Source organism: Nicotiana tabacum, chromosome 18 (assembly GCF_000715075.1).
Source record: "Nicotiana tabacum cultivar K326 chromosome 18, ASM71507v2, whole genome shotgun sequence".
Taxonomy (NCBI): domain Eukaryota; kingdom Viridiplantae; phylum Streptophyta; class Magnoliopsida; order Solanales; family Solanaceae; genus Nicotiana; species Nicotiana tabacum.
This window is the reverse complement of record NC_134097.1, coordinates 157,763,818-158,013,666: the sequence shown is the minus strand read 5'-3', so window position 1 is coordinate 158,013,666 and position 249,849 is coordinate 157,763,818. Positions and strand designations below refer to the sequence as shown.

The window sequence follows — 249,849 nt, the reverse complement described above, 5'->3', positions numbered from 1 at the left end:
TATACTGGTGGGCGACCTAGAACTTAAATGTATTCCCGCATTATACTGGTGGGCGACCTAGAACTTAAAAGTATTCCCGCATTATACTGGTGGGCGACCTAGAACTTAAATGTATTCCCGCATTATACTGGTGGGCGACCTAGAACTTAAATGTATTCCCGCATTATACTTGTGGGCGACCTAGAACTTAAATGTATTCCCGCATTATACTGGTGGGCGACCTAGAACTTAAATGTATTCCCGCATTATACTGGTGGGCGACCTAGAACTTAAAAGTATTCCCGCATTATACTGGTGGGCGACCTAGAACTTAAATGTATTCCCGCATTATACTGGTGGGCGACCTAGAACTTAAATGTATTCCCGCATTATACTGGTGGGCGACCTAGAACTTAAAAGTATTCCCGCATTATACTGGTGGGCGACCTAGAACTTAAAAGTATTCCCGCATTATACTGGTGGGCGACCTAGAACTTAAATGTATTCCCGCATTATACTGGTGGGCGACCTAGAACTTAAAAGTATTCCCGCATTATACTGGTGGGCGACCTAGAACTTAAATGTATTCCCGCATTATACTGGTGGGCGACCTAGAACTTAAATGTATTCCCGCATTATACTGGTGGGCGACCTAGAACTTAAATGTATTCCCGCATTATACTGGTGGGCGACCTAGAACTTAAATGTATTACCGCATTATACTGGTGGGCGACCTAGAACTTAAAAGTATTCCCGCATTATACTGGTGGGCGACCTAGAACTTAAAAGTATTCCCGCATTATACTGGTGGGCGACCTAGAACTTAAAAGTATTCTCGCATTATACTGGTGGGCGACCTAGAACTTAAAAGTATTCCCGCATTATACTGGTGGGCGACCTAGAACTTAAATGTATTCCCGCATTATACTGGTGGGCGACCTAGAACTTAAATGTATTCCCGCATTATACTGGTGGGCGACCTAGAACTTAAATGTATTACCGCATTATACTGGTGGGCGACCTAGAACTTAAAAGTATTCCCGCATTATACTGGTGGGCGACCTAGAACTTAAATGTATTCCCGCATTATACTGGTGGGCGACCTAGAACTTAAATGTATTCCCGCATTATACTGGTGGGCGACCTAGAACTTAAAAGTATTCCCGCATTATACTGGTGGGCGACCTAGAACTTAAAAGTATTCCCGCATTATACTGGTGGGCGACCTAGAACTTAAATGTATTCCCGCATTATACTGGTGGGCGACCTAGAACTTAAATGTATTCCCGCATTATACTGGTGGGCGACCTAGAACTTAAATGTATTCCCGCATTATACTGGTGGGCGACCTAGAACTTAAAAGTATTCCCGCATTATACTGGTGGGCGACCTAGAACTTAAATGTATTCCCGCATTATACTGGTGGGCGACCTAGAACTTAAATGTATTCCCGCATTATACTGGTGGGCGACCTAGAACTTAAATGTATTCCCGTATTATACTGGTGGGCGACCTAGAACTTAAAAGTATTCCCGCATTATACTGGTGGGCGACCTAGAACTTAAAAGTATTCCCGCATTATACTGGTGGGCGACCTAGAACTTAAATGTATTCCCGCATTATACTGGTGGGTGACCTAGAACTTAAATGTATTCCCGCATTATACTGGTGGGCGACCTAGAACTTAAAAGTATTCCCGCATTATACTGGTGGGCGACCTAGAACTTAAAAGTATTCCCGCATTATACTGGTGGGCGACCTAGAACTTAAATGTATTCCCGCATTATACTGGTGGGTGACCTAGAACTTAAATGTATTCCCGCATTATACTGGTGGGCGACCTAGAACTTAAATGTATTCCCGCATTATACTGGTGGGCGACCTAGAACTTAAAAGTATTCCCGCATTATACTGGTGGGCGACCTAGAACTTAAATGTATTCCCGCATTATACTGGTGGGCGACCTAGAACTTAAATGTATTCCCGCATTATACTGGTGGGCGACCTAGAACTTAAAAGTATTCCCGCATTATACTGGTGGGCGACCTAGAACTTAAATGTATTCCCGCATTATACTGGTGGGCGACCTAGAACTTAAATGTATTCCCGCATTATACTGGTGGGCGACCTAGAACTTAAAAGTATTCCCGCATTATACTGGTGGGCGACCTAGAACTTAAATGTATGCCCGCATTATACTGGTGGGCGACCTAGAACTTAAATGTATTCCCGCATTATACTGGTGGGCGACCTAGAACTTAAATGTATTCCCGCATTATACTGGTGGGCGACCTAGAACTTAAATGTATTCCCGCATTATACTGGTGGGCGACCTAGAACTTAAAAGTATTCCCGCATTATACTGGTGGGCGACCTAGAACTTAAAAGTATTCAAATTGCTTCTCCGTTCTTCCGAGAAAATTTCGACAATTGGCAGAAAATTTTCTGCCCCGGTTTTTGGTGACTTCCCTGGCGTTGCATCTCGCTGTCATCATCAATCCTTTGTTTTCCTGCAGCAGACAAAAGGATTTAATTAGTTTTCATCGTGGTGGTAGAGGGTTCCTTTCTGGCGGATGATTTTCCTTTCGTCCCCTTTTCTTGCTCTTTGTTCCCATAATTGGTTGGCGGGCAAAGTTGCCTGTTGGGGGTCTCTAGCCTGCTGGGGATTGGTTTTCAATTTATCCCATTTTCTGCTTTCTCTTTAAACACATGATGTGGGAGTCTGCTTCTAACTCCCGAAACCACTCCCTTTTGGAGCTTACTTCTTCCAAAATTTCCGGGCACAATCACTGCATTGCCCGGGACCGGCCTTTAAGACTGTTTGTATTATCCTGCATTGGATGAATTCCCCTTTGGTTCCTGGTAGTAAGCTTTGAAAAATCCTTTCAAGACACATTTTAGGAAAAGAAATAAAAGATATGGAAAGGAGAAAATCTTTCTGAACTAATATTTTTGTGGGAGGAGACAATCAAAAGAACTTATCTGGAGGACACAACTGGTCCCTGTGATCATGGCGTGCACCATAGATTCCCGACCCAGTCTATTTGTATCAATTGATTTGCCCGATGGTTTGACTTGCTGGGGATGATAAAGGAGTGTTCATTTCGTTTCGAATGTGGTAGCTTCGCTGATCTGTCTCGTCGCCTCATAGTGCCCTTCGAGGGGTTTTCACTAATGAGACTCTCTCTTTTCTCTCATCTCCCGGCGCCTTATGGTGCCTGTGAGGGTTTTCACCAATAAGACTCTCTCATTTCATATCCCTCATCTTACATCGCCTCTCGGTGCCTGCGAAGGTTTTCACCGATGAGACTCTCTCATTTTATTTCTTTCGAGGAATCGAGGCGTTGTAGATACGACCCTCTCTTCTGGAGATTCCTTCGACTATCAATTCATTTCCAGTCTTACGATCCTCTTCTTTGCTGGGGATTGGTGTATTATTCTCGGTCTTATTTGCCTGACTCGACATCTCTTGAACATTGATCGGGAGGTCTTTGGGACGTTGATGTTGGTTTTGGTGTGGGATTGAAGAAAGGCTATGAAAAATGAAAATAATTTGATGGGTGATGTGCTACAACTTTTGGAATCAAACCTTTGTTGGAATTTTAAAACATAACTTCTGCCCCAGTTTTCTTGCTTGGGGAATTTATTTTTTACACTTATGTTGCGCTATGTGCGTTACGCACGCTGTGCCTATTATGCACACTATATACATTATGCATCCTATATTTACTATGATGCATACTATGACCGAGCCGTGAGGCGCCTACGTATCCTCTTTGAGGAATCCAGGTCAAACGTAGTTCCCACGGTTTTGTATTTCTTATGATTTTATCTTCTTCTCTTTTTTTCTTTTCCTTCTTTTCATTTTCTTTCTCTTTTCTTTTTCTCTTTTTTTTTTATTTTTTTTATTTTTTTTTATTTTTTTTCATGTCTTTTCCATTAGTGATTCCAAAAGAGGGGTAGGAAAGAATAACTTAAGGCTCAAAGGGGGGAAGCAAGGTTTACGAAGTGTTTGGATAGAAGAAAGAATTGCCTCCGTCATCTCATTATCCAATAAATGCCAAATACAAACAAATAAACCAAAAATTGCCATAATTAAAGAAATTACGCATAATATCTCTTGACTGCATCTGAATTGATAACCATGTCGACACATCTACCTTCGACATCTGTCAAACACAAAGCACCGTTGGACAATACTCTGGCCACGATATAAGGCCCTTGCCAATTTGGGGCGAATTTGCCTTTTGCCTCGACCTGATGTGGGAGGATCTTCTTTAATACCAGCTGCCCTATTTCAAACTTCCTGGGGCGCACCTTCTTATTATACGCTCTTGCCATTCTCTTCTGGTACAGCTGACCATGGCACACTGCTGCCAATCTTTTCTCATCTATCAGGCTCAACTGTTCCAATCGAGCTTTGACCCATTCATCATCATTAATCCCGGCTTCAGCGACAATTCGGAGGGACGGAATTTCGACCTCCGCTGGTATTACGGCCTCAGTTCCATATACCAACAAATAAGGAGTTGCGCCTGTGGAAGTTCGGACGGTAGTGCAGTAACCCAACAAAGCAAAGGGTAATTTCTCGTGCCATTGTCTGGACCCTTCCGCCATTTTTCGCAGTATCTTCTTGATATTCTTATTGGCTGCTTCGACTGCTCCATTCGCCTTGGGACGATATGGGGTGGAATTGCGGTGTGTAATCTTGAATTGTTGGCATACATCTTTCATCAGGCTGCTATTAAGATTCGCACTGTTATCCGTGATGATCACTTTTGGGATCCCAAATCTGCAGATGATATGGGAGTGAACAAAGTCCACCACTGCCTTCTTGGTTACCGATTTGAAGGTTTTAGCCTCAACCCATTTGGTGAAGTAATCAATGGTCACTAGGATGAACCTATGACCGTTGGAAGCTGCCGGCTCGATGGGCCCAATGACATCCATGCCCCATGCCACAAACGGCCAAGGTGCTGACATCGTATGTAACTCTGTTGGCGGAGAATGAATCAAATCCCCATGTATCTGGCATTGATGGCATTTCCTCACAAAAGTGATGCAATCGTGTTCCATGGTGAGCCAATAACACCCTGTTCGAAGGATCTTTCTTGCCAATACATATCCGCTCATGTGCGGTCCGCAAACTCCCGCATGTACCTCTGCCATAACCGTCGTTGCTTGACTGGCATCTATGCATCTCAACAATCACAAATCCGGGGTTCTTTTGTACAATACTCCTCCACTGAGGAAGAAACTATTCGACAAACACCGAAGGGTTCTTTTTTGGTCTCTAGAGGCATGTTCTGGATATATCCCCATTCTGAGGTATTCCTTGATATCATGAAACCAGGGTTTGCCATCTGTTTCTTCTTCTATGGCATTGCAGTAGGCGTGCTGATCACGGACCTGGATGTGTAGAGGATCAACGTACATTTTGTCAGGATGGTGCAGCATTGATGCTAAGGTGGCCAAAGCATCCGCAACCTCGTTGTGAACTCTAGGGATGTGTTTGAACTTCACCGATCGAAATTGCTTGCTCAGATCATGCAAGCATTGTCGGTATGGTACGAGTTTTAGATCTCGTGTTTCCCATTCTCCCTGAATTTGATGTACCAAGAGGTCCGAGTCTCCCAAGACCAAGACGTCTTGGACATCCATGTCAGCAGCCAAGCGCAGACCCAGAATGCAAGCCTCATACTCGGCCATATTGTTGGTGCAATAGAAGCGTAGTTGAGCTGTAACAGGATAATGCCGTCCTGTTTCAGAAATGAGTACTGCTCCTATTCCAACCCCTTTTGCGTTTGCAGCTCCATCGAAGAAAAGCTTCCAACCTGGTTCCTCAGGTAATTCCAAATCATTCGTATGCATCACCTCTTCGTCAGGAAAATACGTTCTTAAGGGCTCGTATTTTTCATCAACGGGATTCTCTGCCAAATGGTCTGCCAGTGCCTGGGCTTTCATGGCCGTCCTCGTTACGTAGATGATATCAAATTCTGTGAGCAGAATTTGCCATTTTGCCAACCTTCCCGTGGGCATAGGTTTCTGAAAGATATACTTCAATGGGTCCAAACGGGATATGAGATAAGTAGTATATGAAGACAGGTAGTGCTTCAACTTCTGAGCTACCCAAGTTAGGGCGCAGCATGTTTTCTCGAGTTGAGTGTACTTGACCTCATGCACTGTGAATTTCTTGCTAAGATAGTAGATGGCCTGCTCCTTCCTTCCTGTGTCATCATGTTGCCCCAGTACACAACCAAATGAATTTTCCAAGACCGTCAGGTAAAGGATTAGGGGTTTCCCGGGCTTAGGCGGGACCAATACGGGTGGATTAGACAGATACCCTTTGATTTGGTCGAAGGCCTCCTGACACTCTGATGTCCAACCTACCGCAGCATCCTTTCTCATCAGCCGAAATATGGGCTCACAAGTTGCTGTGAGTTGAGCGATGAACCTGCTGATATAATTGAGTCTACCCAGCAAACTCATTACCTCTGTTTTGTTCCTTGGCGGTGGCAAATCTCGAATGGATTCAATTTTGGATGGGTCTAATTCAATCCCCCGTCGACTGACGATGAAGCCTAGCAACTTTCCCGATGGAACCCTGAATGCGCATTTGGCCGGGTTAAGCTTGATATCATACCTGCGAAGTCTTTGGAAAAATCTCCTCAGGTCTGCTACATGGTCCTCCTGACGCCAAGATTTGATGATCACATCATCGACGTACACCTCTATTTCCTTGTGTATCATGTCATGAAACACAGCAGTCATTGCTCGCATGTACGTTGCCCCAGCGTTCTTTAACCCGAACGGCATTACCCGATAGCAGTAGGTTCCCCATGGCGTAATAAACGCTGTCTTCTCAGCATCCTCTTCGTCCATTAGGATCTGATGATAACCCGCATAACAATCCACAAAGGATCCGATCTCGCGCCCAGCGCAATTGTCGATCAGGATATGAATGTTAGGTAGCGGAAAATTGTCCTTGGGACTTGCTTTGTTGAGGTTGCGGTAGTCGACGCACACCCTGATTTTTACATCCTTCTTTGGGACTGGTACCACATTGGCCAACCACTCGGGATACCGAGTGACCCGAATGACCTTCGATTGCAACTGCTTGATCACTTCTTCTTTGATCTTTACACTCATTTCTGTTTTAAATTTCCTTAGTTTTTGCTTGACCGGAGGGTATGCCGGGTCAGTGGGTAATTTGTGAACCACTAAATTGGTGCTTAATCCAGGCATATCATCATATGACCATGCAAAAACATCTTTGAATTCCCTGAGAGTTTTGATCAATTCTGCTCTGACATTCGTCTCAATGTGGATACTAATTTTGGTCTCTTGGACGTTATCAGCGTCTCCTAAATTCACAGCCTCGGTGTCATTTAGGTTAGGCTTGAGTTTCTCTTCAAATTGGCACAGTTCTCTATTTATTTCTTCGAAGGCTTCACCTTCGTCACATTCAGATTCATCGTCACAAACGACCTTTTGCATCATTGAGTCGGTTTTCGATTGATTTATTAGACTAGGTCGAAGATCCGCTGTGCATGCCATGTCATTAGAACCAGTAAAAAGAGAACTGTTCAGAAAGAAAAAGAACAAAACAAAAAATTAAAATGGGACAAAAGAAAAGAACTTTATTAAATTTGCGGGATAAAAAGGGTTCACACTTTTACAAAACGAAAGTAAAATTGGGATTACACCCTTGAATAATCCGATCAAACGAACGAACAAACAAAACATTAATCAAAGCCTACTACCAAGACTCCCCTCGGACAGGAAGAGGAGTAACCGTCCAATTGTTGGTCTTGGCCTCAGGCCCCACAAATTGTATCTCTGCTCTGCTGGAACCTTCTCCAGCTTCCACCATACTGACATCCGCGAATAGCCTCTCAAAACTCTGATTCAGGTCTTCATTTATACCGATCAAAGGTCTTCGAATCTTTGGGATCGCTGACCCCTTGGCACTTGCTCTAACAAAAGACCTTGAGAGGCGTGGCACTGGTTTAGGCAGAAACCAGACCCTCTTCTTCATTCTTCGCGCTTGCTTCCTGTCTGCTGCGGTTGGTTTGAACCCCAACCCGAAAGTTTCCAGATTCTTAGGAAGGGAGACAGGTTGGACTATCCCTTGAAGTTCAACTCCCAGGCCTTTTCCCGGTACAAATCCATTACCCAGCATTTCCGAGACCATCATGACTGTTGCGGCAGCTACCCTAGGGTGCGGGATGATTTCTCCTTCAGAAATTTTGTTGGCCGACCCTGTATCGAGAATCTGGTAGACCCAAGGACCTTTGTCATCAGCGGTCTCTATGAAAGGCACAATGGTTCCGCCCATGGTGCATGTTGTATCCTCGCCGTGTAACACGACCTCTTGTCTTTCCCACTCGAACTTCACCGTCTGATGTAGGGTGGAAGGCACCGCTTTGGCTGCATGAATCCAGGGTCGTCCTAACAGCAGATTGTAAGAAACTGTGGCATCTAACACCTGGAATTCCATTGTAAACAGGACTGGACCGATGGTCAGTTCAAGCACAACATCACCCACAGTGGCTGTTCCGTTTCCGTCAAACCCTCGGACACAGATGCTATTCTCCCGGATTCTTCCACGGTCGATTTTTAATTGGTCCAGGGTGGATAATGGACAAATATTGGCGCTTGAGCCGTTATCCACCAATACTCGAGTTACCACCGAGTCTTCACATTTGACAGCTAGGTATAGAGCTTTGTTATGCTCTGTACCTTCCACCGGCAGGTCATCATCTGAGAATGTTACCCTGTTCACCTCGAAGATCTTGCTGGCAATGGTTTCCAGGTGGTTTACAGAAATCTCACTGGGTACATGAGCCTCGTTCAATATCTTCAACAGGGCCCGACGATGCTCCTCAGAATGGATAAGCAACGACAACAATGAGATCTGGGCTGGTGTTTTTCTCAGCTGTTCGACCACAGAATAGTCATGTACTTTCATCTTCCTCAGAAATTCTTCAGCCTCTTCTTCGGATACTGGCTTCTTGGTTGCCACTGGGTTGGTTTTTCTTAGCTCCACCGGAGCAAAACATCGACCTGATCGAGTCAGCCCTTGCGCTTCACAACTGACTTCTTCCACCTGTTTTCCTTGGTACGTTACCACTGCCTTTTCATATTTCCAAGGCACCGCCCTGCTGTCAATCATTGGCAGTTGGACCACAGGCTTTATGGTCACCCGTTCTCTACATACCCCTTTCAACACGACTACCGGTGTGGGCAGGATCCCTGGTATTACCAACTTGCTTGGCTCGGGTTTGCTTGCTATGATGGACGGGCTCTTCCCCAATATCACTACCGGCTTGACGCCTTCTCCCTGAGACTGTACACTTGTTCCTCCACTGGTTAAGACTTCTTTCGGGGCGGCTTGGATCATCATCACTGTTTGTGAGGGTTTTCTTAATTCTCCTCCCTCACACACCAACTCAATCATGTGAGTTTCGTGGTGCGCTGGCAGTGGGTTTTGGTTGATGTTAGGAGCCTCCGGTGTCTGGACCTCGATCTTATTGGTGTCAATAAGATCCTGTATGGCATGCCTTAACTTCCAGCACTTCTCGGTATCGTGCCCGAGCATCCCTGAACAATATTCACAACTGATTGAACGATCCAAATTCTGAGGTGGGGGATTTGGTTCCCGAGTATGGACAGGACTAACCAAACCCAATTGCCGCAGCTTGTGGAACAAAGCGGTGTAGGTTTCTCCCAGCTCTGTGAAGGTTCTTTGCTTCCGCAACCTGTCATTCCTAGCATCTGGATTTCCCCGGAAGCCTGCCCCTGAAGGGTTTCTGTATGCCCTTGGCGGAGGGTAGGTGTTTTGTGGTGGTGCATATATGTTCTGGGGAGCCGGTGCGCGCCATTGTGGGCGAACCGGAGGCTGAGTGTATACCTGGGTTTGGTGTACGGAATAATGTGGTTCTCGAGGTGGATAGAAATTTTGTGGTGGGTTGTATGGGTAGTTTGACCTGTGAGGCCTGGATTGGTTGTAGTGCAGCCTACCAGCGCTGGACCAGCTGCCTGCCTCGATCGTGGCAACCTCTTCTTTCTTTCTTCTCAGCGCACCTCCCGTGCCGCTTTGAATAGCCTGGGTTGTGGCCTTGAGTGCCGAATAGTTCAAGATCTTGTCCGACCTCAAACCTTCTTCTATCATGACCCCTATTTTGACCACCTCGTTGAAAGATTTTCCAACCGTTGTCACCAAGTGACCAAAGTAGGTTGGATCCAATGTCTGCAAAAAATAGTCCACCATCTCTCCCTCTCTCATGGGAGGGTCAACTCTGGCTGCTTGCTCTCTCCAGCGGAACCCGAACTCGCGAAAACTTTCCCCGGGTTTCTTCCCAGTTCTCAACAATGTGAGACGGTCAGGGACTATCTCCAGATTGTATTGGAAATGACCTGCAAAAGCCTGCGCCAGGTCATCCCATGTGTACCACCTGCTGAAATCCTACCTGGTATACCATTCCAATGCAGATCCGCTCAGGCTTTGGCCGAAATAAGCTATCAAAAGCTCGTCCTTGCCTCCTGCCCCTCTCATTTTGCTACAGAATCCCCGCAAATGTGTCATGGGATCACCGCGCCCTTCATATAAATCAAACTTGGGCATCTTGAACCCGGCTGGGAGTTGGACGTCTGGGAAAGGGCACAGATCTTTGTACGCCACGCTGACTTGATTGCCCAGCCCGTGCAAGTTCCTAAAGGATTGCTCCAGGCTTTTGAACTTTCTCAACACTTCATCCTGTTCAGGGGCCTTAGCCGGTTTTTCAGTCTCTGCCGGCACTTCCAAATGTGGATTGTAAGCTTGCGGCTCGGGTGCATGGAATGTAGGCTCAGGGGATAGTATTGTGTATCGTGAGCCTGAAACAATGGCTCACTGGTCGTTCTCTGCAAAGGGGCTGATGTAGGTCCCACAAAAATGGGAATATTGGGTGTTGGGAGAGTTTGATGGGGTGGTGGAGCTTGGGAATCATGAGGGCTTCTTTCTTGATGATAGAGGGGATTTGGGCGGCTTGTGGAAGGGCCAGAGTGAGGGTACTCCGGCATGTGTCCCAGTGTTTCAGGACTCTTTTGTGTTTTAGCTAGGGCTAGTTGCATTGCATTCATTTCTAGTCCCATCCTTTCAATCTTTTCCATCGCTTCTTTTAATAACTGGCTCATCGGCCTTTCTTCCTCATTGCTATTCTCCGGATTAGTCATGCTTGTTGCTACCGGTCCTTTGGATCTGGTTTGGTATGAATGTGTTGCCAGAATTCTTTAACAACTAACTGTCTGACGTCAGACAACAACAAACTTTGTTAGTGTTAGAGTTTAACAGATTTGATCATAACACATAGAGGATGCAATGCACCTAGGCAGTTAACCGTTTCTACATGCTTTGCTTCAAACAACATGCGTCATCCTGGTTTGCTCATTCGTCTCTTTAAAGTATTTTGCGAAACTCTGTGTTTTATTTTACTATGTATTTTCTTTCTTTATTAAATGCGGTCGAATCTTATGGGGATTGCCTACGTATCACGTCCCCGCGTGAATCAGACCAGGCGTAGTTCTGCCTTAAAGTAAAGACACATAGAAATTCTTCCGGAGTTGCTTAATTTCATTATCAAAATTTGCTATTACACATTACTTCAAACAAAATAGCAACAGTACAGACTCCACGGTTTTAAACTTGGTTTGAGGAAAAGAAAACAACATGTGAGGAAACAACAAACAAAACGATCAGGACTCGATCAACTAATTTTCCAACTTAGGGACCCACGAGGCATCTTTCGGCCCTTTCGCGGCCCTAGGTGTCAGGTCTCTTTGCAGGTTCTTCAACTCGTTCATAATCTGGTGGACGCAGCCCATGATGGAAGCAATGAGGGTTTCTCGAGGTGTTTGCTCGCACGCCAAACATTTTAGGTAGATGTAATGCCCGATTTTGTCAATTCTTGCTCGAATGTTGTCCCTTTCTGCGAACAACTGCCTTATCTGTCGGCTCTTTAATCCTAGCGTTTGTGCATTGGTGGCGAGCTGATCCTGGAACATATCTATTTGCCTTTCCATCTTTGTCATTGCATTGTAATAGCGTCTCCTGTCGGCTTGGGCATCTTGTGTTTGCTTGAAGATCCGCTCTTGCAGGGCGGAATTTGCTTCCTTTGCTGCTTTGACGCTCAGTTCACAATTCCTCATGACTTGCTGTAGGCGCTTCCTCCGGGCCATTGTACCTTCTGCCCATTTGACCCTCATCCCTGCTATGCAAGCTTCTGATTGGTCTAATTCATCTTGGCTCTGGATGACCTGATTTCTCAAACTGGCTATCAATCTTTCGTCGGAGCAGCGCTTCTGTCGGTCGATGTTGTTCTTACTGGCTTGGCGAAGGCGGGCCGTCAGGGTTTGCTTCTCTTGGGCTAACTTGTCTTTTCAGCCTGCTCTTGGGCGACTTGCACGTTGTTTTCGAATACCATCCTTTAAATTTGTCGCTTCAGCTTCCTAATTTCAACCAGGTAACCTTCCTCTTTTGCGAGCCAGTCCCATTGTTCTTGCGACGACTCAACAAAACTTCGGAGGTGAGGCCGTTTGGTTGGCCGTTTCACGATGCTCCTCTTGTTCTGCCACGTGAGATAGGCCGGCGAGGCTTCACCCCTAGACACATCATTTACCCGGGTATTTGCCGTCAAGTACTGGCATTCACTCCATATGCAACGAACTGTCTTTTCAGGAAATTGGCCGTCACTGCTGACCTCGACTGCATAAGTGCTGAGATCTTCGTCCGGGTGTAGTACTTGACATCTTCCCAACTGTCTCATTACCCTGTAAGGGGCATAAGGTTGAATACCCCTAACTCCCATCAAGAGGAAGTGAGGACCAGTGGCGGGCATGTATATGATTTCTTCCACAGAGAGCCAACCCAAAGTCCAGTTTATTTGGTCTGCGGTGATGATCCGGAGATAGGACATCCACTCTTCAAACCCTCCCGGTGATCGGAAACCTGAAACCCTTAGGCTATAACCCTCGATGCAGCCCCCATTTGTAGACATGTAGCGCATATACTGAGGGTGGTGACACAAGTGTTCGATCATCCACATCTGTAACAACAAGTTGCACCCTTCGAAGAAGTCTGCTCCAGCCTTACAAGCCGTGAGGGCCCGGTATATTTCTGACATTATCATGGGAGCAAGGATGCTTTTATCGTTGGTAATCAGGACTTTGACGATTCCAGCCACTTTCAGGTCGATATTTCTATCTTTTCGGGGAAACACCACAAGGCCCAAAAATGCCACCATAAAAGCGAACCGCCTATGCTCATTCCATTTTACCAGATTTCCCCTGCTGCAAACACCACTTTCTGGATCATTGAATCCTCCTATGCTCCCGTACCTCTGGTATATGAATTGTAGGGTAGAAAAACCTCTATCCAGTTCAGCGTATGGGACTCCTTTGCTTATCTTCAACAGATCCATGAATTTGTGTGAATTCACAGCCCTTGGAGCGATCAGGTATTTGTGTCTCAAACCTTCAGTGACGTCCATGTAACCCGCCATTTCCTCTAAGGTTGGGGTGAATTCAAAATCTGAGAAACGGAACACATTGTGGGCCGGATCCCAAAATGTAACCAAAGCCTTTATGATGTCGCACCGAGGCCTGACTTTCAACAAATCAACCAAACCTCCCAGGTGCAGTTTGACCTTGTCTTGCTCTGACTTTTCCAAATCCTCCCACCATAATCGCACTTCCAGGGGGATTTTGCTTCTAACTGTTACCGGCAAACTTGGACTCATGCTCATTCTGCATGTTTATTGGGGTGATTAAGCAAAGATCCAGACTCATTAGACTCAAATACACAAATTGACACACAATTTTTCTAGAAAAACAAAATTTTGGTTGTTTCTGAAAAGTACGATGTTACCTTAAAACTTTCGTTATTTGGTTTGTACCTATATTTTGAAAGAACAAGTTGAGCCCGATGGGGGTTGCCTACGTATCCCGCACCATGCGAGAATCAAACTGACGTAGTTCGGGCATAAATCGAATTTTGGGGACACCCTATTTTCCTCTTAAAAATGAATCAAAGACTCCTTTTTCTTTTTAAAACAAATTAATAAGACACACATTTTTTTTTTCAAAATTCTGGCAGAGCTTTAACCATTTTTGTGACTTTTCAAGAATAAATAAGTAACCCCTTAACCGTTATTCCTCTTCCTTTTCCAAACATTCCCGATATTCAGAAACCGGTCAGCATGCAAGCCTTGAAACAAGTAAATGCATAAAGCAAACAGGATGTAGCAGGATGGTCTTTATTCTTAGGTTGCCTGTCCTAGACGGACCCAGCCCCTGTGCTGAGTCCCCTAAGTCAAATGCACATGATGCAAATAAGTGTTCCTACTAGGGATCCGGCATGAAGTTATGTTATGCTAAGCTGTAAAACCTAGGTGTTTGTTCTAGACCTGGCTTACCCAAGCGGACAACTCGAGCCAAGGATGGGAGCTGTGTACCGGTAACCAAAAGGCCATCCGATTTTGCAACTCCTCCGAATCCTCGTTCTATTTTGGCATATGACACTAACAGAAAGAAGCCACGACCAGCGTGCGCTTCTCAAGAGAGAAGAGAAGGGTTTCGGCACAGTTTATATGTACAGTTCAAATAATATCAAAGCGGTAAAAGCAGCAGTTAGCACATTAAGATCAAAACATGTAATAATAAGATAATAAATAAAGCCAAATAATAACAATTATTCTAGGCTCAAATTTTTAACCCTGAACCAGTGGTTCTGGGTCAGAATCCCCAGTAGAGTCGCCAGAGCTGTCACACCTCCTTTTTCCGCGCCCGAGGGGGCGCAGTGGAGTTTTTTCCAATTAAAGGACAATCAAAACGGGATTTGTTTATTTATTTCAGAGTCGCCACTTGGGAGGTTTAGGGTGTCCCAAGTCACCAATTTTAATCCCGAATCGAGGAAAGGAATGACTCTATATTATGGTCTGCGTACCAAAAATCCGGATAAGGAATTCTGTTAACCCGGGAGAAGGTGTTAGGCATTCCCGAGTTCCGTGGTTCAAGCACGGTCGCTCAATTGTTATATTCGGCTTGATTATCTGATTTTATACAAGTATGAACTTATGTGCCACTTTTATCTTTTAACCGCTTTTATCATTTACTGTTTTTATCAAGAATTACAACGTTGTGAAAATGTATCTCGAACCGCGTTACAATCAATGTACCCGTGGTCGTCGGCACATTTTGACTCCGTTGAGATTTGGATTTGGGTCACATCAATGTGCACCCGAGTTTAAGGAGATTAAATTATTAAAGGCGCGCCTAAAGCGACTAGCGTATTTATTTTAGGTAAGACCGTGGAATTTTACTAAACGGTCCATCCCGAAGTCCAAATAATTCTTAAAGCAAACATTTATTGAGGGCCCCGCAATTTGTATTTTTATTTGGCGAGGCTCATCTCATTCTTATTTTTTTTTTAAAATGAATTTGCAACGTCATGGACACGCATCTCGAACCACGTCACAATCAATGCACCCGTGATTAGAAACACATTTCGACTCCGTTGAGATTTGGATTTGGGTCACATCAATGTGCACCCGAGTTTACGAAGGTAAGATTTATTAAGGCGCGTCCTAAAGAGTCTAAAGTATTGTTATTTTAGGAGGGTTGTGAGATTTGCTAAACAACCCGTCCTGGAAACTAAATGCTTCAATAATATACATTTAACAAGGGCCCCGCATCCGCGCGTTTTGTTTATTTTCATCGAGGCTCATCTCGTTCTTATTTTTAAAAGGATATCCTATAGCAACTACGTTTCTTGTCGTGTTTGTCTCTATCAATCGAAAACAGTTGATAGTCCTAATTAATTACATGTTTGCAAATTGTTTGTAACAACATTCAGAAAAGCTTGAAAATCAGAAATGAGGCTGCATGTACAGTCAACCGAACAAATAATCATGGGCCCAAATCCAGCCCATGCGTGATAGGCCAGACCTGGGCCACTGCTTGTTCGATGCGGACCTACTTGGTTTGCTTCGATTTGGGCTCGACCTTCATGAGGTTGAGGCCCTGAACTGATTCTTTGTTCTATAAATGAGTTTATCAATTTATATGCGACAATCTGACAAAAGAGGAAAGTACTTTAATTAAAGTGGATAGTTTTCCTATTTGACATATGTTAGAGAATATATTACATTATCAGACTAAGTTTAAAACACGACTTATTGCAATGGGAATATTTTCACCTAACAACATACATATATGACTAGCACTCACTTACCTACATTGATGTACTAAGCATGTAGGCTACTTCTATTATCCAAACGAAAATGTAACTATTATATACTACATGACATTTAATACAACAGTCCATGTATATATATAAAAAAAACAATCTGCAGGTCCTCTCTTTTGCATTCATGCTCAGACTTTCAGTTACATTGGTGGTATCAATTGTGTACCTGGTAAGGAAAGGAAAGGAAGAAGGAGAGTGATCAGTTGAGTAGTGTGCAGTAATCACAGCAACAACAGATACACAGCCACAGCACAGCAACAAACCAACAACCAAGATTGTTTTCCACCGTCCACGAACAACCAACAATGATTCCCAGAATAAATGAAACCAGCAAATAGTCGAGTGCCAAACCAATAATTCCAGACGAAGAGTAATGATACACCAGAAGTAAAAGAAGTTCAATGCAGCAAATACCAACAGTTCAGCAACCAACAAACAGCTCAGTCACTGCAGACGACAGAACTTGGCCAAGGCAGCTTGACCAATATGAATTCTTGTTCAACTTTCAGATCGTGTTTGGGTACAATCTATTTGGAAACTAACTTATGTTTTTCAGCTTTCTTTAAACTCAGAAAAACCTTTCCTCAGACTAAAAGTTTCAGCTTTAAGACTAAAGATTCCAGCCTTTTGTTTTCTCCTTTTCTGAAGACTAAAAGTCCAGCCCTTTTTCAGTTCTCAAATGGCCTCTTTATAAGCCAAATGACCAGTGCAGTTAAGCTGCACTCACGCTGCAACTTGCAGCCTGCCCATACTCTGTTAAACCCATGCTTGAGCATCTCTTGATGTCAGCCATTGGTTCCCCACGTTTGGTTTTTGTTTAATCAAGAGTTATGGGCATCATTTTATTATTCATTTTAAACCTCATACTCTTGTGTCTTGTTCCCCATTGGTATTAGTTTAATCCCAAATTAGTACCCTACTTGTCAGCTCATTTAAACTAATCATTTTTGTTCTTTTCACACCCCAGACTACCCCTGTCAACCTTGATTATTACTGCCCCTGCCTATTGCAGCATCAGGGCATTTTTTGAACTGATGAAAGTTCGAACTCAAGACTGCCTGGGTTGAACCTTTTCAGTCAGTTTACAGTGCAAACAAAACAATGCCGGGGCAATTTAGTCAGTGGCAAGGTTCAATTAGTCACCTGAAATTATTAGCTTATTTGATCCATCAGTTATAGAGAGCTAATCGACGACATTTATCGAGTCGACTATACTAATTATAACAGGTAATAACCAGTCGCTCATATAAACAATACGTTCAGGGACCTAAAGGGTATCAGACAATTTTTGTTAAATTACTGGGCCTATATGAATTAATTCATTTGACGACTAATCTAACTGACGATCATGTTCATCACAGAGTGCATTTAGAACACAAACAGAAAGACAATCGACCAAATAAAAGGCCTTTAACAGAGATGGAAGAGATTCGAATGAAAAATAACAACATAACAAACAAAAACAACGGAACATGCTGACAACTTAGTTAGAACTAAAACAAAAGAAAGGAAAACTTACTGAAAGAGTTTGAAATCAAAGCGGACCCAAATCAGACTCAACTTCGAACTCTTGAGGCCGAACAAACTTTAATCAGGGTGTTCTCATATGAGAACACCTTGATTAAGGTCTATTAGACCTCAAACCCTTGTCCAGACCGGCCGGATTCCCCAGGTGCATGTGTTCTAAGGTCTGGATTTCCAGATCTGATTTTTAGGGAGTTGTGGGTAGATTCGGACCAAACCAAGCTTGGTTTGGTCACGAGGAAGGTCAGGGGAGTGTCTGGTATGAAGATGGGGTGGTTTGGCATAGTTCCGGGTTCGACTCAAATCTTCAAATGAAGATTCGAGACGAAGCAAGATGATTCGAGGCAAATGGATAGCAGATCCATGTTTAGGACAGTGAAGTGGTCTTAGGGTGTTCAGGAGGTGGCCACCGGCGTTCGTGCCGCCGGCTTTAATGGCGAAGGAGACTAGGGCGGCTGCTAGGGTTCGGGGGGTTTCAGGTTTGAGTTTGGGGACGATGAAGGGTGGGGTTGGTATAGGGGGTGCGGGGTATGATAGGGGGCTTATATACTGGGAAGCTGATTGGATCTGAGCCGTTAGATCAGATGATCTCAACGGCTTAGATCTGATGCTGAGAAATGAGACGGGGTCGTTTGATAGTTAAACGGGGTCGTTTGGTTTAAGTGAGGGGTTGGGTCGGATTGGTTCCTGGGTCGGGTTTTGAACGGGTTACTGATAGTGATCCTGGACCGTTGGATTGGATTGATCGGAACGGCTGAGATGAGTCGCCCTTGAAACGACGTAGTATGGGTATTGAACTACGTCGTTTTGATAACTGGTGAATGGGTCTTGGGCTGGCTGACTTGGACTGGGTCTGAGTGCTGGTTTGAGCCTGCTTTGTTTTATTTCTTCTTTGGCCCAAACCGATTTTCTTTCACTCTTTTGCTTTTTTTTTTCTTTTTCTTTTAAACAAAAATGAGATAACAATAAAATAGTGAAATTAAAATCAACAACACTGTAACATTTCCACATAATATCACAAAAGTAAGTTAAATCACAACCTAGAACGAACGACGCACATATATTTATATATTTTTTTGAATTTTCTTTTAACGACACATATTTTGTATTTTGTTTGATAATGACTAAATGCGAAATGGACAGACCTACAAACGACTAATAACACATGTCACGGAAAAAATCGAAAAATTGTACAGCGAAATCATTTGTCACTACTTTTATTTTTTGTTTTCCTTTTGGAGTGATTGCTTGTGAAGCAAAAATCACGTGCTTACAACTACGGAACCTTTTGAACATTTCAAAAGATTCAGATTTGTGTTTCATAAGATACAGAAATCCATATCTTGACATATCATCAGTGAAAATGATGAAGTAAGAATATCCACCTCTAGCTTGAATTTTCATGGGCCCACAAACATCTGTATGAATTAGTCCCAATAATTTAGTAGCTCTTTCTCCAGTTCCAGTAAATGGAGATTTGGTCATTTTTCCTTTGAGACAAGATTCACAAGTTGGATATGATTCAAAATCATATTTGTCAAGGTACCCTTCCTTGTATAACTTGTTAATTCTTTTCTCTCCAATATGACCAAGCCTACAATGTCAAAAGTATGTATGATTTACTTGATCATCTCTTTTTTTCTTAAGACTTGAAACATGCATAATCGAATTAGCATTTACATTAGGTAAGACATAAACATCATATTGGAGATAGCCATTCACATATAAATTATCACCATAATAAATAGAGCAAATACCATTGCCTATATTTATGTGAAAATCACGTTTGTCCAATATAGAAGCTGAAATTATATTCGAAACAAATTTAGAAACATAATAACAATCATCTAACATAAGTACTTTGCCCGAAGGCATTAGTAAGGAAATTGATCCAACAGCTATGGCTGAACTTTTGCACTATTTTCAACTTGTAGATTAATTTCTCCTTTCTTTAGTCTACTACTTATCTTGAACCCTTGCAACATATTACAGATGTTATAACCACTGCCAGTATCTAATACCAACAGTGAAGAATTAGTAGTAGCTAAAGAAACCTTGAAAATATTTTTCATTAATGTCTCACCTTGTTTCTTGTCCTTTAGAGTTGCAAGATACTTCTTGCAGTTTCTCTTCCAATACCCTTTCTTCTTACAGTGAAAACATTCATCATCATATACTGACCGCAAGATCAAATCTTCAGAAAGCTCTGTATCAAGCTTGTACCCCAACTTCTCATGTTCTTTGGCAAGAACAATCACATGATTGACAAGGGGTCCAACCAGAGAGTTTTCAATGTCCAACTGTATATCAACCATCTTCTTAAGATATTCAATAATTGCAATTGGATCCATGTTCTGATGTTTCCTCTAGAGTTCAGAACTCATAGAAGCCAGAATGATGTGTTTAATAGTAAATTCTTCCAAGTGTTTCTGATAAACCTTGGTGCCTTGAATATCATTCTCTGGTGGGATTATCTTTGCAGGCTTATCGATCACATTAATAAGCTTTTCATGCATGAGAACAATTCTCAAATTTCTATACCAGTCATCAAAGTTTGGTCCTACCAACGTGTTGGTCTCAAGTATTTCACGCAGTGATATAACAGACATATTGAGAAATCTAAAATATTGAAAAGAAAAGGCAATAATATAAGAACATATTTACATATATCGTAAAGACATGGACTTTTAGCTAAATGATATTTTCACTAATTATTTTAAACTATTTACCCTCATTATAGTTTAAGAAATCTTTATTTCTATTAGTGGAGTAAAGGAATCCTTCAACAATATGTATGAGCCCCTTGGAAGTCAAGTTGTTTCTCACATATATCTTAAAGGTAGGTACTCTTACCAATTGTATTCCTATACAACTTCCTTAAATAGCTCTACGTCAAATAGTCCCCTGGTAATCAGATCGATCCTATTGGCATAGTTGAGTTCAACCATTATGATAGAAAAGAACTTATTAAATTTTATACTCCCCCGGGTAGTCCAGGCGTCTAGTGTAAAATTGAATAATTCTTTCAATCCATCCATCTAATGGAAATAAACAATTTTAACATATTCTCGAACTATAAGTCTCCTGGTAGCCAGGCCGCTCCTTATAAACAAGAGATAAGTAAAATTATTTACTTTGATGGATAGCTCTATAATAAAATATCTTATATTTTATTATTCAAGAACTCAAATTTTAATAAGAGGGAATTGTTACTAAAACAACTTTTAATAACATGATGATCAAATCTTTCATAGCACATGAATTTGGTTTAAGTTGTCTACATGATTTATCCTAAATTAATTTACATCACATGTAATAAATAATTCAAAATCATATGCCGAACAAGCATGTGACATAAAACGAAATTCAACATATTTCTAACATGTTTATCTTATATATCACATATATCGCATAAAATAATTCATGCCAGAAAATTATTATTAGTTAATACCTCATAAACTAATAACAATTTAAATAACTGTATAATCTAACAACCTATTATAGATTACCGTCGTATCTTATACGAAATTTTAAATTCAAGTTACGAACTATCTCAGCAGTTTAACTTTTATGAATACATATTTTATTCACAATAAAATAATACCAATCCATGCATTCAAACAATTTGTCTAGTACACAAGACACATGTATTATAGTTTGAACTTTTCAAATATAATCATAAAATATTTCGTAAATAAATTTTAAACACGAGAAACCATAACTCTGATACCACTGAAGGATCGCATAGAGGTGTTCATAACACGCAGCGGAAGATAAAAGCAATCCTAGGCAGAAATTTTTGTGTTTAAAATTTACTTACATATCAAAGATCGGATCTAAGACGTACCTTGTGAAGAGAGTCTCGTTTTTAAATTTCTTTGATAATGCAAAGACTTTATGTGTATCCACACCGAGACTGGTCCTTGTTATCAAATCCTTGATCAATGAAACCCCATGAACAAATTGAATGAAAATATTGTGTTGAAATTTTTCTCAAAAATCTCAACTCAAAGGTAAAAGAACAAGAAACAATTTTCTTGTACTAGTATTTTCTATCTTGGTTTTATATTGCACTATTACTTTCTCAAAGTAATTTTTCTTCTCAAGAATAACTTTGTTGGTTTCTTTACAATGTGTATAAGATTCTCACTAATTATTAATTAGGACTCACACATATATATAAATAATTTCCATTGGAAAATACAAATCACATGTCTTATGGTAAATAAAAACATGTAACTTATTTATGGAATTCAATTCTAAATTGAATTCTACAAGTTAGTCAACATTTTAAAATAAAAACATGTAACTCATTTATGGAATTCAATTCTAAATTGAATTCTACAACTTAGTCATCATTTTAAAATAAAAACATGTAACTCATTTATGAAATTCAATTCTTCTTATTAATATTTTCCTATTAAAAAATTATCTCCCATATCAAATGGGTTGAAAATTGTAAACAATTCCAAATGGACTTTCCACGTTAATTAATCCAATTCAAAATTAGATTTACTAACAAGACTTTATTAATATTTTATATAACATCTTTTATATAAAATAAGTGCTAATTATATATATATATATACAAGAGATATAATTTAATTTTCTATTCCAAATAAAATATTTTAATTTGTTCACAATATTAATTATATCCTCTGTGCTAGCAAAGAATATAATAATATTTTATTTGGACTAATAACTAAATTTATTTGACTAATTAAATTCTTTAATTTAATTATCAATAATAAAGCAATTAATCCTTTAACAAAGATCAGAACACTCGTTAGTGTGCAACCCCATAGGTTCAATACTAAGCCGGTAGTAAATTGATCACATCAATATACTAATCAAGGGTGGCGTCTAGCAACACTCCTTAATGACCGGATAGCATGAAGTATACAATTTACTCTCAAAACCCTGTAGAAGAATAATGTATTAATTCCTTCTGTCATTATAGCTCTGGGTCACCCTAGGATATGGTTCAACTGTCAAATCCTAATAAGCGACCAACTATGTGTTCATGTCAAAATATAATCAACCATTGAATGACCTAAGAAACTCTTTTCTTCTTTCATTTAATCGTCGTGGTCAAGGTCTTAATTTGGTCGGTTATAATTCATGACACATGGAGCTTTAAACTCATTACCAAGAGTTGACAGATTCCATCTTGATCAATCACTAATTCTACAAGTATTTAATCATACTCAATATCCTTTCAATCTATCGCCCTAGGGCCATAGGTGTCTAGTATCAAAGTACAATTAATAACTTGTCAATTACTATGATTATATCAGGTCAAAGGAAGTTCTTACATCACTTTCTTCTAGAGAATATCCCATTGACAGTTTATGGTAATTCTAACCATTGAGAATTATTCAATGAGTCGGTTCAATGATCATATCTCTATATGCATCATCTATCTATGTGATTTAGTTAATGAGATCAACTAATCTTTATCCTATAAAGATGATCACATAGATATTGATCTAACCGGATTATTAATGTCCAAATTAATAATCCTATGATCAAGAACAAAATTTAGATTAAATTATAAGAGACTTCACTCTCATTATCATGATCTCCATCACAATGTCAAGTCTGAAAATTTAATCAAGGACCTTATCAAATTAATCAAGCAATTAATAACAATGATAAAAGAATATCAAATGCCATATATATATTTTATATGAAATAACGTTCACAAAAAAATATGTTCAGATCATCAAATATGACATTGGATCTAGGGCATATCTAATATATCCCTAACACTAACACCAAGGATATATATAATAAGTATTTGCTTTCCACATTTACTTCGTTCATGGGCGCGTGTTGCAACGTCTGATTAATGGCTTTGAGTCCAAGATACAAATTCTTTAAAGCAAACTTTTTCATTCCAAAATGTCTTGTGGTTAATATGGTATAACTTTGGTGATGAAAGATTAAACAGATATTTACATAATATTGTGAGTGACAAATGAGATGGTTATTGTGATTGTTTCATTAGGAGATCAATATATTGGTAATTTGAAGGTTATATTCCAAGTACAATCGGAGATCTCATTACACTTCGTGCGTTGAACTTATCTCATAATAGCTTGGAAGGTCTTGAAATATTGAAGTCTGAAGACAGGCTATTCCAAGAAAATGTAAGTTATCGCTGCTATTCTTAACATTTCTATATATGACGACAACAAATGGATTATAATACTTGCTGGTGCTATTCCTCCTATCGTTCAGGTTCTCAGAGCGGGGAGCATGGAAGCAAGAGAAAATGCAGCAGCAACCATTTTCAGTTTGTCACTCGGCGATGAGAATAAAATATAGTAATAGGTTCAACGGGGGCCATACCAGCTCTCATAGATTTGCTCATGACAGGAAATACCAGAGGGAAGAAAGATTTTGCATCAGCATTGTTTAATTTGTGCATATAATATCAAGGATACAAGGAGTCAGGTTGTTCGGGCAGGGATTATACCAGCACTGCTAAAAATGCTGATGGGCTCTAACAAGAGCGAGCACAATACTGGTATTGATAGATCTCCTTAGGAGAGGTCGACCTCGTAATAAAGAGAGCGCAATTTCTATCTTCAATTACTTGTTTCTTTAATTCTTATTTGACCACGAAAATTACACGATATCTTTTTAGAGTGTGCCATAGAAAATAATCTCATTCTCATTGCTATATATATATATTGAGTTTAAGAGTGTGCCATAGAGTGGTTTGACCTTTTTCTTTTCTTTTTTGAATTACTCAACTACCAATTCAGTACATTTGACACGAGATATATAAACTAATGTAGAACAAGGCCTTGTGAGATATGGAGAAATGTACTTTATGTATCCTTTCAATTGCCTTTTTTGTGTTGTGGCATCTTCATTGAAGTAAAGTGTTACGACCCAATTTAGTGTCACGACCCAAAACTTATCCGGTTGTGATGATGCCTATCGTGAAATCAGACAAGCCTAAATCCAACATTTTTCCTTCATTACAGTAACAACATCTTTTGCATTTAACAACGGAAATGTTTAACATTTATAAGAGCCCATTTAAACACAAAGTTACCCAAAATACGACACAACTGTCTCAATAATTGGGGCGTCACTGAGTACATGAGCATCTAATAGTCGGACATAGTCCACAAATGTCTATAGAATTAAACTCAAAATACAGTAAGCTAAGGAAAAGAAGATCAAGGTCTGCGGACGTCGTGCAGCTACCTTGATAATCCCTGACTCCGATGTAGATAATCAACAGCCGTTGCCGTGCCAAAAAATGCCTGGATCTGCACACAAAGTACAGGGAGTAACGTGAGTACACCAACTCATTAAGTAACATGTCCAAACTATGGACCGAAGATAGTGACGAACTCAACCGATGCAAATAACATGAAATAGATGTTCGAAAACATTGAGATGCTCTTAAAACAGTTTAGGCAAGTTCATCACTGGAAGTAAAGCAAGTCGAACAGTTTATTGAAGTTAACTCTACTGTCACTACATGCCAATGCATATATTGAAAATGATGCACCATAGAATCAGCCTCAAATGCCCTCGCTCTCGATATCTCAACCATTCTGTACCGCATATGGCTCAACTGGCCCAGGGAAGATCCATCCCGAAATATACACACAATGCATGACCATAGGTCATCCAGTACCGAGGACCAAAGGCAGTTTAGCCCTACAGAGAAGATCCATCTCCAGGTAATAAGTACATCGGACAAGATCCATGTCCAGGGAAGATCCATCCCTCAATCATATCAACTGCGCTCACTGGGGGTGTGTTACAGACTCCGGAGGGGCTCCTACAGCCCAAGCGCTATCAAAATCATCAATATAACCGCTACGCCGTGCAACCCAATCCCATAACTGTCACTCACAAGCAGACACTCGGCCTCACTCAGTCATCAACCTCTCCAGTCTCACCACGGGCTCACAATGTCATGAAAATAACCCGGAAATGATATGATAAATCAATAAATTATTGAGATTGAGACATGATATAAAAATCATGAGCATGACTGAGTATGGAATAGTAAATGAAACTAGTGAGATGACAGCAAGAAAACGACCGCTAAGGGTCCAAACAATACCGGCACAAAGCCTAAACATGATGTCTAGCACGATTTACGGCTCAACTACTTTATCACATGATGAAGACATGGAGATCAACAAGATAGAGTCACTAAACGGTACCATGGAGTCACCCAGGCCAATACTCTCACGGTGCAAGCCCGCACGCCCGTCACTTGGCATGGGCGTCACCTTAATACCAATCACATAGCATATAATTTGGGTCTCGAACCCTCAGAACCAAGTTTGAAGACATTAATTACCTCAAACCGAGCAAAGTCCTACTTCGGGATGCCCTTGCCTCTTGATTCGGCCTTCGAACTTTCCAAATCTAGCCACAAGTAATACAACACAATCAATTTAGGCTAAGGGATCAAATCCACAAGAAAAGTATCAAATATAGGCCAAATCCCGAAATCCACTCAAACCCGACCCCCGGGTCCCATGTATCGAAATCCGACAAAAGTCACAAAACCCGAAACCCCATTCACTCACGAGTCTACCCATACGAAATTTATCAAAATCCGACATCATTTGGCCCCTCAAATCCCCCAAATTACATCCTCAAATTCTCAAGCCCTAATCTCAAAATTTTCACCTCAAGACCACACATTCTAGGTGGGGAAAACAATGGGGAATCAAGATTATTGATAAAAACGAGTACAAGAAGCTTACCTCAAGAATCCCCTTGAAAATCCTCTTCAAAATCGCCTAAGCCCTAGTTCAAAATATGGAAATAAGGCCTAATTCACGAACCCTCATTTTTAAACATTCTTCCCAGGTCTTTCGCACCTGTGGCCACATTTTCGCACCTGCAGAACCACTTTTGCGGTCAATTCTCCGCTTTTGCGGAAACCACTTAAGTCCCCAAGAGCCCGCACCTGCGCTCCAGGTTCCGCACCTACAGACGCGCACCTCCGCATCACCATCCACTTCTACGGATTTGCCCAAACGCTTCACTTCCGTATCTGCGACTCAGATTCGTACCTGCGGCCTCGCAGATGCGACCACTCCTACGCAGCTGCGGTTCCAGCTCAGGTATTCTATGTCCGTATCTATGGCTCTCCAAGCGCACCTGCGGTTCCCCCTCCGCAGGTGTGGAAAAACTCCAACAACAGCAGTTCAGCTGCATTCCCATATTCCAAACCTCCCGTTAGGCATCCGGAATCACCCCGAGCCCATCGGAACCTCAACTGACCATACCAATAAGTCATATATCAACATGCGAATTTAGTCGAGCCTTCGAATCACCCAAAACAACATCAAAACACCAAATTACCCTCGGTTTCAAGCCTAAGAACTTTTAAACTTCCAAATTCCGCAAAGGACGCCGAAACCTACAAAACTACGTCCGAATGACCTCAAATTTTACACACACGTCACAAATGACACCACAAACCTACTCCAACCTCCGGAAATCCATTCCGACCCCGATATCCAGCAAGTATTATAATCCATTACGTACTTGAATCATTGAAGTCTGACGATAGGCAATTCCAAGGACGTGCACGTTGTCGCTGCTATTCTTAACATTTCTATATATGACGACAACAAATGGATTATAATACTTGCTGGTGCTATTCCTCCTATCGTTCAGCTTCTCAGAGTGGGGAGCAGGGAAGCAATAGAAATTGCAGCAGCAACCATTTATACTTTGTCACTCGGCAATGAGAATAAAATATTAATAGGTGAATCAGGGGCCATACCAGCTCTCATAGATTTGCTTATGATAGGAAATACAAGATAAAGGAAAGATTCTGCATCAGCATTGTTTAATTTGTGCATATATCAAGGAAACAAGGAGTCGGGCTGTTCGGGCAGGGATTTGTAACGACCCAAATGGCCGTGTTGAGCAATTGCGTCTGGTTCGGTAGTTTGGGATCACGAGTAGCTTCATATTATGTGTATCGACTTGCGTGCGTAGTCCGGGCGTGAAATCGGAAAGCTTTTATGTGAAAATATAAAAAATATAGTAATTTCTAGAGTTAAAATTTGGTTTTTAGTTGACTTTGGTAAACATTTTTGGTAAATGGACCCAGATCTGTGTTCCGACGATCCTAGGAGGTCTGCAGTAAAATATAGGACTTGGACGTATGCCCGAAATTAAATTCCGAGGTCTCTAGCCTTAGAAAAATATTTTTTTGAAGAAAATTGTTGTGCTGGTTTTTAAAGGAAATAAAGAAATGAATTAATGTTTGAACTCATTGGTATCGGGCCCGTATTTTAGTTTCGGAGCCTGGTAAGAGTTTTTTATGATATTTAAGTCCTATCTATGAAATTTGGTGAGAATCGGAGTTGATTTGACGTGATTTAGACGACCGGTTAAAAAGTTAGAAAATCATGAGTTTTGAGGTTAAATTCATAAATTTTGATGTTATTTTGATGATTTAATCACACGATCAAGTCCGTATGATATTTTTAGACTTGTGTGCATGTTTGGTTTGGAGCCCTGAGGGCTTGGGTGAGTTTCGGATAGGTTTAGGCTATGTTGTGCTTGTTTTTGGATGTTTCATCGTTGTTTCTTCAAGCAAAAATAATAGAACATTGAGCAAATGAGATCCAAATTCAGTTTTTATTAATCAATTAGACGCATATCGAAATTACAAAGCCATAGGAAAAAGAATCATCGAATTTGGACATCGTATGAGGAAGTTATACTCATTTTCGTGTCGGGAAAAATTGCTGGTTTCTGGTGTGGTCGCAAAATCCGAACTTTTTCATCGCAATTGCGATGCCTAGTTCGCAAATGCGAATTTTTTGTCGCAAAAATGACTTCTGCCAGCCCTGCCTTGTTCGCAAATTGTGAAGGTTCGCAAATGCGACATATGAGGCCTATTAAGTGAGATTTTTGAAGGGATTTTCAACTATTTTCAATTTTCTCAAAACCCTAAATCTCCATAGGCGATTTTTCAAAGACCGAAATTTCTCCAAATCATTGGGTAAGTGTCTTTAATTAATTTCCAACTATATTTTGTGATTATATCTTAGATTTAACATCAAATTCATGAGAATCTAAAGGAAAATTTGGGGAAAATTGTGAAATCTTTCAAAAATGTAAAATGATGATTTGAAAGACCAAATGGTATCGGAATTAGATAAGTTTTTTATGGGTGAACTCTTAGCGGAATGGGTGTTCGTATTTTATAAATTTTGTCGGGTTCCGAGGTGCGGGCCCGGTGAGTTGACTTTTGTTGACTTTTTGCAAATTGTATGAGAATCATAGTTTTGTCAATTAAAATTGTTTTCTCTAGCATTGTTTAATGTATTCAAGTCATTTTTGGCTAGATTGAGTCGAGCATTGATGAATTGGTAAAGAAAAAACTAAATTGAGTATTAAATTGGCCGAATTGAGGTAAGTATCTTGCATAACCTTGTGTGGGGGACTTTCCCTTAGGATTTTAGTCTTCTATGCTAATTGTAGTCCGTGCATGCGAGGTGACGAGTGTGTGCTCGGAGTTATTTGTGAAAAATTTGCCTCTAGAGTTCTTAGGTCCTTATGTTCATTATGTGGAAAGTATCTCGTTATGATTGGGTTTCCTAATTGCTTAAATTGCCTCTATATGCTCCATATGACGTTGTTAGCTTTCCTCTAATTCTTACGTGTTACTTGACCCTTAATTGCCTTAGTTGAAGTGATTTCCTTCCTTATTGTTTTGATACTTCTTTATTGTGAGTTTCTCTATGACTTCATGCAAATAGGTTACATGTCCAATTATTGTGGTTACCGGTGTAGTTATCACGTGTTTATTATGTCTTGTTGTTTTGTTGAGGTTATCATACTTCTTGGCTTTTTCGTGACCCTTACTATGTACTTGTTGATTCCCTTGCCAGGATGTTATTGCTTATGATATTGTTTCTCTTACCGGAATATTGTTAGTTATACTATTGTTCCCTTGCTGGGATGTTATTTCTTATGATATTGTTTTTCTTACCGGGATATTGTTGTTATACTATTGTTCCCTTGCCCAGATTCTTCTGTGATTAATGTTGATTTGTATATTGGGATCGGGTTGCATGCCGCAATAATATTATATGGGATCGGGTTACACGTCGCAATAATATTTTATGGGATCGGGTTGCACGCCGCAACAAGAAGGAATAAAAGTGAATATTGATTGCATGGTAAGGATTGAGAGTTAAAGCACGAAGGGTGATGCCGTGCACTTTGTGCTGCTGTGTTTATTTGTTGTTATCAATTCAAGTGTTTAAATTGTTCAGATTCCTTTATTTGTTGTGATCCTTTGTGTGTGTGTGTGTGTGTGTGTGTGTGTGTGTATATATATATATATATATATATATATATATATATATATATATATATATATATATATATATATATATATATATATATATATATATTCCAATACTTCAAACTTCAATAACTGTTACACCTTTAATTCAATTAGTTTCTCAATTATATCCCCTTAAATCGTCTGAGTTTGTATTTTTCTTAAAAAAGAATTTCTACTAAGTTTTAAGTTATTAACTCCCATGTTGAAGGTAATAATCCATTCGATGTTGTATTTTAACTGAAAAGGGTACTTTCTTTACTCAAATGATTTCAAAAGAAATAACTTTATCTTTTCTCGCTGGCTTTCCTAATTAGTTTAGAAATTGTAATTTACTTATATTAGGTAAATGAGACTTCTTGAACATCTTGAGTGCATTTGTATGGACATTATATATTATATAGCATGTGGATTTTGTTGTTAAAAGTGACATGGAAAACACGGGGGCACATGGTGCCATGTGTGCTGAAGGTTCGGAAATTGAGATTATGATATGAGAAACCGAGGATTGAGATGGTCGGGATTGTGTATTAGACATGATGTGATTGATTGAGTTGGCATTGCCTTCTTTAATTGAATAAACTTGTGTCTGTTCCTGTTATGTCAGTGTTGATTTACTTGGTTATCTGATTTACTTGGATATCGTTCGTTACTACCCGTGTTCTCTCTTTATTGTTCCTACTATTTGTATTTTGATTTCTCTCTGCTGTTGATATTACTTCGTTATCTTTATCTCGATATTTTATTACCATATTCTGTTCATTTCATTTGACCAGTAGGTGTCTTGACTGTTCCTCGTCACTAACCCATCGAGGTTAGTCTTGATACTTACTGGGCACCGCCGTGGTGTGCTCATACTATACTTCTGTACATGAAAATGTACAGATCCAGGTATTGATCGATAGTAGTTGTGCAATTCGTTGCAGTGGAGACTCATGGTAACCTGTTGCTGTGTTCGCATGCCTCGGAGTCACCTTCGTTTGTATTTATGTTCCATTGATTTCTTCTTGTTCTGGAACAGTGTCGTATTTAATTTGTATAACTACTATTAGAAAGGCTTATGACTTGTACCAACAGTTTTGGAAATTGTGATTTATTGAGAGTTATTTAATTTGAAGTCAGTAAATGTTAATTTACCTAGTTTATAGACTAGGTGCCATCACGACTTCTTCGAAAGAATTTTGGGTCGTGACAGGATTATACCAGCACTACGAAAAATGTTGATGCTGATGGATTCAAGAAGTTGCATGGTCGATGATGCTTTGACCATTCTTTCGGTCCTAGCTAGCCAACTGCCAAGAAGCTAAGGCGGCTATAACAAGAGCTAGCACAATATTGATATTGATAGATCTCCTAATAAGGACAGGTCTGGCGACTTCCATCTTACTCTCCTTGTGCAATTGTAGGCTTGGCGAAATTATACCTCTTTCAGAGCTCACTAAAAGTGGCAGCAACTTCATTGCTGGAGTACCTAAGAAAGTCTTAGCATCTCTAACAGGTGTTGTAGCGCAGTTATTAGATACTCAATTACTTATTTCCTTAATTCTTATCAGACCATGAAAATTACACGATATCTTTTTAGAGAGTGATCTACAAAAACAAGCATGAGAACAATCTCATTCTCATTGCTTTATATATATCTAATTTATTGAGTTTAAGAGTGTGCCATAGAGTGGCTTGACCTTATCCTTTTTCTTTTCTTTTTTGAATTACTCAACTACGAGTTCATTAGATTTGATGCGAGATATATAAACTAACTAGTTAACTTACCCGTGCTTCGCACGGTTGTCAAAGAAAATTAAAATAAGGTTAATAATATATTATTATTAAAATTTTATAATTTAAAAACTTATCTTTGTACAAAGAATTTGCTTAAAAGAGAGAAATATAATTGTTTAACCAAAAATCTGAGTCTTTGGTCAAAGCTAAAAAGAAATTCGGGTTACTGATAATCAGGAGACGAAAATAAAATACTTTTGAGAATGATGGTAAAATAGCAAATAATTTTGTATTTCAATGAGTTCCCAATAGTATTCTATGTCCTTACAAATGATGATACTTCTTCCTTTTATAGGTAATTCTAGGTAAAGGAATGAAGCTTCAGCTTTAATGGTATAATTATGAGTAATAAATGATATTAAATAAGCCGTTATACAATCATTCCTATTAAATATCAATTTTCTAACATATCAGGTATTTAATAATGAATTTGGACTCCTTTCTGTCATCAGATCTTTGTCTTTAATGCCTTCTAATCTGTTGGCTGTAAATGACTTGAATTGGTACGAGACTCGTATCTGCACTTCGTCTCGTGCCTATTTAAATTCCTCTTCCCGTGGTTGTCTCCATCCGTGCCTCTTAGTCAATTGTTGCGCTTTGACCATTTAACCAAACCACGTGTCATGCCACGTCATCTTTAATATAAACTCAGTTTTTTCCCAATACAGATAGTCCCCCCACTTTCCATTTATTTATCAATTAAATAATTGGGAAGTGGATCTTCATAAAAAAGGAATTTTCGCCACAATTAATGCTTATGATAGTATTAACGCCTCAGTAGTCTTTTACCTTTAATGTTCCGCCTATGTGTCATTTTCTGATTGATTCTGCTATTTACATCCTTTTTTAAGACTTCTTCATTCTCACTATTCACGAAGTGATAGTTGCCTTTATTATAGGTTTTCCATCATTACACTTCTAAGTTTGACGGTTCCCATTATATACATAACTTTTTCTTCCTTTGTCTTCTTCACAAATCTTCAGCAAACACTTTCTTCTTTATTTCTACTTTCTTTCGACCAATGTCTTCTTCAAACCCTAACCGTAAAAACGTTCCAATTCTAGACCAATTCCCCAATGCCCCTGTTAGACACAGAAGAGGCGGAGGAGGTAGGCTTCGAACAGGGTTAGAATCTACTCGAGGCGGCTCCTCTGGTTCTTCTTCAAGGAGTTCTATCCCAAAGGCCCCCTCTTCTAGAAGTAGAGAAATTTTTGATTCTTCTCAAGAACCCTCAGTTGATGAGATAGTTCCCAGCGATTTGTCTTTTGAAAGTGACAAAACGTCTCTTCAAAAGCAAATTGCAAATTTGGAAAAAGCCGATACTTACCCTACAATAGTAACCGAGCTTACAATCCCCACCATAAGAAAAGATTGTAACTGGAAGGACAGTCTTCGAATGTCAATTCCTTCCCCAAATCAGAGAATTTCCTCCTTTAGAAGTGAGTATTCTTTTGTTTATACTTACCCCTTCACTTTAGGTTTTAATCCTCCGATTGACCCAGTTATTCTTGATTTTTGCTGTTTCTTTACAATTTGTTTGGCTCAAATCGGTCCACTAGTGTGGAGAACAGTGGCTTGTTTGAGATACTTATCCTCCAAAGCCAATGTCAATTTCACCTTCTCTCACCTCATTCATTTATACCACCCTAACTTAATATGCCATGGGGTTTTTACCTTAACTGCAAGGAGCAAAAAAGTTCTGGTAAATCCTGAAGATGACAAAGATCATGGATGGTATATCCGTTACGTTGCTGTTCGTACGGTGGACTTGATTGGCGAAACAAATACTCCCTTCCCTGAGAAGTGGAATTTTGAACGTAGGTTTCCTTTTATTTACCGTACCTACTTTTGAGAATTTCAAAAGAAATTTGTTTTTAACCTCGTCTCTTCTTGGTTTTTTGTAGCAACCATGGGAGATGTGGAACCTATTCCCAACTTCCGTGGTTGGGTAGACTCACTTTTGAAGATTGCTTCTAGGGAGCAAAGAACTTGGAAATCAATTTCTTCCTTACATGGCTGGAAGGTCAAAACACATGGTATGCCCCTTTTTATATGTTTTTTTTATATGTTAAGCATTTTTTCCTCAATTTTGATCATGTATATCTATCCTTTAATCAGGATTTGGCGTTAGAGGAATGACGGCTGAAGTAGCTATGGCCATTCGCATGTCTGCGAATGCTGCTCTTGATTTGGATAAGGCTCGAGCCTTGCTGCCAAAAAGGAAAGCTATAAAAGAAAGTTCTGAAGAAGAGGATGGTACCTCCCTAATTACCAGGCCAAGGGTCAGGAGGCGAATAATCATTGATGATGAAATTGAAGACACTCCTGCTCGAACCTCCACCACCGAGCCTGTTTTGATTCATTCTGACGAGGACACCGAACCAAGAGATAATAATGAATCAATTCAGCATCTTTTTGATAGTGGTTTCAGGAGTGGCGAGCTCGGCCCTGTTTTTGATGAAGCTCCTCTTTCCTCATTAGTTCCTATTTTCTCCATTCCACTGCCAACCGTAAGTATTTCTTTACCAGTTTTGACGACTTCCGTTCTTTTGCCAATTTCTACTGCTCCTATGTCCGTTCCTGTGTTGGTTTCTACATCTTCTCCTTCCATTCCTGTTTCTGCATCTTCTCCTTCCATTCCTTCCATTGCTCTTCTTCCCTCTGTTCATCATACAGAGACGGGTTTTAGCAGTGAAAGTATGACTATGAGAAGTGTTACTCTGGAAGTTCCTGCCAACCATAGCCTCTTGAGAAAGACTGGTAGAGCCGATGTTAGGCTTGAGCCCCTAATTGGAGATATTGAGAAGAAGAAGATGGAGAGCCATAGTTGCTTGACTCTGATGAATGACATAGTTCATTCTACTTTGAAGGTATTTTCCCTCTTCTTACCAACAAGTTTTTATTATTATCTTCAATCCCTCATTTCTATGAGTTGTCTCTGTAGGCTAACCTTATTGGTACGGAATTAATGGGAAGAATTTCCCTTCTGGAAAGAAAAGCCCGTGAGTCTGAAAAAACTGTCCACGAGGCCGAAGAAATAGCCAGGGGAGCCCAGCTTGAAGCAGCCAATTGGAAAGAACAGTTTGAGAATGCTCAAGGGACCATAGAGGAGTTGCAAGAAAATAAAAACCCCATGGAGCAGCAAAACCGTGGTTTAACTTCTGAACTGGAAACTGCCAAGGCTTCTTCAAGCCAATTTAAAAGAGACAAAGAGCTTTTGGAATGCTCTTTGTCAGAACAATTATCAAAGGCTAGTGAAGAAGTTAGGGAGCTGAAGGCACTTTTGGCTAAGAAAGAAGAGTATGCAGGAGAGTTATTGCAAAGCTTGACTCAAGCTCAAGCTGACTTACAGACCTCCTCTGACGAGATTCATGCCTTGAAGAGTTCTCATGCCTCTCTTGAAGCTTCCCTTGATTCCCATTTAGCTGAGCACCAAATCTTGAAAAACGATCTTGCTATGTGGGAAAAGGAATATGGGCTTCTGGAGGAGAACTTCAACATAGAAGTGAGTTGGGCTTTCCTAAAATCTCGCCGTGATGCTTTAATGGAAGCTGCTCAGGAAGGCTTTGACTTGCAGTCTAAACTGGCCAAAGTCGTAGATACCATCGAGAAAAGTCAACAATCTACTGATACTCCTTCTCCTGTACTTGAAGCTCCTGGAACGGAAGAACTTTTAAATGAAGAAGTGGCTACTGCAGCAATTGGGGTTGCAATTCCTGCTCCCGAGGGTGAAACTTCTGATGTTCCAAACCCTTCAGTGACTAGCTGAAAATGAAATTGCTGTAAGGGATCTTTTGATGAAGTCCCCAGTTATCATAATGGGGCATTTGTATAAAATAAATATTTTGTTGACTAAGTTTGTACTTAGTTTTTTTTATATTAATAAGTTTTATCGGTACTTCTGTATATTCTATTCTTGCCTATTTATCTAGGACTTATGGAATAGCTTAGCACTTTTATCCTTTTAAAATGCTTTATGATTCTTCTCATGGATTACCAACATGAGGCTTATAAAAGAGGGCCCTTTTATTTTATCGACACTTAATGAAGAAGACGTCTCAACTTCATAATGGTATTATAATACGATGAAAGAAATAGGAATACACACGTTTTGTATGAAATAACTTTGGCAAGTTTTTATTCATAAACTTTAACAAGTGTTTGACTATTACATGTATTACAATACATCTAAAACTTTCTCGTAACTGTTTTTCTTGTAACAGATTTGTACATAACATAGAATAAACAAGGTTTTTCTTCATAACCTGTTTCAGTACATAGTCATGACCCTATCTTTATATATTAAGAAGGGTTTGAGAGGTAACTTTGTTTATGAGTTTTGAGAGATGACTCTGTTATCCTCATGAATGCTGAAGACTTCGTAATTTTTACTCAACACTTGTCTCTTTGTGGACGACTTTTGTTCGATATTCGTATCTGCATTTCTACATGTATCTGTGTACAATATTGTAGTCCCCCAAGTGTTTGAGCGGTGAAGTGTGAAGCCTCGAGCACTTGTTTATTTCTTTTACTTTGGCCCTTTTTCCTGAAACAGAAAGATATACGGGACTCGAAGGTGCGATTATAGATGAAGACTGCCTAACTCGTGTGTATTTCCATCAGATTAATTGTAACCCTGGGCTAGGAATTTCAGAATACTCCATTTTGCCTTGCAGGTTGTGACTCATCATTTGGCACGAGTTAGGGTATTTTGCCTAGCATCTAAAATCGTTAGTAAAATATTAATAATCCAAGAGAGAAATTTTAACATGGTGATACCTGACCGTAGCTACTTTCTCAAAAGTAATATCTTTTTAAGTGGACGACATTCCAATGTGAGGGTAAGACTTTACCGTCCATTGTCTCCAACTGGTATGCTCCTTTTCCCGCAATGTCACGGACTTTGTACGGTCCTTCCCATGTTGGACTTAGCTTTCCTGAGTTGGCAGCCTTTGCAGATTGGAACACCTTTTTAAGCACGAAGTCCCCAATTTTGAAAAATCTGAGGCGTGCTTTCCTATTGTAATATAGTTCAATTACTTGCTTTTGTGCTGCCATCCTTATCAATGCAGCTTCTATTCTTCCTTCAAGTAAATCAAGGTTGACCCGCATCTCTTCATCATTAGATTCCTCCGTTGAGTGATCGTACCGTGTGCTTGGCTCACCTATTTCAACTGGAATTAAGGCTTCCGCACCATAAACCATTGAAAATGGTGTTTCTCCAGTGCGTGTTTTGGTCGTTGTACGATAAGCCCATAATACTCCAGGTAACACCTCAGGCCAATTACCTTTTGAATCTTGTAACCTCTTCTTCAAGTTGTTGATAATGACTTTGTTAGTAGATTCTGCTTGTCCATTACCTACTGGATGGTATGGCGTAGACGTTATCCTTTTGATCTGCCAACTTCGAAGAAATTCTGTGATTTGAGCTCCAATGAATTGTGGTCCATTGTCACACACGATCTCCTTTGGTGCTCCAAAGCGGCATATTATATTTCGCCATATGAAGTCTTTAACTTCCTTCTCTCGTACCTGTTTAAATTCCCCTGCTTCTACCCATTTAGTGAAATAATCTGTAAGTACAAGTAGAAACTTTACCTGACCTTTTGCTTGTGGAAGTGGACCTACGATATCCATTCCCCATTTTATAAAAGGGCCACGGGGCTATAATAGGATGTAGTAACTCAGCTGGTCTGTGCATATTGTTGTCGTACCTTTGACATTTATCACATTTGGACACGAAACTGGTTGCTTCTTCTTCCATCTGAGGCCAATAATATCCTGTGTGAATTAATTTTCTTACCAGTGACCGTCCCCCTGCGTGATTCCCACAATGTCCTTCGTGCACTTCTCTCATCACATATTCTGTTTGAGAGGGTCCGAGACACCTTGCTAGTGGTCCACCGAACATCTTTCGATAAAGATTTCTTTGATATAAACAATATCGAGCAGCTTTTTTGTGAAGCGCGTGAGCCTTTCCTTTGTCATTAGGCACGGTACCGTGCTGTAAAAAGGCAACAATTTCGTTTCTCCAATCCCATGTTAAATGATTAAAATTTACCTCGTTTTTATCAGATTCGAGAACGGAATGAAATAAATGTATGACTGAAGCATTTGTATCATTTGCTACGTCTGCTGCAGATGCGATATTTGCTAAAGCATCTGCCTCTGCATTCTCATCTCTTGGGATCTGCACTACTTTCCAAGTTTGAAATTGCTTTATTAACTCCCGTACCTTTGCGAGGTATTCTTGCATTCGTGTCTCTCTGGCTGTATAAGTCCCCAGCATTTGATTAACCACGAGTTGAGAATCACTCTTGATTATAATCTGTGTTATGCCGAGTTCTCGTGCCAATTCTAAACCTGTAATTACAGCCTCATACTCTACTTCATTGTTAGTTATAGAATGACATTTTATAGCCTGTCTAATAGTCTCACCCGCAGGTGGTACGAGGACTATTCCTAGGCTTGCCCCTTTTACATTAGATGAACCATCAGTGAATAAAACCCAAGTCCCCGAGTTTGCACCATTAAAAACTAGTAATTCTTTTTCTGCTTCTAAATGCATCCCCTGGCTAAAATCAGCCACGAAATCAGCTAGTACTTGAGACTTTATAGCGGTCCTAGGTTGATAAACAACTTCATATTCACTTAGTTCTATATCTCATTTTTCTAATCTTCCTGAAAGTTCGTGTTTATGCAAAATATTTCGAAGCAGAAAAGCAGTAACTACATTAATGGGATGACATTGAAAATAAGGTCTTAATTTTCTAGATGCCATGATCAAAGCTAATGCTAATTTTTCTAGCTGTGGGTATCGTGTCTTAGCTTCCAATAAGGACTTACTTACATAATAAATAGGAGATTGTTTACCTTGGTCCTCACGGACTAAAACAACACTCACCGCGACTTCAGATACGGCCAGATAGATGAGAAGTTTTTCCCCCACCTTTGGTTTTGCCAACAATGGTGGTTTTGACAAATAAGCTTTCAAATTTCTAAGGGCTTGTTGACAATCTTCATTCCATTCAAAATGATCTTGCTTTTTGAGTGCAGAGAAAAACTTAAAACACCTTTCTGAGGATTTGGAAATAAATCTCCCCAAAGCTGTAATTCTTCCCGTTAATCTTTGTACTTCCTTTTTATTAGTAAGGATATCAAGGATTTCTTCTATTGCTTTGATCTGAGAAGGATTCACTTCAATACCACGGTTAGAAACAAGAAAACCCAAAAACTTACCTGATGCAACTCCAAATGCACATTTTTCTGGGTTGAGTTTCATATTAAATTTTCGCAAAATTTCAAATGTAACAGATAGATGAGAAATATGATCATGAGATCGCTGGGTTTTGACGAGCATATCGTCTATATATACCTCCATTGTTTTACCTAAATGTTCTTGGAACATTTTGGTGACCAACCTTTGATAGGTTGCCCCAGCATTTTTGAGACCAAAGGGCATTACTTTATAACAGTAAGTCCTTCTGTCTGTGATGAAAGAAGTTTTTTCTTCATCACCAGGATCCATTTTAATTTGATTATATCCCGAGTATGTATCTAAAAAACTTAAAAGTTCATGACCTGCGGTTGCATCAATTAGTTGGTCTATATGCGGTAAGGGAAAGGAATCTTTTGGACAGGCTTTATTTAAATCGGTATAATCCACACAAATACGCCACTTACCATTTTTCTTGGGTACGTCCACCGTGTTAGCTAACCAATTAGGATACTTTACCTCACGGATCGATCCGATTTTTAATAATTTTTGGACCTCATCCTGAATCACCTGGTTCTTGAAAGCACCTTGCTTTCTTTTCTTTTGCTTTATTGGTGTGAAAGAAGGGTCCTCATTGAGTTTGTGAGTCATCACATCCAGTGGTATCCCTGTCATATCAGCGTGGGACCAAGCAAAGCAGTCTAAGTTAGCTTTTAAAAATTCGATTATCATACCTCGCATGTTTAAGCTTAAATTGGCCTCGACATAAACCTTCCGTTCAGGCCATTGCTTAAATAACATCACTGCCTCAAGCTCTTCAACTGTCGTTTTGATGCTTTCATTTTCTTCAGGTTCCTGAATTGTGTCAGGCCTTGAGTCCAAATCTGTCTTTTCTTGTTCAGCTGAAGTTTGATCTTTTTTACCTTCAGCTGTTTCCTGTAATTGCTATTTTTCTTTATTTACGGTGCTCGTACTTGTTACAGCGTTGACACTTCTAGCCATCTGCTGATTCCCACGAATTTGGCAAATTCCCCATGGTGATGGGAATTTAATAACCTGATGTAGAGTTGATGGGACAACATCCATATCGTGTATCCATGGTCTTCCCATGATCATATTGTAGGTCATTTCCATATCAACTACCTGAAATTTAGTTTCTTTAACAACACCCGTAGCAAAAGTTGTTAGAATTACCTCTCCTTTTGTTACTACACTTGAATTATCGAAGCCTGACAAGGTGTGCGCCTTGGGTATCATTTTGTCTTCAGCTTGCATTTCACGTAACACCCTTAGTAATATAATATTTACAGAACTCCCTGGATCAATCAAAACTCGTTTTACATTAGTATCATGTACAAGTAAAGATATTACCAGTGCGTCATTATGTGGAGTTGTCACTCCTTCGGTATCTGCGTCATCGAACGAAATACTTTCATGTTCTAGGACCTGCCACACCCGTTTCCCGTGTGTAATTGTTACCTTGGAAACCTTGTTGGAGGATGTGTAGGTTATGCCGTGAATATCTTCTCCCCCTCTTATGACATTCACTGTCCTCTTGGGTAAAGGAGGTTGTGGTGGCTCTTGCCTGTTTTTCATATAAGCTTGTTTCCCTTTCTCGCTAAATAACTCAGTGAGGTACCCTTGCTTCAATAGATGATCCACTTCACTCTGCAAGAATCTACATTCTGAAGTTTTGTGCCTGTGATCATTGTGGAATTCGCACCAATGATCTGGATTGCGTCTATTTGGATTTGACCGCATCTCTTTTGGCCACCGTACCTTATCTCCCATGCTTCTTAAAACAGCTACGAGCTCGGAGGTAGAGACATTAAAATTATATCCGCCGAATCGTGCCTTTAAACTTCTGTCATCATCTCGTGATTCTTGTCTGTTCCGATCATTTCTGAACTTTGAAGAAGAGCCAGAATCCCTGTTCCTCGATTTTTTATCATATTGCTGGCTATCTTGTTTCGACCGTGGGTCTTTTCCTGCAGGTCCTATATATGGATCGTACCTGTTTTTACCTGATCTTTTTTCGGTTTCTGATCTTCGGGGACCGCCCCTTTCTTCATGATGAAACTTAGGTACGGTATCTTCTTCAATTCGCAGCTTCGTACTATACCTGTTGTAAACATCATTCCACGTGGTTGCAGGAAATTCTCGAAGGCTTTCTTTGAGTCGTCTCGTGGCTTCAGAACTTTTGTCATTTAAATTACTTGCAAAGGCTATTGCAGCCCAATTGTCAGGCACACGAGGTAGAGTCATTCTTTCACGCTGGAATCTATCAACAAAGTTTCTAAGCAGCTCTGAATCCCCTTGTTTGATTTTGAAAATATCTTCTATTCTTTTCTCAACCTTTTGTGCTCCCGAATGTGCTTTAATAAAAGAATCTGCAAGCTCAGCAAAAGAATTAATAGAATTTTCAGATAAAAGAGAATACTAGGTTAATGCACCCTTGGTGAGTGTTTCTCCAAATTTCTTGACCAGTACTGATTCAATTTCTTGTTTGGTCAAGTCGTTGCCTTTCACGCTGTTGTAAATGCAGTCACGTGGTCACGTGGGTCTGTAGTACCATCATATTTCGGGATGTCGGGTATTTTAAACTTTTTCGGAATTGGAAGGGGAGCAGCACTTGGCTTCCATTGTTGTTGTGAGTATTTTTCCATGTCTACTCCTTTTATTACAGGCGGAACTCCAGGGACTTGTTCAATACGCTCATTTTGTTCCTTAATCTGTTTCTGCAAGGTTAGTACTAAATTTTGCAAATATGAATTATTTGAATTACCTGGTCCCCCTTCCTGTGGTTCACTGGGGGTTGCTCCGTTTTCATAATTATCAAGACCAGAACGGGGATTCTCCAATGTATTATTATTAGGAGTTGGTGTGGGTGGTGCAGCAGGCAATCGACTAACAAGTGCTTGAAGAGCTTTGCCGACCTGTGCATCAATTAGCTTTTGTAAAGCTTCAGTTGTAACTCCTTCAAAGTGTTCAGATTGTTCTTGTTGATCAGCACGGGATTCAGTAACAGGAGTGCCTTCACGAGATTGACGTGGTGAATCTGGAGGAGAGGGAACCACGTCATCTTGAATTTGATGTATTTGATTCTCATGGTTTCCCAATGTGTTATTACTGAATTTGTCGGTGTTGTTGTTTGACATGGTGACGACAATGGACAAGATATAGCTTAAAAGAAAAGATTATCAGATTCCCGGTAACCGAACCAATTTGTTTAACCAAAAATCTGAGTCTTTGGTCAAAGCTAAAAAGAAATTCGGGTTACTGATAATCAGGAGACAAAAATAAAATACTTTTGAGAATGATGGTAAAATAGCAAATAATTTTGTATTTCAATGAGTTCCCAATAGTATTTCGTGTCCTTACAAATGATGATACTTCTTCCTTTTATAGGTAATTCTAGGTAAAGGAATGAAGCCTCAGCTTTAATGGTATAATTATGAGTAATAAATGATATTAAATAAGCCGTTATACAATCATTCCTATTAAATACCAATTTTCTAACGTATCAGGTATTTAATAATGAATTTGGACTCCTTTCTGTCATTAGATCTTTGTCTTTAATGCCTTCTAATCCGTTGGCTGTAAATGACTTGAATTGGTACGAGACTCGTATCTGCACTTCGTCTCGTGCCTATTTAAATTCCTCTTCCCGTGGCTGTCTCCATCCGTGCCTCTTAGTCAATTGTTACGCTTTTACCATTTAACCAAACCACATGTCATGCCACGTCATCTTTAATATAAACTCAGTTTTTTCCCAATACAATAATCTGTAAACCCGTAGTCTTGGAATATCCCGTGCAGTAGAAATTTCAAAGTAAACCTTAAGATTAATTAAAATATATTGTTATATCTTGATATTCTCGTACAAATAAATAATTTTTCATTTTGTCAAAACTTTGAACAATGACAATAAATGGTAGAAGAAAAATTGCAAAATTCAATCCAATTATTTGTAAGTGATTAGTTAACATATTAAAATTTTGTAACAGCAAAGTAAGTTTGATCAAATGTATTCTATATGTCAAGAACATTCAAATTATCGAAAAATGGTTCATTTTTTCTTTTATCATCTTATCATGAAAAACTATAAATAAATCCACGTTAACAATTGAATTGATGGCTCATATACCTCAAAACCAAAACAAAAATAGAATATAAAGAAAGAAGAATTTCTTCCACAGAAGAGAAGGCATGAAAATGAAGTCAAATTACCAAAGAAACATACTGTAAGAAACTGCAAATGTGATACTATATGTTATGTACGATCACAACTAAAACAACTGCAATACATATGTAATTACTTGTTAGCTAAATCCCATAAACTAATATATATATATATAAAATTGAAAAGCAAAAAGAAAGTATAAAATATTTAGTTATCTTGTAGATCCAATTGCAAGCACAAAAGAATTTTTCTTTGCTGTGTATATGATTTGTGCTTTGCTTTATGAAGTCGAAAGAGGGGTGGAAGATGAGAATTCTTGATACGGTTCCGTTAGTTATGATTTAGGAAAAATAATTGTTGTAACTTAAATTGCTATCATCATACTCATAATTACAATAGTTGCATTGCTATTTCATTGTTGAACTATTACAATTCTTTAAGAAAGGAAGGCAATCGTAGCATTATTTTTTTTAAATGTTGGACCGTTACATTATTTTATGAAAGGAAGAAAATACACATTTGATAGAAAATTGAGAGTGAATAGGTCCAAAAAAACAGAAAATAAGAGAAAATGACAGATAATTGACATAAAAGATAAACCTCTTTTCAAGCATAAGAGATAAGTTACTGAGAAAATTATTACCCTGCGAGCCTTCAATCATGCCTATTAACCCTACATATACGATTATATTATGCGCCGTTATTTCACTCAATTTCTCTCTTAATAATCACAAATTCTGTCAATAATAAGCAAGCAATCGAAATGACCTCTTGCCACACCTTTTGATTATAAGGAAGGAGAAGAGAGAACCAAAATATTTAGAGTTATTAGTGGGGGGGGGGGGATTTTTAAGAAAGGAGAATTTTTTGTTGTTGGTTGTACATCTTTATTGAGGGGGAAAAAAGTGCAAAGTCGAATAACCTTGAAAATCGCAAGCAAAATGGTATGGAAATTACTGAAGTCTGCCGCAACACCTGCATCCGTTTCTTATGTAAGTCTTCTTTTCGCTGGTTAACTCAGTACAACCATATGAACATTTATTTCTAATTATAAAAAATAAATAATAGTAATAGGACACAAATTCTGAAAAAGAAAAGAAGTGTTAGAGAAATAAAAGACACGGAACAAACTTTTATGTAACCTAATAATTATTAAGCAAAACAAAAATAAAACCTAACAATTAATAATTAAAGCTTTCACAATACCAATAAATGGGACCATTAATCCATCAAGATGATTGGTCTTTTTGTACTTGGTCCAAATTTTCAAAGTCTAAAACCAAATAAGATATCGGAAGAAAAGTAAACACAAGAGTGAAGCAATATGGTACCAGAAAAAATAAGTTATAATATTTCGTTTCATATATAGATCCAAGAATTTGTAAAATAGCAAGCCAGTTGAAGAAATTGCAATCTCAAGCTGTAGAGATAAAATTAGGATACACAGTTACTCATTTTATTTTGTCATTACTAAAAGGAACAGAATCCTATAAAATATTAATATTACAAAGTAAAGATAAATACGAGAAGTGGTACCTGAAATCTGTGCAGACAGACGATCACAGCAAGATAAAAAGAATTTAATGAGAGAGAAGAACCACTTTTCTATGACATAATCAGAGAAAAAGTTATATAGGTACTACAAAAATGTAACCTTCGGGGAAAGAAGAGAAAGAGTAGGAAATGTAATTAAGAGAATTTTATTAGAGAAAGAAATGGTTTTAGTCTCCTAAATTCCATGAAATTGGAGAAAAAAAAGGAGAAAATATCAAAAAAAAAAAAAAGGAGAAAATAGATAAATATATCTCTTGGCCAACGAGAGGTGCCAAGTCAGCATTCTTTTTCCAAACTTTATATATGTATATAGATGTAGAGAACATGGCATTTTGATATATGCATAAATGTACTTTATGTGTCCTTTTCAATTGCCTTTTTGGTGTTGTGACATCTTCATTGAATTAACAAGTCGACTGACATTGCAAGAACTTATGCTGAAATCTGTATAACAACTAGTACTAATTTTTGGCTATAATGATCTTTATTTTCCCTTTCTTAAACATATCAATGACAAATGGCATGGAATGTTATGCTATAGTACTGGTCTGAGAATGTCTCATCCAACAAAAGTACTCCTTATTAAAAGAAAGAAAAATTACCAAGAGAATAGAGAAGAAAAAGAAAAGTTAATGCCCATATATTCAGACCATTTTTTTCATCTGAATCTCATTTGTGGCGGTCTCTATAGTCGTCATCAAAAGTAATGCTACATATCCCTAAAATTTGTTTTGTGGTGCATTTGTATACTATTAGTGTCTTAGTGATGATCACAACCGCTGCAAAAGATAATAAAAATTAATAATAATTCTAGAGAAGCGGACGCACATTCACAACTAGGAGTGCTCATAAAAACCCGAAAAATCGAACCAAACCGAAAACCAAACCAAATCGACCAAAAAAACCGATAGTTTTTAGGTTTGGTTTTAAATTTTAAAAACCGATCAAATTTGGTTTGGTTTTGGTTTTAATAAAAAAAATTACCAAAAAAATCGAACCAAACCGGCTAATAAAAGTAGCTATTTAAATTTATTATTACACCTATATATATGTATACTTTTATATAAAGTTTCTAAAATTTTATAGTACATCTTAGTCACTTGTATTTTTAGTCTTGTTCTTTGCTATTACAATAATTTATTTCTTTGCTTTTAAATTCTAGTTTGATTGGCAGTTTTCTTTTGCTAATTACAAGAATTTATTTCATGTAAAAATAATCGATTTTTAATTGAGTACTTAAACTATTCATCACTATTAGATTTATTTATTATCAATATATCTTGGTAAATGATATATTTCTCAAACAACAATTGATCTGATAGTGTTACATTGAAAATGTAGTCGCCGGAATATGTGTTTGGTAGTGTATGTCTCATATTTAAGAAAAAACCCGATAAATAACCGAAAAATCGAAAAGCCGACAAAAACCGAATCGATAAAAAACTGACTTAATTGGTTTGGTTTAGTTCCAATGTTTGAAAAACAGACTTACTTGGTTTGATTTCTTTTTAGGGGAAAACCGACCCAAATCGAACACCCCTATTCACATCCAAGCCTTAGTGGAAAACATTCACAAAATTATATGTAAAACAAATTAAAATTAAAATAGTTTGGATAAGGAAAATAGTTTCTTACGTGAAAAGTAATACTTTAAAGAATAATCTAGTCACTTTCATGTTTATAAATGTTAGAACACAAGATGTTTTGGTGACCGTATTAGTGGCGACGTCTACCGTCGCCAACAAATGTTGTGCTTTATGTCGCCATTGTAATAGCGACCACTATTTCAGTGACAACCTTCCGTGGCGAGACATTTCAGTACTTCAATATCAATTGGCTAAGTTGAAACACCTAATCTTGAGACATTTTGGTACTATCTCCTCTTGGTGTTTGATTCCTTTCCGCATTTCTTCTTTGAGCTTATATAAAGTTTGGTGACGCAACTATGTTTTTTGTTACCTAAATTATAAAAAATTATTATGTTAGATTACGATTTCACTTACACAATTTAAAATTTTGAAATTTGTCATGACTCAATTTATCATTTGGTGAGTTGTCGTGATGACACCTAGTCTCTACGACTAGGTAAGCCTAACACTTCGCTGAAATGAGATAAAAACTTGAACATAAACTTCTAATAGTAAAATATATCTAATAAACAACTAAATGCCACTCGTCATATACAATCATCACCTTTGAAATGCACCAAACAATTTCCAAAACCCAGAAACCCACAAGTCACAAGCTACAAAAAAGTCTTAACTGTTCTATATATTACTTTTACAGAAAGAGGAAAAAATGAACATAGGAGGATAGATGGGGACTCCGAGGATTTGCGGGCGCGGGCAGACGTACCTTGAAGTCTCTAATTAGCAGCAACGACTGCAACTAATGATGAGGCTGGTACGATGAACTTGGATCTGCACACGAAATATATGTGCAGGGAATGGCATGAGTACACCACAACGGTACCCAATAAGTGCCAAGCCTAACCTCGATCGAGTAGTGACGAGATCAAGTCAGGACCCTACTGGTATAAATATAATGAAATAAGGAAGAATGAAATATCATAGTAAAAGGAAATACGAAAATCTAACAGGAATAAAATTAATGAAAGACAACATCTCAAAACACAATGATAACAACAGGGGATCTCTGGGGATATCGTCCCGTAGTCCCAAACATAAATGTGCTGGGAATCTCCTAGAATACCGTTCTGTAGTCTTAAAGTAAATATGCAGTACAAGAGGATTTCCCCGAATACCGTTCCATAGTCCCAAAGTAAATATGCAGCTCAACCAAAAGAGATAACAGTTATAGCAAGAAAACCTATAGTTTAGACTAAAGTTCAAGGCATAAAAAATAGGTAATTTCACTAAACATGCTGCACAGAGTTCAAATAGGCAGTTAAAACATGTAGGCATGCTATTCTAGCTAAAACAAGATAGTTACATATATATATATATACTAGTATAGTTCAAATAAGGAGAAACGAGTTATGAATTAGTGAAAAAAAACGGGGTTTTACAACAAATAGCCTGTGTACGTACTCGTCACCTCACCTACACGGTGCTCACATATCAAATCAATACCAAATCCTAAGGGGAGTTCTTCCACACAAGGTTAGACAAGCCACTTACCTCGAACAAAGCTCAAATCAATCCAAAACAATGCTCTTTCCATGAATATCCGACTCTGGATGGCCCAATCTAGCCAAATCAATTACATAACGTAAATATAGCTACAAGTAACTAATCTAGCTAATGAAATTAAAGCTAAAGCAAGAAAATTAGAAAAATGCCCAAAAAGCCTCTCCAGGCCCACATCTCGGAATCAGATAAGTCACAAATTATGAACACTCGTTCACTCACCAGTCTAACCATATCAAATTTACTCAAATCCGACACCAAAATCTCGATCAAAATTCCAAATTTTGGCCTAAGAACTTTTCTCAAATTTCTCCAATTTTCACCCTAAATTCAAAGTTAAATGATAAAACTAATGATAGATTAGTGGGATACCATAAAGGAGTTAGTAATTATTACCCAATGACTTCCTCTGAAAATCTCTCGAAATTTCGCCTTCTACCGAGCTCTCAATCCAATTGTGTGATATGAACTCAAAACCCACATTTTTGAACTTTAAATTCTGGCTAGGTACGCCCTTCTTTGCGAACGCGGTCGAAGCTTCGCATTCGCAAGAACAAGCTGCTTCGGACCAAAAATATACTCATCGCGAACGTGATGCACTGGTCGCGAACGCGAAGCTCAACTAGCCTGACACTTCGCAAACGCGGGACACTCATCACGAACGCGTAGGCTATTATGCCTGGAACCCATCTGCATTGACTCTATGCAAACGCGAGGTGCTTATCATGACACGTAGCCTTAGTGTTCCATAACTTCACGAACGCGGGATCAACGTCGCGAACGCGAAGAGCAAACTCCGCTGGCCTATCAGATGGCTTACGCGAACGCGAGACTCCTCTCGCGAACGCGATGAAGGAAACATCTGCAACCAAAAACCAGAAAATCTACTGCTTCTTTAAGTCCAAAAATGACCCGTTGAGCATACGAAACACACCCAAGGCCCCCGGGACCTCAACTAAACATACCAACTAATCTTAAAACTCCATATGAACTTAGTCGAGCTCTCAAATCACAACAAACAATGCTAAAAAAGCACAAATAACCCTCCAATCCAAACTTAATGAATTTGAAACTTCCAAATTCAATAACCGATGCCGCAACCAACCTAACCACGTCCGATTTTTGTATACAAGTAATATTCAACACTAGGGACCTATTCAACTTCCGGAATCAGAATCCAACACCGATATCAAAAATTCCACTGCCGGTCCAAATCTCCAAAAATTTGACTTTCACCATTTCAAGCCTAAATGAGCTATGGACCTCCAAAACACAATCCGGACACGCTCCTAAGTACAAAATCACCTAACGGAGCTAACGAAACCGATAAAGCTCCATTCCGGAGTCGTCTTCACACAGTTCCGACTATGGTCCAAATTCTAAGACTTAAGCTTTCGTTTAGGGACTAAGTGTTCCAAAACACTCCACAAACAAAAACGAAACCTCCCGGCAAGTCACAATAGCAGAAATAGATACAGGGGAAGCAGTTAATAGGGGATCGGGGCTCCAACTCTCAAAACGACCGGCCGGGTCGTTACAAACTTGCATTTTTGTCCCTTCAAATTTTTTGTAATACCTCACACAAATGTTTTTGTATATTTATATCATTTCGGAATTTATCTAATACTAAAAATTTTGAGGACAACATTCCTCTATAGTCGCCCCCAACTGTTATACCATTTGTTGCCAACCATTAATATTTCAGTGACTTTCTGTAGCGACTGCTACAATCGACACAAAAAGAGGGGCCTAAATTTCGCTGACAACCGTTTGCGGTGACTACAGTCGCCACTACTGGTCCAGTTGTCGCCAATTGTATTAGCAGCCTACATTTTGCTAAAAACCTTTTGTGCGACTTCTGTAGTCGCCACTAAAGATTTTGTATGTTGTAGTAACGCCCTACATTTCATTGATAACCTTTTGTCGCCGCTAAAACTTCCGTATGTCGTCAATTATAGTATTTTCACCAACAACCTTTTGAGGCAACCTTCTTAGTCACCACTAAGTACTTGTATGTATTTTTGATGCATTTGTTTAGCGACCATTGTTGCAATGCACAAAGCTAATAAAAAATTAATGGTAATAATGCAAAATGGGCAGATGTGCATTTACATTAGTCCAAGCCTTGGTAGAAAATTTCACAATAATTATATGTAAAATAAAAATAAAAATGATTTGGATTAGCTAATATTTTATATGCGAAAAATAACACTTTAACATATAATCTACCTGGCTTCAACAACTCACACTTTCATGTTTGTTACTGTTAGAGCACTACGTGAAATAATGTTTTTGGTGACAACATTAATGACGACCGTTCCCACAAGTTGTGCTATATTTATTTTTTGCTTCGACCTTTTGTTTTCTTTGTTTTCCTAATGTTTATTTTGGGTGTAATTTTTTAGCCTCTCCGGCATTTCTAAAATGCAAAGGAACGGTGTAAGATAGTTCCAAATAGATGGTTTTGCTTAAATGAACACGCTAGCTCGATTACTACATTGAAAATGAGTAGCTTTATATCAATCAAAATTAATTAACATAGTTTAATCTCATATAAATTGATGATTCCTCTACAAACAAGTAGTATCTATTTCAGATTCTGACAGCCAAAATAAATTAATCATCTGAGCATGATCTACAAAAATTGTACTAGAAATACCAAATAGGAATTTTGTAACATTCTCATTACATCTTTGCAAATTATTAAGAATAAAAATAAACATGAATATATCAGTCGAAAATAAAGACCTTATGTCCTACCTACTGAATTGTTTTTATTTAATGAATTCTTCACTTGTAGGTCAAGGTCCGTGGCCCTTCTTTTCTTCCATTTCCCATTTTATATCAAATTTTTTCTTTATTTTATTTTCTTCTGTTTCCACGTAATTTTCTTTCTCTTTAATTTCGTCTTATTTGACTTAAAAGCCGGTGTGAGAGAATCTTGGATACAGCAAAAACAAAGAAAGCAAACACGTTAATATTCTTTTTCACAAGGGTAGCTTGATTTGGTTTTGTTACATTACAGGCTTGTGCGATCTCAAAAGTAACATAAATGATACAGTAGAAAAAATTCTCTTTAATGTTCAGCCTAATAAAGTCACGAAATTATTTATTTTTATCTTCATTTTTGTTTTCTAAAGCAAACTTTTGCATTCCAACAGTACAACCAGATTTTTTTTTTTTTTTTTTTTGGTAATATAAAAGTAACTGAAAAGGAAGAAAAAAATATATCAAGTTCATCACTTTATAGTAGATGCGTTCACAGTAGCATCCTTATCCTAACCAATCAAAACTTTAAAAGGATTTTTGTAAGGTCTACACACCAATTAATACATTATTCTAACTAATCAAACTCTTTTTTAATTTTCACACTTAAAATATTTTCGTCATGGTCTATACACCAACTAATACGCTTATAGATTTTTTACTTTACTCTAAATTGAATTTAAAATAAATAAGTATTTCTTACTTGACCACAATTAGATAAAATTAATATCCCCATAGTAGATAGTTCTACAGTATGTAGGATTTAATTTAATATATTTATAATAGTGATTATGTTTCAAGGTAGTTCGAGCCAGCTGTATGAATCTTGACTGTTCCATTTCAATATTTGTTCTTGCAGTTAATATGGCATAATATGATGAACGATTAATTACGTTGTTTTTTTCATTAGAACAACTTCACCGTATCAAAATACATACAATATCATTGAAGAAGTCTTAGCGCTCTAAAAATTCATCCCATTAAAGCTTCATATCATAGTAATTGACAACTCAAAATTTGACTGAAAATGACTAGGTGAGCTTCCGGGAATTGATTACTGCAAAGCAACAATAGTAAATTTTCTTGCTTTGTGCTATATATACCTCAGAATTATTCAATAGAGGAACAAAGCAAAGATTTCTTGATCTTTATAGTGCAGAAATGGGTTATGAAAAACTTGCATTGTTTCTGCTATGTGCCCTTCTCTCTAGACTTGCTTTCTCCTCATCCTCAACGTATTTGTGCCCTAAAGATCAAACTCTTGCTCTTCTACAATTCAAACAGATATTTACCATAAATCCTGACGCTTCTCGTTGTTTAAATTCTTATCCAACGACATTATCGTGGAATAGGAGTAGAGATTGCTGCTCATGGGAAGGAGTTAACTGCGACGATACTACAGGCCAAGTGATTGAGCTTGACCTCAGTTGCAGTCAACTTCAAGGCAAGTTTCATTCCAATAGTAGCCTTTTCAAACTGTCTAATCTCAAAAGGCTTGATTTATCTGGTAATAATTTCTCTGGATCACACATTTCGCCTAAATTTGGTGAGTTTTCTAGTTTGACACATCTTGATTTATCAAGTTCAAGCTTTTCAGGTCAAATTCCTTCAGAAATCTCTCATCTTTCTAAATTATACGTTCTTCGTATCCCGAGCAATCGTCCAAATGTGCTTACACTTGGATCTCACAATTCTGAACTGCTCCTTAAGAACTTGACCCAATTAAGAGAGCTTGTGCTTGACTCTGTCAACATCTCTTCCACTATCCCTCTAAATTTCTCTTCTTATTTAACAACTCTACAACTTCCAAACACACAGTTACATGGGACATTGCCTGACAGAGTTTTTCATCTTTCCAACTTGGGATTTCTTGATTTGTCGAACAATTCCCAACTCAATGTTAGGTTTCCAATGAGCAAATGGAATAGCAGTACATCTCTCACAAAGTTATATCTCTACAGTGTGAATTTTACTGGTAATATACCTGAATCGTTTAGCTATTTAACTTCATTGAATGAACTGGAAATGGACTCTTGTAATCTCTCGGGGCCTATTCCTAAACCTATATGGAATCTAACTCGTATAGAGGCTGTGTACCTTTCAAATAACCAACTTGAAGGACCAATTTCCCAGTTCTTCAGATTCGGTAATCTCAAGATCTTATGGCTTAGAAATAACAACTTCAATGGCCGACTTGAGTGCTTGAATGGGACACAACTTAGGTACTTCGATTTTTCGTCCAATTCCCTAACTGGTCCAATTCCTTCCAGCGTATTCTCCCTCTCATCACTATTAAGGTTAGAATTGAGCAATAACCATTTCAGTGGCAAAATTGAAGAGTTCAAGTCCAGAACATTGGAGTATGTTGCTCTAAGCCAAAATCAGCTACAAGGTCCAATTCCAAAGTCACTCCTAAACCAGCAGAACCTACAATTTCTTTACCTTTCTCAAAATAATCTCAGTGGACAGATTGCTTCAACCATCTGCAATCTTAAAATAAAAGTGCTAGATCTAGGAAGCAATAATTTACAGGGAACAATCCCAGAATGTTTGGGTAAGATGAATAGTACTGCGGTTTTGGATTTTAGCAATAATAATCTTAGTGGGACAATTCAAGCAAATTTTAGTATTGGAAACCTCCTCAGAGTCATTAAATTGCATGGGAATAAGCTAGAGGGGCAAGTCCCAGGATCTTTGATCAATTGCAAGTATTTGCAACTACTTGATTTAGGTAACAATGAGTTGAAGGAAACTTTTCCAAAATGGTTGGGAATCCTACCAAATTTGAGGATTTTAAATTTGAGATCAAATAAGTTGCATGGGTCTATCAGAGTTTCAAGGAATAGAAACTTGTTTCCACTACTTCAAATTATGGATCTCTCATCCAATGCATTTAGTGGGAATTTACCAGCAAATCTTTTTAAGATTTTCCAAGCCATGAAACTTATTGATGAGAACATGAGTACACCAAGGTATGGAGGAGGTAAATATGATTCTGTGACAATTATAACAAAGGGATTGGATCGTTTATTTGTTCAAGTTTTGGCTACAAACATAGTTATTGATCTCTCAAAGAATGAATTTAAAGGTCAGATTCCAAGTTCTATTGGAGATCTCATTGGGCTTCGTACGTTGAACTTGTCTCACAATGGATTAGAAGGTCTTATACCAGCATCACTACAACACTTGTCTGTACTTGAATCATTAGATCTCTCATTTAACAAAATTGGTGGAGGAATTCCACAACAACTCGCATATCTCACATCACTTGCAGTCGTAAATCTCTCACACAATCATCTAGTTGGATGCATCCCTAAAGGAAATCAATTTGATACTTTCGAGAACAGTTCATACCAAGGGAATGATGGATTACGTGGATTTCCACCCTCAAGAGGCTGTGGTGATGACGGAGTAACACAAGCGACAACTCCAGTTGTGCTAGATCAAGGAGAAGAAGAAGATTCATCAATGATCAGTTGGCAGGCGGTTCTCATAGGTTATGGTTGTGGACTAGTTATTGGACTGTCCATAATATACATAATGCTGTCAACTCAAAATCCATTATGGCTTTCCCGGATGGTTTTAGAATGGGAAGCTACAATCGTTACGAGAATGAAAAAACACAAGAAAAGACATTAGTGTGTTTAGGTATTCAGCTTGATCTCTATGCAGATTCTTTTGATTATTGATATTTTATGATCTAATCATTTTAACTCTAATTCTTAATTCATTTTTGAACATTGCAGGTTTCAAGTCTAATAAGTTGTTGGAGATGCAAATATAAGTCTTTGTCTTTCACAGTTTATTATGATGTTTCATGAAGTGTTTGTTACCATATGAATAAGGACATGATTTTTCTTCCTTTGAGACTCAAACCTGATTTGTTTTCATTTATCTATAGTTTGTTGCATAGAAAATAGTTTGCGTAGTTGCGTAGCTTTCTAAGTTCTTCTGCTTCTTCCTTTACAGCCTTTTTGAGTCTTCTGCTTCCTTGTCTTATGGGATTGCATTGCAGCAATTCTAGGAGTCCTTTCCTTGTGAGGCATATATATCTAAGAGAATGACCCAAGAGTTGCCTCATGAATCAAGCTTAGAATAGTAGCTAAATTCATTTTATTCCTTACGAATTGCTTCCTTCAATCTTCCTTGATTTGAGACAATCTTGGTTGATTGCTTTCTTTGTTCCAATCTTGGCAGATTTGTAACGACCTGGCCAGTCGTTTTAAGAATTAAAGCCTTGTTCCCCTATTAACTGCATTCATCGTGTTTGTTTCTGCTATTGTGAATTGTTGGGAGGATTCGTTTTGAGTTTCGGGGTGTTTTGGGATACTTAGTCCCTAAATGAGAGCTTAAGCTTTAGAATTGGACCATAGTCGGAGCAGTGTGAAGAAGACTTCAAAATAGAATTATGTCGATTCCATTAGCTCCGTTGGGTGATTTCGGGCTTAGGGGTGTGTTCGGATTGTATTTTGGAGGTCCGTAGTTTTGTTAGGCTTGAAATGCCGAAAGTCGGGGTGTCAATGGTTCAGTTCGGTCGGTTATTTTATAAAATTTGTATCATACCAAATTTTTAGTTATTTTATTATGTATAACCAAAATTAGACTTTCTAAAATTGTCTCAATCATGTCGGTTTCTTGTCGGTATCGGTACGGTACGGTTCGGTTAATTTTCGGTATTTTTTTAAATATCAAGTAAAAATCACTAATAAAAGTAGAATGCAATAACATACATACTTTATAGGACTTCGCAAAACTCTCTATATATTTTACTATTTAACAGGTGATGAATTAAAAAACATGAAAGATGGCCAGAGTATTATACAACAACATAAAAGAAACTAATGAAAGACAAAGAATATATAAATCACACGAATGAGAAGATATTAACCAAGCTGTGATTCAAGAATAAAGTATATGGAAGATTAAATATGCAAAATAAATTTAAATCACACGAAATGAAACATATTCAATGCATTGTAGTTTGTGTCACGACCCAAAATCCCACCACATGTGTCGTGATGGCACTTAGTCTCTAAGACTAGGTAAACCGATTATAATAACAAATCAATCCATTTTCTTTTAACATATAATTATAATACAAGCTTCGAAACCAAAAGTGGAAACAAATATAACAACTTCCCAAGACTGGTAATACTGAGTCAGAACTCTAACTGAATATATGGAATGATCTCGAGGACCGAATATACACTACTGTTCGAATAAGAAATTAACAATATAATAAAAATGGAAAGACTCCAATGGACTGCGACGACCAAGCAGCTCTACCTTAAGTCCTTGCGATCACACTCTAATTTTGTCCGAGTCCGATATCTCCAATACCTGGCTCTTTACCGAGTTAGGCCGATATTCCAAAATAGCCTTCTTGCTCGAATTTACCTCCGGACAGCTCGAACCCAAGTCAAAGTCGAGAAGAATTCCTCCAAAATCGCCCCAAAACCGAGCTCCAAAATCCTAATCGAAAATGGCAAGGTGACTGATTTTTTGGTCCTTGAATGTTTCTGTTCCAAGTTTCAAGATAATCACGAGAGGTCGAAATGTTGGAAGCTCTAATGGCATCAGCAATGTTCACAGTTTCTGTGATCATTCCAGCAGCTAGCTTGCAGTTCAGGCCACTAAGTAAATGGTCATGGAGAAATGACTTCTGAGTGCAGCAAAGATCGTAGTACTTGGTCCGAATGTGTGCAGGGATCTCAGAGTCTATGATCAAACCATCTATAAGAATGTTAAAACCAGAAAAGACCTTCACTTTTTTGAATTCAAGTCTTGATTCAGAAAATCTAATGCCTCAGTCCGCTTCTGCGTCTTCAATACATAGCACCTGCGATTGCGCAGGTGCGCAAGACAGTCCGCATCTGAGACCTCCCTCCAACTCTGCCCAGGTCGCTTCTGCGATGAACTTGCCGTAGAAGCGAAGGTATCAGTTGCTGCCCAGAAACAGCAGAATTTCAGCAGCTTCAAAAAATTCTAAAATCGATCCGTTAGTGATCCAGAATCCAACCGAGCCCCTCGGGACCTTAATCAAGTATACTAACACGTCTTAAACTACAATACGAACCTAGTCGAAGCTTCAAACCACGTCAAAAAATGCCGAAATTACAAATCGCGCATCGAATCGAATTATGAGTTTTTCCAATTTTTATATTTCGCGCCGAAACGTATCAAATCAATCTGGAATAACTTCAAATTTTATACGCGAGTCATAAATGACGTAATGGAGCTGTTCTAATTTCCATAATCGAAATCCGACCTCGTTATCAAAATTCCACCTTCGGTCGAATTTTTTAAAAAAAATCTTCTATTTCCAACTCTCGCCAAAATGCGTCGAATTACCCTACGGACTTCCAAATCTAAATCCGGACATACACCTAAGTCTGAAATCACCATACGAAGATATTGATGTCATCAAAATTTCATTCCGGGGTCGTTTGCTTAAAAGTCAACTCTCCGGTCAACTCTTTCCATTTAAGCTTCAAAATGAGAATTGTTCTTTCAAATTAGATTCCAAATCTTCCGAGAATCAAACTCAACACACACGCGGGTCATAATACATATTATAAAGCTGCTCGAGACCTTAAGTCGCTGAACGAAGCTTTAATTCTTAAAACGACAAGTCGGTTCGTTACAGTTTGCTACTCATAATCGCTAGAATACCATGTGTCTTGCTAACAAATATGCTGAAAATTATTTAGTTTCAATAGGAGTAGTATAATAATTTTGTGAATTAGGATTTTGAGTTTAATTACTCGTTGGCTTTTAACTATTTTTATAATTCCAATGCCCAAAAAAAAATATTAATGCTTTATTATTTTTAAACTTAATATATAAATATATTTTCTACATGTAAATTTATTCGGTATGGTTCAGTATTTTTTTTATTTATTTTCAAAAAATAAAAAATCTACCCTAATTATCGGTACGGTTATAAATTTATATAACAACCTATGATTTTATTGAAAGAAACCTAAAAATCAGTACGGTTCGGTTGGTGTAGTCGATTTTTAAATATCCATTGACGCCCCTACCGTCCTGGATATTTTGCCTTCCATTGTTGTCTAACTTAGACTTGAGCTTTAACAACTTCAGTGGCCAAATTGAGGAGTTCAAGTCGAAGACACTAGGACACAATCAGCTGCACGGTCCTATTCCAAAGTCACTTCTAAACCCTAGAACTTCTTCTCCTTCCGCATAATAATATCAATGGACAGATTGCTTCAAGTATTTGCAATCTAACATCACTGACAAATCTGGACTTGAGAAGTAATAATTTGAAGGGAACTATTCCACAATGTCTAGGTGAGATGAGTGAATTTGTTAAGGTTTTGCATATAAGCAAAAATAATCTCAGTGAGACAATTCCAACAAATTTTACTACTGGTAGCCAACTCAAAAGCTTTAGATTGCACAGGAATAAGCTGGAGGGAAATATTCCACAATGGCCTTAATCAATTGCAAGCATTTGGAAGTTCTTGATTTAGGTGACAATGAGTTGAACGACACATTCCCACAGTGGTTGGGAACTCTATCAAATAAGTTGCATGGTCCCATCAAAGATTCAAGGAATAGAAGCTTATTTGTAGAACTTCAAATTATGGATCTCTCGTCCAATTATCCAGATTTTCTTACCATAATTAATTTTCCTATCTCATGAAAGAAAGGACAACATATTTACCATAATTGAGTTTTTCTTTTCCTAGAAGGAAATTAAAATATAATTTTTCCATATTTGGCTAGTCCCTTTTCTTGTAGGAAAAAGTTTGGAGTTCTATAAATTGAGGATCCATCCTTCTTATTCAGCAACATCCACAATGTAGCCACATGTGGTTTGAGAGTTATATTTAGGGGGAGAACCTTACGGGACAAGTGTTAGTATGTCACTTGTGTTTGCCTCTTCGTGAGGTTGTTCTCTCGATATTTAGTGCTCTCTTTTATTGTGATGATGTCATCACTTGTTTTAGAAATGAATTCTGTATTCCGAGGCCTTAAAAACCTCTTTCAGCATCACCTCGATTTGTGTGTGTAGTCCGGGCGCGTAGCCGGAAAGCCAATATGTGAAAATTTGTGAAAAATGATGAATTTTGACTTTAAAATAAATTAATTTGACTTTGGTCAATATTTTGGGTAAACGGACCCGGACCCATAATTTGATAGTCCCGGAGGGTCCGTGGGAAAATATGGGACTTGGGCGTTTGCCCGGAATCGAATTCCGAGGTCCCAAGCCCAAGAAATGAATTTTTGAAAGAAATTATTTTGCTGAATAAATTATGAGTTTTTGAAAGTGAAATGTGTTTGAAACCATTGGTATCGGGCTCGTATTTTGGTTCCGGAACCCGATACAGGTCTTATATATGATTTGAATCGAACCTGTAAAAATTGGTAAGAAATGGATTTGAAATGATGTGAACCGGACCTTATTTGAGAAATTTGGCAAGTTTGAAGTTCTTAAGAAATTTCATGATTTTAATGCTAAATTCATAGTTGTTGATGTTATTTTAGCAATTTGAATGCATGAGCGAATCCGTACGATATTTTTAGGTTGGTGTGCATATTTGGTTTGGAGCCTCGAGGGCTCGGATGAGTTTTGGATAGGCCACTGGGTGGATTTTGGACTTGGAAAATTGCAGATTTTTTAGCTGGTGTGATCAGGCCTGCAGGCTTCACACTGAATCGCAAATGTGAACAACCCAGGCCAGCCCTTATCTCGCATTTGCAAGATACCCTTCGCAAATGCAAAGTTTTCATTTAATGCCTGAAGCCGCAAATGCGACTTATATGTCGCAAATGCGAAGTCGCACATGCGACATTTTGTTTGCAAATGCGAAAGTCTCAGAAATCCTGAAGGGTTCGCAATTGGTCGCAATTGCGACATCGTTCATAACTTAGACGCATTTTCAACCATTTTTCACATCTTTTCAAAACATAAACTCCCTAGGGCGATTTTTCAAAGGCAACTTCTCTTCCTAATCGATAGTAAGTCAATTCTAACTCGTTTTCTTCAATCATTAACATCTTTTCACATGATTTCAATTCAAAATCAATGATTTTCATGGGGAAAATTGGGTGTTTTGGGTAGAACCTAGGTTTTTTAAAAATTGGGGATTTGGACCTCGATTTGAGGTCCGATTTCAAAACAAATTATATATTTGGGTTCGTGGGGGAATGGGTAATCAGGTTTTGGTTCGAACCTCGGGTTTTGACCATGTGGCTCGGGGGCGATTTTTGACTTTTTGGGAAATTTTTTAGAAAACTCATTTTCATGCATTAGGATTGATTCATTTAGCATTTATTGATGTAATTAAGTAACTTGTGGATAGATACGAGCGAATTGGTGGTGGAATCACGAGGTAAAGCGATAGTAGAGGCTTGAATTGTGTTTGTGGCATCGAGGTAAGTGTTTGATCTAACTTTAACTTGAGGGATTAGGAGTTGTGTCTTATTTGCTATGTGTTAATTGTGGAGTACGATGTATAGGCATGGTGACGAGTATCTATACGTCGGTGTCAAGCATGCCCGTGAGTCTTGTATTGTAGTTGTTATGACTCTGTTGTGGTTTATTGCGCTTCACATGTTATTATCATTATTGTTCCTTTGCCGGGATGTTGTCTTGATATTATTGTTCCCTTGCTGGAATGTTGTCTTGATATTATTGTTCCCTTGCCGGGATATTGTTGGAATATAATTGTTCCATTGCTGGGATTCTTTTGTGATTGTTGTTGATTTGTAAATGGGATCGGGTGGCACGCCGCCACGGAAATATATGAAATGGGAGCGGGTTGCACGTCTGCAACGAGATATATGAAATGAGAGCGGGTTGCATGCCTGCAACGAGATATGTGAAATGGGAGCGGGTTGCACGCTTGCAACGAGATATATGAAATGGGATCGGGTTGCACGCCTGCAACGAGATATGTGAAATGAGATCGGGTTGCACGCCTGCAGCGAGATATGTGAAATGGGATCGGGTTGCACGCCTGCAACGAGATATGTGAAATGGGATCGGGTTGCACACCTGCAACGAGATATATGAAATGTGATCGGGTTGCACGTCTACAACGAGATACATGAAATGGGATCGAGTTGCACGCCTGCAACGAGATGTGAAATGAAAGTGAACTCTACATTTGTTTTCCCTATCCTTGTTAGTAATTAGATTTCGGTTTCTTTATATTCCTCTTGATATTCTGTTATTATCTGTTACTCCCCGTAGCATGTTTCCCCCGCACAATTTTAATTGTGATTATCTGCTTCTATTTCCGCTGTATATAATTTAACTACACAGGTTTATTTGGTAGTCTGGTCCTAGCCTCGTCACTACTTCGCCGAGGTTAGGCTGAGCACTTACGAGCACATGGGGTCGGTTGTGCTGATACTATACCCTGCACTTTTTGTGCAGATCCCAGTATTGTAGACTTCGGACCATAGTGAGGTTGCTGCCTTCGGTCCAACAAGCGACCCGAGGTAGTCCTGCAGGCGTCCGCGGGCCTTGGGGCCACCTCCTATCTTTCCTTTATCCTGTTTCCTTTACTTATTTCAGAAACAGTGTATCTTTTATTTTTCAGACTCTGTATGTAGTATTCTTAGACCGTCTGTGAAACTGTGACACCAAATTCTGGGTAGAGTTGTATTTAGACTTCCGCAGTTTGTATTAAAATTAATTATCAGATTTGTCTTCCGCTTAATTATTTTTGCTATTTGCATGATATCTACTCATCACTGTTAATGGTTTAAAACTGGAAAAGGTTAAGTAATTAGAATAATTTGGCTTGCCTAGCTTTCACCAGTAGGCGCCATCACGGCTCTCGAGGGTGGGAAATCCGGATCGTGATATTTATATAGTGGATTTCTCATCTCCGTCGTGGATGTAGGTCAATTGACCATACCACGTTATATATTTGTGTTTCTTTTGGTATGTTTCTCTTTGTTGTATGATTTATCGTCGTTAATGTTATGCTTTACTAGCTTCCGCGACCTAATCTTTCGATCCAAACATTATTAGCAAGTCTTTTTGAGAATTTCGAGGCCATGAAAACAATTGATAAGAATATCTTCTTAATTATAATTATAATGCATCTTTGTCAATTACAGTTAAGGGATTGGATCTTGAATTTCATCAAGTTTTGATTGAAAACATGATTATCAATTTCTCAGAGAACAGATTTGAAAATCAGATTCCAACTACTATTGGAAATCTCATTGCACTTCTTGCATTGAACTTATCTCATAATTTCTTGGAAGGTCTTATACCAATGACACTACAACATTTGTATGTACTTGAATTATTGGATCTCTCATTTAACAAAATTGACGGAGGAATTCCACAGATATCTCTCACATCACTTACAATCTTAAATCTCTCTCACAATCATCGTGTTGGATGCATCTCTAAAGGACATCAATTTGATACATTTGACAACAGTTCATACCAAGGGAATGAGTTACGTGGATCTCCACTCTCAAAAGTGTAATCAATCGAGGGAAAGTGAATCGTCTAGTATTTGTTGGTTTCGGGGGATGAAAAATCCTATTTGAATTAAAAGATATTTGAAATTCGTTTATTTCCCTCACGATTGGAGTTTCAGTTTGATGCGTTTCATGTAACAAGGTTGCGTGATAGAAAAAAATTTTTTTGATGGTCAAGTCCTAAAATTTCGTTATTTTTATTTTATTCATTTAAAGTAGATTTATCTAGAACAATACATTAAAGAGAATAGGGTCAATTTAAAAAATGACCGTTTAATTTTATCTTTTTTAATGGTAAAGTCACAAAACTTCTTTATATCTCATTAAAGTAACTGAACTTTATTCACTATAATAACGCAACTGTAAAACTATTTCTTGGATGGTTGTTACTCATTGTATCGTATCTTATTGTTACTTTAAATACAATGTTTGTTTTGGTTGTTATCGTATTATTAAATCCGTCGTTACATAACGACGAAATGTGCCATTTTATATAACGACTGATTTGGTGTGGTCGCATCGTTACCTTGTATTTTTCTCTCAATCTCACCCTTCATTATAATTAAATATTTTATTTATCATTTTTCCTATATTTTCATATAATAATTTTACCTCGTATTATAATTTTTCTTTATAATATTGCAAGTTTATTCTTCATATTGTTTGTGCGTGATATCATGAAATGATGTCAAACGATATAATCTATCCATACATTATATTCATAATATAATATAATACAATACAATATAATACGATACATTATGAAACGATATGTAACAACCATCCAAAAACAAGTTATATGTTGCCGGAAAGAAAATCGACGCAACTATTTCACAGTCATTGGACAAAGTTGTTGGGAATTGTTAATGCTATTTGTTCGAATGATGTGAAAAATAAAAGGTGCCTAAGTCTAAAGGTGTCTTGGACATAAGTGGGACAGAGGGTATGGGCAAGTTCTCTTGGATAGCTAGAAATATTCTTTCTCATTATTATATAAACTAGTTACTCGGCACGTGTGTTGCACGTGTATTTCGAGTCTTGTAGTATACAATATGGTAAAATAATATCAATATTACTAAATCAAAATATTAATTAAATAATTATACATGAAATATTAAAGTACAAGCTGATTATTTGTCATGATTTGCCATGTAACCTCCATGCATTAGATGCAACACTATAAATAATAAAGTACAAGCTGAGTATTTGTCATGATTTGCCAATATGTAACCTCCATGCATTAGATGCAACACTATAAATAATAAATAACGAAATATTGAGTTGACGTTTGTTCTTATTAAATAATTATCTTTATATATAAATAGAGAGAGATACTATGTGGAAACCAAAAAGAATAAAAGAATTATGGATCAAAATGATGAAGTAAAAAATACAAATTCAAAATTTGAATGCAATGCCAACAGAAGTTGTTTTCATACGAATGAAAGCTCTAAATTTGATATTCAGATTGGCACACATGCAATAATACTTTTTCGACAAATAAAAACTAAATTAATTTATAGTTTATTTCAATCTAAATAAAGATAACTAATCTTTTTCGACTTTAATTTTCTTATTTGTTATTAGACGTTGATCTTTTTATCCACCGCTCTTGTAGTTATAGTAATGTTATTGAACTCCTTTTTCCATGAAAAAGAACAAGTCTTTTTCAAGAAGTCGTGTGCAGTAATTGACAAATAAGATGGAGAATTAAAACACAATTAATAAAATCTTCCTGTTAGAGCCTGTTTGGCCAAGCTTTTGGGAGGCCAAAAGTACTTTTTTCCCTTAAAAAGTACTTTTTAAAAAATTTGAGTTGTTTGTCCAATACAGAAAAGTACTTTTTGCCAGCAGCAGAAGCAGTTTTTCTGTTTTTGAGAAGAAGCAGAAAATTCTAGCTTCTTCCAAGAAGCAGAAGCAGAAGTAGAAAATTAATTTATTCAAGACAAAACTATCCTTACCATAAATTTATATTTTTCAAATTATCCCTTATTAATTTAAGTTTTTTCTTTTCATTTTTGTTTCTAGTTTTTACATCCTATTAAAATTAAATATATCATATATATGAATCATATTGTAACTTTTCAAAAAATTTATTGACTTTTCTTGTTTTTGATCTTTTCTTTGTGAATGTCTCGTAACTTCCAAATTATCTTCTTCTTCTTTCACACTAAATCAAATTATCTGCATCTTCTTTGGATTATCAATTCTCTTCCTGCAAATAATTATTTAGAATTTCTTCTATTATATACTATTAGTTCCCGAATCTTTAAAACAGTTATCAAATCTGATTTGTGAAAATGACCTACTAATAGGTAATAAATTTACAATTATATTGCATAATCTATCTATATATTATTAAAAGAAGAAGAAAATGCATCCATATTGGCAACCTCACAATAGGCCACTTGGCATTTTAGGACAAAGTTAGTGAGGTTAGGTAATAATTAGTTTCTTTTTGAATTTAAATTTTAAAAAATAAATAAATTATACACTTATGTGTTGTTAATAATTAGTTACCCTTTTTTGAATTAGAATTTAAACATACTTAACTATTTCTTTTACGATTTTTTTATATATTTAAAATTATTTTTATTTTACGCTCAATGCCATCTTTCAAGTTTGACATTCAAAACTATTTCTTTTACGATTTTTTTATATATTTAAAATTATTTTTATTTTACGCTCAATGCCATCTTTCAAGTTTGACATTCAAAATCATCTAGTTACAACTACCATGGCTATACATAATTTCATCCGACAATATTCTTTTACCGATAATGAATTTAACTATTATGCTAATGAAGACATTACTGCAGAGATTGATGAAGGAGATCAGCCTTCTGATATTCCTTTAGAAATGCGAGGCAAGTCTTCTACTAATATTGAAGTATTGTGTGATAGAAGTTTCATGAGGGATTATCAAGATATAGTAATTTGTGGATAGACTTCTAATTTATACTGATTGATGTTATTTTAATGACTCAAATCATCATATAAAATAAGTAATTATACTAGATAATATATACTTTAGTATAACTATATATGTAAAATTGATTTAAATCTTTAATATGTTTTCTTACTTTATGTTTTATATTTAATTAAATAAAATAAAAAAACAATAAAAGTCTCTTACGATAAATATTTAAGTTCATTTTTTTGTTTAAAAGAATTACACGACATTGGTACTATCCTTTTTGGTAATTTGACACTCAAAGCACTTTTGAAATGATTGGCCAAGCACAAATTAATTACCAAATGTTCCAATAAGTACTTTTTAAATGAATTTGCCAAACACAAACAGTTTTTTCTCAAAAGTACTTTTTAAAAAAGCACTTATGAAAAAATTAATTTTCAAAATAAGTCAAACGGGCTCTTAGAATAAGAAGTGTAAAACCAACTTTGTTGAGCATAAAAAGCATTTTAAAGGAAGAATTACAAATAAATTTATTCTTTTCTTTTTAAATGCAATTACGTCTTGAGGTGGCGTTGTCCTTTCATACATACCCCCTAGTTCTGCACAGCTATGCACAAAATTAACTAACTTACAACTTCCCCCGATAGTCTATTTGGAAACAGTCTCTCTACCCTAGGGTAGGGGTAAGGTCTGCGTACACACTACCCTCCCCAGACCCCACTAAGTGAGATTATACTGGGTTGTTGTTGTTGTTGTTGTTGTACAACTTCCCCCAATAATAGAATTTATTCCAAACATTGACATTTATTGTTATTTTCACTTTGAAATCATCCCTTTGGCTATGGAAAATTGTAGCACCGCACGTGATTCCTATGTAGAGATTTGCTCGGCCTTGTTCCAAATGTTCCATAAACCAGTGATGACAGTTGAACCAATCGATGTCATATATATGACCAAGGCGTCGGTTCGGCGATTAATTTCCATTTTGTTAACTCTAACCATAGACTTAATATCAATTTCTATTTAAAGGTCATAAAAATGAATACTAATGCATATATTCCCCACAACCCAAGAAATCTTCGTAATTTTATAACCACTAATATTTCAATCCAGCAAAAGTTGCAAACCAATGCACATATTAGTTACTCTACTTTGAAAAGCAAATGATTGGCCAACAACCAAACTGGAAGGATAGAACATACGGAACATCGTAAAAAAGTTTAATCTCTAGGGTTCTTAAGTAATTAAAGCTGGCACCGTTTCATTAAATGTTCTAAACCAGGCGACGTTAAAAATTGTAGGCACTATTTTCTTTTTTGACTTTAATAAAATAAATATGGTATTTAATTAGGTAATTAAGAAGGACATTTTTGTAATTTAACTTTTAAGTTTTAAGGTTCCCACTTTTAATATAGTATAGATAGATAGGTTATTGTACAAAGAAAGAAAGATATTGAAGATTCTCCATAATTTTTCTCATGGTATAAGAGCATCACTAAGATATATATATATTTTTTTTTTTACAATTTTCTCTTGTTCTCCTTCTTCTTTGAATCTCCATCAATACAAAGATGGTTGAATCAGACACTGAAAATATTTTTTCTGATCCAAAAATGGCTGAGACATTGGCTGATAAAATAGATGCTTGTCATCCTTATTTTCTGAACAACTCAGATTCTCCGGGAATGAATCTCATCAATATAAACTGATGGAACTAGTTATGCAAACTGGCATAGAGGCGTCTTGATATATTTATCCGCTAAAAACAAGCTTGGATTTATTAATGGAACTTATATCATGCCAACAGATCCACCGATGCAGGATCAATGGAGGAGGTGCAATGACATGGTCATTGCTTGGTTGCTTAACTCTCTCAGCAAGGACATTGCAGAGAGTGTTATTTACTCTCAAACGGCTGAAGAGTTGTGGAATGAGTTAGAGCAGCGTTATGGGCAAGCTGATGGGACTAAGTTGTTCCAGTTACAAAGAGAGCTAAACAACATCAACCAAGGAACTAATGATGTGGCAGGGTATTTCACTAAGCTGAAGAGAACCTGGGATCAAATGAAGGTCCTAAATACTTTTATGACCTGCAACTGTGATTGCAAATGTGGTGCAAAGTCACACAACCACAAGATGAATGAGGACCAAAAGCTAATACAATTTCTAATGGGGCTGAATGATGTTTACAGTGGAGTAAGAGGTAATATCTTGATGATGAAACTACTTCCCACAACTGCACAAGCTTACTCAATCATCTTGCATGAGGAAACTCAATGGGAGATACACTCAGGTAACCATGTCTCTACTGAATCTATTGCTTTTATGTTGACTGGACAGAGATATGGAATGGACAAAGGAGAAACATAGAGAACAAAGGAGAAAATCAACTTTCTAACTCTGATTTGAGGAAACACGAGTTGTACTGCAGATATTGCAAAAAGATGGGACATATTAAAGAAAAATGCTACAAGTTGGTTGGTTATCCGGAACATTTCAAGTTAAGCAAACAAAGGAAAGGGGGCTATGGAAACCATCAAGTCAATGTAGTAAATACCGAAGAAGGAGATAGTGCAGGTACTAGAGCAAATGCAGTACTAACTTCAGTCAACAGTCAAGGCTTTACCAAAGAACAATGTGAAAAATTAATCCAAATGTTCCGGACAGTGCACGAATCTAGTGGATCAACCTCAAAACCTGAACCTGGTGTTAGTGCTAACCTTGCTGGTACAAATTTTGTTCTACACACGTTTACCTCTTTCTTTTCCAACCTTTTTCATAATACTTGGATTATTGACTCAGGTGCAACACAACACATGACATATGATAAGAACCTACTTCATAACATAAAGAAACTTTCAAATCCCATCTTTGTTAATTTACCAAATTCCTACAAAGTAAAGGTTACAATGGTTGGAAGTTTGTTCTTGTACTTAGATCTTGAGATTCATAATGTGCTTGTTGTCCCTACATTCAAACACAATTTGTTGTCAGTATATCAACTTTGTAAGCAAGTTAATTATATTTTGATGTTTACTAAGCATGGGTATTTTATACATGCCCCTTCAATGAAGAGGCATCAACTTTTTGGAGAAGCAAAAATAGGTCTTTACTTGCTGAAAGATAACACTTCTCAAGACTTTTCAAAGCTCCATGTCCAAGTTTCTTCAGTTGCCGGTCAATTACCTAAGTGCAATGCCACAGAGTCCTGTCCTTTTGTGTCCAAGTCTGCTTGTTCTAAATCTTTAAGTCATGTTTGTTTTGAGTCTTTATGTCCTGTCTGTCATGAAAATTTGAATGAAGTAATCAATGAAATTATTCCTAGTTGCAATATTTCTACTATTGAAAGACTTTGGCACAATAAATTGGGACATCTCTCTTATCATACAATGAAGAACATTACAGGAATTCCTATTACTTTTAGAGAACTTAAAGATTTTCCTTGTGAAATTTGCCACATGGCAAGACAATCTAAACTACCTTTTGCAACCAGCACTATTAAATCCAAGAAGTGTTTTGACTTGATTCACATTGATACATGGGGACCTTATAACACTCCAACATATAAAGGAGAAAAGTATTTTCTTACTATAGTGGACGATTTTTCTAGAAGTATTTGGACCTATCTCCTTTCCACAAAATCAAATGCCTTTCCTATTTTGAAATCTTTCCTTGCCCTTATTGAAAGACAATTTTCTGCCAAAGTGAAAGTAATAAGATCAGATAATGCTTATTAATTAGGAATAGGGAACATTCCTAAAGATTATTTTTCTTCTCAAGGAATAATTCATCAAACCACTTGCGTTGCAACTCCACAACAGAATGGAGTGGTTGAACGCAAACATAGACACTTGCTTGAGACTTATAGAGGTTTATTATTTCAGTCACATGCCCCAAAGAAATTCTGAGGTGACTGCCTTCTTACTGCAACACATTTGACTAATAGGTTTCCTTCTAAAGTTCTTCAAAACAGGTCTCCTTATCAAGTAGTCTTTGGAAAACAACTAGATTATTCTTATTTGAAACCTTTTGGATGTTTGTGTTTTATATCTACACTTTCTAGAAATAGGGACAAACTAGATCCTAGGGCTTTACCAGGTGTGTTTTTAGGTTATCCATATGGTAAGAAAGGATACAAAGTTCTTAGTCTGCAATCAAATCAAATATTCACTTCAAGAGATGTGAAATTCATTGAAAATATCTTCCCTTTTTCATACTCAAAACCTATGTCACATTTGTTTCTTGCTTGTTTTCCTTCATCTACTGATTTAGTAGATCAACCAATGATAATTCAAGGAAAATCTACTTCACATGAACCCTCATCACTCAAAGACACCATATCTCAGTCACATGAATTGTCGGCCACTTTGAGTCAATCCCCTGAAGTTTTCTATGATATAAGTTTTAGTCCAAATCAATACTCTAGGTCTCCTGGAACTTCCCCTATTTTTGATGAAGTGTTATCTACAGCAGAAGAATCGGTTTTACGTAGATCTGATAGAATACATAATGCACCTAAGTATTTATCAGATTATATATGTAACTCTGCTTACTCTGTGATTTCTCCTAACCCCCTTTTTTTTTCCTATTCACTCATTTTCTTTCTCTGCTTTAACACAACAAAACAAAGATAAAATTAATTTCATATGTCAGATTGTAGAGCCTACTTCTTACCAGCAGGCAATGAAGCACCCAGGTTGGCAGGATGCCATGAAAAAAGAATTTGCAGCACTGGATTCCAATCACACTTGGGATGTGGTAAAGCTTTGCCTTGTAAATGGGTGTACAAAGTTAAGTTAAAGTAAGATGGATCCTTGGAAAGATTAAAGGCTCGATTAGTTATAAGAGGAGATATACAAGGAGAAGGAATTGATTATACCGAGACCTTTTCTCCGGTGGTAAAGATCACCACAATTAGATGTATTTTGAGCATAGCAGTTAAGAGGAGTTGGATTTTACACCAACTCGACGTCAATAATGCCTTTCTACATGGTGATCTGGATGAAGAGGTTTACATGAAATTTCTTCCTGGTCTAGTAGGTCCTCCTTCACACGTGTGTCAACTTCAAAAATCACTATATGGATTTAAACAGGCATCACACCAATGGTATGCTAAATTATCTTCTACTTTTGGCACTAGAGGATACACTTTATCTTTGAATGATTACTCTCTCTTTTTAAGACTTCTGGGAATCTCATCACCATTTTGGCTATCTATGTCGGCGACATCTTAATAACTGGGAACAATCAAGAAGAGATTGATGAAACCAAACATTTTCTTGATGCCGAATTTAGAATAAAAGACTTGGGAGAAGCTCACTACTTCTTGGGTTTGGAGCTTCTTCGAGAATCTGTAGGATTAGTCATCACTCAACAAAAATTTGCTCTAGATCTTGTCTCTGAGTTCGATTGTTAGAAGAACGACCAGCCTCAAGCCCTTTGGATCCAATTATCAAAATTTCAGCTAATTGCGGCACTCCTTTGAAGGATCCGACAATATATCGGCGACTCTTAGGGAAGTTGAATTTCTTGATGAATACCAGACCAGATATCGCATTTGTTGTTCAAACTCTAAGTCAACATATGCAATCCCCTTGCACTGGGCATTTTCAGGCAGCTCTACATACTCTAAGATATCTATTTGGAGACCCAGGACTTGGATTATTCATGTCTCCGGATCCCTCTTTTCAGCTCTTGGCCTATTGCGATTCCGATTGGGCATCTTGTTCTGATACACGACGATCTGTAAGTGGATTTTTAATAAGTCTTGGAGGCTGTCCGGTGTCATGGAAATCAAAGAAACAGCCGGTTGTCGCCCTTTCTTCGGCAGAAGCAGAATATCGTTCTATGCGTCGGCTTGTTGTGGAAATTAGTTGGCTTGTCCGCCTTTTACAAGATCTTTCAGCTCCTCCCTCCTTACCTGTGTCACTTCACTGTGATAATCAATCCGCTATACATATAGCTAAAAATCCCTTCTTTCATGAACAAACCAAGCATATAGAACTTGACTGCCACTTCGTTCGTGAGAAATTGCTAGATGGGTTGATTTCGCTATCCTTCGTTCCTTCTTCTTCCCAAATTGCAGATATAATCACCAAAGCCTTATCTGGCCCTCTTCACCGATCAATTATAAGCAGGTTGGGAGTCCGATCTACTGGATCCCACTTGAGGGAGGGTGTTGCCGGAAAGAAAATCGACGCAACTATTTCACAGTCATCGGACAAAGTTGTTGGGAACTGTTAATGCTATTTGTTCGAATGATGTGAAAAAGAAAAGGTGCCTAAGTCTAAAAGTGTCTTGAACATAAGTGGGACAGAAAGGTGTCTTGAACATAAGTGAGACAGAGGGTATGGGCAGCTTCTTTTGGATAGCTAGAAATATTCTTTCTCATTGTTATATAAACTAGTTACTCGGCGAGAGAATGTGCACATGTTTATTTATGCACTATCTTTATGAGTTTATTTTTAACTTGATTTGTAGATCAGTGTTGATAACATTCAACAGGTAAGTTTTTCACAAATGCTTATTTTTTTTTCCATTTACTTGATAAGTGCACCCAAGAGAATGTGCACATGTTTATGCCCTATCACTGAATAAGTCTTAATGCTCTAAAAAAATCTTCCCATTAAAGCTTCACCACAAAATGTGCATATGTAATTGACAACTCAAATTTTGACTGAAAATGACTAGCTGAGCAACAGTAGTAAATTTTCTTTGCTTTGTGCTATATATACCTCAGAATTATTCAATAGAGGAACAAAGCAAATATTTCTTGATCTTTATAGTGCAGAAATGGGTTATGAAAAAATTGTATTGTTTCTGCTCTGTAGACTTGCTTTCTCCTCATTTGTGCCCCAAAGATCAAGCTCTTGCTCTTCTACAATTCAAACAGATGTTTACCATAAATCCTTTTGTTTCTGCTTCACTTTACTGCTACGCATCTTCTCCCAATTCTTATCCAACAATACTATCATGGAATAGGAGCAGAGATTGCTGCTCATGGGAAGGAGTTAAATGTGACGAGACAACAGGACAAGTGATTGAGCTTAACCTCAGAAATGGGTTATGAAAAACATTGTCGTACGTTGATCTAACACAAAATCAGCTGCAAGGTCCTATTCCAAAGTCACTCCTAAACCATCAGAACCTAAAAAATATTCTCCTTTCTCAAAATAATCTAAGTGGACAGATTGCTTCAACCATCTGCAATCTTAAAACAGACGTGCTAGATCTGGGAAGTAATAATTTACAGGGAACAATCCCAGCTTTAAAATTTTGCACTTTTTCATCCACTCCTCTCTTTTTCTTATAGATCCATCTACAACCTATGGGTTTGACTCCAGTAGGTGGTTTTACAAGATCCCAGACTTAATTGGAGTACATTGACTCCATTTCAAATTTCGTAGCATCAACCCATTTATCAGCATCTGCTTCATGTAGTGCTTCGTCGTAATTAATAGGTTATGTATTAGGCTCTTCAGGGATTCTATCATAAGATTCTCCCAAGAGCGCAAACCAGAGAGGTTTTTTAATAATTCTTCCACTACGACTAGTCACTACAGGTGGAGGCTGATTTTGTTGTTGGATCGAATTATCATTTCCTGGAACTGAAGCTTCAATGTTATCCTCCACACCTTGCGGTGCTGGGATATCATTAACTTCTTCCTGGAGTGCAGGTTGCTCAACAATCTGAGGTTGCTCTACATTACTCCCACTACTTTGGGGTAGTGAGGTTCCAGGCAATTGCTCTTGTGCAATCTGCTGCCTATTGACATTTCTCCCACTACGATAATGCAGTGGTATGTCAATACTGGCTTCTGGGATACGTTCTAGAGATGAGTGTTTAGTTACTCCATTGTTTAATTCCTGTAAAACTAGTTTACTTCTAGGAATATGGTTCGTTAGATAGTCATCTTCTAAAAATCTGGCATTTGTCGTAACAATTACCTTCTTTTCGTTAGGACAATAAAACAAACCGCCTTTTGTTCCTTTTGGATATCCAATAAAAATGCATACTTCTGTCCTTGATTCCAATTTATCCGCTTTTCCTTTCAGCACATGTGCTGGACAACCCCAAACCCGAATATGTCGTAAACTTGGCTTGCGCCCAGTCCACAATTCGACTGGAGTTGAAGGTACTGACTTTGAAGGAACCAAATTTAGAATGTAGTTTGTTGTTTCTAAAGCATATCCCCAAAAGGAAGAAGGCAAATCGGAATAACTTAACATTGATCTAACCATTTCCATAAGGGTCCTATTTTTTCTTTCTGCCACACCATTTTGTTGTGGTGATCCTGGGGCAGATAATTGAGATGTAATTCCATTATCTGATAAGTATTTTATGAATTTCGCAGAAAGGTTTCACCACCTCGATCAGATCGCAATGTTTTGATATATTTATCATGTCGTTTCTCCGTTTCCATCTTAAATTCTTTGAATTTCTCAAACATTCAGACTTACGTCGCAACAGATAAATATATACATATTTTGAGTAATCATCTATGAAAGTCACAAAATACTCAAAACCACCTCTTGCTTGTATATTCATAGGACCACACAAATCAGAGTGAATTAATTCTAGCTTATCACTGGCCCTATTTCCTTTTGAGGGGAAATGTCTCTTGGTCATTTTGCCTTCTAAACAGGATTTGCATGTTGGTAGTGACTCCACTTTCAATGAACTCAAAGGTCCATCTGAGACCAATCTCGAAATCCTATTTAGATTTATATGGCCTAGACTTAAGTGCCATAAATAAGTTTGACTCAATTCAGAAATACGTTTTCTTTTATGTGGTAGATTAATGTTATTTAGTTCTTTTGGTTGTTGTAGCATATGAGGAGATATATCAAGAATAAAAAGGTCATGTACTCTAGCATTAATGTAGATAAAACGTTTATTAAATTTAATAACAGCAGAGTTATTAGCAAAATAAACATTATAACCAGCATCCATTATTTCAAAACCGAAATCAAATTCCTTCTAATAGAAGGTACATAGAGAACATCTTTTAAAACTAAAACTCTATCACTACTAAACGAAACTCTAATATTTCCTAAAGCTAAAGTTGGTGCTGGCTCGCCATTGGCTTGAAAAACGCAAACTTCATTCTCACGTAGCCGCCGCGTTTCCTGAAACCCCTGCAAAGTAGTGCAGATATGATTAGTGGCTCCCAAATCTACACACCAAAACATGGTAGAAATAGCCGCTAAACAAGTTTTAACGACCTTTAAATTTGAATTACCTTGCTTATTCAACTTTGCCAGATAGGCAGGGCATTGCCTCTTGTGATGCCCAGGTTACTTGCAATGATAGCACTTGCCTTTAGGCTTTTTCACACCAACCGCACCACCAGGCGCCAAAACCTTTTGAGCCTTCTTCTTTTTCTTATTGCCTTTCGACTTAGAAACTGAAGCTTTCTCAACATTGAGTGCCATAACTGGAGCTTGTTGTTTGATAATTGATTCTGCCGCTTGCAGCTCATTCAATAATTTTGCTAGTGATAGATCCATTTTGTTCATATTATAGTTCAAGCGAAACTATTGAAAACTATCAGGCAGAGTCTAAAGGACCATCTCAACTTGAGACTCCTTATCAATCACAGCTCCAAGGACCTCCAGTTCATTCAGAAGACTCATTATCTTCAGAACATGGTCTCTGACCGATGATCCTTCAGCCATCTTGGTGTTCAAAAGGGCTTTCATGGCTGTCTGCTTAGCTGTACGATTTTGCTCACCGAACATCTCTTTGAGACTTTCGAGCATATCATAAGCAGACCCCATAGACTGATGTTGATGTTGCAAAACATTCGCCATAGAGGCAAGAATGTAACATCGCGCCATCTCATCAGCCTTAACCCATTTGTCATAGGCTTTAACCCGATCATCAGTAGTATTTTCAGGTTTTTCTGGGCACTCCTCAGTGATTACAAATTTGTAACTTTCAGCAGTTAGGACAAAATCAAGGTTCCTTTTCCAGTCAACATAATTCGGTCCTTCTAACTTGTTTTGGTTCAAAATTGAGGTAAGTGGGTTGAATGAAGACATGGTTAATCTGAGAGATATTCAATTAAATAGATCATTAGATATGTATTTAGAATGATTAAATTCAAAACAACACATTACACATATAACCATGCTCATTGAACAGTTAGATTCGTTAGGGAAACTTAACTATTCATGCAAAATATATGAGTGATGTAAGATATTAACCCCATAAATTTAAATAGGACCAACTCAGATGAAGAGTAAACTTTTAATTTAAGATAGATAAATATCACTTTTATAAACTCTAGTTTCATTCAATCAACATGTAACTCAGTTGGAGAGTTAATACAAGTAATGAAATAACTAGAGGCAAAACTACAATAATTATCTATACTGAATTCATCCGATGTGGAAGAAGACCTATATCAACATATAAATTCATTATATTACTGTAAAACATGATTGGAAACAATGGGAATTGAACCCTACCATCACAGATTTCTATTAATAATTTTTTTTATTAAAAAATTTCCAGAAAATAGAAAAAAGGCCAAAACTCCATCTAAACGACCCCGAATGCCCAAATAACGACGTATATCATCAGCAAAGCTGATGTGTTCTTTAAGTTGGGCCATTTCCGATGAACCTACCAAATTTGAGGTCAATCGAAGTTCGACAAAATTTCAGAATTCTACGCGTGACTAGAATTCTGTTTTTGACGTTTTAAGGGTTTTTAATTATTTTGACTTGTTAAAATCACATAATATACAGATATTTTGTTAATACATGATTTCAGAACTCAAAATAATTTTTTTATTTAATAAAAACGTGTTTAAATAGAATAGTAAAAAACAGTATGTTTTCACTAGTCAAAAACGGTACTGTTCATAATTCTGTATATTAATCCAAAATTACAGAACTAATATCATACAAAACAATAAAGTTTTTATTAATATAACACTGTGATTATGGACAGAACGCAACTAAAATAGATTAATGGTATTAGTTCACTATTTATGCATATGTATATTAACCCATAATTACAGCATTAATAGCATTCAAAAAACTCAGTCACGTTTTTATATAAAAAAATTGCTATTCAGTAGCAAAAAACGTAACTTGAACAGATTGTTATTTAAATATAACACCACTGTTTATACATGTGTATATTAATTCATAATTTCAGAATTACAGAATTAAGATACTAATAAATACAATCACGTTTTTAACATAGAATAATCATCTCAAACATGTATCAATAAATAACACGTTTTAATATTACTCTATGCATGTTGTATTACATTATCTAGTTAGATGTAAGATGGCGCTCTGATACCAATTGTTAGAATATGTGCAGCGGAAGCAAGCATACAATCCAGGCATCAAATACATGTAAACTAGATAACATAATAATAACGAGATTAGAAGCACTGACCTCTTGAAGTAGTTGCACAAACCTTCCAAACAGCAAGAATCCAAGGCTGCAGTCTTCTGCTATTTGCCTAGTAAAATCTTGGACGATTTTTCTATTGGGTGGGCAAGAACAATACAACTAAAAAGGTAAGTAATTAGGTGAAACTAGTCTTCCTTTAATAAACCCGAAATTAAGCTACAATATGGCTCAAAAAACGTGTAGGATCCTACTCTAACTCAAAAGGATAACTTTTCTCCCAAGCTACTTTTTACCCAAGTCTGTCCAGGTTTTTACTAGGTATAGCATGGACCACATAAATAATAAGAGGCTACTAATTATAGTATTAATTCGAAATTAGCATGAGTTAATTCTTACTATAATTAATTGCAATTTATTCCACTAAAAAACTGCAATTGAACTCCTCAATATGAATTTCGAAAATTCATTAACACTTATTTTAACTCCCCATGTTAAGATTTCAAATACCAGTTAATTAAATTAAATCACTGAAAATTTAATTCAATTAACTAATTAAATCCTTTATAATTCCGCTTAAACTATTTCATGTGACAGATACAAAATCCACCAGCCGGATTTTCACCTGAAAACTTATAAGCTTACATAAAGGGGTATCATCAAACCCAAAACCGAGTCATGGATTCTATCAACTACTTATTATTCACAAATGTTATTCGTTATTGTCCAATCTATTAGGCATATACTAACTCTAAATAGAGTCGTACCTTTTGATAAATCAAAACAATAAATAAATTACATTGATCATAATAATTATATCAAGATTAGGAGTATAAGCTCATTTAATGAATTAGAGAAAATATTTTATATATTCAGTACAAAAACATCTTTTCTTTACTTGGTCTGTTCAATATACACTGAGTATACTAGCACAAGAAGTTGGAGTAAAATTACTCCCATAATCAAGACAAATTATACAACAATCTTGTGCTACAATCATCAAGATATTTTGTCCAACAATTCTTTGATTGTGAACATAGTTTATTAATTATGAGAACCAACAATTTAATCTTCTGTGCATGAGCTAAGACTCCATACACTAAATTGTCTACTACATAACTAAAAAGACACACATGTAACAAATGATCTATTTGAAATAGTACTTTATTGAATTGAATAAATTAAATAAACAATTGTTCCATAAAGAATAAAATATAATACTATGTCTAAACCGCATGGTTAATAGTATATCCCAACAATCTCCCACTTAGATTCATAACCATGCGTCTACTACTCTAACACCCATTCCTTCTACATGCTTGTCAAAAATCTTCTGTGTCAAGCTCTTTGTAAACGGGTCTGCCAAATTGTCCTCCGACGCAATCTTCAACACTCTTGCATCACCTCTCTGAGTTATGTCCTGAATTAAGTAATATTTACGCTCAATATGCTTACTCCTTCTATGGCTTCTTGGTTCCTTCGAGTTTGCAACTGCACCACTATCTCGAGAGCTTATCGCTTAGAAATAATAGCTTCGACGGTGGACTTGAGTGCTTGAATGGGACACAACTTAGGGACCTAGATATTTGGTCCAATTACCTAACTGGTCCAATTCCTTCCAATGTATTCTCCATCTCATCACTAAATTCGTTAGTCTTGAGCAATAACCATTTCAGTGGCAAAATGGAAGAGTTCAAGTCCAAAACATTGGAGTACGTTGATCTAACACAAAATCAGCTGCAAGGTCCTATTCCAAAGTCACTCCTAAACCAGCAGAACCTAAAAAAAATTCTCCTTTCTCAAAATAATCTTAGTGGACAGATTGCTTCAACCATCTGCAATCTTAAAACAGACGTGCTAGATCTGGGAAGTAATAATTTACAGGGAACAATCCCAGAATGTTTGGGTCAGATGGATAGTACTTATGTTTTGGATTTAAGCAATAATAATCTTAGTGGGACAATTCAAGCAAATTTTAGTACTGGAAACTTTCTCAGTGTCATTAAATTGCATGGGAATAAGTTAGAGGGAAAAATCCCACGATCTTTGATCAATTGCAAGTACTTGGAACTACTTAATTTAGGTAATAATGAGCTGAACGACACTTTTCCAAAATGGTTGGAAATCTTACCGAATTTGAAGATTTAAAATTTGAGATCAAACAAGTTGCATGGGTCCATCAAAACTTCAAGGAATAGAAACTTGTTTTCACAACTTCAAATTATGGATCTCTCATCCAATGGATTTGGTGGGAATTTACCAGCAAATCTTTTTGAGAATTTTCTCAAGCCATGAAAATAAATGATGAGAACATGAGTACACCAAGGTATGTAGGAGATATATATATTATTCTATGACAATTACAACAAAGGGATTGGATCTTGTATTTCTTAAATTTTTGACTACAAACATAGTTATTGATCTCTCAAAGAATGGATTTAAAGGTCAAATTCCAAGTACTATTGGAGATCTCATCGGACTTCGTACGTTGAACTTATCTCACAATGGCTTAGAAGGTCTTATACCAGCATCATCAAAATATTTGTTTGTACTTGAATCATTGGATCTCTCATTTAACAAAATTGGTGGAGGAATTCCACAACAATTTGCATCCCTCACATCACTTGCAGTCTTAAATCTCTCACACAATCATCTCGTTGGATACATCCCTGAAGGAAATCAATTTGATACTTTTGAGAATAGTTCATACCAAGGGAATGATGGGTTACGTGGATCTCCACTCTCAAGAGGTTGTGGTGAAGACGAAGTAACACAAGTGACAACTCCAATTGTTCTAGATCAAGGAGAAGAAAAAGATTCATCAATAATCAGTTGGCAGGCGGTTCTCATGGGTTATGGTTGTGGACTAGTTATTGGACTATTCACAATATACATAATGTTGTCAACTCAAAATCCATTATGGTTTTCCAGGATGGTTGTAGAATTGGAACACATAATCGTTACGAGAATGAAAAAACACAAGAAAAGACATTAGTGTGTCCAGGTATTCAACTTGATGTCTATGCAGATTTTTTTGATTATCGATGTTTTATAATCTAACCATTTTAACTCTAATTCTTATTTCATTTTTGAACATTGCAGGTTTCAAGTCTAATAAGTTGCTGGAGATGCAAATATAAGCCTTTGTCTTTCACAGTTTATTATAATGTTCCATGAAGTGCTTTTTACCATATGAATACAGATTCTTCTGACGTAACATCATATACGTTGATTGAACCATCTACCCTTTTTTTTGTTCTACTCCAAACAAGCAATGTAGTTTCATTAGATCTGTTGTGTAACTAGTGAGAGAAGAAAAAGAGATAAACACTGGTGAGATATTGTATCAAGAAAAGGAGAGAGATATAGAGACTAAACTATTGGTGTAAAGCTACGCCATTCATTCTGCACTCACGAAACATCGATCACTGAAAGAGAACTCCCTTGCAACCCAAGGGGGCTGGACTAGGATTCACATTGAATCCGAACCAATATAAAAATTCTGGTGTCTTTATTTCCTGCATTTTATTTCTATTATTATCTTGTTCTTATTTTAGGTCGACTAATTGGTAAACTAGTCAACTACTTGTAAAAGTTATTAAAAATAAGCAATTCACCCCCCCTCTTGTACTTTCACACCAAATCCATGGGCCTTGTGACTTCATCACCAATCTCTTCCTCATCATCCGAGCCTTTGTGGGTCTTCTCATCCTCAGACATGTGAATGGGACTTCGAGACGCAATCCCCAATATCTCCTTTGGAGAAACAGAGAGATCATTGCGTAGGTGCATACGCTCTTCATCCGTCACACCTAGCTTGCTCATTAACATATTGAGGGAACTATAAAGATACCTGTTGAAGTTTTCGTCCCTCTCATTCCTCGCAGCCTAGCTTAGCTTTGACGTAGACTCCAACAAGGACGTAATGTCCAACAATCCCTTTGGTGCCTCCACCACCTCATCATAGCCGGGGTACACCACGGGAAATTATGTACTCACTACTGGAAAATGGGTTTATGGCAACGGCGGGAAAACAGTTGCAAGTGATCGGTAAACCGTTGCTATAGATATATTGGAGCGGTTTAGCGACCGTTACATCCGCTCGCGTGCCAATAGATCTAGAGCAACGGTTCTTGCGACGGTTGACCACACCATTGCTATAGGGCCAGCTATCGCAACGGTTTTCCCTCTGTCTGAAGTAACGAGTATTCATTTCAACTGCAACGGTTTAAAATCGTTATCATAGAGTTTAATGCAACGGTTGTAAACTGTTACCATATTATTTACTACAACGATTGGAAACTGTTACCATATAATTTATTGCAACGGTTATGTAAGCTATTGCAACATTTATTTACAGATATTCTAACGGTTTCATTACGCTACCGTAACGGTTTTATTTCTGTTGCATCGGTTTGAATTGCCAATTGCATCGGTTTGTCGCACTTTTTGGAACGGTTTGCAAGACCTATTGGAACAATTTAGATTGTCTATGGCAACAACATTCGTGCTTATCGCAACGGTTTTATTAGGCTATTGTAACAGTTTAATTAACATTATTGCCCTGGTTATAAATAACATTTACATATATAAATATTTGTAATAACCTGGAAATTATATATATAAATAAAATGATAAACACTTCATAAACTTTCATGTCCAATAAGCTAATAAGAACCATAATAGCAAAATGTTTTAACCCAATCATTTCAAAAGTTAAAGTTTCAAATGTTGTTAACAAAAGACTCCTAGAATATCGACAACAATTCAAAGTTCTTCTTAAGTAAGGTCTAGATCTTCACTATCTTCATCTTCCCTTTCTTCAGTTGCTCTACCTACAAAAGAGAATAAATAAAGTCATTACCCTTCAAAGGTTGGTTACCATTATAAGAATGGGTATAGTCCATGAGCAATACATAAAGCACAAAGTTTTCAGGAGAAAGAAACAAGTTCACACAAATGAAGAAGCCAAAGTTTAATAACAAATCTAAATCATCAAAACCAAACTTATAAGCATATGCATTCAGGCAAATTGAGATCAAGTTGTCTGCTTTTCTCATTTTGAACCAACTCAAACATAAAACATAAGCAAATGAACAATTTAACAGTTTCGGTAGCCAACCAAACTAATAGTTTTCTACTTTTTTTTTCAAGTAACAATCTGAACTGGATACATTCCTATGGATCCATAGAAATGGCATTTAGGTTTTCCATGTCCTATGGATTCATAGAAACACAGAATGTTGCTCCCTGGATACCTAATTTTTTACCATTGGTTATGTCCTTTTTGCCTCTTGAATTCATTTGTGTATTTTCCACTTTTCCTCTCCTCTGCACAGCTGAGGCACTTGCCAGTTTATTTTGAGTTAATAACATATTCGTGTGCAGGCCAGGCCATCTTTGAAGACAGAAAGAGAGAAGAAGAAAGAAATGTCTTTGTCAGTTTACAAAAACCTAGAGTTTACCTTCACAAACCCCACCAGTAATCAAAACTATCTTTTGCAACTTCATGGGATACTGGTACAAACAGGTTAAAATTATATGCTTCAACAAACTGATAATAATTGCTCTACATACAACAACAAAGAATTACCTAATAACAATCTCAAGATTATATTACTCCAATCTCCTACTAGTCAATTCTTTACAACTCCAAATAATCAAGGCGAACACTTTTAAGATATTCAAGATGCTAGAGCGCTGGAACCTACTGCAGAACAGATAATTGTTATTTAATTACTGTAATTGCTTTTATCAATTTTCTACTACATCCTATTCAAAAATTCCAACTTCTTCAGAATATCTCACTGATTAGAGCTACGCACATTCATTATATAGAGCTTTATTTCACATATATTAAATGGGATAAAATTTAGAATAGAATTTATAAGCTCTATTTAAATTAATGAACTTAAGCAATATGTCCAAAAAATTTGGAACTAACCTCTGCAAGAAGTAATATAATCTTAGCTTGTACAGGTACTTATGATTGAAGCGTTCTCTGTATATCATTAAATTGAGAAAATTTGGTAAAACACTAAAGATTACGAGAGGTATTAATGTTAATGATTACAGAAATTTCATTTAGTGTTTGATTTGAGATTGAAAAACTAGACAAATAGCAGTACAACCACCAAAATATGAGTTTTTCGTCATTTCCTACTGTTATGAAAACGTGTCAATGCTATAAGATCTAGGCCTTAATTCATTTATATTAAAATGATGCACAGCACAATAAAACTTTATAAGACAATATACACAATAGAATAAAAATTTGTAAGACCATAAGTTCAATTATCCAAAATTTAAATTAAAGACTACTTACCAGCAACGACTTTTTTCTTAGCTACCAACAATAATTTCTCCTAAGCTACCAACAACGATTTCTTCCTACACTAGCAGTAAATGAAGAATCAAATCAAGTAAAAGAAGATTCAAAACAATATCATCTAAGAAACTATAACATATGACAACAACAACAACAACAACACACCCGGTATATGTTGCGGAAGCCAAATGTATATAGTGTGAATGAGTCACAACTACTATACCAAAAATTATGACAGCCACCAAATAATAAATAATACAATAAAGCAACAATAAAAGGAACACCAGAATTTACGAGGTTCGGCCAATTTTGCCTACTTCCTCGGACACAACCAATATTTTATTCCACTCCAAAAATACAAGTGAAATAATACTAAAGAGAGAAGATACAAATGCATTAAGAAGATAAGAAGGCAAATGAGATGTGTGTTTAAATACTAAACATTAGGCCTCCTTTTATAGGGAAAAATTCCCTACCAAATGGCTAAATCACCGATGTGGGATTTGCCAAATTCAACAAATCTCCACCTTGGCAGAATTCCACATCTTCAATTTTCTCTCAATAACAAATTTTGGTTGTGTCTTCATCTTCAATCTTCAGTGTTCAACAATGTTGATCAAATCCAAACAATGTTGAAAATTGACCGCAGTCACCACCTTTGTCGCATATCAGCAAGATTCTCTGTAGTATGAATTTTCTTCACCGTGACTCCACCTTCTTCTATGATTTCTCGTACAAAATGATACCGAACATCAATGTGTTTCGTCCTTGCATGATAAACTTGGTTCTTCGCTAATTGAATAGCACTTTGACTATCACAGAAAGTTATGATACTTTTTTGTTCAACACCAAGCTCTTTTAGCAACCCCTGAAGCCAAATTGCCTCTTTCACAACCTCTGTAATAGCCATGTACTCTGCCTCTGTTGTAGACAAAGCAACTGTTGACTGCAAAGTAGATTTCCAACTAATTGGTGCCTTTACAAAAGAAAACACATAACCAGTAGTTGATCTTCGTTTGTCCAGATCACCCGCAAAATCCGAGTCACAATATCCAATTACAGACTGATTGCCTTCCTCCTCAAAAACTAACCCAACATTTACAGTATTATGAATATACCGTAGAATCCACTTCACAGCTTGCCAATGCTCCTTTCTTGGATTATGCATATATCTGCTAATAACTCCAACAGCTTGTGAAATGTCAGGTCTCGTACAGACCATTGCATACATCAAGCTACCAACAACATTTGCGTATGGTACCTTTGACATATACTCTCGTTCAGCTTCATCTTTTGGCGACATAGTAGTACTTAGCTTAAAATGGGGAGCAAGTGGAGTACTAACTGGCTTAGTCTTTTCATCTATGCCAAAACGTTGTAGTACTCTTTTCAAATATTCTTTCTGAGATAAACAGAGTTTCTTTGAACGTCTATCTCTTATTATCTCCATGCCAAGAATTTTCTTTGCCTCACCCAAATCCTTCATCTCGAACTCCTTCTTTAGTTGAATCTTCAACTTATCAATTTCTTCCGAATTCTTGGAAGCTATCAACATATCATCAACATATAGGAGAAGATATATAAAAGAACCATCTTTAAGCTTGCGCAAATACACACAATGATCGTATTTGCTTCTCTTGTACCCTTGCCGCAACATAAACTCGTCAAATCACTTGTACCATTGTCTAGAAGATTTTTTCAATCCGTACAATGATTTTTCAAGTTTGCACACTATATTTTCTTTTCCAGCAAATTTGAATCCTTCTAGCTGAGTCATGTAGATTTCCTCCTCCAAGTTTCCATGTAAAAACACAGTTTTTACATCCATCTGAACTAGTTCCAAATCCAACTGTGCTACCAAAGCCAACATAATTCTAATAGAGGAATGTTTTACAACTGGAGAAAACACTTCATTGTAATCAATTCCTTCCTTTTGAGCATATCCTTTGGCCACCAATCTTGCTTTGTAGCGAACATCTTCTTGGTTAAGAAATCCTTCTTTCTTTGCAAATAACCATTTGCACCCAATTGCTTTCTTTCCCTTCGGGAGATTGACCTTCATTACCACTAGTGCACCGGAGCATACTCTCATCATTCCATTTTCTACAATGATTTTGAACCCTTTTGATTCTAAGACTCCCACAGAGATGAGATTTTTCTTCAAACCGGGTACATATCGAACATCTATTAATGTTCTGATCATTCCATCATGGCTCCTTAATCGTATTGAACCAATGCCATATGAGGTAAGAGGGTTGTTATCCGCTGTGTGGATGACTCCATATTCTCCTTCTTGAAAATCCACGAACCAGTCCATGTTGGGACATATGATAGCTACAAGCTGAGTCCATCAACCATATGTCTGATAATGTTGATGGCTCTGTTGTAACTAATGAGAAGTCTGAATCATCACCATCAGCTACATTTGAATCCATAATGGCTTTTCTATTGTTATGTTTGGCCTTATTCTTCAACTTCGGACAGTCTTTCTTCCAGTGCCCCTTTTCTCGACAAAAAGCACATTCATCTTTGCTGGGTCTATATCTTGACTTGGATCTTCCTTTCTTTGTCCTCGTTTGATTTTAAGGACGACCCCTCACAACCAGTGCTTCTCCTTCTCCGCCCTTCTGTTTTTCTCCCTTTCTTTGTTCATAGTTGTACAAAGCCGAACAAACTTCTCTGAGAGAAATTTCGTCATTCTCATGGAGTAGAGTAGTTTCAAGGTGCTCATACTCATCAGGAAGTGACCCCAACAACATCAAGGCCAAGTCACCATCATCAAGAGTTGCATCCATATTTTGCAAATCTGTGACCAACTTATTGAAACTGGTGATATGTTCATTCATCGTGGTACCGGGAACATAGGTGAATCGAAACAGTCTCTTCTTCATGTACAATTTATTTTGACTGTTTTTCTTCAAAAATTTATCCTCCAGTGCTTTCCATAATTTACTTGCAGAAGTTTCCTTTGTGTATGGATATTTCTGCTCTCTAGCAAGGTAGGATCGAATGGTACCGCAAGCAACACAGTTGATAATTCTCTAATCTTCTTCTCCAATAACATCAGGTCTCTTTTCTTCAATGGCAAGATCTAGGCCTTGTTGAAAAAGGACATCTAGAACCTCGCCTTGCCCCATCCCAAAATGTCCTGGCCCCTCAGACAGATACTTGCAGACAGTATTAGGTAATCTTCATTTTAAGCCACATCCTTTGGGAAAACAGACTAATATGGAAAGAATAAATTTTGGAAAACATAATTTAATATTTTTTTCACCATCAAATATGTCATTTAGAGTCCTACCAGAATGTGTCATAGACAGACCTCAACAGTGTTTAATTGATAACTTATGGATAGTATATAACAAGAAAGACACTAAATATTTTATAGCGTCTCTTAATGCCTTATGACAATATTTTACAGATAAAAACTAAGACAAAAGATTTAAGTATTATGTGGTTATACATGGTAAGACAAATGGTATTTTTCAAACATGGTTAGAAGTACTAGATTCCATTAAGGATATAGAAAAACCACTTTTCAAAGGTTTTAATGATTTTACTGAAGCATTAGATTATGCAAGAGGAATACTAGGACCAAACTACTATATCTCCCCAACACTCAGACAAAACCCAGAAAAAACCCCTCAATACAACATCCGAAAAGACAATGACAAGATAATATTCTGTGATCATTGTTCATCAATGACAGAAGCCTTTAAACGAATAAACCAGAAAAATGAAACCCTGGCACAAGAGAAGACAAAACTTATGGAGCAGGTAAAGGTATTAGAACACAGGGTACAAGCGTTGAGATTTGAATTATCCCAGACTCAAGTTATTTCTCAACAAGACACAGAGATAAACAGTCCAAAACAGAGTTCTCCATCTCAAACAAAAATGGATGAGAAGGGTGTGCATTCCCCAATGAATGCAGCAAGATCCATTGTATCGGATAATGATACAGCTAGTCCGGTTCAAACGGTAACCGGTAAAGACACATCAAATCCGTTTATGGCTGTCACTTTGCCAAAAAGTGAAGATGAAGGTCCATCGAGAAGAAGACTACCCAGAACGTTAACACGGGGAGAAGCGTTAAAAAAATGGTATAATTTCAAAAAATAAAAAAAATAAAAAAATAGAAAATATAATCAAACAGACATTAGAAAACTTTTTTCAAGAAAAGGAAGAACAAGACAAACACATGGTTAAGAATCCAAGTCCAAGTCCAAATCCAGAAAGGACCCAAAGTTCAGGAGAAGATGATAACTATGAAGACAACCTAAATTATCAAGATACTCAAGATCCATATGAAGATGAGTCAGAAATGAGTTTTGATACAATAACTATACATAATTTAGACACATAAAAGCAAAGTCTCAGTTAAACAGCAAGTAAAGGCACCAAAGACAAAGGAAAAATGACAAGGCTGGTATACAGAGCAATAATGTTGGTATACCAATGAGAAAAACAAGAGAGTAAAGAAAATGTGACAGGAAGAAATGCTAGCTGTGCTAAAAGACAAAAGTGACAAGTGACATAAAGTAGATAAGATGTGACAAGAGGTAATGTTAGTTGTGCTAAAAGACAAGTTAAAATTTTGAGTGGAAGAAAAAGTTACGAACACAAAAGGAATCTCCGACCAAGCCATGTGAAGATGGGGCCCAATGAAGTACCCTGCAAGGCTGGACAAGATAGATTTCGAAAGAGTTTGGAATCCATTTTTCAAATCCGTTTAAAAATTTAGCTATAAAAGGGAGAAGAAAGCGGAAGAAAAACAAGACGGAACAAGAAGAAAAAGTCAAAAATTTCTACCGCAAATTTCGCATTTGACACAATTCTTGTCATAAGCGAAGATGCCAATGATGACGTATTGTTGACACTTGATGTAGATTCTTCTTGTTTATTGTCTCCCATCTTTGACACAAATATTATTTAATAGCTGACGACACAAATCAAGATTATTTCCTTTCTGGTGTGGAAGATCAGACTAAGCTACAACCATAGAGCATACTCAGACAGAACCTTGACTCAGTTACCAAGATAAATCTTTTCTCATGTAGAAGATCAGACTATGCTGCAACCACAGAGCATACTTGGACAGTACCTTGGCTCTGATACCAATTGTTGCGGAAGCCAAATGTATATAGTGTGAATGAGTCACAACTACTATACCAAAAATTATGACAGCCACCAAATAATAAATAAGACAATAAAGCAACAATAAAAGGAACACCAGAATTTACGAGGTTCGGCCAATTTTGCCTACTTCCTCGGACACAACAAATATTTTATTCCACTCCAAAAATACAAGTGAAATAATACTAAAGAGAGAAGATACAAATGTCTTAAGAAGATAAGAAGGCAAATGAGGGGTGTGTTTAAATCCTAAACATTAGGCCTCCTTTTATAGGGAAAACTTACCTACCAAATGGCTAAATCACCGATGTGGGATTTGCCAAATTCAACAGTATAGTCCCACAAATGGGCTCTGGGGAAGGTAGTGTGTTCGCAGACCCTACCCCTGCCTGGAGAAGTAGAGAGATTGTTTCCAATAGACCCTCAGCAAATCAAACATCTTAGAATTATATAAAATACCCCAATTTCTTTTCAAACAAAGAGAAACTATATAATATATCCACTCAAGAGAGATTGATATGAACTACTTACTGCACATACTTAAGGTTTTTCTTATAGTCACGATGAAGAGGTTATACTCATTAAAATCTAAATCAATTAAAACAGTTCAACCAAAAAGTTGCATCACCAGCTTATTGTTTCCTTAATTTTTCTTTTTAATTGAGTGCATAAGTGATAACCATCATTTATGTCTGCAACAAACATACTTGCAGTTGAAGCAGAAGAATATTTCCCCTCCCTCTCTTCCATAAGGCAAAATTTCAACTTGCTTAAGGTATTCAAACTCATGCCCGTATATACAGCAAAATCATATATGTAAGAATGGGTAATGGATAGTATTGACAAAGCAGAAGCTAAGTGTATATTCTGCAGGGATAAGCTTTTGCCTTAACAGGATTACAAGAGCTAACATTAGAAGAGTAAACCTTAAAACCAAAACCAAGGTATCCTTTAATAAAGAAGCCAAGAAGTAGTTAGTGTTCTGGGCTTCAACCCCGGTAGGTTTTCAGATCTTTGCAATTATGGTGCCTATTGTTTTATCACATAAGCCATAGTAACTACCTTATTGATATGATTATATAGCATCATTCAAGATGCAGGATTCTCCCGAAAAAGAAAAAAGGAGAACACTCTGCCTAAGGAGTCCCTCCAGCAGACTAGGACTTGGTACACAGTCACTTCACTTGAAACTAACAAATTAAGGGCAATCAATACTTTAAATTATCAATAATTTATTTGATTTTTTCTATGGAATCATTTATTTTAATAATTGTGAACTAAACCTCTTATAGGTCCTAAACCAAGGTATATGTATATATAATTCTAACATGTAACTTCGATATGATTATGCTCCGTTGAGAGCTGAAGCCAGTAGTGGATGTATGGCATTAAAGAAGTAACAAGTGTAAAATGTCAAACCAAGAAAATAAGGAGTTCAAACTTTAATTTTCAGACAAGGCTCAATAATATTCAAGCTGAACTAAAGATTGGATCTTTAACAAAGAAAAAGTGCATCCAATACAAATCAAATACCATCCGTACATTCATGGAAAAGAAACTGAAAAATAGTTAAAATCACTTACTATATCTGTAAATATATAGCAAAAGATCAAATTTTTGTAGCAAAAGCACATAAGGATAAGACTGTTGCAGTAAAAAAACTGATAAATTAAGCCTCCCTACTGTCAAAAAATGAAACCTAAATCATTTCTACTAAATTAAAGTTAATGGAATAAGAATTAAACAAAAGTAAAAACTATAGAAATAAACACAAGAAAAAAGTAAAAGAATGCAGAATAAGCCACATTAACATGTCAAACAATGGCAATCAATATTCTACTCAAAAGCTACATAGTTTCAAATCACAAACTCTAATGGCCTCATTTCCAACCCTATACATAAAAACAAAACCCTTCTCTATTCATAAATTCAAAGATAAAGTGATAACCATTCAACAAATCAAAGAATGGAGTGCAAAAGAAAACAAATAAAGATGCCCCAAAAAATGTACCCAAAATCACCAAAATTAAATTAATTTACATGTATTCCTTAGACAAAACAATAATCCCCATTAAATCTACACATGAAATCAATACGGATCGATGAAATTAAAAAGAAGACAACAAATCCAAAAAGGGGAAAAACAAATAGGGAATAATACTAAGAAGAAATAGTGAAATAAAGAAGCAACTAAATTAGTAAAATGGAGGAGTTTTACTGAATATAGAACAACTCAGGCTTTGAGATTTAGAGAAAATAGTAACGGCCCCTTTGTACACTTATTTGACAAAAATTAAAGAAAGCACATTCAAAGTAGGCGAAAAAACCTAAGAGAAAGGAAGTACCAATGTTCTGTGATTTCATCCGCTCAAATTCTAAGACTTGGAATGATGTTAGTTTCTTTCTTTCCTTGGAGTTTTAGAAGCCAAAAAAAATTTCTGCAATTTATTCTTCGAGTAGTCGGATATTACCAAAAAGGTTTCTGCACAATTTCTTTTTCTCTAAAAGAAAGATTGAGAGATGTGTTTGCTTCGAGCAATCGATGCTGGTTTAACAGAGGAAGAAGGTGGTCTTTTACATGGCTTATTTTGGTGGTTTGGTGGAAGTTTTATGGCTGAAATATGGTGGAGAATTGCATTTTTGGTTGGAGAAGAGAATGGGGCTTTGGAGATTTCGTCAGAGGCGCTTTAGGTTTTATGTTTATATTTTTCAAATTAATTAAAAATAAAAAAACAGGGATTATTTTGTTTTGGCGGGTTTAGCAAAATTTAGGGGGAATCTGATGAGGAGAAAAAAATCGTTCCGGTACCAGTTTTTTCCCAAAAATCCGTTCCCATAAATATTTCTATGGGGTGGGTTTAGAAAACTGTTGGGTAAAAAAGTGCTATGGCAACGGTTTAATTGCAATGGTAACAGTTTGATATTAAAAGTGTGCTGATATCGTCCAAATTCTATATGAACGGTGCTATATCCGCTCTATAGCAACGGTATAGCAACGGTTACAAACAAACTGTTGCAATAGGTTCATTTTCTGGTAGTCACTGCCTGAAGAGGTTGACAAAGAAGAATCTTTTGATCTTTCGCCCAAAGCGGGTGCGGGCCATCTCCCCTAGCATGTTCTCACCCACATTGATGGGTCGCCCAGGCATTAGAAAAAATATAATACACACTTGAGCTCGAGCGCATTCACTATTGTGCTCAACTGACATCATTCTAGCTCACACAAAGTTTTACCACACCTTGACAGTCTTATTGAAGTCGAAGCGGATCATCTCAAGAGGAGCATCTCCCTTAGTCCTTGTCCACTTTGCATTAGAATCTACACCAAAAAGAGTGTGACGTATTGCCTGGTAGCTTGGGCATTTGACAAACTTTGGTAGCGTTTATGGTTTAGGGTTATCAACTCCCAAAAATTCGCATAAGGAACGTCTATCCATTGACACCTCCTTTCTTTGGAACCATGACTTGAACAAGTCGTTGTTCCAACTGGCATAAAGTTCTTGCACCATGCTCAAATTTGCATGGCCCGGGCACTCTATGAGCTTATCCATCCTTATTTCTACCAATCGGGCATGCACATCCGGGAAGTTCTTTTCCAGAGTTTTCACATTAATCCCCATTTCGGAGACATATCGCTCATTTGGCACAAAGTTATTATACCATTGGATGACATTCTCACGAACTAGATCTAAATGAGGCATTGTCCTGATGGTGACTTTACATATAATTTTTACAATAATTATTTGTAAAATAAAATTAAAAATAATTTGGATTAGCTAATATTTTCTATGCGAAAAATAATACTTTAAAGTATAATCTACTTGGCTTCAGCAACTCACACTTTCATGTTTCATACTGTTAGGGGTCGTTTGGTATGAGGTATATAAGAAGGTATAAGGGTGGTATAAAAATTTAATATCATCTTAATACTATATTTGGTTAGCAAATCAGGTATAAGTTATCCCGGTGTTAATTTTAACACCGAATAACTCATACCTTATAGAGGGTGGGGTAATTAGCACTGGTATAACTTATACCTTCTTCTTAGAAATTATGCAATTGGTATTCTTAATACAACATACTAAACAGTGAATAAACAACAATCCCAGTATAACTAATCTCAGCATAACTTATCCCAACATAACTTATAGCGGCATAAGCCGTAATCCAACCAAACGACCCCTTAGAGCACTACATGAAATAATGTTTTTGGTGACAACATTAATGGCGACCTTTACCACAAGTTGTGCTATATTTATTTTTGCTTCGTGTTTTTGTTTTCTTTGTTTTTCCTTATGTTTATTTTGGGTGGAATTTTTTTAGCTTCTCCAGCATTTCTAAAATGCAAAGGAACATAGTTCCAAAAAGATGGTTGTTTTGCTTAAATGAACACACAAGCAAAACATGAATATATCAGTCGAAAACAAAGACCTAGCTACTGAATTGTTTTTTTATGAATTATTGAGTTGTAGGTCAAGGTCTGTGGACCGACATATGCCTTATGAGCTGTGGCCCTTCTTTTCTTCCATTACCCATTTCATATCAACCCTTTTATTTATTTTATTTTCTTCTTTGACTTAAAAGGGTGTGAGAGAATCTTTCATACAGCAAAAACAACGAAAGCAAACACATTAATAATTTTTTTTTGGCAGCTTCTTTTTGTTGTTTTGTAGAGATGAAGGAATTAAAGAATCTAGTAATAGATATTTGGGACAAACTTTGCCGTATTTATGTTATCAAACTGAAGTTATTTGAATTTTTGACTTGAAATATTTTTGTCATGGTCCCTACACCAGTTAATACTCTTACTTGATAATTAGTGCAGAGAAGATATGTGCAACAGTAGTAAAGATATCTTGGCTTAATTTGTGTTATATATTGAATAGAGGAAGATTTCTTGATTTCTTCTCTACCAAATACTTAGTTTGGAAAACTATCATTGTATATGCCTCATCTCATTGGAAAACTATCATTTATCTGGTAATGATTTCTCTGGATCGCTCATTTCACCTAGATTTGGTGAATTTTCTAGCTTGACACATCTTAAACGTGTCAAAATATATACACTATCACTTCATAAGTCTTATCGCTCTAAAAATTCTTCCCATTAATGTTTGAATCGATTCAGGATCAGAAATATGTGCAACAGATGAACGAAGAAGAGATAAGAATGGTCCGGAGAAAAGTGTGGAAATGAACGACTAAGGCTCCAAAGTAGAGCCAATTCTCATTATATACAGTCACAAGAGTGTTGGGTTAAAACCCGTACATAAATGGGTATTCAATTACAATAATTAATCACATGTCTAATACAAAAATGAAACTAGCTAAAGTAAGCCCAAATACAGGAATGCATATATCTCAACAATTAAAGATTCACCACAGAACGTGCATATGAATTAGACCGAAAATGCCAACTTTAAATTTTACTCTAAAAAATTTCCCATTAAAGCTTCCTGGAATTGATTACTGCAAAGCAACAATAGTAAATTTTCTTTGCTATATATACCTCAGAATTATTCAATAAAGGAACAAAGCAAAGATTTCTTGATTGTTTTGATTCTTTATAGTGCAGAAATGGATTATGAAAATCTTGCATTGATTATGCTATATGCCCTTCTCTGTAGACTTGCTTTCTCCTCATCCTTACCTCACTTGTGCCCCAAAGATCAAGCTCTTGCTCTTCTACAATTCAAACAGATGTTTACCATAAATCCTTTTGTTTCTGCTTCACTTTACTGCTACGCATCTTCTCCCAATTCTTATCCAACAATACTATCATGGAATAGGAGCAGAGATTGCTGCTCATGGGAAGGAGTTAAATGTGACGAGACAACAGGACAAGTGATTGAGCTTAACCTCAGTTGCAGTCAACTTCAAGGCAAGTTTCATTCCAACAGTAGTCTCTTCAAACTCTCCAATCTCAAAAGGCTTGATTTATCTCGTAATAATTTCTCTGGATCGCACATTTCGCCAAAATTTGGTGAGTTTTCTGGTTTGACACATCTTGATTTATCAAATTCAAACTTTTCAGGTCAAATTCCTTTAGAAATCTCTCATCTTTCTAAGTTATACGTTCTTCTTATCAATGATGATGATCTGAGACTTGGACCTCACAATTTTGAACTGCTCCTTAAGAACTTGACCCAATTAAGAGAGCTTGAGCTTGATTATGTCAACATCTCTTCCACCATTCCACTAAATTTCTCTTCTTATTTAACAATTCTACGGCTTCCCGTCACGCAATTATATGGGACATTGCCTAAAAGAGTTTATCACCTTCCCAACTTGAAATATCTTTCGTTATCGCGCAATACCCAGCTGACATTTGGATTTCCAATGACCAAATGGAATAGCAGCACATCTCTCACGAATTTATATCTCAATAGTGTGAATTTTGCTGGTAATATACCTGAATCATTTAGCTATTTAACTTTATTGTATGCACTGGACATGGGCTCTTGTAATCTCTAAGGGCCTATTCAAAAACCTCTATGGAATCTAACTCAAATAGAGGTTTTAAACCTTGAAAATAACCAACTTGAAGGACCAATTTCCCAGCTCTTCAGATATGGTAATCTCCGGTATTTGTCGCTTAGTAATAACAACTTTGATGGCCGACTTGAGTGCTTGAATGGGACACAACTTGAGTACTTAGATATTTGGTCCAATTACCTAACTGGTCCAATTCCTTCTAGTGTATTCTCCCTCTCATCACTAGAATGGTTAGACTTGAGCAACAACCATTTAAGTGGAAAAATTGAAGAGTTCAAGTCCAAAACATTGGAGTACGTTGGTCTAACACAAAATAAGCTGCAAGGTCCTATTCCAAAGTCACTCCTAAACCAGCATAATCTATTAGCACTTCTCCTTTCTCAAAATAATCTCAGTGGACAGATTGCTTCAACCATCTGCAATCTTAAAACAGTGCAGTTGCTAGATCTGGGAAGTAATAATTTACAGGGAACAATCCCAGAATGTTTGGGTGAGATGGATAGAACTTATGTTTTGGATTTAAGCAATAATAATTTTAGTGGGACAATTCAAGCAAATTTTAGTATTGGAAACCGATTCAGAGTCATTAAATTGCATGGGAATAAGTTAGAGGGAAAAGTCCCAAGATCTTTGATCAATTGCAAGTATTTGGAACTACTTGATTTAGGTAACAATGAGTTGAACGACACTTTTCCAAAATGGTTGGGAATCCTATCAAATTTGAAGATATTAAATTTAAGATCAAATAAGTTGCATGGGTCCATCAGAGCTTCAAGGAATGAAAACTTGTTTGCACAACTTCAAATTATGGATCTTTCATCCAATGAATTTAGTGGGAATTTACCAGCAAATCTTTTTGAGAACTTTCAAGCTATGAAACGAATTGATGAGAACAGGACCACACCAAGGTTTGTAGGAGATGAATTTGATTTTGTGACCATTACAACAAAGGGATTGGATCTTGTATTTGTTAAAGTTTTGACTACAAACATAGTTATTGATCTCTCAAAGAATGGATTTAAAGGTCAAATTTCAAGTACTATTGGAGATCTCATCGGACTTCGTACGTTGAACTTATCTCACAATGGCTTAGAAGGTCTTATACCAGCATCATTGAAACATTTGTATGTACTTGAATCATTGGATCTCTCGTTTAACAAAATTGGTGGAGGAATTCCGCAACAACTTGCATCTCTAACATCTCTTGCGGTCTTAAATCTCTCTCACAGTCATCTCGTTGGATGCATCCCTAAAGGAAATCAATTTGATACTTTTGGGAACAGTTCATACCAAGAGAATGTTGGGTTACGTGGATTTCCACTCTCAAGAGGCTGTGGTGATGATGGAGTAACAGAAGCGACAACTCCAGTTGTGCTAGATCAAGGAGAAGACGAAGATTCATCAATGATCAGTTGGCAGGCGGTTCTCATAGGTTACGGTTGTGGATTAATTATTGGACTATCCATAATATACATAATCTCAACTCAAAATCCATTATGGTTTTCCAGGATAATTTTAGAACTGGAACAAAGAATCGTTACGAGAATGAAAAAACACAAGAAAAGATATTAGTGTGTCCAGGTATTCAACTTGATCTCTACGCAAATTCTTTTGATTATTGATATTTTATGATCTAACTAACCATTTTAACTCTAATTCTTAATTCATTTTTGAACATTGCAGGTTTCAAGTCTAATAAGTTGCTGGAGATGCAAATATAAACCTTTGTCTTTCATAGTCTATTATGATGTTTCTTGAAGTGTTTGTTACCATATGAATAAAGACATGAGTTTTCTTCCTTTGTGACTCAAACACGATTTGTTTTCATTTATCTATAGTTTGTTACGTAGCGATTATTAGCTGAGTTCATGGTCTCAAATTATATCATTGCTTTTTATATCACTATAATTATTAATTGACTAATTGGATTCGATTGCAAAGTCATTTCATAAATTTATGAAGTTATTCTTATCTTTTTCTTAATTACATGAAGTAATTGTGAACGCTACAGTGTGAAAACACAAAATTAGAAAAACTGTTAGAAGGAAAAAAAACTATAAAACAGTAAACTATAAGAAATATTCCGAGTCCACAATTTGCTTGTGCGTCCTTAAGGAATTTTAACCCCCTCACACATTGCCAAGGTAATGGATTAAATCCTCTTAGGATGAAACGGAATAAACCTTCCTGCAACAGTGGCAATACAAACTGCAGGATACCAACGAACTCAAAGAACGGAGCAAAATCACACTTACGAATTTTAGAAGAGATTCTGTGAAGTAAAATGCAGGATTTTCAGAAGGAAGGAAGTTCTATATCTTTTTCAGTGTGTCGAAAAAGAAGCCATGCCTCAGAATTTATAGGCAATTATCGGAAAAAGGTGTGATGTCTGTTCAGGAAAAAGTGTCTGTTCAGGAGGGAAAGCAATGTTTAGCAAAGGCTTTTGGATTCCAGTTAATTCCGTTAATGAACGGTGGCATTTAATTAATTATTAAATAATTAATTAAATAAATTTTGTCCAAAATAATCTTATCGATCGTTTTCCAAATCCAAAGCCAAAGCCAAAGCCGAAGCCGAAGCCGAAGCCGAGCCGAGCGAGCAACGACGACGGCGCGAGGGTTCATTCTCTTCAACTCCTTTTAAGAGCTCTAAGAAGTGATCCTATATTTATACACACAAGTGTAGTTGTCTTTCACCAATGTGGTACAAAGTTCATGACAAAAGCTCACTTGATTCAAATTTTCATTTCCCTCCATTTTATTTCCCACCATTTCCCAATTCACACTCTTAGACTTTAAAGCCCAATGCTTAAAGTCCAACAATCCCCCACATGAATGGGAATGGCTGTAACAAGAATGATCATCGATGAAAGTTGTGTGATTTGCAAGTAAGGATTAATTGCATCTGGATAAGTAGGTTTCCCTTTGAACTTTCCGTAGTGAACATATGTCGGATATACTCGGTCAATCGGTAGATTTGATATCTTTGAACCGTCGAACTTTAGTGTATACCTAGACAACCATATGTCACACAATCAACCCTTAACCGTCTTTTGGTTCTCATTGTTGTGTTCGTTTCAGCCATGAACACCGCCTGGTTTCATAAGTGTGTAGAGAATTGGCCTTACAGAATTCTCATTGAAGCGACTTCCACTTCACACTTACATAGGTGATTCCTAAACATGTAATCCTTTAGATTGACTCTATTTGATAAATACCACATCAAACTTAGGTAATCATTAAAGAACGTGTAAGTTCTATCCTTGTTACTGAACATTGTCTTCATCACGAGAAGGGACCATAGATTTTACTTTGACAATGTTGAACCGGTCAATCACAACTTTGTTTGAGCTCCTTGAACCTAGATCTTGGAATATCCAAAATTCTAGGTAGAGTTACCGCCATTGACTTGTCCTTGGCCATAGTCCCATTCCCTTAGATGATTTCTCAACTCCCTCTCTAGTTAAGCCTTTTGTAAGCGGATCCGCCACATTTTCCTTTGATCTTACATAATCAATAGTGATAATTCCACTAGAAAGTAGTTGTCTAACGGTGTTATGTCTTCGTCATATATGACATGACTTTCCGTTATACATAACGTTCCCTGCCCGTCCTATTGCAGCCTCACTATCGCAATGTATGCATATAGGAGCCAAAGGTTTTGGCCAGAACGGAATGTCTTCTAAGAAATTTCGAAGCCATTCAGCTTCTTCGCCGGCCTTATCCAAAGCTATAAACTCTTATTCCATTGTAGAGCGAGCGATGCACGTCTGTTTGGAAGACTTCCAAGATACTGCTCCTCCACCAATAGTAAAAACATATCCACTTGCGAACTTTGTTTCTGTTGAGCCGGTTATCCAATTCACATCACTATATCCTTCGATAACCGTAGGATATTTATTGTAATGTAAAGCGTAGTCTTGGGTATATTCCAAATATCCCAAAACTCGTTTCATTGCCACCCAATGATGTTTGTTGGGATTACTTGTGAATCGACTAAGTTTACTTATTGCACAAGCTATATCAGGATGTGTACAGTTCAAGATATATATTAGGCTTCCCAATACACGAGCATACTCCAATTGAGACGTACTTTCACCTTTATTCTTTATAAGATGATGGTTTAAGTCAATTGGAGTTCTTGCACTTCTAAATTCCAAGTGTTTGAATTTTTCAAGTACCATTTTCACGTAATGTGATTGAGACAAAGCTAGACCCTGAGGAGTCCTCTGGATTTTAATTCCTAGAATTACATCGGCAACTCCTAAGTCTTTCATATCAAACTTACTAGCAAGCATACGCTTAGTAGCTTGAATGTCGGCAATGTCTTTGCTCATTATTAGCATATCATCAACATATAAGCAAACAATTGCTATATGATTTGGAACGTTCTTAATGTAAACACACTTATCACATTCATTAATCTTAAAGACATTTGACAACATTGTTTGGTCAAATTTCGCATGCCATTTCTTAGGTGCTTGTTTTAGTGCATAAAGGGACTTAACAAGTCGACACACCTTCTTTTCTTTTTCCGGAATCATAAACCCTTCAGGTTGGTTCATGTAAATTTCTTCCTCTAGATCACCATTTAAGAAGGCTGTTTTTACATCCATTTGATGGATTTGAAGACCATACAAGGCGGCTAATGCTATTAGCATCCGAATGGATGTAATTCTTGTTACCGGTGAGTATGTGTCAAAATAGTCAAGACCTTCTCACTGTCTAAATCCTTTGACAACAAGTCTTGCCTTGTATTTGTCAATAGTACCATCGTCTTTCATTTTCTTCTCGAAACTCCATTTAGAACCCAATGTTTTGTTACCTGGAGGAAGATCAACCAATTCCCAGGTATGGTTGCTCAATATGGATTCTATTTCACTATTGACAACTTCTTTCCAATATTGTGCTTCTGAGGAAGAGATTGTTTCCTTGAAGGTACGAGGCTCATTTTCTAGCAGGAAAGTCAGAAAATCTGGACCAAATGAAGTAGATGTCCGTTGACGTTTACTTCTTCTCGGATTTTCCTCATTAGGCATACCATTTATTATTTCCTCCCGAGGTCGTTTTGACTTTTGGTAGGTCAATTCACTTTCCTTTTTATACGGATAAATAGTTTCAAAGAATTCAACATTATCTGATTCTATTATCGTATTAACGTGAATCTCAGGATTTTCTGATTTATGAACCAGAAAACGATATGCCTTGCTATTGGTTACATATCCAATAAATACACAATCAACCGTTTTTGGACCTATCTTAACCTTTTTAGGTTTAGGAACTTGTACCTTAGCTAAACACCCCCACACTTTGAAGTATTTCAAGTTGGGCTTCCTTCCTTTCCATTTTTCATAAGGAATGGACTGTGTTTTACTATGAGGTACACGGTTGATTATTCGGTTAGCTGTAAGTATAGCTTCCCCCACAAGTTCTGTGGTAAATCAGAACTTATCAACAATGCATTCATCATCTCTTTCAACGTTCGATTCTTTCTCTCCGCAATTCCATTAGATTGTGGAGAGTAAGGGGCAGTTGTTTGGTGAATAATGCCATTTTCCAAACATATTTCTTCAAAAGGAGATTCATATTCGCTACCCCTATCACTTCTTATCATTTTGATCTTTTTGTTTAGTTGTGTTTCAACTTCACTCTTGTATTGCTTGAAAGCATCAATTGCCTCATCTTTACTATTAAGTAAATAAATATAGCAATATCTCGTGCTACCGTCAATAAAAGTAATAAAATACTTTTTCCCACCGCGAGATGGTGTTGACTTCATGTCGCAAATATCTGTATGAATTAAGTCTAAAGGACTTGAATTCCTTTCAACGGACTTATAAAAATGCTTAGCATACTTTGATTCCACACATATTTGACATTTAGAAGTAATGCAATCAAATTTTGGCAATACTTCTAAATTTATCATTTTTCGCAATGTTTTGAAGTTGACGTGACCTAAGCGTGCATGCCATAAAGTGTTTGACTCAAGTAAGTAAGAAGAAGCATTAACTTTATTGATAGGAACTGCTATTACATTTAGCTTAAAAAGGCCCTCATTCAAGTAACCTTTTCCTACATACACATTATTCTTACTTAGTACAACATTATTAGAAACAAAAATATATTTGAATCCATTCTTGACAAGAAGTGAGGTAGACACAAGATTCTTGTGAATTTCTGGAACATGGAGAACTTGGTTTAGAGTCAATTTTTCCCGACGTCATCTTCAACGCAATCTTGCCAACTCCTTCAATTTTGGCTGTAGACGAATTTCCCATGAAAATTGTCTCGTCGGGGTCCTGCGGGGGCATATGAAGAAAATAACTCCTTGTTAGCACAAACATGGCGGGTGGCTCCAGAATCAATCCATCATTCTTTAGGATTTCCTACCAAGTTGCATTCAGACAACATTGCACACAAGTCCTCCATTTATTCATCATTTTCAATCATGTTAGCTTGATTCTTCTTCTTCTTCTTATCATTCTTTGGTGCACGACAATCCACGGCCTTATGCCCAGATTTTCCACAGTTGTGGCAATTACCCTTGAACATTTTTCTTGCTTGGGTAATTCTTTGGTCCAGAAGCCTTCTTTCTTTTCTTATTTTGTGGCGTCTCCTCAACAATGTTAGCCCTTATTATTGTCGAGTTTCCACGTGACTTCTTTTCAGCATTTTGTTGTCTTCTTCTGTCCTCAAACGAACAATCAAGTCTTCAAGTGCCATCTCCTTCTGCTTATGTTTTAGATAGTTTTTAAAGTCCTTCCACAACGGAGGTAACTTCTCAATGAAAGCGGCGACTTGAAAGGCCTCATTTATGACCATACCTTCAATAATAAATTCATAATTAATAACACAATAAATCTTATTGATAGAATTATTGATTCGGGTCATACCTTCAGCAAGGAGATCATGCACAATGACTTGTAATTCTTGGACTTGAGTTATGACCGACCTAGTATCAATCATCTTGAAATCCAAAAACCTTGCAGCCACGCAATTCTTAAGTCCGGCATCCTCAGTCTTGTACTTCTTCTCAAGCGCATTCCATAATGCTTTTGAAGTTTCCATGACACTAGAAATTGTACAAGCTATCTTCCAAACAACTCAAAATGTAGTTTTTGCACAAGAAATCAGAATGTTTCCATGCTTCAGTTACCACAAATCGTTCGTCATCCGGAGTGCCTTCAGCCAGGACTGGAGGATCCTCCTTGATGAATCGCTGCAAACTCAACGTAGTCAGATAGAAGAGCATCTTCATTTGCCAATGTTTGAAGTCAATATCGGAAAACTTTTCGGGTTTTTCTGCTGGTGCCATAGCATGAGCAGGAGTTGAACGGCTTGACGAGGCAGCAACACTCGTAACAGTAGCACCCGTTCCCGCAACAATTCCATTAGTTTGGTTTTCATTCGACATGTTTCTGTAGAGTTGGAAACAAAACAGAACTTTGTCAAATCAGTGAAGCTTTGATATCTTCAAACATAATACCAAACCAAACACACAACACGTAACAATGGTGAAGTTTTTATATACTTCAAACCCGTACATTTCTTATTCCGATAAAGTTTTGTTATACTTTAAACCGGACAGAACAATTATTGGAGTAGAAAGCACGAAGGCTTTAGTCTCCAAACCAGTATACAAAATATAGATAACAGTTTAATATATATTTCAACACAGAAACGTTAGATTATTTAAAATTCCTTAAGCTTGTGAACGCTATTGTATGAAAACACAAAATTAGAAAAACTGTTAAAAGGAAAAAAAACTGTAAAAACAGAAAACTATAAGAAATATTCCGAGTCCACAATTTGCTTGTCCGTCCTTAAGGAATTTTAACCCCCTCACACGTTGCCAAGGTAATGGATTAAATTCTTCCAGGATGAAACGGAATAAACCTTCCTGCAACAGTGGCAATACAAACTGCAGGATACCAACGAACTCAAAGAACGGAGCAAAATCACACTTACGAATTTTAGAAGAGATTTTGCGAAGTAAAATGCAGGATTTTCAGAAGGAAGGAAGTTCTATATCTTTTTTAGTGTGTCGAAAAAGAAGCCATGCCTCAGAATTTATAGGCAATTATCGGAAAAAGGTGTGATGTCTGTTCAGGAAAAATTGTCTGTTCATGAGGGAAAGCAATGTTCAGCAAAGGCTTTTGGATTCTAGTTAATTCCATTAATGAACTGTGGCATTTATTTAATTATTAAATAATTAATTAAATAAATTTTGTCCAAAAATAATCTTATCGATCGTTTTCCAAATCCAAAGCCGAAGCCGAAGCCGAAGCCGAGCCGAGCGAGCGACGACGACGGCGCGAGGGTTCATTCTCTTCAACTCCTTTTAAGAGCTCTAAGAAGTGATCCTATATTTATACACACAAGTGTAGTTGTCTTTCACCAATGTGGTACAAAGTTCATGAAAAAAGCTCACTTGATTCAAATTTTCATTTCCCTCCATTTTATTTCCCACCATTTCCCAATTCACACTCTTAGATTTTAAAGCCCAATGCTTAAAGTCTTTAAAGCCCAATGCTTAAAGTCCAACAGTAATTTCAATGGAAAGCTAAATGTTAACATGTTAAGACTGTCTTTGCTATGTTAGTTCACTGATTTCACTTCCTTGTTGAGTGTTGGTATTAACTCAATTGATAAAAATTTGCTCTAAAGTTCAAACATATAACTCTAACATTCAAGCATATAACCTATAATTTTTCGACCCCACCTGTGCCACATGTCTTTATATTACTGGTTCTTCTTTAATTACTTGATCCTACGTTTCTTTTTGTTGCGGCAACCAAATGTATATAGTGTGAATAAGTCACAACTACTATACCAAAAATTATGACAGCCACCAAATAATAAATAAGACAATAAATCAACAATAAAAGGAATACCAGAATTTACGAGGTTCGACAAATTTTGCCTACTCCTCGGACACAACCAATATTTTATTCCACTCCAAAAATACAAGTAAAATAATACTAAAGAGAGAAGATACAAATGCCTTAAGAAGATAAAAAGACAAATGAGAGGTGTGTTTAAATCCTAAACATTAAGCCTCCTTTTATAGGGAAAAATCCCAACCAAAAATTGTCACCCACCGATGTGGGACTTTTGACAATTTCAACAAATCTCCACCTTGGCAAAATTCCACATCTTCAATTTTCTCTCAATAACAAATTTTGGTTGTGTCTTCATCTTCAATCTTCAGTGTTCAACAATGTTGATCAAATCCAAACAATATTGAAACTTGACCGCAGTCACCACCTTTGTCAGCATATCAGCAGGATTCTCTATTGTATAAATTTTCTTCACCGTGACTCCACCTTCTTCTATAATTTCTCGTACAAAATGATACCGAACATCAATGTGATTCTTCCTTGCATGATAAACTTGATTCTTTGCTAATTGAATAGCACTTTGACTATCACAAAAAATTGTGATACTTTTTTGTTCAACACCAAGCTCCTTTAGCAACCCCTGAAGCCAAATTACCTCCTTCACAGCCTCTATAATAGCCATATACTCTGCCTCTGTTGTAGACAAAGCAACTGTTGATTGCAAAGTAAACTTTCAACTAACTGGTGCCTTTGCAAAAGTAAACACATAACCAGTAGTTGATCTTCGTTTGTCCAGATCACCCGCAAAATCTGAGTCACAATATCCAACTAGAGACTGATTGTCTTCCTGCTCAAAAACTAACCCGACATCTATAGTATTATGAATATACCATAGAATTCACTTCACAGCTTGCCAATGCTCCTTTCCTGGATTATGCATATATCTGCTAATAACTCCAACAGCTTGTGAAATGTCAGGTCTCGTACAGACCATTGAATACATCAAGTTACCAACAACATTTGCGTATGGTAAATTTGACACATACTCTCGTTCAGCTTCATCCTTTGGCGACATAGTAGTACTTAGATTAAATTGGGGAGCAAGTGGAGTACTAACTGGCTTAGTCTTTTCATCTATGCCAACACGTTGTAATACTCTTTTTAAATATTCCTTTTAAGATAAACATAGTTTCTTTGAACGTCTATCTCTTATTATCTCCATGCCAAGAATCTTCTTTGCCTCACCCAGATCCTTCATCTCGAACTCCTTCTTCAGTTGAATCTTTAACTTATCAATTTCTTCCGAATTCTTGGAAGCTATCAACATATCATCAATACATAGGAGAATATATACAAAGGGACCATCTTTAAGCTTGTGCAAATACACACAATGATCGTATTTTCTTCTCTTGTACCCTTGCCGCAACATAAACTCGTCAAATCGCTTGTACCATTGTCTAGAGGATTGTTTCAATCCGTACAATGATTTTTCAAGTTTTCATACCATATTTTCTTTTCCAGCAACTTTGAATCCTTCTGGCTGAGTCATGTATATTTCCTCCTCCAAATTTCCATCTGAACTAGTTCCAAATCCAACTGTGCTACCAAAGCCAACATAATTCTAATGGAAGAATGTTTTACAACTGGAGAAAACACTTCATTGTAATCAATTCCCTCCTTTTGAGCATATCCTTTGGCCACCAATCTTGATTTGTAGCAAACATCTTCTTGGTTAGGAAATCCTTCTTTCTTTGCAAATACCCATTTGCACCCAATTGCTTTCTTTCCCTTCGGGAGATTGGCCAATCTCCATGTATGACTCTGATGAAGGGACTGTATTTCATCATTCATGGAAATCCTCCACTTATCTTCTTCTGAACTTTGGACTGCGTCTTTATAAGTGGTAGGAACATCATCAGCTACAATCGTATCTATTAGATGAACAGGTTTCGTTATTTTTCTTTTTGGCCTGCTGGTTGCTATTGATTCAAGTTGTTGTTGAGGTTCCTGAGTTGGAATCTCCTCTACTGGCTCTTCTTCCAGAGGGTAATCTTCATTTGTTTCCTCCTCTGATTCTTGTGTAGGAAAATAAATTTTCCCTCAAACTCCACCTACTTAGAAGCACCTTCATTTTGTTTGGTATCTTCTGTTACTTTATTTACCATAGCAGATTCATCAAAGGTAATATCCTACTGAATATTACTTTCTTTGTCATAGGACACCATAAGAGATATCCTTTGACTCCAGAAGTAATTCCCATAAAAATAGCCTTTTTTGCCCTTGGATCCAATTTTGACTCTGTCACATGATAATATGCAGTTGAGCCAAACACGTGCAAAGAGTCATAATCTACAACAGGCTTTCTATACCATTTTTCAAATGGTGTCTTGCCATCAACAACAGCAGATAGTAAGTGATTAATGAGGTGGCATGCATATGTAACTGCCTCAGCCCAAAATTCTTTGCCCAAGCCAGCATTGGATAACTTACACCGTACCTTCTCCAACAAGGTACGGTTCATACGTTCTGCCACTCCATTCTGTTGTGGTGTATGTTTGATAGTGAAGCGTCGGACAATGGCATCATTTTCACATACCTTATTGAAATGAACATTTTTGTATTCACCTCCATTGTCTGTGTGAATACACTTGATCTTCTTGCCTGTTTGATTCTCCACCATCGTCTTCCATTTGAGAAAAATTCCCAACACTTCATATTTGCTCTTCATTGTATACACCCACACTCTTCGGGAAAAATCATCAACAAAGGTTACAAAATAGTGCTTCCCACCCAATGAAGGTGTTTTGGAAGGACCCCAAACATCAGAGTGTACATAATCCAAAATGCCTTTAGTATTATGGATCGTTGTACCAAATTTAACCCTTGTCTATTTCCCTTTGACATAATGCTCACAAAACTCCAAGTTGCAAGCCTTTACTCCTTTTAACAATCCTTGATCTGATAGAGTTTTCAAGGATTTTCCTTCAGCATGTCCCAAACGTATGTGCCATAGCCTGGTTACTTCTGCCACTTTGTCGTCACTAGATGTCACTGTCGCTGTCCCAATAACTGTACTGCCACGATAGCGGTACATATTATTATTCTTCCGATTAGCCTTCATTACCACTAGTGCACCAGAGCATACTCTCATCACTCCATTTTATGCAATGATTTTGAACCCTTTTGATTCTAGGGCTCCCACAGAGATGAGATTCTTCTTCAAATCCGGTACATATCGGACATCTATTAATGTTCTGATCATTCCATCGTGGTTACTTAATCGTATTGAACCAATTCCATATGAGGTAAGAGGGTTGTTATCCACTGTGTGAATGACTCCATATTCTCCTTCTTGAAAATCCACGAACCAGTCCCTGTTGGGACACATTTGATAGCTACAAGTCGAGTCCATAAACCATATGTCTGATGATGTTGATGACTCTGTTGTAACTAATGAGAAGTCTAAATCATCACAATCAGCTACATTTGAATCCATAATGGCCTTTCCATTATTATATTTGGCCTTATTCTTCAACTTCGAACAGTCTTTCTTCCAGTGTCCTTTTTCTCGACAAAAGGCACATTCATCTTTGCTGGATCTAGATCTTGACTTGTATCTTCCCTTCTTTGTCCTCATTTGATTTTGAGGACGACCCCTCACAACCAGTGCTTCTCCTTCCCCGCCCTTTTGTTTTTCTCCCTTTCTTTGTTCATAGTTGTACAAAGCCGAACAAACTTCTCTGAGAGAAACTTCGTCATTTCCATGGAGTAGAGTAGTTTCAAGGTGCTCGTACTCATCAGGAAATGACGCCAACAACATCAAGGCCAAGTCACCATCATCAATAAGTTGTATCCATATTTTGCAAATCTGTGACCAACTTATTGAAACTGGTGATATGTCCATTCATCGTGGTACCAGGAACATAGGTGAAGTGAAACAGTCTCTTCTTCATGTACAATTTATTTTGACTGTTTTTCTTCAAAAATTTATCCTCCAGTGCTTTCCATAATTTACTTGCAGAAGTTTCCTTTGTGTATGGATATTTCTGCTCTCTAGCAAGGTAGGATCGAATGGTACCGCAAGCAACACGGTTGATAATTTTCCAATCTTCTTCTCCAATAACATCTGGTCTCTTTTCTTCAATGGCAAGATCTAGACCTAGTTGAAAAAGGACATCTAGAACCTCGCCTTGCCACATCCCAAAATGTCCTGACCCGTCAAAAATTTCTACCACAAATTTCGCATTTGACACAATTCTTGTCATAAGCGAAGATGCCAATGATGACGTATTGTTGACACTTGATGTAAATTCTTCTTGTTTATTGTCTCTCATCTTTGACACAAATATTATTTTATAGCTGACGACACAAATCAAGATTATTTCCTTTCTGGTGTGGAAGATTAGACTAAGCTGCAACCACAGAGCATACTTAGACAGAACCTTGAGTCAGTTACCAAGATAAATCTTTTCTGATGTGGAAGATCAGACTATGCTGCAACCACAAAGCATACTTAGATAGTACCTTGGCTCTGATACCAATTATTACAGAAATCAAATGTATATAGTGTGAATAAGTCACAACTACTATACCAAAAATTATGACAGCCACCAAATAATAAATAAGACAATAAAGCAACAATAAAAGGAACACCAGAATTTACGAGGTTCGGCCAATTTTGCCTACTCCTCGGACACAACCAATATTTTATTCCACTCCAAAAATACAAGTGAAATAATACTAAAGAGAGAAGATACAAATGTCTTAAGAAGATAAGAAGGCAAATGAGAGGTGTGTTTAAATCCTAAACATTAAGCCTCCTTTTATAGGGAAAAATCCCAACCAAAAATTGTCACCCACCGATGTGGAACTTTTGACAATTTCAACACTTTTAACCTTGATTATGGATAATTAACCATGCCCAACCCGATAAAATCCAACCATCTTTTAACGGGGCATTTGCATCTATACCCATTTTTTGTGTCACTTTTTAATTTGTGTCCGTTTTGCAAAAAAAATTGCAAGCGTACCCTCTTTTTCGCATAACTTCAACATACGGGGCTGAAGTAGCAAAGACAATCACGCAAAACTTCAGCATTCTAGTAGCCGGGCCTGAAGTTCAGCTCAAGAGCTGAAGTTTTTGTTTTGTAACTGGCGAAGTTTTTGTTTTGTAACTCGCGAACTTCAACTCTAGATCTGAAGTTTTTGTTTTTGTGTTTTTGTTTTGTAACTGGCGAACTTCAGCTCTAGAGCTGAAGTATTTGTTTGTAACTGGCGAACTTCAGCTCTAGAGTCTTAGTTTACACATCCACTGATTTTAACCAAAGAAAAAAGACTGTTTCTCTCTGTGTGCTTTTGTGCGTGTATGTGAAGTGAAAAAGAAGTTTCAAATGGACCTAATTCAGGGTTCTTTTACTAATACTGCTCTGATTCTATAAACCCAATTTGTACTGTAAGTCCATTTTTTATAAGAGAACTACCCATAGGTCATTAAGCAGTAGTGGCAGTAGCAGCTGCTTGATTCATTGCTCTTAATTAGTCATGGATTTCAGAATGGATTTCAGAAAGAGGTTGAGGGTGGATATAACTTTGAGGAGGAGAAAAAGAAGGAGAAGGAGAAAGGGGGCTGAAGTTGTTTTAAAAGTGGGTACAAGTTAAAAAGTTTTTAAAAAATCGGTATATATTAAATGGGGGCGACCAAATAGGACGCCCCGTGCAATTTTTGCGAATAACCGTAACTGTCCAAAGGCCCAAATGGATTATAAATTTTACTCAACAAATTGTAGAAATATGACACATTTTGGGGTAATCTTTAACCCTTGTTTGCCTTATGGGCAAAACTTCAAGGTCAAAAGTTAAAAGTATTGCTCATAGGACAAGCGGCGGGGGGGGGGGGGGACACTTATTAAATTTGAAGTTCTACCCATAGTGCATGTGAAGACAAATATTCAAGATTATCACTTTGAGGCCTATTTGTGTACTTCACCCAATTTTACTTCTATTACTTCAGATTACTTCAGAACTAAAGTTTATATGTTATATCAATAAAGTCACAGAATACCATTTAGTTAGTTGGTGTCTTTCGAGACGATTCAACAATTTAGGGCAATTAAAGACAACAAGATCTAAATTTTAAACAAATGTATTGGATAGTTATAACATGCAAAGTAAAGATTATTTTTTAAAGGTAAAGAATAGTCACACTATACAAATTAGGCAATAATAATGCCATGAACAAAATGCATGGAACTAAGACCATTATTACAACTAAATAGTATATCCGTACGACTTAAAAGTTCAAGTTTAAGCTGGGTTTAATGCTATTGTTTAAAGTAAATGTGCCAGCTCTACTTAACAAGGCTAATCAAATATTATAATTAAGTAATCTTTTTGTTCAATCAAAGTGTTCACATTATGATTTGGTATTATGGTTGTTGTGTCTGCTGCCAGATGTAACAATTTAAACTTCACCCTCTCCTCCAAACAAGGAAACCAATCAATAGAGAGAAAACTAAATAAGAAAATAGGGTGAAATTTTGAACAAAATTAATATAGCAAGAGTAAAGAAAACCAGCTGTTTATGACACCCAAAATAGCGGAAATTTCACTTTAAAAAAATGAAAATAGCTAAGAACTTCGTCGCTAAATCGCTCGTATCTAACAAAAAAATTTCATAATCTGTCGCTAATCCGTCGCTAAATAGAATTAGCGATAGATTTTCTGTTTAGCAATAGAATTTGTTCGTCACTAATTCTTATTTTTTAATAATTTTATATATGATCATGTTTGCCCATGTATGAATTGCATACAACTCTTCGTCGATGGGTGGGACTCTACCAAAACGCATGCAACATATGTAATCAATAGGAGCGCCCCTATCCACGCTTCGGTTGTATCGGTATTAATAAACACAACTACTTAATCAATTGCATCCCTTAAATTAATGCAACAATTATTTAAACTACTAATGTTTTGTATCAATAAGTGGTTAGAAATTTTATTGGTGGGTGGTTGGTTGGTAAGTCAAAAATTAATAATAATAATAATAATAATAATAGTAATACTAATAATAATTCAATAATAATAATAATAATAATAAACCAAAATAAATTTTTATGGAAGCTTTTAGTATTAAACTCATAAGATAATTGGATGTACATTCAAATGCAATCTTCCATAGATCTGTTGAATAATAATTTAAGAAGAATTATCCATCATTGAATCAACTTCCTAGATATGCAATCTTCGTAATTAAGATAAAAAATCTTTCAAAGAACACTCAAACCAATTGTTGGACTCCAAGTAACCTAATGAGCTGGAAGTAGACAGCAAAAACCAAGACTTTGTACTTTAATGTTCTTTACTCAAATAACCCCCCCCCCCCCCAAAAAAAAAAGTTAGAGGAAAAGTTAAAAAACAAATAAAACATGATACCATTAAGTTAATGCAACAATTATTTAAACCATTAATGTTTTGGATCCATAAGTGGTTACAAAGAAAACTTGCATGCCTAAATTGCAAGTTTAAAATATGTAGATAGCATGATAATTGCAGCCTTTTGGTAATAGAATAACATTTATTAGTCATGTTCCCTAATTATTGACAAGTTCATGAACTTACACAACAAACATTAAGGTTTATATATACTTGCAGATTTTGCAGAAAAAAGATCTACTTTGTTTGTTTTCAGTTTTTGTCTGTACTTTTAACAATTCCATGTTTTGAATCTCCAAGACAGTAACAATTGGCTTTGCAAATAATGCAATTCCTCATCCAACATCTGCCCATCATATTGTCTTACATCTGTTAGATTAGGTTTCACTTCTTTTCATGTCAACTTTTAACTGTTCTTTCTGAGCTCAAAAACTACATAGTCAACCATTTTTTATTGCTAAGAATGGTGTCGGGACAGCTTGCGCATCTAAATTATTTCAGTGGATACTTGTTATATCACCAGCACAAGTATCAGATAATTCTGTCCAACTAATGCTTAGGCAAATGATAAGAAATTAATCACCTAAGATATGCCCATTATATTGTCTTGCAAGTTACATCTATTAGATTAGGTTCCACTTCTTTTCGTGTCAACTTTTAACCAATAAATATTCTTTCCGAGCTCAAAAACTACATAGTCAACACGGTGTCGGGACTCGGGTAGCTTGCGCATCTAAATTATATTATTGGATACTTGTTATATCACCAGCATAGGTATGAGTAACTTTGTCCAAATAATACTTAGGCAGATGGTAAGAAATCATCTGATTTTCAAAGTTTTTATTCGCCTCATTGATCGCTAGGTTACAATATAGTCAACGGCTTTGAGGACTAAAATCAATAATATGTACAATATAGTGCATCTTGATCTAGGTCAACATGTGCTTACATATTTCTTAAATGTTTGGGATTTCATTAATTACTTCCAAGAAGTTGGAAGCACATCATAGTGATTGAGTATTAAAGAAATTAACTAGTTCTAATAAGAAGTTATGCTATGACCTGTTAGTCCGTCAGTATTATCAAAACTGCCTATATTAATTATTTGCTTTGACAAGAGATTGTCAGACAGAAATAGTGTCTTTTTAAAATAAGGTTTTAGGCACATGCAACAAGCAAATTATGAAACAAACAAGGATCCTTTGAAAATCAAAATCAAATATACTCTCTCCTAGCAATGGCTTAAATGCTAACACACAAAGCTCTAGTCACAAGGTAACTGCGTAAACAAGAGACTCTAGTCAAAAAAAAATTTCTTTCATTCAATTCTATAGGCGAGATTGGAGGTTTGGAGACAAACCTTGGAATCTAATGGTTTCAAACCAAGTAGAACCAAGACAAATTACTTGGAGTCACTATTAGAATTCCTGTAAAAAACGACCAAAAAATAGCGACCAAATTTGGTCTATGGAAAAAAGCGACCAAAGTTGGTCGCTAAACTAGCAAAAATAATAAAATAAATTGTGGAAACCAAATAGCGACCAAGGTTGGCCGCTAAAGTAGTCAAAATGTTGGCTGGATTGGTCAGACGTTTACTGAGATTAGCGATCAATATTGGTCGCTAAAGTGGGACCCGCTTACAAAATTTTAATAATCATATTATTATTTTGAAAAAACTATAAAATATAAATATATATAATATAAAATTGGCGACCAACGTTGGTCGCTACATAAAGGCAAGAAAGGTAGCGACCAATTTTGGTCGCTTAACTGGGTCCCAGTTATTCAATTTTAATAATTATATTATTAATTTAATTATTATATGAAATATAATTAAATCTGATTTAAATTTAGCGACCAACTTTGGTCGCTAAACTAAATTCATGAATAAATAGCGACCATAATTGGTCACTATTATGGTCAACAATGGTCAAAACTAAAAATCACTTTTGTATTTACTATGTACAACAACAACAAACAACAACAACAATCCAGTGTAATCCCACAAGTGGGGTCTGGGGAGGGTAATATGTACGCAGACCTTACCTCTACCCGAGGGGCAGAGAGGTTGTTTCCAGGAGACCCTCGGCTCAAAGAGGCAACAAGAGACACTATATTAGTACTATCAATAGACTCATAATAAAACAACATAAAATACCATAAAATCCATAACATAACATAAATACCATAAAAAATAAAGTAACAGCAATATAAGAGATATAGGAAATACGAGAAAGATGTAAGGTATTAATACACAACAGATAAAGCCCATCATCAGTAGTTGATCAATAGCATCCTAAGACTAACTCCTAACTGGCTAGTCTCACTCTAGTGCGCTGTAAAAAAGACATCACAATTTCCCCTAACCTACAACCTTAATGCTCGATCTCCACAATTCCCTGTTTAGGGTCATGTCCTCAGTAACCCTAAGTCGCGCCATATCCTGCCTGATCACCTCTCCCCAATACTTCTTAGGTCTCCCTCTACCTCTCCTCGTACCCACCACCGCCAGTCGTTCACACCTTCTCACTGGTGCATCAGTGTTCCTCCTCTGAATGTGCCCGAACCATCTGAGTCTTGCTTCCCGCATCTTGTCCTCCATGGGGGCCACACCCACCTTCTCTCGAATATCTTCATTTCTAATCTTATCCTTCCTTGTATGCCCGCACATCCACCTCAACATCCTCATCTCTGCATCCTCTGGATGTGTGAGATCTTCACCGGCCAACACTCGGTCTCATACAACATAGCAGGCCTAACCACTGCCCTATAAAATTTACCTTTCAGTAACAGTGGCACTTTCTTGTCACACAGGACTCCCGACGCTAACCTCCATTTCATCCACCCCACCCTTATACGGTGTGTGACATCCTCGTCGATCTCCCCGGACCCCTGAATAAACGACCCCAGGTACTTGAAACTACCCCTCTTAGGGATGACTTGAGAATCAAGCCTCACTTCCACTCCCGCTTCCGTCGGCTCTGCCCCAAATTTGCACTCAAGGTATTCCGTCTTCGTTCTGCTCAACCTAAAACCTTTGGACTCAAGGGTATGTCTCCAAACCTCTAACCTCTCGCTGACGCCACGTCGTGTCTCGTTGATTAGGACTATGTCATCAGCAAATAGCATGCACCATGGCACCTCCCCTTGAATATGATGCGTTATAGCATCCATCACTAGGGCAAATAGGAAAGGGCTGAACGTAGACCCTTGGTGCAACCCCGTAATAACTGGAAAATAATCGGAATTGCCTCCTGCTGTCCTAACCCGAGTCTTAGCTCCATCATACATGTCCTTAATCGCCCTAATGTAGGCAACCGAGACCCCTTTAGCCTCTAAGCATCTCCATAAGACCTCCCTAGGAACTCTGTCGTACGCTTTCTCTAGATCGATAAACACCATGTGGAGATCCTTCTTCTTATCCCTGTATTGTTCCATCATCCTCCTAATAAGGTGGATAGCGTCTGTGGTAGATCGCCCCGGCATGAACCCGAACTGGTTGTCTGAAATAGACACCGTCCTTCGCACTCTCATTTCTACCACTCTCTCCCAAACTTTCATGGTATGACTTAGTAATTTAATACCCCTATAGTTGTTACAGATCTGGATATCGCCTTTGTTCTTATACAACGGGACCATTGTACTCCACCTCCACTCTTCGGGCATCCTATTAGTCTTGGATATAACATTAAGCAACTTAGTAAGCCATTCCAAACCTGCTCTACCCACACACCTCCAAAGCTCAACCGGAATTTCATCTGGTCCGGTAGCTCTGCCCCTTCTCATCTTACGCATTGCCTCCATGACCTCATCGACCTCAATGTCCCGACAATCACTTAGTTCATGGGGGCTGTCGGCGTTCCTCAATTCACCTAGTACAATATCCTGATCCCCTTCCTCATTTAGAAGTTTATGAAAGTAGGTCTGCCATCTCCTCTTAATCTGGTCATCCCCCAACAAAACTTTGCCGTCCTCATCTTTTATGCACCTCACTTGGTCCAAATCCCGAGCCGTCCTCTCTCTCACCTTAGCGAATCGGCGTAACTTCTTCTCCCCGCCTTTGTTCCCTAGTTCCTCATACAAACGAGCAAAAGCTGCCGTCTTTGCCTCCGTCACTGCCATCTTTGCCTCCTTCCTAGCTACCTTATATCTCGCAATGTATTTACTATGTAAATAATATAAATGTAAGTCGTTAATACTTTTGTAATACAAGGGATGAATAGTACTACGAAGCGGGCGTGTGTGTCTATATATACAATATATGTACTTACGCTATACTATGCACTAAGTATAAGTGTATGAGGTAATACCGTATCGAATACAGCTTATATATATACATAATATGTACTTACGCTATATTATGCACTAAGTATTAGTGTATTAGATATTACCGTATCGAATACAGCTTATATATATATAATATATGTACTTACGCTATACTATGCACTAAGTATAAGTGTATGAGGCAATACCGTATCGAATACAGCTTATATATATATATATGTACTTACGCTATACTATGCACTAAGTATAAGTGTATGAGGTAATACCGTATCGAATACAGCTTATATATATATATAATATATATGTACTTACGCTATACTATGCATTAAGTATAAGTGTATTAGGTATTACCGTATCGAATACAGCTTATATATATATAATATATGTACTTACGCTATACTATGCACTAAGTATAAGTGTATGAGGTAATACCGTATCGAATACAGCTTATATATATATAATATATATGTACTTACGCTATACAATGCATTAAGTATAAGTGTATTAGGTATTACCGTATCGAATACAGCTTATATATATATAATATATGTACTTACGCTATACTATGCACTAAGTATAAGTGTACTAGGTAATACCGTATCGAATACAACTTATATATATATATAATATATGTACTTACGCTATACTATGCACTAAGTATAAGTGTATGAGGTAATACCGTATCGAATACAGCTTATATATATATAATATATGTACTTACGCTATACTATGCACTAAGTATAAGTGTATGAGGCAATACCGTATCGAATACAGCTTATATATATATATATATATATAATATATATGTACTTACGCTATACTATGCACTAAGTATAAGTGTATGAGGTAATACCGTATCGAATACAGCTTATATATATATAATATATATGTACTTACGCTATACTATGCACTAAGTATAAGTGTATGAGGTAATACCGTATCGAATACAACTTATATATATATATAATATATATGTACTTACGCTATACTATGCATTAAGTATAAGTGTATTAGGTATTACCGTATCGAATACAGCTTATATATATATAATATATGTACTTACGCTATACTATGCACTAAGTATAAGTGTATGAGGTAATACCGTATCGAATACAGCTTATATATATACAATATATATACTTACGCTATATTATGCACTAAGTATAAGTGTACTAGGTAATACCGTATCGAATACAGCTTATATATATAATATATGTACTTACGCTATACTATGCACTAAGTATAAGTGTATGAGGTAATACCGTATCGAATACAGCTTATATATATACAATATATATACTTACGCTATATTATGCACTAAGTATAAGTGTACTAGGTAATACCGTATCGAATACAACTTATATATATATATAATATATGTACTTACGCTATACTATGCACTAAGTATAAGTGTATGAGGTAATACCGTATCGAATACAGCTTATATATATAATATATATGTACTTACGCTATACTATGCATTAAGTATAAGTGTATTAGGTATTACCGTATCGAATACAGCTTATATATATATAATATATGTACTTACGCTATACTATGCACTAAGTATAAGTGTATGAGGTAATACCGTATCGAATACAGCTTATATATATACAATATATATACTTACGCTATATTATGCACTAAGTATAAGTGTACTAGGTAATACCGTATCGAATACAGCTTATATATATATATATATATATATATATATATATATATATATATATATATATAATATATGTACTTACGCTATACTATGCACTAAGTATAAGTGTATTAGGTAATACCGTATCGAATACAGCTTATATATATATATATAATATATATGTACTTACGCTATACTATGCATTAAGTATAAGTGTATTAGGTATTACCGTATCGAATACAGCTTATATATATATAATATATATACTTACGCTATACTATGCACTGAGTATAAGTGTATTAGGTAATACTGTATCGAATATAGCTTATATATATATATATATAGGATATGAATTGAAAGCTTTAAACAATTAAATTACTTTAAATTCAATTTAAAATTATATATATTAAATTGAATTAAAATTAATTGAATTTTTTAAATTGAATTAAAATTAATTGAATTAAATAAATATAAATTTTAAATTGAATTATAATTAATTTAATTTTTTTTATATAGCGACCAATGTTGGTCGCTATTCTGGTAAAACGGTCAGAATTTAGCGACCAACTTTGGTCGCTATTTTGGTCAAAATAGTCAACACATATTTGGTACCAAAAATAGCGACCAAGGTTAGTCGCTTTTTGTAAAAACAGAGTTAAAAACGGGTTTCCCCTCCCATCCTCTTATTTTCTTCAAAAAATTCCCCAAACCCTCTCTTCTCTCTCTCACACTCAAACCCCCCCCTTCCGTCTCCCTCTAGCAGCGGCGCCACCGACGCCCGACGGCGGCAGCAGCAGCTCCATCGGTGTCCTCCACTGCCCAGCTTGTAGGTTTCTCTCTCCTTTATTTATTTTTTTCCGAAATAGACTTATTTTAATTTGTTTAATTCCTTCTAGTTTGAACCCTAAAAATTAATTTTTCTTAGCTAAATTAAATCTATGATAATTGTTAGTAGCTAAAATATTTGGTTTTACCTATTAATTTGGGCAAGAAATGGTTTGAAGAGAAGAAACTCTAAACTTTTAGGGTTTATGATTTTTTCTTGTGAATCGAACTTTTTACGGTATAAATTGAACTTTTAGTTTAATCTTGATTAGTTTATAGGTAGATATTTAATATATACACGTGATAGTATATATATTTGGATTTTCTCTTAAAGTTCAAGACAATGTTAATGTTTAACGCCTTAAGCTAATCGTTGCGTGGCTCTTGTTTGAGTACAACGAGTCACCCACATAGAGGATAACTAACATTAGCCGTGTAATAATGCTTGAAATAACAATGAGTTGAACCGTTAGGATAAAACTAGTTTAGTTATAAATAGAAATTTTAGGATATGACTTGAAGCTTTTAGGATATGAGTTGAACTTTTAGGATATGACTTGAGCCTTTTAGGTATGAGTTGAAGCTTTAGGATATAAATTAAACCTTTTAGGTATGAGGTGAAGCTTTTAGGATATAAATTGAACTTTTAGTTTAAGTTTAAACTCGTAGGATATGAATATAACTTTTAGGATATAAATTGAACCTTGAATCTTTGTATTGTCTTGATAGTTTAGTTATAAATAGAAATTTTAGGATATGACTTGAAGCTTTTAGGATATGAGTTGAACTTTTAGGATATGACTTGAGTCTTTTAGGTATGAGTTGAAGCTTTAGGATATAAATTGAAGCATTTATGTATAAGTTGAATCTTTAGGATATGACTTGAACTTTTGTGGATAAGAATTGAACCTTTTAGGATACGAGTTGAATTTTTAGGATATGAATTGAACCTTTTAGGTATGAGTTGAAGCTTTTAGGATATGACTTGAACTTTTTACGATATGAGTTGAAACTTTTAGGATATGAGTTGAACTTTTAGGACATAAATTGAACCTTTAGGATATGACTTGAACTTTTAGTTTATGTTTAAACTCGTAGGATATGAATATAACTTTTAGTTTTTAGGTTTTGTTCTTGTGAATTGAACTTGTAGGATATAAATTGAAACTTTTAGGATATGAGTTGAATTTTTAGGATATAAATAGAAATTTTAGGATATGACTTGAAGTTTTGTGGATATGAATTGAACCTTTAGGATATAAATTGAACTTTTAGTTTATGTTTAAACTCGTAGGATAAGAATTGATGAACTTTTAGTTTTTAGATTTTGTTCTTGTGAATTGAACTTGTACGATATAAATTGAAGCTTTTATGTATGACTTGAACTTTTTACGATATGAGTTGAAACTTTTAGGATATGAGTTGAACTTTTGTGGATATGAATTGAACTTTTAGTTTTTGTTTTGGAATTTTAGATTGTCGGACGATTATTAGAAGAGGTTGATGACGTTATTAGACATGCAATAGAACTTCTACCAAGAATAACTAAGACACAGTACCTGGCAAAGTGTGCCTTTAATTGTTCTTCTCATTAGCGACAATGATGATGAGAAGGCAATGACATGTGTTTCAAATAGTGATGGTGTAGGTATGAATTTAGTATTTCCTAAGTAGATAAAAGAAGAGCTTATAGAGTAATTTTGTACTTCATTTTCCATGAGGAAAAGAAGTTTAATTGAGAGTGACAAGGTTGATGAAGACCGAATGTATTCCGTGGGTCATTATAGAGTCTTATGATCCTCACTTTATGGGAACTACCATGACCAACGGAAAACATTCCGTCTTCATCAACGTTGTCACTATCAATCAAACTTTTTTTCCTCTTGGAAAGTGAAGTAGAGAATTCCTCTATAACCTCTTTTATCTACTTAGGAAATGTTAAATCCTACCTTTACCATCACTATTTTGAAACACATGTCGTTGCCTTCTCATTATCATTGTAGCTATAGAGATCAATAATTGATCAAAGACACACCCTGTCAGGTACTGTATCCAAGTTATTCTCTGTATCCAAGTTCATCTCGAGTAATAGTACCACGAGGATAATCACCAAAGCCACCAGACAACTTTATGATGCCAAAGAAGCAAGATGAGCTATTCAATGAAACTCGTATTGTAAAGAAAAAGAAAGAGGCTGATTCAGAAAGGAGGGTCGAGCCTCGACTATATACATGTAAGTTTTTTACTTTTGCATTAAGTATTTTGATTTACTTTTATATAAATTTTGATATACTAATTCAATATATATAATTTTTCATATAGGTTCGCTTCACATGCAACTGACGTGGGGGAATTCATATGCAGTTAACCACCTAATGAATCGGGTGAGGCAATCCAACTTTCGGACTAGGATGCTGAAAGAACACTCCTTGAGTACTTTATATACTTTGAACTAGACAAAAAAACTTAGTTCTATTGTGTTAGTTCTTTTTAGTTCGAATGGGCTTATAATAAACGTTAACTTAGTTTTGTTAGCTTAATGTCTTAGTTCTATTGATTGTTGATTTTAATTGTTGTTGTTGTTGTTGCTGGCATAAAATGCCTGTTTAGGATGTTTGGTAAGCTGGCAGGTGGTGTAGCTGCCAAAACAGGCAGTTTCTGCCAAAAATATACCAAGAAAAGCGACCAACTTTGGTCTCTATTTGGTCGCATTTCACTATAAAAAAAATAATTTTCTGGGCAATAGCGACCAACCTTGGTCGCTACCTGCCCAGATTTCTATTAAAAAAATACAATTTCTGGAAATATAGCGACCAATGTTGGTCGCTTATCTTTAAAAAAAATTAAATTCTTGAATTTAGCGACCAACTTTGGTCTCTATTGTCCAGATTTTAAAATATAATATTTGGATTAGAGACCAATGTTGGTCGCTTTCTAATGATTAATGATAAATTGAAAATAACGTATTTCATATGTAGAGACCAACTTTGGTCGCCAAATTTATATTATTAAATTAATATAGCGACCAAAGTTGGTCACTAAAGTCAAAATCAGAATATTTGGCCCTTTTAGCTTAGAGACCAAAGTTGGTCGCCAAAATAGCGACCAACTTTGGTCCCTGAATAAAAGGGACCATCAATATAGCTACCAGGCGTGTTTGGTCGCTTTTTATTCCATAAGCGACCAACTTTGGTTACTTTTTATGGTCGCTTTTGTCCGGATTTCTAGTAGTGAGTGCAAATTTAGTGAGACCCATGATGCAGATGTAGAGGTTAAGTTTGATACTCAAGTTATCCCCAAGAGAGCGAGTTTTAAGTATCTAGGGTCTATTATCTAGGGTAACGGGGAGATTGACGAAGATGTCACACATCGCATCAGAGCGGGGTAGATGAAGTGGAGGCTCACTTCCTAATATTATTCGGAAGAATGGAGTCCTCGAATCAAAAGGGTTCAAAATCATTGCAGAAAATGGAGTGATGAAAGTATGCTCCGGTGCACTAGTGGTAATGAAGGCCAATCGGAAGAATAATAATATGTACCGCTATCGTGACGGTACAGTTATTGGGACAATGACAGTGACATCCAGTGACGACAAAGAGGCAGAAGCAACCAAGCTATGGCACATGCGCTTGGGACATGCTGGAGGAAAATCCTTGAAAACTCTATCAAATCAAGGATTGTTAAAAGGAGTAAAGCCTTGCAACTTCGAGTTTTATGAGCATTGTGTCAAAGGGAAACAGACAAGGGTTAAATTTGGTACAGCAATCCATAATACTAAAGGCATTTTGGATTATGTACACTCTGATGTTTGGGGTCCTTCCAAAACACCTTCATTGGGTGGGAAGCACTATTTTGTAACCTTTGTTGATGATTTTTCCCGAAGAGTGTGGGTGTATACAATGAAGAGCAAAGATGAAGTGTTGGGAATTTTTCTCAAATGGAAGACGATGGTGGAGAATCAAACAGGCAAGAGGATTAAGTGTATTCGCACAGACAATGGAGGTGAATACAAAAATGATCATTTCAATAAGGTTTGTGAAAATGATGGCATCGTTCGACACTTCACTGTCAGACATACACCACAACAGAATGGAGTGGCATAACGTATGAACCGGACCTTGCTGGAGAAGGTACGGTATATGTTGTCCAATGCTGGCTTGGGCAAAGAATTTTGGGCTGAGGCAGTTACATATGCATGCCACCTCATTAATCGCTTACCATCTGCTGCTGTTGATGGCAAGACACCATTTGAAAAATGGTATGGAAAGCCTGCTGTAGATTATGACTCTTTGCACGTGTTTGACTCAACTGCATATTATCATGTGACAGAGTCAAAATTGGATCCAAGGGCAAAGAAGGCTATTTTTATGGGAATTACTTCTGGAGTCAAAGGATATCGCTTATGGTGTCCTATGAAAAAGAAAGTAATATTCAGCAGGGATGTTACCTTTGATGAATCTGCTATGGTAAATAAGGTAACAGAAGATACCAAACAAAATGAAGGTGCTTCTAAGCAGGTGGAGTTTGAGGGAAAATTTATTTTTCCTACACAAGAAGCAGAGGAGGAAACAAATGAAGATTACCCTCTGGAAGTAGAGCCAGTAGAGGAGATTCCAACTCAGGAACCTCAACAACAACTTGAATCAATAGCAACCAGTAGGCCAAAAAGAACAATAACGAAACATGTTCGTCTCATAGAGACAGTTGCTTGTGCAACCTCAATTGTAGCTGATGATGTTCCTACCACTTATAAAGACGTTGTCCAAAGTTCAGAAGAAGATAAGTGGAGGATTTCCATGAATGATGAAATACAGTCCCTTCATCAGAATCATACATGGAGATTGGCCAATCTCCCGAAGGGAAAGAAAGCAATTGGGTGCAAATGGGTATTTGCAAAGAAGGAAGGATTTCCTAACCAAGTAGATGTTCGCTACAAAGCAAGATTGGTGGCCAAAGGATATGCTCAAAAGGAGGAAATTGATTACAATGAAGTATTTTCTCCAGTTGTAAAACATTCCTCCATTAGAATTATGTTGGCTTTGGTAACACAATTGGATTTGGAACTAGTTCAGATGGATGTAAAAACTGCATTTTTACATGGAAACTTGAAGGAGGAAATCTACATGACTTAGCCAGAAGGATTCAAAGTTGCTGGAAAAGAAAATATGGTGTGCAAACTTGAAAAATCATTGTACGAATTAAAACAATCTTCTAGACAATGGTACAAGCGATTTAACGAGTTTATGTTGCGGCAAGGGTACACGAGAAGCAAATACGATCATTGTGTGTATTTCCGCAAGCTTAAAGATGGTTCCTTTGTATAGCTTCTCTTATATGTTGATAGCTTCCAAGAATTCGGAAGAAATTGATAATTTGAAGATTCAACTGAAGAAGGAGTTCGAGATGAAGGATTTGTGTGAGGCAAAGAAAATTCTTGGCATGGAGATAATTAGAGATAGACATTCAAAGAAACTCTGTTTATCTTAAAAGGAATATTTGAAGAGAGTACTTCAACGTTTTGGCATAGATGACAAGACTAAGCCAGTTAGTACTCCACTTGCTTCCCATTTTAAGCTAAGTACTACTATGTCGCCAATGGATGAAGCTGAACGAGAGTATATGTCAAAGGTACCATATGCAAATGTTGTTGGTAGCTTGATGTATGCAATGGTTTGCACAAGGCCTGACATTTCACAAGCTGTTGGAGTTATTAGTAGATATATGCACAATCTAGGGAAGGAGCATTGGCAAGCTGTGAAGTGGATTCTACGGCATATTCATAATACTGTAGATGTCGGGTTAGTTTTTGAGCAGGAAGACAATCAGTCTGTAGTTGGATATTGTGACTTAGATTTTGCGGGTGATCTGGACAAACGAAGATCAACTACTGGTTATGTGTTTACTTTTGCAAAGGCACCAGTTAGTTGGAAGTCTACTTTGCAGTCGACAGTTGCTTTGTCTATAACAGAGGCAGAGTACATGGCTATTACAGAGGCTGTGAAGGAGGCAATTTGGCTTCAATGATTGCTAAAGGAGCTTGGTGTTGAACAAAAAGGTATCACAATTTTTTGTGATAGTCAAAGTGTTATTCAATTAGCGAAAAACCAAGTTTATCATGCAAGGACGAAGCATATTGATGTTCGGTATCATTTCGTACGAGAAATCATAGATGAAGGAGGAGTCACGGTGAAGAAAATTCATACTACGGAGAATCCTGCTAATAAACTGACAAAGGTGGTGATTGCGATCAAGTTTCAACATTGTTTGGATTTGATCAACATTGTTGAACACTAAAGATTGAAGATTTAGACACAATCAAAATTTTGAAATTTGTTATTGAGAGAAAATTGAAGATGTGGAATTTTGCCAAGGTGGAGATTTATTGAAGTTTGGCAAACTCTTTGTCCCACATCGGTGGGCTCTTGAGTTTGGGGGGGATTTTTTCCTATAAAAGAAGGCCTAATGTTTAGGATTTAAACACACCTCTCATTTGTCTTCTCATCTGTTTAAGACATTTGTATCTTCTCTCTTTAGTATTATTTCACTTGTATTTTGGAGTGGAATAAAATATTGGTTGTGTCCGAGGAGTAGACAAAATTAGCCGAACCTCGTAAATTCTGATGTTTCTTTTATTGTTGCTTTATTATCTTATTTATTATTTGATGACTGTCATAATTTTTGGTATAGTAGTTGTGACTTATTCACACTATATACATTTGGCTTCCGCAACAAGTTGTATATCAGCAGCATTCTGTTGTACTTTCAAGTCACTTTTCTCTGAAGTCGACTCTTCTAAATCATTCGCTTCCGTCTCCAAAACATCTTTTCGCAAGTCATCCTCAGAAGAGTTTCCTCTGAGGAAAACACCACTCTTCTTGCCAATGGATTCTTCCTCATCTTCGTCGGAATCAAGCTGCGTAATGTGAAACTAATCAGCATGTGACTCTATTTTAGAAAAGTATGAACTAAGACCTAAAAGGATCAAATTTGTACCTTAACATCATTGAGGTCGACATTGTTCTCCCTCATGAATGAAACAAAGTCCTGGAAGTTTTCTGGGGTAGGTCGGTAATGTCCACTATGAGGCCAGACAGCCTGTAGAATTCAGTTAATGAAGACAAAAGGAGTTAGATCAGAATCAGAATAAGGTATCAATATAAGTCGAACTGGAAGCGTGCAAGTGATATATCAACATACCTTCAATACTCCTTGTTCGGCAACTATTCTCCCAGCCGCTAATGTGGCTCCTCCAGCCAAGAAACTAGAGTGCTGTAATGTGCCTTTCGTTTTCTTGCCAATATATAAAGTTTTAGAGGTGCTGAGGACAAAAATCCACTTAGCGCCTTTTGGTTCATCAGTAGTGTTAAGGAGCTTCCCCGTTTCCTTGTACAAGAGCTTCCCATCTTGCACTTCAACTTCATAAGCCTTTCTTTCCATCTGTTGTGAATGAACAAAAAACCGATGGTAAGTAAATTTTCAAACCCCCATAAGAGCAATTAGCGAGATACTCATTACAACAAACTGATAAATGGAGCTAAGACCTACCGGACCAAGGTATTTAATACACTGCTGCTGAAGTTTCCATCGAGGGCATTTGTCAACAATATTCACTTCTTTTCCTTCTCCAATATCCAACCTGATTCAGAGAAATACAGTTATCAAATGAGAAAAGTTTATGTCGCATTATTGTTGCAATTCAATCATTCGTTATCTAGACAATTACCAGTAGAAGAATGGCTCTTTGCTTTGAGAATGCAGCCATTGGACATAATAGAAATGCAAGTTGTGTCCATAACGATGTCGTGGGTCAATCTGTTCCACAGGAAACCTTTTCCACATTAGCAAAATTATAAAAATTGACATATAACACAAATTTAGTATACCGAAGAAATTCTACTTACTGAAAAGTCTGCTAATTTTCTTTTAGTCCTAAAGCTTTTGTACACTTTCTGCAACTTTAAAGCTGCCTCATGTTTGGGGCTGCTAGTATATTTTATAGGAGATTTCGGAGACTCTCAGTTCATGCTTTCTAATTAACCTACGAAACTCGTTAAACTTGTGCTTCTCTTCTGATGAAGTTTTACTGAACTCCATTGCATTTTCCATTGTCCTAAAGCTGACAGTTTTTTCTATCGACATCTTTCCAAAGCCATCCGATTGCAATATTGTTGGTTCTGTATCTTGGCTCTTGAAGCTAACTGATTGTAGGGGCGTCTTTCCCTCATCGTATCCAAAATCAATAGATTTCACAATGACAGATTCAAGGGCAGTTTCCAACTCCTGCCCTTGGACATAATAGAAATGCACGTTTTTATTTTTATAGTTAAACAAGTCAAGCAAGACATATTTGCTCAACAGCTGCAGAACATTTACAAGGCAGATTCAATTGTCTCAAAAACAAAATGGAAACTATAAAAGGAGGATACTGTTTAACCAAAAATAGGAATTTCGGTCAAAACTTTATTTTAGAAGAACTCGGGTTACTGATAATCAAATATAAAACGAATAAAAGAAATTGATTTTCAACAACAACAAGATGAACAGAAGAAAGCAAATTTAATCAGTATATTCCAATAGTCTTTCGTGTCCTTACAAATGATCAGTCTTCTCCTTTTAGAGCTATCTCTAGGTAATACGTTCAGATTCTATCATAATAGAGTCTTTATGACAATTAAAGGCATTTAATGCAACGTTATAATTGGTAATCATAACTGAATCAATACGGATTCCATAACGTTTTCCGTAATTAATGTCTATTAATTACCAATGATACATATATGTACTCTTTTTGCTATGTAGGTTCATTCCTCTGATGCGACCCTCAATTATTAATAGGTTCGAGCACTTATCCTTTCTGCCTTTTTGAGATCTCTGCCCGTGCCTGTTAAAGCTCATGCCCGTGCCTGTTGAAGCTTATACCCGTGTCTGTTGAAGCTCGTGTCTCTTCAACTATTCTTCGCCAACTGTCATTCTTTTACCAGTCCACGTGTCATGACGTGTCACCTTTAAGTTAATTTGACATATTGACCTGATTTTTCCCAATACAGATACTAAACAATACTAAACATAAACTTTACAATCCGTCGTTAAAAATCTCAAAAACTGAATATATTCAAATAGCCATTCCTCAATGGCATTTTCTAAAACCCAAACACCTCGGAAAACCGAAATGCATAGAATTTTCTAATTTAGTCAGCTCAACCTCTCAAAATTTCCATACCAAATACATAAAGATAATAGTAAGACTTTATTACCAAAATATCCATATAGAAAGATAGTCATTACATGAAAGCTGCAACACTGTATTTATTCTTATTTACCATTTCGACATATTATATACCACAAAACTTGAATGGCTTCTCAGCACTCATCACGTGTAACGAATCAGTTTTTCAACACTTCTATTACTTCAGCAGTGACAGGAAATTACAACTCAACTCAAAACTATTACATGAATTAGAGATACTAAGCTGAAATACAAAGGATAGAGATGAAGGGATGAGAAGCTCAGACTACGAATGAGAATGAGAGAATACAGAACACTCGAGAAGGAAGATGAGGAGAAACAGACATTTTACTCAACAATACGCATGCCCCGTATCTCCCCCTATATCCCAAATATAATGTACTAGTATTCTATTTGGTTGTTCAATCATTGAGCCTTTAGCTATTGGCCCAATAGTTCCAACTGGGTCAGCCTCGTTCCGTATTTCTGGCCCATAATCCCTTAACAAGTAAGGTTGGTTCACAATAATACTCCCTTCCTCGAAAAGAACCTTATTCTCAAAGTTCGCGTCAAGAGAGGTGTTAGTAGCACACCCTGCCAATTGTCTCTACACAAAGGTATCCTGGGAAATATAAGGAGAAGATGTGATCTATGTCAACGTGACATGAGATGGTGGCCACTATAACATTGACAACCTTTGGCACAATACCACCATAAATCATAAGGCAACAAGCTACAATCTTGGCATTTAGAGGGTCACACTTGTCTTGAGCTTCCTGGACAATTCTTTCCAAAGTAAGAGGGTTGGTAACCCCAACAAGTAGGTTGGTTATGGAGTTCTTGAACGGTGCTCTTTGTGCACAAAAAATTGTAACGACCCGACTGGTCGTTTTGAGTATTTGCACTTCGCTCGGTAGTTTACGGGCGTGAGTAGCTTCGTATGAAGTATTTTGACTTATGAGAATCGCCGATTTTGGTTTTCAGGTTATTTGGGACTAATTTGGAAGAATGATTCTCAACTAGGGAGCTTCAAATTTGAAAGAGTTGGCCGAATTTGATTTTTTAGTATTTGACCTCGGATAGGAATTTTGATGGTTTTGTTAGCTCCGTTGGGTGATTTTGGACTTAGGAGCGTGTCCGGATTGTGATTTGGAGGTCCTTAGTTGAATATGGTTCGAAGTGGTGAAAGTTGGATTTTTTCGGAAAGTTTCACCGAGAGTGGTCTTATTGATATCGGGTCCGGATTTCACGTCCGGAAGTTGGAACATGCCCGTAATGTCAAATGTGACTTGATTGTAAAATTTGAGGTCAATTGGACGTGATTTGATGGGTTTCAACATCGGTTGTGGAAGTTTGAAGTTTCAAGTTCATTGATTTTTGGATTGAGGTGTGATTCGACGTTTAGATGTTGCTATGTGTGTTTTGGATCCTCGAGTAAGTCTGTATTATGTTATGGCACTTGTTGGTATGTTTGGATGTTGTCTCGAGGGGCTCGGGTGAGTTTCGGATATGTTTGGGTCGTGTTGCGCTCTTTTTTTATGTTTCGAAGTTGTTTCTTCAAGCATAAATGGTACTACACTTATCAAATTAGCTCCACTATATATTTTTATTGAACCATTAGATCCGTATCACAATTACGAACCTATAGAAAAATGAATCGTCGAATTTGGACATCATATGAGGAGTTTATGGCCATTTTACTAAGAATTGGGTTACCAGATTTTTTAGATTAATTACGAAATTGTCACTGACTTCGTATTTAAAAATCTACACTTTCTTCAAATATTAAAACCAACATATCTCCTTCACTATAAGGTCAAATGGAGTTATTCAAGAGCCTAACTTGACTAAAATTTTACTAAGAATCCATTGGAGGCATCAAAAGCGAATTTTGATATCATTATCACAAGAAACAAGGAAAACAGTATCAAAATTAGGATTTTGTTCATTTAACATATTTTGAGTTGGGGAGCTCGGAATTGGGAAATATTTGAGGAGATTGTTTTACCATATGAATTAGGGTAAGTGTTCTCTACTTGGTTTTGGTTATATTTCATGAATCTATCTTCAATTTTACATTTTGGTTGATGAACTTTAAAGAGGAAATTGGGGGTTTTGGCCTAAAGTTTCATAAGATGGATTTTTAAGTTTTGAACATCGATTTGGAGTCGGAATTGAGTGAAACTAGTATGGTTGAACTCATAATTGAATGAGTTATCAGATTTTGTAAGTTTTGTCGGGTTCCGAGGCGTGAGCTCGGGTGTGATTTTTGGCCGGATTTGAGATTTGATTTAGGATTCGATCTTTATCATTTGGAATTGTTTCCTTGGGCTTTATTTGATGTATTTGAATTGCTTTTAGCTAGTTTGAGCTGTTCGGAGGTCACTACGCGCGTGATGGAATTTTTGAAGCATCGCTTGGCTTGCTCGGTATTGTAATTGGCTTGTTCGAGATAAGTGTCTTGCCTAACTTTGTTGAGGAAATTTTTCCTCCTATTTGACATTGTTTGCTACATGCGGGGGTGATACATATATGAGGTGACGAGCATATTGATAAGTTAGGATTTTAACATGTTTTATGCCCCTACTTGCCTATGCTTTGATCATATATTGTTACCAAATAATCCTAAAAAGGCTCACAAGTTGTGCTTGATTGCAGGTTTGATCGACAAAGTGACGAAATGTCAAAGATCGGCTCAAAAAGGAGTGAAACCTGCTCAAGTATCAAAGACCAGGAAATCTAAGGAAAAAGGCCCAGTGCGGACCGCGCAAAGTTGAATGCGGCCACACTAGGTGGCTCAGAGAGTTGGTAAACCAGGCTAGAAGAAGCGCGGCCGCGGTACACATCTCGCGGTCCGCGGTGGAGGCTCCGCGGCCGCACTACTCTTTTGTGCGATCCGCGGTCATAAGAGTAAGAGAGATGAAAGTTTGCAAAGCCAATGCCATGCGTTCCACGGTCGTGATTGCGCGGACCGCGCCAGCTCCCTCCGCGGTCGCGGTCTATTCTACGCGGTCCGTGGAGTCCAAGTTCAGAGAAGTAGAAGTGAGCCCAGTGCGGCCGCGTTCCATTTGATGCGACCCGCATTGACCCCGCAGGGGTATTTTTGTCCGGGTTTTCCAGCCTAGTATAAATAGAACATTTTACCATTTTTAGGTTATCAGATATATCAGACAAGAGATGCGCTCGTGAGAACGAATTTTGTAGCCATTTTTGGCACTTTTGCTTTACATTTACGATAGATTTTTGTAGTTTAATTTTTGCAATTAATTAATATGCTTAGTTCTTCATCTATTTCTTCAATTTCTTTATCTAGCATGAGTAGCTAAACCCATTAGCTAGGGTTGTGGCTCAACCCTAGTGTGGGTAATTGATGAATGTCGCCATCTAGTGTTAGATTGACTATGGGTGTTTGCTATTTGGGTTGATTTTATGTTTTAATCTAGAATTAGTGGTTGCAAATACTGATTCAAGCTTTGTGGGTTTAACTCTTCTTGAGAAAGAGAGTCTATGACCTCAAAATTGACCCAACAAGGAATTGGGATGGACTCATGAGAAATGATAGTCCTAATTAACAGGTTAAACCTCGAGAGAGTAATTACCCTACTTGAACCCTAGTTGCTTGGTCTAATTTGCCTACCCATTTGGTCTCGAGAGAGTCAAATGGGCAAAATCACTTTCTCTACCGAGAGGTGTGAGAGTGGATAAAATTGTGCAACGGTTATAGCATAAGCCCCAATTATATCAATCAAACCTTAGTAACATCTACCTGTCAATTAGCCACCTAGGTAGTGTCACGACCCAAGTGTCCTTCTTCCCATTAGATACAACTTAGCAATATTCTCGTAGCATAATTTAGTGTTAATCATTAGTATTATAAAAATATAGTTATAATTTGAAAACCCAAAAAATGTTTGAAGTGACATTAGAAGTACAAATACATCTCTAGGATAGACAGACAATCCAACTCCACTACTAGATCCCCAAGGAAATCGATCCCGACTCTCATATCGGGTAAAAGCTATTGCGACACGTTCTTCTTACCTTAGTATAGCGTCGAGTTGGCAGCGATCACTTTTTGGCGCCGTTGCCGGGGAGCTTACGGTGTTGACTATCTGTTTATTTAGTTTTGTGTTTTACTTCTCTTTCCTTCTTGTTTACTAATTTTATTTGTGTCGATCAATCAGGTACGAATGGATCTTAATGCAAATGACCCTCTTGGCAATATGATAGCGGGGGAGGAGGTAGAGGATCTAGAACAAGATGAGGTCTTACCTCATGTTCCACGGAGAGGCCAAAATGCCAATGTAAATGCAAATGAGAACAACAATATTCCAGACCCTCCTCCGGCACCGCCGAGAGTGGCTCCCATAGTTTTACCAAATCAAGGATACGCCAGTACTATTGTTCTTCCCCGAATCCGGGCGGGGAACTTTCAAATCACAAATTTTTTGTTGACATTGCTCGAGCAAAGAGGGTATTTCACGGGCGCCTCCGATCAAAATGACTACAAGCACTTGAAGGGGTTCGTGGATACATGCTGGGGTAGCAAGCAGACAAACGTGTCCAAAGATGCGTTGAGATTGAGGCTTTTCCCATTCTCTCTTCGGGGTAAAGCATTGGATTGGTTAGAAAGGCTCCCCAATTATTTTATTACAACATGGGATGAATTGGCAGACAAATTTATTGCCAAGTTCTTTTCTCCAAGTCATATGGCGGCTCTTCGGGATGAAATTCTAGCCTTCAAGCAAGAGCCAATGGAACCTTTGCACGAGATATGGGAAAGATATAGAACAATGGTGAAAGAGTGCCCTAATAACGACATGAGCGAGGCTATGATTCAACAAACCTTTTATCGGGGCATCAATACCACGAATCAATGCATTGTGAACCAATTGGCCGGAGGGAACTTTATGAAACTTTCTTACCAAGAGGCATGTGATGTACTTGATGAAATGGCCGACACCTCTTCAGCATGGCAAAGCCGAGAAAACGTGCCCCAAGGTGACCCCACGGTCATCCATTTGCACAAGGAATTTCACGATCATGGCCAAGCTATTGTCGAGCTTACAATAACTATGAATCAATTGGAAAAGGCGCAATTTCAACAAGTCCAAAACCCGCGCCAAGTCAATGGAAGGTGTTTCTATGTTTAAAAGGAGGAAAAGAGTACAACAACCTCAAGGTAATTGTGAACAATATGACAACAACAATGATGGTGGTGGTTATTCAAATGAGTGCTATGATGATCAAAGCGAAGAGGTCCAATATGTCAATAACTACCAAGGTAATAAAGGCAACTCTTCGAATCAACAATGGCTTCCTCAAGGAAATTGGGGCAATCAACAACAAGGCGAAGGTAATTGGAATAAAAACAATCAACAACAAGGTGGTGGCAATTTGAATAATAACAACCAAAACAACAATTGGGGTAATCAAAGCAACCAAGGGAATTAGAATGGTAATAACAATAATTGGGGCAACAATAACAATCAAAGAGGGTGGAACAATAGGGGGAACCAAGGCAACGGGGGGCAAGGCTTTCAAAGGCCTCCCATGCACCAACAACAAAACAATCTACCCCCTTTCCTTCTCAAGGTCCTAGTTCTTCCAGGAATGATATACGGAGAATTGAAAGCATGTTCTAGCAAATGATGAAAAAGAACCAAGATTCTGATGCCCAATTAGCTTCTCATAATACATCTATCCGGAACTTGGAGGTGCAAATCTCTCAAGCGTTGAATACTTGTCCCAAGGGTTCTCTACCAAGTTATATGGTAGTGAACCCGAAGGGTGGGAATAATAGTCATGTAATGGCGGTTACAACAAGAAGTGGGAGAGGCTGTGATGTGAATGCCTCAAAGCAAAAGCAAGTTGTGGATGAAGATGTTGAGTTGCGGGATGATGATGTACCTTTGATTGTTGATGATGTGGTTAATCAAAATGTGAACAATGATGTGCGGATTGATATTGATGATGAAACTGAGGTAGAGATTCAAGATGCCGTAAACCCGTCTAGGGAACATGTGATTGACATGCCCAAGCCGGTTGTACCAAAGTCCAAGGCACCTTTGCCTAGGCCACCTCCACCTTATCCTCAACGGTTAGCAAAGCAAAAGAGTGACAATCAATTCAAAAAGTTCATTGACATGATGAAGAGCCTCACAATCAACGTGCCTTTAGTGGAGGCACTTGAGAAAATGCCGGGGAATGCTAAATTCATGAAAGATTTGGTAACAAAGAAGAGGTCGATGGAGTGTGAAACAATTAAAATGACTCATCAAGTGAGTGCCATAGTGCATTCAATGGCACCCAAGCTTGAGGACCCCGAAGCTTTTACTATCCCTTGTACTATCGGAAGTGCAGATTTTGCCAAGGCACTTTGTGACTTGGGGCATAACATAAATTTGATGCCGTACTCGGTCTTCAAGACTTTGGGAATTGGACAACCTCGACCTACCTCAATGAGACTTCAAATGGTGGATCGATCGATGAAGCGACCTTTGGGCATAATCGATGATGTACTTGTCCGGGTGGATAAGTTTATATTGCCGGCCGATTTTGTCATATTGGATTGTGAGGTGGAGTTTGAAGTGCCGATTATTCTTGGTAGACCTTTCCTAGCTACGGGGAAGGCATTGATTGATGTTGAAGCGGGTGAGATGACTTTACGAGTGGGGGATGACAAGGTGGTATTCCATGTTTACAAATCAATGAGACAACCCAATAGCACGGAGGTGTGTTCATTTGTGGACATTGTCGCAGCTGTGATAGTGGATGACACAAGTTCCATGATCCATGTTAAAGATCCCCTTGAGGTCGTGCTTCTTAATATGGATGTCAATGATGATGCTAGTAGAGTGGAGTGCGCGAATGCATTGCATGGTATGGGTTCATATTCATATGAGCCTAGGAGGCTATCTTTAGATCTTGAAAATCGCAAAACTCCACCAATAAAGCCATCGATTGAGGAGCCACCGGTGTTGGAGTTGAGGCCACTTCCTCCATACCTCAGGTATGAATTCTGGGGTTCAAATTCTACTTTACCTGTTATTCTTTCTTCTTGGCTTACTAACATGCAGGTTGAGGCCACCTTGGCGGTTCTTCAAAAGTGGAAAAGGGCAATCAGATGGACTCTAGCTGATATTCGGGGAATAAGCCCCGCATTTTGCATGCACAAAATCATCTTGGAGGAGGATGCAAATCCTTCCTTGGAGCATTAAAGAAGACTAAATGAGGCGATGCAAGAGGTGGTGAAGAAAGAGGTTATCAAGTGGCTAGATGCTGGGGTGGTTTATCCTATTTCTGACAGTTCATGGACTTCTCCGGTGCAATGTGTGCCGAAGAAGGGTGGTATGACCGTGGTGACCAATGATAACAATGAGATCATTCCCACTAGAATGGTCACCAGGTGGAGAGTTTGTATGGATTACCAGAAGCTGAACAAGGTGACTAGAAAAGATCATTTCTCATTGCCATTCCTTGACCAAATGTTTGATCGTCTTGCGGGCCGGGCTTTCTATTGCTTTCTGGATGGTTACTCGGGGTACAATCAAATTCTAATTGCCCCCGGAGGACCAATAGAAGACCACCTTTACATGTCCTTATGGGACATTCGCTTTCTCTAGAATGCCATTTGGATTGTGTAATGCTCCGGCGACCTTCCAACGTTGCATGATGGCTATTTTCACCGACATGGTGGAGTATATCTTGGAGGTTTTCATGGATGATTTCACCGTAGTTGGGGATTCTTTTGAGGAGTGCTTGGTAAACTTGGATAGAGTGTTGGCCCGATGTGAAGACACCAACCTTGTTCTCAATTGGGAAAAGTGCCATTTTATGGTAGAAGAAGGTATAGTGTTGGGTCACAAGATCTTGAAGCAAGGAATTGAAGTTGATAAGTCCAAGATTGAGGTTATTTTGAGGCTCCCTCCCCCTACTTCTGTCAAAGGGGTGAGGAGTTTCCTTGGGCATGCGGGTTTCTACCGAAGGTTCATAAAGGATTTTTCTAAAGTGGTACATCCGTTGTGCAAGTTGCTAGAGATAGATGCAAAGTTCTTGTTCGATGAGAGTTGTATGCAAGCATTCGAGCTTCTTAAGCTCAAGTTGACGTCTACCCTCATCATTACCGCACCAAATTGGACCTTGCCTTTTGAGCTCATGTGCGATGCTAGTGACGTTGCGGTTGGGGTTGTTTTGGGCCAAAGAATCAACAAGATATTTCATCTGATGTACTACGCAAGCAAGACCATGAATGAGGCTCAAAGAAACTATACAGTCACCGAGAAAGAATTGTTGGCTATTGTGTTTTCTATGGAAACGTTTCGACCTTACCTTATGGGGTCCAATGTTATAGTGCACACTGATCACACTGCCCTTAGGTATTTGATAACCAAGAAAGACTCCAAGGCGAGATTGATGAGATGGGTGTTACTTCTTCAAGAGTTTGATCTAAAAATTGTTGACTGGAAGGGTAGTGAGAATCAAGTGGCGGACCACTTGTCCCATTTGGAGGAGGAGGGGAGGCCTTGTGACGGCCTTAAGATCAATAACTCATTTCCCGACGAACAACTCCTTGCGGTTTCAATGAAGGATATGCCATGGTTTGCCGATGTTGCCAATTACCTTGTGACCGAAATAATCTTGTGTGAGCTCTTTTCTAACCAAAGGAAGAAGCTCAAGCGGGATAGTTTGGATTTCTATTGGGATGAGCCATACTTGTTCAAGATTTGCACGGATGGTATGATCTGTAGATATGTCCCGGAGGAAGAACAATTGAGTATCCTAGAGGCTTGCCATTCTTCACCTTATGGTGGCCATCATGGCAGGGCGAGAACGGCTTCTAAAGTGCTTAGTTGCAGATTTTATTGGCCTACCCTGTTTAAAGATGCGGGTGATGTGGTCAAGAGATGTGATGAATGCAAAAGAGCCGATGAAATTTCTAAAAGGGATGAGATGCCCCTCAATACAATTCTCGAAGTGGATATTTTTGATGTTTGGGGCATCGATTTCATGGGTCCTTTTGTGAGCTCTTGTGGAAACACTTACATTCTCGTGGTGGTGGAATATGTCTCAAAATGGGTTGAAGCCGTGGCTTTGCCCAACAATGAAGCCCGGAGTGTTGTGGCATTTTTGAAAAAAAGTATATTCACAAGGTTTGGCACTCCTTGTGCTATCATTAGCGATGGGGGGTCTCACTTTTGCAACAAGGCTTTCAACACGTTGCTTTCTAAGTACGGTGTCAATCATAAGGTTTCGACCCCCTATCATTCTCAAGCTAGTGGCCAAGTGGAAGTCTCCAACAGAAAAATTAAGAGTATCTTGTCTAAAACTGTCAATGCTAATAGGACCGATTGGTCGAAAAAGCTGGATGACGCTCTTTGGGCTTATCAAACGGCTTACAAAACTCCGATTGGTATGTCTCCGTATCGGTTGACATTTGGGAAAGCTTGCCATCTTCCAGTAGAATTAGAGCACAAGGCCATGTGGGCTTTGAGGAAGTTGAACTTAGAATGGGATGTTGCGGCAAATCTTCGGGTTAAACAACTTAACGAGCTCGATGAGTTTAGATTCCATGCCTACTCCAGATCGTCCTTGTACAAGGACAAAATGAAGTACCTTCACGACAAATATGCTCGGGGCAAGGAGTTCAAGGTTGGAGATATGGTTCTCTTGTTCAATTCTCGGTTACGTCTGTTTCTGGGTAAGCTCAAGTCAAAGTGGAGTGGTCCTTTTGAAGTTGTGTTCGTGACCCCATTTGTTGTTCTTGATCTAAGGAACAAGAATGGTGAAGTATTCAGAGTCAATGGACATCGGGTCAAGCATTATCTTGGGAAATTTGATGATAGCCACGTGGTGGCACTTCTCCATCTACAGTGATGTGCTGGTAACTTGCGTTGTACCGCGACGTAAAATGAGGCGTTGTGTGGTAGGCAACCTATGTCTTTTTCTTTTTGTTGTTTTCTGTGTTTTCTTGGTAGTAGGTTTGATTTTTGAGCTAACTGATTGTGAGATGTTGCAGGGATTGAGTTGATGCAGTGTAAAATAGTTTGAAAGAAAAAGTTGAATAGTCTCTGAAGGTTGCTAGTGCGGCCGCATTGCACTTTGTGCGGTCCGCACTGGTGATGGTGAAAAGTGGTGCTCTCTGAAGTTTGCCACCGCGGCCACATGCCATTTAGTGCGGTCCGCGGTGGACCTCCGCGGCCGTGGTCTATTTTGTGTGGTCCGCGGAGGTTGCCTACTCAAGCTTCATTTGAACAAACCCAGTGCGGTCCGCGGTCGGTTTTGCGCGGCTGCGTTGGTAGGTAAGGCTGGGTCCCAATGTTTTTCTATAAATAAACCCCACAGGTCACTATTTACCCTTTTCGAAGTTTTTACACTCAGAGACATAAAAGTACTGTTCATAACCTCTTGTGACTGTGATTCTTACTTAAGATTGACTAATTACATTTCATCTTCTCATCTGGTAATGTTTCACTCAGTCCTTGTGCATTTACTTAATTAATTTTGTTTTGTTTATTACCATTAGCTCATAACTTCTTTTTCTTCTCGTTAGTTTCTTTTTCTTTATTTAGTTGTTAGCTTAGAGTAGTTTTAAATGCTGGGTTTGTATACTGGATATGCATAATGGTTGGGCAAGTGAGTAGGGAGAAAGTAGGTGAACTAACTTGAACAATTGTGCAAAAAAATGAAATCCTAAATTAGTGCTTGTGCAAAATACTCTTCGCGGCACGCGGTGCCTTGACGCGGTCCGCATTACCATTTTGCACGGACCGCGGTGCCCAAGTGACTGAAATTGAACCTATGCCCAGTGCGTCCACAATGCACTTTATGCGGTCTGCACTGGCCCACTGCGGCTGCGGTGCTTCTTTGTGCGGGCCGCGGTGGTTGGATTTAGAGAGGTGGTGTTATAGACCTCACCTTAGTATGGACCGCGATTGCTTTTATGCGATCCAAGGTGCCCCAATGCGGCCGCACTACTTTTTGTGCGGACCACGATGAGGAGATTCAGAGAGATGTTTTTCCAGGTCCTTGTCCCAATACGGACCGCGGTCGCCTTTGCGCGGTTCGTGGTGCCCCCAGTGCGGCCGTACTCCTGTTTGTGTGGGCCGCGGTGCTCTGTTCTGCAACTATTTCTGCAACATGTAATATGATGTCTGCAATTCAATTTCAACACTTGTTTCACCGCCTGTGCTGATACTAACCATGTTAGATGTGTGTGCTTGCAGATAATGGTCAAACAACAAAGTAGAGGTTCCAAACAACCCGGGCGAGGTAGTTCCTCCCGGGGAGGGAAGAAAAGGATGGTAAAACTCACTCCCAAGCTAGAAAAAACATAAAAGAAATGAGGAAAACAATCAAAGCGGCTGATAGAGCCATTGACACCTCGGGGAGTGAGTACGAGCCCTCCCGGGAGATCTCTTCAGATTCAGTCCCTCTATACATCCTGTTTCCGGAGAATGCCATACATAGAGACACTCCTCCATCTTCCCCCGATGCTCGAGCTTTAATCAACATTTCTTCTGGGTCGTCTGAGGGCTCAGCGGCAGGTAGTGAGGATGAATACTCTACCTCTCCCACAGCGTCACTATCTGGAGAGGGTGCTAAGGGTGATGAGTGAGATGGGGAGTTACTGGGGGTGGTGTGCCTCAGGTTGGGGGTGCTGACCGGACTAGGAATCCCGCTATATGGGAAGATAGATTCGCAAGCCAGGTGGCGTTCCACAAATTTAGGGAATGGTGGCCATCATGAAAGTTGATTCTTGAGAGGAGCTTCGTTGACAGAGACCTTCTACCCCTACACCCTAATGTACATAGACAGTTTCAGGCTCGAGTGGGTTGGGAGTTCTTTAAAGATAATTATGTGAAGGCGAATGAGCACATGGTCAAGGAGTTTTATAGCAATGTGGCTCACATCTTGAAGGGCACTAAGGTGACCAAAGTGCGAAACAAAAATGTGGTATTTATCGGGAAGGCACTAAATTAATACCTGGGGTTCAATGATGAAGATGAGTCCCTTTACAATGAAAAGTTGGCAATGAGCGAGGAGGTTCGTCTGTGGTTAACTTCATACCTGGCAATCCCGGGTACGGCTCCAGAGTGGTTGCAAGCGGGGGCCAAAATACTTCGGAGAACCTTTAACTTTGAGGCTAGAGGGTGGTTGACTTTTGTCTGTAGTCGGCTCGACCCTACTACCCATGATCAGACTATTCCACTTGCCCGGGTTGTTCTTGTTGATTCTATTATGGCGGGATATCCTATCAACGTGGGCAATGTGATATCCCGCGTCATTTTTGCAGTGGGGGTTGAGCATGACCGAAACTACCCTTTTCCCAGCACCCTCACTATGTATTTCCGGGACCTGGAGGTGGAGAAGAGACCTTTTGACGTCAAGGTCAAACCTATAGCTCTATTTTCATGGTACGGTTTGAAGGGGTCAGACAACCCCAAGGACAAAAATTACAAGCCGCCTACTTCTGCCCCAACCGGCCAGTCTGAAGAGCCGGTTGCGATAGAGCCCTCCACTGAGCCTACTTCCACAGTTGTTGACATGCCTCCCGAACCTTCCACTATTGTTGGTCCCTCTACTTTAGCTGGCCCGGGGATTCCATCCTCCCGGGCCCATCCTATCACCGCCCACTAGCTGAGCCAGACACTTCATAGCTTGAACAACTGGATGGCAACTGCTTTATCCAAGTTGTCCACCTTGACTTCTACCATTGCGGCTCAGTCGGCACCACAGCCAGTGCAGGTGCCCCAGTCTATCGAGGATTCACTTAAGGAGATTCTTGCCAACCAGCAAAAGATCCTCGATTCTCAGGTTGTCTTGGCTAAGGCAGTGGATTCACATGGCAGAGCCTTGAAGTAGCTTGCTAGGAAGCACAAGAAACTGCGCAAAACATAGGCTTCCAAGGAGTCTATGAAGGCACTGAGGGAGGATGTTGACAAACTGAAGGCAGACCAGCTGCCTTTAGACTTGCTATTTTGAGGATCCAGCCCCAGCATCAGCACCAGTAGTAGAGCCACAGCAGGAGCAGACTCAGAGGCTTCCTAGGAAGAAGAGAAAGCTCCCTAGTGCAGACGAGGCGGTCATCCGGTTGGCAGACCCATAGGAGGTCTCCTCCAGTCAGCCACAGGTTGATCCAGATATTCAGCCCGTACAGGTCCAGGCCCCAGTCCCAGAAGCTGAGCAGCAGGAGACCGGGAACCAGTCTGAGGTTCCCGTACATACATAGGACCTGGGGACCACTCATGTTCTCATGCATACAGACGAGGCTTAAGGAGCTCCTATATCCTTTCATCTTGATTTTTGATGCTTATTTGTTTAGTTGGCATTGGGGACAATGCCAGCTTTCATTTGTGGGGGTGCGCCCTACTTTTTATCCGGATGATTGTATATATTAGTTGGATTAGTTTATGTTTCTGTTGATTTTTTTTATTTGGTCTGTATATAACTTTACATTTAGTTACTTTTATCGCACTTTTTATCTTCTCTTTGGTCTGTATATAAAGTTACATTTTTGTATATATATTCATCCCCCGTTGTATATTCTAATCCCCTATTGTAAATATTCATTCTATTTTCTATTTTCGTACAAATATTTCATTTTTAGCTTAGTAGATAGGCTCACAGCCTTTTTGTTTCGGTTTTGATGCTTTTAATAAATCCTTGGTTTTCTTAATGCCACGGTTCTTTCCAAGGGTGGAGTATTGTGCGAACCGGGTGGCTCTTCCCGATGATGGATGACGTGACAACCTTCTTAAGGGTTTGAGTCTATTTTAGATTTTTCTTTTGTTTTTAGTAGTTTATAGTTAATGGTACCTCAAGCAAAGCTTCACTTGGGCCTAACACATTTACCTTTGATCCCATGGTCAAAGACAAGTGGTTGTGTTTAGGATGGTGAAAGTAGTGACCTTGAGACTCTTGTTTTGACCAAACAAACATCATGTGGTCTTTCGGGAGTATTATGTGCTCAATTGTGTCTAAGGTTGTTGTGGGCCCCCGACTCTATGTCTTTAGCAATCCTTGAGTGTGTGTGTTGAGAAATCGAATTGTGAGTCCAAATCCCGAGCCAATGGTTTAGAACTTGCCCTGAATGTTTGTTGAGGCGAAATTTTGATTAAAATTCGACTTGAGAAGTGATTATAGGCTCTTCTTGATCCAAAAAATAGTCGAACAATTCCATAGCCTACCAATGATATATTCCCTAGCTAACCGTTTTGAGCCTTAAACCCTTTTCTTTCAAAAACCAATGCTACAAGCCTATACCCATTCTAAATTATACCCTCTCTTGGCACCCAAATCGTCCAATGAGTAATGGAAAAAGTTTAAGTTTAGGGGGGAGACAAGAAAGGAAACAACGTGATAAAAGGTACAAAAGCAAAAAGGAAAGGAAGGCGATGAAAAAGAAAGAAAAGAAAAAGACAAAAAGAAAGCCCAATGTGCAAAGAATAAAACGGGATTCAAAAAAAACAAAAGTGAAAAAGGTGTGAAAAAAGTAGAAAAAGGAGAAATGTTTTGAATTGCATAAGAAAGAGTAACAATGTATCTCTCTAACCCCTTGAAAAGAAGTGAAATACTCAAAGAGTCAAAAAGAATTGTGCCAAAATGAATCAAAAGAAGTACTTAAGGGAAGATGAAACCCATATAGACCAACAACTTTTCCTACCCTGAACCAAAAGCCTTCACATTGACTCCACAAAAGCCTTATATTATCTTGAGTTGGATGACGCTCGCATTAGTGGATACTTACATGAGGGTCAAGCATATGGTACTTAGAGCCGGACTTGTGACCTTTCCTTGAGAGAGACGAGTGAATTCCCATTAACCTTGGTTTGCGTGCTTATACTTTAAAAGGTGAGGTTTGCTTAGGAAAAGTTGAGGATGTGTGAGTTTGGGTTCCACAGTGACCAAAGTAATTGAGAGAGTTCTTTGATGTAATGAGTCAATTCTTGGTGCTCTTGTGTCAAACTTCATCCTTAGTTTTTCAAAGTTTAAATTTTGTTAATGATCCATTCGTATTGAGGGAAATTGTTAGTCCCAATTGATGCTTGTTGAGGTTACTTTAGGACAGATGGAATTACTTGGATTTTCCTTTAAGGGGTAGGTATTATTTTGTTTGCTTAAGGATAAGCAAAGATTTAAGTTTGGGGGAGTTGATAAGTTAGTATTTTAACATGTTTTATGCCCCTACTTGCCTATGATTTGATCATATATTGTTACAAAATAGTCCTAAAAAGGCTCACAAGTTGTGCTTGATTGCAGGTTTGATCGACAAAGTGACGAAATATCAAAGATCGACACAAAAAGGAGTGAAACCTGCTCAAGTAGCAAAGACCAAGAAATATAAGGAAAAAGGTCCAGTGTGGACCGCGCAAAGTTGAATGCGGCCGCACTAGGTAGTTCAGAGATTTCGTAAACCAGGCTAGACGAAGCGCGGCTGCGGTACACATCTCGCGGTCCGCGGTGGAGGCTCCGCGGCCGCACTACTCTTTTGTGCGGTCCGCGGTCATAAGAGTCAGAGAGATGAAAGTTTGCAAAGCCAATGCCATGCGGTCGGCGGTCGTGATTGCACGGACCGCGCCAGCTCCCTCCGCGACCGCGGTCCATTCTACGTGGTCCGCGGAGTCCAAGTTCAGAGAAGCAGAAGTGAGCCCAGTGCGGTCGCGGTCCATTTAATGTGGCCCACACTGACCTCGCATGGGTATTTTTGTCCAATTTTTTCAGCCTAGTATAAATAGAACATTTTACCATTTTTTAGGTTATCAGATATATCAGACAAGAGTTGCGCTCGTTAGAACGAATTTTGTAGCCATTTTTGGCACTTTTGCTTTACATTTACGATAGCTTCTTGTAGTTTAATTTTATCAATTAATTAATATGCTTAGTTCTTCCTCTATTTCTTCAATATATTTATCTAGCATGAGTAGCTAAACTCATTAGCTAGGGTTGTGCCTCAACCCTAGTGTGGATAATTGATGGGTATTGTCATCTAGTGTTAGATTGACTATGGGTGTTTGTTATTTGGGTTGATTTTATGTTTTAATCTAGAATTGGTGGTTGCAAAAACTGATTCAAGCTTTGTGGGTTTAACTCTTCTTGAGAAAGAGAGTCTATGACCCCAAAATTGACCCAACAAGGAATTGGGATGGACTCATGAGAAATGATAGTCCCAATTAACGGGTTAAACCTTGAGAGAGTAATTACCCTACTTGAACCCTAGTTGCTTGGTCTAATTTGCCTACCCATTTGGTCTCGAGAGAGTCAATTGGGCAAAATTACTTTCTCTACCGAGAGGTGTGAGAGTGGGTAAATTGTGCAACGGTTATAGCATAAGCCCCAATTATGTCAATCGAACCTTAGTAACATCTACCCGTCAATTAGCCATCTAGGTAGTGTCACGACCCTAGTGCCCTTCTTCCCATTAGATACAACTTAACAATTATCTCATAGCATAATCTAGTTTTAATTAATAGTTTGGCAATAGTAGTTATAATTTGAAAACCCAAAAATGTTTGAAGTGACATTAGGAGTACAAACACATCTCTAGGATAGACAGACAATCCAACTCCACTACTAGCTCCCTGAGGAAATCGATCCCGACCCTCATATCGGGTAAAAGCTATTGCGACCCGCTCTTCCTACCTTAGTGTAGCGTCGAGTTGGCAGCGATCACTTTTTGGCACCGTTGCCAGGGAGCTTACGGTGTTGACTATCTGTTTATTTAGTTTTGTGTTTTGCTTCTCTTTCCTTCTTGTTTACTAATTTTGTTTGTGTCGATCAATCAGGTACAAATGGCTCTTAACACAATTCATCAACACCATCACTATTCACCATTATTTTAATATTATCTTTTATCATATAATACTTTTAATTTAACATATTATAATTTTATAATTAATTATAATTTTTATGTAATATCTTTATAATATTAATTTTATATTTTAGTTTTGGTGTATAATTTTTATAAATTAATTTTCGTATATTTTATTTTTATATAAAATTGTAAATTAGTTTTATTATAAATTATAATTGTATAAAAATATATAACCATAAAAAAAGTACAAAACTGAAATATAATATGTTGTTAATAAATAACACAATGTTTGATGATCATAAAAACAAATACTTAATACAATAACGACTGACATAGATTAAATTGAAAATACATTAAATAACATAATGGGATGAGAAAATTACAATAATAATCTAGTACTCTGGAAGGTCGCTTCCAGATCCACCAATATCATTAAAATATTTCGTGTATGGGGCAGAGGATGGTTGTGGTTGGGGCTGTTGAAATTGTTGTTTTCTTTTATCAAATATTCATTTTTGTTCTTGTCGAATAAATTCACGAATATTTGGATCATCAATAGAATCTAAATTCGACAATAAGATTTTATTTTCTTCTTTAAATTATTTTAGTTTGAAAGCTCTATCTTTTATCTCCATATCTCGCTACCTGTCTTCATTCAACATGCCGATTATTTTTTGATTGGACCATTTTCATAGCCGATAAAACACCTTCATCAATTTTTCTCTTCAATTTTGCTTTCTTCACCCGAATAGGTCGATGTGATGATGTCGAAGAAAATAAATGGTATATAAGAAATTAGAAATATGACTTATAGAAAAATAAAACAATATCCAAGGAGGACCATACCCCTCTGCCTTCTCTCTAGGAAGAGAAGGAATAGTAATTTCGTCATCATTTTCCGGTCATAACTCCGGAATCCGGTGGTGGAACTAACCAAACTTGGTGTCAAAAGATACATAATTTCCTTACGAATAATACCCAATTGGTTTCAACTTCAGATCTATAGTCAATTTTTGTAGATCTTAATTTTATTTTCACGAGTTACTGTAGCAGACAGTGTTCTTCATTCAATTTCAGCAATTCAACTAATTCCAGCGCTACTTTTAAGCACAATTTGATAACGTGAAAGTGTTCCCTTCTCTTCTAAGATTGGTTTGAATTCTAAGCTTCATTTTAAATCGAAATTACTGTTTTTTACAGTTTGGACTGTGAAATTGGATTCACAGCCATAAGCAGTAAGTAACGTGAAGCTAATTCGAATTACAGTAGCATCATTTTCTTGCAAAGCTGTTGCACCTTTGTCATGTAATTAAAGTGCTAGAGAATTACAACTGTAATGGACACACAGGCAGGTGGCCAGCCACATTTGGTGGCTGCGCTGCCTACACAACCTCCTCCAAACATTGCACAAACATAAGGGAACACAAATAACAACAAACAGCCGATGGATTACTCCAAATTTCTGAAACCTTGCACTTTAAATACTGCAATGCAGGAGCGACAGGAAGTTGAGCTAATTCCTATTCGTCCACCTACAATATTGAATGGAGAACATGTTATTCAGTTCACAGAAGCAGAAGTAGAAAGGATGGATATCATCGAAGGATTACAATATGCAATAGTTGGTAAATATTCTTATGGCAGCCTAGAAATTCAACAACTGCGTAAGTTAATACCAATTCAATGCGGAATTAAAGGTGAATGTAACATTGGATTTCTAAGGGATAGACATATTTTGATTAGAATGACGTTAAGGCAGGACTATCTTCATTTCTCATCAAAAACTCATTACATAAAGGACAGAGATGGCTATCAATATCAGCTTAGGCCATTAATTTATGACTCAAAGTTTAGAGCAGATGAAGAAACACCCAAGGCAATGGCTTGGATTTCATTCCCAGGTCTATTTCCAACCTTTTTTGTAAAGGAATGTCTATTTTCTCTAGCTTCAGCAGTAGGTAAACCTATGCATCTAGACATGGCAACATTTAATAAAACTAGACCTAGTTGTGCTAGGGTGAAGGTACTAGTTGATCTACTTGCAGAGTTGCCTAAAAAGGTGAGGATGGACATATTCAATGAAGCTAAAGGAACAACAAGAACTGAATGGGTGAGAATTCAATATGACATGCTGCCTAAATATTGTAGACATTGTAAACTTCAAGGGCATGATCAATTTGAATGTTGGAGGATACACCCTGAACTATATGTGGAGAAGGAGAATGATAACCAAGCAGATACAGCTAAGAAACAGAACATAGGGAAATCACAGCCTATAATGATGTTCTCTAGTGGAAAGGTCGTGGGTAATGTGAATGTTACAGCAAAAGAGCAATGGAAGGAAGTGAAGGACAACAGAGTTAGAAATGTAGTAAATCAAAATACTAGTCTCAATAATAATGGAATGGAGATGGCACCAGCTAAGAAACTTGAAAACAATAAGAACAAGGAGGGTACAAGCACTGTAGATAGACAAGCAGAAGCACAAAGCAACAGTGGTAAGGAATTGGTGGCAGTAGACAATGAAGATAATGATCATGTTCAAGTAGCTAACAAGTTTGCAATATTACAAGGGATGGATGAAGAGGAAGAACCTGTTAATCAATTGGCAATGGTGGCAGCTAATGCAGCAACAAACAGTTCAGCACTTCATGACCAAGCATCTACAAAGCAAAAACCAAAAAATAGGATCAATAATGAGGGAAAGTTAAATCCAGCAGCACAAGCTTTTCATCTTAACTCATCGGGGATTAGTTCGACTAATGGTCTAGTCAATGGAAAGGAGGCATCAAAAGCAAAAAACGATACTACACAATGGGTAGAAAGAAGTTTCAAGGATAAAACAGGAGAAGGAATAGTGAAGATCAATAAACCATGCCAGGAAATCCCATCACAAGATACATTAGTGAACAAGGTACTTAATAAAACTCCAAATTCTCAAGCAGAAGGGTCAAAATCGTCTACATTTAAAGAAAGAGTGCAAGGCTGTGGAGGCAGGCTATGGGATGCACAAAGGGAATACGATTCAGAGGAGAACGAAGTACCACTAGGAGCACAAGCTGATGAGGAACCAAATGAGAAGGACAAAGAAGAAGATGAGCAAAGTGTAAATGGAGAGCCCCATGCCAATGACAACAATACAACTGGTAATCTTTTAATAAAGGGATGATCAGAAAATGTTGAGCACAACAATAATTTTCAGATAGTAGAAGTCATAGAAATTAGAAACTATGAAGGAAGAGGCCCAGAGTTAAATGATCCTGGAGGAACAGAAGATGATCAACTTCAGAAATCACAAGAAGACCCACAAGGACACAACACACCAGAGAAGGAGAAACAACCAAAACAAAAAATAGAAATAGTAAATATTACTGTTACATTGGAGAAAAACCAGTTGCAGCTGTTAAAAAGAGGAGAAGAGAAGGCCTTGGTCCCTAAAAAGAATGCATTTGGAGCTACATCAGGAGGGAAGGAAGACAATGAAGAAGGAGAAGAACCTGGTAAATCAGGATACGATATGGATCAAGAATCATCAACTACCCAACACCTTATGAATGCTGCAAGGCAAGGTGACTTATCACCTACACAAGTGGAAAAGGCAAAATCAGCAGCAAAAGGTAAGAAGAAGCAACAAAAAGATAATTTTGCAGCACCAAAAGATGGGGTGCACACAAGGAGGACGCTAACTAAATCCAACAATCAGTGATGAATGCTCTCATTTGGAATATAAGGTCAGTCAACACACAGCAGGCCTTTGAAAGGTTGACAAAAATGCATAGGCAAAATCACTATGAATTTGTAGGATTAATGGAGCCAAAGCAACAAGCAAAAAAACTGTAAAGGTACAGAAACAAGATAGGACTTGCACAGGCAATTTCAAATGTTTCCAACAAGATCTGGGCTTTCATAGATGAGGTATTTGAGGTAACTGTTATGTACAATATGGTGCAACAACTAACACTAAGATTGTTTCATACTGAATCGCATGTGGAGTTTGTCCTAACATTGATATACGCAAAAATGTGATGCAATTGAGAGGATAGAATTATGGGATTCATTATATGCAATGGCAAGGGATATGGATGCACCATGGCTTGTAGGAGGTGATTTCAATGTAATATGGGACGAAGAAGAGAAGTTTGGTGGGTTACCTGTGTCATTGAATGAAATTGATGATTTTCGACACTGCATCAACACTTGCAATCTATTCGACCTTGGATTTAAAGGCAGCATATTTACATGGTGGAATGGGAGAGCAGAGGAAGACTGTATATTCAAAAGACTAGACAGATGTTTGGCCAATGTTGAGTTCCAACAAACATTTCCAGGAATAGAGGTGCAACATTTGTCAAAGACTGGTTCTGATCATAGTCCAATGTATCTGAAGTGTGATATTGAGACTCCACCAATAAAAAAACCTTTTAAGTTCTTGAATTTTTGGGTGGAACATGCGACTTTTAAAGATGTGGTTAAAGAGAATTGGTCTGCTGATTTTAGTGCAAATCCTTATATTCTTTTCAATCACAAGTTAAAAAAATTAAAGAAGGCCCTTTCATTATGGAGTAAGGCTACATTTGGAGATATTTTCCAAAAGATAGCAAGTATGGAGGAGGTAGTGATGGTTCATGAAGCAGAATTTGAAGCAAATCCTACAGGGATGAACAGGGAAAGGCTACAAAAGGTTTAGGCAGAATTGATCAAATGTCTTGCACTAGAGGAGAAATATTGGCAATAAAAGGCAGGCATGACTTGGTTCAAGGAAGGGGATAGGAACACTAAGTTCTTCCACGCACAAGTGAGAGGTAGGAGGAAGAGACTTCAGCTTAACAGAATTCAAAACAGTGGAGGAACCTGGATTGAAGAAGAACAAGAAATTGCAGAAGAGGCTATCAAATTCTACGTGGAACAGTTCACAGAAGCAGCTACTCCTTCATTATTTGATATCGTAGAGCATGTTCCTAATCTGATTAACACTGAGCAGAATGCAGAATTGATTAAGCAGCCAACAAAAGAGGAGGTTAAAGTGGCAGTACTTGGTCTTAATGGTGATAGTGCTGGGGGGCCAGATGGTATGACAGGAAAATTCTATCATTCTTGTTGGGACTTAATAGGGGATGACCTGTACGACATGGTGAGGGCTTTTTTCAATGGTCATGAGCTACCCAAGTGTGTAACACACACAAACCTAGTTCTGCTACCAAAGAAAAAAGAAGTTACCACTTTTTCTGATTTAAGACCAATAAGCCTTAGTAATTTTTCAAATAAGGTTATATCAAGGGTGGTACATGAAAGGCTAGTGAAATTTCTCCCAAGTCTGATATCGGAGGAACAGGCAGGTTTTGTTAAGGGAAGGAATATAGTAGAAAACATCCTTCTAACTCAGGAGATAGTGACTGACATTAGGCTTAGAACTAAGGCTGGATCTAATGTCATCCTGAAGCTAAATATGACCAAAGCTTATGATAGATTATCTTGGCTATTCCTAACCAAGGTACTGAGAAAGATGAGATTCACAGAAAGGTTGATAGGGATTGTCTTTGGATTAGTTTCAAATAATTGGTATTCTATTCTAATCAATGGTCAAGCTCATGGGTTCTTTAAGTCGTCAAGGGGAGTAAAACAAGGTGATCCTGTATCTCCAACTTTGTTTATATTGGCAGCAGAAGCATTATCTAGGGGTCTCAATGCACTACATACTAACCTGTATTTTTGTGGATTTAGGATGCCAAAGTGGAGTCCAAAGATCAATCATTTGGCGTATGCAGATGACATGATTATTTTCTCATCCTTAGATGAAACATCTCTGATGCTGATTATGCAAGTGCTAAAGGCATATGAAGCTGCATCTGGGTAGCTTGTTAACAAGACCAAATCAGTTGTGTACCTGCATCATTTAACAGACATGGAAGTGGTCAGCAAGGTGGAAAGGATCACAGGCATTCATAGGAATGATTTCCTTATCATATATCTAGGTTGTCCGATATTTTATGCAAGGAGAAAGCTGGAATTCTATCAGCCCCTAATTACTAAGGTAATGGACAAACTGCAATCATGGCAGGGCAAGTTATTATCAGTAGGGGGCAGGGCAGTTCTCATATCCCATGTATTACAAAGCATGCCTATGCATCTACTATCAGCTGTAAACCCTCTAAAGTATGTGATAAATAGGTTGCACAAATTGTTTACTCAGTTTTTCTGGAGCAGCACTGTAGGAGGAACTAGTAGGCATTGGGCTTCATGGAATACCTTATGCATGCCAGTTGAGGAAGGAGGAATAGGTTTCAGGTCACTGCATGATGTAGCAAATGCATTATTCAGCAAGATGTGGTGGAATTTCAGAACAAAACCAAGCCTATGGAGCTCTTTCGTATGTCAGAAATACTGTAAAAAATTAAATTCTGTAATTGTTCCGTGGAAAAGGGGGTCTCACATCTGGAGAAAAATGTTGGAATGCAGAGATCTGATTGAACATCAAATCCTTTGGCAAACAAAAATGGGATCCTCACTATTTTGGTATGAAAACTGGACAGGTCTTGGGGCACTATATTTTTTAGTTCCTCAGGCCTTTGGCATTGATGAAAATGTACATAATGTACATGATGTTACCTTAGATGGTGAGTGGGATGTGGACAGGCTATTTGAAATGCTTCCTGAAGACTTAGCAGTACACATTCTGGAGAAAATCAAACCACCTTCACCTATGCAGGTTCTTGACAGGCCTTGTTGGATGCTGGAAACAAGAGGATATTCCAGTGTTAAGTCAGCATGGGAGTATACGAGAAGAAGAGACGAACCAAGAACAGCTTATAGAATCATTTGGGTAAAGGGACTGCCTTTTAAAATAGCATTTTTCATGTGGAAAGTGTGGAAAACAAAGCTACCTTTAGATGATTTCTTGAAAAGGGTAGGCTACTGCATGCCATCAAAATGTTGGTGTTGTGTACAGACTGACGAGGAATCTCTTCAGCACTTGTTTTTAGATCAGAAACTGCAAAGACAACTTGGAAGTATTTTCTATCGAGGGCAGGAATAGCTGTGGAGGGACTTACATTGCACCAAGCAATCACAAAATGTTGGACTGCAAATGTGTGCTTAAGGCTAAAACCAGTAATGGAAGCACTCCCCTCATGCATAGTTTGGGAACTTTGGAAAAGAAGAAATAGTATGAAGTATGGTGATGTTGTGACAACTAGTAGGGTGATTTATCAAGTTTCATCAAATCTCCAGGCATTGGTGAAAGTGAGAAAGCATGGTATGGACATGGTACCTCACAAATGGCAAGATCTATTAGCTATGATGAAAAATTTCACTCCTAAACTTAAGGTTACAAAAGTCATGTGGGAATTTCCAAGTGCAGGATGGCTAAAAGTTAATACGGATGGTGCATCGAGGGGAAATCCAGGCAGGAGCTCAATAGGTTTTTGTATAAGAAATGAAAATGGTGACATAGTCAAGTCAGTAGGGAAAGAGATTGAGGAGACAACAAACATAGTAGCTGAAGCGAAGGCCATGGTAGAAGCACTAAGGTTCTGCAGATTTCAACAATACTCTCATGTATGGCTTCAAACTGACTCAATGTTATTAAAAAAGATAATGGATGGGATCTGGAAACCACCATGGATCATATCTGAGCAGGTAGAGGAAATGATGCAACTAATGAATGGGGGCAATTACACAGTTACTCATATTCATAGGGAGGGCAACAAGCTGGCAGATCACTTGGCTAATTATGCTTTAGATCATGGAGAAATAGAATGCCAACAATTCTGGCATCTAGATGCACATGGAAGGAGGTTGGTTAATGAAGATAAGCTGAAATGTCCAAATCTAAGGGTGAAGGTGAACAGGAGATAGGAAGCAAAGAGAAAAGGAAGAGCAGGAGGCATGTCAACTTAATCGACCAATATATTCAAATCCTAAGGGAGGAGGATATAATGGTTGGTATTTCTAACTATCTTTTTTCTAATGCAGGTGCCATTACGATGCTTATGGCAATCCATGCTGCAACTTTCGAGATAAATGATGCAAAAGAACAAAAACACATCAATAATCGAGCACAACAACAAAGACTAATGGCATTGGCAACCCAACCAGCATGGGGTGAAAGCGTGCTTTCAGTTCATTGGATATACAACCAGCATGGTGCAGAAGTGTTTAATATCACACGCATGGTTCAATTAGAAACAGGATCTGGGAATATAAAAATGATTACACCTCATTTCGAGCACAATAAGAAGCAAATGGCATTGGAAACACAACTAGCATGTGCAGCAAATATGTTTTCGAGAAAAAAGGCAACAAAGGCTAATGTGTTATATTAACACATGCTTCAATCCACTTTCGGATTAAATATTTAATGTGCACACAAGGTTTAATGTGGAAGGCCTGGCAGACAACACATGCTGGTGAGCAAAGGAATCAAATGGAAAAGTGGAATGCATATGAAAAGTTATCTAGGATACATAAAAGTATGCAATACTCTAGGATGAAGGTACTGTGGGATATATTTCTTTATGCTGCAGTTGTAGGTGGAGCTCACATGCGTTCCAGCACAAAGATGTCTCTTTTCATCAGATGAAGCAAAAGGAAGGCAGCAAGGGGAAAAGAAGGTGCAGATGCCATGCACGATAACTGTTGTCAAACTTTATGCGATCAACATGTGGGAGAGATTCAAATATTATGCTGATTTTGGGCTAGAGAAGTACACTTTTTTGGAGTGGAAATTACAGCAAGAACAACAACAAGAAGAATGGGAATAGGTGCATATGGCTACGACATTAACAGCAGTAATGCACGCGCAAAGGAAATTAAGCACAACAGCTGGATAATGCTAAGGGACAACGAGCACGCAAAGGAGGCAGCTACATCTAACTGTGCATTGTGGCATTTTCTGATTCATAAAAATATTTTAATGTGCACACATGGTTTAATGTGGAAGGCATGGCAGAAAACACATGCTGTTGAGCAAAGGGATCACATGGAAAAGGCTGTAGGTGGAGCTCACGTGCTTTCCACCACAAAGCTCTCTTGACTCCTCGGCTTCATCGATATCGTGCACAAAGACGACGCAGATGTCGGCTCCATCACGAACAGATGTCATGCACAAAGCAGATGTCGTGCACGCTTAATGTTGTGCACTGGTATGCCACCAGCATGTCGAACGGTGCTGACAGCTGGGACGTGATCGAACATGGAGGAACGATAGTTGCAAATGGATTTGCACGCCAAGACTATTTGCTAAACGTACCTCGAGGAGAGCATGTGAGTCTACTATGGAGGATGGAGGGAGCTCGATATGGAAACAAAGTACAACATGCTTTTGTGAAACAAAAGAGAAAACAAGTGTCGAAAATGATATGGAATTGCAACAAACAACCGGGTTTTTTTTAATAGAAGGAACGTTGCATTGTGCCTTTCACATGCACATTCTTGGATGCAGAATTGTATTACAAAGTTTAATAGCATTAATGTGATATCAATTTTGAGTGCAACACTCAATTTTGATAATAGGATACTTGTTAAGTTCAAACTTTATTTCTTTCAGTTCGTAGGATATCATGACATTGTATTTCGTATTTTATCTGGTTATAAATAAAACTAGCCCTAGGCGATTGCCTAGCGGACTGGAAAAAAAATATGACTTATATGAGACAAATATGTAAAAAAGAAAAAAGAAAAGATTTGTTCTATAAAGAAAATAATATAATATAGAAGAGAAGAGATTATAAAGGGAATATTCTTTTGGTGTAAAAAATAGTGTAATGGGTTGGAATTACTTTGCACCATTTTGGTGTTTATACCATTTTGGTGTAAAAAAATTGTGCAATGGTAGATGCCCTAATCATGCTCGGGGGTAGATTATGTTATAATTATGTCTTGTAGAACTACGTGAACTTCTTGATTCATGCATCACTTGACTTCTAGATATTAAGAACAAATTTTTAAATGTTAGAAATCAAGACTTAGCTTATTATAATTTGATCAAATTTGATGGGATTCTGAGAATACATTGATATGTCTAATTGGGCCATCCCTATGCATAATCATTAATACATTGCTACAGCCGATCTTCTTGAGATACTAGATTCTATAGTTGTGTTGTGGATCATTTTTGAGACTTGTGGAAGTATTTGAATAATAATGTTCTTGAGGGTTTATTTAACCATTGTTGGCTTGGAAAGTTATGATTTGGATTTGTTTGGAATATCCGTTAAAAACACTCCCCTTGATGTTATTTATGCTTCATGCCTTGTTTGTTATTGATATGCATATGCTTGGTAAGGAAGAGTGTAAAGTACGAAGTATGATGCCATGCCATTGTTTGTACATTATCATGTGAGGGAGAGTGTAAAGCACGAAGGGTGACGCCATGCCATATTATTGAGAGTAAAAGCACGGAGGGTGATGTCGTGCCATGTTATGTGAGTTTAAAGCACGAAGGATGATATCGTGCCATGTTATGAGAGTGTAAAGCACGAAGGGTGATGTCGTGCCATTTTATCTATGCTGTTATGCTTTATATCATCGTGAGGTCATGGCACGATGGGTGTTTCCGTACAAGCTAGGATGAGGGACATGCATTATATTGTGATATCTATTTTCCCGTGTATATGTTTATGTCTTTACCTTGAGCTGTTATTGTCGCAATCTCATATCTGATGTGACTTATTGCTATTGTTCTGTCATTTATCTCTATAGCGATTGTTGTTGTGTCGCTCATACCTTCTGCTTGTTTAACTTACAAATATCATGCCTATTTTCCTGCTTTTATACACTCATGTCGTATCTATTCTGTTGCACTCGGTACAAGCCTTCCACCATGCTAGTCATTCATGCCTCTACTTGTTAACTTGTAAAGATCATGTGCTTCCTTTTTATTTGTTAAATCTGTACTTAGGCCCCTATCACGCTAGTTAGTTGAAGTCTATATTCCTTGTTTCCAATTGTTGTCATCACTCACATGCTTTCCGCCTAGTCTTTTATTGTTGTCCACATGTATATCCTCGTTCATTATAGCTACTTGTGTATTTCCTACTTTGTAATTCCTATTATCGATATTTCTATCATCTGGTTGGTTCTGCTATACGTAAATTGGGTGAGGATGAGATAAAAGCACGAAGGGTGTTGTCATACAATTGACTTGATATCTGAGTACATTCCTCATGCTAGAAAAGTTAAGAATTGACGGTTGTGGTTTATTGGTTTCATTCTAAGGAAAGGATTGGTCGAGGTATTTGATGATGCCAAATTGTGATCTCTGTTAACACTCGGTTATTGTTTTGCGTATCTGTTTAATTTCATCTTTATTATATCATAGTATAGTTCTATTTCTGATTTACGGTACATGTTTTATCAGAAAGTATCTTTTAACAAAAAAAACTTCATCACTACTTCGACGAGGTTAGAAAAAATACTTACCAGTACATGAGGTCGGTTGTACTGATACTACACTTATGTACATTGCGTACAGATTTTTGAAGCGGAGCTGCTGGTGATGTCGGGTGTTGACTTTGAAAATTCTCGTGCATTCCGTATATAGCTGCCACTTGTCCTTGGTAGCTTAAATTTTGGTAATCTATTTATGTAAATTTCAAATAGATCGTGTTCTAAATCCGTTTGATCTTTTTCAGGAGGAAACAATTCTTCTGCTGTTTCATATCCGTTTGACGGTGATCCTAATGAGATGGCGTTGGGAATAGATTTAGCAGCTTCTCTTTTATTCTTTAATTTTCGTAAGAAATCATCATTGCTTGGAATTTGAAGTTACAAAACTCTCTAAACTTGTCATGACCCTAAACCCGGACCCGGTCGTGATGACGCCTCTCGTGAAGACAAGACTAGCTGACACCTTCCCAATTCATTTTAAAGAAATTAAATAATACGAATTAAGTCTAAATCATAATAATAAATCCAAATGAAAGGTAAACAATATAGTTTGCGGAAAAAGACATAGCCCGCATCTACAAACAAATAGTATTGGGTTCTGGATTCTGTGTTCGAGTCACGCTGAAAGGGAAGTGTGGAAACACTATAGATCCTCCTAATTTGGGAGGGAATTAAAAAAAATACAAACGAATGGTGTAAGATAGTTCCAAATTACATTGAAACTGTATGATGGAGAAAACCAAATAATGAATAGCTTTATATCAATCAAAATGAATTAACATAGTTTAATGTCACATCTACAAACAAATAGTATGTATTTCAAATTCTGACAGTGAAAATAAACTAATCTTCTGAGCATGATCTACAAAAATAGTACTAGAAATACCAAATAGGAATTCTGTAACATTCTTATTACATCTTTGGAAATTATTATGAATAAAAATAAACATGAATATATCAGTCGAAAACGAAGACCTATTTTTCCCTTTTTGTCCTACGTACTGAATTTGTTTATGAATTATTGACTTGTAAGTCAAGGTCTATGGAGTACTCTTATCCTAACTAATCAAACCTAATTTATTTGAATTTTTGACTTGAAATGTTTTTGTCAGACTTAAATTATTTTCATAATATTTTTGACTTAAATCTTTGTCCAATTACTTGACAAGTGCAGAGAAGATATATACAAATTGATAACTAAAAATTTGACTGAAAATGACTAGTTGAGCTTCCTGGAAGTGATTGCTGCAAAGCAGCAGTAGTAGATTTTCTTTTCTTTGCGATATATATACCTCAGAACTATTCAATAGAGCAACAAAGCAAAGATTTCTTGATTGTTTTGATCTTTATAGTGCAGAAATGGATTACGGAAAACTTGCATTGCTTATGCTTTATGCCCTTCTCTGTAGACTTACTTTCTCCTCATCCTCAATTCATTTGTGCCCCAAAGATCAAGCTCTTGCTCTTCTCCAATTCAAACAGATGTTTACCACATATCCTGACAATCTTGGTTATTTGGATTTTTACTGCCACACATCTTATCCTAAAATGATTTCATGGAATAGAAGCAGAGATTGTTGCTCATGGGAAGGAGTTAGTTGTGACAAGACAACAGGCCAAGTGATTGAGCTTGACCTCAGTTGCAGTCAACTTCAAGGCAAGTTTCATTCCAACAGTAGCCTCTTCAAACTCTCCAATCTCAAAAGGCTTAATTTATCTTATAATGATTTCTCTGGATCGCACATTTCGCCTAAATTTGGTGAGTTTTCTAGTTTGACACATCTTGATTTATTATATACAAGTTTTTCAGGTCAAATTCCTTTTGAAATCTCTCATCTTTCTAAATTATACGTTCTTCGTATCAATAGTGAACTTAGACTTGGGCCTCACAATTTTGAACTTCTCCTTAAGAACTTGACCCAATTAAGAGTGCTTGAACTTTTCTTTGTCAACATCTCTTCCACCATTCCTCTAAATTTCTCTTCTTATTTAACAACTCTACAACTTTCATACACGCAATTATATGGGACATTGCCTGAAAAAGTTTTTCACCTTTCCAACTTGAAATCTCTTAACTTATGGGGCAATACCCAGCTCACAGTTAGGTTTCCAATGACCAAATGGAATAGCAGCACATCTCTCATGGGTTTAAATCTCAATAGTGTGAATTTTACTGGTAATATACCTGAATCATTTAGCTATTTAACTTCATTGAATGAACTGGACATGAGCTCTTGTAATCTCTCAGGGCCTATTCCTAAACCTCTATGGAATCTAACTCGCATAGAGCTTTTGTACCTTGGAAATAACCAACTTGAAGGACAAATTTCCCAGTTCTTCAAATTCAGTAATCTCCAGAGGTTATCGCTTGGAAATAATAACTTGGATGGCCGACTTGAGTGCTTCAATGGGACGCAACTTAGGTACTTAGAAATTTCATCCAATTCCCTAACTGGTCCAATTCCTTCCAATGTAAGTGGTCTACAAAACCTAAACGAGCTCTTTTTGTCATTTAATTACTTGAATGGGACTATACCATCCTGGATATTCTCCCTCCCATCACTAGATTGGTTAGAGTTGAGCAATAACCATTTCAGTGGCAAAATTGAAGAGTTCAAGTCCAAAACATTAAGCATAGTTGATCTAACACAAAATCAGCTGCAAGGTCCTATTCCAAATTCACTACTAAACCAGCCGAACCTAAAATCTCTTCTCCTTTCTCAAAATAATCTCAGTGGACAGATTGCTTCAACTATCTGCAATCTTAAAACAGTGCAGTTGCTAGATCTGGGAAGCAATAATTTACAGGGAACAATCCCAGAATGTTTGGGCGAGATGGATAGTACTCATGTTCTGGATTTAAGCAATAATAATCTTACTGGGACAATTCAAGCAAATTTTAGTACTGGAAACATATTCAAAGTCATTAAATTGCATGGGAATAAGTTAGAGGGGAAAATCCCAGGATCTTTGATCAATTGCAAGTATTTGGAACTACTTGATTTAGGTAACAACGTGTTGAACGACACTTTTCCAAAATGGTTGGGAATCCTACCGAATTTGAAGATCTTATATTTGAGATCAAATAAGTTGCATGGGTCCATTAGAGCTTCAAGGAATAAAAACTTCTTTGCAAAACTTCAAATTATGGATCTTTCATCCAATGCATTTAGTGGGAATTTACCAGCAGGCCTTTTTGAGAAATTCCAATCGATGAAACTAATTGATAAGAGCATGAGTACACTTTGGTATTGGAGTGCAAATGTACAAATTGCATCTAATTTGATATTTACAACAAAGGGATTGACACTTGAATTTCCTCGAGTTTTGAATACTAGTAACATGGTTATCGATCTCTCAAGGAATAGATTTGAAGGTTGTATTCCAAGTACTATTGGAGGTCTCATTGGACTTCGTACGCTGAACTTATCTCACAATGGCTTGGAGTGTCACATACCACCATCACTGCAACATCTATCTGTTCTTGAATCATTGGATCTCTCATTTAACAAAATTGGTGGAGGAATTCCGCAACAACTTGCATCTCTAACATCACTTGCCGTCTTAAATCTCTCTTACAATCATCTCGTTGGATGCATCCCTAAAGGAAATCAATTTGATACTTTCGAGAACAGTTCATACCAAGGGATGGATGGGTTACGTGGATTTCCACTCTCAAGAGGCTGTGGTGATGACGGAGTAACACAAGCGACAACTCCAGTTGTGCTAGATCAAGGAGAAGAAGAAGATTCATCAATGATCAGTTGGCAGGCGGTTCTTATAGGTTACAGTTGTGGACTAGTTATTGCACTGTCCATAATATACATAATGCTGTCAACTCAAAATCCATTATGGTTTTGCAAGATGGTTGAAGAATTGGAACGCAAAATTGTTACGAGAATAAAAAATCACAAGAAAAGACAATAGTGTGTCCAGGTATTCAACTTGATCTCTATGCAGATTCTTTTGATTATAATCTAACCATTTTAACTCTAATTCTTAATTCATTTTTGAACATTGCAGATTTCAAGTCTAATAAGTTGCTGGAGATGCAAATTTAAGCCTTTATCTTTCACAGTTTATTATGATGTTTCATGAAGTGTTTGTTACCGTATGAATAAAGGCATGAGTTTTCTTCCTTTGAGACTCGAACACAATTTATTTTCATTTTTCTATAGTTTGTTGCATAGAGATTATTGGTTGAGTTCATGGCCTCAAATTATATCATTGCTTTCTATAATCAACCTTATTATTAGTTGACTAACTGGATTCGATTGCAAAGCCAGTTCATAAATTTATGATGTTATTCTTATCTTTTTTCTTAATTACATGAAGTAATTTCAATGGAAAGCTAAACATTAACATGCTAAGGCTGTCTTTGATATGCTAGTTCATTGATTTCTCCTCCTTGTTCCTTATGGTATTAACTCAATCGATAAAAATTGCTCTAAAGTTCAAGCATATAACTTCTGAATATGAGCATTTAACCCAAAATCTCTTAGGAAACCTCTACACACTTTACCTTTGCGGGATTTTTATTATCCCCAAACTATTTTAAAGTAGAATTATTTGCATCCTTAATGATGACGTGACAGAGGGGTAATACTTACCCACACCGGATGTTTACACCAAACTATATTAACTCACTATGATTAATTAATTTAATTAGATGAGAATGCATATAATTTACCATGGTTAAATGATTGAAGTCCATATGCAAGATACATGACATGTATCTATTGGTTTGGTGTAAACACCTGGTGCGGGTAAGTTTTTACCCGTAACAGAGTGTGTGTATTTCGATCTCCTTTGAGAGAGTGAGAAGCAAGAAAAAACGATTTTCCGATTTTTTTTTTTGTTACTTCTTTTTGCGTTTCTTCTCTAATTCCGACGGATATTCATTCACCGGCGACTTTATCTTACCATTTTTCTTCCATTTATTCTGTTTTTATTTTTCCTCTTTCTATCCTTTTCACACACAAATTAAACTCTCAAAATGATCTATTCATAAGCAAAGCAAAATATACTCAGATCAGGATAAAAATCTATCGTCGGAAAAAAAAAATTCGCCGGAAAAAATGGTGTTCTTGAAATTCCGACGACCACCATTATGCCGAACAAAAAGAAAGAGAATGAAATAACCAAAAAAATAAGAATAATGATAAATAAGAAAAAAGGATAAGAAAAAGAAGAAAGAATAAAAAATAATAAAAATACAAGTGGCGCGTGTAATTCACCACTTGCCAAGATTTTGATTGTCTAATTTTAAGGTGGTATATTTAAAAATAATTTAGGGGGTAATAGAATTCCCGCAAAGATAAAGTGTGTAGCTGAGAATCCGAGTATAAGTTAGGGGGTACTTATGCATTTTCCCAAGTTCAAACATATAACTCCAAATATTTAACAGATCATAAGGAAAAGAAGCGACAAAAAAAACAGAACATTTTCATAACCTTCTTGAAAACCCAAGTTGCAAAAACACATAATTGCAACCAGGTAAGAATTTTAGCTAAAAACAATCTCGTTTTGACTCTCAAAAGTGAGAAATGTCATTTTATTTCCTGGTTGCAATGTACGTGTGTGAGTTCAAAAATCTAACTAATATGACAATTTTAGTTAAAAACTCGAAAACCAACAACCATAAAAAGATACCAGCCAGTAGCAGCATTCATGTCTCTAGCAATATTGTATTTATTCTTATTTAACATTTCGACATATTATATACAACAAAACTTGAATGGCTTGTCAGCACTCATCATGACTTTCTTCTCGAAAGCATGTTTATAAGAAACAGCTTATGCCACTCGTATTGTCCAAACTTGACAAAAGAGAGATTGAAATATTGATTTTGTTACCTTAGCATTAAGGCTGGTAACAGGGGTGACAATGAAAACCAGTTCCTAGATACAGGGAATGATACATATCATTGCTGTTCTGAACTAGTTCTACGATTCTTTATGGCCATATTTTCCGTCCAAATAGTTTTGTGGGAAAAGAGCCTTTAAGTGGAAGACCATTTTCAATACCATGCTTGATTGTGTACAGAAATTTGTTTGAACTGTTAATTGAAACATGTTGTCCATACTATTTGTAAGCACGTGATTTTTGCCCTATATGAGAATTACTCGCAAAAAAATTCAAAAATAAAATAATTTTTCTTGGTGTGCAATTTTGTGGTATTTTGTGATATTTTGAATAATTATTTGTTTTTGTCTGTGCATGTTTATTTGCTAAATTAATAAAAAATACAAAAATATGTCGCATTTTGCATGTAGGATTTAATTCTACAATTTGTTAGTAATTTGTTTACAAAAAATAAAAATTTACAAAAAAAGGCATCGTTTGCATTTTTAGCATTTAATGTACAAATATACAATTTTATGCTTAATTATTACTTAATTGTGCGTTAATTATTATTTGGAGTTAATTTGCGCTTTTATAACTTAATTTAGTTCTTAATAATAATTTAAGTATTTTTATAATTTAGTTTTAGAGAAATAAAAGAAGAAAAAAGAGCGAAAATATAAAGAAAGTCGGAATTGAGCCTCTTCTTCGATTTCAAGCCACAGGCCCAAAAAATGGTCCAATCTTCCCAAACGACCCAGTCCATTTCGAACTGGGTCGACCCAGTCCATAACCCAAAGAGACTCAAACCCCCTTTTCTTTCATTTTTTATAAAACAAAGCAAAACAAAAAAAAATCAAGAAAACCCTAAGAGCTAAGCCATCCGCCCCCCTCCCTATCTTCTTCTTCCTCAAGCTCCCCTCCCTAGCAGCCATGGCTGCCCTACCCCCTCACCCAACGCCACCCCCTCCAGCCCTTCCCCCTCACCCCGTCACACTCACACACACACGCACCAACAACTCCATAGCTGCCCACCTCCATCGAGCTTCGTCATCGTCGAGTTTGAGCTCATCCATGGCTTCCCTTACTGCATCGTCTGCTCCTCGTTGCTGCGTTTGTTGCTGCATTAAAGCGTTTCCGAGCAGCTGTTGCTGCGTCTCTTCTCTTCGTGCTGCTGCTGCTCGCGACCGCTACTGCTTAAGCAAAAGCTTCGTCCAAACGAGCATCGTCGTCTCCATCGCTGCTACTAGTTGAGTAGCGTTGCTACTGCTGCCCACGTCGCCACTGCTGCTGCATTTTTTCCAGCTATTTGCTGCTTCACTTTATCGTCCTCTTTGCTGCTATTGATGCTTGTTGCTTTGTCGTCTTCAAGTCCGTTTATGTCCAAGTTTCGTTGGTTTCGTTTAGAGTTCGTTCGATGTTCGTCGTTGGTCATTCACGGTTAGTTGTTCTAATTTTTATTTCATCCATAATTTGTTTGATATTTTCAGATTTGGAATTAGTATAAGTTTGCTTTAGTTTTCTTATTTATTTTAGATAAAAATTGTTAGTTTAATTATATTGTTGTTAGATTTAAGTTGAAGATCCAATTTAATTATTTTTCAGCTTGTTTTATTAATTTTAAGAGGATTTAGTTTTAATATAGAAAGGTATTAGTTTAAATCGTTCAAATCCGTTGTTGGTTGTTAATATAGATTTAGTTCGTATTCATCTTGTTTGAAGTTCGTTTTTAATTTAGTAATTTAATGCGAAGTTATGTTTTGGTTTTAATTTTTGGATCATGCATCTTTGTTATAAGTTTTGTTGGATTTAATTTAAGAAAGATTAGTTGATTATTTGAAGATTAGTGATTTGAATATGTTTGTTTGTTTTGTTTAAGTTTAATTCGAAGTTTGAACAAAGTTTGTTTGTTATTGTTATTGAATATTTTCATTCATGTTCATACTTTGTTTGGTTGATCTTGAATCCGAAATTTGTATAGTTTGATTTCTTGTTTATCATTTATGATTATTTCTTGAATTGGTCTCATAATCTTGTTTAAGTTTAATATAGGAATTGTTGGTTGTAATGTTGTTAGAGTTGGTTTTAAGTTCAATATTATTGAATTTAGAAATTTGAATATACTTGTTTGTTGTTGTTGTTGTTGTTGTTGTTGTTGAATCTGAAAATAGGTTTGTTTGTTGCTAAAAATATTGTTGAATCAAATTTTAGTTGTTCTTTGTTGTTCAATCATGTTCATGTGATTTGTTGTTGAAATGTTGAAGAAATCATGTTCATGAGATTTATTGTTTGAATTTATGTAGAAATTGGTCATATTGACTATATTTTGGTTGAGTTTGATTAATTGATTTGTTATAGCTGATGAGGTAATTTGGTAAATCGCGGAATGTTTGGGGGTAAAATAGTAATTGCAATAAGGTCGGAGGGGTAGTTTAGGAATTGTACATTTTGTAATTTTTTATATGAAGCATGGGGGACAAAATGTAATGGGGTGGGTTGTGATATAGTTGTTTAATATAAAGGGGGGACAAGACAAAATTTAGTGGGGAGGAATCTTGTATTTGTTTAGTGAAGCATGGGGGACAAAATATAATGGGGTGGTGATGATATATTTATTTAATGTAATGGGGATGAGTGGGAAGATAATGGGTTTGGTAGGGGAACGGGATTGATTTTAGTTAATTAAAAGGGTTGGGAATGTGTTATAAATAGGTAGAAGTCTTGAATCAAAAAGAGGAACTAATCTGAATATAGAGAAGAACAGAAAGAAAATAAGAGAGAGAAAAAAGGGCTGAACATTTAGGAGGGAGAAAATTCAGAAAAATATTTAAACTTAAAAAATAAAAAAAAACTAAAAAAAAATCTTCTGCTTTCTTTCATTGTTTGAAATCAGAATTAATTGTTGTTTCATCAAAGCTTGAAGCTTTTGTTTTTTTGGGATTACTGCTCCACTGATTTGCAAACTCTGTTCCTGGGTTGTTACTGCTGCTGGACTGTTGTTGATGTGCTGTATTGTTATTACTGCTGCTGATTCTCATCTTCATCTTCTTTTGTTTCCAATATCAGGTACACAACTGTAATTTTGGCATTTTGTAAGCCGAAATGAAGAATGGAGTGTTAAATTTTTAATTTAGTTTTAATTTTTTTTGTATTGTATTTAGATTATTCATGTATTATTATTCTGTAAATCACTGTCATTTGGCATAATTAGGCATGTTATAGCGATATATTAAATAACGCCTTAACCGGATTATTAGGAAATATATTTAAGCCTGATTACTAATTAAAACTGTTTAATAATCAAAATAGAAGAAATAACGTAAAAAATGGCGTTATTGAATCAGTTTGGCAAAAATTGACTGAGTTCCTTATTCATAAGGTTTTTTGTCAACGTAAGGTTTTTTGTCAACGTTAAGTTAATCGGAATCATGTAGTTAATTTCAGTTAAAACATGAATTAGTTTGCCAATCAAGTATTAGGACATGATGTGAATTAAAACAAGGTTAGTTAAGGTTAAATTGTTTAATTTTTAGAAATATGGTTTAGTAACCAAGTTTTTTTTTCCAATTTTCAGTATTTGTAAATAATTAATTTCAATAAGCTTAAGTCATACTAACAATATGAATTTTAATCCAACTATGGGATAATTAGTTTTTTTTTATTTTTTGACAATTCCATGTTGTTTGTAATTATAATTTTAGTAATATTACTTTCCATTAATATTCGTTTTAAATTAGTAATTAATATGTTATTTTTAAGTATGTAGAGATTGACTTCATAATTATATACAAACTTAGTAATAATAAAGATGTAGTCATTAAAGGGTATTCATAAAAATAAGGGAGGATCTCGCTAAAAAAATAAATAAATATAAATAATACAAAAAATTGCAGTCCTCCAATCTTATTTTTTTTTAATATAAGGAAATACCTAGATTCCGAGATGGGCGATTTAGTAAAATTCACAGTCCTACATAATAGTATCATAACGCGTAGTATTTTGACGCATATTTAATAAGGTTATTTTCTTAAATACGGGTGTACATTTATGTAACCCAAATCACGATCTTGACGAAGTCAAAATGCGTCAAAAAATCACGTGTGCACTGGTTGTGGCGTGGTTCGAGATGCGTTTTCACGACGTTGCAATTTTGTATAAAATAAATAATGATAAAAGCGGTTTTAAAAGTTAAATTTGCATATAAGTTCTTAATTGTTTAAAAATCAGATAAATGAGCCAAATATGACAATTGAGCGACCGTGCTAAAACCCCGGAATTCGGAAATGCCTAATACCTTCTCCCGGGTTAACAAAATTCCTTATCCGGATTTCTGGTTCGCGGACTGTAATACAGAGTCATTCTTTTCCTCGATTCGGGATTAAAATTGGTGACTTGGGACACCCTAAATCTCCCAAGTGGCGACTCTGAAATAAATAAATAAATCCCGTTTCGATTGTCCTTTAATTGAAAAAAACTCCCTTGCACCCCTCGCGGGGGCGGAAAAAGGAGGTGTGATACTATTATCTGTTGCGTATGCAAATGAAGTTGAGCCTTTTTTCCTCTCAATGACGGTGTTGTCTCGAGCTAGCTTTATGAATCAATGATATTGAATATACTTAGGTCCTAAACTGTCTTCCACCAGCTGTTACATTCTGATTTTTGTTTGTCCCATGGTACAATAAATGGCTTATGGTTAATATGGTATAATTTTAAACAGATACCTACTTATTGTGTGATTGTTAGTGTTATTGTTTCATTACAACAGCTTCACAATGTGAAATTATAACTTGTGAAGATACATGAGTATGAAGTTCTTAATATGGGTAAAGCATCTTTATGAACTTATCTTAGGCAAGAATTCCTCTCTGATCAGTAGGAAAAAAAAGTTATTTTTAACGTGGTTTGTTGATCAGTGTTGATAACATTCAACAGGTACGTCTATCACAAATGCTTATGCCTTTATCCAATTACTTGACGTCACGACCCTAACCCTGAACCCGGTCGTGATGGCGCCTCTTGTGAAGATAAGGCCAGCCAGTTTAACCCAGTTCATCTTTTAAAGCAGCTAATCAACACAAAAATAGTCTAAACATGATTAATAATACTGAATAGCACAGCCCTAACTGGGGTGTCACAAGTCACGAGCATCTATGAACCATAATACCAGTCTGCTTGAAATCATAAACTACTTGGAAATGAACAGAAATGATAGAGGAGTAGACACATGGGGTTGCGGACGTCAACAGCTACCCCAAAATCTCCGAAAACCCGCCTGAAGCTGGAGGAATCAGCACTCGGAAGCGAAACCAACAACGCCTGAATCTGCACACAGGGTGCATGGAGTAAAGTGAGTACTCCAATTCAGTGAGTAACAAATGTAAATAATGACTGAAAGTAAGAAAACACGTAAAGCGCAAGGCATTCTATAATGAAGTAGTAAATCACTTAAAATCAGTAAAACCAGTAAAAATCAAGTAAAATCCGCTTTCAACCAGTAAAACGGGTAAATTGACACATAATTAAGATAAAGTAAGCAAATAGAGTTCGCCTCTCGGTCACAGTATCAACAAGTCCGCCCATCGGGCAACATCTTAGAACAGTACCAGCCCCTCGAGCTCAATCTCAGAACAATACCAGCCCCTCGGGCTCAATCTCGCATCACAATGGGTACCCGCGCTCACTGAAGGTGTACAGACTCCGGGAGGGGTCCCTTACGACCCAAGCGCAATAACAAGCCATCTTGTGGCATCAAATCTACGTCATCGGCCTCATATCAATCAAGCCATCTCGTGGCGTATATATGTATCTCAGGCCCTCGGCCTCATATCAGTATCAGTGTATCCTCACAACTAGGCCCTCGGCCTTACTCGGTCTGAAAATCATCACAAGCCCCTTGGGCAATAGTAAAACAGTATTTCTCAGCCCAAAACATCATTTAAAATATCATTTAAGTCTCAAAACTAAGTAAAAATGGCTGAGTAGTAAAAAAAGTGAAAAATAACATGACTCAGTTCAAGTAATAAGTTAAAACAGTGAGGAAATAGTAATAAAAATCCTCGAAGGGTTCAAGTAGTTAGCACGAAGCCCAAATATGGCAATCAGCCCAAATCATGATAATAGCAAATGGGTTTCAGTCAAATACGTGGTAAAATCATAAATTGGGACGGACCAAGTCACAATCTCCAATAGTGCACGACCCCACGCTCGTCATCGAGCATGTGCCTCACCTCAATGTGCAATCCGGAGTTTCAAACCCTCAGAGCATCATTTACAATCATTACTCACCTCGAATCGGCTAAATCTCTAGCTCGCGATGCCTTTGACCCTCGCATAAGCCTCCACGCACGTCAAATCTATCCAAAATCAGAACGAGTACGTCAAAATATACTAAGGGAACAAAGCCCAAGCGAAAACAATCAATAAAAGGCACAAAACCCGAAATTAACAAAACCCAAGCCCCGGTCCCGCTTTCTCGAAAATCATAAATTTTCACATCAATAGATTCCTTATCTCCCCACGAGTTCATACATATCAAAAATTCTCAAATCCGACCCCAAATGGTCCTCCAAATCCCAAATCAAAAGTCCAATTTCTCAAGCCCTAGTTCTTCAATTTTTAGCCCATTAATTCTTTTAATTTCAATCTTAATCCATGATATACTACCATAGAAATGTGTTTTAGGTCCAAAATCCTTACCTTAATGAAGTTTCATAGAAATCCCTCTTCCAAATCGTCCAAAAGCTCTCAAGCTGAAGTCAAAAATGGTGGAATAACTCAAACTCGCGAAATGAAATAACTTATATGTTCTACCTAGGCCTTTCCGCATGTGCGGCACTTTAACCACATTTGCGGTACCGCATTTGCGGTCTACCCTCCGCTTCTACGGAAATCACTTAAGGGACCAGATTCTACATCTGCATTACACTCTCCGCATCTGCGACTCCACAGATACGGCTATCCTGACCGCTTCTGTGGTCCCTGACAAATTCCTCCTCATCCGCTTCTGCGGCCATTCCAATGCATATGCGGTGCCGTACCTGCGGTCCCCAAATCGCAGGTGCGAAAATACCAGAAGCAGCAATATCAGCTATTGCAACACAATTCCAATTTCTCCGTTAACCACCCGAAATCATCCCAAGGCCCCCGGGGCCTCAACCAAAAGCACCAACATATCCTAAAACCTTATTCAAACTTGTTTCAATCATCAGAACACCTCAAACAATATTAAATCATCCTAAACACATCGGATTCAAGCCTAAGTTTCTAAAATCTTCAAAAATATGCTTTTGATCACAAACCCAACCAAACCACGTCCGAATGACCTGAAATTTTGCACACACATCCCAAATGATATAACGAAGCTACTGCAACTCTCGGAATTCCATATCGACCCCTATATAAAATCTCGCCTATCAACCAGAAATCGCCAAAATATCAACTTCGCCAATTCAAGCCTAAATCTACTACAGATCTCCAAAATTCTTTCCGATCGCGCTCCTAAGCCACAAATCACCTCCCGAAGCTAACCGAACCATCATAACTCACATCCGAGCCCTCTAACACATAAGTCAACATCCGATTGACTTTTTCAACTTTAACTCACTCTAAAGAGACTAAGTGTCTCAAACCTTGCCAAATCCTTTCAGAACTCGATCCGACCAACCCGATACCACATAACATGGATAATTAAAGCATAGAAAAGTAGAAATAGGGAAAACGGAGTGGCAACTCATGAGACGACTGGCCGGGTAGTCACATCCTCCCCAACTTAAACAAATGTTCGTCCTCGAACGAGTCAAGAAGCATACCTGAAGCCTCAAACAGGTGAGGATATCTGCTCCGCATCTCCCGCTCGGTCTCCCATGTAGCCTCCTCTATGGGCTGACCTCTCCACCACACTTTCACTGAAGTTATATCCTTTGACCTCAACTTCCGAACCTGACGACCCAAAATAGCTACTAGCTCCACATCATAGGCCAAATCATCATCCAACTGAACCGTGCTGAAATCCAAAACAAGAGACGGATCCCAATATACTTCCGGAGCATAGAAACATGAATTACCGGATGCACACTCGACAAGCTGGGTGACAAAGCAAGCTCATAAGCCACTTCCCCAATCCTCCGGAGCACCTCAAAAGGCCCAATGAACCGAGGACTCAATTTCCCTTTCTTCCCAAATCTCATAACACCCTTCATGGGTGAAACCTTCAACGGAACCTTCTCACCAACCATGTAGGACACATCTCGAACCTTCCTATCAGCATAACTCTTTTGCCTCGACCGCGCTGTACAAAGCCCATCCTGAATCACTTCACCTTTTCTAAGGCATCCTGCACCAAGTCTGTCCCCAATAGCCTAGCCTCACCAGGCTTGAACCAACCAATTGGAGATCTACACCGCCTCCCATACAAAGCCTCATATGGAGCCATCTGAATACTCGACTGGTAGCTGTTGTTATAAGCAAACTCTGCAAGTGGTAGAAACTTATCCCATGAACCTCCAAAGTCAATAACACAAGCACGCAACATGTCCTCCAATATCTGAATAGTACGCTCGGACTGTCTGTCCGTCTGAGGATGAAACGCTGTGCTCAACTCTACCTGAGTACCCAACTCTCTCTGCACGGCCCTCCAAAACTGCGAAGTAAACTGAGTACCTCTATCGGAAATGATGGAAACTGGGACACCATGCAAACGAACAATCTCTCAAACATAGATCCCTGCCAACCGCTCTGAAGAATAGGTAGTACACACAGGAATGAAGTGCGCGGACTTGGTCAGCCGATCCACAATTACCCAAATAGCATTGAACTTCTTCAAAGTCCGTAGAAGTCTAACAACAAAGTCCATAGTGATCCTCTCCCACTTCCACTCAGGAATAACCATCTGCTGAAACAAGCCACCTGGTCACTGATGCTCATATTTCACCTGCTGACAGTTAAGGCACCGAGCTACAAATCCCACAATATCTTTCTTCATTATTCTCCACCAATAGTGCTGCCTCAAATCCTGATACATCTTTGTGACACCTAGATGAATGGAATACCGCGAGCTATGGGCTTCCTCCAGAATCAACTCCCAAAGCCCATCAATATTGGGCACGCAAATCTGGCCCTGCATCTTTAACACCCCATCATCGCCGATGGTCACATCTCTCGCATCATCATGCTGAACTCTGTCTTTAAGGACTAGCAATTGTGGATCATCGTATGGGCACTCTCTGATGCGATCATATAAGGAAGATCAAGAAACCACACAAGCCAATACCCGAATGGGCTCTGAAATATCTAACCTCACAAATCGATTGGCCAAGGCCTGAACATCAACCACAAGAGGTCTCTCCCCAACTGGAATATATGCCAAACTCCCCATACTCACTGCTTTGTGGCTCAAAGCATCGGCCACCACATTGGACTTTCCTGGATAGTACAATATAGTGATATCATAATCCTTACGCAACTCCAACCATCTCTGCTGCCTCAAATTAAGATCCTTTTGCTTGAACAAATGCTGAAGACTGCGATGATCAGTGAATACCTCACAAGATACGCCATACAAGTAATGCCTCCAAATCTTTAGTACGTAAACTATGGCAGTCAACTCCAAATCATGCATGAGGTAGTTCTTCTCATGGGGCTTCAACTGACAAGAAGCATAAGAAATAACTCTACCCTCCTGTATCAACACACAACCGATCCCCACTCTCGAAGCATCACAATACACGGTATATGAACCTGAAGCTGATGGCAAAACCAACATTGTAGTTGTGGTCAAAGCTATCTTGAGCTTCTGAAAGCTCTCCTCACACTGGTCCGACCATACAAATGAAGCACCCTTCTGAGTCAACTTGGTCAAGGGCGATGCGATAGATGAGAATCCCTAAACAAACCAGCGATAATAGCCTACCAACCAAGAAAGCTGCGAATCTCTATGGCTGAGGACGGTCTGGGCCAACTCTGAACCACCTCTATCTTCTTCAGATCAACCTGAATACCCTCGTTGGACACCACGTTCCCCAAGAAAGCCACTGAACCAAGCCAAAACTCACACTTGGAGAGTTTTGCATAAAGTTTCTCCTCCCTCAATCTCTGCAACACAACTCTCAAATGCTTCGCGTGCTCCTCTTGACTACACGAATACACCAGAATATCATCAATGAAGGCTATGACAAACGAGTCAAGATAAGGCCGGAACACACTGTTCATCAAATGCATGAACGCTGCTGGGGCATTGGTCAGCCCAAAAGACATCACCAAGAATTCAAAATGACCATATCTGGTCCTGAAAGTTGTCTTCAGAATATCCGAGTCCATTATCTTCAACTGGTGATAACCTGAACGGAGATCAATCTTGGAGAACACTCTCACTCCCTGAAGCTGGTCGAATAAATCATCACTACGAGGCAAAAGATACTTGTTCTTAATTGTTACCTTGTTCAATTGCCTATAATCAATGCACATTCTCATGGTGCCATCCTTCTTCTTCACAAACAGAACCAGCGCACCCCAAGGTGACACACTAGGCCGAATGAACCCCTTATCCACGAGTTCCTGAAGCTGCTCCTTCAATTCCTTCAACTCCGTTAGTGCCATACGATACGACAGAATAGAAATGGGCTGAGTGCCCGGCACCAGTCAATACCAAAATCAATAACCCTATCCGGTGGCATGCCCAGTAGGTATACAGGAAACACATCGGGAAAATCCCTCACAACTGGAACAGAATCAATACTGGGGGTCTCAACTCCGACATCCCTCACAAACGCTAGATATGAAAGACAACCCTTCCCAACCATACGCTGGGCCTTCAAGAAAGAGATCACTCTACTAGGAACATAATCAGTCACACCTCGCCACTCAATCCCTAGCATACCCAGCATAGCCAATGTGACTGTCTTAGCAATGACAGTCCAGAATAGCACGACACGAAGATAACCAATCCATGCCCAAAATGACATTGAAATCCACTATACTCAGTAATAACATATCCACTCGGGTCTCCAGACCCCCAATAGTCACCACACATGATCGGTACACACGGTCTACAACAATAGTATCGCCCATCGGGGTAGATACATGAATAGGTAAAGCAAGAAACTCACGGGGCGTACCCAGATAACGATCAAAGTATGATGACACATAAGAAAAGGTGAAACCAGGATAAAATAATGTAGAGGCATCTTTGTGGCAGACTGAAACAATACCTGTGATAACAACATCTGAAGCAATTGCTTCGGATCTGCCTAAGAGTGTATAGAAACAGGTCTGACCACCCCCTGATCGACCCTGGCCACCCCCTGATCGACCTCCCCCTCTGGGGCAACCCCTGGCTGACTGACCTCTGTCACACCTCCTTTTTCCGCGCCCGGGGGGCGCAGGGGAGTTTTTTCCAATTAAAGGACAATCGAAACGGGATTTGTTTATTTATTTCAGAGTCGCCACTTGGGAGATTTAGGGTGTCCCAAGTCACCAATTTTAATCCCGAATCGAGGAAAATAATGACTCTATATTATAGTCTGCGTACCAGAAAATCCGGATAAGGAATTCTGTTAACCCGGGAGAAGGTGTTAGGCATTCCCGAGTTCCGTGGTTCTAGCACGGTCGCTCAACTGTTATATTTGGCTTGATTATCTGATTTTAAATACAGTATGAACTTATGTGCAAATTTTATCTTTTAACCGCTTTATCATTATTGTTTTTTACGAGAATGTGAACGTCGCTTAAAACACGTCTTTGGACTGCGTCACATAAAATGCACCCACAATCCGGAACGCATTTTATTTGATGTTTTGAGATTTGGATTTGGGTCGCATGAAATGCACACCCGAGCTTAAGAAAGCAAATTATTAAACACGCGCCTAAAGAGACTATTGCGTTATTATTTTGGGAAGGCCACGAAATTCACTAAGCGGCCCTCCTGAATTCTAAGTAATTTAAAACAAGTATTTACTGAGGGCCCCGCAATTTGTATTTTTATTCGGCGAGGCTCATCTCATTCTTATTTTTAAAAGGAATTTGCAACGTCATGGAAATGCATCTCGGGCCACGCCACAATCAATGCGCCCGTGACTAGAGACACATTTCGATTTCGTTGAGATTTGGATTTGGGTCACATAAATGTGCACCCGAGTTTAGGGAGATAACATTATTAAAGGCGCGCCTAAAGCAACTAGCGCATTATTATTTTGGGTAGGGCCGTGAAATTTGCTAAACGACCCATCCCGGAATCTAAGTATTTAATACATGTATTTTGTGAGGGCCCCACGATTTGTCCCTTTTATTTGGCGAGGCTCGTGTCATTTTTTTTTTTTATTATTATTATTATTTATTATTATTATTTTTATTATTATCTTTTTTTTATTTTAAAAGGGATGCCATTTTTACGCCTTTAGCAATACTAAATCTTACGGCTTCTTTACAATTAAAATCTTATAGCTTGTCAAAATTTACTAAAATGAGTCTAGTGAATGGGTGTTTCGGGCGTAGTAACAAACATATACTAATACTAATTTTTGTCCAAATAAACTGAGACAACGAAGGGACGAGCGAATCAACGTCAAACTGTGTCTTAGGACTACTAATACAACTAAATCAAGTGATATCAAGTAAACAACAATAACATAACACAAAAATGAACTAAAATGCATACGGTGAAACATAAGCAAAAAATCATCGTATCAATTTATATATTGCATCTTCGAACATTTAGTGTAAAGTTCCTTTAACTAATACATCGAGGTTTACTAACCTTTGAACCTCGACCAACTCAGGACGACAAACACGACCCCGACGGAATTCAAACCAGACCTCACTGTACGCGGAACAACGACGAAACCTCGGACTAACACCTCGACAAACCAAAGATGACCTCGATGGAAAGCTTGGACCCCAAAACTGTCAACGCCCAAGAATGTTGGTGGCTACTGTATATTTTGACGTAGCAGTTGGTACGTGGATATGAACCAAAGGGGTCGTTCGGACAGTAGGGTGATCGTTTGGGTGGTGGCTACGGCGGACTGGTGGTTTTGGGTTAAGGTCGAGACGGTTTGGGTGGTGAACGAGATGCGTGTGGAGCTGGTTTCAATGGAGGGAGCTGGTGGAGGCAGCCATGGTGAGTTCACGGAGGAAGATGGCGATGTCGTTCGGACGTAAGGTGAGTGCCACGATTGGTTTGGTGGGTTACGCCGGGAAGGTGAGGACAGTGGCGAGGAGGCAGTGAAGGTGGCAACGCTGCTGCTACTCGTCGGGCTGGTAGTTTAGACGACGCAGGCGAGACGCTGTTGGACTGGTGTTGGGTTTGGACGCGGGGAGGTTGACGATGGTTTTGGGGTCTGTTTGGTGGTGGTTTAACGTCGGAAAGGCGACGGGATGGGGGTGGTGCCTGGGTGGTTTTTCTGCTGGTTTTCGTGAGGACGGTGGTTATGGTGTTTGGGCGATGGTGTTTGGACGGGGGTGATGGAGGAGGAGGGTGGTCGTGGGGTCTGTTTGGTGGTGGTTTAACGTCGGAAAGGCGACGGGATGGGGGTGGTGCCTGGGTTTTCTTCTTCTTCCTCTTGTTGAAGAAGAAAGAGGTACAATACTTCTTCCGGATTTTTTTCAAAAAGGGTCCCCCTTCCTTTGGCTTTCTGTCCGTGTTTTGTAATGTTTTGCCAAGAAAAATGAGCCCCACGCGTTGTGGGGTTCGAGGCATATGTCCCCCACGCGTGGTGGGGTTCCCCACGTGTCCTGGACACGGTTTATTATGGGCTAGGTCCGAAAATTAGGCCTAAAACCGGGTAGTTTAAACCTGAATATTATTCTTTTGCCAGGACCCGAGAAATAGGAACACGTTGCTTAACTAGTCCTATGTAAGCAAAATAACTACCAAAAATAAGACTAGTATTTAAACAAAACTATATCTTTTGAATATTTTTTCAAGATTTAAAATAGCTACAAAATATTAATGAAACTATATTTTTTGTAATTTTCGTTTTAAATATTAAGATAAAATATGAGGTAATATTTTTGTATTTTTTCAAAGTTAAAAATGCCTATAAAACTTTAATAGAATTATTATTTTTGTATTTTTCGAAATTATATAAGGTATAAAAATAAAGTGCATTTTTTGTATTTTTCAAGTTTATGAGAAATACATAAACTAAAATTTATATATATATATTTTGTGATTTTTTTTCTTTTTGCAACAAAATAAGGTAAAATAGTTAAAATAGCTATACTAGACCCAATTTCACATATTCACGCTAAAAATATGAAAATTCTCGGGGAGGGTCAAAAATCACGTGCTTACAGCTGCCCCTCTTTGACTGGAAACACGAAGAGTTTTCCGACAAAGAACGACTAGACGTTTTTTTGACCCGACCATTACTTGGACGGACTACACTTAAGGAAAGGGAGAGAATGTGACCGAGCCCTGGTATCTGAGCTGCCTACATATCCTTGGTTATACAGGAATCAGGCCACGTGTAGTTCGGGAATGAGAGAGATAGTGAAGTGTACCGAGGTGGAGAGCCGATCGAGGTGCCGTTCCGTTGAGGTTCCGGTCCGCGGTCCTGTCGTTACAACAAAACTGAAAACTGAAAAAGACTAACTAAGCCTATCAGCTACTAGTTACAAGGATTCCTAACTCTTTAAGTCTTCTGAAACTTGGTCTTGAGTCTTGAATGGTGCTTCATACAGACTTTGGATTTGAACCTTGATACTTGCTAGTTGTAGGCGCTAGTTCTTGAGCAGATCACACTTGTTCTCCACATCCGTGCTTCGGATTCATTCATTTTTCTCTTTTTTCTTTTTCTTCTTTTTTTTTTCTTTTTGTTTCTGTGACTAGCTTTTGTTGACCCTCTCAGACTGTTGACTCGCATTCTTGGGGCGAGATTCTTGTTGCTTCTATCTTGGATTGAGTGCAGGGAATTTTTGTTGTGGCTTTCTGCCTTCCAATGGGTTACGGCTTGACTTTGAACGATCCCGCTGTTCTACAGGCGGGCCCCTAACTTCTTCAATCTTTGACATATAACAATCCTCTGCTCTACAGGCAGGCCCCTGAAAATCAAAACAAACAAAACAAACAAAATTTCCTAACCCAGTTTGCACTGGGAAGGTTTGTGAGTCGTTAGCAAAATCGTAGCCCACTGATACTACTGATGCAGTGCTGAGAGTGAACTAAATACTAGATTAGGATGTATTCCCTTGTTATACAGGTGGGCGCCTAACTTCAATGCTTGAAATGTAAGGACTGAAATGTATTCCTCTGTTCTATGGGCGGGCTCCCAATTTCAACACTTGAAAGTAAGAACTGAATGTATGCCTCTGTTATTATGGGCGGGCTCCCAATTTCAACACTTGAAAGTAAAAACTGGAATGTATTCCTCTCGTTATACAGGTGGGCGCCTGGGTTTAGGAAAATGACTCTTTTTTTCTTTCTTTTTTTTTCCTTTTTTTTCAAAAATGTTTTTTTAGCATCTTAGGAGAAAGATTCATCGGACTAAGATTTTGATCCTAGGAGAAGGTTCGTCAGACTAGGTCTCTATCTTAGGAGAAAAATTCGTCAGACTAAGATTTTGATCCTAGGAGAAGGTTCATCAGACTAGGTCATCATTTTTTTTGTTTTTGGTTATCTTAGGAGAAAGATTCATCAGACTAAGATTTGGATCCTAGGAGAAGGTTCGTCAAACTAGGTCTCTATCTTAGGAGAAAAATTCATCGGACTAAGATTTTGATCCTAGGAGAAGGTTCATCAGACTAGGTTTTTTTTTCTTTTGGTATCTCAGGAGAAGGATTCATCAGACTAAGATTTGGATCCTAGGAGAAGGTTCGTCAGACTAGGTCTCTATCTTAGGAGAAAAATTCGTCAGACTAAGATTTTGATCCTAGGAGAAGGTTCATCAGACTAGGTTTTTTTTCTTTTTGGTATCTCAGGAGAAAGATTCATCAGACTGAGATTTTGATCCTAGGAGAAGGTTCGTCAGACTAGGTCTCTATCTTAGGAGAAAAATTCGTCAGACTAAGATTTTGATCCTAGGAGAAGGTTCATCAGACTAGGTCTTTTCTTTTTGGTATCTTAGGAGAAAGATTCATCAGACTAAGATTTTTTGTTTTTTGGTATCTCAGGAGAAAGATTCATCAGACTGAGATTTTGATCCTAGGAGAAGGTTCGTCAGACTAGGTCTCTATCTTAGGAGAAAAATTCATCGGACTAAGATTTTGATCCTAGGAGAAGGTTCATCAGACTAGGTCATTTTTGTGGTATCTCAGGAGAAAGATTCATCAGACTGAGATTTTGATCCTAGGAGAAGGTTCGTCAGACTAGGTCTCTATCTTAGGAGAAAAATTCATCGGACTAAGATTTTGATCCTAGGAGAAGGTTCATCAGACTAGGTCATTTTTTGTGGTATCTCAGGAGAAAGATTCATCAGACTGAGATTTTGATCCTAGGAGAAGGTTCGTCAGACTAGGTCTCTATCTTAGGAGAAAAATTCATCGGACTAAGATTTTGATCCTAGGAGAAGGTTCATCAGACTAGGTCTTTTATTTTTGTTTGTTATTTTTTTTTGTTTGTTATCTTTAACAACCACTTAGGAGGAAATGCGTCTCCTACGGGTGAAACTAAAACTTAAACTTAGGAGGAAATGCGTCTCCTATGGGTAAAACTTAAACTTAGGAGGAAATGCGTCTCCTATGGGTAAACTTAAACTTAGGAGGAAATGCATCTCCTATGGGTAAACTTAAACTTAGGAGGAAATGCATCTCCTATGGGTAAAACTAAAACAAAACGAGGAGGAAATGCGTCTCCTATGGGTGAACTCTAACGATTTCAAACTAGGAAGTGCGTCTCCTATTAATGAAACCTTCGCTTTCTCTTTTTTTTTTATTTTGAATTATTTACTTACCTGTGTTGTCCTCCCTCGAAACTGTTGGGGATTATTTAGATGGGGATGGCTTTTACCTTTTTTCCTTTTTTCATTATTATCTTTTTATTCCTCTTTTTTTGATTTTATTTTTTTTCTTTAACAACCACTTAGGAGGAAATGCATCTCCTACGGGTGAAACTAAAATGAACTTAGGAGGAAATGCGTCTCCTAGGGGGCAAAACTTAAACTTAGGAGGAACTGCGCCTCCTATGGGTAAAACTTAAACTTAGGAGGAAATGCGTCTCCTATGGGTAAAACTAAAACAAACTTAGGAGGAAATGCATCTCCTATGGGTAAAGACACAAAATGTATTCCCTTATTATACAGGTGGGCGCCTAAAATATGAAATGCATAGACAAAAGTATTCCTCTCGTTATTCAGGTGGGCGCCTGTCAAGAAATTTAAAGACTGAAATGTATTCCTCTCGTTATTCAGGTGGGCGCCTGTCATGAAATTTAAAGACTGAAATGTATTCCTCTCGTTATACAGGTGGGCGCCTGGTCAAACTAAGACATAAAAGTATTCCTCTCGTTATTCAGGTGGGCGCCTGGTCAAACTAAGACATAAAAGTATTCCTCTCGTTATTCAGGTGGGCGCCTGGTCAAACTAAGACATAAAAGTATTCCTCTCGTTATTCAGGTGGGCGCCTGGTCAAACTAAGACATAAAAGTATTCCTCTCATTATTCAGGTGGGCGCCTGGTGGTAAAGATATGAAACATGATATGCCCGCATTATACTGGTGGGTGACCTAGAACAGAAATGAAAAGACAGAAATGTATTCCCGCATTATACTGGTGGGTGACCTAGAACAGAAATGAAAAGACAAAATGTATTCCCGCATTATACTGGTGGGTGACCTAGAACAGAAATGAAAAGACAAAATGTATTCCCCTCGTTATTCAGGTGGGCGCCTGTCTTTAACAATAACTTTGAAAATAAGATCCTATTTGAGGGCGGACGAACCCGACATATCCTATTTGAGGGCGGATGAACCCAACATATCCTATTCGAGGGCGGATGAACCCGACATATCCTATTTGAGGGCGGATGAACCCAACATATCCTATTTGAGGGCGGATGAACCCGACATATCCTATTTGAGGGCGGATGAACCCGACATATCCTATTTGAGGGCGGATGAACCCAACATATCCTATTTGAGGGCGGATGAACCCAAACATATCCTGTTTGAGGGCGGATGAACCCGACATATCCTATTTGAGGGCGGATGAACCCAAAATATCCATAAGACTTGAAGATGTCTTACCTCGAATACTTGCTGGGGATTGGGATGAATTTTCATTTTCTACCTTCCCCATTTTTTATTATTTATTCTTTTTTTATTTATTTATTTATTTATTATTATTATTAGCTTCCTCCTTTGAAGTCTAACCGCTGAGGATACCGACTTTCCAACCTTGTGTTGGACCCCTCGCAACCGCTAGGGATAATACTGTTGAGGAATTATTTACTTACCTGCTAGGGATAACACTGTTGGGTAAAATGTTATCAGCTGGGGTTACCTGACTTCCAGAAAATTTTCTAAATGGAAGGAAAATTTTCTGCCCCAGTTTGATAATATCCCTTGTGGCATGCAGTTCTGGCATCAATGCCATTTCCTTTACCTGTTTCAAATCAAACAAAATTGTTAGTTTAAAACATGGTGGTTGGTTGTGATACTCCCAACGGGATGGCTTTTCCTCTTTTCCTTCCTTGCTTTGCGTTGCACAACTTGTTGGGGACGATTTTATTTGCTGGGTACAATCCCTTTCTGATGGGGATATCCCTCTTCTTTTGCGGCATAGCTCGGAAACTGGCATTTCCCCGACCTTTTAGTCTAGTACGGATTTCGCCAAATCATGCTCACTGCTTTCCTTGCTTTGTCCATGGGCCTTGGCCTTGAGGTTTATAACGCTTGTCAATCCTTCTGTCAATTCCCTTTTGCTGGGGATATCTGTATTGACACTGGCCTCGCGTTTGTTCCTTGCTGACTATACCATTTGGATGTACTAGTCATATCTCCTCTTGAAAAGCTGATGGCATATTTGAAGTCATTTCATACTTGTTCTGACCAGACAGACTCTATTGGGGAAATTTTTTATGAGAGGAGAAAGATAACAGAAACAAAATAAAAGACAACGGAAACAACGACTCTTTTACAAAAGAAACTATAAATAAAAATCTATCAAACACAGATACCGACTCTAATGGCCATGACCTGCATATGGGGGCCTATCCTTTACCGTCAATCATCTTTCGAGATCCTTAATCGGTGATTCCCCATCTGATTCTTAACCTTATTCGACTTGCAGTGCCCGGAGGGTTTTCACTAGCAAGTCTCTCTCATTTTTGGTTCTTCTCTTAGCTTTCACCGCCTTATGGTGCCTGTGAAGGTTTTCACCGATAAGACTCTCTCATTTGTATCACTCTCCAGCTGGGGGTTTGGAGTGTTGCCGGCATGACTCTTTCTTTTGGAGAGTAGAGTCCTTTCTGCTGTGGAACAGAACGTCATGTTCGCCGGTAAGACAACATTTGTCTGACTTGGCATCTTTTGAAGACTGATCAGAAGGTCTTTCTTGGACCGTAATGTGGGTTTTGGATAGGGCTAGAAAGAAAAGGGTATTAAAGGCTCAAAAATGCATTAATTTTGGGTTATTAATTACAACCTTCGGAATTAGATTTATTTACAACAAACGCAACCTTTGCCCCAGTTTTTTGCTTGGGGATATTTTAATTGATTTTCTTTTCATTTTTCAAAACTATGACCGAGCCGTGAAGCGCCTACGTATCCTCTTTGAGGAATCAGGTCAAACGTAGTTCCCAATTCCTCTTTTTCATTTGACTTTCCTTTTTTTGCTTTTTGTTATCATTTTTCTTTTCTCTTTTTCTTTTCTCATTTTCTTTTGTCGTTTTTTTTCTTTCTCTCTTTTTCTTTTATTCTTCTTTTTCCATTTTGTTGTTTTCTTTTCTTTCTTTTCTCTTATCCGCCATGCTTGCGTATTTTATTCGTTGCTACTCATTCCGAACGAGGGGTATGAAAGAAAATAAATAAGGCTCAAAGGGGTAACGAAGGATAAAAGTGTTTGGGTAGCAGAACAAAATGCCTTCGTCATTCCAGTCCTCAAAACATGCCAAGTGCAAACAACACAATTAAACAATAGATTTATAGTCTCTTCCGATGGTGCCGGACTTGACAATTATATTCAACATCTGTTTGTTCATTTGTCACTTCTAAAACACCGTTGGGCGACACTCTAACTCTCATTATCTTGAACAACCCTCATGCCAGTTTGGCGAATCTTGCTTTTAACGGTTTTCTTTGTGCTTAACTTGCCCCAGTTCCACATGACTCGAGCTCTGAATAATCTCAAACCGTCCTTATTTTCTTTAAATGGATTGATCGCCTTTCTGGGGTTTTATGATTAACTTTAAAGACTAGGCCCAAATTGGTTGCGCATGTCATGTCCCTAGAATCGGCATTGAATAAAAAATGATAAAAGGACTAAACAAAACTTGAAATAAAAAGGACCGGATTTTGCATTAGATTACCGGTGAAATGGTTTGAATGACCAGACAAACAAAACAACCAGAATAAAATTCTAACCCAGCCTCGACAAAACTTAAACAAACTTATATGTCAAAATGGAAAGATAAGAAGGTTTGACACAAGACAATACTTGGATTACAACCCTAAGAATAATCCGAACAGGAATGACAACAAAATAAGCCACCAACAGCTTCTTTCTTGCTAACCAAGGAACGGAGCGTCCTCCCACTTTATCAAACTTGGCATCTTAGCCACTGAGCTTTGCATTAGTATTGTCAAGACCATTGCCAACTTCAATATCATTACCCTTAGTCAACAAGTTCCCAATAGGACTGGAATGCTTCTATCATCAGGCCTGATCCCCGCAGAGTGTGTATCATGAGGTGCAAGTAAAGGATTCCGGGTGTCATTGTCCGGCTTACCACAAACCAACCACCTTAACTTATTTGCAAAACAAACAGGTTAGAATGGACTCAGTAAAGTCGGTCCTCATTATTGACAACATCTTTTTTCTTTTTCTTTTTCGATGTTTTTTTTTTCTTTTCTTTCTCTTTTCTTTTTTTTCATTGTTTTTTCCTTTTTTTTTTCTTTTCTTTCTCTTTTTATTTCATTTTGCTCTTTTTCATTTTTCTTTTTTTTGTTGTGGTCGAATCTTATGGAGATTGCCTACGTATCATGACCCCGCATGAATCAGACCTTGCGTAGTTCGGGCTAATAAAAGATAAACAATAATGAACATTTTTTCTTTTCACTTTTCATATTAAAACAAACTGGGTTTCAAAGGTTTAAAGGTGACCTACCAACTTGAAAATCAAACAACCCGCCTATTTTAATCAAAAGATTTATAAACTCAAAAACAAAAGGCTAACTCCCTTTCTCTGTTCGACAAATGCAACCAAATGGTTATTTTTGCCAATGTGGCCCCTTCCAAATTTCACATGAATTTTGAGGCCGGGGAGAATTATTTTATGACACTTTTACAAACTTGTCCGTTCTTTTACGAAAATAACCTTTCGACAACTGACAGATACTCTAAGGCTACTTCGGCAAGAACGGTTTAAGACGCGGCCGAAACTGGCTCGGCTTATTTTATTTTTTCATATTTTTTTTGACTAAACATCCAAACGGCATTCACCTGACCGTAGACTCTTTGTTTTTTTTTCTTTCAAATTATAATGAAAACCTACACGGCCCTTCAGCGCCTCGGGGACAAAGATTTTTAAGGCTGTGCGGGTCAACTGGACTAAACTCCTAAACATGACCCAAAAGGTGGCTGTTTATGCAAAGTCAGCCTTCCGGCGTCCCTTTCGGAAACATTAGGCTATTTATGACAAAACAGCATCACCTGACTTCTTTATGACTCTTTTTATCGATTTTCAAATTAGAAAACTCAATACTGCAAACACGGCCTTTCAACGTCTCGGGGACGAAGATTTTTAAGGCTGTGTGGGTCAACTGGACCAAATCTTAAATATGACCCAAAGGTGGCTGTTTATGCAAAATCAGCCTTCCGGCGTCCCTCTCGGGAACATTCGGCTATGTCTTGATAAAACAACGTCACCCGACTTCTTTATGACAAAATTAAAATTTGACATATTATTCTTTTATTATTTTTTTTTTGTTTTTGGCTATTTTAGCAAAGGTGGGGTTGGACCCGATGAGGGTTGCCTACGTATCTCACATCCGGTGAGAATCAAACCCGCGTAGTTCAGGCCGATCATGAATAAGTAAATGAACTAACACATTTTTTTTTAATTGGAATTTGTGAAAGAACTGCTTCAAAATAAGAAAGGAAGTATTTTTTTGATTGATTTTCTTTTTGAAAGAAAGACTTGTAAGAATTCTTTTTCTTTTGATTTGTACTTTGAAAATTGCAAAAATAAAAGGAAGATATTTTTTGTCTGAATTTTCATTTGTTTTTTCTTATTCTAAAGAAGAAAGAAAATACTTTTGGAATTTTTACCTTTAATAAAAGAAATGCTTTCTAAAAAAATTTTTTGATTTAATAAAAGAAATGCTTTCTAAAAAAATATTTTTGAAATATTTTCGGATTTTTATTTTATTTTATTATATATATATATTTTAACAATTAAAAAGACTTTCTAAAGAAGTCAATAATGGAAAATATTTTTGGATTTTTTTATTTTGAAAATTGGGAGTCTAAAAACTTTTCTAGACTTTTTGGCAAGACAAATATTTTTGCAACAAATAAAGATATATATACATTTTTTGGAAATAAAGAAAAACTTTTTGGATATATATATATATATATATTTGCAACAAATAATAAAACCACTTTCAACGCCCAACTCATTTTATTTTATTATTTTTATTTTTATTTTGGCATTTTCATAAACAATTAAATAAATAAAAACCCATTTTAAAACAAGACTCTTTTTTTATTTTAATTTTTATGGTAAGACAAACTATTTTTTTCTAATTTGTTTTTTTTAAAAAACAAGACAGAACAATGATGATTTTTTTTCCTTTTCTTTAAATATAACAAACTAACAAGACATTTTTTCATTTTCAAAATTTCGGCAGAGTTTCGACTCTACTCGGACTTCTATGCTGTTATTTTCTCCTTTTTCACGATTTTCTTATATGCGGAAAATGATGACAACATACAAAATCTTTTTGAATTTTCATGCTTTGTTTTTTATTTGTATTTTTATTTTTTATATTTATTATTTCTTTCAAAAATGTGGCATGGGAGACATAATGATTTCCAAGACTTCTTGGACTCCGCAAATGCTCCCCATGCGCTTTTCCCAACATATGAAGCGTGGGGGACATATGGGAATTCCAAGACTTCTTGGATTCCACAAATGTTCCCCATGTGCTTTCCCAAAAAGCAAGCGTGGGGAACATAGGGAATTCCAAGGCTTCTTGGATTCCACAAATGTTCCCCGTGCTTTGATTAAAATAACATCATGCTGGAAATGACCAAATGACCCATACGCCCTTGACTAAATACAACATGTAGCACATAGGATGCCGAAGACGGTCTATTATTTTCAGGTTGTTTGTCCTAGACGGACCCAACCCCTGTGTTGAGTCCCCTAAGTCAAATGCACATGATGCAAATAAATGTTCCTACTAGGGATCCGGCATGAGGCTTTGTTATACTAGGTTCAAAAACCTGGGTCGGTGTTCTAGACAGTGTACCCGAGCGGACAACTCGAGCTGAGGAAGGAGCTCCTTTCCGGGAACCAAAAGGCCAGCCGGCTTAGAAACTTTCCGAGCCTCTTTTATTTAGGGTATGACACTAACAGAATAGGGAGTCTCAACCAGTAAGCACATCCCCGGAGGTAAGAAGAGAAAGGTTTAGGCACAGTTTATATACAGTTCAAATAATATCAAAGCGGTAAAAACAACATTTAGCACATTAGGCTCAAAACATGTAATAATCAGATAATAAATAAAGCCAAATAATAATAATTACTCTAAGCTCGAATTCTTAACCCTGAACCAGTGGTTCTGGGTTTTTCCAAATCCCCAGAAGAGTCGCCAGAGCTGTCACACCTCCTTTTTCCGCACCCGAGGGGCGCAGGGGGGTTTTTTCCAATTAAAGGACAATCGAAACGGGATTTGTTTATTTATTTCAGAGTCGCCACTTGGGAGATTTAGGGTGTCCCAAGTCACCAGTTTTAATCCCGAATCGAGGAAAATAATGACTCTATATTATAGTCTGCGTACCAGAAAATCCGGATAAGGAATTCTGTTAACCCGGGAGAAGGTGTTAGGCATTCCTGAGTTCCGTGGTTCTAGCACGGTCGCTCAACTGTTATATTTGGCTTGATTATCTGATTTTAAATACAGTATGAACTTATGTGCAAATTTTATCTTTTAACCGCTTTATCATTATTGTTTTTTACGAGAATGTGAACGTCGCTTAAAACACGTCTTTGGACTGCGTCACATGAAATGCACCCACAATCCGGAACACATTTTATTTGATGTTTTGAGATTTGGATTTGGGTCGCATGAAATGCACACCCGAGCTTAAGAAAGCAAATTATTAAACACGCGCCTAAAGAGACTATTGCGTTATTATTTTGGGAAGGCCACGAAATTCACTAAGCGGCCCTCCTGAATTCTAAGTAATTTAAAACAAGTATTTACTGAGGGCCCCGCAATTTGTATTTTTATTCGGCGAGGCTCATCTCATTCTTATTTTTAAAAGGAATTTGCAACGTCATGGAAATGCATCTCGGGCCACGCCACAATCAATGCGCCCGTGACTAGAGACACATTTCGATTTCGTTGAGATTTGGATTTGGGTCACATAAATGTGCACCCGAGTTTAGGGAGATAACATTATTAAAGGCGCGCCTAAAGCAACTAGCGCATTATTATTTTGGGTAGGGCCGTGAAATTTGCTAAACGACCCATCCCGGAATCTAAGTATTTAATACATGTATTTTGTGAGGGCCCCACGATTTGTCCCTTTTATTTGGCGAGGCTCGTGTCATTTTATTTTATTTTTATTATTATTATTATTATTATTTATTATTATTATTTTTATTATTATCTTTTTTTTATTTTAAAAGGGATGCCATTTTTACGCCTTTAGCAATACTAAATCTTACGGCTTCTTTACAATTAAAATCTTATAGCTTGTCAAAATTTACTAAAATGAGTCTAGTGAATGGGTGTTTCGGGCGTAGTAACAAACATATACTAATACTAATTTTTGTCCAAATAAACTGAGACAACGAAGGGACGAGCGAATCAACGTCAAACTGTGTCTTAGGACTACTAATACAACTAAATCAAGTGATATCAAGTAAACAACAATAACATAACACAAAAATGAACTAAAATGCATACGGTGAAACATAAGCAAAAAATCATCGTATCAATTTATATATTGCATCTTCGAACATTTAGTGTAAAGTTCCTTTAACTAATACATCGAGGTTTACTAACCTTTGAACCTCGGCCAACTCAGGACGACAAACACGACCCCGACGGAATTCAAACCAGACCTCACTGGACGCGGAACAACGACGAAACCTCGGACTAACACCTCGACAAACCAAAGATGACCTCGATGGAAAGCTTGGACCCCAAAACTGTCAACGCCCAAGAATGTTGGTGGCTACTGTATATTTTGACGCAGCAGTTGGTACGTGGATATGAACCAAAGGGGTCGTTCGGACAGTAGGGTGATCGTTTGGGTGGTGGCTACGGCGGACTGGTGGTTTTGGGTTAAGGTCGAGACGGTTTGGGTGGTGAACGAGATGCGTGTGGAGCTGGTTTCAATGGAGGGAGCTGGTGGAGGCAGCCATGGTGAGTTCACGGAGGAAGATGGCGATGTCGTTCGGACGTAAGGTGAGTGCCACGATTGGTTTGGTGGGTTACGCTGGGAAGGTGAGGACAGTGGCGAGGAGGCAGTGAAGGTGGCAACGCTGCTGCTACTCGTCGGGCTGGTAGTTTAGACGACGCAGGCGAGACGCTGTTGGACTGGTGTTGGGTTTGGACGCGGGGAGGTTGACGATGGTTTTGGGGTCTGTTTGGTGGTGGTTTAACGTCGGAAAGGCGACGAGATGGGGGTGATGCCTGGGTGGTTTTTCTGCTGGTTTTCGTGAGGACGGTGGTTATGGTGTTTGGGCGATGGTGTTTGGACGGGGGTGATGGAGGAGGAGGGTGGTCGTGGGGTCTGTTTGGTGGTGGTTTAACGTCGGAAAGGCGACGGGATGGGGGTGGTGCCTGGGTTTTCTTCTTCTTCTTCCTCTTGTTGAAGAAGAAAGAGGTACAGTACTTCTTCCGGATTTTTTTCAAAAAGGGTCCCCCTTCCTTTGGCTTTCTGTCCGTGTTTTGTAATGCTTTGCCAAGAAAAATGAGCCCCACGCGTGTGGGGTTCGAGGCATATGTCCCCCACGCGTGGTGGGGTTCCCCACGTGTCCTGGACACGGTTTATTATGGGCTAGGTCCGAAAATTAGGCCTAAAACCGGGTAGTTTAAACCCGAATATTATTCTTTTGCCAGGACCCGAGAAATAGGAACACGTTGCTTAACTAGTCCTATGTAAGCAAAATAACTACCAAAAATAAGACTAGTATTTAAACAAAACTATATCTTTTGAATATTTTTTCAAGATTTAAAATAGCTACAAAATATTAATGAAACTATATTTTTTGTAATTTTCGTTTTAAATATTAAGATAAAATATGAGGTAATATTTTTGTATTTTTTCAAAGTTAAAAATGCCTATAAAACTTTAATAGAATTATTATTTTTGTATTTTTCGAAATTATATAAGGTATAAAATAAAGTGCATTTTTTGTATATTTCAAGTTTATGAGAAATACATAAACTAAAATTTATATATATATTTTGTGTTTTTTTTTCTTTTTGCAACAAAATAAGGTAAAATAGTTAAAATAGCTATACTAGACCCAATTTCACATATTCACGCTAAAAATGTGAAAATTCTCGGGGAGGGTCAAAAATCACGTGCTTACAACCTCCACCCCTAGCTAGCTGAGCGGGTGGTGGTGAAGAAGCTGGCACTGAAGCCGAAGACTGACCCCTCTACTGGGACGAACTAACAACACGACGAGGACACTGCCTCCATATGTGGCCCATCTCGCCACACTCATAACAACTCCTAAGTTCTAGAGAAGGGGATTGAAGGGAACCCCTCGCACCGGAGTGACTACCAGATGCACTCAACATAGAAGAACCCTGAACCGATGGAGCACGAGATGCACTCTGAGCTAGAAGGGCGCTGTATGATGACTGGCCCTACTGAGATCCATGATAACCATGACCCGAAGATGCCCCACGATTACCTGAGCAAGCTAACTGTGCAGGCCTGAATGAACGGCCTCTACTGTGCTGAAACTGGCCCCTCGAAGGAGCACCACTATAGCTGCTAGATCCTCGAGGCCTCTTGGCCTCCATCTCCTCTCGCTCCTAACGGCGAATAGTCTTAATATCATGGGCGATATCAACAACCTCCTCGAAAGTAGCACCAGTCACCCTTTCTCTGGTCATAAGAATACAGAGATGATAAGTAAGACAATAAAAAAATCTCCTGATCCTCTCTCGATCCATTGGAACCATCCAGATGGCATGACGATCTAACTCAGAAAACCTCAACTAATACTGTGACACTGTCATATCCCCCTGTCGCAACCACTCAAACTACCTACACAGCTCCTCTCTATAGGAATGCGGCACATACTTTTCCAGGAAGAGAACGGAGAACTGCTGCCAGGAAAGGGGTGCTGCACCAAAAGGCCTACGCCTCTCAATATCCTCCTACCAAGTAAAAGCAGCTCTTAAAACTGATATGTGGTAAAAGCGACCCCCCTGGTCTCTAGAATAACGGCAGTATGAAGCATCCTCTAACACTTATCTAGAAAACCCTAGGTATCCTCGCCCTCTACGCTACTGAAGGTCGGAGGCTGCAATCTACCAAATCTCTCCAACCTCCGCTGCTCACCCTCCGGCATGACAAGAACCACATAGTCACGAGCAACTACAACTGGCTAGGCTGGATGCGCCCTCGGTGTCTGAAGTCCCTGCACTACCTGCTCAGGTGTGCGGGCGGCGGGAGTCTGATTGCCTCTTTCGGCATGTGAAATAGCTGCGGCTATAGTGGCTGAAACCGCCTGAGCTATGCTAGTGCAAACTGATACGATTTGTGCCAAGGCCTCCTGAAGACCCAGAATCATGATAGGCACAGCTGGAGCCTGAACTGGTGCTGCTAGAGCATCCATAGCTGGAGCCTGATCCTGAGCTGGGCAGCTGGTGGATCAACAGGTGCCGCCCTCGCTTCTCTGCCTCTGCCACGACCACGACCGCATCCTCGGCCTCTAGTGGTCTCAGCTAGTGGCACTGGTGGTCATCCACCCCATCTGGTAGCGCGTGTCCTCACCATCTGTGAGGGAATAGAATAACAGAAGTTTAGCACTCGGATCAACAAGTTCACACGACAAGAATTTCAAGAATATGAAGTTTTTCCTAAAGGTTCTGCAGTCTCTCGAGGATAAATACAGACGTCTCCGTACTGATCCGTGAGACTCTACTAAACCTACTCATGACTTGTGAGACATATGTAACCTAGGCTCTAATACCAACTTTCCATGACCCTAACCCTGAACCTGGTCGTGATGGCGCCTCTCGTGAAGACAAGGCCAGCCAGTTTAACCCAGTTCATCAAAGCAGCTAATCAACACAAAAATAGTCTAAACATGATTAGTAATACTGAATGACAGAAATATCGATAATAATGCGGAAAATCCAACCCGACACAGCCCTAACCGGGGTGTCACAAGTCACGAGCATCTATGAACTATAATACCAGTCTACTGAAATCATAAACTACTATAAACATTTGGAAATGAACAGAAATGATAGAGGAGTAGTGACACGGGGCTGCTGGCGTCAACAACTACACTAAAATCTCGGAAAACCCGCCTGAAGCTGGAGGAATCAACACTCGGAAGCGGAACCAACAACGCCTGAATCTGCACACAGGGTGCAGGGGATAAAGTGAGTACTCTAACTCAGTGAGTAACAAATGTAAATAATGACTGAAAGTAAGAAAATACGTAAAGCGCAAAGCATTTTATAATGAAGTAGTAAATCACTTAAAATAAGTAAAACTTGTAAAAATCAAGTAAAATTCGCTTTCAACCAGTAAAAAAGGTAAATTGACAGATAATTAAGATAAAGTAAACAAATAGAGTTCGCCCCTCGGGTATAGTATCAACAAGTCCGCTCCTCGAGCAATATCTCAGAACAGTACCAGCCCCTCGGGCTCAATCTCAAAAAAATACCAGCCCCTCAGGCTCAATCTCGCATCACAATAGGTACCCGCGCTCACTAGGGGTGTACAGACTCTGGGAGGGGCCCTTTACGACCCAAGCACAATAGCAAGCCATCTCGTGGCATCAAATCTAGGCCCTCGACATCATATCAATCAAGCCACCTCGTGGCGTATATATGTATCTCAAGCCCTCTGCCTCATATCAATATCAGTGTATCCTCACAACTAGGCCCTCGGCCTTACTCAGTCCGAAAATAATATCATTTAGGTCTCAAAACTGAGTGAAAATGGCTGAGTAGTAAAACGGTGGAAAATAACATAACTCAGTTTAAGTAATAAGTTAAAACAGTGAGGAAATAGTAATAAAAATCCCTCAAGGGTTCAAGTAGTTGGCACGAAGCCCAAATATGGTAATCAGCCCAAATCATGATGATAGCAAATAGGTTTCAGTCAAATACGTGGTAAAATCATCAATCTGGATGGACCAAGTCATAATCCCCAATAGTGCATGACCACACGCTCGTCATCGAGCGTGTGCCTCACCTCAATATTGCACTACGATGTGCAATCCGGGGTTTCAAACCCTCAGAGCATCATTTACAATCATTACTCACCTCGAACCGGCTAAATCTCTAGCTCGCGACGCCTTTGTCCCTCGAATCGGCCTCCACGCACATCGAATCTATCCAAAATCAGAACGAGTATGTCAAAATATGCTAAGGGAACAAAGCCCAAGCGAAAACAATCAATAAAGGGCACAAATCCTGAAATTAACAAAACCCGAGCCTAGAGCCTACTTTCTCGAATATCAGAAGGTTTCACATCAATAGATTCCTTATATCCCCACAAGTTCATACATATCAAAAGTTCTTAAATCCAACCCCAAATGGTCCTCCAAATCCCAAATCAAAAGTCCAATTTCTCAAGCTCTAGTTCTTCAATTTTTAGCACATTAATTCCCTTAATTTCAATCTTAATCCATGAAATACTACCATAGAAATGTGTTTTAGGTCCAAAATCCTTACCTTAATGAAGTTTCCTAGAAATCCCTCTTCCAAAATCTTCCAAAAGCTCTCAAGCCAAAGTCAAAAACGGTGGAATAACTCAAACTCGCGAAATGAAATAACTTATATGTTCTGCCCAGGCCTTTTCGCATCTGCGCCACTTTAATCGCATCTGTGGTACCGCATTTGCGGTCTACCCTCTGCTTCTGCAGAAATCACTTAAGGGACCAGATTCCGCATCTGCGTTACAATCTCCGCATCTGCGACTCTACAGATGCGGCTATCCTGACCGCTTCTGCGATCCCTAACAAATTCCTACTCGTCTGCTTCTACGGCCATTCCAATGCATATGCGGAGCCACACCTGCGGTCCCCAAACCGCAGTTGCAAAAATACCAGAAGCAACAATATCAGCTGATGCAACACAATTCCAATTTCTCCGTTAACCACCCGAAATCATCCCGAGGTCCCGGGGCCTCAACCAAAAGCACCAACATATCCTAAAACCTTATTCAAACTTGTTCTAATCATCAGAACAGCTCAAACAACATTAAATCACCCAAAACACATCGGATTCAAGACTAAGTTTCTAAAATCTTCCGAAATATGCTTTTGATCAAAAACCCAACCAAACCATGTCCGAATGACCTGAAATTTTGCACACGCATCCCAAATGACATAACGAAGCTACTACAACTCTCAGAATTCCATTCCAACCCCTATATAAAAATCTCTCCTATCAACCGAAAATCGCCAAAATATCAACTTCGCCAATTCAAGCCTAAATCTACTACGGACCTTCGAAATTCATTCTGATCGCGCTCTTAAGCCAAAAATCACCTGCCGAAGCTAACCGAACTATCGGAACTCATATGTGAGCCCTCTAACACATATGTCAACATCCAGTTGACTTTTTCAACTTTAACACGCTCTAAAGAGACTAAGTGTCTCAAACCTTGCCAAATCCTTTCCGAACTCGTTCCGACCAACCCGATACCACATAACACGAATAATTAAAGCATAGTAAAGCAGAAATAAAGAAAACAGAGCGGCAACTCATGAGACGACTGGCCAGGTCATCACACTTGATAAGTGCACACAAGAGAATGTGTACATGTTTGCTATAAATCCTAATGATTCAATTCATTATAGCTTTTATGCATTCACATCTCATCCAAAAACACTAGCATGGAATCGTGGGATGGAGTTAACTGTGATGAAACGACAGGCAAAATGATTGAGCTTAACCTCAGTTGCAGCCAAACTTCAAGGCAAGCTTCAGTCTAACAGTAACCTCTTTAATCTCTCTGATCTCAAATGGCATGTTTTATCTTTTAAGTAATAATTTCTTTGGATCACATATTTCACCTAAATTTGGTGAATTTTCTAGCTTGACACATCTTGATCTATCCTGTTCAAATTTTTCATGATCAAAATTACATAATACTATCTTTTTAGAGTGTGATCAACCAAAAAAAGCGTAAGAATGATCTCATTCTCAATGCTTTATATATATAATTTACTGAGTTTAAGAGTGTGCCATAAAGTGGTTTGAACTTTTCCTTTTCCTTTTTGAAATACTTGATTGTCAGTTCGTTACATTTGATATGAGATATATAAACTAATGCAAAAAACAGGGCATTTTGATATATGGAGAAGTCTACTCACATTGCAATAACTTCTGTTGAAGATCTGTATAACTAGTACTCATTTTTTCTCTAAAGATATTTATTTTCCCTTCTTAAACATATCAATGACTAATATGACTAGGTGATGTTGAGTGCCAAAGTCTCACACCGGTGAAGTACCAATTTTGGTTGGTACTTCACCATATAAAAAAAGACCTAATATTTAGGATTTAAATACACCTCTCATTTGCCTTCTTATGTTCTTAAGGCATTTGTATCTTCTCTCTTTAGTATTATTTCACTTATATTTTTGGAGTGGAATAAAATATTGGTTGTGTCCGAGGAAGTAGGCAAAATTGGCAAAACCTCGTAAATTCTGGTGTTCCTTTTATTGTTGTCTTATTATCTTATTTATTAGTTGGTGGCTGTCATAATTTTTGGTATAGTAGTTCTGACTCATTCACACTATATACATTTGACTTCTGAAACAATTGGTATCAGAGCCAAGGTACAGTCTAAGTATGCTCTGTGGTTGCAGCATAGTCTGATCTTCCACATCAGAAAATATTTATCTTGGTAACTGAGTCAAGGTTCTGTCTGAGTATGCTCTGTGGTTGCAGCTTAGTCTAATCTTCTACACCAGAAAGGAAATAATCTTGATTTGTGTCGCCAGCTATTAAATAATATTTATGTAAAAGATGGGAGATAATAAACAAGAAGAATCTACATCAAGTGTCAATAGTACGTCATCATTGGCATCTTCGCTTATGACAAGAATTGTGTCAAATTCGAAATTTGCGATAGAAATTTTTGACTGGTCAGGACATTTTGGGATGTAGAAAGGCGAGGTTCTAGATGTCCTTTTTTAACAAGGGCTAGATCTTGCCATTGAAGAAAAAAGACCAGATGTTATTGGAGAAGATGATTGGAGAATTATCAACCGTGTTGCTTGCAGTACCATTCGATCCTACCTTGCTAGAGAGCAGAAATATCCATACACAAAGAAAACTTCTGCAAGTAAATTATGGAAAGCACTGGAGGATAAATTTTTGAAGAAAAACAGTCAAAATAAATTGTATATGAAGAAGAGACTGTTTCTCTTCACCTATGTTCCTGGTACCACGATGAATAAACATATCACCAGTTTCAATAAGTTGGTCACAGATTTGCAAAATATGAATGCAACTTTTGATGATGGTGACTTGGCCTTGATGTTGTTGGGGTCACTTCCTGATGACTATGAGCACCTTGAAACTACTCTACTCCATGGGAATGATGAAATTTCTCTCAGAGAAGTTTGTTCGGCTTTGTACACCTATGAACAAAGAAAGGGAGAAAAACAGAAGGGCGGAGAAGGAGAAACACTGGTTGTGAGGGGTCGTCCTCAAAATCAAATGAGGACAAAGAAAGGAAGATCCAAGTCAAGATCTAGACCCAGCAAATATGAATGTGTCTTTTGTCGTGAAAAGGGGCACTAGAAGAAAGACTGTCCGAAGCTGAAGAATAAGGCCAAACATAACAATGGAAAGGCCATTATGGATTCAAATGTAGCTGATTGTGATGATTCAAACTTCTCATTAGTTACAATAGAGTCATCAACATCATCAGACATATGGTTGATGGACTCGGCTTGTAGCTATCATATGTGTCCCAACAGGGACTGGTTCGTGGAATTTCAAGAAGGAGAATATGGAGTCATCCACACAGCGGATAACAGCCCTCTTACCTCATATGGCATTGGTTCAATACGATTAAGGAACCATGATGGAATGATCAGAACATTGACAGATGTTCGATATGTACCGGATTTGAAGAAGAATCTCATCTCTGTGGGAGCCCTAGAATCAAAAGGGTTCAAAATCATTGCAGAAAATGGAGTGATGAGAGTATGCTCCGGTGCACTAGTGGTAATGAAGGCCAATCGGAAGAACAATAACATGTATTGTTATCATGGTAGTACAGTTATTGGGACAACAATAATGACATCTAGTGACAAAAAAAAAGGCAGAAGCAACTATGCTATGACACATGCACTTGGGACATGCTGGATGAAAATACTTGAAAACTCTATCAGATCAAGGATTGTTAAAGGGAGTAAAGGCTTGCAACTTGGGGCTTTGCGAGCATTGTATCAAAGGGAAACAGATAAGGGTTAAATTTTCTACAATGATCTATAATACTAAAGGAATTTTGGATTATGTACACTCTGATGTTTGGGGTCCTTTCAAAACGCCTTCATTGGGTGGGAAACACTATTTTATAACCTTTATTGATTATTTTTCCCAAAGAGTGTGGGTGTATACAATGAAGAGCAAAGATGAAGTGTTGGAAATTTTTTTCAAATGGAAGACGATGGTGGAGAATCAAACAGGAAGGAGGATCCAGTGTATTTGCACAGACAATGGAGGTGAATACAAAAATGATCATTTCGATAAGGTCTGTAAAAATGATAGCATCGCCCGACACTTAAATATTAGACATACACCACAACAGAATGGAGTGGCAGAACGTATAAAACGGACCTTGTTGGAGAAGGTACGGTGTATGTTGTCCAATGCTGGCTTGGGCAAAGAATTTTGGGCTGAGGCAATTACATATTCTTTCCACCTCATTAATCATCTACCAGGTGCTACTATTGATGGCAGGACACCATTTGAAAAATGGTATGGAAATCCTGCTGTAGATTATGAATCTTTGCACGTGTTTGGCTCAACTATATATTATCATGTGACAAATTCAAAATTGGATCCAATGGCAAAGAAAGCTATTTTTATGGGGATTACTTCTGGAGTCAAAGGATATCGCTTATGGTGTCCTATGACAAAGAAAGTAATATTTAGTAGGGATGTTACCTTCGATGAATCTGCTATGGTAAATAAGGTAACAAATGAAGATACCAAACAAGATGATGGTGCTTTTAAGCAAGTGGAGTTTGAGGGAAAATTTATTTTTCCTATACAAGAAGCAGAGGAGGAAACAAATGAAGATCATCCTTCGGAAGAAGAGCCAGTTGAGAGGGAGGTTCCAACTCAAGAACCTCAACAGTAACTTGAGTCAATTGCAATAAGTAAACCTAAAAGGACAATAAAGAAACTTGTTCGTCTCATAGAAACGGTGGCTTGTGCCGCCTCAATTGTAGCTGATGATATTCCGACCACTTATAAAGACACAGTCCAAAGTTCAGAAGAAGACAAGTGGAGGATTACCATGAATACAGTCCCTTCATAAGAATCATACATGGAGATTGGTCAATCTCCCGAAGGGCAAGAAAGTAATTGGGTGCAAATGGGTTTATGCAAAGAAGGACGGATTTCCTAACCAAGTAGATGTTCGCTATAAAGCAAGATTGGTGGCCAAAGGATATGCTCAAAAGGAGGGAATTGATTACAATGAAGTATTTTTTCCAGTTGTAAAACATTCCTCCATTAGAATTATGTTGGCTTTGGTAGTACAGTTGGATTTGGAACTAGTTCAGATGGATGTAAAACTGTGTTTTTACATGGAAACTTGGAGGAGGAAACCTACATGACTCAGCCAGAAGGATTCAAAGTTGCTGGAAAAGAAAATATGGTGTGCAAACTTGAAAAATCATCGTACGGATTGAAATAATCTTCTAGACAATGGTACAAACGATTTTACAAGTTTATATTGCAGCAAGGGTACAAGAGAAGCAAATACGATCATTGTGTGAATTTGCGCAAGCTTAAAGATGGTTCCTTTGTATGTCTTCTCCTATATGTTGATGAAATGTTGATAGTTTCCAGGAATTCGGAAGAAATTGATAAGTTGAAGATTCAACTGAAGAAGAAGTTCCAGCTGAAGAATCTGGGTGAGGCAAAGAAAATTCTTGGCATGGATATAATAAGAGATAGACGTTCAAAGAAACTCTGTTTATCTCAGAAAGAATACTTGAAGAGAGTACTACAAAGTTTTGGCATAGATGAGAAGACTAAGCCAGTTAGTACTCCACTTGATCCCCATTTTAAGCTAAGTACTACTATGTTACCAAAGGATGAATCTGAGCGGGAGTATATGTCAAAGGTACCATACAGAACTGTTGTTGGTAGCTTGATGTATGCAATGGTCTGCACGAGACCTTACATTTCACAAGCTATTGGAATTATTAGAAGATATATGCATAATCCAGGAAAGGAGAATTGGCAAGCTGTGAAAGTAGATTCTACGGTATATTCATAATACTATAGATGCTGGGTTAGTTTTTCAGTAGGAAGGCAATCAGTCTGTAGTTGGATATTGTGACTCAGATTTTGCGGGTGATCTGGACAAACGAAGATCAACTACTGGTTATGTGTTTACTTTTGCGAAGGCACCGGTTAGTTGGAAGTCTACTTTGCAGTCAACAGTTGCTTTGTCTACAACAGAGGCAGAGTACATGGCTATTACAGAGTCTGTGAAGGAGGCAATTTGGCTTCAAGGGTTGCTAAAAGAGCTTGGTATTGAACAAAAAAATATGACAATTTTTTGTGATAGTCAAAGTGCTATCCAATTAGTGAAGAACCAAGCTTATCATGCAAGGACGAAGCATATTGATGTTCGGTATCATTTCGTACGAGAAATCACAGAAGAAGGTGGACTCACGGTGAAGAAAATTCATACTACGGAGAATCCTGCTGATATGCTGACAAAGGTGGTGACTGTTGTCAAGTTTCAACATTGTTTGGATTTGATCAACATTGTTGAACACTAAAGATTGAAGATGAAGACACAACCAAAATTTGTTATTGAGAGAAAATCGAATATGTGGGATTTTGCCAAGGTGGAGATTTGTTGAGTGCAAAGTCCCACATCGGTGAAGTACCAATTTTGGTTGGTACTTCACCCTATAAAAGAAGGCCTGATGTTTAGGATTTAAATACACCTCTCATTTGCCTTCTTATCTTCTCTCTTTATTATTATTTCATTTGTATTTTTGGAGTGGAATAAAATATTGGTTGTGTCCGAGGAAGTAGGCAATATTGGCCGAACTCGTAAATTCTGGTGTTCCTTTTATTGTTGTCTTATTGTATTATTTATTATTTGGTGGCTGTCATAATTTTTGGTATAGTAGTTGTGACTCATTCACACTATATACATTTGGCTTCCGCAACAGGTGAGACTTGGAATTGCCTTCAATTTCCATAGTAATGGCTTGGAATGTAATGCTATAGTACAAGTCTTAGAACGCTTCATCCAACAAAAGTGACTGTTATTAAAGGAAATAAAAATTACAAAGAAAGCAGAGAAGAAAGAAAAAAGTTAATGGCTACATATTCTGGCCATTGGTTTATCTCAATCTCATATGTGGCAGCCTCTGTCGTCGTCACCAAAAGTTGTGCTATAAATGCCTATAATTCATTTTGTGATGCATTTCTTTACTATTTTTGATGATCGTGATGGCCACAACACGTTCAAATTGGTCCAGGCCTTGATAGAAAACTTTCACGAAAAATATATGTAAGAAAAAAAGAAAATAAAAATAATTTTTAGTTTGTCACTCGGTGATGAGATTTCCTAAGGATAGGTCTATCTCGTAATAAATAGAACGCGGCTTCCATCTTACTCTCCGTGTGCAATTGTAGGCTTGGCGAAATTATACCTCTTTCAGAGCTCACTAAAAGTGGCTCTTGGAGAGCCAAGAGGAAGGCTACTTCATTGCTGGAGTACCTAAGAAAGTCTAAGCATCTCTAACAGGTGTTGTAGTAGTTATTAGATACTCAATTACTTGTTTCCTTAATTCTTATCTGACCACAAAAATTACACAATATCTTTTTAGAGTGTGATCTACAAAAACAAGCATGAGAACAATCTCATTATCATTGCTTTATAATATATATATATATATTTTGTCACGCCCCGAACCAATAGTCTGGGCGTAACACGGCACTCGGTGCCTGACTGCATGTGACCGAGCGAACCAACTGCATGGCTGGATCAACATGTGGTATAACTATGAGCTAGAGGTAAATATAAAACATGATAATCTACTAAAGAGTCCTAACTGAAATATCATAAATGCGGTAAATACTGAAAAGTCTGCAAGTATAAACAAGTAGCCGACAAGGCTAACACATGAAGGCGGAGACTTGTCTCATAAGCCACTTGTCTGATCCTTCGCAGGATTCTATATGGACCAATATAGCGGAGACTAAGTTTCCCCTTCATCCCAAATCCATAACGCCTTTTATGGGCGATACTTTCAGAAACACCCAATCATCAACTTAGAACTCTAAGTCTCTATGTCGTACGTTCGAATAGGACTCTTGGCGACTTTGAGCCGTCTTCAAATGTCTTTGTATCAAGTTGACTTTCTCCATAGCCTGATAGATCAAATCGGGTCCTAACATCTCAGCTTCTCCAACTTCAAACCAACCAATTTATGATCTACACCTTCGCCCATATAGAGCTTCGTACGGTGCCATCTTGATACTAGAGCGATAACTGTTATTATAATCAAACTCAATGAGAGGTAGATGATCATCCCAATTACCTTTAAAAGTCTGCAAGTATAAACAAGTAGCCGACAAGGCTAACACATGAAGGCCTGCTAATATCTAACTGACTGGGTTATACTCTACGAAGCCTCTAAAGAATATTGAAAATGCTAACTGTTTACCAGGACAAGGTCCTCGGTATACCTTATTAACTGAAATACTATAATGACTAAAACAAAATAGAGATAACGCCCCGAAAGGCTGGGGCTCACCAATAGCTGATACGAGATGTCCTAGCAAGAAGAATCTTCAACCTGAAAATCATAACTAGCATCGCGAGATGCATGCCCCAGGCGAAAGGGACGTCAGTACATTTGAATTTTACTAGTATGTAAAATAGATGAACAAAAGAATTGTAAATACTGAAACTGAAACTGAACTGCTAGCAGATAAACTGATAACCGAACAAGGAAGTAAGGATATGAATACTCCCTCTTCTGAATGATGAACAACCTGTTTATCTGATAAACTACGGCCTCGGGCCCAATATATATATATATATATATATACATAACTATGGACTCAGGCCCAAAAATGCGTAAAGCATAAACTACGGCCTCAGGCCCAAATACAGGTGTTCAACATTCAGGAATTTAAAATCAGGAACTGAGAATCATACTACAGTACATGATACTGAAATAATGAGCCACACCGAGTTACATGATATTGGAATAATGATTACGATTAGACTGAGATGAGTATTAATAAGAAATTGCTTTTTCATAACTGAAACTCATAGAATATCGAATGATTATGAGACTATGCCATTTAGAGAATAGAAGTTCTACTACTATTCAGGGAACTAAGACATAGTTACTTTCTGAAGAAACTGGTAAGGTCATAATGAATGGGACATAGGGAGAATCATAGGCATTCCCATATGTAAAGAGTTAGCCTTACATACCTTAACTTCCTGCCCTTAAGCGTAATACAACGTTTGTCAACCCTTTCAACTTTAATCTATAGCAATACAAGTCAAAGGGATTCCATATTAGTTATGGTGATCATGTTTTTGTCACTTAAGCATTTTATCAAACACATGGTGAAAATAAAGTTTCATAGTCCTTATTAATGGTGTCTCTACACCCATCAACCCATTTTCTTGTTCCTAGATAAATTCTAAAGTCTCAAATGATTATATCAACATTATTCTTCATCACCCATAAGGTAAACAACACCCTTAACCAATAATCAACACTCAACACCCCAACCCAGTAATCGTTCATGCTTTTCTATCAAACCCATCAACTCATATATCATGAACTAGGGTTTATAATCATTAAACCAATGCTAGAATCAATTAGAGGGTGAAGACATTACCTTTTTGAAGTTCAAACCCCTTTGAATTCGAGTTCTAGGCTTTCTTCTCTCAATAATGATGTCCCAATCAAATATCTAATGATATGGAGGGTTTACCCATGTTAATAAGATGTTGGAAAATTGAAATTAAGTTAGAATCACCATTAGAACTTACCTTGGTTGGTAGAGGGACCCTTAAGGAGTTATGTTTTTGAGAGCTTTACTTTCTAGAGCAAGTTTTCTTGTTTTGGGGCTGTGGGGGACGAAATAGGGCTAAAAAATGATTTCCCAAGTCGTCCACTGCATCTCGGTTGGATCGACCGCGGTACAGACCACTGTAATTCGCTGGGACACTGCCTCACCACCGCGGTCGCGGTTAAAACGCGGTATGACCGCGATGGTTGCACACTATTCTGTAAAATAGGCATAACTTTTTTCACAGAGCTCTGTTTGGGCTCCATGATATATTGTTGGAAAGATATTTAAAAGTCCTACAACTTTCATGCTTTGAGGTTTTCCCAATTCCCTACACACTCGCACTAAACCCTGCTGGAAGACAGACCTTCTGCAAAACTTAGTCGATTTTGTCAAATCTTATGCACCTCACTTTCCATCTTGATTTTGAAACAACTATTTTCACCCATAATCATCCCGATGGGACTTCACATGTTCAAAATATATCCTTACTACTCCTTTAACTCATTCATACCTAAGCCGAATTTTTTTCGGGGTGTTACATTATCTCCCCCTTGGGATCATTCGTCCTCGAATGATTGTCCTGATTGTAACTTTTGCTAACTCCGGATCATAAACGGGTATGGTGCAACCATGAACTTTCATTAACACTTGCATACTAAACATAATGAATACATGAATACTGAACTGAACTGCATTGACTGAATATACATGGAGATTATAATATAAGGCCTGAATGAAAAGGTTAATTACCTTCTACATTTTCCTTTTGCTCTTCAAAGAGATGGGGATATCTGGACTTCATGTCCTCCTCGGCTTCCCATGTAGCCTCTTCAACCTTTTGGTTCCTCCAAAGCACTTTTACTGAAGCAATTTCCTTAGTTTTGAGCTTGCGAATTTGAAGATAAAGAATAGGCACTGGAATTTCTTTGTAAGACAGGCTATCTTTAACCCCTATAAACTCTGTAGGAACCACAAGTAACGGGGTATCCCATGAATTTCTTCAACATGTACACATGAAACACTGGGTGTACAACAGCTAGTTCTTGTGGTAATTCCAACTCATAAGCCACTTGTCTGATCCTTCGCAGGATTCTATATGGACCAATATAGTGGAGACTAAGTTTCCCCTTCATCCCAAATCTCATAACGCCTTTTATGGGCGATACTTTCAGAAACACCCAATCATCAACTTAGAACTCTAAGTCTCTATGTCGTACGTTCGAATAGGACTTTTGGCGACTTTAAGCCGTCTTCAAATGTCTTTGTATCAAGTTGACTTTCTCCATAGCCTGATAGATCAAATTGGGTCCTAACATCTCAGCTTCTCCGACTTCAAACCAACCAATTTGTGATCTACACCTTCGCCCATATAGAGCTTCGTACGATGCCATCTTGATACTAGAGCGATAACTGTTATTATAATCAAACTCAATAAGAGGTAGATGATAATCCCAATTACCTTTAAAATCAATAACACACGACCTCAACATATCCTCAAGAGTCTGAATGGTGCGTTCCACCTGGCCATCTATCTGAGGATGAAAGGCGGTGCTGAGGTTTACCCTTGTGCCCAATCCCTTCTAAAAGGATTTCCAAAAGTTCGTTGTGAATTGGGCACCACGATCTGAGATAGTGGACAAAGGAGTCCCATGCAATCGGAAAATTTCTTTGATATACAACTTGGCATAATCCTCGGCCGAATCTGTAGTCTTCACTGGTAAGAAGTGAGCTGACTTGGTAAGTTGGTCTACAATCACCCAAATCGAATCATGCTTCCGGAATGAGCGAGGTAGACCTGTTATGAAGTCCATGTTTATCATCTCCCATTTCCAAATGGGAATTTCTATATTCTGAGTTAAACCGCCAGGTCTCTGGTGTTCGAATTTCACCTGCTGACAATTTGGACACTTCGCCACGAAATCTGCTATATTCTTTTTCATATCGTTCCACAAATAAACTTCCTTAAGATCATGATACATCTTTGTGGAACCTGGGTGAATAAAATACCTGGAATTGTGGGCTTCTAACATAATCCGCTCTCTGAGCCCATCTACATTTGGAACGCATAGTCTGTCTCTGTATCTCAAAGTACCATCATCTCACCCTTGTTCAAAAGCCATAGTCTTGTGTTTGTGAATTCCTTCCTTCAGCTGCAATAAGTAGGGATCACTCAACTATTTTTCTTTTACTTCGGCTACTAAGGAGGATTCAGCCATGTTCTGGAGAACAACGCCACCATCTTTGGAGTCCAAAATTCGAACTCCTAGATTTGCTAAGCGGTTGACTTCCTTCATCATAGTTCGCTTATCTTCCTCAACGTGAGCTAAGCTTCCCATAGAACGCCGACTGAGAGCATCGGCTACAATGTTTGCCTTCCCCGGATGGTAGAGTATATCAACATCATAATCTTTAAGTAATTCGAGCCACCTCCTCTGACGTAGATTTAATTCTCTTTGCTAAAAGATGTACTGGAGACTCTTGTGGTCTGTAAAAATGTCAACATGTAACCCATACAAATAATGGCATCAAATCTTAAGCGCAAACACCACAGCTGTTAATTCAAGATCATGAGTCGAATAATTCTTCTCGTGAGCCTTGAGTTGCCTAGACGCGTAGGCTATGACTCTACTGTGCTACATTAATACACACCCAAGACCAACCCCTAAAGCATCACAATAAACAACAAAACATTTCGGTTCCTTCCGGTAGTGTCAGGACTGGAGCTGAAGTCAACCTCTTCTTTAACTCCTCAAAACTTTTCTCGCATGCGTCCGACTATTGAAACTTGGCTTTATTCTGAGTTAATCTAGTCAAAGGGGACGTGATAGAAGAAAATCCCTCTACGAAATGCCTATAATAGCCTTCTAGACCCAAGAAACTCCTTATATCGGATACGGAGGTAGGTCTAGGCCAATTCTTCACTGCCTCTATTTTCTGAAAGTCCACCTTCACGCCTTCCCCTGAGATGACATGGCCCAAAAACGCTACTGATTTCAACCAGAATTCACACTTAGAAAAATTTGCATATAGCTTGTGATCCTGTAGTGTTTGCAACACAATTCTGAGATGTTCTACATGGTCAGTCTCGTTACGGGAATAAATTAAGATGTCATCAATAAACACGATATCAAACAAATCAAGATAAGGCTTGAAGACCCTATTCATAAGGTCCATGAAAGTTGTTGGTGCATTCGTTAAACCAAATGACATTACCAAAAATTTGAAATGCCCATATCAAGTCCTAAAAGCTGTTTTTGGAATATCAACTTCCTTAACCTTCAACTGATGGTATGCCGATTTGAGGTCAATCTTGGAATAACACTGGGCACCCTGAAGTTGTTCAAATAAATCACCTATTCTGGGAAGAGGGTACTTGTTCTTGATGGTGACTTTATTCAACTGACGATAGTCAATGCACATACGCAAAGACCCATCCTTCTTTCGGACAAACAAGACCGGTGCGCCCCAAGGTGAGACACTTGGCCTTATAAATCCCTTAATCTAGAAGATCTTTCAACTGTAATTTTAACTTTTTCAACTCTGTTGGAGCCATTCTATAAGGCGGAATAGATATTGGCTTAGTGCCTAGAAGTAGATAAATTGCAAAGTCAATCTCTCTATCGGGAAGGACTCAAGGATATCTTCGAGAAACACTTTTGGAAACTTATTTACAATTGGTACTGACTGGAGAGTGGGGATCTAAGCATCTGCATCTTTAACTCGAACCAGGTAATAGATATATCCCTTGGAGATCATCTTTCTAGCTTTAAGATAGGAAATAAACCTACCCCTAGGTGTTACTACATCACCCTTCCATTCTAAGACTGGTTCACCAGGAAATTCAAAACTTACTATTTTGGTTCTACAACCCACTGTGGCATAACAGGACTCTAACCAATCCATGCCCATGATTACCATCGAAGTCTACCATCTCCAATTCTACTAAGTCTGCTACAGTAAGACGATGATGCACTTTGACTGGACATCCCCTATAGATACACCTTGCTATATCTGATTCTCTAACTGGAGTGGACACTTCAAATGGTTCACACAACTTTTCTGGTTCTATCCCAAATTTTTTAGCAATATATGGGGTTACATAAGATAAGGTGGATCCCGGATCTATAAGAGCATAGACATCAAAAGTGAATATTGTTAGCATACCTGTGACAACATCTCCACGAGCCTAGGTATCTTGACGGTCTAACAGTGCATACAAGCGGTTTCGACCACCGCCTGCATTACTAGACTTTGCTGCACCGCATGCTTGTTGGGCCTGAGAGTTATGAGGGGCTATTGAATTAGTGGACTGAGCTACAATGCCTCCATTATTCTGCTTTACTGATGGAAAATCCCTCAAGAAGTGGCCCTGCTGACCGCACCCAAAGCAACCATTTGTGCCCAAATGACACACCCCTGGATGCTTCTTACCACATGTGTTGCAAGTAGGGTACTCAAGGCCTCTGTAGCTCACACTAGTCTGTGAATGTGAGCCTGTTGCTCTGAAATTTGGTTTTTCTTGTTAAACTTGGACCTCTGAACCAATGCACTAGCTGAAGATGGAGCAGGTCCTGATTTTGATTTCCTGAAGAACTGGCGATTGCCTCCTGCTTGAGACCCCATGGCTGAAATTTCCTGCAGACTTAGCTGTCTTGCTGAATTCCCTGTCCTTCTCTTTCTGTAGCCGCTCTTCTTATTTCAACATGTCTTCATTCCCTTGAATAAAGGAAATCATCTTAGTGATGGTCATGTCATTATTCTAAGCAGCTATATTAGTATTAGTAGACAAATCATCTGAAATCCCCAACATAAACCGTCTAACTCTAGCCCTCATATCACATACCATTTCCGGAGCATACTTGGCCAGAGAGATAAACTTAAGGTAGTACTTATTCATACTCATATCATTCTGTCTGAGTCTCTGAAACTCCAAAACCTTAGCTTCCAAGACCTCAATAGGTAGAAAGTGCTCAAGGAACGCATCTGCAAACTCCTTCCAAGTCGCAGGATTCGCATCCTCCCCTCGGGACTCTTCCCATGTTTCATACCAAGTGTTGGCAACATACCTTCAGCTGGTACGCAACAAGCTTTGCTGCCTCAGTATCTGTAGCATGCATTACTGAAATATCTTCTGAACCTCATCAATGAAGTTTTGCGGATCCTCATCCTTTTTGGACCCTGTGAAGACGGGAGGTTTCATGTTGAGGAATTCCCTAGACCTGGAACTACCTGTCTCATGAACATCACTTGTTCCCTGCCTTTGAGCCCGAGTAGCAACAATTTGGGTGAGCAATTGGATAGCTCCCCTGACATCCATGTCTGAAGCGCTGGGCACTGAGCCCGGTGCAACCCCCTGGGCCGGAGTGTCCTGCTCCTGAGCAGCATTAGTTATGGCCCCTGGCTAGTAGCTGAGGCCCTCCTGGTGTACTTTCTTTTTGCAGGCATTTTTTTGAAATACGTAATTCACACGGGTTAGAAAGATTCCTGAAAGCATAGCTTTAAACACACGATCTAGAGTATGAAAGAAATGGAACAATCCTAGATGTCTTGGTGGTCAACTGTTTACATGTGTGGTGTGCACACACACATAAAAGAGACCCCACTGGACACGACTTCATAGACTCCCTATGACTCTTGAACCTATGGATCTGATACCAAGCTTTGTCACGCCCCGAACCATGGTCTGGGCGTAACACGGCACTCAGTGCCTGACTGCATGTGACCGAGCGAACCAATTTCATGGTTGGATAAACATGTGGTTTAACTATGAGCTAGAGGTAAATATAAAACATGATAATCTACTAAAGACTCTGACTGAAATGTCATAGATGCGGAAAATACTGAAAGGTCTGCAAGTATAAACAAGTAGCCGACAAGGCTAACACAGAAAGGCCTGCTAATATCTGACTGACTGGGTTATAGTCTACGAAGCCTCTAAAGAATACTGAAAATGCTAACTGTTTACCAGTACAAGGTCCCCGGTATTCCTTATTAACTGAAATACTATAATCACTAAAACAAAATAGAGATAAGGCCCCAAAAGACTGGGGCTTACCAATAGATGATACGAGATGCCCTAGCAAGTAGAATCGTCAACCTGAAAATCATTACCTGCATCACGAGATACAGGCCCCGAGCAAAAGGGACGTTAGTACGTTTGAATTGTACTGGTATGTAAAATAGCTGAACAAAAGAACTGTAAATACTGAAACTGAAACTAAACTGCTAGCTGATAAACTGATAACTGAACAAGGAAGTAAGGATATGAATACTCCCTCTTCTGAATGATGAACAACCTGTTTATCTGATAAACTACGACCTCAGGCCCAATATATATGTGCACAAGCATTCCCAAAAGTAGAGAGTTGTGTGCACAAGCTACGGCCTCAGGCCCAAGTATACGTATACATAACTATGGCCTCAGGCCCAAAAATGCGTAAAGCATAAACTACGGCCTAAGGCACAAATACATGTGCTCAACATTCAGGAATTTAAAATCAGGAACTGAGAATCATACTGCAGTACATGATACTGAAATAATGAGCCATACCGAGTTACATGATAATGGAATAATGGTTACGATTAGACTGAGATGAGTATTCATAAGAAATTGCTTTGTCAAAACTGAAACTCTTAGAATATCGAATGATTATGAGACTATGCCATCTAGAGAATTGAAATTCTACTACTATTCAGGGAACTAAGGCATAGTTACTTTCTGAGGAAACTGGTAATGGTCATAATGAATGGGACGTAGGGAGAATCATAGACATTCCCAAATGTAAAGAGTTAGCCTTACATACCTTAACTTCCTGCCCTTGAGCGTAATACAACGTTTGTCAACTCTTTCAACTTTAGTCTATAGCAATACAAGTCAAAGGGATTCCATATTAGTTATGGTGATCATGTTTTGGTTACTTAAGCATTTTTTCAAATACTTGGTGAAAATAAAGCTTCATAGTCCTTATTAATGGTGTCTCTACACCCATCAACCCATTCTCTTGTTCCTAGATAAATTCTAAAGTCTCAAATGATTATATCAACATTATTCTTCATCACCCATAAGATAAACAACACCCTTAACCAATAATCAACACTCAACACCCCAACCCAATAATTGTTCATGCTTTTCTATCAAACCCATCAACTCATATCTCATGAACTAGGGTTTATAATCATTAAACCAATGCTAGAATCAATTAGAGGGTAAAGACATTACCTTTTTTAAGTTCCAACCCCTTGAATTCGAGTTCTAAGCTTCCTTCTCTCAACAATGATATCTCAATCAAATATCTAATGCTCTGGAGGGTTTAAAATGTTAATAAGATGTTGGAAAATTGAAATTAAATTAGAATCACCAATAGAACTTACCTTGGATGGTGGAGGGACCCTTAAGGAGTTAGGTTTTTGAGAGCTTTACTTTCTAGAGCAAGTTTTCTTGTTTTGGGGCTGTGGGGGATGAAATAGTGCTAAAAACGACTTCCCAAGCTATCCACCGCATCCCGGTTGGCACGACCGCGGTACCAACCGTATTAAATCGCTGGGACACTGCCTCACCACCGCGGTCGCGGTAAAAACGCTGCAGGACCACGGTGGTTGCACACTATTATGTAAAACGGGCATAACCTTTTTCACAGATCTCCGTTTGAGCTTCCCCATATATTATTGGAAAGCTATTTCAAAGGGCTAAAACTTTCATGTTTTGAGTTTGTCCCACTTCCCTACACACGTTCACTAAACTCTTCTGGAATATAGACCTTCTGCAAAACTAAGTCGATTTTGTCAAATCCTATGCACCTCACTTTCCATCTTGATTTTGAAACAACTATTTTCACCCATAAATCATCCCTATGGGACTTTACATGTTCAAAATATATCCTTACTACTCCTTTAGCTCATTCATACCTAAGCCGAATTTACGGGGTGTTAATATATATGTAACGACCCGACCGGTCATTTTGAGATTTTGCACTTCTCTTGCCAATTATCGGGCGTGACTTGTCCCGTGTGGTGTATTATGACTTATGCAAATTGTTGGTGTTGGGTTTCAGGTTAATCATAATGAATTTGGAAGAACTGTCTCAGTTGAAAGCTTAAAATTTGAAAGGTTTGACCAAGATTTGGCTTTCTTGTATTTGATCTCGGATTGAAATTTTATGGTTTGGGTAGCTCTGTTAGGTGATTTGGGACTTAGGAGCATGATCGGAATGCATTTTGGAGGTCCGTGGAAGTTTTAGGCTAGAATTGGCGAAATGGAGATTTCGGCGTTTTCCGGTTGATAGGTGAGATTTTGATATATAGAGGTCAGAATGAAATTCCAGAAGTTGCAATAGCTCCATTATGTCATTAATGACTTGCGTGCAAAATTTGAGGTCATTCCGGATTCATTTTATACATTTTGGCACGCGCTTTGTAAAAGGAAAAGTTTGAAACTCATAAGTCCGAATTGAGGTGTGAATTGTAGTTTCGACGTTGCTTGGCATGATTTGAAACTCCGAGTAAGTCTGCATGATATTTTAGGACTTGTTTATATATTTAGTTGACGTCCCGAGGGCCTTGGGTGGAGTTTGGATGGTTATTGGAGTTTAACTTGGGCATTTCAAGAATGTTTTGATGTTGTTCTTCAAGAGTAAGTGGTATCATACTATGCAAATGAGCTCCAAATTTATTTTTTATTGAAGCATTAGATCTTTATCAAAATTTCAAAGCCATAGTAAAAAGAATCACCCAATTCGGATATCGTATGAGAGAGTTATGCCCATTTTCGTGTCGGGAAAAAATAATTTCCCATCGCCAGCGCCCAGGGTAGCACGGGGCGCCATCCATGGCGCCGAGATTTATTTTGGCTATTGGAACCAGCTCCACAGGCAGCGCCACCTGTGGGGCCCGAATCGGAAAATGTTATAAAATGGGGTTTTTGGCCATTTTTGACAAAAATAGAGTTGGGGGAGCTCGGGTGAGGCAATTTTTCGAGCGATTTTCAAGGAAAACACCAGGGTAAGTGTTCTTAACTCAATTTTCGTTAGATTATTCGAATCCATCATTGTTTTCAACATTTAATTGGTGATTTTAGTTGGTAAAATCTTGAAAACCCTCTTGGTTTAATTTGAAGATTGGAGGGTCGAGTTGATGTCGGATTTTGGTAAAATTGGTATGGTTAAACTCGTGGGGAGATAAGGAACCCATTGATGTAAAAATTTCTGAGTTTCGAGAAGTGGGCCCGGGGCTCGGGTTTTGTTAATTTCGAGATTTTTGGTGTTTTTCGATTGTTTTTGCTTGGGCCTTGTTCCCTTAGCATATTGTGACGTATTCGTTCTGATTTTAAATAGATTCGACGTGCGTGGAGGACAATTTGAGGGGAAAAGGCATTGCGAGCTAGAGTTTTAGCAGGTTCGAGGTGAGTAATGAATGTAAATGATATCCTGAGTATTTGAAACCTCGGATTGCACATCGTATTGCTATATTGATGTGGGACACACGTTTGATGACGAGCGTGCGGTCGTATACTATTGGGGATTGTGACTTGGTCCATCCCGTATTGATGATTTTACCGCGTATTTGACTGAGACTTATTTGTTTTCATTATGCTTTGGGCTAATTGCCATATTTTGGCTTCGTGCCAACTATTTAAATCCTTCGAGGATTTTTACTACCATTTCCTCACTGTTTTGACTTATTACTTGAACTCAATCCTGTTATTCTTCCACTGTTTTACTACTCAGCCATTTTACTCAGTTTTGAGATTTAAATGATATTCTAAATAATGTTTTGGGCTAAGAAATATTGTCTTACTATTGCCCGAGGGGCTTATATGATTTCTCGACTGAGTACGGCCAAAGGCCAGATATGAGGATACTATGGGATCGGGCTGCGCGCTGCAGCAGTGTTATACTGATATGGATATATGAGGCCAAAGTGCCTAGATTTGATGCCACGGGATGGCTTGATATTGCGCTTGGGCCGTAAGGGGCCCCTCCCGGAGTCTGCACACCCCTAGTGAGCATTGTCGACGTAAAATATGGATCGGGCTGCACGCCGCAACGATATATGGATCGGGCTGCACGCCGCAATGATGTAGATATTGTTCTATGTGTTTACTTTATCTTATTTGTCTGCCATTATCTGTTGTTTGTGCTACTCCATGTGATATCTATCTGATTGCCTGGCATTATCTGTTAATTGAGTGTTGTGCCCGAGAGGCGGATTTCCGTGCTTATCTGCACTATTCGTTTTGCACCCATTTGCGTAACTGTTGAGAAAGTCATTTTCAAAAGAGGTTTTAAACTAAGCTAAGATATTTCTAAAGATTTCACAGCTTCACTATTTTTCTCAAAGAGTTTTTCACTGCTTCTATACAGCATGTTGGTTGCTTTACGTGATTTCTTACTGCTCAGTTGTTATTTACCTTTATCACTCACTGAGTCGGAGTACTCACATTACTCCATGCACCTTGTGTGGATATGCATGTATTTATACACCCGGTAGCGGGTTTTTGTCTGATCAGAGGCAGAGCTATTAGAGTTTAGTGAGGTGGCTGTCGGCGTTCGCAACACCCTTTTTTTCCCTTTTATTCATTATTCCTGTTTTGTATAATTTGACCTTGTAGTTGTATTTACACCCTAATAGATGCTCGTGACTTGTGACACCCCGATTTTGGCTGTGTCGGGATGGTTTCTACTTTTGTTATCGTACTTCCACAAATTATGGTTACTATATCCTGCCTTAGAACTATTTATGATATTTAACAGTTTAAAAGAGGTATTCTGTTTTTGGTCTGGCTGGCCTTGTCTTCACGAGAGGCGCCATCACGACCGGGTTCGGGGATTTGGATCGTGACTATATATATATATATATTGAGTTTAAGAGTGTGCCATAGAGTGGTTTGACCTTTTCATAGGGGTGGGCATAGTTTGGGCAAAACCGGAAATCAGAACTGAAATTCGTATTTTTGGATTTTCGGATACGGATTGGATTTTGGATTTCGAATTAGACATTGGATTTGGTACATCTAAAAACCGAGAATTTTCATACTTTATATTCAGTCAATTATCCATATGCCACTGATAATATATCCAATACCCTATTCATTAGATATTATCTCATAAATTCAATATTAATTACTAAGTTATTATCAGAATATTTTCTATTTGGACATGATTTTACTATTGCTACCTCTTATCGACCGTATTAATGTCTCTGTTGCATTTTTTTAATAATAATTTCATTACTTAAATACTTTATCTGGATGATTGCGGTGAGAATGAGGAACTTTTAATGCAATTTCACTACTAGAAATTCGGAAAAAGCGACCACAAAAAGCGACCAAAGTTGGTCGCTTATTGGCCAAAAAGCGACCAAATAGCGACCAAAATGGGTTGGTAGATATTAAGCTGATCCCTTTACATTAGGGACCAAAGTTGGTCGCCAATTAGCGATCAACTTTGGTCTCTAAGGTAAAAGGACCAAATATTCCTGTAAAGAAAGTAGCGACCAACGTTGGTCGCTATATTATTTTAATAATATAAATTTGGTGGCCAACATTGGTCTCCACATGTAAATTTATTTATTTATTATTCATCATAAAAAAGCGACCAACTTTGGTCTGAGAAGAAAATATTATATTTTAAAATCTGGAAAATAGAGACCAAAGTTGGTCGCTTTATTATTAATTTTTATAATTATTTTTTAAAATAAGATTCGCCAACTGCAAGAATTAATTTTTTTAATTATAAGCGACCAACTTTGGTTGCCATATTTCCAGAAATTATTTTTTTAAAATGGAATAGCGACCAAAGTTGGTCGCTTTTGAGAAATCTGGGTTAAATAGCGACCAAGGTTGGTCGCTATTGCCCAGAAAATTGTTTTTTTAAGTGAAAAGAGACCAACTAGAGACCAAAGTTGGTCGCTTTTCTTGGTATATTTTTGGCAGAAACTGCCTATTTTGGCAGCTACACCACCTGCCAGCTTACCAAAAATCCTAAACAGGCATTTTATGCCAACAACAACAACAATAATTAAAAGCAACAAAGTATAAAGTTCAATAGAACTAACACATTAAGCTAACAAAACTAAGTTAACGCTTATTACAAGTCCATTCGAAAATTGGTTCTATTGTCTAGTTCAAAGTATATAAAGTACTCAAGGAGTGTTCTTTCAGCATCCTCGTCCGAAAGTTGGATTGCCTCGCCCGACTCATTAGGTGGCTGACTTCGTATGAATTCCCCCACATCAGTTGTGAAGCAAACCTATAAGAAAAATTATATTGAATTAGTATTTCAAAATTTATATAAAAGTAAATCAAAATACTTAATTAAAAGTAAAAAACTTACATGTATAGTCGAGGCTCGACCCTCGACCCACATTTCTGAATCAGTCTCTTTCTTTTTCTTTACAATACGAGTTTCATTGAATAGCTCATCTTGCTTCATTGGCATCATAAAGCTGTCTGGTGGCTTTGGTGATTATCCTTGTGGTACTATTACTCGGGATGAACTTGGATATAGTATCTGACAGGGTGTGTCTTTGATCAATTGTTGTTCTCATTAGTGACAATGATGATGAGAAGGTAATGATATGTGTTTCAAATAGTGATGGTGTAGGTAGGAATTTAACATTTCCTAAGTAGATAAAAGAGGTTATAGAGGAATTCTCTACTTCATTTTCCAAGAGGAAAAGAAGTTTAATTGAGAGTGACAAGGTTGATGGTGATGGAATATTTTCCTTTGGTCGTGTCAGTTCCCATAAAACGGGGATCATAAGACTCTATGATGACAAAGACGAAAGGAAATTTTATTCTCAACTTTCTTCCAAGTCTGATCTATACAAGCTTAATGGGATAGGTGATATTTCTTCGGATTCAGACAATGATTTGACTGACAAAAGTATGGAAATACTAATAAAAAGAATTAAAGGTAAAACGTTTCTCTTGGTAGAGAAGGATGCTGAACTCTGCATGAACGTGAAACATCCTACTCTTCCAAGAAAAATGTTTTACCTTTAATTCTTTTTATTAGCACTCAAATCATTGTCTGAATCCGAATAAATATCACCAATTCCATTAAGCTTTTACGGATCATACTTGGAAGAAAGTTGAGAATAAAACTTCCTTTCGTCTTTGTCGTCATAAAGTCTTATGATCCCCGTTTTATGGGAACTGCCACGACCAACGGAAAACATTTCCTCACCATCAACCTTGTCACTCTCAATTAAACTTCTTTTCCTCTTGGAAAATGAAGTAGAGAATTACTCTATAACCTCTTCTTTTATCTACTTAGAAAATGTTAAATTCCTACCTACACCATCACTATTTGAAACACATGACATTGCCTTCTCATCATCATTGTCGCTAATGAGAAGAACAATTAAAGGCACACTCTACCGGGTATTGTATCTTAGTTATTCTTGGTGGAAGTTCCATTGCATGTCTAATAAAGTCATCAACCCCTTCTACAAAATCCTCTCGCAATCGAAAATTCCAATACATAAACCAAAATTTCAATTTATAAACTAAAATTTCAATATATAAACCAAAATTTCAATTCATATCCTAAAGGTTCAACTCATATCCACAAAAGTTCAAGTCATATCCTAAAATTTTAATTTATAATCTAAAATTCCAATACATAAACCAAAATTTCAATTCATATCCTAAAGGTTCAACTCATATCTACAAAAGTTCAAGTCATATCCTAAAATTTTAATTTATGAACTAAAATTCCAATACATAAACCAAAATTTCAATTCATATCCTAAAGGTTCAACTCATATCTACAAAAGTTCAAGTCATATCTTAAAATTTCAATTTATAATCTAAAATTCCAATACATAAACCAAAATTTCAATTCATATCCTAAAGGTTCAACTCATATCCACAAAAGTTCAAGTCATATCCTAAAATTTCAATTTATAATCTAAAATTCCAATACATAAACCAAAATTTCAATTCATATCCTAAAGGTTCAACTCATATCCACAAAAGTTCAAGTCATATCCTAAAATTTCAATTTATAATCTAAAATTCCAATACATAAACCAAAATTTCAATTCATATCCTAAAGGTTCAACTCATATCCTAAATATTTCAAGTCATATCCTAAAATTTCAATTGATAAACTAAAATTTCAATTCATATCCTAAAGGTTCAACTCATTTCCACAAAATTTCAAGTCATATCCTAAAATTTCAATTTATAATCTAAAATTCCAATACATAAACCAAAATTTCAATTCATATTGTGATGACCCAAAAATGTCATCTTTAATTTAAAATATTTATTTCTGTGTTTTATGAAAATGTCGAGAACTTACCTGATATGATTTTAGTATCACCTGGGTAATTAATGTGAATGTCGTTCCTTTTCTAGTAATATATTACTTATGAGGCCAATGTTGGTATTGTTTTCATGTTGGGTTACGTTGATAGGATTATGTATATGTTGTTAGGATTGGTTTTTGGGATTCTCTGACAGGTGGATAGGCCCAGTTACAAAGGAAACTCTGGCGAAATTTTTGGAAATTTTGGGAGTTAGTAAAAATTCGGAAAAAAATTGGAAGGTGCGAAATAAGAGGTGAGTTATGTTATGCGTTTAGGGGCGAATTCTACTTCTCATCCGAGGACTATTAACATGATGTATACCAATTGGATATGATATCAAGCATACTAAACATACTATAAGTGATATAGGGTCTAAGGAAAAAGCCTAAGACTAAGACAAGTTGGAAGAGTTCATGATAGGCTAAGATTTCAAATGAGTTCGCGCAAGCCCCCAATTTGAACGAGCCTATATAAATATGTGTAAAGTTTTATATGATGAACAACCTATAATATGAAAGGTCTTTGAGTCTAGTTTCCAATGCTTCAAACCGTTCTCCATTTAGACATTTCTACACAAAGTTATGATCAAATTACCAAAGGCTGGAAAAATGCGATCCTATGTCAAATCTGCGACCGCAAATCCTGTCGCATTTCTGACTTTGCAGTCGCATTTCTGTCGCAAACTGGGATAGTGTAGCCCAGTTTGGGCGCTGATTTTGCGGTGCATTATGCGGCCAACATTCTCATTTTGCGGTCCGTTTTGCTATAGCAAACCCGACATCCGAGGGTTAATTTTCCTATTTTATAACCCGACCCCATTTTAATATATAGTCTTTGGGGATTCATTTGGGGTCATTCTCTGCTGATTTTAGACAGAGGTGAGAGCATTTTAGAAAGAGGAGGAGGAACCCAACATTTAAATCATCCAAATCTTGCATCAATCTTCAAGAATCAAGGAACCCAATCACAAAATCATCATCTAAGAGGTAAGGATTCCATACCCTAGTCTTTTATTTCAAGTTTGGGGTAAAGATGGGTGATTATGAGTATGATTATTGGGTGTAAGAGTATTATAAATACATAAATGTGTGCAAGTAAGGTTTGTTGGAAGATTGTTGAGTTCATATGGGTAAAAATTGGGTTGAAAATGGTTGAAATCTTCAAAGAATTTAATTGAAGATTTGAAAGGCGATCCGATGTCGGAATTCAATAATTTTTGTATGGTTGAACTCGTATCGAAACGGGTGTTCGGATTTTGTAGGGTTTTCAAGGACTCAAAATGTGGGTCCCGATGTCGATTTTAAATGAATTTTGGATTTTAATCCAGAATAGTAGTAATTTCATATGGAATTAATTTCTACTACTTATATTGAGTATATTAAATTATTTGTGACTAGATTTGAAGCATTCAGACATGAATTTTCAAGGCGAAGGTTTATTGGAATCTTCAATTTGGTTGCAAAGCGAGGTAAGTGTTTGGTCTAACCTTAGCTTGAGGGAATAGGAGTTTATTCTTATTTGCTACTTGCTATTTGTCGAGTACGGCGTATAGGCATGGTGACGAGTATCTATACGTTGGTGTCTAGCATGACCGCGAGTCCTTATATTGTGAATATTCGAATTTTGTTATATCTTCCATGATTAAATGATGACTTCTATATGTTGTGAAGGGCATGTGAAATACTAAGTAAGGAGCTTTGGCTCAAGTTATAAAATGAATTACTAAGTAAGAATGAAAGAAAGAGAAAGAATTATTGAATTATTCCCTTGCCGAGATAATTATGGAATTGTTGATATATTCCTTGCCGGGAATTTTATTGTTAATTGTTGTGCCCTTATTGGAATCCCGATTATTATCCAGTTTACTTCCTTGCCCCTTATCTGTGATTGTTGTTTGGGTGAGGAAGAGTGATAAAGCACGAAGGGTGATGGCGTGTATTGTTTGATATGGTGAGGAAAGAGTGTAAAGCACGAAGGGTGATGTCGTGTCGTACGATTTTCCATCCGTACTGATATCTATTGATTATATTGCGATGAAAGGGAGTAAAAGCAAGAAGGGTGATGCCGTGTACATGATTATAATATGATTGATTTGGTGAGGATGAGAGCAAAAGCACGAAGGGTGATGCCGTGTACAGTTTTATTTTATATATTGCTTGGGTGAGGAAGAGAGTAAAAGCACGAAGGGTGATGCCATGCAAATTGTTGATTCCTTTTGATACTTGTTGATATTATGACTTTGTTGTCTCCTTCTTTTATTGAATATTTCTTTTTGAAACTATTACCTCCACATAGCATGTTTCCCCTCACACATTGATTGGTTGCTTCCAGTACTTCCTTTGTTGTCTATATATATGCTTGAACTGCACAGGTTTATTTGGTTGTCTGGTCCTAGCCTCGTCACTACTTCGCCGGGGTTAGGCTAGGCACTTATCAGCACATGGGGTCGGTTGTGCTGATACTACACTCTGTGCTCTTTCGTACAAATATAGGTTTCGGGCAGAAGCAGCAGTAGCGCGGGTGTGAGCAGTCAGACTAGTGAGACACCGAGGTAGCCTTGTAGGCGTTCGCAGGCCCGGCGTCTCCTCTATCTATTATTTTAGTCTGTTATCTCATTGTATTCGAGACAAACAGTTTATTATTTTCTTTCAGACGGTTGTATTCAGTATTCTTTGAAGTTCGTGAGTAATGTGACACCAGTTCTTGGGTAGAGATTTATGTTGGATTCCGCATTTTCATTCAGTCACTTTAATTTAAGTCTTCCGCATATTTATTTAATTCAGTCATTTTTCATGCTATTACTAATATTTGATAAAAGAAATAATTTATAAAAGATAAAAGTAGTTAAGAGTTGGCTTGCCTAGCTCTTATTAGTAGGCGGCATCACGACTCCCGAGGGTGGGAATTCCGAGTCGTGACAAGTTGGTATCAGAGCTCTAGGTTACATAGGTCTCATAACTCACAAACAAGCTTAGTAGAGTCTGAGGGATCGGTTTGGAGACGTCTGTATTTATCCCCAGAGGCTGCAGAGTTAGGAAAATTTGACATTTGTTCCTTCTTTTCGTGTGGATTTGTTCCTCAAACGCTAATTGAATTTCTACTCTGTTCTTTTGCAGATGTCGAGAACACGTGTTTCCTCATCTACCGCTCAGCAGCCCAAGCTCCTACAAGCAGCTTCCACTAGGGGCAGAGGGCGAGGCCGAGGCCGTGTTAGAGGCCGAGGTAGGGGTAGAGCTCATCCCCGAGCAACAGCACTAGTGGCGGAGCCTCAGCAATTCCGATGGGCCCACCTCAGGTCCCTGAGGGGTTCATTGCCACCCTAGTTCTTCATGACGCTCTGGTCCGATTGGTGGGCCTCATGGAGAGTGTCACTCGAGCGGGTTTGCTTCCAGTAGCACCAGCCACTTCTCAGGCTGGAGGAGGGGCTTAGACTCCTGTTACGTGCACTCCGGAGCCAGTAGCTCCCCAAGTTCAGGTTCCAGTGGTTCATCCAGCTATGGCGGTTCAGTCGGGTGTAATGGCTCAGCCCGACGATGGAGCGGCTATGTCCATCGATGCCTTATGGAGATTGGACAGGTTTACCACTAACACTTTTAGCGGTGCATCTTCTGAGGATCCCCAAGATTATTTAGATAGCTGTCATGAGGTTTTCAGGAACATGGGGATAGTTGAGACCAACGGGGTTGATTTTGCTACCTTTCGACTGTCTAGATCCTCCAAGACTTGGTGGAGAGATTATTGCTTAGCTAGACCAGCCAGTTCGCCTTCAGTGACTTGGGAGCAGTTCACAGTGTTGTTTCTGGAAAAGTTTCTCCCCCTGACTCAGAGAGAGGCCTTTCGGAGGCAGTTTGAGCGCCTTCAGCAGGGTTCCATGACGGTCACCTAGTATGAGACCAGGTTTATTGATCTAGCTCGCCATGATCTTGTCATACTTCCCACCGAGAGAGAGAGGGTGAGGAGGTTTATTGATGGTCTTATTCAGCCGATTCATCTTCAGATGGCAAAGGAGGCTGGGAGTGAGATCACATTTCAGGAGACGGCCAATGTGGCCCGCAGAGTTGAGATGGTTCTGCCACAGGGAGATGGTCATGGGTAGGATAAAAAGCCCCGTCATTCGGGCAGATTCAATGGTACCTCGTCTAGAGGTAGAGATTCATATGGTAGAGGCCATCCTCCTAGGCCCTTTCAGTCAGCTCTCCAGGTCTCACATGGTACTTCAGGTGGTTGCGGTTCTCAGACACACTATTTGGATCAGCAGCCTTACAGTGCACCACTATGTCCTATCAGTGCACCGCCGCTTCAGAGTTTCCGAAGTGGTCATTCAGGTCGACAGGGTCAGCAGCCGAGAGCTTGTTACACTTGTGGTGATACAGCTCACTTTGCCAGGTTTTGCCCTCGAGCACCGGTTAGCTCTCAGCATCAGGGTTCTCGTGCTATGGTACAGGCACCAGGTGTTCCACAGTCTGCCCAGCCAGTTAGAGGTGGGGGTAGAGGTGCTATAGGTGGAGGTAGAGGTCCTAGAGGTAGAGCTCAGGCCACCAAAGGTAGATTCCAACAAGCGGCAGGCCGTCCTAGAGAGGTAGTTCAGGGTGGTGGGGCCCAGCCCCCGATGTTATGATCTTCCAGCCAGGCCAGAGGCTGGGTCTTCAGATGCAGTCATTACAGGTACTATTCTGGTTTGTGATAGAGAGACTTCAGTGTTATTTGATCCAGGGTCTAAGTATTCGTATGTGTCCTCTTATTTTGCACTGTACCTGATTCTGCCTAGTGATCCACTGAGTATTCCTATTTATATGTCTACACTGGTGGGTGATTCTATTGTGGTCGATCGAGTTCGTCGTTCCTGTATTGTGGTGATTGGGGGTCTTGAGACCCGTGTTGATTTGTTGCTTTTAGATATGGTCGACTTCAATGTTATATTGGGGATGGACTGGTTATTACCTTACCACGCTATCTTGGACTATCATGCCAAGACTGTGACCTTAGCCTTACCGAATTTTCCCCGTTTAGAGTGGATAGGGACTCCTGGTTATTCTACCATAGTGTTATTTCGTATGTGAAGGCTCGGCATATGGTCGAGAAGGGGTGTTTGGCTTATTTGGCTTATGTTCGTGATTCCAGTGCTGAGGTTCCCTCTATTGATTCTGTGCTTGTGGTTCACGAATTTGTTGAGGTTTTCCCTTCAGACCTGCCGGGTATGCCACCCGACAGGGATATTAATTTCTGCATTGATTTGGCTCCGAGCACTCATCCCATTTTCATTCCGCCATATCGCATGGCCCCGCCAGAGTTGAAGGAGTTGAAGGAGCAGTTGCAAGACCTGCTTGAGAAGTGTTTCATTAGACCCAGTGTTTCGCCGTGGGGTGTGCCGGTGTTGTTTGTAAAGAAAAAGGATGGTTTGATGAGAATGTGCATTGATTACTGGCAATTGAACAAGGTTACAATCAAGAATAAGTATCCACTACCGAGGATTGATGATTTGTTCGATCAGCTTTAGGGTGCCAAGGTGTTTCCAAGATAGACTTGAGATCTGTCTACCATCAATTGAGGATTAAGGCATCCGATGTCCCTAGGACAGCTTTCCGCACTCGGTACGGACATTATGAGTTCTTCCTTATGTCATTTGGGCTGACAAATGCCCTAGCAGATTTCATGGATCTGATGAACCGAGTGTTTAGGCCTTATTTAGACTTGTTCATGATAGTCTTTATTGATGACATATTGATATACTCCCACCGCCAGGAGGAGCATAAAAAGTATCTCATAGTGGCTCTTCAGACTCTGAAGGATAGTCAACTATATGCAAAATTTTCAAAGTGTGAGTTTTGGTTGAGTTCAGTTGCATTTCTGGGTCATATTGTATCAGCAAAGGGTATTCAGGTCGATCCGAAAAAGATTGAGGCAGTCAAGAACTGGCCTAGACCGACATCATCTACAGAGATTCGGAGTATCTTGGGATTGGCAGGCTACTATCGTCGGTTCGTAGAGGGGTTTTCGTCCATTGCAGCCCTGATGACTAGATTGACCCAGAAGGGTGCCTAGTTTAGATGGTCAGACGAGTGCGAGACGAGTTTTCAGAAGCTCAAGACAGCCTTGACTACGACACCGGTATTGGTTTTGCCCACAGGTTCAGGGCCTTATACAGTCTATTATGATGCTTCCCGTATTGGGTTTGGTACAGTGTTGATGCAGGATGGCAAAGTCATTGCCTATGCTTCGAGACAGTTGAAGATTCATGAGAAGAACTATCCAGTTCATAATTTGGAGTTAGCAGCCATTATGCACGCATTGAAGATTTGGAGGCATTATCTATATGGTGTGTCGTGTGAGGTGTTCACGGATCATAAGAGTCTTCAGTATTTGTTCAAGCAAAAGGAGTTGAATTTGATGCAGAAAAGGTGGTTGGAGTTGTTGAAAGATTATGATATCACTATCTTATATCACCCGGGAAAGGCCAATGTGGTGGCCGATGCTTTGAGTATGAACTCAGCCAGTATAGGCAGTCTTACTTTTACTCCGATCAGTCAAAGGCCACTTGCTTTGGATGTTCAGGCTTTGGCAAATCAATTTGTGAGGTTGGATATTTCTGAGCCTAGTCGAATATTGGCTTGCACGATCGCTCGTTCTTCATTATTGGAGCGTATCCGTGATCGATAGTTTGATGATCCCCATTTGTGTGTCCTTAGAGACACGGTGCAGCGAGGAGGTGCCAAGCAGGTTACATTAGATGCTGATGGAGTTTTGAGATTGCAAGGGCGAGTTTGTGTGCCTAATGTTGATAGGATTCGAGAGTTGATTTTAGATGAGGCCCATAGTTCCCGGTATTCTATTCATCCAGGCACCGCGAAGATGTATCAGGATTTAAGGCAACATTATTGGTAGCATAGAATGAAGAAGGATATTGTTGCACATGTGGCTCGGTGTTTGAATTGTCAACAGGTTAAGTATGAGCATCAGAGGCCTGATGGATTATTTCAAAGGATTGAGCTTCCCGAGTAGAAGTAGGAGCGAATCACTATGGACTTCGTTACTGGACTTTCGCTGACTCGGAGGAAGTTTGACGCAGTTTGGGTCATTGTTGATAGGCTGACCAAGTCAGCGCATTTCATTCCCGTGGCAGTCTCCTATTCGTCCGAGAGGTTAGCTGAGATCTATATCCGAGAGATTGTTCGCCTTCATTGTGTGCCGGTATCTATCATTTCGGACCGAGGTACGCAGTTCACCTCACGTTTCTGGAGAGCAGTTCAGCAAGAGTTAGGCACCCAGGTTGAGTTGAGTACAACATTTAACTATTCAGATATTGGAGGACATGCTCCGAGCTTGTGTTATTGACTTTGGAGGTTCGTGGGATCAGTTCTTGTTTTTAGCGGAGTTTGCCTACAACAACAGCTACCAGTCGAGTATCCAGATGGCTCCTTATGAGGCTTTATATGGTAGGCTGTGTCGATCTCCGGTTGGACGGTTTGAGCTGGGAGAGGCTCGGTTATTAGGTACAGATTTGGTTCAGGAGGCCTTGGACAAGGTCAGGATCATTCAGGATAGGCTTCGTACAGCTCAGTCCAGGCAAAAGAGCTATGCATATCGTAAGGTTCGAGATGTAGCGTTCATGGTTGGTGAATGGGTATTGCTCTGAGTGTCGCTTATGAAGGGCGTGATGAGATTCGGGAAGAAGGGCAAGATTAGCCCTAGGTTCATTGGCCCGTTCGAGATTCTTGATCGAGTGGGAGAGGTGGCTTATAGACTTGCATTACTACCTAGCTTATCAGCCGTGCATCCAGTTTTTCATGTGTCTATGCTCCGAAATATCACGGCGATCCATCCCACGTGTTAGATTTCAGTACTGTCCAGTTGGACAAGGACTTATCTTATGAGGAGGAGCCGGTAGCTATTTTAGACCGGCAAGTTCGTCAGTTGAGATCGAAGATTTTTCCCTCTATTCGTGTACAGTAGAGAGGTCAGCCTATTGAGGCATCGACCTAGGAGTCCGAATTGGACATGCGGAGTAAATATCCACATCTTTTCACCAGCTTGGGTAATTTTCTAATTCCGTTCGAGGACGAACGTTTGCTTTAGAGGTGGAGAATGTGATGACCCAAAAATGTCATCTTTAATTTAAAATATTTATTTCTGTGTTTTATGAAAATGTCGAGAACTTACCTGATATGAGTTTAGTATCACCTGAGTAATTAATGTGAATGTCGTTCCTTTTCTAGTAATATATTACTTATGAGGCCAATGTTGGTATTGTTTTCATGTTGGGTTACGTTGATTGGATTATGTATATGTTGTTAGGATTGGTTTTTGGGATTCTCTGACAGGTGGATAGGCCCAGATACAAAGGAAACTCTGGCGAAATTTTTGGAAATTTTGGGAGTTAGTAAAAATTCAGAAAAAAATTGAAAGGTGCGAAATAAGAGGTGAGTTATATTATTCATTTGGGGGCGAATTCTACTTCTCATTCGAGGACTATTAACATGATGTATACCAATTGGATATGATAGCAAGCGTACGAAACATACTATAAGTGATATGGGGTCTGAGGAAAAAGCCTAAAACTAAGCCAAGTTGGAAGAGTTCATGATAGGCTAAGATTTCAAATGAGTTCGCGCAAGCCCCCACTTTGAACGAGCCTATCTAGATATATATAAGGTTTTATGTGATGAACAACCTATAATATGAAATGTCTTTGAGTCTAGTTCTAACGCTTCAAACCGTTTGTCATTTGGACATTTCTACACAAAGTTATGATCAAATTACCAAAGGCTGGAAAAATGCGATCCTATGTCAAATCTGCGACCGCAAATCCTGTCGCATTTCTGACTTTGCGGTCGCATTTCTGTCGCAAACTGGGACAGTGTAGCCCAGTTTTGGGCATCGATTTTGCGGTGCATTATGCGGCCAGCACTCTCGTTTTGCGGTCCATTTTTCTATAGCAAACCCGACATCGGAGGGTTAATTTCCCTATTTTTATAACCCGACCCCATTTTAATATATAGTCTTTGGGGAGTCATTTGGGGTCATTCTCTGCTGATTTTAGACAGAGGTGAGAGCATTTTAGATAGAGGAGGAGGAACCCAACATTTAAATCATCCAAATCTTCCATCAATCTTCAAGAATCAAGGAACCCAATCACAAGAGCATCATCTAAGAGGTAATGATTCCATACCCTAGTCTTTCATTTCGAGTTTGGGGTAAAGATGGGTGATTATGAGTATAATTATTGGGTGTAAGAGTATTATAAATACATATATGTGTGCAAGTAAGGTTTGTTGGAAGATTGTTGAGTTTATATGGGTAAAGAGTGGGTTGAAAATGGTTGAAATCTTCAAAGACTTTAATTGAAGATTTGAAAGGCGATCCAATGTCAGAATTCAATAATTTTTGTATGGTTGAACTCGTATCGAAACGGGTGTTCGGATTTTGTATGTTTTCCAGGATTCAAAATGTGAGTCTCGATGTCGATTTTAAATGAATTTCGGATTTTAATCCGGAATAGTAGTAATTTCATATGGAATTAATTTCTACTACTTGTATTGAGTATATTAAATTATTTGTGACTAGATTTGAAACCTTCAGACATGAATTTTCAAGGCGAAGGTTTATTGAAATCTTGAATTTGGTTGCAAAGCGAGGTAAGTGTTTGGTCTAACCTTAGCTTGAGGTAATAGGAGTTGATTCTTATTTGCTACTTGCTATTTGTCGAGTACGACGTATAGGCATGGTGACGAGTATCTATACGTTAGTGTCTAGCATGACCGTGAGTCCTTATATTGCGAATATTCGAATTTTGTTATATCTTCCATGATTAAATGATGACTTCTATATGTTGTGAAGGGCATGTGAAAGAAATTGTGATATTTAATATTTAAGGAGCGTTGGCTCAAGTTATAAAATGAATTACTAAGTAAGAATAAAAGAAAGAGAAAGAATTGTTGAATTATTCCCTTGCTAAGATAATTGTGGAATTGTTGATATATTCCTTGCCGGGAATTTTATTGTTAATTGTTGTGCACTTATTGGAATCCCGATTATTATCCAGTTTACTTCCTTGCCCCTTATCTGTGATTGTTGTTTGGGTGAGGAAGAGTGATAAAGCACGAAGGGTGATGCTGTGTATTGTTTGATATGGTTAGGAAAGAGTGTAAAGCACGAAGGGTGATGCAGTGTCGTACGATGTGCCATCCGTACTGATATCTATTGATTATATTGTGAGAAAAGAGAGTAAAAGCACGAAGGGTGATGCCGTGTACATGATTAATGATACGATTGATTTGGTGAGGATGAGAGTAAAAGCACGAAGGGTGATGTCGTGTACAGTTTTATTTTATATATTGCTTGGGTGAGGAAGAGAGTAAAAGCATGAAGGGTGATGCCATGCAAATTGTCGATTCCTTTTGATACTTGTTGATATTATGACTTTGTTGTCTCCTTCTTTTATTGAATATTTCTATTTGAAACTGTTACCTCCCCACAGCATGTTTCCCCTCCCACATTGATTGGTTGCTTCTAGTACTTTCTTTGTTGTATGTATATATACTTGAACTACACATGTTTATTTGGTTGTCTGGTCCTAGCCTCGTCACTACTTCACCGGGGTTAGGCTAGGCAGTTACCAGCACATGGGGTCAGTTGTGCTGATACTACACTCTATGCTCTTTTGCACAGATACAGGTTTTGGGCAGCATCAGCAGTAGCGCGGGTGTGAGCAGTCAAACTAGTGAGACACCGAGGTAGCCTTGTAGGCGTTCGTAGGCCTGGCGTCTCCTCTATATATTATTTTAGTCTGTTATCTCATTGTATTCGAGACAAACTGTTTATTATTTTCTTTCAGACGATTGTATTCAGTATTCTTAGAAGTTCGTGAGTAATGTAACACCAGTTCTTGGGTAGAGATTTATGTTGGATTCTGCATTTTCATTCAGTCACTTTAATTTAAGTCTTCCGCATATTTATTTAATTCAGTCATTTTTCATGCTATTACTAATATTTGATAAAAGAAATAATTTATAAAAGATAAAAGTAGTTAAGAGTTGGCTTGCCTAGCTCTTATTAGTAGGCGCCATCACGACTCCCGAGGGTGGGAATTCCGAGTCGTGACAAGTTGGTATCAGAGCTCTAGGTTACATAGGTCTCATAACTCACAAACAAGCTTAGTAGAGTCTGAGGGATCGGTTTGGAGACGTCTGTATTTATCCCCAGAGGCTGCAGAGTTAGGAAAATTTGACATTTGTTCCTTCTTTTCGTGTGGATTTGTTCCTCAAACGCTAATTGAATTTCTACTCTGTTCTTTTGCAGATGTCGAGAACACGTGTTTCCTCATCTACCGCTCAGCAGCCCAAGCTCCTACAAGCAGCTTCCACTAGGGGCAGAGGGCGAGGCCGAGGCCGTGTTAGAGGCCGAGGTAGGGGTAGAGCTCATCCCCGAGCAACAGCACTAGTGGCGGAGCCTCAGCAATTCCGATGGGCCCACCTCAGGTCCCTGAGGGGTTCATTGCCACCCTAGTTCTTCATGACGCTCTGGTCCGATTGGTGGGCCTCATGGAGAGTGTCACTCGAGCGGGTTTGCTTCCAGTAGCACCAGCCACTTCTCAGGCTGGAGGAGGGGCTTAGACTCCTGTTACGTGCACTCCGGAGCCAGTAGCTCCCCAAGTTCAGGTTCCAGTGGTTCATCCAGCTATGGCGGTTCAGTCGGGTGTAATGGCTCAGCCCGACGATGGAGCGGCTATGTCCATCGATGCCTTATGGAGATTGGACAGGTTTACCACTAACACTTTTAGCGGTGCATCTTCTGAGGATCCCCAAGATTATTTAGATAGCTGTCATGAGGTTTTCAGGAACATGGGGATAGTTGAGACCAACGGGGTTGATTTTGCTACCTTTCGACTGTCTAGATCCTCCAAGACTTGGTGGAGAGATTATTGCTTAGCTAGACCAGCCAGTTCGCCTTCAGTGACTTGGGAGCAGTTCACAGTGTTGTTTCTGGAAAAGTTTCTCCCCCTGACTCAGAGAGAGGCCTTTCGGAGGCAGTTTGAGCGCCTTCAGCAGGGTTCCATGACGGTCACCTAGTATGAGACCAGGTTTATTGATCTAGCTCGCCATGATCTTGTCATACTTCCCACCGAGAGAGAGAGGGTGAGGAGGTTTATTGATGGTCTTATTCAGCCGATTCATCTTCAGATGGCAAAGGAGGCTGGGAGTGAGATCACATTTCAGGAGACGGCCAATGTGGCCCGCAGAGTTGAGATGGTTCTGCCACAGGGAGATGGTCATGGGTAGGATAAAAAGCCCCGTCATTCGGGCAGATTCAATGGTACCTCGTCTAGAGGTAGAGATTCATATGGTAGAGGCCATCCTCCTAGGCCCTTTCAGTCAGCTCTCCAGGTCTCACATGGTACTTCAGGTGGTTGCGGTTCTCAGACACACTATTTGGATCAGCAGCCTTACAGTGCACCACTATGTCCTATCAGTGCACCGCCGCTTCAGAGTTTCCGAAGTGGTCATTCAGGTCGACAGGGTCAGCAGCCGAGAGCTTGTTACACTTGTGGTGATACAGCTCACTTTGCCAGGTTTTGCCCTCGAGCACCGGTTAGCTCTCAGCATCAGGGTTCTCGTGCTATGGTACAGGCACCAGGTGTTCCACAGTCTGCCCAGCCAGTTAGAGGTGGGGGTAGAGGTGCTATAGGTGGAGGTAGAGGTCCTAGAGGTAGAGCTCAGGCCACCAAAGGTAGATTCCAACAAGCGGCAGGCCGTCCTAGAGAGGTAGTTCAGGGTGGTGGGGCCCAGCCCCCGATGTTATGATCTTCCAGCCAGGCCAGAGGCTGGGTCTTCAGATGCAGTCATTACAGGTACTATTCTGGTTTGTGATAGAGAGACTTCAGTGTTATTTGATCCAGGGTCTAAGTATTCGTATGTGTCCTCTTATTTTGCACTGTACCTGATTCTGCCTAGTGATCCACTGAGTATTCCTATTTATATGTCTACACTGGTGGGTGATTCTATTGTGGTCGATCGAGTTCGTCGTTCCTGTATTGTGGTGATTGGGGGTCTTGAGACCCGTGTTGATTTGTTGCTTTTAGATATGGTCGACTTCAATGTTATATTGGGGATGGACTGGTTATTACCTTACCACGCTATCTTGGACTATCATGCCAAGACTGTGACCTTAGCCTTACCGAATTTTCCCCGTTTAGAGTGGATAGGGACTCCTGGTTATTCTACCATAGTGTTATTTCGTATGTGAAGGCTCGGCATATGGTCGAGAAGGGGTGTTTGGCTTATTTGGCTTATGTTCGTGATTCCAGTGCTGAGGTTCCCTCTATTGATTCTGTGCTTGTGGTTCACGAATTTGTTGAGGTTTTCCCTTCAGACCTGCCGGGTATGCCACCCGACAGGGATATTAATTTCTGCATTGATTTGGCTCCGAGCACTCATCCCATTTTCATTCCGCCATATCGCATGGCCCCGCCAGAGTTGAAGGAGTTGAAGGAGCAGTTGCAAGACCTGCTTGAGAAGTGTTTCATTAGACCCAGTGTTTCGCCGTGGGGTGTGCCGGTGTTGTTTGTAAAGAAAAAGGATGGTTTGATGAGAATGTGCATTGATTACTGGCAATTGAACAAGGTTACAATCAAGAATAAGTATCCACTACCGAGGATTGATGATTTGTTCGATCAGCTTTAGGGTGCCAAGGTGTTTCCAAGATAGACTTGAGATCTGTCTACCATCAATTGAGGATTAAGGCATCCGATGTCCCTAGGACAGCTTTCCGCACTCGGTACGGACATTATGAGTTCTTCCTTATGTCATTTGGGCTGACAAATGCCCTAGCAGATTTCATGGATCTGATGAACCGAGTGTTTAGGCCTTATTTAGACTTGTTCATGATAGTCTTTATTGATGACATATTGATATACTCCCACCGCCAGGAGGAGCATAAAAAGTATCTCATAGTGGCTCTTCAGACTCTGAAGGATAGTCAACTATATGCAAAATTTTCAAAGTGTGAGTTTTGGTTGAGTTCAGTTGCATTTCTGGGTCATATTGTATCAGCAAAGGGTATTCAGGTCGATCCGAAAAAGATTGAGGCAGTCAAGAACTGGCCTAGACCGACATCATCTACAGAGATTCGGAGTATCTTGGGATTGGCAGGCTACTATCGTCGGTTCGTAGAGGGGTTTTCGTCCATTGCAGCCCTGATGACTAGATTGACCCAGAAGGGTGCCTAGTTTAGATGGTCAGACGAGTGCGAGACGAGTTTTCAGAAGCTCAAGACAGCCTTGACTACGACACCGGTATTGGTTTTGCCCACAGGTTCAGGGCCTTATACAGTCTATTATGATGCTTCCCGTATTGGGTTTGGTACAGTGTTGATGCAGGATGGCAAAGTCATTGCCTATGCTTCGAGACAGTTGAAGATTCATGAGAAGAACTATCCAGTTCATAATTTGGAGTTAGCAGCCATTATGCACGCATTGAAGATTTGGAGGCATTATCTATATGGTGTGTCGTGTGAGGTGTTCACGGATCATAAGAGTCTTCAGTATTTGTTCAAGCAAAAGGAGTTGAATTTGATGCAGAAAAGGTGGTTGGAGTTGTTGAAAGATTATGATATCACTATCTTATATCACCCGGGAAAGGCCAATGTGGTGGCCGATGCTTTGAGTATGAACTCAGCCAGTATAGGCAGTCTTACTTTTACTCCGATCAGTCAAAGGCCACTTGCTTTGGATGTTCAGGCTTTGGCAAATCAATTTGTGAGGTTGGATATTTCTGAGCCTAGTCGAATATTGGCTTGCACGATCGCTCGTTCTTCATTATTGGAGCGTATCCGTGATCGATAGTTTGATGATCCCCATTTGTGTGTCCTTAGAGACACGGTGCAGCGAGGAGGTGCCAAGCAGGTTACATTAGATGCTGATGGAGTTTTGAGATTGCAAGGGCGAGTTTGTGTGCCTAATGTTGATAGGATTCGAGAGTTGATTTTAGATGAGGCCCATAGTTCCCGGTATTCTATTCATCCAGGCACCGCGAAGATGTATCAGGATTTAAGGCAACATTATTGGTAGCATAGAATGAAGAAGGATATTGTTGCACATGTGGCTCGGTGTTTGAATTGTCAACAGGTTAAGTATGAGCATCAGAGGCCTGATGGATTATTTCAAAGGATTGAGCTTCCCGAGTAGAAGTAGGAGCGAATCACTATGGACTTCGTTACTGGACTTTCGCTGACTCGGAGGAAGTTTGACGCAGTTTGGGTCATTGTTGATAGGCTGACCAAGTCAGCACATTTCATTCCCGTGGCAGTCTCCTATTCGTCCGAGAGGTTAGCTGAGATCTATATCCGAGAGATTGTTCGCCTTCATTGTGTGCCGGTATCTATCATTTCGGACCGAGGTACGCAGTTCACCTCACGTTTCTGGAGAGCAGTTCAGCAAGAGTTAGGCACCCAGGTTGAGTTGAGTACAACATTTAACTATTCAGATATTGGAGGACATGCTCCGAGCTTGTGTTATTGACTTTGGAGGTTCGTGGGATCAGTTCTTGTTTTTAGCGGAGTTTGCCTACAACAACAGCTACCAGTCGAGTATCCAGATGGCTCCTTATGAGGCTTTATATGGTAGGCTGTGTCGATCTCCGGTTGGACGGTTTGAGCTGGGAGAGGCTCGGTTATTAGGTACAGATTTGGTTCAGGAGGCCTTGGACAAGGTCAGGATCATTCAGGATAGGCTTCGTACAGCTCAGTCCAGGCAAAAGAGCTATGCATATCGTAAGGTTCGAGATGTAGCGTTCATGGTTGGTGAATGGGTATTGCTCTGAGTGTCGCTTATGAAGGGCGTGATGAGATTCGGGAAGAAGGGCAAGATTAGCCCTAAGTTCATTGGCCCGTTCGAGATTCTTGATCGAGTGGGAGAGGTGGCTTATAGACTTGCATTACTACCTAGCTTATCAGCCGTGCATCCAGTTTTTCATGTGTCTATGCTCCGAAATATCACGGCGATCCATCCCACGTGTTAGATTTCAGTACTGTCCAGTTGGACAAGGACTTATCTTATGAGGAGGAGCCGGTAGCTATTTTAGACCGGCAAGTTCGTCAGTTGAGATCGAAGATTTTTCCCTCTATTCGTGTACAGTAGAGAGGTCAGCCTATTGAGGCATCGACCTAGGAGTCCGAATTGGACATGCGGAGTAAATATCCACATCTTTTCACCAGCTTGGGTAATTTTCTAATTCCGTTCGAGGACGAACGTTTGCTTTAGAGGTGGAGAATGTGATGACCCAAAAATGTCATCTTTAATTTAAAATATTTATTTCTGTGTTTTATGAAAATGTCGAGAACTTACCTGATATGAGTTTAGTATCACCTGAGTAATTAATGTGAATGTCGTTCCTTTTCTAGTAATATATTACTTATGAGGCCAATGTTGGTATTGTTTTCATGTTGGGTTACGTTGATTGGATTATGTATATGTTGTTAGGATTGGTTTTTGGGATTCTCTGACAGGTGGATAGGCCCAGATACAAAGGAAACTCTGGCGAAATTTTTGGAAATTTTGGGAGTTAGTAAAAATTCAGAAAAAAATTGGAAGGTGCGAAATAAGAGGTGAGTTATATTATTCATTTGGGGGCGAATTCTACTTCTCATTCGAGGACTATTAACATGATGTATACCAATTGGATATGATAGCAAGCGTACGAAACATACTATAAGTGATATGGGGTCTGAGGAAAAAGCCTAAAACTAAGCCAAGTTGGAAGAGTTCATGATAGGCTAAGATTTCAAATGAGTTCGCGCAAGCCCCCACTTTGAACGAGCCTATCTAGATATATATAAGGTTTTATGTGATGAACAACCTATAATATGAAATGTCTTTGAGTCTAGTTCTAACGCTTCAAACCGTTTGTCATTTGGACATTTCTACACAAAGTTATGATCAAATTACCAAAGGCTGGAAAAATGCGATCCTATGTCAAATCTGCGACCGCAAATCCTGTCGCATTTCTGACTTTGCGGTCGCATTTCTGTCGCAAACTGGGACAGTGTAGCCCAGTTTTGGGCGTCGATTTTGCGGTGCATTATGCGGCCAGCACTCTCGTTTTGCGGTCCATTTTTCTATAGCAAACCCGACATCGGAGGGTTAATTTCCCTATTTTTATAACCCGACCCCATTTTAATATATAGTCTTTGGGGAGTCATTTGGGGTCATTCTCTGCTGATTTTAGACAGAGGTGAGAGCATTTTAGATAGAGGAGGAGGAACCCAACATTTAAATCATCCAAATCTTCCATCAATCTTCAAGAATCAAGGAACCCAATCACAAGAGCATCATCTAAGAGGTAATGATTCCATACCCTAGTCTTTCATTTCGAGTTTGGGGTAAAGATGGGTGATTATGAGTATAATTATTGGGTGTAAGAGTATTATAAATACATATATGTGTGCAAGTAAGGTTTGTTGGAAGATTGTTGAGTTTATATGGGTAAAGAGTGGGTTGAAAATGGTTGAAATCTTCAAAGACTTTAATTGAAGATTTGAAAGGCGATCCAATGTCAGAATTCAATAATTTTTGTATGGTTGAACTCGTATCGAAACGGGTGTTCGGATTTTGTATGTTTTCCAGGATTCAAAATGTGAGTCTCGATGTCGATTTTAAATGAATTTCGGATTTTAATCTGGAATAGTAGTAATTTCATATGGAATTAATTTCTACTACTTGCATTGAGTATATTAAATTATTTGTGACTAGATTTGAAACCTTCAGACATGAATTTTCAAGGCGAAGGTTTATTGAAATCTTGAATTTGGTTGCAAAGCGAGGTAAGTGTTTGGTCTAACCTTAGCTTGAGGTAATAGGAGTTGATTCTTATTTGCTACTTGCTATTTGTCGAGTACAACGTATAGGCATGGTGACGAGTATCTATACGTTAGTGTCTAGCATGACCGTGAGTCCTTATATTGCGAATATTCGAATTTTGTTATATCTTCCATGATTAAATGATGACTTCTATATGTTGTGAAGGGCATGTGAAAGAAATTGTGATATTTAATATTTAAGGAGCGTTGGCTCAAGTTATAAAATGAATTACTAAGTAAGAATGAAAGAAAGAGAAAGAATTGTTGAATTATTCCCTTGCTGAGATAATTGTGGAATTGTTGATATATTCCTTGCCGGGAATTTTATTGTTAATTGTTGTGCACTTATTGGAATCCCGATTATTATCCAGTTTACTTCCTTGCCCCTTATCTGTGATTGTTGTTTGGGTGAGGAAGAGTGATAAAGCACGAAGGGTGATGCTGTGTATTGTTTGATATGGTTAGGAAAGAGTGTAAAGCACGAAGGGTGATGCAGTGTCGTACGATGTGCCATCCGTACTGATATCTATTGATTATATTGTGAGAAAAGAGAGTAAAAGCACGAAGGGTGATGCCGTGTACATGATTAATGATACGATTGATTTGGTGAGGATGAGAGTAAAAGCACGAAGGGTGATGTCGTGTACAGTTTTATTTTATATATTGCTTGGGTGAGGAAGAGAGTAAAAGCATGAAGGGTGATGCCATGCAAATTGTCGATTCCTTTTGATACTTGTTGATATTATGACTTTGTTGTCTCCTTCTTTTATTGAATATTTCTATTTGAAACTGTTACCTCCCCACAGCATGTTTCCCCTCCCACATTGATTGGTTGCTTCTAGTACTTTCTTTGTTGTATGTATATATACTTGAACTACACATGTTTATTTGGTTGTCTGGTCCTAGCCTCGTCACTACTTCACCGGGGTTAGGCTAGGCAGTTACCAGCACATGGGGTCAGTTGTGCTGATACTACACTCTATGCTCTTTTGCACAGATACAGGTTTTGGGCAGCATCAGCAGTAGCGCGGGTGTGAGCAGTCAAACTAGTGAGACACCGAGGTAGCCTTGTAGGCGTTCGTAGGCCTGGCGTCTCCTCTATATATTATTTTAGTCTGTTATCTCATTGTATTCGAGACAAACTGTTTATTATTTTCTTTCAGACGATTGTATTCAGTATTCTTAGAAGTTCGTGAGTAATGTAACACCAGTTCTTGGGTAGAGATTTATGTTGGATTCTGCATTTTCATTCAGTCACTTTAATTTAAGTCTTCCGCATATTTATTTAATTCAGTCATTTTTCATGCTATTACTAATATTTGATAAAAGAAATAATTTATAAAAGATAAAAGTAGTAAAGAGTTGGTTGCCCTAGCTCTTATTAGTAGGCGCCATCACGACTCCCGAAGTGAAAAATCCGGGTCATGACACATATCCTAAAGGTTCAAGTCATATCCACAAAAGTTCAAGTCATATCCTAAAATTTCAATTTATAAACTAAAATTCCAATAAATAAACCAAAATTTCAATTCATATCCTAATGGTTCAATTCATATCCTAAAGGTTCAACTCTTAGGGTTTCTTCTCTTCAAACAATTTCTTCCCCAAATTAGTAGGTAAAATCACTTATTTTGGACTAAATGTATTAATAAGAACCCTAAAAATTGCAAATAATATATAACTTTGAACCCTAACATGGTTGACGTAACTTTGAACCCTAACATGGAGAAATTAAACCTAACATGGAGAAAGTAAATTTGAACCCTAACATGGTTGAACGAATAATATATAACTTTGAACCCTAACATGGAGAAATTAAACAAAATCAGTGTATTTCGAAAAAAATAAATAAAGGAAAGAGAAACCTACCTTGGGAATGGAGGTCGCCGGCGGTGAGTGGTGCTGCTGCTGCTGGGAGTCGGAGGGGGGGGGGGTTGAGTGTGAGAGAGAAAAAGAGATTTTGGGGAAATTTTTTTAAAGAATGGGAGGGGAAACCCGGTTTTGGAGATCTGTTTTACAAATAGCAACCACCTTTGGTCGCTATTTTGGTAGCAAAATAAGTATTGACTATTTTTACCAAAATAGCGACCAAAGTTGGTCGCAATTTTTTGACCATTTGACCAGAATAGCGACCAACCTTGGTCGCTAATTCTAAAAAAATTACAATTTAAAATAAGCTCTCTCTCTCTCTATATATATATATAGCTTAAATTGAATTAAAATCCTAAATTTCTACTATATACATATCGAATATATATAAGCTAATGCACTGATACTTAGTACATAGTATAGTGTAAGTATATATATTATATATATAAGCTATATTCGATATATATAAGCTAATGCACTGATACTTAGTGCATAGTATAGTGTAAGTATATATATATATATATATATATATATATATATATATATATATATATATATATATATATATATATATATATATATATAAGCTATATTCGATACAGTATTACCTAATACACTTATACTATATTATATATATATATATATATACACACACACACACACGCTTCGTAGTACTACTTAACTGCTTATATAGCATGTTAGAGTATATTTTAGTCTATTCATCCCTTGTATTACAATAGTATTAACGGCTTATATTTATATTATTTATATAGTAAATACAAAAGTGATTTTTAATTTTGACCATTGTTGACTTGAAAAGAGACCAACTTTGGTCGCTAAATATACATAAATTTACACTAGCGACCAAAGTTGGTCGCTAAATTTAAATCAGATTTATTTATATTTTATATAATATTTAAAATAATAATATAATTGGTAAACGTTAGAACTGGGTCCCAGATTAGCGACCAAAGTTGGTCTCCATTTCTTTTAACGACCAACTTTGATCGCTAACTTTGAATTATATTTATTTATATTTTATAATTTTTTTTATATAAAAATATAATTATTAAAATTTTATAATTGGGTCCCATTTTAGCGACCAAAGTTGGTCGCTAACTTCTTACCCTTTATTTTGCGACCAACGTTGGTCGCTAATTTTAAATTATATATATTTATATTTTATAATTTTTTTAAAATAATAATATAATTATTAAAATTTTATAGGTGGGTCCCATTTTAGCGACCATCTTTGGTCGCTAATCTCAGTTTACCTTTGACCAAGCAAGTCTGACCAGTCCGGTCAATATTTTGACGAAATTAGCGACCAAGTAAGCGACCAACCTTGGTCGCTAATGTATTTCAAATATTTATTTTATTATTTTCGCTAATGTAGCGACCAACTTTGGTCGCTTTTTGTGACAGACCAACTTTGGTCGCTTTTTTCGAGAATTCTAGTAGTGTTTAACATAAGTACTTCATTTGGATATTCATTTTTGTAAGAAGTGGAAACGTCTCAACTTATACGCTCAAAACCGAAAATCTTAAATATCGAAACCGAGCTTAAAAAATCCGATCCAATCTGAGCTTATTTGGGTTGGATTTGAATTGTCATTTTCTCATTCCGAAAATCAAAAATCCAAACCGAATATTTTATCTCTAATTCGAACTACCTGAACGTCCACCCCAACCTTTTCCTTTTTTTTCTTTTTTCTTTTGAATTACTCAAATACCAGTTCGTTACATTTGACGCTAGATACATAAACTAATGTAGAACAAGCCCTTGTGATATATGGAGGAATGTACGTTATGTATCCTTTCAATTGCCTTTTTCTGTGTTGTGGCATCTTCATTGAAGTAAAGTCTACTGACATTGCAATAACTTCTGCTGAAGATCTTTTAACAACTGGTACTATTCATATATCAATGACTAATATATGAATAGGTGAGCCTTCAATTTCCATAGTAATGGCTTGGAATGTTATGCTAGTACAAGTCTTAGAACGTTTCATCCAACAAAAGTGATCGTTATTAAAAAAAAGAAAAATTACAAAGAGAATAGAGAAGAAAAAGAAAACAAAATGCCCACATATTCTAACCATTGGTTCATATCAATCTTATCGGTGGCACTCTCTATAGTCGTCCTCAAAAGTAGTGCTACATATGCCTAAATTTTATTTTGTAGTGCATTTTTGTATACTATTTGTGATGATCACGGTCGCCGCAAAAGATATTTTTTTTAACAATGATGCAACAGGAGCGGATGCACATTCACATCCAAGCGGAAAATATTCACAAAAATTATAAGTAAACAATAAAAATAAAGTAGTTTGGATTAGCCAAATATATTCTTATGAGAAAAGTAATACTTAAAGAGTAATCTACTCACTTTGTTTATTACTGTTAGAGCACAAGATGAAATAAAGTTTTTGGTGATCGTATTAGTGGCGGCTTTTTTACCATCGCCACCAAATGTTGTTCTATGTGTCGCCATTGTAATAGCGACCAATATTTCAGCGACAACCTTCCGTGATGAGACATTTCAGTATTAGTTGGCTAACTTGAAACACCTAATCTTGAGACACTATGTTACAACGAAGACCTCTTGGTGTTCGATTCCTTTCCGCATTTCTTCTTTGAGCTTATATAAAGTTTGGTTACTTTACCGCAGCTTATTTAATGTTTGGTTACTTTACCACAATTATGTTTTTTTGTTACTTAAATTATAAACAATTATTACGTTAGATTATGATCTCACTTACACAATTTAACATTTTGAACTTGCATTTTGCAGACAAGAGAGGTTGCTCTGATAGTAAGCAACTTCCACTTTCAACCAAGAGGTTGTGAGTTCGAGTGGGAAGTTCTTGGAGGGAAGAATGCTGAGGGTCTATTGGAAACGGCCTCTCTACCCCACGGTAGGGGTAAGGTCTGCGTACACACTATCTTCCCCAGACCTCACTAAGTAGAATTATACTTGGTTGTTGTTGTATTTTTGTCACTTCAAATTTTGTGTAATGCCTCACACAAATGTTTTAATATATTTATATCCTTTTCGGAATTTATCCTTGCATTCCAGATCGCCACTAAAAGAGGTGTTGTATGTCACCAGTTGAGGTAACTGTTTTAGTTTTCATTTACCATTTTTCGTTAATCTATCAATTCAGAGCTGCTCTGAGGTATTTCTACAATGTAGATGTTTTATGGTCTATCCATTTTATAATTGAGAAGATTTTTTTTTTTATTTTTTTTATTTTATAAATCTGTGTATTTATTACCTCCTTTATCCTTAATGCTCTTAACTTTAATTCTTGATTTTTGGAAATTGCACGTTTCGAGTCCAAAATTCTACCATTAACATCCACTAGTCGAGCATCCAATACATGATCTACTCTTGGACCAAATATACTCAGCATATTCCCATAACAACCACCACTAAAATGCCCACCAGCACCAACAGTAGGACAAAAATTTGCAATTAAAAAAAAAAGAGCTAGTATTGAATAACAAGATTCAGCCCTTTTGCTTTCATATTCAAGAATTAATAATTGCAGAGAACTCAAAATTTGACCGAAAAACATCTCATTATACTAGTGAAAGAAAGACATAAAGTTGGCTCATTTGTGAGTAGATAATGGAGCAATAAGAAAAAAGGGAAGTTACCTTTAAGCTGCAGATGGTTGAATTTTAGCCAAATGAGGTTTATCTACTATGCTACAGTTAGATAAAGTTAATATCCCCAGAGTAGATAGTTCTACAGTATGTAGGTTTTAATTTAATATAGCGACCATGTTTCAGTCCCAAGGTTGTTCGAGCCAACTGTATGAATCCTGACTGTTCCATTTCAATATTTGTTCTTGCAGTTAATATGGCATAATATGATGAACAATTAATTATGTTGTTTTTTTCATTAGAACAACTTCACCGTGTCAAAATACATACACTATCATTGAATAAGTCTTAGCGCTCTAAACATTCATCCCATTAAAGCTTTATCACAGTAATTGACAACTCAAAATTTGACTGAAAATGACTAGGTGAGCTTCCTGGAATTGATTACTGCAAAGCATCAACAGTAAATTTTCTTTGCTTTGTGCTATATATACCTCAGAACTATTCAATAAAGGAACAAAGCAAAGATTTCTTGATTGTTTTGATCTTTATAGTGCCGAAATGGGTTATGAAAAAATTGTATTGTTTCTGCTCTATGCCTTTCTCTGTAGACTTGCTTTCTCCTCATCCATACCACATTTGTGCCCCAAAGATCAAGCTCTTGCTCTTCTACAATTCAAAAAGATGTTTACCATAGATCCTGACGCTTCATTTTACTGCCACACATCTTATCCTAAAATTCTTTCATGGAATAGGAGCAAAGATTGCTGCTCATGGAAAGGAGTTAACTGCGACGAGACAACACGCCATGTGGTTGAGCTTGACCTCGGTTGCAGTCAACTTCAAGGCAAGCTTCATTCCAACAGTAGCCTCTTCAAACTCTCTAATCTCAAAAGGCTTAATTTATCTGGTAATGATTTCTATGGATCGCACATTTCGCCTAAATTTGGTGAGTTTTCTAGTTTGACACATCTTGATTTATCAAGTTCAGAGTTTTCAGGTCAAATTCCTTTAGAAATCTCTCATCTTTCTAAATTATACGTTCTTCGTATCAATGATGATGTGAGACTTGGACCTCACAATTTTGAACTGCTCTTTAAGAACTTGACCCAATTAAGAGAGCTTGATCTTGACTATGTCAACATCTCTTCCACCATTCCTCTAAATTTCTCTTCTTATTTAACAATTCTACGACTTGCAGACACGCAATTATATGGGACATTGCCTGAAAGAGTCTTTCACCTTTCCAACTTGAAATATCTTGACTTATGGCACAATACCCAGCTCGAAGTTAGGTTTCCAATGATCAAATGGAATAGCAGTACATCTCTCACGGATTTATATCTCAATAGTGTGAATTTTACTGGTAATATACCTGAATCATTTAGCTATTTAACTTCATTGAATAAACTGGACATGAGCTCTTGTAATCTCTCGGGACCTATTCTAAAACCTCTATGGAATCTAACTCGCATAGAGCTTTTGCACCTTGAAAATAACCGACTTGAAGGACCAATTTCCCAGCTCTTCAGATTCGGTAATCTCAAGACCTTATGGCTTGGAAATAACAACTTTGATGGCCGACTTGAGTGCTTTAATGGGACACAACTTAGGGACTTAGTTGTTTCGTCCAATTCCCTAATTGGTCCAATTTCTTCCAGTGTATTATCCCTCTCATCACTAGAATGGTTAGACTTGAGCAATAACCATTTCAGTGGCAAAATTGGAGAGTTAAAGTCCAAAACATTGTGGAACGTTGATCTAACACAAAATCAGCTGCAAGGTCCTATTCCAAAGTCACTCCTAAACCAACAGAACCTCCAATATCTTCTCCTTTCTCAAAATAATCTCAGTGGACAGATTGATTCAACCATCTGCAATTTGAAAACATTACTGTTATTAGATCTGAGAAGTAATAATTTACAGGGAACAATCCCCGAATGTTTGGGTGAGATGGATAGTATTCTGGTTTTGGACTTAAACAATAATAATCTTAGTGGGACAATTCAAGCAAATTTTAGTATTGGAAACCGATTCAGAGTCATTAAATTGCATGGGAATAAGTTAGAGGGGAAAATCCCAGGATCTTTGATCAATTGCAAGTATTTGGAACTACTTGATTTAGGTAACAATGAGTTGAACGACACTTTTCCAAAATGGTTGGGAGTCCTACCAAATTTGAAGATTTTATATTTGAGATCAAATAAGTTGCATGGGTCCATCAGAGTGTCAAGAAATAGAAACTTGTTTTCACAACTTCAAGTTCTGGATCTTTCATCCAATGCATTTAATGGGAATTTACCAACAGGTCTTTTTGAGAATTTCCAAGCCATGAAAATAAATGATGAGAACATGAGAAACCTAACATTTGTAGAAGAAACATCTAATTTGATATTTACAACAAAAGGATTGGAACTTCAATTTCCTCATGTTTTGAGTACTAATAATATGGTTATTGATCTCTCAAGGAATAGATTTGAAGGTTGTATTCCAAGTACTGTTGGAGGTCTCATTGGACTTCGTACGTTGAACTTGTCTCACAATGGCTTAGAAGGTCTTATACCAGCATCATTACAACATTTGTATGTACTTGAATCGTTGGATCTCTCATTTAACAAAATTGGTGGAGGAATTCCGCAACAACTTGTATCTCTAACATCACTTGCAGTCTTAAATCTCTCTTACAATCATCTCGTTGGATGCATCCCTAAAGGAAATCAATTTGATACTTTCGAGAACAGTTCATACCAAGGGAATGAAGGATTACGTGGATTTTCACCCTCAAGAGGCTGTGGTGATGACGGAGTAACACAAGCAACAACCCCAAATGTGCTAGATCAAGGAGAAGATGAAGATTCATCAATGATCAGTTGGCTGGCGGTTCTCATAGGTTACGGTTGTGGATTAATTATTGGACTATCCATAATATACATAATCTCAACTCAAAATCCATTATGGTTTTCCAGGATAATTTTAGAACTGGAACAAAGAATCGTTACGAGAATGAAAAAACACAAGAAAAGATATTAGTGTGTCCAGGTATTCAACTTGATCTCTATGCAAATTCTTTTGATTATCGATATTTTATGATCTAAATAACCATTTTAACTCTAATTCTTAATTCATTTTTGAACATTGCAGGTTTCAAGTCTAATAAGTTGCTGGAGACGCAAATATAAGCATTTGTCTTTCATAGTCTATTATGATGTTTCTTGAAGTGTTTGTTACCATATGAATAAAGACATGAGTTTTCTTCCTTTGAGACTCAAACCATATAAGATTGTCTATGATATGCTAGATCACTATGATTAATTGACTTAAATATCCTTTTGGTATTAAGTCACAAAATTTGTAGAAATCTCTAAGTATTACTTCCGGACTAAAGTTTATATGTTATAACAATAAAGTCGCAAAATTATTTTTTGTCATATTAAAATAACTATATGCGATTTCTTCATAAGAATTCATGTTTTCATGTGAAGTCCACTGAATGATATAAATCCATAAATGGTGTAAATCAACCTTTTTTTCACTTTTGAAAAAAGAATATCATTTAGTAAATTGATGTCTTTCGAGACGATTCAATAATTTAGGGCAATTAAATACAAGAAGATCTAAATTTTAAACAAATGTATTGGATAATTATAACATGCATGGATCTAAGACCATTATTACAACTAAATAGTATATTCGTTTAATCAGGGTTTAATGCTGTTGTTTAAAATAAATGTGACAGCTCTACTTAACAAGGCTAATCAAATATTATATAATTAGGCAATCTTTTTGTTCAATCAAAGTGTTCACGTTATGATTTGGTATTTTGGTTGTTGTGTCTGCAGAACTAAGTGCCAAATGTAAGAATTTAAACAAAAAGAGAAAACTAAACAAGAAAATTGGATGAAATTTTAACAAAATTAATATAGTAAGAGTAAAGAAAATCAGCTGTTTATGAGACCCAAAATAGCAGAAATTTCACTTAAAAAATGGAAATAGCTACGAACTTCGTCGCTACCAGAATTTTTTCGTAATCCGTCGCTAAATAGGATTAACGATAGATTTTCTATTTAGCAACATAATTTGTTTGTCGCTAACTCCTATTTTTATTTATATATGATCATGTTTCGCTTCCAAAGTTAGTGTCTTTGCCCATATATGAAATGCATGCGACTCTTCAGTGGTGGGTGGGGTTCTACCAAAAATTAAGCAATGATGCAATCAATAGGAGCGCCCCTATCCACGCTTCGGTTGTATCGGTATTAATAAACACAACTACTTAATCAATTGCATCCCTTAAATTAATGCAACAATTATTTAAACTACTAATGTTTTGTATCAATAAGTGGTTACAAAGAAAACTTCCATGCCTAAATTGCAAGTTTTAAATATGTAGATAGCATGATGAGTGCAACCTTTTGGAAATAAAATAACATTTATTGGTAATATTCCCTAATTATTGACAAGTTCATGGACTTACTCAACAAACATTAAGTTCTATACTTAGGAGATTTTACAGAAAAAAGATCTACTTTGTTTTTTTTTTCCAGTTTTTGTCTGTACTTTTAACAAGCCCACGTTTTAAATCTCCTAGACAATAACAATTGGCTTTGCAATTAATGCAATTCCTCATCCAACATCTGCCCATTATGTTGTCTTACATATGTTAGATTAGGTTCCACTTCTTTTCATGTCAACTTTTAACCAATAAATATTCTTTCTGAGCTCAAAAATTACATAGTCAACTGATATTTTTAAATAAGGATAGAGTTGAACAGCTTTCGCGCACCTAAATTATTTCATCTTATTTACCTGCACAACTATCGAATAACTCGCCGCCTAGTATTTTTTTCCTGGAATTTGAACCCTGATCTCCAAAATTCTCGCTCATTTTATTGACCATTAGATCACAACATAGTTCACAACTTTGAGAACTAAAATTAATAAAATTTTCAGCTTTGTGCATCTTGATCTAGGTCAACATGTGCTTAGATGTTTCTTAAATGGTTGGGATTTCATTAGTTACTTCCAAGGAAGTTGGAAGCACATCATAATGATTGAACATTAAAGAAATTAACTAGTAGTTCTAACAAGTAGTTATGCTATGACCTGTGAGTACTAGTCTTATCAAAACTGCATATATTATTTGCTTTGACAAGAGATTGTCAGAAAAAATATAATGTCTTTTTAAAATAAGGTTTGAGCTAGCCCATAGTATTAAGCATTTTTAAAGAGTCGATTCGGATTTTTCACCCCGGGAGTTGTGATGGCACCTACTCGCGGATGTTAGGCAAGCCGAATATTATAAAATCATTACCCTTTTATTAAACATGTTCAACAATTTAAAATAATGAGTGATTAAACAACGGAATAAATTAGATAACCGGAAATGTGGAAGACGAAAACGTAATAATTCAACCAAACACTGCTACATAATTTGAAGTACAATACTACCCAGAATTTGGAGTCACAAGTCACGGACTATCTAAGAATACTACAAATAAGGTTTGAATGAAATTACACAAATCTGTCTCTGAATAAGTAAAAACAGAAAGAGAAGCGATAGGAGGAGGCGCCAAGGCCCGCGGACGTCTGCAGGACTACCTCGGGTCACCTGAGTTGACTGAAGATAGCACCCTCACTGCGGTCCAAACGATCCGGTATCAGTATCTGCACACAGTGTAGAGTGTAGTATCAGCACAACCGACCCCATGTGCTGGTAAGTGCCTAGCCTAACCTCAGCGAAGTAGTGACGAGGCTAGGACCATACTACCAAATGAACTTGTGCAGTTAAATCATATACAACAGAGATAAAAGCAGATAATTACAGCTAAAGTTGGGCGGGGAAACAGCTGCGGGGAGCAACAAATAACAGCAGAATAACAGTAGAGCAAAGTAAGGAATGCAATAAATCAATTACCAGTAAAAGATAAGGAAAGGAAGCTCTCATTTCATATAGTACCGTTGCAGGCGTGCAACCCCGCTCCCACTTCATATAGTACCGTTGCAGGCGTGCAACCCGCTCCCATTTCATTTATCAATACCAATCATAAAAGAATCCTGGCCCGTTTCATATAGTACCGTCGTAGGCGTGCAACCCGCTCCCGTTTCATATAGTACCGTCGTAGGCGTGCAACCCGCTCCCATTTCATATAGTATCGTTTCAGGCGTGCGATCCGCTCCCATTTTATTTATCAATACCAATCATAAAAGAGTCCCGACAAGGGAATAATAGTATAACAACAACATCCCGGCAAGGGAACAATAATGTAACAACAACATCCCGGCAAAGGGAACAATAATATAACAACAACATCATGGAAAGGGAACAATAATATTGCAACAACATCCTGGCAAGGAAACAATAATATCACAACAACATCACGACAAGGGAACAATAATATTTCAACAATATCCCGTCAAGGAAATAATAATATTACAACAACATCCCGGCAAGGGAAAAATAATATAATTCTCATATGAAGCACGAATAAACCACAACGGAGTCATAAAAATTACAATACAAGACTCACGGACATGCTTGACACCGGCGTATAGATACTCGTCACCATGCCTATACGTCGTACTCCACAGTTAATACGTAGCAAATAAGACACAACTCCTAATCCCTCAAGCTAAGGTTAAACCAAACACTTACCTCGATGCCACGAATATAATTCAAGCCTCAACTATTACTTTACCTCTTGATTCCACCACCAATTCGCTCGTATCTAGCCACAAGTTACTTAACTATATCAATAAATGCTAAATGAATCAATTTCAATGCATGAAAATAGGTTTTCTAAAGTTTTTCCCAAAAAGTCAAAAATCGCCCCAGGGCCTACATGGTCAAAATCCGAGGTTCGAACCAAAACTCGATTACCCATTCCCCCACGAACCCAAATATACAATTTATTTTGAAATCGGACTTCAAATCGAGGTCCAAATCCCCAAAATTTGAAAAATCTAGGTTCTACCCAAAACACCTAATTTCCCCCATGAAAACCTTTGATTTTGAGTTGAAATCATGAGAAAAGATGTTAAAGATTAATAAAAATAAGTTAGAAATGACTTACAATCGATTTGGAAGAGTACTTCTCTTTGAAAAATCGCCCAAGAGTGTTTTTGTTTTGAAAGGGTTTGAAAAATGAAAGATTTTCGGCTAAGTTAAGAATTTGCAGGTCGCAGATGTCGTAGTTACGACCAGGGTTTGCAATTGAGAACCCTTCAGGACCTGCTACACTCGCATTTGCGACCACTGTTCGCAATTGTGAACTCGCATTTGTAACGGGGGAGTCGCATTTGTGACCAAGGGGTATTTCTGGGCCTCTTCGCATTTGCGAGAAAATGATCGCATTTGCAACCAGCCCTGCCCAGGCATTCTCTTGCATTTGCAATGGGTTATTCGCATTTGCGATATCGCATTTGCGAGTTAGGCTTCGCAAATGTAAAGCCTGCAGACCTGCAACATACCAGCTAAAAACCTGCAACTTCTTAAGTCCAAATTTCACTCCGAGGCCTATCCAAAATTCACCCGAGCCCTCGGGGCTCTAAACCAAACATGTACACTAACCCAAAAACATCATACGGACTTTCTCATGCAATAAAATCATGAAAATAACATGTAAAACTATGAATTAAACCTCAAAACTCATCATTTTCATCAAGAACACTGAAAGTTCATAACTGTTCAACCGGAGGTCCAAATCACGTCAAATAAACTACATTTTTCACCAAACTTCACTATTATCATTTAAATACATTAACAAGTTTGTACCGGGCTCCGGAACCAAAATACGGGCCTGATACCAATGGTTTCAAACATTAATTCTTTTCTTTATTTCATAAATAAATTCAGCAAAACAATTTCTTTCAAAAATTGATTTCTAAGGCTTGCGAGCTCAGAATTCATTTCCGGACATACGCCCAAGTATCATATTTTACTGCGAACCTCCCAAGATTGTCAGAACACAGATCTGGGTCCGTTTGCTCAAAATGTTTACCAAAGTCAACCATAATCAAATTTTAACTCTAGAAATTTCTATTTCTCATATTTTTACATAAAAGCTTTCCGGATATACGTTTGGACCACGCACACAAATCGAGTTGAGATAAAAAGGAGGTTTTAAGGCGTCAGAATACTGAATTTGTTTCCCAGCTCGATGCCTCAGCAGGCTGACCTCTCCACTGAACACAAACAGAAGGAAAACTCTTGGATCTTAACTGACGAACCTGCCGGTCTAGAATAGCTACCGGCTCCTCCTCATAAGACAAGTCCTTGCCCAACTAGACAGTGCTGAAATCTAATACGTGGGATAGATCGACGTGATACTTCCAAAGCATGGACACATGAAACACTAGATGCACGGCTGATAAGCTCGACGACAATGCAAGTTTGTAAGCCACCTCTCCCACTCGATCAAGAATCTCAAACGGGCCAATAAACCTAGGGCTAAGCTTGCCCTTCTTTCCAAATCTCATCACACCCTTCATAGGTGACACCCGAAGCAATACCCGCTCACCGACCATGAATGCCAAATCACGAACCTTACAGTCGACATAACTCTTTTGCCTGGACTGAGCTGTACGAAGTCTATCCTGAATAATCTTGACCTTGTGATAACTACATCGGAAGCCTCAACCTCAGGTCTAGCTGGAAGAGCATAACATCGGGGATGGGCCCACTACTCTGAACTACATCTTTGGGATGGCCTGCTACTGGCTGGCCTCCACCTCTAGCGGCCTAAGCTTCACCTCTATTACCTCTACCTCCACCTCTAGCACCTCTACCCCCACCTCTAGCTGGTTGGGCGGGCTGTGGAACACTCGATGCTCGAACCATGGCATGGGAACCTTGATGATGAGAACTGCTCGGTGCTCGAGGGCAATATCTAGCAATGCACCTCAGCTGCTGAGACTGCTGACTCTGACGGCCTGAATGACCACCCCGAAAACTCTGGAGCGGTGGTGCACTGATAGGAGCTGGTGGTGCACTGTAGGACTACTGATCAGAATACTGCATATGAGAACCACGGCCACCTGAAGCACTGTGAGAAACCTGAAGTGCTGACTGAAAAGGCCTAGGAAGATGGCCTCTACCATACAAATCCCTGCCTCCAGACAAGGCGCCACTAAATCTGCCCGAATGACGAGGCCTCTTGTCATACCCCTGACCACCTCCCTATAATAGAACCATCTCAACTCTCCTGGCCACATTGGTCGCCTCCTGGAAAGAAATCTCACTCCCTGCCTCCTTAGCCATCTGAAGTCGAATAGGCTGAATGAGTCCCTCAATGAACCTCCTCACTCTCTCTCTCTCAGTGGGAAGTATAAGTGGAGCATGACGAGCCAAATCAATAAACCTGGTCTCGTACTGAGTAATAGTCATAGAACCCTAATGAAGATGCTCAAACTGGCTCCGATAGATCTCCCTCTGAGTGACAGGAAGAAACTTCTCCAAAAACAACTGAGAAAACTGATCCCAAGTCAAAGCTGGTGACCCAACTGGTCTAGCCAAACAATAATCCTTCCACCAAGTCTTGGCGGATCCAGATAAGCAAAAAGTAGCAAAGTCGACCCCATTGGTCTCCACTATCCCCATGTTCCTGAGAACCTCATGACATCAGTCCAAATAATCCTGGGGATCCTCAGAAGATGCACCGCTGAAAGTGGTAGTGAAGAGCTTGGTGAACATGTCTAATCTCCACAAGGCATCGGCAGACATAGCTACTCTATCACCGGTCTGAGATACCACACCCGGCTGAACTACTCCAACTGGTTGAGCTGCTAGAGTCTGAAACTAGGGAGACATCTGCTCCGGAGTGCGAGTAGTAGGAGTCTGGGCTCCTCCTCCAGCATGAGAGACGGCTGGTGCTACAGGAAGCAAGCCTACCCGGGTGACACTCTCCATAAGGCCCACTAAACGGACCATAACATCCTGGAGTACTGGGGTAGTAATGAACCCCTCTAGGACCTGAGCTAGGACCATCGGAACTGCCTGGATCGGAACCTCATCATCAAACTCAACTTGAGGCTCCGCCGCTGGTGCTGCTGCTCTAGGCTGAGCTCTACTCCTACCTCGGCCTCTAGCACGGCCTCGGCCTCGCTCTCTGCCCCTCGTGGGAGCTGCTGCTGAGGGCTCTGGCTGCTGATCAGTGGATGAGGAAGTGCATGTTCTCACCATCTGCGAATGAACATAGTAGAAATTCAATTAGTATTGAGAAACCAAACCGCACGACATGAAAGAATAGATATGGACGCTCCAACATCACCAGTGTTGATACCCAATTTTTCCCTATATATTTTAAATATGCACAAATACCTTCAAAATAGCATATATATATATATATATATATATATATATATAAATATGCATAAATACCTTCAAATAGCATATATATGCATATATAAGCATGCACAAGGTTTTTATTATTTTTTCATAATTTTAAGGGTTTAAATTGATTTATTTTCTCCTATTTTATCCATAAAAAATCCCAATAATTATTTCCAAAATTATTGTTTTGATAATTCTTTTATTTAATTTCTATATTTATGCCAAATAAGGCTAATGTAATTTTTATGTATTTCTTACAAATACATTTGGTATTTTTAAAGCTAAATTGCATATAATTGCAATGTTAGCCTATTTTTAGATATAATTGTGTTTATATGCATAAAATTGGATCCTGTATTTTTAAATTGTTAATTATGTATTTTAAATTATATTGGTACCTTAATTTATTTTCCAGAAATTACCTACTATTTTTTATAAATTAAATAGGGGAAAATTGGCTATTTAAATAACAACCAAATTTGGCTTTCAATTATAGCCAAAATTGGACCCCTTTCCAGCCCAATTTCACACCCAAATCACCCGACCCATACCTTATTAATCCTTATCCAATTCTGGAACCTACCTACCCGTTTTAATCCTGACCATTGATCTCCCAGATCAACTGTCCAAATAATTTCTTTTCTTTTTAATTTTCAAACGGCCCCTAATCGTAAGTCACTTTTCCAAAATTGCCACCTTTAGATGCTCTCTCGTCTCCACTCTTCTCTCAAACCTAACCCTAGACTCTTCCACTCACCTCCTTCTCCGGTCATCTCTGGCGACTATCTCTCAAACCGCAAGCCTCCAATGGTCACTCTCATCACCTTGCTCATCATCTCTAAGGTATTCAAGGGTCCTGGGCCATGTTGATTCAGACCTAAGGTTTCTGATTCTATTTTTCGAGGCTTCTCTGTTGTGATTTTGGGCAAAATCACACCATGTGTGTTACGATTTACGAAGTTACAACAGGTTCTTTCGATTTCTACCTAGGTTTCCTTTTGAAACCCTAACTCTCTTCTGGATCTCTCATATCTGTGTTATTTTCATGCTTTAAACCTGTTTCCTTCTATGATTTGCTTATTTTCGAGCTTTCTTCTGAAAGATCCTCTAGTCTAAACCGTTTTTACTTTCTTTGAAAACTAGGGTTTTCTCGGAGTTCTTTATATACCTATTTCAACCGATTTCTTCAGGATTAA

General features: G+C 38.1%; 3 protein-coding genes, 1 long non-coding RNA gene and 4 pseudogenes across 6 annotated transcripts; 6 read left to right on the top strand and 2 right to left on the bottom strand.

Annotated features, from left to right (window-relative positions):
• Window positions 1-23,072: 23,072 nt before the first annotated feature.
• LOC142172782 (U-box domain-containing protein 1-like) lies at window positions 23,073-198,385 on the top strand (annotated as a pseudogene).
• LOC107796827 (receptor-like protein 9DC3) lies at window positions 51,936-54,664 on the top strand. Its single transcript, XM_016619649.2, has 2 exons — window positions 51,936-54,451; window positions 54,550-54,664. The coding sequence occupies exon 1, from the start codon at window positions 51,965-51,967 to the stop codon at window positions 54,440-54,442; it is 2,478 nt and encodes an 825-aa protein (XP_016475135.1). The 5' UTR covers window positions 51,936-51,964; the 3' UTR covers window positions 54,443-54,451; window positions 54,550-54,664.
• LOC107805210 (receptor-like protein 9DC3) lies at window positions 75,241-79,730 on the top strand (annotated as a pseudogene).
• LOC107805209 (uncharacterized) lies at window positions 81,196-91,022 on the bottom strand. Its single transcript, XR_012702422.1, has 2 exons — window positions 90,382-91,022; window positions 81,196-81,407 (listed from the first exon to the last, which is right to left on the bottom strand). It is a non-coding gene; the product is annotated as an uncharacterized LOC107805209 (long non-coding RNA).
• Window positions 93,285-96,395, top strand: LOC107810955 (receptor-like protein Cf-9 homolog; annotated as a pseudogene).
• LOC107826828 (IQ domain-containing protein IQM2-like) lies at window positions 124,268-145,004 on the bottom strand (annotated as a pseudogene).
• Window positions 156,264-159,123, top strand: LOC107797631 (receptor-like protein Cf-9). 2 transcript variants are annotated; one of them, XM_016620532.2, is made up of 3 exons: window positions 156,267-156,744; window positions 157,234-158,921; window positions 159,009-159,123. In XM_016620532.2, the coding sequence occupies exons 1-2, from the start codon at window positions 156,345-156,347 to the stop codon at window positions 158,910-158,912; spliced, it is 2,079 nt and encodes a 692-aa protein (XP_016476018.1). In that variant the 5' UTR covers window positions 156,267-156,344; the 3' UTR covers window positions 158,913-158,921; window positions 159,009-159,123. The 2 variants fall into 2 exon arrangements, with proteins under 2 accessions (XP_016476017.1, XP_016476018.1); XM_016620531.2 differs by having other exon boundaries at window positions 156,264-158,921.
• Window positions 198,386-238,796: 40,411 nt separating the features above from the next.
• On the top strand, window positions 238,797-241,696 carry LOC107778531 (receptor-like protein Cf-9 homolog). Of its 2 annotated transcripts, XM_016598810.2 has the most exons (3): window positions 238,800-239,275; window positions 239,528-241,365; window positions 241,468-241,696. In XM_016598810.2, the coding sequence occupies exons 1-2, from the start codon at window positions 238,888-238,890 to the stop codon at window positions 241,354-241,356; spliced, it is 2,217 nt and encodes a 738-aa protein (XP_016454296.1). In that variant the 5' UTR covers window positions 238,800-238,887; the 3' UTR covers window positions 241,357-241,365; window positions 241,468-241,696. The 2 variants fall into 2 exon arrangements, with proteins under 2 accessions (XP_016454294.1, XP_016454296.1); XM_016598808.2 differs by having other exon boundaries at window positions 238,797-241,365.
• The last annotated feature ends 8,153 nt before the right edge of the window (window positions 241,697-249,849 follow it).

Excerpts from the sequence above, each read along its gene's own strand:
- LOC107796827 (XM_016619649.2), top strand. The coding sequence starts at position 51,965 with ATGGGTTATGAAAAACTTGCATTGTTTCTGCTATGTGCCCTTCTCTCT.
- LOC107797631 (XM_016620531.2), top strand. The coding sequence starts at position 156,345 with ATGGATTACGGAAAACTTGCATTGCTTATGCTTTATGCCCTTCTCTGT.
- LOC107778531 (XM_016598808.2), top strand. The coding sequence starts at position 238,888 with ATGGGTTATGAAAAAATTGTATTGTTTCTGCTCTATGCCTTTCTCTGT.